General features: G+C 41.1%; 1 protein-coding gene across 3 annotated transcripts; it reads left to right on the top strand.

Moving 5' to 3' along the window:
• Positions 1–646: 646 nt before the first annotated feature.
• PLD5 (phospholipase D family member 5) lies at positions 647–241962 on the top strand. Of its 3 annotated transcripts, none has more exons than XM_014579599.4 (11): positions 647–958; positions 75395–75531; positions 121508–121676; positions 143451–143565; positions 157011–157058; positions 175852–175979; positions 203918–204115; positions 207671–207810; positions 209329–209494; positions 222935–223049; positions 231027–241962. In XM_014579599.4, the coding sequence occupies exons 1-11, from the start codon at positions 773–775 to the stop codon at positions 231251–231253; spliced, it is 1629 nt and encodes a 542-aa protein (XP_014435085.3). In that variant the 5' UTR covers positions 647–772; the 3' UTR covers positions 231254–241962. The 3 variants fall into 3 exon arrangements, with proteins under 3 accessions (XP_014435085.3, XP_006135250.1, XP_014435088.3); XM_014579602.4 differs by lacking the exon at positions 647–958 and adding an exon at positions 45767–46040; XM_006135188.5 differs by lacking the exon at positions 157011–157058.
• Positions 241963–243793: the final 1831 nt, after the last annotated feature.

The following is a 243793-nucleotide window of genomic DNA, read 5'->3' as shown; positions in this document are numbered from 1 at the left end:
GTGCTCATCCCCCCCCCCCCCCCGCACAGGTGGCTGCTCAGGAGTGGCTCGTGCCGATTGCTCCCCGGGGGCTGGCTGGGGAAGCGGGACGCGCGTTCCCTGCCTGGGGAGCCGCCGAACTTTTCCAGCCCCGGGAAGGCAGGGGCGGGGGCCGGGGTCCTCCCCGTCAGACAATCTCGCCTGGACTCAGCAGCCAGCACCTCGGTGGGAAGCAGCCCGCAGCCCCGGGAGGAGGCAGGTCGGCTCCGCTCCGACGAGCCCCCGGGGGGCTGGTGAAGGGCTCCCCGCCGGGGGCTGCTGGGAGGAGCTGAACTATTGTCAGCAGGGAGCGAGGCAGGCGGCAGCAGCAGCTCCAGCCCCTCCACTGCACCAACCTGCGGGCTGGCTGGCGAGTGAGCCCGGCCCCTCCCTCTTTAGCAGCAGCCGCCGCCGCTCCCCGCCTCTCTCCAGCCCGGGGTCCCAGCCAGCGCCGCGAGAACCCTCTGGGCTGCGGCTGTCTGCGGCCGCGGCTAACAAGCTGCACCTCGCAGCATCTGCTCTCCTGAACCCCCCTTCTCCTCTCCCCCCCCCCGCAGGTGTTCTCTTCTCCCCCCCCCGCAGGTGTTCTTCCTTTCAGTCTCCCCCCTGCAGCTGTTCTTCCATCCAGCCTCCCCCCCCCACCTGCAGGTGTTCTCCTCCCTCTCCCTCCTTCTTAATTATTCCCCCCCACCCACCGTCCCCACATTCCCTGTTTTCCCTTGGCTGTGCTTGGACCCTGCCTTGTCATGTCAAGATGGAAGTCAGGCATGACTGGCTCGCCTCTTCCCCCCACGAGGGCTTCGAGCAGCTGAGGCTGAAGAGCCGCCCCAAAGAGCCATCCCCGAGCCTCCCCAGAGTAGGGGCCAACTTCTACAGCTCTGTCAAGCAGCAGGACTTCAGTGCCAGTGTCTGGCTGAGGAGGAAAGACCATCTGGAGCAGGTAAGCCAGCTTCTCAGTCCTCTTCTTTCCTTCCAGGGCTGGGCTCCTCCAGCCTAGCCTAGGTGAGCTTCAGTGATCTGGTGGAGAAATACCCAAAGGGCAGAGGACAGAAACTTGTCCAAGGTTCTGAAGAGACCCACCCTGGTGAACAGCCGGTGGGAATATATTCCCCACACCGCTGTGCAAAATGTGTGTGGAAAAGTTATGCCCAGCCTGGGAAGTTACTGAACATTCCCGCATCACTTCCTAGCCTTCCACAAACTGAGCACTGAGGACAGTGTAGATGTATTGGGAAGGTGGCACTGGGGCTGACTGCTGTTGGCTTGTAATGTATCTAATGTTGGACTGAGGTGGCTTAAAAATAGTCTAGATTTCCCCCCTCTTCCTATGTGGGGCTTTAAAATGTTAATTCTGTGTGGAGTCCTGGAGATTTCCCTGAAGGATCAATTCCTGCAGCAGTACTGCACTTCAGTAGGTGGCTTAGGGCCACAGCATAACTGATGCTGAGGATGGCTGGAGTGAATATTTTATGAGGTTCAGAGGTGCTTGTAAGTATTTCTGTGATTCATATGTTTTAAAGCAGTGTTTCTTTGTTTTGTGTAACTTTTAAAAGAAAGGAACTGAGTTGAGATGAAATGCACGCTGTGTTAGTTTTCTGAGCAGATTTTTAGATAGAGCCTGCAGTCTGTAGTACAACCAAAATAGGGAGAGAAATGAGTATAGATAGGGAGGCAAAAGAGGTTGGATGGGTTTACATGATGCAACAGACTGCAAATTATTTGCTGTTGGAAAGGATGGGAGATGGTGACATACTGTTAAAAATGACCAAAGGACATAGAGAATTATTACATTACATGCAAGCCATGTTAGGGCTTTTTTAGGTAGAAATCCACCTGTGAAAAGCATAACGCGCTTATTGTTGCAAGAAAATTATAGAGTACTTTAGCACCTGTTTAAGAGGAAACTTGAAAAACAACTGGATATGGTGTTAAATTTCTTCTGCACCAAACTATATAATATAAAAATACTTCTTTTGAAGCATTTGCCCATTATGAAATATAGGTTATGTTTATTGTTCTAATAAAACCACAATAACTGATGATCTACTGAAAATAGAAATAGATACTTCTCAAACATTTGAAATGTTCTATCTACCTTACTACACATTTCACATTTCCCTGAATTCTTCACACTAATAACAAGGCTTCACAGTAGTAAGCTAGTAAGCAGAGTGAATTAAGAAGAAAGGTCATTACTTTATCTCAGGAGGATTGAACGTTAATACATAAAAAGCACAGAAATCTAACCATTGGGTTTGTAACAGGTATTTGCTTGTAATACCTACATGTCGATTATAATTTGCCAAGACATAACACAACTCCCCCATGTATAATCGATCAACAGATAATTAGACACCATTCTGATATCTGAACATTAGCATGCCCAAATATATATATATGAAACATAATAAAAAACCTGTCCCATAGTATTGCCTAGTATGGGCTAAATAGACCTTACTTGTTCAAAGACTGGATAGCCCCCTTTTCCGTTCTTATTTATCAAAAAGTTTGAAAAAGTCTAATAGCTGCAACATCACTTTGAAATGCTTTCCTGTAATCAGTTTCATATGTCTGTATGCCACTTGAGACTATATATTCTCATTTTTGTCCAGCTATTTCATTCCTATATTGTAGTGCATTTGAACAATGACTAGAAAAAATAATTCCTTGCACACAATGAAATATTTGAGTACGCATTTAGTGACTATGTTTACTATGAATACATTGCAGTATACTGTATGTACCAAGTCTATACATGTGAAGTACATACTTTACTTTTATGATTTATGATAAATGTAAGACTCAGAAGTGGTGGACTACAGACACAAATTATTATATAGCTCCCCTTAATGAGTATTTAAGCCCAACATTATGTTTATAAAATACTTGATACCATGCATTATTTTAAAAAGGTTGGTAGTGCTTACTTAGCCTTTCTGCCTTTTTTTTTTAACAAAGGTTAATACTTTGATGCACATCATTTTTAATATCCTGTTAACCCATGTAGTAATGTTGCTGACTGAGATAAGATACTTTAGGTATATATGTTGTGTGACGAGGATGGAGGATATTAGGGATGTAGAATCTCTTGTAATCAGTTAACAAGATTAACTGGGCCACTGGTTAATGGGGAACCGATAAACATCCCCTGGTAAGGGTGATGCTTATTGGTTAACCAGTGACCTCTCTAGAGGATATGTATAACTTCAGTTTGCAGCTCTTCTTGGATATAATGACGCTCTTTAATTTGTACTAAGAAAATCATTTCACATTCTGTGTATATGGTTCAGTCATTTCTAATGCTGCCTGTGCGATTGTTGGCCTGGTAAGAGAGACAACTGATTGAAGATGTCTGAAAATCTTTAGGTCTCCTTTGTGTGAGTATTCTTTTTAATAGGGAGGGGTCTCCGTTACTTCTATCCCATATTTTATCTTTTCAGTGAGATTTGAACTGGAGTGAGTGAGTGTGTATGTGGTGGAGGGAGGTTTAAGAAATATTGTGGGTGACCTTTGAAAGGCCTTAGTTTTGCTGATAACTATCTGCAGCATTGGATTAAGTTGTCCGCTGTTCTTCATGCTCATTCAGCAACTTGGTCTCTGTGGTAACAACAAAAGAATATACATTTATTCAGCACCTTCCATATGGGTATTGTAAGATATGTTATAATAAAATGATCAGTTTTTAAACCAGAGAATAAACTGTTTAAAATTATCAGTTTTTAAATTCAAAGGAAATGTTTTTTGATTTTTTTTTAAACTGTAACAAGTTAGAAACTGAGACTAGAAACATAGTTCTACAGTGGAGAACTATTATGAAATCATCCTAATTAAGGGTACATTGAGATTTTCACTTAAAACAGAGATTCAGCCTCTTTGTTTTGTGTGATAAATATACTGTTTCCTTTTAAAAATATACACAAGTAATGGTGAACAAAGACCGCATTTTCTAGTGCTTTAGAAAGAAACTTGTTAATTATTTTGGGTTAAAATGTAACTATAAATGGGCCTCAACAATTTGCCTTTAGGTTATAACTTTTTTGTGGGACTTGGTAGTCAAAAATCCTCTCTTATGCACAAACATAACATGCATTAACACTACTGTTCTCAATTAAAATATATTTAAAAAACAAATAAACCCGAACAACCAAACAAAAAACTACAGCAAAATATTAGGTTGTAATTAAGCAAAGTTAATAATAATGACATTATCATCTTTCTACATTTGTATTCAGAGCTAGATCTGTTGTGACATCAGAGGTAACTTACCCAATCATCACTACTCATTTAATTAGCATGCTGCAGTTTTATTGGCTGCAGGGAGGAATTGTGTGTCAGGTAATAGACTCAGAGTTCCAATGCACTAATGTTATGCCTTTAGATGTTTTACAATACTGTGACTGACATGTACATAGAGAGCTAAGACATTGTCTTGAGTTTTATGGCCATAACAAAATTTAAATACCCTATCCTACATTTCACCTCTCTGTTAGTTGAAATTTGACTGTTACAAATTACATGTTTATGATTGCAAAGCTATTTAAAATTTTCTTGTTAGCACCTGTTTGTGCCTAACGTCTGTCCTTACATAACGAAGTATATGCAATAAAAAACTAGGCAATTCATAAGCAAACTACTTTTAGAGACCATAAAGATATCAACAACATTTGTTAAAACACATTTAAGTGAATATTCTGCATGTAGTAAGAGACCATATGCATAACAATGACACATTACATAAGGGGAATGAAGGTGCTGACTTTGATTTCTGAAAAAAATATCACATCACAAAGCAGGAAATTCATAACTACACCAATCCACAGTAACTACTGCCAGAGACATATATCATAACTAGGACTCGAACAAAGTCAATTTAGTGCCCAACAATAGACTGAAAATATGCCAAAAGAATTCTAGGTATGGAAGTGACAGTGGCTGGAAGGTATAACAAAAGTAAGAGTGGTAAAATTCCTGAATCAGCAGACTAAAGGAGTCTGTGCTGTGATGTGCTCGACAATATGACTAGCATATGAGTTAAATGGAACAACATGAGTTTATATCAGAATATAAATCACTTTTTCAAGCACCTGAAGTGGGAATGAAATAAATAATAGATGTCTGAAACCGTTGCAACAAAGGAGCTATTAATGCTTGTTTAAAGTTAGGTGGAATATTACCATGTCCCAAGGAAGAACTGACTGACTTTTTATAGTATCATTTATTAAATTAAACTAGGAAAGAGAATTCAGGAAACTGATTTGGCAGACAGTTTTGGTTCCAGTATCAGGAGCTTATTCATGAAACAACTGCAGTCCTTACAACAAATTTCCATTTGGCATAGAAGCCTGAGCAAATACCCATTGGACTCAATTTAATTATATTGACCTCAGTGGGTTTTAGATCTACTCTAGGAGACTAATGATTTGAAAAAGGGTAATTGGGAAGCCCTCCCTATAGTAGTGTTACCAGAGCACGATGCTACCTCTTGATGCTTTTGCTTGAAGCAAAGCACATTTGTGCAGTTTTCATGTCACAGAAAGTCTGTTTTTTTTTATTTATTTTTTTTAATGGTATTTTGCCTCAAGATATCACTCTGTTTGAAGACCACAAAACAGAGGTAACCAAAGAAAGTAATGATGCAGGGGAAAAGCCAAAGAATACAGAAAAATGGTAGCTATTTAACAGTAAGGACATATTCCAAAACCTTTTAAGATGGTAAATGGAAACATTCTTTTTCTTCTGTTAAAATTACAGAGGGAAGTTAGGGCAACGCCCTGGAGGGTGATGAGGGCAGGAGGAACTTATTCACTGGCGTTATTGCTATTCACGCATGTAGTCAGTCAGAATATAGTTTTTGAGGCTGCAGTTTGGTTTGGGTTATTCTCCTGGTCTTACAAAAAGTATCCTGTGATCTTGAAATCCCAGTAAAAAGCCTAATACATAGAATTAAGATAATATATTAAGATGTAAAATAACATTATTGAAATACTGTAGTTGTAAAGACAGATGATGTAAAACAGAAAGAATTCAAATCTAAAGTTAAATTGTTTGAAAGTCTCATGATTGTTGTTGTATTTAAAGAAGCCTACACATCAGTTTCCAACACGAGTCTTTATAGTTTTCCTCTTTTTGTGTCTTATCCTGTACGTGCTAATGGTAGACCCCTACCAGTTGCCATACTTAAATTCCTTAATTTTATGATGTTGTTTTAAAAAGATATCAATCCATAACCTTAACTCAGTTACAGTAAAGTTCTTTGACTGAAAATTTCCTAGTTTTTAAGAGAAGAAAACTATAATTTCTAAGTTGGTGGTTCTATTTTTTTTAATAGTGAAGTTTCTAACATTTTTAAAAGCTAATTTTCCTTATCCGTTTTCTTGGAAAAAGTCTTCAATCTAAAGAAAAATCATAATACCTTTATATGTGATGGTTGCCGTTAAACAGTTGATATTTAACTACTATTAACATGCAGTAGTACCTGACACAGAGAGGTTATTTCCTATCTACTATATATTTTAGACAATTTGTCTGTTTGTGATTGTGTATCTCTATCTATCAGAGTGTCTGTTTGAAAACTCTTCCTAGAATGTAAGAGCAAGGGCCACCAAATTTGATTTGCAGCTTCCTCTTTTAATAACTTGAAGCGAGATCAGGGTTTAGTTGTGCCAGAACAATGGCATGTGCATGGAATGTGATTCTTTCTCATCCAACTTATAGGGAGGGCTGTGATAGGAGGGATAATTATACTGCAGAATGACCAGAGGGGGACAGCAAGCAAGCTCCCTCCTGCCCCATCAGCCCCACTGAGCTGTAGAGCAGCCAGCAGCCAGGCTGTACATCTCCTGCCACCCCAGGCTGCCCCTAGGGAGCAGCCATCAACTGGGCTACATGGCCCCTGCTGCCTTTGTGCTGCAGCTAGCGGCTGTGCCACATGGCCCCCACCGGCCCTGTGCAGTGGCCGGTACTCTCTCTCCTGAGCCTCCTGCCATGACTCCTGCACCCTCCTCTGCCCTGAGTCACCCCACACTTCCCAGTACCTAGACTCCATTATCTCTGCCCTGAGTCCCCCACCTTCTGCACCCCCAACCCTTTGCCCTGAGTCTCTCCTCATCTCCCAACCCTGACACCTGCTCCCCCACACCCTCCAATGCTGACTCCTGCTCTCCCAGCCCCCTGTTCAGAGCGCCTTCTGCACTCCGTCCCCCAACTCCTGCACACCACACAACCCTCAGCCCTAAGTCCTGCTCCCACCTCACACCAAGTTCCTTGTCCTGAGCCCTTCTTCACCCCCAACTAGGGATGTGAACAGTTAACCATAACTGGTGATGCTTATTGGTTATCTGGTGTGCTGGAGCAGCCCCTACCCACTGTGGTAGGGAGCAGCCCCCATCTGGGGTGGCCCTAGCCCGGCGCTCCACAAGCAGGAGTGGTGGGGAGGCTGCTCCAGCCCAACTGCTATGGAAGGTGCAGCTTATTCTAGCCCAGCTATGCCGGAGGCTGGAGGGCCCATCCACCTGCCCTCTTTTATAATCTGTTAAGCAGTTAAAATAATGTTTAACTGGGAGTTTACATCCCTTCCCCCAACCCTGACTCTTGCACCCCCATGCTCCCAGCCCCTGCCCTGACTGCTGCACAGCACACCCCACAACACCCGCAGCCCCCTGCTATGAAGGACATGAGCATCACTGGTAAATCTTCTAGTATTAAATAAGAAGAGAAACTGTGGGATCTTGTATGCCACTGTTTTGAAATATGCTGATTAAAACAGAAATAAACTACAGTCTCTCTCAATTAATCCCCAGTTTAGCCAATCAGCTGTGTTCAGTAGCCAATAAGAATTTAAGTAGAATAGGCTTGCATGTGAATACACATGACTGTAGCAAACTGGAGCCCAAACACTAGAGTAAAGATGATCTGCAGGGGAGTATATGAAAAACATGTCATGGTTGCAAGGCCACAGCTATACTTACTATATTTATCTAATAAACACCCACTAAATTGAATGTTGAGGGTGTTCCCATCAACTGCAGTACTCCTTGTAACTGTGAAGAGAGAGGTAATTCGCCGGGAGAGTGTCTCCCATCTACCTCCTGCAGTGGGGATGGTGCCGAAACATGGTTTAAGGTACGTCAAATCCAGCTATGTTGTTTGCATAGCTGGAGTTGCATACATTAAGCTGACCTTCTCCCCCTCCGCCCCACCCCCCGTGTACGTCTGCCCATAGAAGTTCCACTAAGCAGTTCTGACTGCAATCTTGATCCTATAATAGAGTTTACAAACTCCGCAGGTGATGGAGTTTTGCCTTTTTGCTTCTGCTCCCTCCTGTTTTCATCTTCAGTCAGCACACCAGGTATTAATTCCAAGGAAGAAACATGTACTCAAGTAGTAAACTGAGATGAGTACTATCATCTCTGGTACAATGGACATTAAGGCACTTATACTACAAGGGTACGTCTACACTGGCCCCTTTTCCGAAAGGGGCATGCTAATTTTCAACTTCAGAATAGGGAAATCCACGGGGGATTTAAATATCCCCCGCGGGATTTAAATAAAGATGTCCGCCGCTTTTTTCCGGCTTGGGGAATAGCTGGAAAAAAGCGTCCTATTCAAAGTAGGAATAAGAGATCCTCCGGAATAGGGCTTTATTCCGGAGGATCGGGCCAGTCTAGACGCTTTTTTCCGGCTTTTCCCCAAGCCAGAAAAAAGCGGCGGTCATCTTTATTTAAATCCTGCGGGGGATATTTAAATCCCCCGCGGATTTCCCTATTCTGAAGTTGAAAATTAGCATGCCCCTTTCGGAAAAGGGGCCAGTGTAGACGTAGCCCAAGGGACTTCAGCATGAGCTTACCTATGATTTTATGAATAAGTAATCCCATTAAAGTTCAGGTAAATAATGAGCATAATACTAATGTTTTCACAATGTCTTAGGGTCAGAAGTTCTGCATGAAAATTCTATTCCCGTAACTATTCATCATTGTGTACAGCTACAAATCTCTTTTAATAATCAGACAGGCACAGACAAGGGCACCAAGAGAATTTATGAAGCAAGACTACATCAAAGTACAGATGCAGGCTAAACCCTGTCTATGTTGGGCTGATAGGATCATATACAAGGTGGAATCACTGCAGGCATGCTAAAATATTTACATAACACAGTATAAAACATTTTTTGTGTTCATAATGCCATGGAATTTTCATCTTTTACTACAGAATAGCAATTTACTTTAACTCTAGAGATAATTTAGTTTAACTAGTCAGGAGGACTCAATTTAATCATGGTTTTCTACATAAAAGTGCATTCTTGTGGGTTATTAAAATTTTAATACATATTCTTCACAACTCAGAGAGATGTAGGTTTCATTTTTAGAAAGTACACATTATACGTTTTTTAAGAGTGATTTATTTTGAAAACTTTTGAGATCAGTTTTACAGCTATTTCTCACTCAGTTCCTTCCAAATTTCCGCAGCATCAGCAAGAAAACAGCTATTTCCCTACATTTTGTTCAAGGCTACAGAAATAGGCTTCAGGGAACTCAGCATGTGTTCCACATTGCTCTTAAATCCAATTTTGAGAACTTTGGCTGTGACAGTGCCATCTATTATTAATTTTTTTTTTTTTGCGATTTTGTTCACAAACGGTCATCAGATTAGGCCATTTCTCGATAGAGTGCTCAAAACAGTTCACTGCAATGCATGTCTTGTGGGAGAGTTAGTTGAGTTACTCCCACTTTTTTCAGAGCAGCTGCTACAATATGGTTGTTCCAGAAGTGTTCTGCAATTTCAACACACATGAAAGTGTAATGATATTATTTGCAACACTGTTGTCTTTAATACCTTGGCACTGACATGGCTAAAGGGTAGGTAGCAATGGAGATATGTCTGCAAGTTTTGCACCTATTGTTTTGGTGTCACTTTGAGTAGGTGTGTTCTGGTCTGTGTGGAGTAGAGTTCCCAATTTTGGTTGTCTGTGTTACTGAAAGTTTCATCGCATGATAGAATGTTTAATTCCTGGAGGCGTGGCTACCCAAATGGGGAGCTAATTTTTGAAGATGAACCTGGGGAGGTTAGGGAAAAGGGGGCCAAACTATGGCCTTCAGTCCAGCCCCTGAGTTCCCACCAGGAAGGAGGACCCAGTCCAACTCCTGGGCAGCTCAGAAAGCATGGGCGAGTAGCTCACAGCTCCTCACTTTCTATTACATGTTCCCTGGAGCTTCAGCTCCTACAGCCTGTGGGTGTCATGTTTGCTATGTCGTGAGCCCCAGTGCTCATGGAGGTATGGCTGCAGCTCCAACCAGGGGGCAGGGCTGCAGTGCTGCCAGCCTCAGTGCTCTGGAAGGTGTAGTTGGGGGCAGGGAGTAGGGGGAGTTGGATAAAGGGTGGATGATCCCAGGATGGTAGTTGGGGGTGAGGAAAACAGAGAGTTGGAATGGGGCTCGAGGTCCCAGGGCTAGTAAGGGGGTGGGGAGCACAGGCAGTTGGATAGGAGGTGCCCCCCCCTAGTATTCCCTACCCAGCCCTCCAAATAATTGCCCTACCTGATGTGGCCCTTAGGCCAAAAATGTTGCCCACCTCTGGCTTAGAGGGTTGTTTGAAGGCCAGGAGATAGTGTTTGGGAAAGATTTTCTTTAGTATGTGATCCCTATTGGGCAAGGATTGTAACTGTTTAATGGTATCCCCTATAGGTTCTAATGTGGGGAAGTAGATGACGAGGGGTGTATAGTTGGAGGTTTTTCCCCCTGAATTGAAACAAGTTTTCTCAGGATCTTTAGGTGGCTGTTCCAGGATGCAATCTACTTTTTTGGTGGGGTGGCCTGGTTTGGTGAAGGCAGTTTTATGTGTGCTAAGGTGTGTATTCAAGATTTTTCTCCTCTGAACATAGTTTGTGGTATCTGAATGCCTGGCTGTAGGGTGTGTGTGTGTGTGTGTGTGTGTGTGTGTGTGTGTGTGTGTGTGTGTGAGAGAGAGAGAAAAGGTCACAGCTTCTTTATGAACAAAAACATTGCACTGGGAGATGGGGAAAAAAACCACCTCACATCCCAAGCAGGCTTCTGTCAGGAGACGAGCAGCACCAGGAAAACAGGTGCTGGTACGCGTGGGGGGAAATGCTATTCCTTCGCTGTGTGCTGGGAAAATAGTACTGGGCTGTACCATTACCAAAAAAAAAAAAAAAAAAAAAAAACCATTGGCTGTAGGTAACTGATTTCTTGGTGTGTTTGGGGTAGTTACCTGACAATACTAAGATATCCTCCCCCAACACATTATCAAACTCTGCCATTTCATCCCCACCCAAAACAATGTTACAGTGGGCTTTAGGATGGTTCTCCTATATGCCAATCTCTTTATGGACCATCTTGAGGAAGAATTTCTGGACAAGTGCATCACAACACCAGTGATATACTTGGGAAACACTCGCTAAGTTTCATGCTCTGGACCGACAACCTAAACTTTATAAACTTACACTACAACTTCAAGCATCACCACCCATCCATCATACATTCTTTAGAACACTCCCATGCTAGCATCAACTTCCTGTTAGGGATGTAAGTGAGTAGTCGAGTACTTGACTACCCAATAAGCTTAAGCTTATCAGGTAATTGAGTCGAGTACTCAACTACTTGCCTCCCTCCACCCCTTGCTGCCTCTGTATGAGGGGCAGCAAGGGGAGGGGGACAGGAGCCAATGCTGGGGGAGCTGGCTTCAAAGCCAGTTCCCTCCAACATTGTCTGCCAAGTGCTGCCTGCCCACCCCGTGCTGCTGCCTCTAACAGAGACAGCAGTAGGGGGAGGGGAAATGCTCTGGCAGCAGCCCCTACTGACAGCCAGACTGGACCACCGTGAACAGGGGCTACAGGACCTGGCGCAAGTTGGGAATGCTCGGCTCCATATTTTAAATGTAGTAAGAGGCACCCGGCTCTTATTACATTTAAAATGCAGATCTACAGTGGACCTGGACCTGGGGGTTAGTTCTCAGACCTGGTGCAAGCCAGAACTGAGCACTCCTGGCTTGTGCCGGTCCAGGACCACTGTGGCTCTGCAGTTTACATGTAGTAGGAGCCGGGCTGCCTGTGCACCTGGTTCCTACTGCATTTACACTGCAGAGCTGCAGCAGGAGTAGCTCTTGTACCGTTACGAGCTGGGACAGAGCATCTTCCCTTATCGACTAATCGTGTAGTCAATACAAATTGTATTGACTTTATGATTAGTCAGTTACCCATTTTTTAACATCCTTACTTCCTGTACCACCACTATCACCTTTGGAAGTGGAAACCTACAGACAATAATACCAAGAAACCCATGGATCAACACACTTGATCATGTCTGTCACACCATGTACAGTCTAGTGCATTAAATGTTCGAAGAACTAAGTGGGCGAGATGAAACAATCACTGCATCCTCAAATGAATTCACACAGAAAAATCACACAAAACAAGAACATAGGTGAACGCTTTTCACAAAACAGTCACTCCATATCTGACTTCTTTCGGTCTTCATCCACAAAAACAGCTAAACAATATCTTCTAACAATGAGCCCGAGATCTTAATTTAATAATTCTGATAAGATGCCAAAAATCCTGGATCCATAAAAACAGTCCTATGATTGCAGAAGTGTTAACTGCCCACTTTACCTTGAATGGTGAATGTTTGAATGTTAACTGCTAATGCTAAATAATCTCTTCAACCTTGTGTTTAGCTGTGACACTAAGGCCAGGTCTACACTAGACCTGGAAGGTCAGCTGAAGGTATGGAACTCCAGTTATGTAAATAATGTAACTGGAGTTGACATACCTTAAGCCAAACTTGGCGTTGTCCCCACAGTGGGAGGTTGATGGGAGCAAACACTCCCATTAGCTTCCCTTACTCATCGCAAATTGAGGACTACCAGCACCTACTGAGGGTGCCCTCAGTATTCAATTTAGTGGTTCCTTACTAACCCTAAATCGAATGCCAGAAGATTGATCTCTGGCGTGGCAAGTATAGACGTGGCCTGAGTATTTTTCCTAAAGTTGAAAAAGAACTTAGTGTAAAGCTCAAAAGCTTCTCTGTTTCACCAACAGACAATAGAACTACCTCACCTACTTTGTGTGTCTGATAATTATTATGTTAGTGAAATGGAATATAAATGGATACTTAAATCTGTTGTGCAATTTCTTTGCTAAGAAGCATGAGTTGCAAAAATATTACAGAAGGCCTTGTTTCTGATTGAACTAAGGCAATGTAATCAACAGTGTATTTCCTTATTTGTGTAGTTATTATAGAACGTAAATGGGTGTGTTAGTTTCTGTAGCTTTATGCATTTCGCTATTTTTTTTCTATTTGCAATAATAAAGCATGTAATAGAATAATAAAAAACAAAGACTTGCTTCTAATAAAGTGATGGCAATTCAATAGCTTCCTGCCATTCTGACAAATTGGACATCTTGAATTTCTCAAAGGGGCTTTAAACCCTATTTAGAATGGAAATATTAATATATAGTACTTGGAAGAGGATTGCAACATTAGCTGATAATAAGGTGATCAGTCACTCGTTTCCTGCACTGATTTGATTTCTGACATATTTTATGTATCCTTAAATGGTAATGAGGCAGTGGGGTCCTGATCTTGGTTTGGGTCCAGAAGTTCTATAATACAAGCAAATAATAATAATGAACTAATGTTAATTTCTGTTTTCAATATGTGACAGACCTATAGGGAATGAATTATGTACATCACGGTCATCAACTCTTCTAATTATGGTAAACACAGCATATCTTTAAATTCATTGCACAGTCACAGGAATCCTGCAGCTTTTTAATGGCTCCCATAAATCTGCTTCTCTCCAAGCAGGATTATTTTGCTGGGGGAGAATGTCTCTTTGGGGTTTCTCCTGAGCCATATCTTTCGACGTTGCCTCCAGTTAACACTCTGGCCAATTGTTGACCTGTGTGCTTAGGGAGGGTCTCAGTAGTTCAACCACTACTGAAATGGGAGAATCCAGCTGCCTTGCACCAGTGTAAGAGTGATGAAGGAGAGTCCAGCTGACAAAAGTCCTCATCTCTGGCTCTGTTCACCTCTAGCTTTCTGGACCATCAAGCCAACAGCTAGAGTCAGTGGCTTGACACCTTCTACACCCTACTCCACTGCCTCTCCAGCACATTATTGCAAGAGATACGAAACACTCAGGTATGAGGAGCAGCAGGTGTAAAGCTGGCAGGGAAAGGGCAACGTAGAAAATCTGATGGGAATCTTCCAGAAAAATTCAGACAGAGGACAGGGATTCAAATGTCAGGATGGGGTACAGAAAAGAAGGTGGCAGGGAGAAAATTGCTTAATTTTCAGATAGGTACATTTTCATTTCTTTCAGGTGCCATTACAATTAGCTATCACTGGTAATTAAATTTGTAGCCTTAAATTTGAGGTGCAGAAGGTTGGGGTGCCGGGGAGAGGGGTGGCAGGATTGTGAGGGCTTTGGCTGGGAATGCAGGCTCTGGGCTGGGGCCAGGAATGAGTGCTATAGGGTGCAGGAGAGGGCTCTTGGCTGGGACAGAGTTTTGAGTTATGGGAGTGAAGTGGAGGCTTTGGCTGGGACCAGAAATGAGGGGTCAAATGTGCAGGCAGGTGCAGGCTCTGGAGTAGGACCAACAGATCCACCAATGGGGGGCGGGGAGGGGCAGAGAGAAAGTCAGCGGTTACCTCAGGACCTGGTGTTTCAAGGGGGCCCCAGACTTCTGGCTGCCGCTGCCACGGTAACAGTGGCCAGAGCCCTGGGTCCCTTGGAATTGCTGCTAGAGTGCTATGCCAAGTACTCCATGCGGCTTTGAGGGCTAGTGTGAGCCAACACCATACTGCGGGTAGCGCTAAGGGCTGATTGCCCAAGGCCCCTCACTTTCTTCCTGAGGCCATGCCCCTTCCGTGGTGGGGAGCCAGCCCCCTCTCACCTTGCCCCCAGTCCCAGGATGGCTGTCGGCCCTCCTGGGAGTCAGGGATGAAGGGTTTGAGATGCAGGAAAGGGGTCATGGCTGGGGCAAAGGGTGGTGGCATTGGGGTTGTATGAGGTGGGGACGACAGTAGAGTTTGGCTGAGGGAGGGGGTTCAGCATTCTGGCATTGCTTTACTAGGGCTTCCAGGAGGTGGCCACCGGGACCCTGCAACCGCTACATGTAAGGAGGCTCCACATGCTGCTCTTGTGCCCGCAGGCAAGGTAGTGGCTTTTGGCCAATGGGAAATGCAGAGCTGGCACGTAGGGCAAGCACAGTGCATGGAGTCCCCTCTGCACACTGGAGCTGTAGCAATCTGGTGGTTGCTTCCAGGAGCCACATAAAGATGGGCAGGTAGGAAGCCTGCCTTCACCCTGGGTCCCCGCAGCACTGCCGATTGGATTTTTATGGCCCTGTTGGTGGTGCTGACTGGAACACTGGGGTGCCTTTATCAACCCGGCATTCTGGTTTAAAACTAGATGCCAGGCAGCTTTATGTGACCCATATGGTGCTAAAAATTCTATGGAAAGTCTTTCCCAGGGGAAACACAGTGCTTGCTTATAGATCTGGAAATTCTGAGTTTATGAGGCTAATATTCACAACTCTGTAAAATGTTGCCCCAAAAGTTTCAGTGGGTTCTAAAATGTATTATTTTTTCCTTTCTCTACCTAGGTTTAGACCAACTACATACATTTTTGTAGAAATAAAGGACAATTGTAGAAGTGTCACAGGATAGCATTTCTTTAAACTCCACCATCTTTTATCTCTGGTAGAAAATCATCTGAACCAGGGTGTTTCATTCTGTGTGTGATTTTTGCTGATATCTGGGTCAGTGTGTCTGGTGTTGTTTCGCTACAGGATTCAATTTATGGAGACTAGATAATGCATGTCCCTTAAATGTGATGTTCCTGACTATCCTGTCTGGTGCACTTTGTAGCCCATATCTGTAGTTTTGGGAATTATAATTTAATAGTCAAGCACTCAAAAGACTGGGGGGGTTCAGTCTCCAGATTAGTTATTACATTATGAGTGTTCTCAGGATAAGAGGACTGATGAGCACATGAGAACCTGTTTAGACTAATCGTATTTGCTTTAATAATCTTCTGAACTCATGAGTACTGCAATGACAAGGAAAATAAATATATTACCAAATGCCCCACACTGGATCCTGAAATATGTAGGGTGAATCGGCAGTCCTTCGTGTTCCAGCGAATGCTTCCTAGATGCTTCCTAAATCTTATGCATATTCCTACTATGTGTCTCTGCCCATCTTCCTTACTTATGTTTCTGCACTCTCTCTTTTGGGGTTATAGACTTTTAATAGGTTACTTGCTATTTACCTCACTTCCATGTATGTCAATTAGTTGCCATGGTATTTATGTGGTTAATGTGTAAGGTTTTTTTTAACCAGGCTTATTCCTTTATCCTAAAATATCAGCAATGTGATATTATTTCCCTATTTTATCCAAGGTTAAAGCATCAGTTAAATACAATTTATCCAATAATTATCTAGCCATTGTTGCCATGTTATTCTTAAGTCAAGCTACTTAGACCTTGATTAGTTATGTGAAGTAAATTACCTTGCAGGCCATGGGCCTGTTTATTTGCATTGCAGCATTAATCAATATTTATCTTACCTACATGTATTTATGTTGGCGTGATGGTACTAAGGGAGCACGCTTTATAGATGGAGGGAGAGTCTCTTTTGCCAGTGTTAAAATTCTGAAGTAATATCCCTGTATAATATATACAGAATCTGTGGTGAGGTATGGTTTTATTAGTGCTTCTTTTGGATGACTTTGTAAACTAGTTTATTGTACCAGTATGGGAAATAACCAGTGCCATGCCAAAGTCTTTTCAAGCCATGGCCTCAGGGCACAATTTATTGTCTGAACACAAACTTGTGAGCAGCATAAACCAAAGCAATTCCCCTGATCAATATAATCTGTAGCCCCCAGGAATGTTTCCCTTGTCTCAGTCCCCAGGAAAGAGGCTCCACAGTTTCCTTGAGTCCCCTGCTGAACCATGTGACTCATGAAGAGCCCTTAATATTTTCCTGGAAATTGTACTGTATCACACACTGCAGTTTTAGTCTTAATTTTGCTGCTAGTGAATAATCCAGCCATGCCAGTCATGCTGATAAAACTTTTATATCATGCAATGCTATCATGGATTATCTATTTATGTGGCATGTGGTCTTCAGACAGAATTAAATTCCTTTGTTTCTTCAGCAACGTGATACCTTAACAATTAGGACCAAATGTTTTTCCTTCAAGAAACTCTGATTTGTTGTTCTGAATTGACTCAAAAGCTGAGTTTTGATATTTCCTGTAAAAATGACAATTCAGAAGAACTTGGTTTTGAAACCCTGAAACGAGTTCCAATAACATCAAATTGACTTAGTAATATTGAAAATCTGCTGTTTAAGTAAGGTAAAAATGCAGTGTTTTGACTTTATCATTTTCATTAATTTTATTTTTGACCTTTATATTTAAAAAGTGAGGTTTAACACTCAGCTCAGTGGCATTTCTCTGTTTGTAACACAATAACTTTTTGAAGAACATATCTAATCAATTCCAAAATTTCTAGGTATCATTGGGAAGAAACCTATCAGTTTTGGTGATAGTGGAAAATACAGAACACTGGGAAAGCCTTTTTCCCAAACAGTGCCCATTTGATGTTGCACACAAAGAAGCACTGGTGAAGGCAATTCAGGGTTTGCCTACCCTTGAAACACTACAACTACTGTGGTGCTTCAGTGTAGATGCTATGTATGTTGATGAAAAGGGATCTCCTGTCACCATAGGTAATCCATCTCTCCAAGAGGCAGTAACTACTTTGATGGGAAGAGTTTTTCCCTCAGCTTGGCAGTGTCTACAGCAGGGGTTAGCTGAACTTAAGTATGCCACCCTGGGTGTGGATTTTTCACACCATTGAGTGATGTAGTGAGTGAGTGAGGATGTATGGGGGTCCAGGCCTGGACTGAGAGTGCTGCGTTAGATCAGGAGCTATATTAACTGAGTGAGCAGACGAGGCTGGATATTTGAATTGTGGCTACCTCCATACAATGCCTGTCTGAAGCAAGAACATTTACATTTGCCAAGTCTAAACTCTTTTAGTTCATCTAAACAGTGCCCATTTGGGGTTGAAGCCAGAGAGGCTCCTCTGCCTGCGGCACTAAAGAAGCACTGTTAAAGAGAGAGAGAGATGTCCAAAGCAGGCTGCAGGGGTGAAGTTTGGGTTTTAAGGTTAGGGTAAGAGGAGGGAGGGATGACTGGCTGAGTTCCCTCACATAACGCAATGCTACTCCTTAGTCTCCTCTGTCTGTATCACCAAATGGGTGCAATCAAGGGAAAATTGTTGACATGAAACTCCTAAAACAAAGTGAAGAGGAGCAGCTTAGATAATTTAACAATACAATTTAGGCTTAGTAGCAGTATCTTATAAAATAAGTACATGGGGTAGATACGGTTTTCTTATCCCTCTCACCACCTATCAGCTTGACTTAGATAAGCAACCTATGACCCGCTAGTATATTACAACATAAAAGTCTCATAGACTTTAAGGCCAGACGGAACCACTGTGGTCATGTAGTATCACCTTTTGCACATTGTAGGACACAGAACCTGGCCCCCTCACTCCTGTAATAAACCTTCAGCAAGTTGTCTTCTAGGAAATCGTCATGTTCCCTGTTGCGGCCGTTCTTTCTGCAGCTCTGCACACACTGGAGGTTTTGTTATCCTGTGCATGCAATGCTTATGACAATAGTGAAGAGCTGTGCAGACTACATGCTCCTGAGAGAGAGCAAAAAGTTCCATGTGTTTCGGTAACCAGGTTTGGTTCTTTAAAGGATTTGAAACCACAGACAGGGGAATACTTCTTTTTAGGGTCAAACAAAGATTTTTATTTTTCTATTTACTTTATAATTAATTTTTTATTTAAATCAATTCACTATCTTTGATTCTTTTAAGACAGTGTAATATGCAAATAAAAAGTAGAAAAACAGTACAGTTAAAAAAAAACAAGAAATAATAACTTCTCCTACAGATATACCCTCCTGATTTACTTTTAAACAATTTATGGAGTTAACAAATATATAATACTCACTTTAAGAAAGATAGAAGCATTGCTTAGATTCAGGAGATATTCTTTTCTTTATGTTTCTCCTTTTTTGGATTTTTCGTTGCAACTTACGACTGGTGGTGTTCCCCTTTCGGAGCTTATGTGTGGCAGCGAGATTCAGCACTGGGGAGGGAGCCCTGGTTGATCAGACTTAGCTTTTTGGATTCGCAACCCGTCCGCTCTTGGTCTGTTCCATCCAACATTATATACCCTATTTTGCTATTCCTCCACTCTTCTGACAATTGCTGATGTTAGATTTTTGTTGTCTCATTTTGCCCTTACAAAAACTTTCGTCTGCTCCTTTTGGGGTAATCAGCACTTTGTTGCATATTGCTGTCTGAGTGAGTTACTTCCCTAAAAGCGGGGTTACTGTTCATCCAATCAAATTTTGTTTTTATTTTACATCTCCTGTATCTCACGATGCTGCCTTTCCTTTACACTTACAATTAAACTGGTGCTCATTTGACATATTCTGGGAGGCCTCAATACCTTCCTTTCACAATGTGGTTTGCAGAATTTTTTTTTAAAGGCATGACCATTATGGAATACGGGTGGTATTATGAGATGCAGAAAGTTTCTTAATGGGTACTCGACGTCTTGCTTCTCTGTGCAGCGTATGGTGGGACAGAAATGAGTTGACAATATTGATCAAAAGACTGCACCTCAGGATGGTAAGTGTTAAATTGGAATACTTACACATGGTGCATACATTTTTACTCTCTGCAATGCCGAAGAAGGTGTGAGGAATTCCTTTCAGTTGCTGTGAAGAATACAAGTTGTTGCAGACATTTCATATCTTCACTACTGAAAGATATGTGGCAACAGAAAGTATTTTTCTAATTTCCAGGCTTTCGTTATTTGAATAAGTAACAAATTTCACATAGGAGCCCATTCTCTGGCCGGATTCTCTTCTCCTACCCTCCCCCCCCAACCCAAAAAAACCAAAACACCACCACCTCATGCTTTCCACGGGAAAGTGCTTTATCATCTTCTTACTATATATTTTAGAACTATGTTTCTGTCTGTCCCTCGGTCTGTGAGTCCATTTGTTCAAGTACTGCTCCTAAATGGTAAGAGTTGGGACCACCACATTTGGTATGCAGCATCCTCCTCTCATAACTTAAATCAGAAGTGTGAAAGTAAGCGGGGGCGCCCTTGTGCGCAGCTCCAGCAAGAGCTGGCAGAGCTGTGGCAAAAGCCAGCAGGGAGCTATTTAAAGAGCTGAGAGGGACTCAGACTGCAATAGGACAGTACCTGTGAGAAATTTTAAGTAACTTTCACTGCTGACTAAAACCAAGGTGAAGTGTTGCAGGAAAACGGGATGTGCTCGGAATGGGGCTGCTCTTCATAAAACCACACACAGAAAAGAGACAGAATCATCGGGCAGATGAAGGGGGCTGGCTGGGTGCCTGCCTTCCTCACTTTGTCCAGGACTGCCACAGCCCTAAGCTGGGGAGCATAGGGGGCAGACGAACCTGGACCTGCTCCAGCCAGGGGACATGCTTTCCCCCTGCTGTGCCCACTGGAGTTCTGGTGGCCATGGAAAGGTGCTTCTCATCTGGCACCAAGCTGCTGAGGTGAGAGAGGGTTGGAGGTGCACACTGGATTCCTCATCTCCAGCCCCACCCTGGATCAATGATTGAAAAATTAAGCATGTACGTTTTCAATTTATTAAAAAAAATAATTTAGTTACAGACCCGAGCAATGCTGAGTAAATCTTCTGGTATACAATATTAGTCCGTGTTGTGTTCTTCCTTATTAACTATGAACTTTAAGTGGAGGACCAGGAAGAATTTCTGAGTCCAGGATTTGCTGAAAAGGTTATTCAGCTGGCTCCTATTAATGTAGAATGCTGCTTTCTTCTCGGCATGTTTATTTTTTAAAATTTTCTCTGACTTGAGGCTTGCCTTGCCCCTTCTCCTTGAATTTAGGCATCACATTTTCCTTCCCTTTCACTAGATTGGCCTCTTGCTTTTTCTTAGTCTTTAGACTTGACTTTTTTCTTTTCTTTTTAACTTAAACTAGGACTTTTCTCTTCCCTTCGTTTTCAAACAAACCCTGTGTCCTGTTTATCTTGTAATTTGTTTATGACTCTTTGACTTATTCCCTACATAGCCTAGGATTCACCTGGATAGTTTGATTTAGCACTCAGAATTTCCTGACCAGGCTAACTATTTGAGCCAGTCCTTCAGATTTGTCATTGGGAGCTGTACAGCTTTAATCATAGCTTTTGTGTTTTGGAATGTAAAGCCTGGGTCTCATTGGAATTAAACCACAGTGTAAAAAGAGGAATTTCAGCATTCCTTTCTCAGGCATTGGGAGCACTGAAACTCTGTCTACTGTGGGTGTTCTATAAAACTCCAGTATTCCACTCTCTGGTGCTTTCCTGACATTCTCCTACTTGTCAGTCTGCCACTGACAGTTCTTTAACAAAGCCTTTTGAGGCCATCTCTTCTTCCTTAGTTCTATTTCATCTCTACTTGTTTTGACACATGTGACATAGTGGCCTTTTCCTCCCCTGCTATTTAGGGTATGTAGCTTCTCAGGCTGGGCACATTTTCCAGGAACAGTTGATATGTTTTGCCACATCTACATGTAGTTTCCCTTTTTTAGTACCTGTCTCCAAAGCCTTGTCTTGAAGCTGCTCATGATTTGTATTTTAGCTCTCCTACTAAACCTTATTACAGTTGAACTTACATTCTTGTATTTCCATCGGCTGTTCTGTAACTGGATTGCTCAGCTTTCCTAATGAAATGTAAGGGAACTAGTTTCTTCATCATTTCATATGAATTATGATCTGGATTTAGGCCTGGTGACATCTGCCTCATCTCTCCCTGTATAGACAAAACTTACTTGGTATGCACTGATCTTCTTGATGAATCCAAATGTAATGAGAAGCCACTTCAAGTGTTTTATTCATTTTGGCCACTCTGATTTATCAGCAAAGTTAGGGGGTTTTGGATGGATTGAAGGGAATAGTCAGTTAATTGGTCTTGAAAAATAATTACTGTTCCTTTTCAGACGTTTGGTGCTACTTCCCACCCTTTCTGCTTCTGTCTCTTTCATGCACCCTATTTGTCTTCTGTGAAGAGGTCCACTTTGTGGGGTCTGGGCCTCCATGCTGTAGCTGCTCTGGTTTTTGGCTGGCTGCACTGGTTGCTGGAAAGAGCTCCTTCTTAAAGTTAATTTTTCCTCTGCCTTGATCAATGTAATGTTTCTCTAATCTTCTTTTCAGGAAGCAAATCTTTCTAAGAACAGTGTTCAGAAATTCAAACCAACAAAAATAGTCCTGGCATGTTTATTAAACTGAGTTATTATTGGGCAGCCTAAGGTAAGACATTATTTTCATCCCTGCTGTGATACACCTTAAGGTACTGCATAATATCTTACCTATATCAGATAGGTGAAATATGTATTCTTAACTGGAACTTCCCAGCAGTGTGGAGTATTTGCACTTGTTGGAGGAGGCATACTCTTGGTTGAAAAATAATACTGAGTTGCTCCAATGTGAGAATATAGCCATTTTCAAGGAGTGAAATTAAGTTGTTCTGTGCCCCCCCCCCCCCCCCCACATTGCACTGGCATCCTTTGGGGGAAACTCTTGATATGCTTACCAAGTATTTCCCACCTCAGGCATTCAAAAGCCAAGACCTTACCATGAAAATAATGAGATTTAAAAATAACAGTAATAAACTTGATGTTCTGTTTATCTGCCTTCTGGTTTTTGAGTCTCTAGGGTATAGTTAGGTCACATTTTCAAGCCTTTCAATGAAATCCTGAGGACTGGAAATATATTTCTCCTCTTTAAACAAATGCTGAGATTCTCACCTATTGATGCACCTCCAGGAGATGGAACTTTAAGGGGAAAAAAAAACACAGCAAGACTTGCAATGAAAAGTGTTGTCGACACTGCAATAAAGGCTGCAAGCAGAACATCCCCTCAACCAAATAATACTATTGTACAGGGAGAGAGCTTCATGAGAGAATTTAATGGCGCACAGAAGGTTCAAAATCCTGACTTCCCTTCCATGCCATTTGGTTTTCTTTTCTCTCTCTTTTTCCTATCGTCTTACTTTTTCTACATATACCCATTTGATTTCCACCTTTTCACCGAACGCCTTTGTTCCCCCCATCTTTTCTTCATTACTTCTCATTCTTTTTCTTTTCTATTTCCCCCTTTCAAGCAAGCCTCTGCCTAAATCACTGCAGCCAAGCATCCTCTTTTCTCTATCTCTGCCCCTTTCTCTTCCCCTCTCTCCTTTTCTGATCAGTCACCCATGCTTCTCTGGTAAGCTCTCCACAGCGCTGTAAAAAGGGATCGAAAAGAAGTCTTATCAAGAACGAAAGCCCGTCTTTATGGAGAACTTTTATGTGCTGCTTTGACCTTGAAGTGATAGTTTTACCCAGTGCGCAGCTGCCTGTGAGGCACTCTGTATGAGTCATAGGAATTATGGGCAGCAGTGCACTGATTAGAACAATATGCCATATCCCAGTGTGCTGCCCACTGGCACCAACTCTCTTCTCCACTCCAGCAGCAACTCTCACCTCTTTGCTTTATAGATATTGTGCAGCGCACTACAAGCAGTTATAGCAGCTGGTGGGATGGGTTTTTTCCCTCCTCATGGAGGTCCAATTTTGTGAGTAGACAACACCAGCATCTTTTCAGTCTACCAAAAATGCATTCAATTGCCATTTTGCACCTCCGGAGCCAATAGTTGAATCTCTTCTTAGTGATGTCAAGGTGGCCACTGTCAAGTTTTTATGAAATTGGGGAGCAAGTTCTAGGCCGACTCCTCCAGGATCACTACTGGCATTTCAACGTTCCCAATGGTAATCTGCTGATCAGGAAAGAAAGTCCATGCTTGAAGCTTTCTGAGCACTAATCTTAAAGATGCAAACATTGATATAATTAACCAGCTAACATTGATATAAGTGATGCAACCCCTGTGATCCACCAACTATTGCATAACCATAGTAAGTAAGCACTTTTGCTGATGTGTTTTGTGGCAAGGTGTTGTAATGACAAACTGCAGATTGCTAGGAGTCACAGTTGTGCATAGCAGAAGTGATTAATGGACCTGCATTTTTCCGCGACAGTGGCTCCCAAAGTAGATTTTCCAGTTCCAAAATGTTTTTCCGCTGACAGTTAGCAATCCAGCGTTGAAAGTTTCCACAGCACTATTGCCACTCAACTCTCAGCAATCATCGCAGTTCTTATTCTGGTGTCCCTGCACTGGAGTGTTGGGGTGCACTCATCACACAGATCTAGAAATGTGGCCTTTCTCATTCAAAATTTCTGCAACTGCTCATTAGCCCAAGCCTATCTTAGAATGCGATCCCACATGTCAGTACTTGTTTCTTCTACCTGGAAGATGTGCTTCACCATCTGCAGCTGCTCCATGAATGACATTAACAATCTTGAATTGGTTCTCACAGCAATCCAATAAATAATTATATTTCCTGCTGATTGGGTGGTTCTTACAGTCTGAAAATACTACAAGGTTCTGCATTCCATGCTTGCAATGCTTATGACTGCTCTGTGTTTCTGTCATTAGTGGCAGACATTAAGAAGGGCCTTGCAGATTTCTAGGATTCTTTAAAAAGGCATGACAATTTTTGGGTATAGGTGATATGGGATGGAAACAATTGCATACTGGGGAGTTGACAGTTTCCAGTTACCTCTGTGGGACTTATTTTTGCCCCGCAACGCGTTTCCAAAATTTCCAAAACACTATGCACTAGAGAATGGCGAGCAGCATACTAGAATACCAACCCATGGTGGACTGCACTGTGTATCAACACAAGCATTCCTGCTAGGAGCTAAGTACACATGTACACACACAATATACTATCTGTAGCGGTTTTATACTGATGTAACTTGTGTTGACCTAAGTTTGCATTGTATTTATGGCCAGACACAAGATTTTCAGCTATACAGAGCTCTTCTTCAATTCTGGAAAAGGTAAGTGGAGTGTCACTGCTAAATATGAGGTAGAACAGATTATTAAGCATAGGAGTTAATGCATGTTGCAAATGGCCCACTTAATTTTGAATGGTTCTTTAACACCTCTGCAATCAGAACAAAGAGACATAAAACCAGTATCCCTTCTGAGTCCCTGATTTTTAGTGTCTAGTCCAGGCGATAAAAACAATGGACTGAAGAAAGCTAGTGGTTTCATTTCTCTTCTCAACAATCTCTTACCTCACTAACCCTTCTTTGTCCTGTGACTGCAGAAGTGTTCATGGACCATTTTATTTTGAATGATCCCTGGCAACTTCTGCTAACTCTTTTATGCTTAACAATCTGTTCTGCCTTGTATTGAGCTATCCTGCTCTGAGCCTCTGATTATCTTTATCAGACTTTTGAAGAGAAACTCTATGTAGTTCCAAAGCTTGTAAGTTTGTCCAATAAAAAATACTACCTCACTCACCTTGTGTCTCTCCTGTCCTGAGACTAATGTGGCTACAACACTGCAAAAGAAAATAATCATTATATTCTCTCTTATGTATATGTAAATAATACTGATAACTGAATTCTTAAGAACTAAAACCTGTAACTGTGCTGCTGGACGTACCGCAATTTTCATCTTTATTGACTCCTGGGAATGGAGAGACTCCCACATGCATCCTATTTAAAATAAATATAGTATTAAACTAGATGACAATGCTTACTTTTTTTTCCTAATTTGAGTTCTGCAGGTAATTAAGAGAGGAAAATATGGACTGAATTGATCCTGTTTCCAGTGAAGCTCTGGGTAGTATAAAGTTCAAAACCAATCAGGTTTATTGTAAGGTGTCCCCTGGATAGACATTTCTGAAGAAGTTTACTGATGAGGAGAAAAAGGAAAATGACCATGCTCTGAAATGGAACTATCTAGTTGAGAGAAAAAGAAAAAGCCGCACGGAAACAAAAAAAGCAGTGGCTCTTTGGTCATTCCCAAAATACGTACAACTTTTTAAATTAACAAGCATCCATCCTCTCCATTCATTGGAAGTCATGCATATTCTCTCTTTATTTGATTGGTTAAGAAGTCTTTCCATCATCATATGTGATTATGAACTCTGTAACCCCCAAAAGTAAAAATGGCGAAGAGAAAGAGACATGAAGAGTACCAGCATTTTCAAAAACAATGGACAGGCTTGTATGCATTTGTGGATAGGTCTAGATCTCCACACTGTCTCATTTGCAGAGAGAGACTGTGTTCTCAAACAACTCCCATCTTCGCTCCCCAAATTTCATAACAAAGCATGCAGCATTACTACAAAATAACCCAAGGACGATGCATGGGTGGGGAAAAAAAGCAACACAAAAATAAACATTGGACAAAATAGCCTGCTGGCATGGTCAAAAAAAAAGGTGGGAACTTAAACTCGGCAAGTTTTGCAAGCTCATATAGCATTATTCAAGAGGGAAGCCTTTCACTGACTGAGATTACATGGACGGATGCATGCTAAAAATTGGTCATGAACTATTTTGATGAGTTTCACAAGGACAAAATCTTACAGAAAATTCAAGACATGCCATTATTGGCAAAACCAGTTCATAACAGAGCTGTGAAAATGACCCATCAAACTGACAAGGAAGAAATGCAAAATTTGAGTACAGCTACTTATTTTTCGTTTGCTTTGGACAAGACAACCGACATATGTGACATTAATCAGTTGTGTGTTCTGGAAAAATATATTTGTGGAAATGCTATGCATGAAGAAATGATTGAGATATGGCCAATGTAAAATCAAACAAGGAGCAAAGACATGCTTAAAACTGTGCTGAACTTTGTCAATGAGAAATACAGTTGGATAATCTTGTGTCTGTGCATACAGATGGTACATTTAGCACTGTTGGCAAATAGGGGGGGATTCCTTACTCTTGTCAGGACAGCTGAACCACCTGCTTTTGAACATTGTGTATCAGGAGGCACTTTGTGTGCCATCTCGTGGAACCAAACTCAGAAATGTAATGGGCTTGGTCGTTCGTATTGTCTATGGATTCTTGCCTGAGTCCTTAATCACCATCAATTTCAGTCACTGATCGAGGAAGTAGACTCGGAATACACCTATCTACTAATGCACAATGTTTACTGGTTATCTCATGACAAAGGTCATTTGAATGAGTTGAATCTAAAGCTACAAGGGCAATGAAATACAGTCCTGACTCTGCAGCAGGCAGTATTTGGATGTGACTAAAAATTCACTGTCTTCATCAAAGATATCGAAGCGGGCAGACTGGCACATTTTAAAAGATTATGACTGTTTTATGGTTCGTATCAGAGAGAGAATCCAGATAATAGCCTTGATTTTCAGCAGCTTTCTGGGTTTGTTTTTGAGCTCTTGATGGTATTCGAGTCTTGTTTTGTTGACTTTTGCAAATACAGTGCTCTGTTTAAGTTTATGATTCGTCCACATAAAGTGTCTGTTGGAGAACTGGATTTGACAATCATTCCAGGCAGCTCAGTCAGTGATTTGGAAATGAAAATAGCAGATTTCAAGGAGTCGGATATCTGGGTGGAAAAATTTGTCAAGATGAATTCTGATTAAAAGCATCTTGCTTAACAATGTGAAGAATTGGCAAAATTGCACAAATGGGTTGACATGAAGAAATTGGAGCACAATGATAATCTGATTCTGTCAACTTGGAAAGAACTTCCTGTCACATACAACACCATGCAGAATGCTTGGCCTTACTTTCAGTGTTTGACTCCTCTTATATATATGAGCAGGCTTTCTCTCACTTGAATCCTATCAAAGGTAATTTGTGCTCAAGATTGACAGAAGACAGCCTGAATGCATGCATGAAGCTGAATTTCACCAGTTATGTTAACTTCAAAGAAATATGTGAAAAGATTCAGAAGCAGAAGTCCCATTAAATAAAGTCCTTGAATACAATGTTTCATTTATGCTATTATTAATCATCTTGTCAATTATTAGTAATATTAAGTTGCATAATTTTCAGTCATGCAAATGGAAATTTTTATTCTGGCTCTTTGTTGACCACTTGTTCTGATTTTTGATGTAGTTGACTCTTTGGTTTGAAAAGGTTGCCGACAACTGATCTAGAAGATTAAATTGACTGCTGTACTTTCACTCCCTGAACCCTGGTTTGAGTTCTGCCTCTCCTAAACTACTACCTTCCAGCCCACAGTCGGAGCTCTGAAATCTTCCCAAAATTTGTACGTTTGGTAGGGTAGTGTCACAAGATCCACTTTTACAGGAGGCATACTACCAATGCCTCTCAAACACTTTTGCCCTGGAACTACCCACTACCCAATGAAGCATTTACTCTGCAGTGGCAAAATCTTCCAAAGGTCATGTTAACATCTTGATGTTAATTTATTTTGGGAATCTTACAGTTCCATGTCCCTTCCCACAAGATCAGAGGTTCCTGTGAATCCCAGAGCTGGTACTCTGCTCTTCGGGGTCCCTCTGCTGTATTCAGTATACAGAAGAGGGGAGCAATAGGTCCACATTTTCAAAAGGATGTTTTCTGAGTCATTAGAAATAAGAAATACAAGAAACTATAACTACTCAGCTCTAGTATGAGTCAGTCACTTTTGCCACCTGCTGGACTTTGGATGCAATTTCAGCATAAGTTGCAATGATGGCTGTAACTTTTATTTTCTGCATATTAAATCATATATTCAGTGAAAATACTGAACATTGTTATAGGACATTAAAAATAGCAATTTCCAAACCAGTGCAAATAGCTGACTAAAACATTAAAAAAATCCCATCTGATGATACCAGTAGCTCAAGATAAATTAAGAAAAATATTTGAAACAAGCAATAGTCGTTGGCAAATATGGTTACTTACAATCCCATAGCACATTTTCCATAGCTTTTAAAAATATTTTCAGCAGATTATATGCAGAAATACCAAACTTTACAGTAGTGTCATAAGATGTACTTACGCTGAACAAGAAATGTGCACAACAGTGAGAAATGTTAGCTGTTTTTTTCTTCAGGATTTAAAGCATTGTCTGTTAAGAAACAGGGTTTATAAAAAAATGTAACTTGGAAATACATACTTTTCTTGGTAGTACTTACAAAAAGCTATATTTAATAACTGGGTCACTGAAATCAGGCAAACAAAATATTTAGCTCTCATTAAAAAAGCAATATTTAACTATGAAACAAATTATATATAGCGTGTTAGACAAAAAGTAGAAGATAAATATACATTGGTGTTTAAAGTACTTAGGTAAGATAGGGTATGTCTACACTACAAAGTTAGTTCGAACTAACGTCCGTTAGTTCGAACTAACTTTCCTAGGCGCTACACTAGCGCTCCGTTAGTTCGAACTTAATTCGAACTAACGGAGCGCTTAGTTCGAACTAGGTAAACCTCATTGTACGAGGACTAATGCCTAGTTCGAACTAGCTAGTTCGAATTAAGGGCTGAGTAGACCCTTAATTCGAACTAGTGGGAAGCTAAGGCTTCCCAGGTTTCCCTGGTGGCCACTCTGGCCAACACCAGGGAAACTCTATTGCCCCACTCCCGGCCCCGGAGCCCTTAAAGGGCCACGGGCTGGCTACTCACTTTGTGCCAGTTGCAAGGCTGCAAGCACCCGTGCCTGCACAGCCTGCACCTGCCACAGGATGAGCCAGCCATCCGAGGGCTCCCAGCCCTCCACTGCTCCCCAGGACCAGCCTGGCGGCTCCCAGGAGCCTGCCCGGGGGCACAAAAGGCGGGCACCCGCCTGGTCAAGTGTGGAGATCGTGGACCTCATCGAGGTTTGGGGGGAAGCCTCCAATGTCCACGATCTCCGCACTAGCCACCAGAACGCGGCCGTCTACGGACGCATGGCTGCCAGCCTGGCCGCCAGGGGCCACCAGCACAGCCGGGAGCAGGTGCGCTGCAAAATTAAGGACTTGCGGCAGTCCTACTCCCGGGCCTGCCTGCCAGGGGCTGACCCGGAGGCCTGTCCCCACTTCCATGCCCTGGACCGCATCCTGGGGCCTCATGCTATCCCTGCCCCCCGGGACGTGATTGACCCCAGGGCAGAGGGACCGCTCCTGGACACGGAGGAGGAGGAAGAGGGCTCTGAGAGCCAGGAGCCTGCCGCCAGCCTGCCCAGGACCCGGGACCCCCGAGGCACGCCACAGAGCCGCTCGCCTGCGTCGTCTGAGGCTGGGGAGGTGTCCACCTGTGAGTACCCTCGTGTTCCCCTTATGTGTACGGGGGGCTGGGGCGAGAGGGAGCCCCGGGACCGTGCGCCTGGGCCTTGCCCACCACAGAGCAGCAGCTGGGGATCCTGCAGGGGCCCTGGCCTTGCAGAGGGGAGCTGGGTTTCACACACCTGGGCCTCTGGGGTAATTGACCGCTGGTCTTCTTGCACCACAGCCGCAGCACCTGGGCCTGCAGGGCGCACCACCCTGCCTGCAGCAGCCGCCCGCGCCCGGGCAAGCAGGACAGCCAGGAACCAGGAGGACTACCAGAGGCGGCACCTCCGGTTCCTGGATCGACAGCTCCGTCTCCAGGACCACTGGGTCCAGGAGGACCTCATGCTGCGCCGGAGGAGTCTGGAGGCCCTGAAGGAGCAGGGCCGTGCTCTGCGAGGCCACCTCCAGAGCCTGCTGGACCGCTTCCCATTTCCTCCTCCACCTGCTCCTCCTCTTGCTCCCCCTGCTCCCGCTCCTGCTTCCGCTCCTGCTTCCTCCACACCCCCTGTCCCTCCTGCCCCCCCTCCACAACCATTCCCCACCGACGCCCCCGGACCCGCATTGTGGCGAGACGGGAGAGGCAGCCGGACTCCCACCCCTGAGCTTTCCTTTCCCTTCCTCCCTTCCCTCCCCTTCCCTTCCAGCTCCCTCGTCCCAGGTTTCCCCCTCCCCTCTCTCACCCTCATTCCTCCCTTCCCGCACCCAGTTATGTTAAATAAACAGACGTTTTTGTTTCAAAAACAGGTGTCTTTATTGTACAGTAGATAGGGAGGGGAAAAGGGAAGGGGGGTAGGGTGGAAGAAGGCCCCAGTGGGGCATGCAGGGAGAGGTCAGTCCTCCTCCTCCTCCTCCACCAGGAAGCTCTCCCGCAGGGCTTCCCGGATCCGGACGGCCCCCCGCTGGGCTTCCTGGATGGCGGTGGTGCAGGGCTGACCGTAGTGTCCAGCCATGCGGTCCGCCTCAGCCATCCAGGCTGGCAGGAAAGCCTCCCCCTTCCGCTCACACAAATTGTGGAGCACACAACATGCCGCCACCACGGGAGGGATGTTGTGCTCGGCCAGGTCCAGACGGGTGAGGAGGCATCGAAAGCGGGCTTTCAGTCGCCCGACGGCCCCCTCCACCACGATGCGGGCCCTGGTCAGCCTGGCATTGAAGGCCTGGCGGGAGGGATTGAGGTGCCCCGTGTAGGGCTTCATGAGCCAGGGCTGCAGTGGGTAGGCGGCATCCCCCACCAGGCACACAGGCATGTCCACGTCCCCGACCCTGATGTGGCGGTCGGGGAAGAAGGTCCCGTCCTGCAGCCGCTGGCACACGGAGGAGTTGCGGTACACCCGTGCGTCGTGTGCTTTGCCGGACCAGCCCACATTAATGTCCGTGAACTGTCCCCGGTGGTCACACACGGCCTGCAGGATCACAGAGAAGTACCCCTTTCTGTTGACGTACCGGGACGCCTGGTGTTCCGGGGCACGGATGGGGATGTGCGTCCCGTCGATGGCCCCCCCGTAGTTGGGGAAGCCGAGGGCGCCGAATCCCCGGATGATGGCGTCCGGGTCGGCGAGGCGGACCACCCTGCGGAGCAGCACCCGGTTGATGGCCTTGACCACCTGCGGAGAGAGACACAGCAAAGCGCCAATCAGTGGGGCGCCCAGGTGGCTGGGAGCGTGCGTGTCCTGGCAGTGCCCCGCGCCCCACTCCCGGAAGCAACCCCCCTGGCGGCGTGTAATACGGCCGGGACAGCCCGACCCCTCTGGTGCGGGGCACTTTCGCCTCCTCCCCCCCCCCCCTTTGTCCCTGGGGCGGCCCATCCCCTCCTCGCAGCCCACCTCCCCCCCGGCTCGGTGGCCGACGAGTGCCTTACCTGCATGAGCACCGCTCCGACGGTGGATCTCCCCACGCCGAACTGGTTCCCGACGGATCGGTAGCTGTCCGGCGTGGAGAGCTTCCAGAGGGCGATGGCCACCCACTTCTGGAGGGGGATGGCGGGTCTCATGCGAGTGTCCCTTCTCTGCAGGGCAGGGGCGAGCCACTCGCAGAGCTCCAGGAAGGTGTCCCTCCTCATCCTGAAGTTCTGGGTCCACTGTCGGTCTTCCCAGCGCTCCAGGACGATGCGGTCCCACCAGTCGCTGCTGGTGTCCAGAAGCCAGACGCGGCGGGGCACGCCGGTGCTGGGGCGCCTCCGCGGCTCCTCCACGGCCCCAAGGGCGGCCAGGCGGAGAGGCAGGGGGCTGACGTTCCCCAGGTGGTGCCAGGCAGCCTCGAGCCATTGCTGGCAGGCTTGCAGCAGCAAGTCCAGAAAGTGCACCAGAAGGTGCAGGGCGAGCTGTGGCTCCATGTTGCCACCTGCGGCGGCCCCCCCCGAAGGGAAGCACCGACACAGACGGGCACAGAGACCAACGCTTTGCTGTCCCTCGGCGAGGTTGGCAAGCAAGCAGGAAAAGCTGAGAACCGGCTGTCCAGGGGGGTCCCTTTAAGCACGAGCCTCAGATAGCCTCAGACAGCAGCCACGCAAAGCAACTACTGACCTGATGCCCTGCCAGAACCGGTTTCAGCTGCCCTTAAATGCCCCCTGCGTCCAATCAGTGTGGACGCGCTAGTTCGAATTAGCAAAACGCTAATTCGAACTAGTTTTTAGTTCTAGACGCGTTAGTTCGAATTAGCTTACTTCGAATTAACTAATTCGAACTAAGTTAGTTCGAACTAGTGCTGTAGTGTAGACATACCCTTAGATAGTTAGATTATCTAATCTTCCTCTTCCTATTGAATCTGCTTAATCTAGGTTTGCATTGTTACAGGTCAATATTAATACTGTTCAAGAAACAAGTATTGTATGTACTTATAAGTTCCTATGTATTTCTAACAAGTAACATTTTGCTTTTGATTGTACTGGTTTATCTGCAACTGAGTTAATAAGTCAATACTTGAAAGAAAGAGAAGATGTGTGCGCAGAGATTGCAGATGCCCACACCCAGAACAGGGCGCGGGATGGGCACAGACCCGGGGGGAAGACTCGGCTCCTATCCCCCCAGTCTAAACGGAGGGAGGGGTTCAGGAGCAGACCCGGCCCAGAATCCATCGAGGGGATGCAGAGGAGCCCCGAGAGCAGGGGTGCCCTCCTCAGGGATAGGCAAGCCAAGTGCTATCACTGTGGCCGATCTGGCCATATAAGGCCTGACTGTCCAGACCTAAGGAGCAGCCCCAGGCTGGGGGCTCCCAGCCGTTCTATAAGCACCAATTCAATTACAGTGTGCACGCAGGCTGGGCTCTTGGACCCCAGCGAGGCCCCTGACACCACCCTGGGTCCAGATGTGAGCGATGCAGTAGCTAATGTTAACAATGTAACCTACGGAGGAGTGAGGGGGGGCAGTGAGCTCACCCGGTATGTCAGGATGGAGGCGTGGAAGGGCAGTGAGAAGTTTATGGGGGAGGCGAAGGTCAATGGAGTTGGATGCAGTGGCTGGCGAGACACTGGCTCGGACATCACAATAGTCAAGGGGCACCTGGTGAGACCGGAGGACATGGTGCCCGGGGACAGTATAACCATAGTGGCCTTCTCGGAGTACTCGGTGAGCCTGCCTGTAGCTAGAGTCCATCTCGAGTGGGGGGACTTCAGGGGGCAGGTGTTGGTGGCTGTCCGGGACTTGATTCCCGCGGATGTCTTGGTGGGGTGTCGGAGGGGTTTTGCTCGGGAGGCTTCAGGCAGGCTGCTGAAGCGCTCTGTGAGACTGGTTTGTGGCCTGTTTGGAGAGGTCGCCAGTCAGGGGGACTGTAAGGAGCCCCGGATTTGAGCAATTCGCCCTGAGCGGACGCCCTCAGCTGTGCCCAGACACGGCCCGGTCCTTCACAGAGGGCCTGGACCCTGTTATCATATCCCCCTCCTTTTGATTGGTAGCCCTTCCTTCCAACTGACTTTGACCACTGGGCTGCACTGTCCTGGATACAAGGATTCTAGCCATTAGGCCACACTGCCCTGCTGAGAAAGCGGTGCAGTAAAGCCCAGCAGCCAAACAGGGGCAAATGGTTAAAGTTGGCAACTCAGGGTGAATTTACTGACTTTGGCCATTAGGCCTCATTGCCCTGTCAAGAAAGGCAAATTTATGGACTCAGACCACCCTGTCTTCCTGGGGTGAAGGTACTGATTAAAGCTGACCTAGGCCATCCCTGCTAAGAGAGGTAAACTGATTGACTTCGGGCATTGGGCCACATTGCCTAGCTAGCAGGAGTGAGTACATTGACTCTAGCCATTAGGCATCACTGTCCTGATGAGAAGGGTGACTCTATAGACTCTGGCCATCAAGCCTTACTCAGGACCATGCACCCCTTCAAAGAAGAGAAAGCATGTAGACTGGGGTTAGGATTGTAATGGGGTGCACTTGGCTCGCACTGGTCAGAATTTTCCCCAACCCTGTCACAAGGAGCAATTGCAGAAGCAGGTAAAGAAGGGATTGCAGCACCAGGAATGTAAAATGGGGCCACTACTTTCCCTAACAGCCCAGGAACCAGCACTGCTCAGGGGAGAACCCTACCACCACCCACGAGCTGTAGAAGCCAGATGGTGCCTCCCCCTGCCAATGTAGCCTTGAGGGAAAAACTTCAAAGAAGAGCCAGGCTGAGACTCCAGCCTGTAGGGACAGGAGCAACCAGCAGAGACCTCTGGGCATTCGAAACTGGCTGCAGTTCTGACTGGACTGTTTCTATCCTGTACTGATTGGCAATTTCCTTGAACCCCTGTTCCCAATCTCTTCACTTTAACTTCATTCCACACTTGCCTCTTTTATCTTCCCCTCTTCTTCCCTATCCTTTCCTCTTTGTCCCTTTCCCTCCTTTTTCTCCATTTAGTTGATTCCCCTTTGAACTAATCTCTCCTCTCCCCAAATAAACATGGTCCTAACAGGAGGTTTCTGGACATCACAGGCATTAATTGTAAACACTTAGGGACCAGGATTGTCTGTGACTCTGTACAGCACTTAGCACCATGAGGCCCTGTTCTTGATTGGCCCTTAGGCACTACTGTAATAAATGTATCAATTGAGCGTGTTGTTAGCACACTTGGAGTAGTTTGATCAAAATTTTCCAATAAGCTGTGTGTGTTGAAAAAGCCACTAGGAGGTAAAAATCCATTTTTACCTAAGGGCAGATATAAAAGAATGGTAGGTCTAATTAATTAGCACATTGGGGACTCGATTACAATGTTCCTGCATTCTACTCAGAATTGCAAGCTCTTTATTTTGGACAGTGTGTTTGCCATCCAAACACAGTAGACTCTCTCTCATGCTTATATATTTTGGCTTATAATGACAGGTGCCCAAAGTGCAGAGTTACATGAGTATGGCGAAAAGTAGGGAAACTGTAGGTTTGTATAATTCCACCTAAAGCAATGTCTACACTCCAAAATTAAGTTGACCTAATTACATCAGCATATAGCCACTGCAGTAATTACATCATTTGTGCACATTTATACTTTCTCCTTGTGTTGGTGGTGCACATCCTCGCCAGGAATGCTTGTATCGATTGTACTGTTAGAGTGGGGCATTGCGAGATCTCATGAAAGACAGTAATGATTGATGCAGGTAATGCAGTGTCTACACTGACATTGTGTCTGTCAACTGAAGTACATCAGGATTGATTCTATGTCACTCATAGAGATGGAGTTATTAACTTAGCATAGCTGGGCAGTTTCATTGAGGGGAACAAAATATAAGCGTAGAAACTTCCATAGTTAGGTTGATGTGAGCTGCCTTGCATTGACGTAAATCTGGTCTACACTACAGAGTTAACACCAATATTGGTCTGTCTCCTATTTGCGATTAAACCAATTCTAGCTGTTTTTGAGCCTGCTGCTGTATCCAAGTCAGGGCCTCTACTGGCAGAGCTGCATACATCACCACAGCTCACTCACAACTACTTCCAGTTCGGAGACAATTTGTATCTTCCAGTTAGCAGCACAGCCATGGGCATCCAAATGGCACCACAATATGCCAACATCTTCATGGTTGACCTTGAACAACATTTCCTCAGCTCTCGCCCCCCTAAGACTTCTACTCTACTTAAGCTACATCGATGACATCTTCATCATATGGACCCACAGGAAAGAAATCCTTGAAGAATTTCAGAGGGATTTTAACAACTTTCACCCCACCATCAACCTCAGTCTGGATCAGTCCACATGAGAAATCCACTTTCTTGACACTACAGTACAATTAAATGATGGACACATTTCCACCACCCTATACCAGAAACCTACTGACCGCTACACTTACTTTCATGCCTCTAGCTTCCATCCCAGACACATTTCCCAATCTGTTGTGTACAGCCCTAAGATACAACCATATTGGCTCCAATCCCACAGACAGAGACGAAACACCTACAGAATCTATATAGAGCATTCTTAAAACTAAAATACCCACCCGGAGAAGTGAAAAAACAGATTGACAGAGCCAAAAAAGTACCCAGACATGAGCTACTTCGAGAGTCCCAGAAGAGAAAACAACCGAATTCCACTTACCACCTACAGTCTTTAACTTAAGCCCCTCCAATGCATTATCAACAATTTACAACCTATCCTGGAAAATGATCCTTCACTCTGAGGCCTTGGGGGAAAGGCCAGTTCTCACTTATAGACAACCCCCTAGTCTCAAACAAATTCTTTCCAGTAGCCATGCAACACACTTCCATCATAATGATCCAGGAACCCACCCTTGCAATCAGCCCCGGTGCCAACTCTGTCCACACATCTACACAAGTGATTTCATCACTGGACCCAATGACATCAGCCACCAAATCAAAGGCTCATTTAACTGCACATCCATTAATGAGATCTATGCCAGCAATGCCCCAATGCCATGTATATTGGCCAAACTGGACATTCTCTACGGGAGAGTAAATGGATACAAATCAGATATTCGAAAAGGCAATATACAAAAACCTGTTGGAGAACACGTTAATCTTTCTGGACACTCATTAATGGCTCTCCAAGTTGACATTTTGTTTCAGACCAATTCCACAAGCCAAATATACAGAGAAGGATTGGAACTTAACTTCATTCACAAGTTTAATTCTTATGCTAACAGTCTGAACTGGGATAGAGGATGGCTTGCACTCTATCATCCACCTTTTAATGATTTAACCAACCAGTAGAGGTGCTAATGGTTCTTAACAGCCCCTTGTAACAATTTGAACTATCTACTCACTGTCTGTCTTTCTTTTTCTCCCCTCCCTTCCCTCCCCCCCCCCCCCGCCACTTCCCTTATTCATTCTTAGATCTGGACTTATTATACTCCAGTCATCTGAAGAAGTGGGTTTTGCCCACAAAAGCTCATGCCACCATCTACATGTTTTGTTAGTCTTTAAGGTGCTACTAGACTATTTGTTGTTTAAGTTTTTCCTGTTAGACTAACTCGGCTACCCCTCTGAAGCCATAGCTGCTGTGACCTTGATGCTTGGTGTACACCAAAGGGCCTCACTAACATGGGGAACACTGCTTAGAGATGTAAAAAGCGCCATTATCTAAAGTCGTTCCTCTAGTGCCTAAGAGACATTGTGGGTTGCACGGGCATAACACTTCCCTCCGCCACAGTTGGGTGCTGAATTTGAGTCTCCTTTCATTCTTTTTTCATAATTTAATCTTATTTATAAAGTGAATCCATCTACCTAGTCAGGCCCATGCTTCTCTGTAGGCCAACGGCCAAATTGTCTGATATGTAAATGACTGAAACTCCATTGAAGCCAAGGGAGCTGCTCCCATTTTCACTAGTAGGGAATTGAGATCACAAAAGATACCTAAGGTTCAGTGCACCTTCTGGGACTAGTTTCAGACTCTTCACAATCACTGGATGATTAAATCACTCATGAACTCGAATTATATTCTCAGTGGTTAGTTCATTAGGCTACTGCATTAAGCTAAGCTATCCAATATTAAACATCTGAACAATAGCTTTCAGCAACTCTGCAATGAATATGGCTATTAATCTAGTATGGTAAATGATTATAGCAGTTCATTGAAATTATACCAGACATACTGCACATGAAGACAAAACTCAGTTCCACAAGGCTGATATTATTAGACGGGGGACCAAATAATGTTGTAGTTAATAGCTACTTGTTAAAAAAAAAGCCATGTTACTGTGTTTGTACATATGTGGTTCGCTAGACCACACAGCTAAGAGAGCAGTCGGGTTGGGTTCAAGTATGTCAGCCCTACAATGGTAAAGGCCCTTTTCCCCATGAGGTGAAAAGTGGCTACCTCAGATCTACAACAGACACCTGAATGCATTAAGAATTACTTGTGACCTTTCACACTCCCTTTTGGTGAGAGAGGGAAGACAGACAAGCTCTCCTGACGAGTAGGCTAGTGGCAGCAGGGAGAAAATATTTTGCCTGGATGGAAAGCTGCTCTCATTCCTACAGGGGAAGCAACCAAGCCAGCTGCCTGTTAATGGAAGGATTGGAACCCCAGAGCCCCCATAACAAGGCAACACCCCACAGATGGGACAGGGAAAGATATGCCTTGTTCTGTTGTGCTTTTTGTGGATTTAGTTTGGCTGAAGAGTGCCCCTGGTGCCTATCCGGAGGCTTACCTTATGAAAAAGTAAAAAATAAAACACAAGGGGAGAATAAAAAGCCCCTCCGCTGCCAGAGGAGGAAATGCTGAGCTCAGTCAAGAGAAGAAGGTGCCTTCCCACAATATTAATGCTGAAGACATTTTTTAATAAAGAAGTTTTTATAAAACAAAAACAGGTTGTTGTTATACCAAATACTGCTTTGGAAAACATGCAGAGAATAGCATGTATTGTAGTTATTTGCTGAATAAATTCATTTCAAGTATTTGTTAGAGTTAATCGTATACTACTGCTTTTTTATATTTATAGTGCTGTTCAAGTTAAGAATTGGGACCTTGCAATGATATAGCTCTCCCTAGTGGTGAAAAATAGCTTTCATTTGTTTTTGTTTTTGAATCTGGCAAAAACAACCTATAAGAAGCATGGGGGAAAGAGAATGCAAGAAAGATTGTGCTAGATGATATTGATTCGTGTCCCTCACTTCGCTGTTTTGAATGTAGATAAACTGTGACAGCCTTTAGAACTAATAGTTACTGGAGGAAGTACAATTCTGCTATCCATGTCTCTTTGTAGTGAAACAAAACTTCCTAGCAGGTTCAGTAATACTTTGATTACACTGAAGTATATTTTGCTCCTAATCTTGCACCCACTGACTTCAGTGGCAGTATGCCTATTTATTTTGTTATGTGCAGGATCAGTCTCTTTGTGTTTCTTATTTACAGGCTTATGTTGAATAACTTTATAATGGAGAAGTACTTACGTGTGCTGTTTTGAACATTGTAATTGACATTTTAAGAGCCAGATCCTGCCCTTGTACATAGCAATAAGGGGCATGCAGGCTCTGTACTCAGATAGGGGAGCTCTGCTCTGGCATGACCATTCCTCAGCCCCAACTGGCTGGAGCAAAAGTGAAGAGGGATCAGAGTGGCTTCTCTCAGGGCTTGTTTACACTCGAGATGCTACAGCGGGACAACCGTACTGGTGTAACATTTCAGCATAGACACTATCTACACTGAAGAGAAGGGTTTCATCCTGTCTCCATTTTGGAGTGGTCAGCTGGCTGTGATATTTGGGACTGCCTGGAGTGTTTAAGGATCTCTATGCACATGGTGCTGGAGAGATTCTGCCTGTGTGTAAGTTCTTCTTGCCAGTGTCAATACTGATTTAAGTGTGCGGTTTAGTTGTTCTACCAGCCCCTGAAGAGAAGACTCCTATGTTTTTAAAGCTCTTTCCTTGCTGCAGAGCTCAGTGGGGTAGAAAATAATGCAAGGGTGGTCCCCCCCCCCCCCCATTGAAATATTTAACATAGGGTTATGGTTAGTTGATATGTTTTCCTTCTGCAGAGTGCTGAGTTGAGCAAAACTCCTTTATTGCACAGGTGTATAAAGGTTCAGACTTGAAACATCAGTGGTGGGTTGATCACCAGAGGCAGTGGAATTGGAACATTACCTCACACACCCAAGTATAAATTGGGTGCATTTAAATGCTCTTGTGATTTTTTTTCTTTACTGGTATAAGTGCACTATAAACCTTTCAAACGGTACATCTACACAAGTGAAGAAATTAGCACTTTCTTAAAAAACTTACAGTAATCTGAGTCCCCAAAAATACTAAATGAGTGCCATGCACTGTTTTTGATAAAATTTGCTGGATTTAGATTATTTTGCTCTGCATCATATCAATCTTTAGTTTTATCTCTAGCTCTGTGCACAAGAAACAAAGTTATTTAGAAACTTTTAAAAAGTTGAATGCTTCCCCTAAGGCTCATAACCTGTGGCTCAAATTAACTCAAATTTGGCTCATTAAACTTACTGCATGCTCTGGTAGGCATAGCAAACTTCATAGAAAATCCACTCAGGGTGGAGTTTTCAGAGAACACTTAGAAATGTTGTCCTTTTAGAAACAATGAAGGGATAAAGGCAGGAAAGGGATCCTTTACCCATCCAGCTACAGCACAGCAAAGTGTGAAGTGGTCCATTCCCAATGCCAAGCTCTCTGCTGAATGAGAACCTACATGGACATGAATACAATCTGAGACGTGAACTGCTCCATTCATCTGAGTGGGTGTCCCCATCCCCTTCCTGAGTGCTCTGACCCTGTGATATGCATGAGTATGCCCACTCTCAGCTCCCTACTCTATGACTTTCCCAGATCCTGGCTCACAGCAGAGTGAGGTCTTCAGATTCTCCATAAAACACAAATCCCTCCACGCCACAACCCAGCTTACATGAGGAAAGGTGTGTGTGGAGGGTCCAGCTCTTGTGGCTGGACATGGACCCACCAGATCCTGACACACCCAGGTAGCATAAGAGTGGCTCTTACATAACCTAGCTCATATGAGGAGGGAGGGAAGAGACACTCAGATCCTCCTGGAGGATAAGAACCCCCTAGAGCTGGAGAAAGCAGGGCTGTCAGAATTCTTCCACAGTTCCCCTCTACTGAACTCCTGTGCCTCCCTCACCTGAGTCTCCAGTCTCTCTTCCCTTCCTATAACTCTCACCCCTTACTGTATCTGCAAACACCTCTGCCCCACTGCTCCTCTCCTGAATACCACTCCCTGCCCTCACTGGTCTAATACTCCCCCCTCAGAAGACTTTGATTACTTCCCCTCCAGAATAAAATTTCCACCCATGACTCTGAAAATGTAGCAACTTCTCACCGCTCAGGCTAAAATTATTTTGTCTTAGGTGGGGGTTTTTGATAAATTTATTCTAAACCCATATTCATTGAAGAGTGAATTCACAGAAATCCATGTCAATGAGATGATTCATGCAGTCATTAGGACCTATCAATCTAACACTGAAAGGCAGCAGAAGGAAACGGTCTTTTGAGGAGTCCTTGAGCCTTTTGAGGGACCCTGCATGACGCATACCATATTTCATAGCAGTCTAAGTAATTGTTCACATTTTAGAGCACGTACTCTTCTTTTTTCTAATTTTAAAAAATGGGCAGAATGGAAACCCTCTAGCCATTTTTCTGCACCCTATAAAATGTAAATTTTCTTAAATACCTTTCACAATTTTGGGTTCCAATGTTTTAGTGGGGCTGTGCACTATCTGGGACTACAGTATTTACAAAGTAAGATGCTGGTTAGTAAATATGGTGGAATCTGGTCTTTAATTACTATCATGATTTATTAGTTACTAAATACTGTATTAGTGGGAAAACTAGTTACAAATTTGGATCATTGACCTCTTTCTCTTCCTTTCTCATTTTCCTTTACTTTGCCTTTCTCTTTCTTTATGCCTCTTCCTGCTCCTGCCATCTGCACTTCCATCTCTCCTGCCAGTTTCCTCTGTATTCTTTGTTCTCTCTCCATCTTATCTGCTAAACTGATGAGCAATGAAATAGTAATGTTGACATTTAAAGTGGTGTTGGTAGGTGTTAGAATCAACACACCACTAAGATTATGGGGGGATTAGGAGTCCTTGTTTCATGCTGCCTGTGCACTGAAGAAAATAGCACTGTTCAGATTTACACTTAGATCACATTTGGAAAAAATTCCTCACAACCATAAGGAACAGATACTTATTTTTTTAAAAATGAAAGTCTAGATTCTACAGCATCTGATTATATCATGCTGATCAAATGAATAGTGCAAGCAGCCTCGATGGGTGGGATAGCTTGACTGAACAAATGGATGTGGTGATACATTTAAAGCAAAGGAAAAAAATGCAGTTCAAAAGGAATCTTGACATTTATTATGCCAGCAGGATATCACAGCAAAACAAAAGAGAGAATTATGTAATGTATATAGTTCATTGGGTCCAGTTCTGAAACCTCAGAGAGGCTTTCCTTCAGGAAGGAGGGCATTCAACAAAAATCTCCCTGCTTTGTTTGATTGAACACCATTTTGGGTGTTCACAGGACCATTGCCTAACAACTGACCCTTGAAATCTGTAGGCACAGCCACTGATTGCACTCAGCCACAAGTCCATCTCTGTAAGTATGTAGGGCCACATTTTAAAAGGTGCTAGGACATCTACAGATGCAGATAGATGCCTAGTGGGATTTTCAAAAGCACCTAACACTTTGGAATTTTTTGGAAGTCCCTTGAGATGCCTCTGCGCCTGTAGGGACCCGAGTACCTTTAAAAATCTGGCCCTTTCTTCCATTTGCCTCATTTTCACCTTAACTCATTCCTAAAAAGGTGCAACATACATCTATTTAAAAAATGCAGTTGGTGAAATCCTGACTCGACAGAAGTCAATGGCAAAACCAATGATTAACTTCGGAGTAGCCAGGATATCACTCACTATAGTTACTGGAACAAAATACAGGACTATGTAGCACTTTAAAGACTAACATGATGGTTTATTAGATGATGAGCTTTTGTGGGCCAGACCCATTTCCTCAGATCAAATAGTGGAAGAAAATAGTCACAGCCATATATACCAAAGGATACAATTTAAAAAAATGAACACACATGAAAAGGACAAATCACATTTCAGAACAGAAGGAGGATGCAGGGGGTGGGGGAAGGATAAACTGGGGTCTTTCAAAGGGAATCCTCTGAACTGGCATTCATGCTAAAATTCGACACTCTCCGCGGGGGGCTGAACAAAGACCCCAGCTATCTTACCCATTACAAAGATAGCTTCCCCAATTATCATCTCTAATACTATTAACTCACAGACATCTACCCTTCCCCACCTCTAATATCATTAACTCACAGGCATTCACCTTCCTTCCCCCCCCCCCCCCCGCATCCCCCTTCTGTTCTGAAATGTGATTTGTCCTTTTCATATGTGTTCATTTTTTTTAATTGTATCCTTTGGTATATATGGCTGTGACTATTTTCTTCCACTATTTGATCTGAGGAAGTGGGTCTGGCCCACGAAAGCTCATCATCTAATAAACCATCATGTTAGTCTTTAAAGTGCTACATAGTCCTGTATTTTGTTTCAGCTACACGGCTACATTTCTATCACTATAGTTACTGGGTGACAGACACTGATGTAAACACAAGCAGCTAATGATTTCATTCCAATTGAACCTACATACACTAAGTCTGGATGTGGTTGGTTACCTTTTAGCAAGAAGTTGTAATTTTCTTTTTTTCTTTTATTCTTCATTATATATTTAGTGTTAAAAGAAATGTGTTAGGCCAATGGCTCTCAGTGAGGGCTATGTGTATCCCTGGGATTACTCTGAGGTCTTCCAGGGGGTACATCAACTCCTCCAGATAGTTGTCTAGTTTTTACACCAAGGCACTATAAAAAGTCCTAGCTAAGTAATTACAAACAAAAATTTCATAAACAACAATTTGTTTATACTGCTCTGTTTACTATTTACTGAAATGTAAGTACAATCTTTGTATTCTAATTGATTTATTTTATAATTATATGGGAAAAAGTGAGTCAACAATTTTATAGTAGTGGTGTGCTAGGACACTTTTTTGAAATGTATGTCTGATTTTTTTTGTAAGCTTCTAAGCAAGGTGAAACTTGCGGGTTCACAAGACAAATCAGAATCTTGAAGAAGTAAAACAGTCTAGAAAGGTTGAGAGGCACTGTGTTAGGCTGTTTGTAAACACAGAGGAAAATACAATATCTGCCCCAAAGAGTGCACATTTCTTATACGTACGTACCCAAAAAGCAAAAGCTTAAATGTTTGTTTGATCCACAACTCAGTAAAATTTCCGGTGGAAAAAGCAAATCTGATCCCCCACCCTGCTAATAAAGCCATGTTTTTGTCCACTCCATCTTGCACTGGGAACTGTCTGATGGTTGAAAGGGATGATATGGTGCAGCTTACTATAAGTTGAACCTCTTTCGCCTGGCATTCTTGAGACCTGACCGGTGCTGAACCAGACAATTTGCTGAACCACAGGAGGTGAATTTTGTCGTGAGTGGATCTCTTTTTATGTTTATTTTGCCAAGGCAAATAAAAGGAACAATCATTTCACTGCTTAATAATGTATGACACCACTGACTTATCCTACAGAAGCGTATGCCTAAAAAAGGCTTATCAACTCTCTTCGTAACATGGTGAGTTGTTACACAGTTTTACATGTGTTGGCACAAGGAAATAAGTAGATAAAGAGAACCAGGGCTGATGTCTGTAAACAAACTTTATGGGACCACAGGAAACTTGGCCATACCCATGATAAATAGACATTCAGCTAACTAAAATCATGCTGGACTTCAGATGTTGCCAGACCAGAGAGTGCCGCCGAACTAGAGAGGTTCAACCTGTATTTAGCTTTTGTGCTGAATCTGTAAGAAAGAAGAGCATATGAGCTCTAAAGTGTTCAGATGTCATGAATAAATTCCTTGATATAGAGAGATGTAATAACATGTAAAGGGCCTTGCTGTCATCACTAGCTGAGATAAGAGGACTTGGGAAAACTGTGCAAGGTTTCTCTGAGTTTCCATACCTGCCTCAGAGGAAAACAAGAGAGCCCAGAAATGGATGGAAAAAAACAAGTTTTAAGCCCATGAATTTTAGGTAACTTGGTTTAGAAGGTTTGAGTCTTTCAGTTCTGTCCTCCTCATAGCATTCCTCAGGCAGAAGTGGAAGCTTAGGGCTAAAATTATTTGGAAACTGTAGTATTTTCCTTTTTGCCAATAATTTATTGCTACCTAAAATTTTTATGGCACTTTATCTTCCTGCAGCTGACCTCTGCACTAAGAAAAATGTATAATTTAAATTAATACTGTAAGTAAAAAATGTTGGTCTCATACTTCTCTTAAGTGGGTATTTGTTTAGATTTTAAAAAAAACCCACATGCTGTTTGGCACAGTTAGGAGAGGTCCATGTTTGGAATAACAGGGTGTTGCAAGTCAGGATTCAGGTACCATGGCAGAGTTGTGTATGTAATCTGGCATAGTGCCTGTCTGTATAATGCCTAACTCTAGCTAGCGCTAAAGTTCCTTTTGTGAATAAGACATAAATCCATTTTGCAAAAGAAAAGGAAGAAAGAGGGAGCCCAAGATTTAATTATAATTTAGCAGATCTAAAAACAATGTAGTAGAGACACGAATAGTTTTTGAACCATGCCATGTGAAAATTCGGAGACTTCTAGTTGCAAAGCTCCCTTTTTTTACTTGGATTGGCTGATTTCCAAAGCATCAAGGCTAGCAACTGAGAGACTGAAATATAATCGGTGGCGATACATTTTTACCACATAAAATATTCTCTGCCTCCAAAGCCTCGGGTGTCTTTAGTAAGCAGTGCATCAGCAACAGCTCCTTGCTGCTGGACTCCAGAGGGAAACAAATTGTATCAGAATGGTAAGAAGCTCTTTAGTTTTCACCAGATCTAGATTATTACTTTTGAAAAGAATGTTTAGAACCTGATGGTGAAAATAGCAGTGAGTGGTGTTAAAAACCTAACAGCAAGTGACTAGGATATAGTGGCACTATCAATATTTTGCTGGAGGAGATCAACAAAGCAACTTGGAGACAAATATCTTTGGCACTGAATATACTATGCAGCTCAAATAAAATCTCTTAAATTGGGAACAGCACTAACTAAAATTAGATATAGAATGCCTGCTGCTGCTGCTTTCAATACAAATGGGTAGGTGTGTGATTTTTAAATATAATTTTGGTTTTAAATATACAAATGTAAACAATGTATGCTTACCATATATACAACACGTGAATCTATGTTTTCACTCAGTGATAAGGGGGGGAAAAAAGAGATGCTCTTATTCATGTAATGGACATCTAAAAATCCAAAATCACGTATATACATTTTTTTTCTTATTTTTGAATTTGTGTAGCCCAATTGTGCTCAGTGTGCTTCTGTAGTTGTTAGATTGACAAAAATAATTGTGCAAAACTTTTGGTTAGTTTTTAATCCTCTAAGAATTAAATATTCTACATTAATAAAAAACAAAGTTGACTATAAAATGCTTAAATGTAAACATCTGTAATTATTACAGACCAATAACATTGCCATTTAATACTTTGAAAATCTTTGGAAATTTCATTATAATGTTTTTATTTGCAAATTACTAGATACTAAACAATTAAGAGGTAGGAAGTAGGAGAAGAAGGAATGTCTTGCAGGCATTTACTGCATTCATTGTAGACAATAATCAGTGTCAAGATAAGACTTTCGTGTTGAAATATACACCAACCCAATCTCCTGTGTGGGAACTCAGGCATTCATTTAAGTGCGTATCAGAGTAAAGGAATAAACTGAGAAAAGAAAACAAATATCTACATAAAACTTAAGAGGAATGTACTAAAATATGCTTATTTGACCCCTAGCTGTAATGTGGGAAATTATTCTTTTTCTTACTCAAATCAGAGGGGGGAATTTGAAAACATATCTGTGAGAACTTTCAAAAGTGTTACACAGAAACCCCATAAATTACAAACTAGGTCTGTTTTGGTTTTTTAATCTAATTTGAATTTTTATTGTTGATCAGTAGAAGAAAAACAAGGATGTAAACATAAACTATGTGGTTTTTTTTTTAACTTTTTTTCCCCATCTTAACTGGCTTCATTTAAGGATAAGAAATATGATACTGAAAACTAGTATGATAATGAAGTAAATTATGTTATTTCAGCTGACATGTGCCAAGATATCATTATGAACACAGAGTGATACATTAAAGATTTAGACTTTTCTCTTCAATATGCAGCCTATGTAGAGAAATCAATAGCTATAAAGAAACAGGGCTTTTAGTGTTTTTGAATATAGTTTTAGTTAAATCTAGGCACCATGATATTTTCAGGGTTTACCTTTGGGGAAGAATGATGGGTGTGCTGATTATCATATAAATATTGGGGAGATTTCAGTTTATTATTGCTTCCTGGTCAGAAAGCAAACTCATTGGGGATTGGGGCAAGGACCTTTGTTTTCTTCTTTGTATTGCACACCACTGAACATAACAAATAATAAATGATAAATATATCTGCAATTGTATGATGTTCCCTCATTCCTCTGTAATTTCAATGTAGTTATATTTCTGTTATTGCAAATTAAGAAGAATATTGCCTTCTGGAAACACTAACAGAATATTGCCTTCTGTAGATGTCTGCACTGTAACAGCATGTCTAGTATAATAAAAGTTTAAGCCAAAATAAACTTGCTTTGAGTGAAGTTACACAAATTAGATGTGAGCATTTCACTCGACAGACATTTCTTTTATTAGTTCGATGGATTTGATATGATTAAAGTAGTAATGTTTGGTAATAAACTAGATGAATTTTGGTATTTAATATTCCGGTTATTCAGTTCCTTAAGAAATGTGTTACAGTGGTCACTATTAAAAACTCACCAGGTGCCTGAGTTAACTAAAAGTTAGTTATTTCCAGTATTCCCTGCAGTATGTTTAGGGATACTTGGGGAATATTCAAAATAATGTAGTTACCTTACTTAGTATCAAAGTTGGGACAATACAAATGTGACCACTTCACATTAAGTTTGTAATTAAAGACCTTGGGTGTATTAAAATTCATTTTAAGTGTTTTGCATGCTGATAAAAGTAAATAAAATTGATTCTATAATTGGATTAAAATAAATTCATGTTATAGCTCAGGACAAATGTGCATTTAAAGATACACAGTAAATTTAGAAATAGTTGGGGAAGGAGATGAGAAGAATGTAGCCCTGTATGAGGTATAACTTTAATTAATGTGTGTTAAGACTTGAATAATACCCTGTTACAATTATAGGGTTCAGTCCTGGAGCCCTTTCCCAGTGAGTGGTCAAATTGGCTGTAATGGTATTACTCATGAACAAGGACTGAAGGATGTGGCCCATATTCACCTAGGCTGTGTCTACACTGGCACCCTTTTCCGTAAAAGGGATGCTAATGAGACACTTCGGAATTGCAAATGCTGCAGGGGATTTAAATATCCCCCGCGGCATTTTCATGAACATGGCTGCCGCTTTTTTCTGGCTCAGGGTTTTGCCGGAGAAAAGCGCAAGTCTAGACGGGATCTTGCTGAAAATAAGCCCTTTTCCGCAAGATCCCTTATTCCTACTTTCAAGGAATTCCTACTTGAAAGTAGGAATAAGGGATCTTGCGGAAAAGGGCTTATTTTCCGCAAGATCCCACCTAGACTGGCGCTTTTCTCCGGCAAAACCCTGAGCTGGAAAAAAGCGGCAGCCATGTTCATGCAAATGCCGCGGGGGGTATTTAAATCCCCTGTGGCATTTGCAATTCCGACTGGTCTCATTAGCATCCCTTTTTCGGAAAGGGGTGCCAATGTAGACACAGCCCTAGATTTTCAACACGTTATGAAAGAACATAATGTATTGTACATTATTCAACATATGACTGGATTGGGTAACAGTTTGAGGCACATGTTTTTCAGCTGTGACATTACATATCTTGACTAGCTTTGGCATGGTGTAGCCTAAGTGATATGCTACTGCTGAAAAGCTGGCGTGTGACATGCTGTATCATGCACCATAAAGTACTGCAACCCTGTACATCAACGGTATGCCTACACAGCAGGGCTGAAGTCAAATTAAGCTACACAACTTCAGTTATGTCAATTGTGTAGCATAAGTCAAAATAGTTTAACTCATTTATAGGTACTGCTTACACAGTAGGAAGTTGATGGAAGAACACTTTACCTTCAACTTTCCTTACTCCTTTTTGAAACGATGGTTAACATGAGTCAGAGTAAGAAGTCCTCCATCTTGACATTATTTTGAAACAACGGCTTGCTCTGTAGATATGCACAGTGTTGTTATATATATATATAGTAGCCCAGTGTCTGTGACTCTGTAACACTGTAGATTACAGTCTTGCCTCTGGGGGGGTGCTGTTGCCTCCCCCCGTAGCACTCGGCTGACTTCTGTGCCACTCAGCCGGGCTGCCGCAGGGGAGCAAGCGGCACAAGAAGCCATTTGAGCTTCGCAGAGAGAGAGAGAGAGACCGATTTTATGACGGGCTATTGGCTAGTTTTGGAATAACGTCAGTTATTCTGAAATAATGCTGCTGAGTAGACGTACCCCAATTCTTTTTACGTCATACAGGACATTAAAACAAGTGAAAAAAATACAGCGCCAGTTTTGTTCTTCCCCAAAGCAACATATGTCAAAATGTGGCATTTCTTTCTACATATTTCTAAGTTTATTCATACTAAAAAATGCTTATTTTTTAAAATGTCAGCAGCCTCATTTGTTGTGCCTGCGTAGTTTCACGTAGAAAAGCATGACAAAAGAGCAGGGTTTATGCCTTTTCCAAACTAGCAAAATATTTGTATGGAATTAATTTAATCCACAAAGCACCCTTAACACACACGGAGTCAAACTCTTCTTTCACTCGTACCCATATAACCCTCTTGAACTCAATGCCAGAAGCCTGGCAGTCTATGATAAAATATGTTGCTCCTAGGAAAATATAGATTACTTGTTGTGGGGTACATAATGTATTAGCTTGCCTGCTACATCCATGCTCCAAAAAGCATTTTATTCCATGGAAGCCCCCTCTTCCCTGGTGCATGGTGAACATTTTTAGCACCAATTCACACCAGTAAATTAGATTAGTTTCTGTTTCAAAGAAACACAGTGAAGGTTGGTTGACGTGAGAAAATTATTCATGTCTTTAGGTAAAATAATTTATGGCAGCAACTCTTTCAAATGGTGGAGTTACCAGGCTGGTGGCTGGATTTTCACATGTCTGGTTAATTAGACTTGGAGGAGTAGTTGTATTAGTCTGTAATTTAAAAACAACAAGTAATCCTGTGTCACCTTGTAGACTAACAAAAATATATATAGCATCATGAACTTTCATGGGTAAAACCCACTTCAGATGATGAGCGAGAGAGGAAACAGGTTTTGCAATGGAAGCTATTGATACAAAAAGGAGTCCTTATATGTAGTATCTGGTTAATATTTGTTTTGGGGTCTGTGTACTAGCTCTTAAAAGAGTTGGGTCGAAATTCTATTGTCTCTCTCACGTAACTTATGGTTACCATAGAAAGATGAACTTACCCTTGCACATATAGTGCAATGTGTTTTAATCAATGATTCCACAGAAATCCAAGGGTGAGATTCTCTGCCCCATGCTGGCTCCTTTACAATTCATAAAATAAACCCAAAGGGGCATAAATGTATGCTAAAGGTCCTATATCCATCTAGTAGAGGATTTCCCCCATTACAGGTGTGTCAGGAGACAATCATAAGGGTGTCTCTGAATGATCCCTGACAAGCCGTGACATGGTAGGTGTGCTGAGAGCAGGACTGGAGGAGCTAATGTAGTGTGTAGATGTCAACCTGCAGCACACAGCATGGTAAAAATTCTGAGCAGCCGTGTACCCATATAAGAGCCTCGGGAGGCTGATGTTACTTATGCTCCCAGACCTGAATAATTCACAGAGAGGCCAGAGCAGCCCAGGATAAGGAGGATACACAGTTGGATTAAGCTTGGGTAGCGAGTTTAGAGCTGTTCACTTATAGGCTCAGGACAGGTGCTCACCTTAAGACTACCCTTCCAACTAAAGGATGTTAGTAACTGCCAGCTCTAAAAGCCAAGTTGTGATCTTTCCTTCCCATTCATCGTCAGCAGTAAAGATTTCATTGGCCACATTGCACCAGTGTAATCCTAATGTCTTTATAGGCTTCCCTGAAATTACATCTGTTGCCCTCTCAGTAATGTCACACAGCTGACAAGACAGAATTGTGTTCAGCAAATAGAATTTAGATAACTCTTACGTATGAGCTGCAAATGAATCTAGCTCACTCTCTTATAGCTGCATTGGCAATGCAATGCAAACAGGAGTAAAAGGAGTGTAAACATTTTCTTACCATGAAAATGAGCATATGTAACAATGAATACACACAAGAAGTCAATCTGTTGGGAATTAAGATGCTGCACTTGGTTATAATTTACACCGTTCTAGGGTGTAAAAGTCCACCTCCTTCTGCTAGAATCATTCTAACTTTCTAATTTTCTTACTTTTCTTAATTTGTTTTGATAGCCTTAATGCTCCTTTAATGTATTTTTTCATTTCTTATAATTGTTTGTTATAGAGTACAGTAGAACCTCAGAATTATGAACAGATTTGGACTGGAGGTTACTCATAACTTTAACATGTTCATAATTTTGTAGAAGACATTGATTGTTCTTTCAGAAGTTCACAGCTGAACATTGACTTAATACAGATTTGAAGCTTAACTATTGAGAAGAAAAATGCTGCTTTTAACAATCTTACTTTAAATGAAACAAGCACAGATAGAGTTTCTTTACCTTGTAAAATTTCCCTTTATAATTTTAGTATTTAACAGTCAGGTGAGCCAACAGACTCACCAGGCTCATGGGCAAAGTGTGTGTGTGGGGGGGGGGGAGGGCAGGGTTCGGCTCTGTGCTTCTGAAGGGGAAGAGATGGGGCAGACTTCAGTGCCTCCTGGACTGCGGCTCCCTGCTCTGTACCATCCAGAGTACAATGCCTGGAGCTCCGGCTACTACTACTGCCATGGTAGATTCTTACTAGCTTATTTCCTGCCACTCACTGGAATACAGTGAGGAGCATTTTATTTATTTTGTTGCATCTTAAATCATAAATTCTAAAATAGATATTTCCTGGAGGAGGGTTGGAATATATGCTGCTGTACCTGACGGTTAATTAAAATTCAGTGTTATTTGTTCTTGCTTAAATTAGTAGAGAATATTTTCTAGGAAAACCATAGAGAATAATGTTCTGAAGATTTCAAATTATTTTGAAAGATAAAATTCCCATAGCTCTATCCCTGAAAGAGCTGAGACTTAATTCAGATGCGTTTCTACCACCTGCACATTTTTCCATTTTTACAGTGAGTGTTTTCTGCTGCTTTATAAATAAAAAATATGACTGAATATGTAAGAGAGCTGTTTCCTTATTTCGCCAGGACATTATTTATTGAACTCTACAATATGGGAGCTGCATGCACACTTCTTACATGATAGCATTTTAACCCACGGTGACAGAGTGCATCTTCAGTGCAACTCCAGTCACAACAATAGGAATTGGCCATTAATGTCAAAGGCCATTTGAAAGCACAGATAACACAGGTTTTTGTTGTTGTTTTATCAGCAAAGTAAAATCATCATTTAGCCAGTCATTATCTACCTCTCCCTCTCTCTCTCTCTCACACACAAATGCAAGGACCAGTATAAAAATAAGTAAGCTTAAAGCTGTACTAATTAGTACTCCAGATGTCTGAATCCTGGCTTTAGAAAACAGCACGAGCTTATGTACTACTGAAATCAAAATTATTCAGAACAAAAACTCTTTCATGATGCCCATCTGCTGTGGTGTGCATTTCACTTTTCACATGGTAAGTAAGATTTCAAAGTAATTCTTTTAATTACTGCAAGATGGTTTGCTGCAAAGATTCTCATCCTTGCTACAAAGACTGACAACTGGAAGTTAAAAAGAAGGCAAGGCAGTATATTCATTTTAATTGTGAGGAATATTCACTGGATTCAATTCACTTGGCTTGCATAATTCCTCATCACTGTAGGAATGTATGGAGATCATCTCTGAAGCCTGAAAGGAGGGATAAGAGAAGATTCAGAGTCCTTCTGTGTGGGGTTGCTGCCACTGTTTCTCCCTGTGCTTCTGATGTACAGCTTTTAAACTGGTCTTCCATGGGCTGTCTCCAAATATGGCATATTAGGATCCTTTTAGATCTGTGGAGTCCAACCAGTTCTGAAGAAGTAGCCACTATAGTGGCTATTACTATAGGGTACATCTACATGGCACCCTAAACTTGAAATAAGATACGCAATTTGCGCTATGCAAATTGCATATCTTATTTCAAATCTATTTAGAAATAGCTTATTTTGAAATTTGGAGTGTCTACACGGGAATACGGACAGTTACTGAGATGCTGAAATAGCACACCCGTTATTTCAAAAAAATGTGTGACTTGTGTAAATGCGGGGTAGCTATTTTGGGATACCTCTGGTATACCTTTGGTATCCCAAAATAGACGTACCCATAGTGAACTAGCCATACTCAATTGGCCAAATAGCCACATGTAGCTCGTGGCTAGCATGCTGGACACTGTGGTTTTCGATCCAAGTTTACCTTTGTCTAGACAAGTATGTCTAATCTTACTGCCTTCCTGATTTTAGGGGCTTGACTTTCAGAGGATATGAACAACCACAGCTCCTAACGAGTGCAGTGATTTGTAAGTGTTCAGTATTAAAGGAGGGCAAATAACTGATTGTTCTGGTTCAGTAGGAGTTCTGAAATACTGGGGGGGGGGGGGGGGGAATTCAGCATGGGTTGAATCAAAACTGTTTTTGTTTTTTAAATTTTTGGTGAATCAGAAAAGTCCATTTTGGGTCTGTTCCAAAGCAGAGATTCACCTGAGTCTCCTAATCTCAAGTGAGTTCCATAGAAACTGGGTTAATGGTTGTAAAGAGGAGCAGCACTATGACCACCTCCTATTCCATCTCATGACTTATAAGGAAAGGCTGAAGGGACTGAGTTTGTTTAGTTTAGAAAAGAGAAGACTGAGAGGGGACGCGATAGCAGTTTTCAAGTACTTAAAAGGATGTTACAAGGAAGAGGGAGAAAAATTGTTCTTCTTGGCCTCTGATGATACGACAAGAAGCAATGGGCTTAAACTGCAGCAAGAGAGGTTTAGGTTGGACATTAGGAAAAACTTCCTAACTGTCAGAGTAGTTAAATACTGAAATAAATTGCCTAGGGAGGTTGTGGAATCTCCATCACTGGAGATATTCAAGAGCAGGCTGGACAGACATCTACCAGGGATGGTCCAGAAGGTGCTCGGTCCTGCCATGGGGCCAGGATACTGGACTCAATGACCTCTTTAAGTCCCTTTCAGGTCTATGGTTCCATGACAGTTTTGTGAGTGGCTGAAACTACTCATATCAAATTTGTGAATAGTTTTGAGTTGGCTGAAATTGCATTTTTCATTGAATAAACTCTATGGAAAAAATATGTCTAGCTCTACCATAGAATCATAGAGCTGGAAGAGACCTCAGGACGTCATCAAGTCCAGCCTCCTGCCCAAGCAGGACCAATCCCAATCCCTCTGAAATTAATGCCTTACTGTACCCAAGTCAGAATTCTGAATGGCTTCTGCCTAACTCTAGGCACCTAAATACCTGGTCATGACCCAATGTTTTCTCATTCACTAGGTGAAGATTGAATGGGCACAAATCATTCTGTGCCCCCTTCAGGATTGTAGCACGTTGACATACCAGCACGAGGAATCTCGAACCTTTCATGCTGTATCTTTTCTATAGACAGGCAGGCATCATCTGCCAGAAACTGTGAACACTGTAATTAATTGGCTCCTAGGAATCCAAATTCTACGGTGTTCTTTCAAACCTGGGTGCTTACAGTTACAGTCTTAAATTCACACTTAGGTTATGTCTACACTGTGGTGCTATTTCGGGATACCTTCAGTATCCCGAAAAAGCTATTCTGCGTCTCTTGAATGCACCTGTTATTTTGACATAATGGGTGCACTATTCCGACGTCCCTGTAACCCTCATTCCACGAGGGTTAAGGGACATTTCAGAATAGCAGTTTTAAGCTGTGCAATTTGCATAGGTCAAATTGCATAGCTTATTCTAGCCAAGGATGCTGTGTAGATGCACCCTCAGGCTCCTAAATATTTGTTTCAGGCTTGCAGGATATTTGGAAATGTATGCAACATCTCTCAACTGCACTTTTTCAGACAGACAGACAGGCTTCTCATCTGGGATCATGAGGCTTTCCATGGGTGTTACTAAGAGGTCTAGCTAATGATACAAATTTGCATTCAAAAATCTGTCTCTGAAAATACATGCCTACTTTAAAGGTATCACTGGATTTGTAGAAGAAATCATTCCTGGTTATATTTTGGAACTATAATGCTCCAGCCCTGCTTTCCATTTTCACCTGCTTTGCTTCCACAGCCAGAATCTAACAGATTTGCTACTTAGGAAGTAGATATTTTTGTATGTTACTTTGCAAAAGAAAACAAATGCATTGTTTGCAGAGTTTTATATTGTTGCTCATTCCACTGTTCTTAGATGGTTCACTGATTGCAGAGGGTGCCCTATTCCCTCTCAGTGTGCACATTGCCTAACTAGCCTCAGAAATGGTGTGCTTTCCTGGGGTACGGGGCAATCAGTCCACACTGTGTTTATGTGCTCCATGGCTGAGCAAACTCCACCCTACGTGTAGTTGTAAGAGTGTGTAACTATGGAATGTGCAACTTTACAGATGTAGTGGCCTATTCCCTTCACCTTTCCCAATGGAGAATGATTCAGGAGATGCTTTGTAGCTGGAGGACAAAGGTTGTGTCCCCTCCTCCTGCCATGTTTGTTTACTCTGGCTTGGCAAGGAATCACTGATTTGGCCTGCAAAAGGCAAGAATATTTACTTAGCATAAATTACAATGACAGCATTATGATTGTGGGAGAAGCAATTGAAGTTGTTGTTTACAGTCTATCCTCTGGCGCTAGCTCAGATAGCTGAGGAGGCAGGCCATTCTTTGAGTGCTATTTTTAGGTCACTGAATCATTTTTCATAGTTTGTTCTATCAGGGTTTGCTTAGAAATTCTCCTCAGATTTCAAGAAAAAGTTGTAAATATAGGTTGGACCTGCCTGGTCTGGCAGGCTCAGGATCTGACTGATCCCAAACCAGGGAATTTTCTGGACCAGGTGAGGTCAATGTGCCAGTGGCTCTGCTTTTCCTCCTGGCCACCCCGCTACCATCCGGGGCTCTGCTGTCCTCACTGCAGCAGGGGTCTCCACTGCTGCCCGGGGCTCCCCGGTCTACCTGTTGGTTCTGCTACTGCCTGGGGAGTTGCACCTGTGCAACCTCTGTGCTCCCCCAGGCTTTTCTGATCGCTACCATCCTACCCCCAGTGACCAGGGGTTCTGTGCTCTGCCTGGTGGCTCTTGCTGCTATCTAGGGCTCCACTCTCTCAGCCCCCTAGTCTGGCAACACTCCTGGCCCTAGTCTGCTGGCTTATCCCTATAAGTGCTCTGTCAGTGTCACCCCAACGATGTTGGACCAGGGGTGTTGCTGGACAACGAAGTCCAGATTACGGAGTTTCAATCTGTACAATTGAAGAGATTTTATTTATTAGTGCCACAAGCTATAAAACTTCTCAACACCAAGTTACATCTTAGCTTTTATCAAGCCTCTAAACAATTCATCATGCATTCATGTAATTGTAATTGCACTGCTAACATCACCGCTACATAGGTGGCTTGCCCCCTTTAATTGAAGAGAAGCAGGGGAAGTGTATATACTTAATTCATGATCCACTCTGAAATTTATCCTTCCAGTCCTCTGAATCAGTAATCTTGGAAGACAAACATCCTTACATTTTGGTTTAATGCTTCAAAAATTAGAAGTGTTGTATTTGGAAAAGTAATTTTTAATGGGGTTGTATTTGGTAAAGATACAGAGCAAAATTTCCAAACGTGGCTATAATTACAAGCCTAATTCCAAATTTAAGTAGGTGCCAATGTCAGTGGATTGACTCTCAGAGTCTGCTGATCATTACTGGGTCTCACTATGGATTTATCTAAGTGCTTTGTAAAGATTCTCATTAGGGTTTACATGAGATTGACAAACAGTGTTGGAGCCTGCAGGTTCACCTGCTGTTTTGTTATTTATATTCCAGTGCTCTTGGTGCTGCCTGTCTAAATATATGAACACACAATCCTTGTCCCAACAATTTAAAAAATCACTCAATAGCTTATAAGGGTTGTTTTTTTTCCTCTTTAGGAGTTTTGAGAGACCTTGAAAAACCAAGTTCTTGTTTGGACTGATGTGTTCTCTTTAAGACTGATCCCACAGTCCATACTCAGGAAAAGCTCCCAGTGATTCCAGTGCTCTTAAATTTTAAAACTGAAAATAGAGTTGCCACCCACTGTCTCAGTTCTGAATCCCATATTTATCCCTGTGTGTCACCAATAAATCCTCACTACAAATGATAGGTTTGGATAGTCAGAAATTTTGTTAAATCCTCTGAAGATTTCCTGTATGTTTGTTTGTTTGCTTGTGTTATAGTATCTAGGAGTCCTGTCTTTGCACTGGCACCAGATTGTGTTTAGTGTTGTAGAAACACGCATGACAAAAAGACAGTCCCTGCCTTATAGAGCTTCCAATCTAAATGTAAAATAGGACACAACAGATGGATACAGATAGACTGATAAGGGAGTCCAAGGAAACATTGTGACACTATTTGTCAACATAATAAGCTGTGGTATCAGCAGAGCAGCAGCCTAACCAGTATCCATTTTTGTGTAGGAATCAGGGCAAAGGAGGGATTTGAAGGAGAACAAGGAGGTTTTTGTGGAAGTTTATGGGAAGCTCCTCCCAGATGTCAGTGGTGTCGCAACATGATAATGAGGTATCACAATCTCTTGCAAGCATCATCATATTGCAGTCAACAGATTTGTCCAACATGAGAAAATGACTAAAAATGACAATGAAAGCTGTCAAGAACACAGAACAAACTTTGCGAGTTGATGTTACCTCAAGTTTGCTCTTACTGTACTAATTGCTAGGTCTGCTCCCAAAGCAAATCATTTCAATGTAGGTTGCAGTGCTATGACATTAATTTGATGTTAATGTTGTTGATGTCAACAATGGAGTCAATATGACTGATATTTGTTTTATATATATATATATATATGGAAGTATTTGTATACATACACTGATGTGTAACTGTCTTAAAGAATTCTGATGGCCAAAATCTCTTGTCCTAGCAAAACCAAAACAATGCTTACTTAATTTCACCCAAATCTGTCATCATAGCATGATTGCTGGCTCCCTCTTGCATCATATAAATGCTTTAAATCTGCTCTAGGATTTTAATGTGAGACAGATGCAATTAATTGGTCTCGGCGTCCATACAAAATTTAACAGTGTGCTGCTGGGTCTACACAGGGAGAAGTCAAAATACATCCTGACAGAAGGCCACTGAGGTGGATGCAGTGTTGTGATATAAAGGAGCTACAACATCTCTTGTGCTGTGGGATTACCCAGGGCCAGTTTCAGCTCAGAAGTGAGTGGCACGTGCTTGGGAGAAAGACATAACTTAGGGTGAACTAGATTTATGGAGGGTGGAAATGTAAACCTTGTCTGCCTGTCCTTGGAGCGAATCCCTCCTGAGGGTATCCAGGTGCTGTACTGATTTGGTGTTGTATGATTGACACCTCTTTATGCCAGCTTGAGTGACATCTCTGCAGTATTTTCTTGTAGGATCAAGTGCCTTAATTGATCACTGGTTAGCACACACAGAAAAGTAAGCAAAAAGTTGGAAGGGAGCTTACATCATCAAATTCATTGTCTCCAGAGCATAGGGAATATGAGGGATATCTCCCAACGTTAATTTTCCTTCATGCTTTAGTCTTTTGTAAGTCCAGTTCTCCATATCTTACTCTGCCCATTTTAACTGGTCATCACCTGCTTCTTCCCCATCGGTGCCAAATGACACGGTTGTTTTAAAGGGAAAAAAGTTAAACAGAAGAGATTCCAGTATTTATAAATTATCGGAGAAGCCCTTAGCTTCAGCACTTAGCAGTTTCTAAGTGTAAGAGTCTCTTAAACATCGCTTTAAATATAATTTTAGTGACTACATTGTTTTTAATTGATTAGTTTGTTTATTTCACTTATTAAAACTATGGGAGTGGTAATGTTCCTGGAATATCATTGACTTTCCTGTGAAGAGCGGAGCTCATTTATCCACAGAAATGATACAGCACTCACATTGCCAGCCTCCCAAAACTGCTGCCAATGTGCCTCAGCCATGAGCAATGTTCTCTCTAATCTTTTTCATCCATGTATGGATATTTTCCATCCATGAGCAGATCTTTTAGTCATCAGAAGATAAGAATTTCTGATCATTACCAGTGTAGACCAGTAAACATCGGTACTTTAGAGGACAAATTCTGATCACCTTGAATCCGATCCAGCTCCCAGTGGTTCTTTGGGACTCTTTCCATAGACATTCATGGTGTTTCATGAGAGTAGCCCCATTAGATTCAGAGGGACTTGGCTGCATAAATGTGACAAACAGGCACTTTGTGTTGCTGAGACATATGTGAAACGTTGATGCTTTCATGAGACCCAGGGAGATCAAAATATACCCCAAAATATACCCTGATCCAATATTAACTGTGAAAATAAACAGACTAACTTCTTATAACACAGTGGCCTTTTGTGTATTCTGCATGTCCAAGTAATGTACATTATTTTATATGTACTGATTTTTCTTACACTGTGTATATTGATTTTTCTTTATACACATCAGTCAAAAAGGGAAAATCAAGTAAACAAGTTAGAATTTATCCTCATGCATGTTGTTTCCTGGATGCCTCTAAGATTTGCCTTAACACACAAGGAACGGGGGAGCTCCAAGGTCTTTTAATGTAATGGAAATAAACCCCATCCATCCTTGAAGACTGAGATCGATATATTTCTTGGTGGGCTTAGATTGATGGGTTAATTTTATGGCAGATTGAATGTTGAATTGGAATGCTGCTTGTTTTATTGTAGGTGGTGTTGATGCTAACATTGTTGCACTACAGTCAGTTTTCTAAATTTCTCTGAGCACAGACTTATCTGTGTATTTTAAAAATGTGCGTCTGTCTGTTGGTCTGTGAATCTGTTCAAGAACTCTTCCTAAATGGTAACAGCTAGGAACACCAAATTTGGTATGTAGATTCCTTTTATCCTAACTTAAAGCAAAGTAAGGGTTTGGAAGTGCCAATACCGGGACTGTATTCCATAACATGGAAAGGGAGGAGAACAGAAGGAGGGATGCAATGCTAAGAGTGGCCACTAGGTCAGCAAGTGCAGGGGAGAGCTATACTGCAGCGAGACCACAGGGGGCAGCCATACCACTAGACTGCAGACTGCAGGACTGGGGCTTGCCATCTTGCCTGGTAAGTAGCTCTTGCCCCAAACCTCCCTCCCTCCCTCCCCTGTCCCTTGGCTGCAGTACCGGGGAAGGGGGAGAGAGGGGAGAGAAAAGGTCCCTGGTGCCTCGGAGGAGACAGAAGGCCTCAGGCAGTTGTGGGGGGAAGGAGAGGGGCAGGGAAGGTAGCTGAAGGCTGAGGGGAGAGAGGCGGCCCCTGGAGGCTGGAGGAAGGAGGCTGGCGGACACAGAAGGCCCCACTTTAATGGGACCTCCTGCCTTAAGCCCCTTCTCATCCCCAAGCCTCACTCTCGTGCCCCCCACAGCCCCAGCCAGCAACATAACTAGGTGTATTTATGCGCAAGGCAAAATATTGTGTCCCCTGTCCTTAGGTTAGCATGCGTTGTTCTCTTTACTTTTGCAGCTTATTATTTTTACTTATTGCATCTTTGCACCCCTGATTATGATGCAACCCGGGTGAGCACCCTGTTTGCCCTGCCCTTGTTATGGCCCTGTCCCCAGCCTCCTGTTCTGCCCTCCCCCACATCCCCAAGGCCCTGCCCTGACTCCAGCACCTCCCACAGTGACAGCCCCTTGCCCTGAAGGACTCGAGCAATGCCAGGTAGGTTTTCTAGTTGTATATATTGCGGTTGCTGTTTACATTGTGGTCATTAATTTGAGTAAACCATAACAGTGTGAACATTTTAATATTACCATAAATCAATATATCAGTGGCCCTAAATATTTATAGTTTTTTCTGATGGAGTGTTAGGTTAATTTTTTTTTTTTTTTGCACCATTCATAAGGGAAAAAAGCAATTATTACTAAACAACCAGGGAGATGAGATTCTCTTCACTGATATACCTCCTTTATAATGGCTTCCACATAAAAAGTACAGAGAAATATTCATGCTTGTTCTTTCCTGCACCGCACACTAATGAGAAGCCTGGAACATCCTTTGGAATGTATGTTCCAATGAAGGGCCTAATTCAGTTAGAAAATACGACTCCACTATTTTCATTGACATCAATGGAAGGTTAGAGGATTCAGCATCTTGCAAGAGGAGCTTACCATCCTACAAAGGGAAATATTTTACCCGAGTGTTTGACTTCTTTTAGCTTAATATTGTTTTAAAATTACTTTATTCAGTTATTTTCTTTGCATTTTAAGGGTAAAATATAAAGACTAAGTTAATACACAGGTGGCCTTAATTAATCTATAATTTTGAAAATGCTGCCTTGTCAGAGATTTGCTGATCTGTAGAGCCCTTAATGGACTCAAAATAGATAATTGGATCTCTCTGGTCTGGCACCCTTGGGAGCTGACCGTTTCTGAATGAGGGAGTTTGCCAGACTAAGGGAGGTCAATTCTGGCCCCTCTGCAGCCAGCCTCTGGGCTCCCCTGGGGGGCTGCCAGCCTCTGCATAGGACCCCTTCCTGGAGGCTGGCCCAGACTCCCAGGTTCCCCTCCTAGTCATAGACCCTGCTGTCAGTCCCAGCCAGTGGGCTCTGCTTTTGGCCCCAGCCAGGCTGCCAGCCTGGTCCTACCACTGGCTGCTGGCTATGCCCCCAGCCACTGACCCTCTGCCGCTGGACTTCCAGCCAGCCCTGCTCCCGGCTTCTAGGACTCTGGTTCGGCAACATCCATAGTCCTGCTGGACCAGAGAGTCACAGACCAGAGAGATTCAACTGTTTATGTATCAGTATAAATAATTTGCAGATCTCCGCATCTGCAAATTTGCAGGGTTCTAGGTACAAAATGCGTATCCACATCCATATTTTTATTCTCAAGACTGAGCCATGGATATCTGCATCCATGTACATGGATGGGGATACCTATGGATTTAAAGCAGAAATCTGTGGATTTTCAGGAGTTTACTTATCCATTCACAATATTCAGAACACCCTAATTTAAATGATCTCTTCAGAAATAATTCTAATGTATATGCATAAGAAGCCAGTGTTAAATGCCATGGCTTTACATGTGCATTATGAATTTGCTTCAGATGTCATGCCCCCTCCTGCTCCTTCACCCTTGAAAGAAGGGCAAGAATGATGCAAAGGGCTCTAAAAGTCTTGGTTTCAACCAGTGAAAAAGTCCCTCAGCACAGGAACTGAGGAAGACAGCTAGAAGGTCCCTTCTAAACATCCTCTAGACTAGAAGGCATGTTGGAGGCAGGGTATGGGGGCAAGAGGGGCTTTCGGGTGGAGCTGCAGCACACAGCACCACAGAGATTCTGAACAGCGTGCTGTTGCCCAGATGGCATCCCGGGAAGGCTGTTCTAATTCAGAAAGCTTAATTATATTGGGGGCGGCTCCAGATGTCAGAGCTCTCCAGGATCTGAAGGTTTAAAATAGGGATGTAAAATCTCGGTTAACCGATTAAGTGGGATCCCACTCCTGTGCGGGATGAGGGGACACTGTCAGCAGAAGCTGGCAGCCCAGCGCGTAGGGATAGCAGGGGGCTGGTTCTGCTCCCAGCTCTCCCATGTGCAAGATTGCAAGTTCCTGCTCCCAGTCCCCTGCTTACCCACCTCACAACCCAACCCCTGTGGGGTGTCTTCCAATGTCCTCCGCTTGCGGCAGACCTCTCCCTACTATCAGCTAAATGGTATCTGGTGTGGAGGCAGGACCACACTGGTAAGCAACACTTGGTAACGGTGATGCTTACCGGTTAACTTGGTTACCTGTTCACTTCCTCAGTTTAAAGCCACCTTTGCCTTCCTTTCCCCAGGCAATGAGTTATATACTGTGTGGTCTGAGGCATAAAATCTCAACTGATTGTTTTTCTCCTCCCTTGGCCAGAAAACCAGCCACGTTTGACATCTCCATAATCAGCAATTATCTGTCTGAACAGTTTTTACAATTCCTTGTATCCTAAAAATGGCTGATCCAGTTTTTGTCTGTTAGGGTACATCTACACCGCAGGATTATTTCAGAATAACTGATGTTATTTCGAAATAACACACTGTGTGCCTACACAGAGAGCTGTTATTTTGAAATAATTTTGAGATGGCGGATTTCTTTGACTCCTATAACCCTCATTTCATGAGGAGTAAGGGAGGTCAAAGGAAGAGTCTTTTGTCCTTCAACTTCCTGCTGTGTAGACAGCGCCAAAAGCAGAATTAAGCTATTTTGACTTCAGCTACACAATTGACATAGCTGAAGTTGCGTATCTTTATTCAACTTTTGCCCTGCAGTGTAGACATGCCCTTAGAAAGCAACCAACCACACACCAATGTTCCCTCTAATCTTTTCCATCTGTGTGTAGATTTTTTTTCCATCCATGTGTGGAATAAATTTTGTTATGTTCACTAAGGCAGGTGCAAATGTGCATGACCCATAGAACCACATAACCTAACTGTGAGCTCTCTGGTAATCAACTGGGCAGCATTTGAATCTCTCCTGAATGGCCACACAAGTGCACAGTTTATAGGGAACACTGCTACTCAGGCACGTCTTCTTTTTATTGAGACCAAAGATGGACAGTTTCAACCCCAAATAGAGAGTTAGGAGCTAATGGGAAAAAAGTGGATGTTAGAAAGGAAGTTCGAGCACCCAATGCTTCCCTAACATGATGTGACAAAGTGTATCCATTTTGCATTTGAAAATAAGAGCCACAGGCATGTTTCTCCAGTGGTCTAACTCACAGAGCTCAAATACAATACGGGGTGCCATCCCTGCACTAGCCAAGCAGGGGAAGGTCTCCTTGTGCTCACTGAACAGAACCATGAAGAGAAGGGGAGGTCCCAAAAGGGCTCGCACTTTGCTTTCAGCAGAAGAGGGAGATTTGCACTCCATCCCTCACTGTGCTACTTTAACCCTAGAACAATCTGAATAAAGACTCTGCCAATATGGGTGAGGTTAGTTAAGATATTTTGCTCAATTTTCTGAGTTAGCATCATGATGGATTAGTAGTAAGTCATTCCTTAATTGTTGGAAGCAATGGTACAGAGAAGCTAGTGGGGATAAGATTCAAACGTACATAGGACTGAGATGTGAGTGAAGTATGAGTGTTGAGTGTCCTTAACAGAACATACTATCTGCAGAAGCACAGAAAAATATAAGTTGCTTTTTATTTTCAGCACTATCCCATTATTTTGCAGAAACTTTTATGTTGTCTGATACTACTATTTTGAAAGCATCATCAGTGCCCCAGGGCAACTTCATGAGGTGAAAAAGCAAGAAATGGGAAGGCAGACAAAAGCTTTTGCAGGATACACTGAGGCCTTGTGGCACATTGAACATCTCTGCTCAGAGAGTGTAAAACAATCTTTTTCAGTGGAAAAAGTGTTTTTTTTCACCCCGAAGGATGAATGCAGGAAACTTGCCAAAAGAGAGAGATCAGTCAATGGTAACAAAATATCAAGGCTGCAGAGGAAGAAGAAATGAGAAATACAGTGTCAATGAAATATAGAAATATTGTTTATTTTTTCCTTGATGTAGCAGACATTCTGGCTTCTATGATGAAAAATAAATTGAACAAGAAAAAGGACTGGAAAGAGACCTGCGTTGTCGTGTCTCAGACATGAATTTCAGACTCATTTTGATACCTGGTGTTCTATCCATAACCCTTCTTAACCTAATGTAGAATGAACATAAGTTCTACAGCTCATACTGTAGTCCAGAGGTAGTAGCTTTGAGAAAGGTGAAGATCATAGTGTTGCTGTTAGCCCTGCAGGATCCAAACTTGCCCACTTGGGCAAGCACCTTTGCAATCTCTTTATCCTTGACCAGTTCAGCACCATTTTTGCAGTATGAATTAGAGCAGTTTGGTGGCTGCCACAAACTGTGGTGATTGCCGACTGCCCCTAGGGGAATTGGGACAGTTCCTGGTGAATCAGGGGCAAAGGGCAGAGCAAACCAGGTTTTCTATTCGCTTGCCATGCTCTCACACCAGTATGCTACAGCAACTCATGACTGTTGAAAGAGAAGTCAGCAGAGTTGATGCATATGTGATCAGTAGTGAAGAATGTGGCATGGGTAAGCAGTTTGTATATTTTGAAAGCATCATCAGTGCCCTTGGGCAACTTCATGAAGTGCAAAAGCAAGAACTGGGAAGGCAAGCGGAGCCTTTTTGACTGTGGCAATGAAATAAAAAAATGAGACAGTTGATGCAAGAAATAAGATTATAATGTCCACATTATCATCTGCTTCTGAAATGTGGCAAATGCTAGAAACCCACAACAGAAAATGTAACCCATTCTGTCAGAAATGCTCACTAAGAATACTTGGCACCCATTGGTGGGATAAAGTATCCAATGCTGATGTGTTACAAAAAATGGCCATTGGGCTGGAGAGGCAGTGATTTGTAATAAAAGGCTGACATAGTTTGGACACATTGTATGAATGTTTATTGCTAGACAAACCCTTGATTGGATACCACCTGGTGAAAGATGAAAAGAAGGGGATAAAAAAAACATTGAGAAAGATGCTGCTGTCATAGAAACAGGTTGAAATGTGGCATTAGGTATATGAATGTGGAAAGACCTGGTTACCTCGTGTCACAAGGTCTGAGAGGATCTAATAAATAATATAGCACCTCTATGCTACATAAGGGTTCTCCTACACAGTTGGAATCCTTGATTGGCTAGTTCCATTAGTTTAGGGCAGTTCAACTCAGGTATACTGGTACAAAGTTACTCTAATGGACTGGAACATTGGACCTGTCACTTTGTGCAGAAACTAATGGATTTAAATTGATGTAAATCTGAAGTAGTTCAGTTAATTCAGTGGGATTTTTCCAGATTTAGATGGATTTGTACAAGTAGAATTTGGTCCCAAGCACACAGAGAAGCAAAGATGTTATCAGTCTCTTGTGGGAGCAATGCTGGTTCTTTCTAGTTTGCTATTAGCTTTTCTTAAGAGTGGGATTAAGCAATTAAGCGTTAGAAACAAATAACAAAATCAATTAAGGCTTTAAAATTCCCAAACCAACCTTCTATTCAAAGTAGACAAAGTGTGGAGTCTTACTCTTTCATGCCCTTTTAAAAGTACTTTAAAAGTCATGCAAAAGAATAAAGTCTGGAATAATGGAAAATCTGGCTATAGCAGGAGGCATTTGTTATAAAGGATGGCAAGGCAAATGAGCTAAAGAGAGACATAATTTTCTAAAAATGTTTGAAAACAAAGCAAAACTGAAACGCCATCTCTTCCTGGTAATATGTGGATACTTAAAAGGCTTCAGATGCTTTGAATTATCTGTTAGATTTTTGATCAGTGTGGCATAGCTGTAGCCATGTCAGTCCCAGGGTATGAGAGAAACAAGGTGGATAATATCTTTACTGGAGCAACTTCAATTGGGGAAGGAGGCAAGGTTTTGAGCTGCACAGAAAAAGAGCTCTGTGTGATGTGAAAGCTTGTCTCTCTTCCCAACAGAAGTTGCCTCAATAAAATTTTTTACCTTATCCACCTTGTGTCTGTAAGACTTTGATCAAGGCATTTATTAAAAAAAAATTCAGACTGATTACTGTCTAACGCCATAACTGACTCATAGAAATCACCTTATTTGCTAACAAGGTTCATCCCATGTTCATGTTAAACTAGTGATGGGCCTGAACTGGAAAGATATCACCAGGATATGTATTCTGAACACCCCCAAAAACAATAGGGTATTTAGATCCAGTGGCAGGGGTGGACTGGCCCGGTGGGCTGTCGTGTCCGTGCGCCGTTGCCCCTCACTGCGAGCGGCTCCGCATGTGCTCTGTATGTGGCAAGCAGAGCCCGACCCACCACCCGCGTGCTGGACATGACTCGGGGTGGGGCTTGAGGGGCACTCAGGGGTAACGTCATGGAGAGGGCCGTTCTCAACCTATATCCCGGGCCAGTTTTGATTGCCAGTACGCTCCTGTCCAGGGGTTTGATTCATTGGTACACTCTGAATCTGAGCTCAGAGCATTGATTCACATCTGGGCCTTGGCTTGGACCCATCTCCAGTTTTAACTTTCAAATGATCTAGGAAACTGGAGTTTGAGAGTCTGACAAAAGAACACAGAAGAAAATAAAAGGCTTTTCCTTGCAAAAGTTTTGCTGAGCAGGCTACTGATAGAGATTTCTTACAAAGGAAAACATAGTTTTATTTGTGAGAAGTCTGTCAGACTTTTACTCCAAATTGATGCTCGGGCAAGACAAATACAGTCTAGTATATTATTTGAGAAGTACACAACTATATAATTAAACACTGTACTGTAACAACTGTGCATGTGTGGGCAAAACTGAAGTGTGTTCAACCATAAGTTTTGTGCGTAATTGCATGTGAAGGTGGTTATGGCTCTCTTCCTTTCCATCAGAGAGGGAGAATAGCTCCCTTGCTACACTGCTTCTGGAGAGACTCAATTCAGAGGGAAATAAGCCAACAGTTAATAGGTCAAAGCCTGCACCAGGCAGCATGTTGGTCTGGGAGCCCTGGCACTTGGTCAGGGCAGAGCAAGCCAGTGAATGGCCCTGACCTGCAGTCAGGCAGCACAGCAGTGCATCTGGATGCCTGGGGTCAGCAAAGAGTTAATGACTCTAGCAGTCAGGCAGAGCAACACAGCAGTGTAGAGGGCTCAGTTCTCTGGTGAGACAGACAGCAAAACCATCTGGCATTGGGAAGGTGACAGACCAGTGCAGGCCTCTTGGCCTAAAGGTAGGGAGGCTGCCATCCCCGGGGATCAGGTGTCCGGTCCACCTGACTCCACTGTATCCCAGCCCAAAGCCCTAATAATGCTGGAGTGATCCATCAGTGGGTCAGGTCATCAGGGAAATCTGGCTGCAACATGCTGGCTGGCTTGCAGTTTGAACACAGCTGAACCTTTTTTGGCTTCCCTGGGTTCCTTTCTACACTCTCATTCAGGAAGCACCTTGGTTCCAGTGTCATTGTTCATTGCACTGGGGTAAACAGCTCTTTGGTGTTTCCGGTGCCTGGCAGCTCCAGCAGTTCCTCTAGGTCTCTGAAGCCGAAGTGGCTTCTGCGAAGTCCAGCAGCGGGGTAGGTGAAAGGAGAGACATCTTACACCTCTGGCTTCTGACCTTCAACTGAGCTAGAGAGCCTGCCTTTTATAGTTCCCATTGCTGTCCAACCCCTCTGCTTCTGGCAGGGAAGTTGCTGATGTCCTGGCTCTGCCCACCAAAGGGCAGTAGTGGCTCTGTCCCCATACATCAGGGAGCAAGACTATGCCCTCTTGTTACATACCGCGCTATGGAAAGGGAGGAGATGGCAGACACAGTGTGTAACAATGGTAGAGTGTAAGCTGAGACCTGACAGTGTTGGGAATAGGAATACCAAGACTTCTGGTGTAGAGAATGAGGAATTAGGCAAACACAGCATCAGCAGGTCAGATTATGGGCAGGTGAAAGATAAGGGCATCCAAAAATAATTGCCAAATTGCTTCAGTTATGTTCTTTCTACTTCATATGTTCTTTCTACTTCATATTGACAATGTGGGTGAATTCCATCGTGTAGGTGGAGAGGATTGAATGCCCTTTTAAGTGTGATTCATAATGGGAGCTCCCTCTAAGGCAACTTTTGAAGGCTGTTGTAGAGGAAAGACCTGTAGTAAATGGAGGCAATCTGTCCAGTTGAAGAACCAATTTTTGCTGTTGAGCCTTGTTTGACTTTTTGTTTGCGTTAATTAATTAGAACTACTTGAGATGTTGAAGTCAGTGCAATCTGTGCCCAGAGTTCTGGGTATCTTGCTGCCCCATATTTCAGAAATAAGCAAGATCAGTACATCATGTTATTCAGAAACTAGATTCAGACAGTCACGGCTACTAGAAGCTTGAGGATAAAACATAGAATCTTCAGCAGGTTTAGGTTCTTTCTCCTTTTCTATAAACAGTCATAAATCAAATCCAAAGGGACCACAATGGAGGACTGAAATGAACAGTCATTCTTGAGGTTTCCCCATGAGAAGTAGCATTTGTGGCATGGCTACAGGGAGTTGCTTTACGTTCTGCCTCTATTTGTATGCTATGGGGAGTGGTACCTCATTTCTTCTGACCCAAAGCACCATGGATCTGACTTTATTTGTACTGCCAGGAGAGAGAGGCCTCGAAGGTCCTTTTGTGCCACATTCTGTGCACATACATAATAAATAGATAGTTCTTGCCATAAAGGAATACAGTAATTCCTCATTTAACACTAAACGAAAACGTGCTAAGTGAGGTCAATTTTCCCATTAAAAATAATGGAAAAGGTGGGGGTTGCGTGTCAAGTGGTGGTGGCAAAGTCAATTTTTTGTTGGTGCTGAGTCATCAACATCAACATTAGATATCTAGCAACACAAGATATCTAGCAACACAAGTCGCTGCAGTTTGTTAAAACACAAAGATAAACACGTGAGTGAGTGGAGGAGTACTGTGACCGCGTGTATTCATCCACTCATGCATATTACTACTGTTTTCACCAACTTATATCGCTGCACGAAGTAGTCTGCCACTTGAATATTTTCATGTTATTTTGGGGACGGTCGTGTTATTCGAAAAACATTCCCTAAAAAAAATCGTGCTATTGTGAAAACGTGTTAAGCGGGCATGTGTTAAATGAGTAGTTACTGTAATGCAAGTATATGGGGAAACACAAGATAACCGTGAGATAATATGATAGGTTTAATGAGGCATGGTCAAAGCCTGGCAACTGCCTACCCATAAAAAACAAAGCAGAAATGGCCATCCGTGCTCACTGTGTCATATTTTTCAGCCAGTCAGTGTATTATGTAACAAATTGAATAACTTTTAGATATAAAATTACCGATAATACTCATTTAATTTTAAATACAAAATTTCATAAGATAAAATACATGGTTACTAAATTACCTCTCAATTTTGTCAAGTGAAATAAAAGCACAGATCAGATATACATAATCACTATAATTATCTAGTTTACCTTTATCTCCCTGGTTAGCTTTGGAACATCAGGCTTCTTATTTCCTTTATCTCTCTTTAAAGTAGATGTAATTTGTACTGTGAATGTGACATTGGTTATGTTCTCTGTAACAATGGATTTAGATTTGCCACTTAGCCAAGCAAGCTATTATTTCAATAAGAACTCACAATATAGTTAAAATTCAGAGAGAGAAAAAATAAGCAACCCAGATATTAGACTGTTTTCATTTCATGAATTTGTATCAGTTTATAAGCAGGCTAATATGATTGCTTTCCCCTCTAATTGTGCTCTGTGACATCAGGTGAAAGCAAATAGTTTTTTGAATAATTTGAAAACTCTTTGGGCCCTTAAACTCATTACACTCCATTATCAAAGGGAGGCTAGCAATTTATAATGTAGTCTATCTAAACACTGAGTTAAAAGTAGTTGTAAGTACAATTCTGCACTTGCTTCTGAGTGTTCTTGCCAATTTTATGGACTTCCAAGCACTCTTTTAAAAATGTTTTTCGTGTTGCTTTGAAAGATTCAGATAATCAACAAATGAAAATTGACTGGCCTTGAAAAACTTTCACTGACTCTACATACATTCTGGGCAAACAAAAAATAATGTCAAAGTATCATTTTCCCAAATTTCATTTAGTTATAAGGGCATGTCTACATTACTGGGAAGATTGACAGTGCAACAGTTGATCATCCAGCATTCAATTTAGTGGGTCTAGTGGGGACATGCTACGAACGCTGAGGGTGCCCCCGTCCATGCTGGTACTCCTTGCTGTTGCAAGGAGTAAGGAAAGCTGACGGGAGCATCTGGAAGACGGTGTCCTAGCTTGGCTTAAGGTACGTTGACTCCAGCTACATTATTTATGTAGCTGGAATTCCGTACTGTAAGACGCCCTTCTCTCATCATGTGGACCTACTCTAAAATTACTAAAACTAACTATATTAGGGAACATACTTCTAGGTAGGAATTTGTGTATGTGGTGGTTGTGTTTTATGTTGTTGGTGTTCTGTTAGCAGGGTTCACTAATTGAATGTTAGTTTGTCTGTCACCTTAATTGAAGGAAAAAAATAGCAAGCAAATGGTCTGGTAGCACCTTATAGACTAACAAAACATGTAGATGGTAGTCTCTAATGTGCTACCAGACCATTTGCTTGCTGTTTTTTTCTATAACAGACTAACTCGGCTATCCCCTGAAGCTCCTTAATTTAAGGAGTATTTTCCAATGTAAAGATGGCAAAAAATTACAATAATCTTTTTAAAAAACAGACCAATGGCTTTGCTGTATGTCAAGTGAAGTTCAAGAGTATAAAATTAATGTAATTCTCTATGCTTGTGCATAAATATAAACTTTTTTAATGGTGATAATCATCTTGTGGTTGTATCTGAGATATGAAGAATTTCTCCCTATGCTTTAAGATGACTGATACATACTACCCTGTGGTAATCACAGATTTGTGTTTTACTCTTAATAACTTTGATTAGCTTCAGAAAGCACAGCATTGTACCATTGTTAATTGTCTTTAACTTCCTTAAATGTCATGGGAGGTTTTGAAGCTGATCCCACAAAGAAGTGGACATCCTTTGCTACCACTGACTTCACTAGGAATTCAAGGAATTGAACATCTGGCGGGATTAGGCCTTATAGTGCTCAAAACATCCAGGGTGAAGCTTATACAAAGCAAGATAAATGTTGACATTTAACAAAGCAAAATGTCAGTTGAAAACTTTCCTCTGTCCAATATGGTAAAGCTGTTGGTCCATTAGAAAACTTTTGGAATGGGCTGGCTCTTGTAGGTTTGATTTCCCACTCTTACCAAACAACACAAAAACGTAACCTTGGGTGTGAAGGGTCCTACACGTGCTTGTGTTGGCGAGGGGGCTGACACAGTTATTGGCCCCTCGAAAAAGTATGGTGGGGATTGACTCTGTGCTCCTGGAAGGAGTGGACCCTAATCTGGAAGGGGCAGGGCTGGAGCATCCAGCCCTCAGTGCCACGCAGCTTGCGGTGATGTGTTCATGTCACACAACTAGTGTATTTGTTGGCATTTTCTTTAGCAGCACTACAGGCAGAACGGCCTTGTAAACAAAAAAAAGCATTATGCCCTTAGGCTGAACCCCGCCACATCAAAAATATAGCAAACGGATGTGATGAAAAGGGTGGACTGAGCTTATCGGGTCCATGTAAGGTATCACTATAACCTATGGCTAAGCCGCAGCTCCCATGGAATCCCTCAGTATGAGATCCCTGATATCCCAGCAAATATTGGCCTTGGCCACAATTTTAGAATTCACTCCTCATGGGAAGTCTGTTGTCATTTTTTTAAGAGTTTATTTTAAAAAATGCACAGAAGACGGGAGATGTGAGGCAACAGATTCCCAACAGTAATGTGGGGTTTTTTTTTGTATTTTTTAATTACAGCAGTTTATTGACTTTTGGCCTGGAGTATGGGCTTTGTTTTCACATTTGAAAACAGGCCCTATCCAGATATGGATTTGTAACTTAAAAGTAAGCATTGAAGTTTCAGAAGAAGGTTAAGGAACTTGTGGCCCAGGAGCACTTCCAAGATGACCGTCAGGCCGACTACAGAAAGAGTATGTACTACCTCTAGACTCGTGTCACTGCTTGTTCAGTTGCAAATAGGAGATGAATACACTAAGATTGCTTGGTTTAATAAATGTGGTTCGGGTATTTTCTAGGCAAGAAATTTTAGATACAAGGTAATAATTGAAAATGTATTAAATCTGTAACTGGTGGCAGCAATTTAGTTTTGTTTTCCTCTGTACGTTGTGTAATTTTTTTTCACCACTAGGAATGCATGGAGAAGCTGTAAGGGTAGTGCTATACACATGTCATTCATTACCTGAACTATCCATTTGTGCCAAATAAGATTGGGTAAGGCACATGGGTAAGGCACATGTCCAGCGGTCACTTTAAAAAGTTCATATGTATCTATAGTTACTGAACATTATATGAGAGTTACCACCACAATATTTCTTACTCTAAGCTTAAGAAAATGCTCTTCAACATTTTAATTAGGGCTGTCAAACAATTAAAGTGCTCACTTTATAGTATTGATTACAAATATTTGCACTGTAAAAAGACAAAATAATTTTTTTTCAGTTCATCTCACAAAATATGAATGTGGATTTTTTTTGTACATAACTGTACTAAAAAAAATCCCGTAAAACTTTAGAGGCTACAAGTCCACTCAATCCTACTTCTTGTTCGGCCAATCGCTAAGACAAATTTGTTTACATTTATAAGAAGGAGTGCTGCCTGCTCCATATTTACAGTGTCACCTGAAGAACAGGTATTTGTATGGCACTGTTGTAGTCAATGTTGCAAGGTATTTACATGCTACATATGCTAAACATTTATATAGCCCTTTGTGCTTCAACCACCATTCCCGAGGACACGATTCTATGCTAATAAGGGATTTTGCTTAATAATGATCGAAAGCAGTGAGGACCGACACATGTTAATTTTCATCTGAGTCAGATGCCTCTTTTTTGATGGTTCAGGTTCTGTAGTTTCTGCATCTGAATGCTGTTAAGTTTCCTGACAGCATGTTTCACACCTCATCCCTCTCGGATTTTGAAAGGCATTTCAGGTTCTTAAACCTCGAATTGAAAGATAGCTGTAGCTATCTTTAGAAATCTCACATTGTTATGTTCTTTGTGTTCTGTAAAAAATGAAATGAAAATATTTTTAAATCAAACAATATACACTGGGTTGCCATCTGAGACTGCCATGACACAAAATATATAGCAGAAGGTGGGCAAAAGCATGGAGAAAGAGACATACAATTCTTCCTCAAATATTTAACAAATAGTCTCTACACAGAAACATGGAATGGTGGCCAAATCATGATTGGACATACTAATGTTTAGCATATTTGGCATGTAAACACCTTTCAATGCCATCTTAAAAAATGACATGTAAATACCTGTTTTCACTTTCAGGTGACATTGTGAATGATATGTAAGCAGCATTCCCTCCCATAAATGTAAACAAACTTGTTTGTCTTAGCAATTGCCTGAACATGAAGTAGGACAGAGTGAACTTGTAAGCTATAAAGTTTAATATTATTTTGTTTTTAAGTGCAGTTATGTAACAAAAAAAATCTAAACTTTCACGATAAAGAGATTGCACTACAGTACTTGTAAGAGGTAAATTGGAAAATACTATCTCTTTTATCTTGTTTACAGTGCAAATATATGTGACAAAGTAATATAAAATGAGCACTGTACACTTCATATTCTATCTTATAATTTGAAATCAACACGTGAAAATGTAGGAAAAAATCCCAAAATATTTACAATATATTTCAGTTGGTATTCTATTATTGTTTAACACTATGATGAATTGTGATTATTTTAATCGATGTAATTTGTTTTTAATTGTTAACTGTAATGAATTAACAGGCCTAATGTTAATGTCAAGTACCACATACAGAAATAGGAAATTTTCTTTTGCTCTTTGGCCTTTAAGTTTGGCTTTTTTTTGTTTGTTTCAAGTAAACAAAAAAAGCTCTCAAGACTTATGCAAGTCCAAACTCTCATATATGTCCTATCTATGGTCCATAATCAGAAAGATATACTTAATGGAGGAATGGCTATTTTATTCAATAGTACTTTGCCCATGGTTCAGATGACAATTAGTTCAAATATCCTTATGTTGTTTGTGACATGAATTATTCAACAATGACTGCTACATTTAATGTAAACTTCAAGATGATACTGTAGGATGGAAATATTCTTTCAAAACCATCCTTAAGCATGTTTCATGTTGACAGTTGTGTCAGGAATATATTCAAAATGGTTTAGATCCCATTGAAAAGTGCAGTATCTCAGTTCATTGACAAAAAGATGCCCACTCCATGCAAACAATATGTATTTTTAATCTTCTCAATCTCTTTCAGTCCCAGCAAAAATGCATTGTGATCTTTGCTCTGGTGTGCTGCTTTGCAATTCTTGTTGCACTGATATTTTCGGCAGTGGATATAATGGGAGAAGATGAGGATGGACTTACAGAAAAGAATTGTCAAAATAACTGTCGGTAAGAGGTAACAAACAAAACTTCTCTTTTGGGGTGGGTGAGAATATTGAATGATGTGTTTCTGTAATGATGCTTAATAAAAAAGACAAAAGTACAACAGGGGTGGAGAAAATACTCTTTTCTCTGTAGCATTAAGTTTGGTTTGTTAACTCTGACAAAATAAAGCACAATAAGAACTCTTGCAGCTTACTCTTTCCCTCTCGTGTACACGCAGAATGAACATTAAAAAACCACAGGGCTGTTCTGAAATAGATTATTCCCTTTGGTCATCACTGGCACTTTGCAGTTGGCCGTTGGCATTATTGTCAGTTTCTCATAATTCTCTAGTGCACCAGTGTGCATTATTTTGGATGTAATTATTTTAAAGTTGATTCTCTTGGAGACTGTTCTGAAAATTAAATTTTATGCCGTGAAGATATGACTCTTGGCTTTTGAAAGTTAGTGCATTGGCCATAAAGTTCAGAGAACATGAAGTGAGATGGTTCACACATCTGGTAGATCTGCTTATCCCGCCTACTCTAGACACTTTTGAGCAAGCATGACAAAGATTTTGCAGCACTGTTATCTTCAGTGTAACCCATTGCTGTTCATTACACCCACACCACGTGCATAGGATTTGGGGGAGGGCAAATGAGAGGGTTTTTTGTCGTACTCTGAGCACAACTGACTCATGTAACTAGAGCAAGTGTGGTTTAGGGGGTGGTGGCTGTGATATCTTCAGATCTAACTCAGGCTTCTGCTAAAAAAAGTGCAGCCCAGCTGCAGATTCCTTTCAATCCCAGTAATTAGAGTAGATAACTCTTGAATCCTTCCACTGGCTCCCTATTTTCCAGCCCATCCATTTCATGCTTCTTGTTCTCACCATCAAGGCCCTTCACAACTGTTGCCCTTGATGCCACTATTTTCAAGTCATAGTCATCCGCAGCTGTCTCCAGTCCTCCTTCCACAGCTCATTTTACATGTGGAATGCCCTTGTGGTTCCTAAAAACATTACTTTCCTCTCCTCAAAGAACCACTTGTAACATGATGTCTGCAGAAGTTAGACTGACAATGGCTAGCTACAGAGCCAGGCAGGGATAATTAATATATGTATTTTGAAAATAGGTAAAGAAAACGTATTTTATCCTTTATAGCTAGATCTGCCTTTCTTTGCTGTCTTGGTGGTGAGATCAATGAGTCAAAGCCTTACTGGACACACCTGCCACAGACTAGTAGCTACCATAATATAAATAATAACTGAATTATTACTTAGATTCTGTTTTCACAGTTTTTCACTGCAAACAATGAGAGCTAAAATGTACTTTTGGTGGTGGCACTTATCTCATTTTGAGAACATTAAACATCTGTGTACAGGCAGTCCCCGACTTACGCGGATCCGACTTACGTCGGATCCGCACTTACGAACGGGGCTTTCTCGCCCCGGAAGTCGGGGCGAGAAAGCCCCGTTGGTAAGCTGCTCCGGTGCCCCTGGTCTGCTGGAGACCATCCCCAGCAGACCACAGGCTCCCGGACTGAAGCCGCAGCCACGGCGGGGTCCCTCGCCTCTGAGGCTTTGCCAGAGCAAAGCCTCAGAGGCTCTGCTCCCCGTGTCCCTGGTCTGCTGGGGAGGGGGGGGGCAGCTAGTGTGCTCCCCCCCCCAGCAGACCAGGCTTTTGTTTTGGACTCTGGGGCAGAGCAGATGGGGCGCTGCCGATTGGTCCTGCAGCGCCAGCTCTGGGCACTACTGGACCAACCCGGCAGCACCCCAGCTGCTCTGCCCCAGGTCCTGATTCAGCCGCTGCTGGTCAGTTTCAGCAGCGGCTGAATCAGGACGCCTGGGGCAGAGCAGATGGGGTGCTGCTAGGTTGGTCCAGTAGCACGCAGGAGCGGCGCTACTGGAGCAACCCATCAGCACCCCAGCTGCTCTGCCCCTGGCGTTCCCAAGTCAGCTTCTGCTGAAACTGACCAGCGCTGACTACAGGAAGCCCCAGGCAGAGTTGCTCTGCCCCGGGCTTCCTGGAATCAGCTGCTGATCAGTTTCAGCAGCAGCTGACTTGGGGACGCCTGGGGTTCTTAAGTTGATTCTGTATGTAAGTCAGAACTGGCGGTCAGTTTCAGCAGTGTCTGAATCTGGACGCCAGTTCCGACTTACATACAGATTCAACTTAAGAACAAACCTACAGTCCCTATCTTGTATGTAACTCGGGGACTGCCTGTACTATTGTGTTAGTTTCTGTTCAGAGGGCCAAAATCTAATCTTTTCTGAAATAAATCAAGTTTAAACCCATTGACTCCTGTTATGTTTAAAGTGAATGGGATTTCACTGCAATTACAGTGATGGAACTGAAATTAGACTTATTACTGTATGATCTAACTGCATGTTCTAACTGCTAACATTTGGTCCAGAAAACACACCAATACGGTCTGCATAATTTACCCAAGGTATTTCTAATAGGATCTGTCATGATAGTATATAAGTGCTGACCACTTGCTAACATGGAATGTGATCCACTCCTCTTAGGTGTGATGAAATTAGGCTCTCTTATGTATTTAACATATTGTAGATTTAACTAATATGGCGCAAGATCAATTGCTGGTCTGTGGTAGATCATTAATATGTTGGATTAAGCCCTATAAATAAGCAAGGCGAGAATGATAGAATTCTTATATTTCAGTTCTGAGTACTTTTGCTGACATTCCGGAGCTGCAGTTTATATATGCAGGATGTACTGATGCAGATGGGTGAAAAATCCAAAGTTCCCTTTTCTAAAAGGAATTACTGTGTAATGTAGGATTGTGTATGTTCTTTGACGCAAGTTTCTTTAGGCTTCTTGGACCATTTAAATTGATATTGTGTATGGGATGTGCTGCTCCTGCTCAGAAAAAAAATCTCAATGTTTTGTCTCAAATCTCTTGAAAGTCATCTTCAACTCTGAGATTTTTAGCCTAATTTTTTTTCTTCTCGCTCTCTCTCTCTCTCTCCCTCCCTCCCTCTCTCAAAAAAACAAAAACATAACCCACTACATATGCCAAAAATTAGCAGAGTGAAAACAAAGATTTTTCCCAGTTTTTCTTGATGTTCATCCCCCTTTTATAGACACTGAGAGGGAGCAGAATATTAACAGCCCCACTTACAAATGTTATATACCACTTATAAATAAGACTCATCTCTGAGCCTCAGCTCTCTTCTGCAAAAAGCATTTCACTGTATCCTAAATAACATTGCTATTTGTGAATACAGATCCTCTATATAGGATGCTTCCTTCAATATCAGTCGCGTCTTTCATTAATCATTTCATTTTTATTGTGCAAAGACATTTGATTGAGTATCTCATACAAATCATCTTAGCCTTCACTGCTTCTTGGAGTCTGTGTAACAAGAATATGTCAAGAGAGTGATGCTGTTATTTAGTAATAGAAATGTAGCTGTGTTAGTCTGGTGTAGCTGAAGCAAAATGCAGGACTATGTAGGACTAAAGTGCTACATAGTCCTGCATTTTGCTTCATGCTGTTATTTGGTATTTTTAAAGGAATACAGAACAGATTTTGCTCCGCATAATAAAAGGTGATAAAATAACCTTTTTTGAACAAATTGTGAAATATATATACGAGAATAATATTATTTGCATTCTTTCAGCGGTCATCTATGCATGGCTGAAAGTGATGTCATTTGTTATCCTAACTAGGGTCAAATTGTTAGGGACTGTAAGCCATTTTTCATTCTAATGGTTTAGCAATTGGAAAAGGCTTATTGTGTGATATTTAAATAATATATTTAATTTTAAAATACTTAATTTATTTGTTCCTTAATTTCCATTCCTCTAAAATGGTCCATGGCCCATTTCTCAAGCCTCTGGATGTATTGTGAAACCCCCCAGTTAATTAAAAAATACAAATATCCCAAGTAACAATTAAGAGAAAACAGACGCTTGGCTAAATTAATTATGAACCAGGATCATAAAGAAATAAAATGGAAAATGCCATCTCCAACCAACTCCAAAATAGCCCTTTTCATCCACATGGCACTGTTAATTATGAAAGCAAGCCTATCTGTTTTGCTAAGTGCAGCATTCTGAGGGCTGTAAGAGAATAAGCACTTCTTACTTACTTATTGTTACTCATTTACTTGTTGGGCCAATCCTAGAGATGCTGAGAGCTTTACCTTCCACTGAAGTCAGTAGAAACCAGCATGGAAAGTCATTTTTAGGCAAAGGCCCAATGAACGCATAGTTCCCACACCATGCTCAGAGGAGCAATAAAGTGAATTGTTAACAGAAGGGTGGCAGCTGAACTCAATTGATGGATAAAACTCTATTAAAGCAGGTGTAAGATATTCTTTTCCAATCTCTTCCATGGATTCCCACACTGGCACAGATCCACTCTTTATAACTAAACTGATTATTTTCAGTTTGTTTGGACAGGATCCTGAGAGGTGCTGAATGCCTGCAGTGTCTGTTGACTTCAGGGTAAGATTTCAGAACCTCTAGGATTTGACTGGCCCAATGAGCAATACTTGAGCACTTTCAGGATGCCTTGCTTAGAAACACAGATATTGCTGTCATTTTAAATAATTTGCATGGAAACTAATAACCCACATTTGCACTTTGGAAGTGAAATATAAAGTCCATTAACAAAATCGGTCATATCACATTAGAAAGTTGGTGTAGTCTGCCTGGTTTTGGTTACAAGTTTTTCTCCAGGGACATATATAGGAATATTGTTGAGAGGCATTGATAGATGAGGTTAGTTAAGAGGAGATGCTTAGCAGTCTGGGAACTCTGCCTAACTTGCTGTGGATCCATTACGCAGTGCATCTATAAGATTAAAGAGTACTATCATCAAATTACAATAATCTAATGTCAGAACCATTATTAATAAATCTTGGATAGTTTGTGATGTGCTATTAGCCAAGACATTATTGCCTTTACTGAAACTGGCTGGTAATTCTACAGTAAAATTATCCTGGTGAAGAACAAAGGCAAATCATAATAGCAAAATGTGTTCTTTGTGTCTCAGCTGTCTAAATTGAGGTGTCACAGGAAATCTCAATCCGTTCCCTATAGCATCATAGGTTAAATCTGACTCATCTCCTCCTCCTGGTGACAGAGGTTGCTGAAGCTTCTGCAGAGCCTGTGGCATCTTTGTCTCCAGATTTCCAGTGGTTTATCTATAGTGGCAAGAACAGTTGGCTGAGTGCTCCTTCCAGGCACCTTTGGAAGCTGGAAATCGAGCAGCATGGAAGAGGAATGGAGAGGATAATAAGCTATATGGAGCCTTTGCCTGTGTGTCTAAGGGCACACTTGGCTGATGTTGTGGTGACATTTTTAAAGTGTATGTATTGAGATCTTGCCTGTGTGTGAGATGGGTGGAGACCTGTGGGCTTTTTAGGGGTTTTCCTGTATGTGTGTGTTTTGAAGGGAATTTGCTTCTGTGGTTGTGCATAGGCCTGATGCTTTTTAGGGTATGTCTATGGAGCCCCTGGAAAGATGTTGCCCAGAGTGGCTATAACACAGACACGTTACCTTTGCTTGAGTTTCTGCACTAAAATAGCAGTCTGGCTGCCATGTCATGGGTAGTGGTTCAGGCCAGACAACCAAGTATGAACCTAGAATTAAATGTGAACTACCAGCCATGCTGCTACAGCTACCCTGCTATGGTGTTTTAAGGTTCCTAGTTTGCATTCATGTAGTAACCTTTTAGTTCACAACTGCAGCATCCAGAGGGGGAAGTTACAGCACAGCATTCTGGTGTACACTGCTATTTACAGCCATGTAGTACAAACTGCAGGGCAGTGTAGACAGAGCCTAAAAAGGAGGAGGTAGCCTCCTGGCATTTCTCACTCTGAAATGTAATGGGACCATCACTATATGAGGATTTAGATATCCTTTAGAATGTGTCCTTGCACATGTGTCTGTGGATGCATGGAGTTTTTGTTGGGATGCTACTAGACTCTAGGCTTCAGTTATATTCTGAGGCAAAGAGTTTCACAGCTAAAATTCTCTCTCCTCTCTCTCGTGAGGGAGATCTTCTCTAACACTACATGAATTCTACCAATTTTGTGGATTTTTTTTTATTAATTGGTTTTAATTTTAACACACAAAATGTGACAGGCATAATCACAGACTAAACAGAGCAGGATGTTCATGATTTTGAAAATATGCCTGTTAAAGAGCAGCTCAAGATTTCTGTTTACAATACACTTAAGCCAAGCAGCATAAAAATGCCTTCTCTCATTTTGGGGGATGAGTTGTAGAAATCCTTGTTTTTAAGATTACCCTCGTGGCCTGTCATCATCTTTATTTTTCAGCAGTAACAGAAAGAGAATCCTGTGGCCTTGCAGGGTACCTCCAGCAACCTGGTCATTATCCTGAGCCCCCATTGTAGTTAAAGGGAGTTGAGGATGTTTAGCACCTCAATGGAGGTGATTTAGAAGACACAAAGTTTGACTAGGTATCCCCCTCATCCCCTATTTATTTAGAAACTGGACCTTTAATAACTCCATTCATCTGAAAAAGTGGGTTGTGCCCACAAAAGCTCATGATACCATCTACGTATTTTGTTAGTCTTTAAGGTGCTGCAAGATTATTTGTTGTTTAAGTTTTTCCAGGTATCCAGTAGACAGAACTGTGTTGCCCAAGTGATCAGTTTTAGCTGGTCTGGGGTTACAGATGACTATTGAATGTGGAGATAATTAAATGTTGTTTCCTTTATTTTGTGAGTAAAGGGAAACAGCTATACTTAGCCTGTCCTGATCTCGTGAAGCAGGGGTTTTCGAACCGGAGTCCAGTGAAGACAGACAGAGAGTGGGGGCAGATGTTTGTCTGGTGGTGCGGGCTCTGGGGAAGGGTCACAGGCACCATTTGACCCATCCCTTTCCACTGTTCAAAGGCTGCACTGATTAGGTTTATTTGATAGACTTTCGTTTTGGTAAGTGATCTCTAGAGCCAAAATCACTGATAATCAGATACAACTGTTGAGCCTTAGCCTTGCTGTTGAGACAGTGTTTCTGTGGAAGAGACAGCCTAGCCTGCACTAGGAGTGAGGTTCCCCACTTGCTGCTGAAATCGCTGACAGCGGGGTGGAACATCAAGAGTCTGACTCGTCTAGGCAGGTGGCAGCAGTAAATGATGGCACAGGGCCACTGACAGTGCAGCAGGCAATGGCATGATAAATGGAGCAAGCAATGAATGGTGGCATGACAAATGATGGCAGCTGAGTGAATGCTGGTACAGCGGAGGCAGCATGAAGTGGCACAGAGTGAACCGGGGCAAGCGTGAGCCAGTCGCAGCAGCAAAGGCATTGTTCAATGTTCCTTTGCTCTCCCCACCCTGGATGGCAGATGAACTCACGTGAACGCACCTGTGAGCTCTGTGTCTTCACTGACCAAGGACAGCAGCTGTGAGTGGAGTGTTAAAAGGCCATTTGTTTCTTGGACTTTAACACCGTAAGGGGAGAAACAGAAGGAAAGGACATTGCCCAGTGTACTCTGAGATGGGAGATTTGCTCATGGTCAGATATGCTCAGGACATAGTTGTGGTGTGTTCCCAAATTAATGCAAAGCTACTTTCCCTTTGTTTATTAAGTTTTTCTCTGCTATGCACAGACTCTGTGTGTGAGAGTTGGGAAGCACTGCTCCATGGAGGCACCCAACGGTGAAGTTTAATTTATCCAGATTACAGGTGGGGGCTTGAGTCAGTTGTGTGTTATATTGTTAGACTCACCTTGAGAAAGCAGGTCCCTATCTCTTTGTAGAGCAACCTTTTCATTGTATGTGATTCTTTTCATCCTTGTTTTGTGGCCAGTGACCCACTTGTCTAGATTAAACTTTCTAGATCAATCTTCAGTATTGTTCTCTAAGGAAATGGCATTAGTTGCTGTTAAAATTTCCATGAGAATCTTTGAATTTTTGCTCTGCTCCTTTTTTTTTTTGACTATTCAACCAAGGCATATTCTTAACCTATGATTCTAGGCACCATCTGTGCCAATGACACCATTTATTTTTAATCACTTCTCCACCCTCAGAGCAATGAATCAAAGAGGTACATATAATCATTTAGATTTAGCCTTGTTTATTGCTCATGTAATGAGCTCTGAATTAAATGTAGGGCTAGGCTCTGTCGAATCACATAATGCTTTCTTACAGTCCCCCTTGGGCAGTGTGCTAGTGTACTAAACAGAGCTGGATGAAAGTAATCACAGACCCTAGCACCATGATAACACAGTGCCTCCTGTGTCTCTGGCTCATTCATCACTTGGAGGGCAGTGCTAGAGGGCTGCCTTCCGAAGGAGTCGAAACAGTGTTATGGAGTACACTTATGTAGCACCAAACAATACCGTTGCCAAAGTCAGGATTAGCAATCCTCTGATCAGTAATGTGCACAGACATCTTGCACATTGGCTCTGCTGCAGTGCTATTTAATGGCATACGCAGAGGTGTTGTTTGCATCACAAATTGGTCAGAGTTGAATAAAGCTCAACCATGTTCATCACTGCAGGCATCCTCCACTCCACTCCTATTCCATAGCTACCAATTCTGAGCAACACATTTGTCGCAGGGAGTTTCCCAGACTGGTGGGAAAGCAACATGCCAATCCAAGTTTCCCACTGGACACAGACACTTTGGGTACGTCTAAACTACATGCCTCCGTCAATGGAGGCATGTAGATTAGCCAGATCGGCAGAGGGAAATGAAGCCGCGATTAAAATAATCGCGGCTTCATTTAAATTTAAATGGCTGCCCCGCTCTGCTGATCAGCTGTTTGTCGGCAGATCGGGGCAGTCTGGATGCGCCGCGCCGACAAAGAAGCCTTTATTGATCGGCGCATCGCGGCTTCATTTCCCTCTGCCGATCTGGCTAATCTACATGCCTCCATCGACGGAGGCATGTAGTTTAGACACACCCTTTAAGTCACTCCAGAGCATGACTTACTTTTGAGGCATCTTCTTGGTCTCAAATACCAGATCGGAATCAGCAGCCCTAAGGGTTTGACCTGTCATGTTATCTCTGGACTTTGCTGAACCAGTTCTGAACTAGACAACTTCTACACGGGGAATCTGTGTGATGACCCACTTTGTCAATGCGGTATCTGTCAGTCAGCGGCACATGTTGTCCATGAATGTCAATTAACCAGACTTCATGGGGGCTTAGGGCCCTTCAGTCTGCTGATGAATCTGCTGTTGGGTGACTTGGCAAGCACTACAAATGCAAGAATACAAATCTACCCCATGATCAGCAGCAGAATTCCTCTCTCCACTGGAGAGCAGGAATGGTGGCAGGAGGACTTCTGTGGCTGATGGGATGAACCCTGGAAGAGACATCTGCTTGATTGGGTGAGCTGGATCCACTGCATTGGGACATGGACTCAGAGTCTCAGAGATGACACTACGTTGAGATGCATGAGGCAGTTAGCCCCTCTCAGAGGTGTTAGTTCAGGCTATCTGCAGGTATTTCTCCTTCAGTTACCTCCAAGTCACATTTTCAAGCTTTTCTTTGCAGCTATGAGCACTAGGAAATTTCTTTTCTCTTTTTAAATTAAAGTGTGGATTCTGATGTAATTGCCTGACACCAGGTGCCAGGGTCGTAAGCATTAAAGACAAGCAGAAAGTACTTGGGAAAGAAAAATCAAGTGCAAGCTAGGGAATAATTGTCTAGGCAGTAATGCTTCTGCAAACGACCTGGGGATTATAGAGGATCATAAATTAAATGCGTCAATAATGTGATGCAACTGCAAAAAAAAGCGAATGCTCTGGGGAGTATTAATGAAAGTGGGGGTATGTATGACATGAGATGCAATTATCCTACCCTGCTGCTTCCTGGTGGGGCCTCAGCTAGAGTACTGTGTCCATTTTAAGAAAGATAGGTACAAACTGGAGAGAGACTAGAGGGGAGCAACAAAAATGATAAAAAGTTTAGAGAACCTGAATGTTGAGGGAAAGTTAAATAAACTGAGTATGTTTCATCTTGAGAAAAGAAAACTGAAGGAGGACCCGATGAGCATTTTAAACTAATACTTTAATCAGTTAAAGATAAATTTAGTTCCAACATTTAACCATGCCCTACCACTATTGATCCCAGCTTGTCTGTGGAGAAAAATTTAGAGGTTTTGGTCCACTTCATTACCAAAATTGTTGTTTTTCCCATTTCACTTGGAGCCATTTTTTGACCCAAATGAAATTTCTTGTTTTCCTAACTTCAAAAATATATTGGTGTTTGCTAGCTAGAATTCTCTGTCTGACAAGTGCCTTTTTTTCCCTGCCTTATGATATGTGCTTTTCTGAGAAGCTTGGAGTGGCAGAACTTGTCTTTATGACATCACATTTGATTAGTGTAAAAGTAGATTTCGTTCTGCGCATAGTACTGAAATGGTCCTTCACAGGGCCATTAGTGATTTACCTGGCCTCCAAGAAGAAGGAGAGAACTTACCAGGCCTCTGAGGCTGGCAATGTGATGGATGTTAAAGGGCACTAGCTTGGACTTCTAGGGAAAAGAGCAAGATTTCTTTAACCTTTACAACTTTCAGGATGAATATGCTCTATTCATGCAGAGGCACAGATGATTTATGGATCTCCTCTTGTCAGTTTGAGTAGACTCTGACAAGAATGTAGATAAGGTCATTTATCATGTAGCTCATCTATCTTGACTGATCACTCTGCATCATTCTTTATACTCACTGCTTGGAACTACTCTTCAGTATTAGTCACTGGGTGCATATCTCTTGCTATTTGAGTTGAGACAGTGTCTAAAATGATAGGTTTGTTTTTACTGTTTGAGTACTGGAGAAAAATATGTGGAAAAATAATAGCTAAGAGATACAAAGCATGCACAAATACTTGCCAAAACTTTAAATGTAATAATACCTTAATCAGAATGCATTATCTATGAGTATGAACACTTTTAAAAATTTTGAAGACTCTTCTTATATAAATGTTTTTCTTCCAAAATCATCAGTATTGTGTGTATATACAGTAAACTCTGCCTTTTATGTGATCCCTCAAACAAATGAAAAAAATCAGTGAAGACAAGAAGCTAACACTTAGGATGCTAGCTTGAGACTTGGAAGACTCAGATTCAAGTCCCTGCTTGGCCAAAGATTCTCTGTGTGACATTGGAATAAAGTATCCAGTCCTTGCATCGACAAGTCAAGATAAATATTGATCTACTGCAAAAGGGTTTAGAGAAGAGCTACAAGAAGGGTTAAAGGAGTAGAAAAATGTGTCTAGCATTATCTAAGCTCTTTGAGTCTATCTGGTTAACTTTAACTAGGAGAAAGTTAAGGGGTAACTTAATTACAGTCTATTAGGTACCTGCATGGGGAGTGAAAACTTGATAATGGGCTCTTCATTCTCGCAGACAAAGCTGTATCCTGATAACATGGCTAGAGTTTGAAGCTAGACAAATTCAGACTAGAAATGAGGCATGGATTTTTAACAAGGAGGATAATTAAGCAGTGGAACAGTTTACCAGGAGATGTGTGTGGTGGGGTGTGGTCTCAGAAGACCTCATGGGGGGGCTTCCTGGAGTGCTGATAAGGCCACTACCACTCTCCTTCCTGCTCTCTGGGGCTTCTCTCTGCTGAGCCAGCTTGCTGGTCTCCCCCAACCAAGACACCATGCTGAGATCGCTACCTCCTCCTCCCCTGAGAATCAGTACAGACACTGAAACCCTTGAGGTCCAACGAAAATGCAATTTTGGACCAGACTTCCTGGGATAACACCCCCCAGATGGGATCAGAACCCCAAATAAATGATTTAGGTAAGCCTCCTTTAACAATGGAAGGGGGAATGTACACACTGGTTGCTCCCCCAGGTAACAATTATTTACACTGGGCTTGATAGTAAATGAAAGTGGTTTTATTAAGTACAAAGACTAGGATTTAAGTGGTAATAAGTGAGAACAGGCAGAACAAAGTAGATTACAAACTTAAAATAATGGAAAACGCTTAGTTAATTCCAACAGTAAAACCTCAGTACAAACTCACCCTAAAACTGTTCCTTTCCCAGCTAAGCATTCAAACCAGGGAAGTCTCCTTTTCCTTGGGGTCTCTGGTTCATTCCCTTAGGTGTGCCATGCCAGCCAAAGACAAAGACCTGTTAGTTTCCCATTGTTTTAAAGATTCCCACTTTTGGATGAGAAGTTACCTGGCCAGTCCCTACCAGTTAGGAAGGTCATGTGACTTCCTAAGACCAACTACTGCTAAGACTTAAGGACAAAAGGCTATTTATATATGATTGCCCAGACACTGAAGCATCCCAGCATTGGAAACACTCTTGATGGCTTTCCTTTGCACATTTAAAACCATAAACCATTCCATACTCTATATATCTAATACTACACATAAGAATGATACATACATCATAATAAGATAAAGGGAACCCGCAGATTACGATGAGATTGATATGTTACATGAGAGAGTTTGTCCAAAGCACCTTTAAGTTGGGCATAGCTGTGTCTACAAGTCCATTTCATAAAGCATGGGGGGTGTACCATCACAATGTGGTCAGTTCTTCATCACTGGAAATCTTTCTATCACTGTTAGATTTATTTTTTCCCTTTAGGATATAGTCTAGTTCAAACAAGAATTATAGACTCTGAAAAAGTGTTGCTGTCCATTTACTTAGGGAATGCTGGCTGCGAGAGAGCCTACAGCCTGGGTGGGGAGTGGTAGCTGCCTGCTCCCTCCCCAGGCTCAGCATTTGGGGGTAGGAGCCCACTTTGAGCTTGCCAAGGTGCGGGGGAATGGAGGGGCTCTGACTTGCACAGCCATTATTTTGGAAGCCAAGCCCGGCACACTCTCAGGCAGTTGCTGTGGCACATCAGACAAAGTACAGGAGTGGCTCTGTTCTGCTCCCTGCCCAGCTGTGGCTATCTGGGAGAACAGCTGAAAGTCTTGGGGGAGGAGCTGGGAGAGTGGAAGGACAGACCTTCCCCAGATAATCTGGGATGGGGAGGGGATAAGGAGAGCATGAGGCCCTGGAGCTGGGGGTGGGGTGGAGACCCATGCAGTGGTTGCATGGGGAGGTCACATGTTCTCTCCTTCAGCTGCCAGTATGTGGGAAGCAACAGTTATATCACTCTCCCTGCAATGGCCTGAGTTTGATTCATTGATTCTCCCTTCCTCTAAATTATTAATGGCATCTAAATCAACATAGACTTGTTTTATTTAACCCCTAATTGTATTAAAAGCCTCGTTATAGATGTTGGCTTCTGTAGCGATCAGCCTTCTCAGGGGCCTCTATGTTAGCACTCTTAGGGCATGTTGGAGAATTTCTATAATATTGTGTTTCTGTAACTTGAGTGTGGCATATATCTTTTGGGAATAGATGCACGGAGAGTACATTATTCCTTTCATTTGTGGATTTTTATTGCCATCTTTAGCTACAGTACATCTGCTGAATCAGCAGTGCTGCTTCCAAATACCTGCTGTCAGAGCTTTCTACATTTGATATTTTTTCCCTGATTGTTTTACAATATATCTTGTTTGGTCTCTGCACGAAGGATGTTATATTTAAGGAACTGCTGGAGTATATAAATGTTAGCAGAGTATAGTGGTCCCTTTGATCTGAGATGGGGTGGGAATTTCTTATTGCAAAGTTCCTCTGTTAGGATATGTCTACACTCGCAGCCTCTTTTGAGAGAGGTATGCAAATGAAGACATTCAAAATTGCGAATGAAGCCGGGCTTTAAATATCCCATGCTTCATTTGCATATTGACGTTATAGCACTATTTCGAAATAACAGATGCTGTTGAGATGCGTTTATTTCAAGAGAGAACCCTTCTCTCGGAATAATTGGTAAACATTCGTATTTCCCTTCACACTTCTGCTACCATTCCAGAGGACATGCTTCCATGCTAATGACACTTTAAAAAAAATAATTTAATTTAATTTGAGACTCAACTGCTCATGTCAAAATTTTGTGTCTTCTGCTCCATTTTACCTGCATTCTGCCATATATTTCATGTTACAGCAGTCTAGGATAATGACCCAGCAAATATTTGTTCATTTTAAGAACTGCAGATTTGAAAAAAATGCAAAGAAGTTACGACACCCAACCCAAGGTTTAATCTGTAGTGCCTTCCAAAATATGAGAGGGAAGAGATGTAGAGCATGCTTCTAGAAGTATGAAAAGAGCAATACTCCAATCCGGAAATTATAGAATTTAAACCACCAAAAAATAAATTTAACCTTTTGCTGGTTGCATCGAACTCAGATGATGAAAATGAACATGTCTCAGTCTGCTCTGCTTTGGATTGTTATTGAGCAGAACCCCTCCTCTTCTAGAATGATGGTTGAATATGGAGGGACATCTGATTCTTTAGTGCATCATTAGCATGTAAGTATCTTGAGACATTGGCTACAATCGTGCCATGTGAATACCGGTTCTCACTTTCAGAAACAGACAGTATTATCTCCTGCAAATGTAAACAAACTTGTTTGTCTGAGTGGTTGGCTGAACAAGAAGTAAGACTACATGGACTTGTAGGCTCTAAAGTTTTACATTGCTTTATTTTTGAATGCAAGTTTTTAAACATAATTCTACATTTGTAAAGTACTTGTATTAGGTGAATTGAAAAGCACTTTTTCTTTTATTTGCACAATGCAAATATTTTTAATTAAAATAAAGTGAGCGCTGTATACTTTGTAGCCTGTGTTGTAATTAAAACCAATATATTTGAAAATGTAGAAAACATTCAAAAATATTTAGTGTTGTATTATTGTTTAACAGTACAATTAATCATGCAATTAATCACAAATAATTATAATTTGTAATCACCTGACAGCCCTATTTATAAATAAGTCAGTGAATTTTTTTAAAACTTAAATTTTAATTTGGCTCAAAATACAGAATTTCCAAAAAGAAAACTAAGATCAATAGACACGGACTTTTTAAAAAATCCCAATTGAAACAATGCTCAGACATCACTGTTAGGTGCATTATGTGCCTCTAGATCGGGGTGGGGACCTAAGGCCCTGGGTTACCTGGATCTGACCCCAGAGGCTTAGGGCCTCCATAGTATTGGGGAGCCCATGCTGACACTCCAGTTCCCCCATCATCTCCCCGCAGTTCTTGTCCTTTGACTGATTTTTCTGTGGGTCAGTAGCCCCCCACCCAAAAAAGGTTCCCCTCCCTGCTCTAGATAGACAGAAACAAACAAGCTCGAACTCTATGTTAATGGCCCAGAGGATCAAAGATGACCAAAAAGTGACTGACTAAAAGTGAAACGGGAAATGACAAAAACTAAAAAAAAATACCTTTAATAATATAAACATATATTTCTGTACCCTGATAGTGTACCTAGAGTGTGGATGCTTTAAGCAGACAAACAAGTCAAATATTCAGTGGTTAATAAACATATCCCAAGGAACTTAAATGACAATATCAAGGCTAACAAGAGAATGAAATAAGTGTTTTATTGTTAGCACTTTGTTTGCATTTGATTTAATAAGTAACTCATAGATTAAATGTAATGAACAAAATTTCTCCATTTTGTATCTTTTCCAGTTGACGCCTTTTTAATCCTTGTTGCCTCCTCTTTCTTGGTTTCATTAAATCCCATAGTATAATCAGGAGAATTGAGCATAAAAATATGTCCCACGGAGATTTCACTCTAAGTAGCCATTTGGGACTTTGCCAGAATATACTCAGATTTCTCAGTGTCCATTCTAATCCTGCCATTGTGGTTTTTATACTCACCTTTCAGTATAATATCTGAGCACCTATCATTGCAAGGGAGTGTGGCATCTGTGGAAGATGAATTATTAGATCATTGTCTCTAAAATCAGGCATGGAAACAGCCTTTTCACCACCAAATACAGAGGTCCCCTTTAGAACAGGGATGCAAGTGGCTTCTTTTTTGCAGTGTGGTTTTCTTGATTTTTGTGTTTGTTTATTTTCTGGAACCATGTGTGTCATTACCATTACAGGAGAGCCAAGAAACAATAAATCTTTATTTACTGATTCCAGTCCCATGATATGGCATGAGGATTACAACAACAACAACAACAACAAAAGGAAAAAATAATAATACTTCTCTTAAATAGCAAAGATCAAACTCTGCTGACTACATTAATCCAGTGGGTTTTTTTGCTATGAAAACTTCCTTCCCCTCTTCAGCCTCCTATTTTCTATGTTCCCTGGTCCAAACAAAAGCATGCTCATACATCTAGGAACAAGGAAAGTATGTCACATTTACATGATGGGGGACATTCTGGAAAGCAGTAACTCTGAAAAGAATGTAAGGGTTAGAAATATTTATAATGGGAATACAAAGCTGGAGATGTGATGTGTCTGTATTGATGCTGGTTCAGTACAGCTGTACACCTAAGTCTGTAACCAGCGGGACTTTGTGTAAATTTGAGGGATTTCTGAGAGATATTATATTAGCTGTAATTTGTTATAGGCAGACATCTAACCTTTGGGAATCATTATTTCCTTGAATCTATCCAACTCCTTGTTTCATCCTTTCATCCACCCCTTCCAAATTTAACCACCAATGCCAAAAAAACAAAACAAAAAAAAACCCAACCTCTGAACCCTGCTCAGATTTATATAGAACCCTGTGTACATGCCCTAACTCATTAATTCCAGCCCTTCACCTGTTTTGGGGAATTGCAGCAGGGATGCAAGGTTTAACAACCCTCTCTAACTCACATTCCCAGCACCTGAGGCAGATTTGGCTCTTACTCTGTGCCAGTTTTCTTTTTGCAAATAAGCCCAAGATTTCTCAGAAAGATGGAATCATGCTTGGATAAGTTGTACAAAGAATTATTTGCGAAATGAGGCAAACACGTCCCTTGGGGCTTGTCTACACTACAGAGAAAATTGAAGCTGCAGCAGTCGATATTCCAAGGTTCGAAATAGCAGATCTAGTCAAGACACACTAATTTGAACTGAGAGGGCGCGCCGCGCCTGTTGGTACTGGTAGTCCTGCTCCTATGAGGAGTAAGGGAAGTCGATGGGAGAGTGTGATCCCATTGACCTACCACTATGCAGATGGTGCCAAAATGTGATTTTAGATACTTTGACTTCAGCTTCATAATTAATGTAGCTGGAGCTGTGTATCTTTAGTGTAGACTAGGCCTGGGTGTTTTTAGAAGTATTTCTGCTTATTGACCTTAATTATAACTTGGCCTGGATGTTCTAATGAAATGTTGGAAGGAGGTGAAGGAGTCTTTTGATAGGTCTCCTTTCCCTTTTCATTTATTTTCTTCCTTCCTTGATAGATTTATCTGCCCTGCTTCTCTTTCTCCCTCCCCACATTCCTTCTGTTTATGGATTTCTTAGCTCCAGCAGCATACGTGTATTTCACTTAGGATTTTCCATGAGGGCTTTTCTGGGTCATGTTTAATCAGTGGCTCTGTTAGGGGTATAAAATATGGCTTTTTAAAAGAATTCCCAGGATGAATGAACAGCTCTTACACTTAGAGGGTAATGCCAATGCCAATGCCACTATTGGCAGTGGTGCAAATCTGGAATAGCATAGCTGAAATCTGTTTTCAGTTATACTGATGTAAATTGAATTGGCTCATTTCACTGTGGCTATGTCTAGACTACACCTGTCTGTCAACAGAGATGTAGATTAGGCACGTCGAAATTGCTAATGAAGCAGGGATTTAAATATCCTGCACTTCATTAGCATAAACATGGCCACCGCTTTTTTTTTTAAACGGAGGTTTTTCGCAAACAAACAAACCCCAGCAGTCTAGATGTGGATTTCTCGAAAATAAACCCTTTTTCAACAGAGCCTGTAAACCTCATTTTTTGAGGAATACAGGATCTGTCGAAAAAGGATTTATTTTCGACAGATCCGCGTCTAGACTGCCTTTTTTTACGAAAAAACTCCATTTCGGAAAAAAGCGATGGCCATGTTTTATGCTAATGAAGCATGGGGTATATAAATCTCTGCTTCATTAGCAATTTCGACGTGCCTAATCTACATCTCTCTGTCGACAGAGAGGTGTAGTCTAGACATAGCCTGTGTGTGTGTACAGGTATTACTGAGAGAAGAATGCATCTTATGATGGGTTATTAGGTAACTCTGCCTATGGGATGTCACTTTCGACTTGGACTTGGGGGTCATAGAACTTATGCTGTCACCCATCTAATAATGGTTCTTTGCCTGACTGCAGTTAGTGGATTGATCAATAGTTCAAGTTCAAGTGGAGTTCTCCCTGTCCCAGCCCAGGAGTGTGTGTGCAGGAGGGGAGGGGGGAAAGGAGAGGGGGAATGTGGAGTAGCTTTATTTTACCAATCCAAGGTGAGGAGGGGTAGCTGTCCCTCTGGTCTAAGCCTCTTGCTTCAACTCTGGGACTTAATTCATCGCTAGAGGCAGGATGGTCAAGAACAGATTATTCCTTTGAGGAAGAATAGTTAGTGAGAACTCCACCAAGGAAGGGTAGCTTTCTGCTCTGGCTGGGGCTCCATAGGAACTTTGTGAGGGACTCTTTCTGGGAGATGTGCAGAACATTTCCTAGGCTTCCAGATATCCCCTCATCCCTGGGTTGCTAGCCCTGCTTAACTTTGTAGGTTAACCACTATCTCCTGTCCCCGGGTGGAATAGCAGTTGCAGGCAGCTTGTACTTTTACAGCCTCCTCCAAAGTTGGCTTTCTGCAAGTGCCAGAGTCCTCCTAGCTTATTGGAGTTTATTGGACCTAATATTTCTATATTGTAAAAAAAGAATGTGCATAAGTATTTAGTATATGCAAATCAAAGTTGAAATCTGTAATGCTTTCTCCTTTATACACTTCTGGCAAACTTGCTTCCCAATATTAAGATCAAGCAATGATAGGTATTTTAATCTCCTTTCTGAACAGAGCCTATTGGTCATGAAATCATATGTGGTGATTATCTTTTAATGAAGAGAAAATTCATCCACAGAATATTCCCTGGAATACAAAGTCTAGTCAGGTCAACTGGCTTTTCTTGACTCATCAACCTTTATTCATTCCCCATCCCCACCAGTAATCATCTGTAGTACTGTAGTCCATTGGCCATCACTAAAAACTCCCTGCTCAGCTAAAAAGCCCATTACAATGTTTTAGTGCTGACAGGCAGAAATTCTGTAAAAATACAATTTTTCTTCTGCTGAAAGTCAAGAAGACTAATGCTTTTAAAAATATTTTCCTGCTGCATGAGAGCTTTGGAGAGTTTTTACAGCTAGAAATCAGAGTTCTGAGCATTTCTGCCTTTTGTAAGATCACTAGTATTTTGATTCTCTGTATATCAATACTTGGGTGCAGAATACTCATTTTCTATATCTTTCCTATTCTGCTGAAGAACAAAGACTCCCCAGTGCTCAAGAAAGCACTTGGATGGCTCCCAGCTACAGCTTAGATACCAGTCATAGTAACAGTAAAAGACCCTAAAACTGGAAACTGATTGCATACAATGTAAGCCCTTTGCAGCAGGACCTGTTCATTGGTGGCACCCATTGGATCTTCCCAGAGGATCAACAAAGTGCAGCTCCGATAACACCATATCAGGAGGGGTTGTTATAGCTTAGATACCACAGTAATAGTAAAAGAAAAAGATCTTGAAACAGGAAACCAATTGCACACAATGTAAGCCCCTTGCAGCAGGACCTGTTCACTGGTGGCACCCATTGGTTCTTTTGAGAGGATCAGCAAAGTGTAGCTCAGATAACACCATTCTGGGAGAGGTTGCTAGCACTTTGGAGGACAGCATTAGAATTTTTAAAAAGCTGAATACATTGGAAAACAGGTCTGCAATCAAAAGTTTGAGTCTTTAAGATGATATTTAATAAAAAATACAAATGCAAAGTACTTCACTCTGAAAGAAAAAAATCACATGCAAAATGGGGAAGAACTGTGTAGTTCTGCTGGAAAGGATATAGGGGTTGTAGTGGATCTGAAATTGATTATGACCTAGCTGTGTGTTGCTATTGTGAAAAAGACAGATACCATTCTGGAGTGAGGTGTTTCATAGGTACGACCCAGGCAGGTAAGTATTTTGTTCTTACAGCTTTTGTAAGTGTATTCAAAGCTGGGGATGCCTCAGTGGGAGAATTGTGTCTAGTTTTGGAAAGATGTAGACAATCTGGGAAGAGTCCAGAAGAGAGCAACAAAAATGATTAAAGGTGTAGAAAATTTGACCCACGAAAAAAAGACTGAAAAATAGGTTTGTTTAGTCTGGAGTAGGAAAGACTGAGGGGGTGCATAACAGGATTGACACAAGGAGAGTGAACAGTTGTTCTCATTAACTTCTGAAAGTAGGACAAGAAGCAATGGGCTTAAATTGTAACAAGAGATGTTTGTTTGACGTTAGAAAAACATAATAATTGTCCAGGCAAATAAACACTAGAACAAATTGTAGCAATGGGAGAGTGTTGAATCTGTCATTGGAGGTTTTGAAGAACAAGTTAGACAAACACTTGTCAGGTTATTACTTACCTAGTGTTATTACCTAGTTATTACTTAGTCCTGCAGTGAGGACCGAGCACTGTTGAGCTCTGTGTTTCTTTATCCACTGAAGGCAGCACAAGAATAATGGGCTTAATTTGCAGAAAGGGAGATTTGTTAGGGTATGTCTACACTACAGCGCTAGTTCGAACTAACTTAGTTCGAATTAGTTAATTCGAACTAAGCTAGTTCGAACTAACGCATCTAGAACTAAAAACTAGTTCGAACTAGCGTTTTGCTAATTCGAACTAGCAAGTCCACATTGAGTGGACTCTGAACAGGGCTGGCCGGAAGCAGTGCCGGCAGGGCATAAAAGGAGGACTTAGAGCGTGGAGATGCTGTCTCAGGCTAGCCGAGGGCTGTGCTTAAAGGGTCCCGACCCCCACCCCGGACACACAGTTCTAAGGGGTGCCCCGCTTGCAAAGAAGTTCTGGCTTGGAGTGCCCGGAGTGCCCACACTGGGCACATCACACCACTCGGCCATCAGCCCGGCTGCACTTGCCGCAGGCTGCCATCTGGGGAGAGGGGGCAATTGGGGGGCTGCAGGAGAGCTTCCACCCCCAGAAGCCCGCAGAGCCAGCCCAGTCCTCCCCATCGGGGGCTCGTACCCCATTCCTCCCTCACCTCCTTCCACTTACCCTTCCTTAGCCCCCCTTCTTATTGATGTACAAAATAAAGATAACGTTTCTTCCAACATTGACTCTGTCTTTATTGAAAAAAAACTGGGGGAGACTGGGAAAAGGAGGTGGGAGAGGGGAAGAGAAAGGCTGGGAGAGGGGAGGGCAACTAACATGATCAGGGGTTGGGAACAGGTCCCAGATGAAGAAAGGCTACAGAGACTGGGACTGTTCAGCTTAGAAAAGAGGAGACGGAGGGGGGACAGGATAGAGGTCTCTAAAAGCAGGGGTTGGGTGGAGAGGGTGCATTCAGAAAAGTTCTTCCTGAGTTCCCATAAAGAAGGACTAGAGGACACCAAAGGAAAGGAATGGGTAGCAGGCTTGAAACTAGTAAGAGAAAGTTGTTGTTCTTGACAAAGCAAATAGTTAACCTGTGGAACTCCTTGCTGCAGGAGGCTGTGAAGGCTACAACTAGAACAGAGTTTAAAGGGAAGTGAGATAAAGTGATGGAGGTTGGGTCCATGGAGTCCTATTAGCCAGAGGGTAGGAGTGGTGTCCCTGCCCAAAGTTTGTGGAAGGCTGGAGAGGGATGGCACGAGACAAATGGCTTGGTCACTGTCTTCGGTCCATCCCCTCCAGGGTCCCTAGGGTTGGCCGCTGTTGGCAGACAGGCTACTGGGCTAGATGGACCTTTGGTCTGACCCAGTACGGCCATTGTAAGCTCAGGGCTCAGGGTCGGGGGTCTCAGTGGACCCCCTTGATTTTCATGCACACCTGGTCCTGGGTGGCCAGGCTGGCAGCTCTCCTGCCCTAGACGGCCACTTTCCTGTGCCTAGTGCGGAGATCGTGGACGAGGTCCACGATGTCCGCACTAGCCCAGGAAGGTGCCCGCCTCTTGCAGTCCAGGGCAAGCTCCCGGGAGCCGCCAGCCTGGTCCCGGCAAGAAGGGGTGGGCTGGGGGGCATTGGGTGGGTGGCTCTGTGCCGTGCCAGGTGCAGGGTCTGCTGGCTGGGTGCTGGCAGGCTTGCACCTGGCACGGGCACCGTAGCCAGCCCGTGCCCCTTTAAGGGGTCCGGGGCCGGGAGGGGGGCATAGAGTTTCCCTGGTGTTGGCCAGAGTGGCCACCAGGGAAACCTGGGGAGGGCTAGCCTCCCACTAGTTCGAACTAAAGGGCTACACAGCCCTTAGTTCGAACTAGCTAGTTCGAACTAGGCGTTAGTCCTCGTAAAATGAGGTTTACCTAGTTCGAACTAAGCGCTCCGCTAGTTCGATTCAAATTCGAACTAGCGGAGCGCTAGTGTAGCACCTATTAAAGTTAGTTCGAACTAACGTCTGTTAGTTCGAACTAACTTTGTAGTGTAGACATACCCTTAGATATTAAGATAAATTTTCTAATTACAATGCTAGTTAAATTCTGGAATAAGCTTGCAAGAGAGTTTGTAGAATCCCCATCTTTGGAGGTTTTTAAGGACAGATTAGACACACACACCTGTCAGAAACGGTCTTGATTTATCTTGTTCTGCCTCAGTGCAGGGCACTGGAGTAGATAAATTCTCAAGATCCCTTCCAGCCGTACATTTCCAGGATTCCAAGAAGAGCTTAATACTTTTGGCTTTGCCAGTAGAGTACTGTCATAATGAAGTTCTTGTGGGGTTTTTTCTCTAAAAGGTAGATGCAATAAGCGAAATGATGTGAGGGTTTTATTTCAAAGGGAATATAAAATTAGCATGCTGATCCAGTTTGGCATAGCCAGCCAACTTTGATCAGAAAATAACACACGATGAAATAGTCATACTGATTTTCTTTTTTATCTCTCAGTTTCATGGTTTGAAATAGCACAGTGCCTGTTTATTAGTTGATAACCAGAATTATTTCAAAGGATGTTTCACACTCCCCAAAATCAGGAATTAAAATGTACAGAAAATAATGATAGTACAAAACACGCATTCTGCCCCTCCAGCCCAGCTCGGTTAGAGTGTCCCTCCCCGTTTAACTGATAAACTAATTAAACAGGATTTTATATCCCTAGTTCCCAGTCCCCTAAAATGAGACATACTGCTCAGATACAAAGTGAAGATGACACGTTCTCAGAAAAGCTGTCTTTTACATCAGGTACAGTTAAAATAACATATTTCTTCTCTACTTCCAGTATATATATTAAACCTCATTTAACAGATCACTTGGGCTTTTGTCAGCTCAGCAAGATGTTACTTTTTCAGGTAGCTGTCATCCTGGTATCCAAAATAAAAGCTGTTTGAAAAATAAAGTAGCTACTCCTTATGTCTGAGACTACAGACACACTGAAACAATAGCTCAGAGAAGTGTGAACTGCTTCTATTGATATCAGATATGTTATTATGAAAGTAATACATAAATGAATAAATTAATATCAACATTAATTATTTCACTTCCAGGCACTGCACACAAAAAGGAGAGACACACTCATATTCTGAAGAGCTGCACAATATACTTGAGTAGCATGTGAGCCATACCAGAGAGAAGACAGAGTATCCAGAAGTTAATGAAATATATGAGTAAATACCAATAGAAGGTAAACCTAGAGTGCAGAGAAGTCCAGCTAAGTCCATCCAAGCCCCAATTCGGTGAAACAAGATTAGAGTCTATTGGGACATCTGATAACCACAGAGAGGCAGCTAAGCCTGAGGAGTTATGCACAGCATGCATGAGCGTATTCTGAATATATGCAGAAGCTACTGTGAGTGCCTTCTCGTTTTGTAATCTCAAATAAGCAGAATTTGCTTTGTAGACAGGGCTTAGAAGTGTTCCATTATATCATGACTACTCAACTTTGGAAGCCCTGGGGGCTACAATGATACTCATAGCACATGCCGAGGGCCACAACTTAAGTGTGGTTGCATATACATGCAAATATATACAAATGGATTCTTTCTCACTGATGGGCATGAATACAAAGACTAAGGCAAGACTACACAACATGCAGGCCCCATTTAAGTCTGTTCTGCTGATATTAAAAGCAGTATTTACCCTATTTCCACCCACATGACATCATTTTTAATGAGCAATGACAGTCCAAGAATTTAACTACTAAAATGCATATCAACAGAAGACCATTATATTGACTCGCCGTTGTGGAGCATGTTCTCAGTGGAGTCTGTGTTCAAAGGATTCCACTTGCAGGCTGTGTGTTGAGCCCCGCGTAAACCCAAACTGCACCATGGGTCACAAACAAATGGGCCGTGGGCCACATGTTGAGTAGCCCTTCATTATATGGTACCTGGTCCTTTCCGGAGTGCAGGGGACTGGATTTGATGATTTCTGAAGGTCCCTTCCAGTCTATGGTTCTATTTTTATAATCGCTCAATTTACATCTGCCTCACTTACTATAAAGATAGATCTAGGAGAAACCTCCCACCCATCACATACTCCTACCAAATAGAAATCAGATTGCCTACGCCTGAAACTACTTATGTATAGTGAAAATCTCTAACATCTCTCCTCTTATTTCCAGAAGCCAGTCAATTGTCCACAGTCTGGCTGTAAATCAGAGAGTCCATTTAATCTCATCTACACAACAAAGTATACATCTAGTTGTAGTCCATTACACTACCCTTATTCATTCTTGAACCATAATAGAAACACAGAACTGTGTGGGTAGATGGTTGTTATTAAGGCTGGTACAGAGTAGATGATTAATGTGTTGTAGATTTTTAAAAATGTATATATTGAATTGTTTTTCACAGTGTTTGTCCAGCTAAACTTTTGCTGTATGTTTGTTGATCAGTGTAATCTCTGCTTTTTCACCAGCTCTAGATATTTATCTTGTATGGCAACAAGATAAGTGTGACATTACAGAAATATGGAGTCAGAGTTAAAGATATTTGTGGAAACTTTACTGTGAATTTCCATACTTTAAAAGTATTGTTTTATTCTCAGTGTCTCATCTGTAAATAGGAACAGATCTTTAACTCATAATTTCCAAACTTTGGAACCTTTTTTTTAATGTATTGAAGTGTTTGTAATGTAGTTTTTTAAGGGTTTGATTCAAAACCCCACCGAAGACAATGAGGACTTTTTATGGACATCTTGGGTCAGATCCAAAGCCTGTTAGATGTCTTCACATCTTGCTTTGTTCTTGTCTAGGAATAACCAACTATTTTATGCACTCTGCTCTTTGCTTAAACATTTATTTCACTATCAGTTCTTTGACTCCCAAGCAATTTGCAGTGGTGAAGGCATGTGTAAATGTATTGGTCTTTAAATAAAGTTAAGTCCATTGAATTAATTTGCTAATACTCTAGTAATGAAGATGGACAATTGTTTGATTTGTTTCAGATTGTCTTAATATCTAGCTTGCTGTCCTCTGATATGATCCAGATGAGACGTACATGCTGTAACACGGATGCTTTTTGGCATTAGATAGAGGTTAGGAGAAGATGCAGGTCTGAGGCATAGCTAAAGGCAACTCTGGTTGGTTATGACTCATTAATCCCTAGGAAATGCCGTGTCCATCATTTTTTCTGTTAAGATAAATATAATAAAATGTTGAATCCTCTTGTCCATTGTACCTCCCCCCCATTATAATTGCACATTAGGGATGTTATCCCATTGTTTGTTGAGTTCTAGAGAATCTTGCATGAAATAATATCATATTCATTGTTTGTCAGCATTATGCTTAGCTTTGAGTTTGTTTAAATGTAATGGGGTTTAATGCAGTTGTAACAAAAGTACTGTATCTCTATGTCAGAGACAGGAAGCGACAAAGCAAAGCTCTTTAGTGTTGTTCATGAGGCTGGATTGTATTTCTGTTGCAAGTTAAAATGCAACTGTCAACACTTTCTTTCACAAAACATATGAAATTAGGACTATGAGCCCTTTTCTCTTTAATGAGCAGAGTGTAAAATTGTTTTAGGCACAGCAATACCCATTCTATTTTGGGGTTCTGTGATACTAATACAATCCTGGCATAAGCTCTGACTGAACAGAATTAGAGCTGACCTAAAATGGAATTTATAATTATTCATGATCAGAGATAATTTTTTACATCAACTGTGGACCTTTTAAATTCAATCAAGCCTTTATATTATATCAGTAAAGCGACCATCTCCACCTGTGAGTCTCTTCCCAAAATATACCTTTCTCATACAGTAAAGGGAGCCTGGTACAGGCCGTCCTTGCTATAAGTTCAAGATTCGTTCAAAAAAACTGGCGAAATGGGAGCACTTATAATGCATCAGTTCCTACAAATGTCAATGACTTTAGTGTGGAACAGATGTATACCAGGGCGACTTATAGTGGGGATGCCTTGTAATGGCTAGGTAGGTGCTAAGCTGTGGTTGCTGCACTAACTAGCCAAGAGTTGGTCACACAGCCTATCATTTTTATTACCCTATTTCCAAACTGCACCCCAAGCTGCTTGGTTATTTGATTCACCAGTTTTTCATTTCTGTTTTAGATGAGTAAGATTTTTTTGGGGCACAGATTATCATGTTTGCACAGTGCTTAGCACAATGGTGTACCCAACTGGGTATCAGGCCCTACCGTAATATAAATATATAATATTGACAGAAAGTTGCCAGTTGAGTGGAAGCACAGAAGAGAATTAGCATTAAAAGTTTATAAGCCCAGACCTGTATAATCTTGAGAGATCATGGCCTTCAGAGATCACTAATGAAGTACTATGTTGGAGTATAGATTGAGTCACACCTATCAAGACTCCCATTATTTCATGCTGATCTGAAGGTAGTTTTTCAAAGTAGTGCCCTCTTAACAAGGGGGTGTCAAACAAAACATTTAAGATGTCACAGATTTTTTTTTTTTCAAATCTGCTTCATTTGAATTGTGCTGCTTGATTGCCCTGCAAATGATAGGGATTGAGAGTGGTGACTAACTGGGCAGCAGTAAAATGTCTGTTTTCATTGAATCATTGTTTGTTTCTCAAACAAGAAAGGTCACTTTACTTTAATATGGTGTTTGATATGAGAAATATTCCCAACAAATGATGGACTTCTTGCAATCTGAGTTACTTGGCATTCAGTCACAAACTCAAAAATCATCTTATTTCATAATAAGATTTACCAAGTTTTGTTAAATGTCAACTGCCAATGAAAATGAATCCATTTACAAGTAACAATAAGTATCTTTGAAATGAAATACGTCTCTACAACGTGAACTTTGAAATTTTTCATATTGGAAATTTGAAAGAAAAGTCTCTTGTGGGTTTTTGCAGATCAAAATCTGGGTGGTGAGAAATTGCCTAATACAAAGAAGCAAAGTAGCTAAATAAAATTTTGTGGAAATTTTTTCCGCAGTTTCCTATGGTTCAATGAATGATACAGGCCATGAATTTTTTCTCAGTAGTTGGGAGGATGGTTAGCTTTATTTGCATAATCCTGAAATAAATCATCAGAATAGGAAACAAGTACCCATAGCTTTCACATCTTGCAATTTTATCACAGTTTTCAAATCAGCACATGAAAATGTGATGAAAGGCACAAACTCATTAATTTTCCCTTATTCAAATTCCAAATGAGGTACTACTGTCAATGGAGTGGAAGCCAGCAAGATGGCTGCCATTTCTCTGCACTCTATATGGAAGTGAGATTACCCTTAATAAAGTTGACTGCACTTTTTCACTGTTTTCAGTGAGATTGAAGGCATTGTTACAGGCAAAATGATTGCCAGTCTCGTGACCTTTAAGGGTCCAACTAATGATTTCAGATCTCTTGAGGCTGGTAATACTGAATACTTAATACTCAAAACAAGCTTACATTTGACCAAATACAACTGAATAATAGTAACTCTCAGCCGACAACCATTCCATCAGTTTCCATCAGTCCTCTCATAGCTTCCTGAAACTCTCCTTCCTCCATTTCCCTTCTCTAGTTTTCTCTCTCTTCCTTATTTACCCTTCCCTGGGCCTTTGATCCTCTATCATTCCCTGTCTTCTCCTTATCTCTCCTTGCTCATTCTATTCCACCTACTCCACAGAGTCTATGTCTCTTCCATTATTTTGCTCCTTCCATATATCTCTGAACCTTTCACTTACAGAAGCAAAAAAAAAAAGGCAAAAAAATAAAAATAAAAATAAAGGCACAATTCCGGGGTTGTTCACATGGAGATGCAGTGCTTAGCAATGTGGGGTGTAAATCTACAGCACAGTAGCCTGCTGTGCGCTCAGTCACTGTTTAGACCCTGTTGCCGTGCATGGTAAATTACAGAGAGTGCTTTTGGCCTATTGTGGTTTGTAGGTCAAAGTGCACTACAGAACTTTTAGTGTCCAGAAATAAGGTCCAATTAGCCACTTACTGTGCTGCATGCTAATATCTTGTAGATTTAAACTCCATTTTGCTGTGAACTAAGGATGGTTACATTGCAATTCAAAACCCGTGAGTGTTCTGTGCCAAATGACTCCGGCTTGCAGGGCTCGGGCTGCGGGACTGTTTAATTTAGGTGTACATATTAGGGCTCAGGCTGCAGCCCAGGCAGGATGTAGGACTCTGCAGAGGCAGGAAGGTTCCTTAGTTTGCAGCCTGAACCCAAACATTTTACACCATAGTTAAACAGCCTCTTAGCCTGAGCGATGTGAGCACACCTCAGCTGGGAGGGCCAGCCTCAGGTGTCTAATTGCAGTGTAGACATATCTTTTGTCTTCGTCTGGACAGGTACTGAGTTACATAATAGCAGTAGAAGACACCGATATTTTCATTACTGATTGCTAAAAAGCAGAAGTGTGGAGTTCTGCTCTAAAACTGGCTTTTACAATAGCTCCATCTTAGCTAACCTACCTTTTGTGTTTGGGCAGAGTAGAGCTGCTAAAAGAATAAATTCTGAGTTACTTTAAACTCCCAGGCTACGTCTACACTGGCCCCTTTTCCGAAAGGGGCATGCTAATTTTAAACTTCAGAATAGGGAAATCCACGGGGGATTTAAATATTCCCTGCGGGATTTAAATAAAGATGTCCGCCGCTTTTTTCCGGCTTGTAGATAAGCCGGAAAAAAGCGTCTAGACTGGCCCGATCCTCCGGAATAAAGCCCTATTCTGGAGGATCTCTTCAAAATAGGAATAAGAGATCCTCTGGAATAGGGCTTTATTCCAGAGGATCGGGTCAGTCTAGACGCTTTTTTCCGGCTTATCTACAAGCCGGAAAAAAGCGGCAGACATCTTTATTTAAATCCCCCGGGGGATATTTAAATCCCCCATGGATTTCCCTATTCTGAAGTTTAAAATTAGCATGCCCCTTTCGGAAAAGGGGCCAGTGTAGACGTAGCCCCATTGAGTCTGCAGAACCGGGTTAGGGTTAGGGTGGGAGAAGGAATTGAAAGAGGAATGCAATGTAGACATATCCTGAGGCTGGCTGAAGGAGCTACAGGAGCTCAGACAGAGCAGTGCTAGCAGAGATGGAGGATTGAGAAGGCACTAACATAGGCTTCCATTGGACTTACCTATATTGACTAAACTTGCAGTCTCATCAAATAGATCTCAAGTTGGTTTGACATGATCTATTTTCCATAAAGCCAGGTTGATTTGCATTATTTTACTTTCCTTTAATTCTTGTCAAGTCCTTTATCAGATACTCCATTATCTTGCCTAAGGCCAATAATAGGCTCACAGGCTGATAATAAGTACTCAGGTCATCTCATTTACCAATTTTAACACTTGGCACAACATCAGTTTTCTTCCAGACTTATGTAATTTCCTCAGAGCTATAAGGCTTTTTGAAAATTAACGGTCCAGTGAACTCCACAGCTACCTTTTCTAAAACTCTTGGATGCAAATGATCTGTACTTGGTGATTTTAAAATGTCAGATTTTAATTGCTTCTATTTAAAACCCTGCGGAGTTTGAAGAAAGTTAATCATCACCATATGATAAGACTTTTTTTTCCTCAAATACAGAAAAGAAATATTTATTGAATGCTGCTTTCTTTTCTGCATGTTGTTAATGATTCTATCATTTCTGTCTAGTAATTGATTGATACACTATTGGCGCTCCACCCCCCCAATATTAAATACTCTTTTTATTGTCTTTAAGTCAGTTTTTATGTTCAGTACTTTCCAATCTCCCTTCTTCCATTTGTTTATATATATATATATATTATTTTATTTTATTTTAGAATTACCTTCACTCCCTCCCCCCCCAAACCAGGTCAATTTTTTTTAACCAGCACACCTTTCTTTGATTGTGGGGTTTTACGCATATAGTAAAGTGTTCTTAAATTACTCCCAATCATTCAGATTTTACTGATTAAATTCTTTCTAACCGATTTGGCTCCTAAATTCTTTCAGCTTTGTGAAGCTGGCCCTTTTAAGCCACCAAGCATATATATGACTGCTCTGGACTTTATTGTGCTTGCATATTATAAATGTGATGAAGTCATGATTGCTTGTACCTAAGCATCATTCATTTTTAGTGTGATCAGTTCCTCTTCATCTGTCAGGATGAAGTCTAATGAAGAAAAAAGTTCTGTCTTGTGTGACATTGGAGAAGTCACTTAAGCTCTGTGTGTTTCCGTTTTCCCGCAAATATAATATGGAAAAAATATTTCTCTGCTAAGACCAGCATGGAGGCTTTACTAAAGTTTATGATCAGTAGATGAGAAACATTATATTAATATAAATTAAATGATGCTTTTAAAGAGGTGATTTGTCTTGTAACATGAAAAACAGTTTGGGGACATTACAGGTTTGTTGTTAGCCTCAAGTGGCTGAGTTGTAATTCTTTAAACTTAATTTCAGGTGTTGAGGCCCTCTCTGTATTATCAGATTAATGATACAAAATGTGAAGCCATGCAGAATGCTTGTCTTGCACTTATTACACCTTTAGTTCATGTGCCCTTTGGGGGTTAAGAGGAAGGCAGTGATCTGACTTTTTTTTTTTTTTTAAACATGCAAGGTCCTTAAAGCAGAAGTAATTTCAGCTTCATGAACCCATATAATTCTGGATCAGTGATGTAAACGGCACTTCTATTTCTTCAGTGGGAACTGGATTAATGAACAGGGGAACATTTCAAGTTTTAAGAGAGATGGGTTCAAACTGCCAAATCTATTCTATCTCTAGTTTTAAAGTACTTCAAATAGTGATTTGGTTAAGTCTCCTTCCCAAATCGTAACAAATACAAGATAAATATATTTTATATTTAAAATAATGCAAATGTGGCTTGTAAAATGCCTTCTACCAAAGGTCTCAATAACTAAAATACAATAACTTATTACGGATAATATTCATTTTTATTGTAGTTTAATGATCAAAGCAGCAGAACTAGTAAAAAGAAAACCCCAAGGATATGCCTCTTATAGCTACTAGATTCTAATCTTAGGTGCACCACTGTCTTGTGTGATGTTGGAAAAGTTGCCTAACCTCTCTGAGCTTTCGTTTCTCCCAAATGTAATATAGGGAAAATATTCCTCCATTGTGCCCCATCTCTAAAAGTGTAGAAACTTAATGTTTACAAGGAACTTAGCAATTATCATTACTTAAATGCTATACATGAAAAGTACCATGGCTAAATTCCTACCCATATGGCAAGGTACTGTTTTGTATTGGAACAATTTTTATGGAAGAGTAAATAAAAGATAAGCTTATATGTTTATTAATCTAATTTTGACATGCCATTCACTCAACGCCTTTCTTCCACTACTTTGTTTGTCTTTTGGGCTATCATTATAAGTGAGAGATATAAAGGCCTTTGAGCATTTTAAATATATTTACAATTAATCTGAGTGAGTCATGTAGAAGTGCTGCTTTAACTTGGCACATGAAACATGACTGCAATACTGCCAGCTATGCTTGCAACATTTTGGTTTGTTTAGTAGGATATAATTACCTAGTTTTTCCTTTATTTTATTGGCAAACTACTAGTAGATTTTCTGGGCATGGGTATTAAGCAAAGTGAATCTGTCCTCTGGATAAAATTCAAATCAGTTTATGGTTTACTTATGACAAAGCAAACTTAAATTGTGTTTTAGCCTGTTTTTCCCTTGAGACATATATGATCTATTCAGATCCTTCTGTATGGAGGTATTGTTAACTGTGTGTTTTCTGAGATGCCTTTTAGGTAGAATCACCCTACTAAGCTTGCTATAAACTAGAATCATTCTCCCACACTCCTTTTTGATTTTTGGTTGCCAGCTAATCATATGTATGGGCTGTGTGAGTTTTAAAGCTATGTTAAGTGATGCAAGAATTTTTCTTTTTTATTTGCTATTATTGAACATAGTTTCCTCTACTAACATATAATATGTCTACAGAGTTAAATTTTAAAATAAAGCAAGCACTATCTTGCAGCTCCTCAGCTCCACTCTCTATCTCCTATTCCTTTGTTTTCATTTTATTTGTCAGTGCTTGTTTCCACTGGCAAGATGTAGATACATTGGATCCACTTCCACTTGTCAGTGGTTAATAGCTCTGTTCCATGTTTGAACATTTGTGTGTATATTGAAGGAATTTGTAGCAATGCACTGTGTTTGTACACACTCGCCTATTCTTATTTTGTCCATGATCTTATCCATTCCTCCCTTTTTTTGTATTAAATATTTTGCAGTTTTCTTTCCACTTATGCCTTAGAAATGATTTGTTACTTGTTAAAACTTACTGAATTTAATATTGATTTATGGTTCTTTCTTTCCAGTTAAATACTTAATTGTTTTTACAATGGTACAATATTCACAAAAATATTTATTTTATTTCACGTGTATACAGGGGTTCTTTTATTTTTGCTTTCAGTATTACTTACACAGAATAGGACCAGCAGCTAAGTCTTGGAAGGCAAAGGAGTTCTGGCTACAGAAGATTGTAATCAGTGTAGTTAGTACCAGTGGAAGATGTTTTCAAGGGGAAAACCATCTCTGATGAGATGCAAGCATACTTACTCTAGCTTCATAACTGAAGAGAATTCTGATGCCAGTTGTGCAAAACAATGCAATAATAATCATGTATTCAGATGTTCAATATGGTGATATCATCTTGTGTCTGTGAACTCCTGTGTGAAGTGACATTTGGTGAATCTGAGATTACCTAGGATTTTTTTGACTGTGCTTGTTAGTTTTTTGGTTTTGAGAATCAAAACAATGGGCCATTTTGCTATTGAAAATAGAAACTTACTAAAATCCAGACCCTGCTCTTCGGCTATGTCTACACTACAGGGATTTATTAGAAAAAGGTATGCAAATTGTGCCCCGCAATTTGCGTACATTTTTCTGATAGTTTTTTCGGAAAAGGCTTTTCTGAAAGTTGGCCTGAAATTTGTAGAATTAGTGTTGCTACTGACTTCCATGGCCACAGGAACAAGTCCAGTCATCTATAGGAAAAAATCTGCAGCTGCTTGAGCTTGAGATAATAGTTGTTGCTTGATGTATTGATTTGTGTATTCATTGATTACTCCACTAATTGATTCTCCATTAATATTCTAAAATTTAGCAGATAGATCAGGCAATATAATCCTCCTGATTCTGCACATAAGATCACCATCTGATGTCAGGAAATTAATCATTGCATTATTAACTATATTAACCTACTGCATTATACTTTTTTCTGAAGGATTAAGCCCTGAAGTAGACAAAATGGTGGTGGCTTAGTAGACAAGATGGCAGATTGACCTCTTCCAATATGGCTAACCCTGACATTTATTTATTTAATTTATCTGTTCAGCATTGTTTTTAACCATTTTTTAAACTTTAGATTTATTTTTGAAGATTGTGTGATCCTTTTACATTGGTATAGTTTTGTATAGAAATGGACTTTGCACTTGGAAATATTGTCTCCAGGAACATAATAGTTAGGTATTTGGTGCTGCTTAAAATTGACACCTACACATAATTTGATTAGTCAACCATTAAATGATTATTGATATAGAAAATTCTCACTTCGTAATCTTAATGTCTTACAAGTTAAAATATTCATGAGATTTCCATGTCATGTGTATTTTATTTCTCATAGGACATGAGAACAAGCATAAAGTCTACAAGAATACGTCAAGCATTAATAAGATGATAGAAGAGGGCATCTGTAGAAACTTTTATGTTTTGCTTTTGAAGGCTTATTTGAAATAAAAAAATTACAGCTAAATTCTTTAGTTAAAGTGGGAATTCTATCATTCTTTTCAATGAAAGCAGAGTTGGCCCCTAATTTTATTTTATATAAATGGCAAGTTTATAATGTATAATGCAGTTGAGCATAAACTCCCTCTAGGACGTAATCTGTGTGTTGTAATGACTGTAGGTGTAACTGTTTGTTGAAATTCACTTGACAAAGTGTGAGGTAGTGTATGACATATCTGCAGCAAAGACAAAAAGAGATTAAGTTGTGAAGTTACAATGACAGTACTATTAGTTATTGGTACAGTTGTGATTGGACTTGTGTGTCCTGGACATTACCAAAGCTGGGTCTTGAACCAGGATACATGTGAGCTGAAGACAGCAACTTAGCCAGGTGAGCCAAAAATGAACCTCCTTTAGACTGGGACAATGGAAGCTGGGATAAGTTTGTATTCGCTGAAAAATGCTCTTCAAATATAAGGGTGGTTTGTGCCTGTAGTTTTGCATGGAGAAATATATGTAGTCTTAGTAATTGTGTGGAGGTTTTATGGATGTAGTACAGGTAAAGACTATAATTATGGTAGACAATTATCATAGATATTGATTATGTATTTGATAGATGGGGCATATGTTGGAGTAGCTGGAACAATAGGATTATATAGAGGTAGCTTTTGTACCAGTGTCCTGCTATTTTGCCACTTTGGCTGAGATGTAAATGGTACAAATACCTTACAGATTTGTGTGTCTTCCCTTCCAGCTTGGTGCAACAAGCAACAAAGTTGTGCAGCTATAGTTCTTCACAATGGTGAAACACCTTGCTCAAGGTTACACAGTAAGGGTGTGTCTAAACTACACCTCTCTGTCGGCAGACAGATGTAGATTAGGCCCATCGAAATTGCTAATGAAGCCGGGATTTAAATATCCCGAGCCTCATTGTATAAACATGGCCGCCGCTTTTTTCGAAACTGAGGTTTTTTGAAAAAAATAAGGCAGTCTAGATGTGGATCTGTCGAAAATAAAGCCTTTTTCGACAGATCCTGTATTCCTCAAAAAATGAGGTTTACAGGATCTGTCAAAAGGCTTTATTTTTGACAGATCCATGTCTAAACTGCCGTTTTTTCAAAAAACCTCCATTTCAAAAAAAGTGGTGGCCATGTTTATGCTAATGAGGCATGTGATATTTAAATTCCAGCTTCATTAGCAATTTCGATGTGCTTTGATTTGTATCCCTCTGTTGACAGAGGGATGAAGTCTAGAGGTAGCCTAAGTCAGCAGCTTAACTGGGGACTGAAACTAGCTCTCCTGACTTGCCAGAACATGACCTCTATGTTTGCATTTTTGTCCTGTCTTCTGATATGCTGGTCATCTGTGAGAGGAGAACAGGTTGACACCAAGATCTAACTCCTGCAAACATGTACTTGTGTTTGGAGCCAAACTTTCAGAGATTTGTAGTGGATCGTTTGTAGTACATCTTAGTTTTGAGCTCATTATATGGAAGCAGCAAGCATATTTGTAAACTTTCATTTAAAAAAAAAAAAGCTAAATTAGACTTTCTTCACACATCTCTGGGCAAGCATTACTCTATTTTTCAGTCTCTTGAATATTTCCATACTCTAACTTGGAATCGCATAGAATCCACATCTCTTCTGTTTTACAGTAGTTAATGAGTCCAGATGAGAATGGACCCCAAACAGGCAACAGGTTTTGCTGGGCCCTAGGCAATGTGTGTGGGGGGGACTTGGCTCCAGGCTCCCGAAAGGAGCATCCCTTAGGCGGAAGGGATGGGGCTAAGGGCAGCCAACTCTCAGTGCCACCTGCACTGCCCATTGTTTCCCCAGCCAGCCCTCAGATCTGCCTGGGCCACTCTGTGTGGGGCTCTGACAGTGATTTAAATGGGACATGAGTCCTGGGCCCTTTTAAATTACTGGGCTGCAGGGCAACTGTCACTATTGCCCCTCCCCCTTCCACCCCTCCCCCCGTTGGTGACCTGACCCCATGCTAGCATTGTCCAAACACAGAGTAGCAGACAGTTCCTGCCTGGAAGAGCTTGCGGTCTAAACACAGAAGACAGACATATGGGAAGAGGATGAGATAAGAACCTACAAGAAGAGTGATGATTTGAAAATATTATGCTAGTGCCAGGATGTATGCATGTTTGCTATTTGAGTGCTTTGGATGGATTTAGAATGAGAGGGTGATTAGCTAGATGGGTGGGGGGTGCAAGAGGAAGGAGGGATCAGAAAGCGATGAGGGCTCATGGAGAGCAGGTGGAGTGAGGCTGGAAGAAGGGTGGCAGGAATAGGGATGTGAGCAGATAACTGGCTATCTAGTAAGAATCACCCTTAACGGGTAATGGTTAACTGGTGCCTGGGAGCAGCCCCTGCCTGCAGTTTCGTGCAGGCGGCGGGAGCCAGAGCCGGGACCCTGACACCACTCGTGCAGGAGCTCTATTGGGCACTTGGGGGAGGAGGAGTGAGTACCCAGCAACAAAATAGGGGGGAATTGGGGATGAATGCAAGGGAAGAGAAGCAAGGACTTGCATGGGGAATGCTCTAAGGAAAAAGAAAACTTGGACTGGCAGGCTGTGCTGTGTTGAACTACCTATGATTTGTCACAGTGGTTATGTGCTCTTAATTATAAGAGCTGTGATCACAGATAGACACCAATATCTGTGACAATTAATATGACGACATCCTTTGTCTTTGCGGTATTCAAGCATAGCTTCTTCTGCCATATTATTTTTTAATACTGTATATGAGAAAAGACAGTCTAAAATGGCATTGTTCTTCTGAGTTGTGACAGTAAGCTGTGGCACTTAGTCAGATGTTTTACGCATGACAGAGAAGTACTAGCTATGTTCACACACCAGCTTTGTCACTTCTGTATCATACCCAGACCGTGCCATACCAAGAGGCTCATGGAAATGTTTAAAGAAAGCCAAAATGCTTGGCAGGAACAGATGGTCATTTTCTTTTTCATATTTTGTCCATTGAATGGATTTTGTGCATATCCCCCAGGCTTTTGTCTGTAACACACTAAGGGTATGTCTAGACTAAAGGGTTTTGTCAACAAAAGTGGACTTTTGTTGACAAAACTATACCTGCATCTACACTACCACCGAGTTCTGTCGACAATAAGTTGACAGAACGTGGCAGTTTTGTCGATGGTGGTATGTTCTACGAGGCATAACGCCTTTTGTCGACAGAATTCTGTCGACAAAAGGTGCTATTGCATTCACACTGTGCTTTTTCAAAAGAGAGCATCTAGACTCTGTCGAAAAATCAGCTTGCTTTGTCGACAGAACTGGCTGTAGTCTAGACGCTCTTTGTTGACAGAGGCTTTGTAGCCTAGACGTACCCAAAGATAACAGTGAGCATAAAACATCATGAGCAACATTTGACCTTTATATTCTTATGTCTTTAATATTTGAGACTTTATGTTCTAACCCACTCTGCAATGAATGATGATTTCGTATCCTTGAGTATAACCCCTTTTCTTTACAATAGTGGTGCTTCTACTCTTTGTATGAAAAAAGTTTGAGTGTTTCATGAAGATTTTCAGTGAGACAAGGTTATTTTTAAACCTTCAAATACTTGTTTCAGGTAACAATATATCTATCCTTCAGCAAAACCCTTTGAAAATCAAAGGTTTGATGCTTGATAAGGAATAGTAGGCCCCATGTGTTCAGATTATGATGGGCTTTTAATTGATTAGTAATCTTGAAATGTCGCTGTCCATCAACACATTAGGAGAGATCGCATGGTGATCTATGAATTTAGTTCACATTTTGCCTGGCTAACACCTCCAGGGGGCTTATCAGTCAGTCCAGGCATACTTCCATTTTATGTTGAGTTCTGAATGAATTTATTTAGGCATTGAACCTAGGTCAGTTTGAGAGCTTTAGTGCATTACAACTTTGAATGAGTTTAACAGATACATAGGAGTTACAGAAGGTGTCAGCAATTATTTTCCGTCCTAGTTCGCTAAGCCGGAAATCTGGTTGTTTCATATTTACTCTATGGAATAAATCACAACTGAGAGCACCTATCTCAAGGCAGATTGTTAGAAAATAAGGACGGACACCCCAAACTTGTGGCATTGTCTATAATTTGATTTCACTAATTCAGTAACAAATGTGAACTCCTGGATCACTGTCCCAGTCTTGCCATAGAGTCAGACTCTCCAGTCTATATTGCCACCCAAACAAATTAGACTTTGTGATACCAGATTATTCAAGCCTAAAATCACTACATCTCAGTCTGCTCCAAGTCATAAGAGACCATCCACCTACCCCAGATCCATAATTACTCCATATCTTACACTAAATATAACACTGGCAACCAATTTCATCAGACTTCATCTGAACACACACTCACACATCAAACCATTACTTTGAGCTACATGAGTGAATTGACCTGAATACAATCTAGATTAAGCCATTGTCACTTCTACATGTTATGTTTTCTATAAGATTCCTCTTAAATATAAATGATTAAACAAAAAGCAGTTGGGTTTTACTGGAGGTAAAACTTGGATTTCATGATAACTCCCAATACAGTTACAACTGCCCTGAGTCCTGTTGAATAGCTCCAGTTTTGTGCAGCCATGGAATATAAATTTTAGTAGGGACTAGTTTATTGGATTTGTGCCCAGCTCTGCTCCCATTGAATCCACTAGTAAAACATCCATTGATGTCAGTGGGGGTTGGTCCTGCTTTGAACAGGGAGTTGGACTAGACCTCCTGAGGTCTCTTCCAACCCTAATCTTCTTTGACACCATGATTCAGGTCCTTTGTCTTCTGGGGCCAAATTTTGCCTTAATTTACATAGATTGAATATGGAGCTTTAGAAATGGTGAATTGAAGGTAGTTTTTTAGGTTCCAGTTTGGCTCTCCAATCTGGTTTTCCCTCCATCTATTCCATTTTAAAACCTTTAAAAATAATAATAAAAAAACAGTCAGAGTCTTTCATTCCTTTTCACCCACAATGGCACCTTAGTATGAAAAGGGTCCTGTTCATGTTGGAGTCTATCTGTGGAGTAAGGTGTTATTCAAAGTGAGTAAGGTGAGCACAGTTTGGCCCTAAAGTAATAAAGAAAAAAAATGCTACTCTTTGTACAATATTAATTTGTTTGTTTGATGCTGAGCAAGTGATTTCATATATGAAAAATAGTTCAGTATCAATCAATTAATGTTAATTTAAAACAATTATAAATGTGAAAGGATAATAAAGTAAATAACATGCAATAATAAATACAGTGAAATACTTCAGATACAGAGGATTCTACTTCATATATTCCTCTTGAGTTAGAATGTATGGGACAGTAATACTAGGCGTTGTGTGTTCCTATCTGTCTAATATGTTTCAGGTTTTAATACCACAGCCCATCAGTGTGGTAGCTGAGCAACTTCCACATAAAATCAATAGTAATAGGGAACTGTTTTTCCTGATTGGGAAATAAAAGTTTGCTCAGGACAAGTTTTTTAATTTTGACTTTTTCAATCATTTTTATTGGTGGTTGTTTCACTATTGTGACTGTCATTCTTAAAGCATGTTCAAAGAGGTGGCTATGTTTCCTAGCGGTTTTCATTCTGTGCACTCACCTGATAGCCTTTAGAAGTTTGTTCTCTAGCCAAATCCCTCTGACCAAGAATGTTTTATGCATAGAACTAATCTGGGCTTTATGATCTGTGTTTTCCTAGAGGAGTGCAGTATGGTGATTCACAGATTCAGTCTTTCATGGATTTCTTTGAAAATTAGGCCTACAGCCTTTAGCTAGCATTGAAAGTTGATAGAGCCTATGTAGGGACTTGAGCATGGGCCTCACATGCCCATAGTGGCCCAAGTCACTGATAACGTGGGCAGCCGCCTTCTGTACTGGGTGGAGCCTGTGCATTACAATAAATACAATAAATTATTAACATTTTTAAACCATCTGGGAACCTGCTCTGAGACCTTTAGACTCTATCAAGCTTAAGCATTATATGTGGTGCCTAGACATTGTGGTAAGCTTTTAAGTGTGGCTGCTTGGATGAATGGACAGAGCTGCAAGGTATGTGGGAATGGCAATGAGAAACCGACTGAATTTGACCGTAGAAAAAGTTAACAAGCATGGAGTGAGTGGACAGGAGCTAAAAGGGAGTCCAAATAATACATAAAATAATAACTAGTGTAAATAACTAATATAAATAAAGGCTAAAGAGTTAGGTAGATATAAAATGAGGGCTAATCATTAGGTATTTCTTTGCATAGGGACCTCAGACTATAAACTGGGGTCAGCGATAACAAGGCCTGAGAATACTTTCTAGGATGACCTCTTGTTTAGCAAAATTTGAAAAAAAATAAAATAAAAGCAGCTTCATGGCTTAAAGATAGCATTGTCCTATTCCACCTATAATCCAAATCTTCAAAAACAACCAGAGGTACAAATAGGAATCCCCAGGTCCCAATTCTAAGTTTGAGCAGAAAGATCTCTATTTAGCTACAGAAATCTGAAGATACCTGCCTGCAGTCACTGAAGGTCTAATTAAAAATACTAGCTGAAACAATCCGTTCACATTCATATATTTTTGTCTGTGGATCAAAGGCATCAGGCCCAAAATACAGAGATCAGAAAATCAAGTGACTTCCGGAAGTAAGAAAGAAGGGAAATGAAGAAAGGAGGAGGAGATGTAGAGAATTCCAAGGCTGAGATTATACATACAGGTCTGCAATACAGCTTGTGCTGGTGTCCAATTGATGGTAATTAAATAGCTTCCTTTTTATTTTTACTGAGAGTCCACATATGGTTTAAATCCCAAATTCACTTCAAAATCAATCCGTGATATAATACAGTTATTAAAAATATGAAAATATATTTTACTCATGCAAGAAATGATCAAGTTAGACTGCATAGTGGTAACTACCATGAATAATCACAGAAACCTTTGCAATTCAATAGAAATAAAAAACAAGAGACCCATTCGTTATGTTTCCTTTCTTTATTCTCTTATACAATATCAAAAACAAGATACCAAAGTGAAAGATGTTTAATATCATGTTTGTGGATTTTAACCATCAATGAACTCAGATGTCATAGCAACCCTCAAGTGCATCAGGACTGGATGTTCTCCAGGATGATGATGATGTCTGAATTGAGAAAAGACTTCCGATAAACTGGACTACACACTTCTTCAGATAATTTCAAATACAGTGAAGACTGGAATACCAAGAAAGCTTGCCTTTCATACTCCTGTATTTATTACAAATAAATAGCCAATAAAAAAAGCTTTGCAGGGACACACACATGATCTGGGAGCACAGGCAGTATCCAAGTGCTGATTTTGACATCAACAACACCATTGTAAATTAGGAGTACAGTATCTGCATTGTTTATGCATAGTATAAAATTGGGGTAAGTGAGATCAGAATCAGCCATTTGAGATTTCTTTCCAGATGATTATGTCCAAGATAAAGGAATGGCCCGAAGACTGGGGCAGAAGTTCCTGGGAATTAATTTAGCATGAGTCATATGGCAGAGTTCACAGATTTCATTAACAAGATCTAGCTCTGTTCTTTCATCGGGTTTTAAATATGGCTGCATTGATTATTGTATTTTTGCTATATAACAGGAGTTTGACTCCTTACTCTGGCACTGACTCCCTCTGCAACTTTTGAAAAGTCATTTACATCTTCTGTTCATGTTCTTCATCTCTATAAAATGTCCTACATCTCTCACAAAGATGTTATGAAAGGTAATCAGATCAAGAACTTAGAGAGTATCAAAACATAGAAAAAGTGGTCCCTTCAAGATGTTGTCATCTCCTATTAGTGACTTTGTGATCATGAAATGGTTCATTTTAGCAAAAAGATTAGATGTGCTCTGCTCTGCTTTGCTTTGTTTTTAATATTCTGTTATTGAAAGATTGATTGTTTCATCATGACCGATCTGCCGTTCCCATAAATGAGAGCTTAAATGAGATGTCTTTCTAAATTGTATACTATAACTCAAACAGAAGTTATGGCCTTGATGAATTAATTATTAGGCAAGTTTCTATGTCCTGTACTATGCAAGATATTTGACTAACTGATCATAAAGATCTCCTTTTACCTTGACATCTATATGATCATCAGGGTCAGAGAGCAGTATCCAGGCCTTAGTACTCAGCCATTTAAAATTCCACCAAACCCGTTGAAAAAAATTAATCACATAATCTAAATCATTCTTATAAAGAAAAAACCCCTAGGGGGAAAAAGTAGATTAGGCTGTTGGTGTAGTGTTTCCAAACACTAAATATTAATTTTCAAATAGTGATGGTTCCTATTTCCAATCCAATCCTGAATAGTTGCCTTAAAAGGTACATGAACTGATCATAATTTTACATGAATTAACCCATCATTCTTTGTGTCATGTTCTTAGGGGAGGTTCAGATCAGTAAGGGGTTGCGTCACTGCCTGCTCTACAACTCTGGGTGCTTTTAATGCTCTGCTGTGCTGCGTGCTTCCAAGCAATATCATGCAGTGTGAGTGAGTGAGTGCGTTCGTTCGTTCATTTGTTCTGGCTTACATGAGTCCAGAAGCATTCTTTTGCATCTCAGTTAGTTGATGACAGCTGAATCTGCCAATCCCAAGTTTCCCAAAACCATGTCTATTCCTCTCTTGAACCATTCAGAGAGCGATCTGGGTTTGCTTGTTCCTTTAAAGATAGAATACCCAGAAGCTTATCACATTGACTGAAGTTCACCTACACTTACAATCAAACACAGCACTGTGTCAATTTAGATTAAAGGTAAAAGAAGTTCATTAATAGGATTTTATGAGTTCAGATATAAAGAATAGTGTTAGAAATGGATAGAGTTAGAAATGGTTTACGAGCAATTCAAAGTGAAAATGCTTTCCAGAGACTAACGCTTAACAAAACTGCAGTGACAGTTCAAGGTAAGAGTCTTATCACACTACATTCCAGTAAGGTGGCTGATCACACCTGTGATGAGGAGCTCTGACAAAGTTCACTTCCTTTGTTGCCTTAGATGGAAGTTCACTTGGCGGTTTCCCCCTTTCTTTTATAGTCCAGAAAAATCCATTTCAAAAGTTCGCTTAAGATTAGCTGCTTCCCCACAAGATAAAGCTCATTCAAGCTATGTGGAATGTGACATGGAGTCTCCTGGTATAGAAGGTTTTCTCCACCCCCCCCCCCCCCCAACTGATATTTGCTAAAATGCAAATGGCTCTTTTACTACAATCTCTTTCCCTTGCAATGATGCTGAGTGATTGTTTCCTCTCTCTTTTTTGGCTTGATGGTTTTGTTTACCTTCTATATAATTAAATACCTTGGAAAATGTCTTCGAGGTGGCAGAACCCTGTTCCTTTGTGTAGGGAAGGGTAACTTTTAGTCCCATCTGGCAGGCATGCTTTACTAACGTGATTTCCATTATGTTTGTAATTTTGAATTTGTCCTTTGTACATTATATCCTGAAATAATGTTAATAATTAATATGTTCACTTTCAATTGATCTCTTACATGACACTTTTTAGATACAGTTATGACATAAGTGAGTTGGGTACCTTGAACTGGTCAAGAATCTAAAACAATCAGGGTATGTCTACACTACCCCGCTAGTTCGAACTAGCGGGGTAATGTATGCATACCGCACTTGCTAATGAAGCCCGGGATTTGAATTTCCCGGGCTTCATTAGCATAAGCGGGGAGCCGCCATTTTTAAATCCCCGCTGCTTCGAACCCCGTGTAGCGCGGCTACACGGGGCTCGAACTAGGTAGTTCGGACTAGGGTCCTATTCCGAACTACCGTTACTCCTCGTGAAACGAGGTGTACCGGTAGTTCGGAATAGGCACCCTAGTCCGAACTACCTAGTTCGAGCCCCGTGTAGCCGCGCTACACGGGGTTCGAAGCAGCGGGGATTTAAAAATGGCGGCTCCCCGCTTATGCTAATGAAGCCCGGGAAATTCAAATCCCGGGCTTCATTAGCAAGTGCGGTATGCATACATTACCCTCCTAGTTCGAACTAGGAGGGTAGTGTAGACATACCCTCAGATACCAAAGAGTTCCTTGTCCTCTTGCATTGGAATGCTGTTGGATCACGATTTGGAACAGAAACAAAGATTGAGGCTCTATGTTTTTTATTGGAAAGAGTCATAATTGCCAAGAATTAATTATTTTGGGGATTTCCCTCAAGAGGGCTTGTTCAGCTACTTTCATATCCTCTGTGTCCCAATTAAAAAAACTCAGCTGTTTATCAAAGAACATAATTGGATCTGTTTCAAATAAACTATTTTTTTCAAAAGAAGGGCTTTATAATTTGCTAAAGTTTTCAATCTGAGGAAATCAAAAAGTGAAGCTGTACGCTGAATTAATTGCCTGACAGAGAGTGATCTGTCTTGAACAATTGTTTAGAGCAGTGATTGCCACACTTTTGGATATGCAGAGACATGTAATTTGCAAGTGGCAGGCAGACTATAGAAAACAATTTCAAGGGAGTTTCCCAAAAGAAGTAGGTGCAAAAAGAGGAAAAGACACAAGATGAGATACAAGTATTGACTTGCCTTTCTTTGCTGCTGGATCCTGATCACTGCATCCTGTAGATAAACAAGCAGGGTGGGTGGCTGAGAGCAGAAACTAGTAATGGAGACTTACTAATCTGAGCCTAGCACCTGAAAAAAAGAACAGTTGTAAGGGCAGGTAAGGGTGCTGGGGAGTATGTGTCTTCCAAATGGAGCAGGGGAGCATATAAGAGAAGCAGTGCTCAAGTAAGAGGGTGGGAGATGGTACTGGTGGTGGGGTAAAATGGAGATGGGAGATGAGTTTAATTGATTAATATCCTTAAGATGAATGTACTCATTCCTACTGTGTTAAGAGTTAATTAGCCAGTTGTGTATGTAGGATTACATTACTTCAAAGACTAACAAAATATGTAGATGGTATCATGAGCTTTCGTGGGCACAACCCACTTCTTCAGATGACCTCAGTGTTGAAAGTCCAGATCCAAGAAACTTCCAAAACTCTGGTCATCTGAAGAAGTGGGTTGTGACCACGAAAGCTCATGATACCATCTACATGTTTTGTTAGTCTTTGAAATCCTACTAGACTGTTTATTGTTTTTTAAGTTTTTCCTGTTGTAGACTAACTCAGGTACCCCTCTGAAGCTTACAATAACAACTTCAGAAATCTCATTAACTATATTGGATTAAATACTGTTCATATCCATGTTTACTGATCTTGAGAAGTACTGACCACTAGCAATTCTTAGGGTGTGTCCATACTGCCCACCTGTGTCGGTAGACAAACATGTGCTGACTTTGCTTGAGGTGGTGCACTACATATTATAGTGTAGCCAGGGAGCCATGAGCTAGCCACCTGAGTACAAACATGTCCAGATTCTCTGGGTACACTCTCAGGCAACTAGCCCAAGTTGACATCTGAGCAATCCCTGGCTACACAGCTATTTTTACTGTGCTAACTCAAGTAAAGCTGCTGTAAGTCAGTCTACTAGTGCTGGGAAGCATTTTCCCAGCTGTAGTTTAGACCAACCTTTAGTGAGTTGACTGAGGATATGTCTACACAGCAACATTAGTGTTATTTCAAAATAATGTCCAAATACTGTCAAGCTGGAGGACTTCTTACTCCGACTCCTGTAACCCTCATTGTACAAAGAATAAGGGAAGTCGGAGGAAGAGTGCTTTATTTCAAAATCAATTCTGTGTAGATGCTCCCAACTACAAAATAAGCTATTTCAAAAAAACCTATGCAATTGACGCAGCTCAAATTGCATAGCTTATTTTGAGTTAAGCCCCGCTGTGTAGACATACCCTGAGACTTGTTTTTTGGAGCGCATGTGATGACTCAAAATCACAAGTGTGATAAACAGTCCACCAAACTAAAAATACTTTTATGGAATGAGAGATTTTTTTAAGTGGTTTATTAAATGTCTTCCCCCCCCCCCTTCTCTTCCTAGGGTTGCTCTTGTGGAAAACATTCCCGAAGGTGTAAACTATTCTGACAGTGCACCATCCCACTTGTCTCTTTTTCAAGGCTGGATGAATTTGCTGAATATAGCAGAAAAGTCTGTTGACATAGTATCTTCCCAATGGGACCTCCATCACAATCATCCATCTGCATGCCAGGTATGTTTCAGTCTAAACTGTCACACCTCTGTTCAGAATCTAGTTTTATGTCTTAACTGCTCATGTCCTTTCTTTCTTGAGCTACTTGGTTTAACAAAGCTGCAGGTTGAATATTGTGTGCCAGGATCTGAGGGGGCAGGAATACCCATCTTTGCTACACCTTATGGGAGTCTAGGGTCGGGTTAGTTATACAAACATGGGGTCATTTGAACAAGGGGCCCCTGAGTTACTGCCACCTAGAAAAAAAATCTTACCAAGTTCATAGATTCTAGCAACTTTGTAACCCATCTGGAGAGACATCCGAGAATGAACTGTAAACATTTAGGAAAAATCTGTCACTGTCAAGTTGTGTGGTGTGTTTTTCTGTTTTTTTTTTAAAGAAATCTGAGCACAATGGAATATTCAGAAGGTGCTGAAATTCTTGAAAAGCTAATTACATATGCAGATGTTCACTGGGGAGGGGAGGCGTGTTGAGCTGGGAATGAGGGAGAAAGATTTGTGTCTATTGAGGGTTAGAGATATTATGAGAGGGGATGAATGGAATGGGTGGTAAGGTAGCAAAGAGGAGCTGGAGGGCTCAGGTAGGTAGGAAGGGATAACAATTAGGGGAGTGGGAGGAACATGATGGGCAATATTGGAGAATGTGTGTAGTAGCAGAGTAATATGGGTGTTATAGGAGGGTTGCATCCAATAATAAAATATATCCTGTATGTTTAGGATATAGAAATATTAATTAATTTAAATGTTAAGTAATGTTGTTATTCAGGACCTGCAGGCCTCGAGCCTGTAAAACATTTAGCTTAGCCAGTGAAAACTTCAGATCTAATGATAAGATGACTTATCATTTAGTTACTCATGCTAGCCTAAGAATATAAGAATGGCTATACAAGGTCAGACCAAAGGTCTATCTAGCCCAGTGTTCTGTCTTCTGACAGTGGCCAATGCCAAGTACCCCAGAGGAAATGAACAGAACTAGTAATCATCAATTGATCCATCCCCTGTTGCCCATTCCCAGCTTCTGACAAACTGTAAATAAGGACACCATTGTCAGCCGACGGTCAGAGCAGTGTGTGTGTATATGCTTCCGAGAAAAGGTTTAACGTCTGTGTCTTTACTGCTAGGACCGGGGTCCCATCGTAGAGGGTGGCCAGCAGGCCAACAGACGCCCCGTTATATAGGAAGAGCTTATTACACCTTAGATTTTAACTGCTAGAACACAAAGTTCCTTCGTAGCGGGCAGCCTGGGAAAGGCTGGAAAGGTGCCCCAATGGATCTTGTCACCTGGGAGCGACACAGATCCAAACGCCCAAGCTCTCCCTATGTCTGTCCCTTTATGACCGGCTGAAGTTCTTTTAAATTGTGCTTGGTTCTGTTACAGCAACTGAAGGAGTCAGGTTAAAGCTTAAACAGTTACAGGTTTATTAAAAGACTTATAAAAGCATATGGTTACAATGGCTATTGCTCTATTTCTTAAATGCTAACAAATACAGATTTTTAAAATGGTTACAAAGAAAATAAAGATAGAAAATAGAAATAATGGTACCAAGTGACAGCTTAATCTTTAAAGAGCTCTAAGTCTATGTATATATATACTTAAACAAAGGACCACATCCAGGTACAATTTTTACCCCTTTCTGTGCCTCTCAACTCCAGCGTGTCAGGCCAGGGCCGGTCTCTCAATTCCTAGGAAAGACGAATACGAGGTGGGCGTCCCCTTGGAACCTCGGGAGATCAAACACCTAACCCGACCAGCAGATAGATGGTAGATTGACACTCAGAGAAAATATGCTGCTGGACCCATCTATATACCCCTGGGGGCCCGTATCCTCTTTCTTATCTAAGATGCCGAATTCTACTGGTCCATTTTGTGGCGCCAGTTCTTACAAGCAAGTTTCAAGTTAATTTACACTTGCAAGAGAGATAACTAAATTGTGAATACTAGACATTTTTTTTACTGGGCGAGAGATTCCTCCCCCCGCGGATGGATGTGTGTTCGTATCAATATGGGTTTCAGTCAAGGGCACTCCTTGGCAGCCTCTTGGTCAGCAATTGGCGTATCTCTGTTTACAGCCATTCACGGTCACACAGCCTGGGCCTTCTGCTCTGTGTGCCCTGTATGCTCCAGGCAAGCAAAAATGGATGTTACAAGGGGGTTCCTGTCTGGCTACAACCATCCCTGCCCATATTGGTTCATAGCCATTGATAGACCACAAATTTGTCTAGGTCTTTTTTTTAACCTTGTTATAGTCTTGGTCTTCACAACACCCTCTTACAAGTATTTCCACAGATCAACTGTGTTGTGTTGTGTGAAGAACTTCCTTTTTTTTTTTATTTTTAATCCTGGTACTGATTAATATCTTTTGGTAACCCCTAGGTTTTTTGTTATGGGAAGGAGTAAATAACTTTTCTTTATTCACTTTCTCCTCACCAGTCATGATTTGATAGTCCCCTATCATGCCCTGTTAGTTGTCTCTTTTCCAAGCTAAAAAGTCCCAGTTTCATTAATCTCTCTTTATATGGCAGCTGTTCCATACCACTCATCATTTTTGTTTCTCCTTTCTGAACTTTTTTCAATGCCAAAATAACTTTTTTTTAGAGGGGACAACATCATCTGCGTATGGTATTCAAGATGTGGGAGTATCATGGATTTAAACAGAGGCAATAAAATCTTCTGTGTCTTATTCTCTATCACTTTCTTAATTATTCCTAACATTGTTTGCTTTTTTAAAAAAAAACTGTTGCTGCACATTGAGTGGATATTTTCAGAGAACTATTCATAATGATTCCAAGATCTCATTCTGGAGTCGTAATAGTTAATTTAGTTCCTATCATTTTATATGTATAGTTACGGTTATGCTTGCCAGTATGCATTACTTTCAATTTATGAACATTGAGTTTCATCTGTCATTTTTGTTGCTCAGTCACCTACTTTTATGAGATCCTTTTGAAGCTCTTCTCAGTTTGCTTTGGACTTAACTATCCCAAGCAGTTTTGTTTCATCTGAAAATGTTGCTACCTCATTGTTTGCCCCTTTCTCCAGAACATTTATGAATATGCTGAATAGAATTGGTCCCAGTACAGACCACTTGAGGATACCACTAGTTACCTCTCTCCATTCTGAAAACTAAAGTTTATGTTATGAGATGAAATTTAGCTGTGCTAAGTGCTGTTATTTAGGAAATATATATAGCAAGTGCCAACTAAAGCCCAATAGAATATTATTGGGATTTTTGCAAACATAAGGTGTCAGCAATGTGCTAACAGCAAGTTGTTATGGTGACTGAGTGACATAAATATTAATAAGTACAAGAACTAACAAGTTAGTCTATAAAAGTGGCCACTTGATACTGAGTGGGCAGTGGAAGTATAGATAAAGAAAGGGAGTTAAAAACCTTCAATAAATATGTACAAACTGAAGTGGGTGTCAGAACAACACATTATAAAGGCTGTATCCGGGCCTGTGTGCCTTGGAAGACACCAGATTGACACTCTCTCCTGAGGAGGAGGCGGAGGAGGAGGAGGAAGATAATGACTGACAGTCCAGGATTCCCCAGTAAGAGATATGAGTGAGGATAGTCATAGGCAGGGCTCGACAAATAATACAGTCTACTCACCCGTGGCGAGTAGATTGCAACCCAGAAGAACCTGGTTCTGGCGATCTGCGCATGCGCAGATCACCAGACAGCACGGCTGGCGAGCAGGGCTCACCGCAGTTCGGTGAGCCATGGTCATAGGGATAACCACTTTTCACTGTTTTTCTATCTGCTGTTGAACCTCAGTGTTCTGTGATTTGTTTATTTGTTTAATGTATCTGAAAATAAAGGAACTTGTGAAAAATTGTAGTTGTTTTTTGTGTGTTCCTCAGACCTTTCATTCTAATGATCTGGAAATTTTGGAAGATAATCATGTAAGATGATAATTTTCCGGATGCTGAAGACACTCTGGAGACAGAATCCTTATTGACCGCTGCAGTCTACACAGCTGGGCAAAAGTTGAATTAAGCTACGCAACTTCAGCTATGTCAATTACATTGTTTAAATTGAAATAGCTTAATTCAGCTTTTGGCACTGTCTACACAGCAGGAAGTCAAAGGAAGAACATACTTCCTTTGACTTCCCTTACTCCTCGTGAAATGAGGGTTACCATGAGGAGGAGTAGGAAGCCCTTCAGCTTGACACTATTTCAAAATAAATATAGTGTAGACATGCTTGTAGTGTAGACATGCACTACGTTATTTCGGAATAACATAAGTTATTCCAAAATAACACTGCTGTGTAGATATACCCTAAGAGAGTAATCAGTTTACAAATCCATCAGTTAGGTTACAGATTTGTTACCCCAGATGGGACCATAAAGAGCCACCACCTTGCAGTTCAGTAAGGCTAGGTCAAGGAGATCATCACTGGCGTTAGTTTACGGATAAAATCCTTGTCATAATCTGATTTAGAGCAGAGCAAACTGACGTGGCTGTGTAATCACACTGGAATGGCACTTCTTTTCAGTTCCTGTTTTGTTCTTGTGCAGTTCTATCTCTTTTTCTGTTGTCATTGTGAAATTATGAACCAATAAAGAAAATAAAGCATAATAAAAAAAAAGTAGAGAAGTGAAAGATAAGAATTAAGGGAATGGGTGTGAGCATCCTCTTGTTTCTCAAGAAGATAAACACAGGTTGGAATTCCTTAAGAAATGGTTGTGGGGAGGGTCTTCTGTGAACAAGAAGTGAATTGTAATTAGTCATTTCACGATGTCTTCAGAAGGAAATTATTTTGTTTTATATGTGCAGATGTTAATGGGTAGATATTGTGATTTATGAATAGCAGTGCCAGATATTAAGCAAATAAGCAGTAATGTTGGGGTCCCACAGCTATTTACAAACCAGAGAGTCCCTGAGATGTGAGATTTCTCTGGGCTGTGCCTTGACAGAGGATTAAGGAAAGCTCTGTGGGACACATTGGTCACAACACTCCAAGTGGTGGTTAAACATTACCAGCCCACCTTGAATGGAAGAATTTCTGGCCATTAGTAGGTGAAGAGAAAGAAGGCATTGCAAGTTCTTCCTAGCTGTGGGTAGAGAAAGGGAGGAAATGGTAGATAGTCCCTGAAATGAATTGTGGAGTATTTTAAAGAGATTTCACTTAAAAATAATCACTTGACTAAGAGAGCAAATAAGGATATGAAAGAGACATCTTTCTGAGAATATCAAAAAGCCCTGGAGCTGGACTCTATAATAACTTTAGTTAGCTTCTTTTCATTAAAGTGCTGGTATTATTATTTTTATTTAGTAGGGACATCCTTATAGTACTAGTTGGAATCCCTACACATAAAAATTATGTGAAAGAATGGTCAGTGAGTTGGAGTCTCAAAAACCAAAAAGAATAAAATCTGTTTATCAGAAAATAATGGAAGCTTAGTTACTCTCAGGTCTTACAGACCTCAAAACTATGTACAGTATTTTGTAATCTAATGGGGGATGACTGCCAGCTGCAATAAAGGCAGAAAAATTATGTAAAGTGTATATATGAAATAAATTACTTTTTATAAGATTCCATTAAGTATCCATGCATACATCTCAATAATTTATCAAGGAATTATAACATCAAAGATATTAATTCTGTGGTCTTAATTTATAATTCCTAGGTAATCGTCATTTTTTAAAAAACACTGATAGAAACCAATAAAAAGTAATTAAAAGTCTTTGGCTAAAAGCCAATATATTGCTGTATACTAAAGGGGAAGTAACTTTCCTAGCAGTCTGTATGGAAAAAGAAAAACAGACAAAGCAAATTGCTTTTAACATAAATTTGGCTTAAAATTAAATTGGTTGCCTATAAATCTACATTAAAAATCTTTATTTTTAAATATAGATAATGTATACTATAAGCTAATTAACACTATTTGCATTTGGGGATGTTTAATGTAGTATTTTAGTAATATAGCAATGATTTATAAGGTTTTGCGTCTTTTTGAGCAAGGTTGATGAAAATGTAAAAGGTACTTTAGGCTATATCTATACTAGCTCTTTTGTCAGTATAATATAAGTCACTTGGATGTGGAAAAATATACCCCTGAGACACATACAGAATGGGAAGTGACTGTCTAGGAAAGAGTACTGTACCACAGAAAGGGATTTAGGGTCATAGTGGCCCACAAGCTAAATATCAGTCAACAGTGTGACACTATTGCAAAAAAAGCAAACATGATTCTGGGATGCATTAACAGGAGTGTTGTGAACAAGACACGAGAAGTCATTCTTCCGCCCTACTCTGCACTGATTAGACCGCAGTTGGAGTATTGTGTACAATTCTGGGCACCACATTTCGAGAAAGATGTGGATAAATTGGAAAAAGTCCAGAGAAAAGCAACAAAAATGACTAAAGATCTAGAAAACATGACCTATGAAGGAAGACTGAAAGAACTGGGCTAGTTTAGTTTAGAAAAGAGAAGACTGAGAGGGGACATGATAGCAGGTTTCAAGTATCTAAAAGAGTGTTACAAGGACGAGGGAGAAAAATTGTTCCCCTTTGCCTCTGATGATAAGACAAGAAGCAATGGGCTTAAACTACAGGAAGGGAGGTTTAAGTTAGACATTAGGAAAAACTTCGTAACTGTCAGGGTGGTTAAACACTGGAATAAATTGCCCAGGGAGGTTGTTGGAATCTCCATCTCTGGAGGTATTTAAGAGCAGGTTGGACAGACCTCTATCAGGGATGATTTAGCCAGTGCTTAGGCTGCTGTGAGGCTAGGGGACTGGACTTGATGAGCTCTCGAGATCCCAGTTCTAGCATTCTATGATTAGTTACTCTGTCTGCACTACTGTTAACAGTGCTGTGCTGCCACCACATCACACTGATACCAGAGTGGGACATAGGACCAACCCCTGGGGGAAAATGGGTTTTGGGAGAATTGGTAGGGCTGCTGCCCCAGCAACAGTCTGGCATGGCTGAGACCCAGAGAGCACTGATTGAAGTCCAGCAAGAGGCTCAGCAGGCTGCCCCAAAACAGCAGGATGTACTCCTGGAGCTGCTTCAGCTGCAGCAGCAATGGCAAAAGCAGGAGCAGCAGTTTCAGGAGGCACTTGGGCAGCAGTTAACTGTTTCAGTGCCCCTTAACCATTGAACTCAGGGTTGGGGATATCCCTGTCCAACTTGGGGCCACATGATTATCCAGGGGCTTATTCAGATACTTTTGAGCAGGTAGCCACGACTGCTGGTTGGGAACAAATCACCTGGGCCGCTTACCTGATGCTGTTCCTGTCTGGGGAAGCTGCCATACTTGACTGCCTGGGAATATCCCCAGAGATCTATTGACACAGGTTCTGCTCAGAACGTTTTCCTGCAGTGGCTCTACCTAGACTCATAGACTTTAAGGTCAGAAGGGACCATTATGATCATCTAGTCTGACCCCCTGCACAATGCAGGCCACAGAATCTCACCCACCCACTGCTAGAATATTCCTCTCACCTATATCTCAGATTCTGAAGTCCTCAAACGATGGTTTAAAGACCCCAAGATGCAGAAAATCCTCCCACAAGTGACCCGTTCCCCATGCTTCAGAGGAAGGCAAAAAACCTCCAGGGCCTCTGCCAATCTACCCTGGAGGAAAATTCCTTCCCCACCCCAAATATGGTGATCCAGTGGTAGCCCAGTGTTTTAAAGATTAGAATGTCCGTTGGCTATGCCCTGAGGTCTGTACAACCCCAGAGATTATTGATTCCATAGTCCTAGTCCAGTATTTAGAGATACTACCAGTACCAATTCAAATTTACTTATTAATGCAGTACAGACTACTAAGGATTTCCTACTCGCCGCCAGGCCTAGCAAATCTACCCTTCCATGGCCCAACACCTGGCAGGCCCAGGGCTCAGAAGATCCACCCCGGGCCCAAGAAAGGATGCCCCAGAGACCCAGACTGACCAAACGGGAAGTCCCTTTAGATTTGGTGCTGGAGTACTGTACCCCAAAGGGGCCTGCTCCCACTCCCCATCATCCCTGAATTGCACTCCAGAAACCCCAAGAAGAAGGGGGTAATTTAGGCCCTACACCAGGTTTGTTGATGTGCTTTTGCTGTGGGAAGCTGAGGCACTTCAGCCAATCCTGTCCTGGAATGTGACTACCTGAATTGTTGTTATAGTGGGATTAGACAGTGAGATTCTACTTGTAGACTCAGAATGTGAATGCACCCTCGTTCAGGAAGACCAGGTTATACAACTGGCCTAGACTGACACATCCGAGTACATGTTTCTTGTATGCATTGGGTGGGAATAGAGGTATAAGACCAGAGAGCTTAACTGCAGGTCGGAGTGGTCAGGGAGCTGACATGACCTGTAATCTTGGGAGGAGACTGGGTGGGCTACTCAACCCTCATGTGGAAAGGCCCAGGATAATGACCCACGGCAGAAAGGGTCCAGATCTATCTGGGAAAGAAAACAGAGGAGCTGAGAGCTGTAGTGAGGAAACCTCAAAAAAAAGTTCAGACACAGGACAAGAAGGGGCCCAATATGAGGGATCTGCTGAGAAAATGCCAATAGGAACTGGAATAGACTAACCTCTCCAGACACAAGAGTTATTGGTCAGCTGATCTGTGTATAACAGAAATTGGCCAGGGTGCAGATGGACGTCGAGGGCAGAAGGGACAAAACTAGGCTCTGCAGGCAGCATTGGCGCAGGCCTGGAGGGAGAAGGGTCAGAGGGCTCAGCAGGATACCAAAGAAGTCCAGATCAAAGTAAAAATCCAGAAAAATGCTGTGGGGGCGTAGGTTAAAATACACAGTGGGCTGATTAGCAAAGAATTACAGACAGATTCACTCCAGATAGGAGAGGTGAATGAGAGGGGTTGGAAGGCCCAGATAGATTCACCTCAGTTGTGGGAAGTGAAGAAAACGGGCTAGAATAAAAAGCAGGACTCTAGCATAGGGAAGAGGGTAGAGCTTTATGAGCTCCCTCCTGGGAAAAAATGACTCGATAAAACAACTACAGGCAGCAAGAGAGGAACAAAGCAATGAGCAGTTGAGTAAAGAACTCCAGGTCACCAAGCAGGAAAAGGGCTGTTTGCTCCATACAGTGAGACACAGTTACAGGTTCTGTATCCAGGAGCCTGAGAGAAAAAGACTCTGGTAGATGGGGGCACTGAAAGAGTATAAGTAATGGCCTTCTAGACAGAAGAGTCTGGGAGAGTGAAGACTGCTGATGTGAGGCAAAAATGGAGTACAATGGGGGAGTGCCTTCTATAGAATTACTACCCCACTTACATTAAGAAGGAGAGAAGTGTGAAGGGGTGGACTAGGACCCCTTAGGGCCCTGCCACACCCTGCCCAGAAAAGGCAGTAGAAAGGTCCTCCAAAGGAGCTAGAGTGGCCGCAGAGGAAGCAGCCGGTCAGCAAGACCGTGAAAAGGAATCTGCTGGTCCAGAGTGAGGCTGTTCCTCTTTGGAGCTCAAGAGGTGCAGACTCAGCTGGAGGGCTGAATCACAGGAGGGCTGTGATAGTACCGAGTGCAGGCACATACACTTGACCAAGGGGGGGGGGGCGCTTACATGAAGTGAGCACCAGCCCATCACACAGAGTGAGGAGGAACACTTAAGAATCACACAGCAACTTTGTGACTGAGGGGAAATACCAGGACCATTTCTTGATCTGCTTGTGGCCCTCTGGATGACATTTACTAAGTCACGTCCTTGCTCTGTGCCTCAGTTACCCCATATGTAAAATGGGTTAATGATGTAAAGCTCTTTGATACCTAATGATAAAAAAGAACAATATCAAAGCTAGGCCTTTTGATTTTATTACCTAGCAATCAAATAGAGGAGCAAGTACAGTAAAACTTGCACTATCCAGAATTTAAGCAACCAGAAAACTGTAGAAACCGGCAAATTTCTGGAAAAAGCAAAAAAAAAAAAAAAAGGAAACTGACTCTTTAAATGCCAGGCCGCCTCACAGATGAGCGTGCAGCATGTACCTGGGGGAGGGGCGAATGGCAGCCAGAAGCAAGCAGCAGGCATCTTGGCCAACTTGGGGCCACATGATTATCCAGGGGCTTAACATATAGCGCCCCCCATGGGCCCCACATGGTGGCTCCTCTCCCCCCGATAACCAGAATTTTTAGGTTACCAGCACATCCTAATCCCCAGGCATGCTGGATAACACAGATTTAACTATAATTTAGATTATTTTTCCAGTAAAAATAGATGAACAGAATTACATGCACAAAAAGGAGTCAATTGCTATTCTTTTTCTTTCTAGTCTTGTTCACAGTACATAGTCAGTATTCCATTTACTGTATGACAAACAAGGATCCATATTCTAAACTAAATATGGTGTTTTGGATGGCCAATTTTTTTAGTCATTAACTCTTTCTTCTTAAACAGGAGGTTTATAACCTCAATATACTTGTGTATAATTCGATTCCTTCCTGCAAACATATAGAACACATGCTACCCTAAAATGTGCATTTATATGTTGATTTAAATGAGTGAAAAACTGAAGTGGGCAACCAAAGGGACACTTGATCCCATCCTGGTCTTTTAAGAGTAAACTCAGTACAGGTCAAAACAGCGAGACATTCTACAATGTAATTATTTTTCTACCTTTATTTAAAATTCTTTTAAAGATATTTAAAACCCAGGCACTGTCATTCAAGCAGGTTAATTGGAAGAAAAAATGTCTTAGATGTTCATATGTATTAGAATATGCATGAATTTAAAAAAAAAGAAAAAGTTCAATATGTCTCTTACTTCTGAGCCAACAGAGCCTAACAAATCCAAACAGAGAACAGAAATAGCAAACTGAAAAATTGGGAGTTGAGCATCAAATTCATTCATTGTGGTGCAGTCAGATGTAAAACAAAAATTATAACTATGGGTGTCATTAGCAGACTAGGTAAGGTGTGAGATTGAAAGTGTGCGAATTTGTTCCCTCTCGCTCAATGCAAAGTTTAAATAAGCGAAAGTAAATGTATTTTTCATAATGTGCAACTCTGTTTATTTCTGACTGCTGATAGATTTATAACAGTGACTACTTCAGCTTTCTCGGGGGAAGTTTACACTACAGCGCTACGTGAACACAACTACACCAATGCAGCTAGGCTGGTGTGGCATATCTGTTGAAAATGCACGGTGCCGTCAAGAGAGCATTCTCCCATTGACATAATTACTTCATCTCTGCCAGAAGCATCAGCTTTGTCAGTGGGAGAGTATCTCATGCAGACATAGCACTGGTGCGAACAGTGCAAAACATGCATCTCTGAGATTAGGGGTTTGGAACAGGTCCCATATGAGGAGATGTTAAAGCGACTGGGACTTTTCAGTTTAGAAAAGAGAAGACTGAGGGGGGATATGATAGAGATATATAAAATCATGAGTGGTGTGGAGAGGGCCGATAAAGAAAAGTTATTTCTTAGTTCCCTAAATAGAACTAGAGGACACCAAATGAAATTAATGGGTAGCAGGTTTAAAACTAATAAAAGAAAGCTCTTCTTCACACAGCATGTAGTCAACCTGTGGAACTCCTTGCCAGAGGAGGCTGTGAAGGCTAGGACTTTAATAGAGTTTAAAGAGAAGCTAGATAATTTCATGGAGGTTAGGTCCATAAAAGGCTATTAGCCAGGGGATAAAATGGTGTCCTTGGCCTCTGTTTGTCAGAGGCTGGAGAGGGATGGCAGGAGACAAATCGCTTGATCATTGTCTTCGGTCTACCCTCTCTGGGGCACCTGGTGCTGGCCACTGTTTGCAGACAGGATACTGGGCTAGATGGACCTTTGGTCTGACCCAATACGGCCGTTCTTATGTTCTTACGTTATATTCTTATGCTCTTGTGTAGAGGTGCTTTTTCACATCCTTGAGTGACATAACTTAGATTGGCTTAACTAGAACTGTAAACCTACCTTCGCTTGAACAGCAAAATATACTATAGTGGTTGATAGGTCTTTTTTATCAGAACAATTTTGTTCATCCCAAAAGGCTAATAACTGCCCTTAAAATCATAGAATCATAGGACTGGAAGGGACCTCGAGAGGTCATTGAGTCCAGCCCCCCGCCCTCAAGGCAGGACCAAGCTCTGTCTACACCATCCCTGACAGATGTCTATCTAACCCAGTGGTCCCCAACCTTTTCAGGTTGTCAGGCGCCAGGGGGTGTGGCCGTTTGCCCGCCGGGCGCCTGGGGGTGGGGACACGTGCCCGCCCGGGGGCGGGGCCCCCACCCTCAAGCACTGCGCGCCCGGGGCTGGTGCTCCCCCCGTAAGCTCCGTGCGCCCGGGGCCAGCGCCCCCCCCGCCGAGCGCCATGTGCCCGGGGCCGGCGCTCCCCCCCACCAAGCGCCACGCGCCCAGGGCCGGCGCTCTCCCCCGTAAGCGCCGCGCGCCCGGGGCTGGCACTCCCCCCGTAAGCTCCGCACGCCCGGGGCCGGCGCCCCCCCCGCCGAGCGCCGCGCGCCCGGGGCCGGCGCCCCTCCCCACCGAGCGCGTCCTCCCCCCCGCAAGCGCCCGTGCGCCATGTGCCCGGGGCCAGGCCAGCCCCGAGCACCTGGCTGGCGCATTCAAATGCCCCCGCGGGCACCATGGCGCCCGCGGGCACCGTGTTGGGGACCACGGATCTAACCTGTTCTTAAATATCTCCAGAGAGGGAGATTCCACCACCTCCCTTGGCAATTTATTCCAATATTTGACCACCCTGACAGTTAGGAATTTTTTCCTAATGTCCAGTCTAAACCTCCCTTGCTGCACTTTAAGCCCATTACTCCTTGTCCTGTCCTCAGAAACCAAGAGGAACAAATTTTCTCCTTCCTCCTTGTGACACCCTTTTAGATATTTGAAAACTGCTATCATTTCCCCCCTTAATCTTCTTTTTTCCAAACTAAACAAGCCCAGTTCATGAAGCCTGGCTTCATAGGTCATGTTCTCTAGACCTTTAATCATTCTTGTCGCTCTTCTCTGTACCCTTTCCAATTTCTCCACATCTTTCTTGAAATGTGGCGCCCAGAACTGGACACAGTACTCCAGCTGAGGCCTAACTAGTGCAGAGTAGAGCGGCAGAATGACTTCACGAGTTTTGCTTACAACATACCTGTTGATACAACCTAGAATCATATTTGCTTTTTTTGCAACAGCATCACACTGTTGACTCATATTCAACTTGTGGTCCACTATGACCCTTAGATCCCTTTCCGCCATGCTCCTTCCTAGACAGTCGCTTCCCATCTTGTATGTATGGAACAAATTGTTCCTTCCAAAGGGTGTGTCTAGACTACATGCCTCCGTCGACGGAGGCATGTAGATTAGCCAGATCGGCAGAGGGAAATGAAGCCGCGATTAAAGTAATCGCGGCTTCATTTAAATTTAAATGGCTGCCCCACTCTGCCAATCAGCTGTTTGTCGGCAGATCGGGGCAGTCTGGACGCGCCGCGCCGACAAAGAAGCCTTTCTTGATCGGCACAGGTATGCCTTGTGAAACCAGGTTTACCTGTGCCGATCAAGAAAGGCTTCTTTGTCGGCGCGGCGCGTCCAGACTGCCCCGATCTGCCGACAAACAGCTGATCGGCAGAGCAGGGCAGCCATTTAAATTTAAATGAAGCCGCGATTATTTTAATCGCAGCTTCATTTCCCTCTGCCGATCTGGCTAATCTACATGCCTCCGTCGATGGAGGCATGTAGTTTAGACGTACCCTAAGTGGAGCACTTTGCATTTCTCTTTATTAAACCTCATCCTGTTTACCTCTGACCATTTCTCTAACTTGCTAAGGTCATTTTGAATTATGTCCCTATCCTCCAAAGAAGTTGCAACCCCACCCAGTTTGGTATCATCTGCAAACTTAATAAGTGTACTCTCTATCCCAATATCTACGTCATTGATGAAGATATTGAACAGTACGGGTCCCAAAACAGACCCTTGCGGAACTCCACTTGTTATCCCTTTCCAGTAGGATTTAGCACAGTTAACAACAACTCTCTGACTATGGTTATCCAGCCAATTATGCACCCACCTTATTGTGGCCCTATCCAAGTTATATTTGCCTAGTTTATCAATAAGAATATCATGCGAGATCGTATCAAATGACTTACTAAAGTCTAAGTATATGACATCCACCGCTTCTCCCTTATCCACAAGGCAACGTTATCCTATCAAAGAAAGCTATCAGATTAGTTTGGCATGACTTGTTCTTCACAAACCCATGTTAGTCTATGTGCTGAAGAAATCTTTGGAGATGGATTCCAAGCATGATGACAATGTATCTTCCACCCGAAACATGCATCCAGGTTATTGCAGAAAAGAAAAAAAAATTACTTAGCTAAATAAGAGTTCTTCTGCATTTTCTTATCTGGGAAAATCAAAGTTCCTTGTCAAATGGGAGACTAATCACAGAGGAGATGGGAATTTTTTATAATTGCAATCTAATTGTGATGTTGCACCCCGATATTGTACATAAATGTGGTTATGAATATGCATACCCTGAAGATGCTTTTTGCAAAATATATCTTGTGTTTCCATCATTAGAAAAAGTTGTACTCTACTGAATGGATATACAGTATTCTATTTTTGTGCATATATCATTACTTTACTTGAAGTTAGAAATATGAAGTGTAAACCTGTTTAATAAGCTAGTTGTGCTAAGTGAGGGTTACTAGTAGTATTCAAGGAACTTAATTGCTCAGTACTCAAGACAATGATCTGTGAATAGTCTTGTTTTTTCTGTAAGTCTGAACTATGGTTGGTCTTGCCAAGACATGTGGCTAGGACTCCTGATGCTGGAATCCATTTTGGAAACTATACTTTTCCACTGAAAGTATGGAAAGTTTATACTGAACAGAAAGGATTCCCGCTTTTGGCAAAAAGAAATATAAAGGTGGGAAACCAAACAATGGGGCGACCACCAGATGCCTACTAGCCAAAATGAGTGCTGGAAACATCTAAGACTGAATGAGGGGAAGGATCAGGCCGAAGTTGGAAGTCTTCCCAGCTTGTGAGAAAAGATTATTAGAGCTATTGTTAGGGTAAGAAATAGCATGTAACAAGTTTCTTTGAGACTGAGTATTAGGCTTAGCTGATGTGTTTTTGTTTTATTTTGCTTAGTAACTTCTTTTTGTTGTCTGCTATTACTTGCAATCGCTTAAATCCTACCTTTTATATTTAATCAAATAATTTTTGTTTATTAATAACACCAGTGTAAATAATTGTTATCTAGAAGGACGGCAGTTGTGACGATCTCTCTTTCATTGATGAATGGAGGAAGCAGTTTGAGCTTCTTTTGTATAAAACTTTATTCGGAGTAAGATAAATCCATCTTGGGTTCTGGTCCTTCTGGGACTGTGCACCTCAGTGCTTTGTAAAATCCCTTGATTAAGCCTCCCCAGAACGGAGCTGATCTCAGTGTCTGTGTTACCTTGCTGTGGGCTGTGACCTCAACTCTGTGCCATCTGTAGAAGAGACTAAAAGGTCTGGCTCAGCTAGACAGGGTAGGTGGGGTGCCCCAGAAAGCATGCTCATTGGTATTTCAGCACATCAGGTGACAGTCTCAAGGGGATCTCTGTGAATGAACCAGTCACACTAATAATGACAAAAGTAAAAGTGAGGTATCTTCAAGTCTTTGCAAGTTTGGGTAAACTGAAACTTGCCCGTAATGAGGAAGAATTAGGAGAAAACAATTAGATCAGATATTGTCAAGTAGATATGCTTCATATGTCAGCTCTGATTATTACTAATGCTTCCTTGTATGGGTAGTTGTTTTGTTAGAAACCAAGGGAAGATGAGCCTTCTCCATGAAGGCTCTTGTGCGTTAGAACTTACTGACACCCTGCTCTGAAATAGCCCATATTAGTTGATCTTCAGAACATGTTGCAATGCAAATCTTGCTATAGGGACTTTTTGAGAAGGTTCTGTTTCCTGGAGGAGAATATATGAGGAGGTAGAGTACTTTTTCTCATTTTGCTGCTGCAAGGTTCAGTTAGTATTTATTACTTTAATATGCATAGTGTAGAGTTTGCTGTTGAATGTCTTTTATTTTGATGTGTGGTGATTCACCTAGTGTCTCTGATAAGCACCTTTTTTGTTTTGTCCTTTATAAATCTAGATAAATAATAATTTCCTACTGAGTCCTCAGGTCACAGCCAGTTGCACACTGAGGTCTAATAGTATAATGCTGATAGGATGGAGCTGTTCAGCTGCAAAATATGATTCTGCAATGTTTGGCTCTGGTACAGATTTCTGCAGAGTAGGAATTCAAGTGAACAAGCATGATAAAATGCTGTGCATGTTTTTGTACCTCTGATCAACACTCCCTGTAAGCTGGGCGTTTGGGCTGCCACTCTGGAGAGATTCAGGTGCCACCCACCTGACTAGCAGAGCACCCACAGCTGCTCACTCCTGCTTGCCCCTTGGACTAATCTTGTGTCATCAAGGAGGACTTATTCTTAAATTGGGGACCATTGTTCTAGACCACAACAATCAAGTTAGATGTAAAATGACACTTGTGACTATACAAAGCTCATGTTCTCGAGAAATCTGCACCCCAATGATACTCCGAAATTCCAGTAAGTAATCATGCTGGTCAATACCAGGCTAATTTAGCAACATCTAATGTTGCATTATGATCAACTGGCTCTGTGTAGCCATTTCTTTCCCTAGATTGATGCTTGGTTTAACAATAACCAGGAAAAGATAACAATAACCAGGAAAGGAGGGAAATCTCTTTTGCAACCATCCTCAAGTGAAAGAAATGACCAGGGCCCCATTTAGATCTATTTATCATGCTGACGTGCAAGTCCCAGGATGCGATTATTTTGGTGTGTGAACTCCCCCATTGCACATCACCTTTCCTACCACAGCTGTTTGTGTAGCCTTGTTCTGAAGCCTTTGAAGGTGATTGTCCTTGGTGTCTTCAACATCCATGCCACATAGAGGGCAATATCAGGTGGCTTCTTTTCTTTCTATCTATCGATCGATCGTCAGGAGAAAGTGAGATCCCAAGTTCTAGAGAGACCTATAGCTTCTTGGACACACAGTCAACCTATGCCTCAATTAAAGAGAAGGGTAGAAACCCCAGCAGACTGGCTAATGCATGCCCACCGGCTTTTGGGGCAGGAGAGATCTTGTTCTCTTCCCAGCTCTCTTTCCCAGCCAGGCCAGGCTCAAAACCCAGAGTATCCAAACTTGCTCCTTCCTTACCTCTTTCTCTTAGGGGTTCTTTCCCCAGCTCAACAACTGTCAGGCTGGGGGAGATATTTCCAATCTCCAGCTGAATGTACAAGAAGTGATATTCACACCTTTTTCTTTAGAAGGTAGGCTGGAAGATTGAAAGAGTTTCTCTGTTTTATAATAAGAGTTGGTTGCTGAATTTAGGATTTTTTTCTATATGCTGCTACCAGTGTGTTATGATATTTTATGATGCTTGATAGCTGTAAATGTACTCTGAGAGTTAGCCATTAGTATTTTTAATAATTGCCTAACACAATAAATGAATAAAAATAGCATGAATTATGCTCTTCTTTTTCGCAGAAATAAAACTGGAAAAAACATTTTCAAAAAATTTAGGTGCCCAAGTTATTGAAGGGAGAGATAATTCAGTTTGCAGTACTTCCGTAATAAATGCAGTGTTCTGTGCTTGTTGTTGCCCTGTTTTATTTTGAATGAGGCATGCGTGCTTATAAAGATAACAGCAGCTAGAGGAATCAGCCAGTCTATCATCAGGTTATCTGGTGAGAGTGAAGAAATTGGTTTTGTTCCTTGACTTTTATCTTTTAATTCAGTGAGACCCATCTGCTGTGGCATCTGTAACTGAGGTTGACATTGTGGATTGCTGGTAATTTAGATCCAAAATTTAGAGAATTCAAAAAATTTAGAGAGTAACAGTTTCTTCATGTGAGAGATACCTTTATTATATTGTACTTTGCCTTTTTCACTAGGTTGTGAGAAATGCAGGAGAATATAGCTTGCTTCCTAAAAGGTATGGTTTGATAAGGGTTATATAATAGCGTGCTGCAATTTCATGGTACTTAGTCTGATACCTGATTTTTTTTCTCATGTCTCATATACTGACTATGAAAAAAATTATTTTGTAGACTGTTGTATAGTCATGCAGCAGTCTGCTATCATCTCACAAATCCCAGAGTTACAGCATGAGGGCACTTACTTAAAAGAAACATTTCAAGAGTGCTGACAGCAGCAACAAAACTCTTGGGATTTTCTCATTCTTTTGCAGAGAACAATAACAGTAAATTTACAAATAAACATATCAAGAAAATATTACCTGCTGGCTCCCAAATATGAAATAGAATGTTAGCAGTACAGTACATCATTAAAGAGATTCAATCCTGAGTTGTATAAAGAAATATTTGTAATATTTCCCCTAGTTACTCGTACAGGGATGTAAGAGGCTTTAAATACAAAAAGTTCATTTTTTTCCACAGTTGTTTTGAGAGTCTAAATTCAGCATTGTGTGGGTTTGAGCAGCTGCCAAGAGCGTAGACCATGCAGTGACAAACAGAAAAAAGGCAAATCTTTTCATCTGTGTATCTCCAACAATTCTCGGATCTCTTACTCATAATGAGCACATATTACCGCTCTCTCTAGCCACTATATAGCCGCCTTTAGCATCATGACCTTGGTTGTTTTTATTTATTAGCGTTTTATGTATCGAGGTTTTCAGTGTTTTAAAATCTAAAGACAAATACCATATTTGGCAAAAAAAAAAAAAAATGGGTTTTCTAGGGTTATAACATAGGGGCTGTGTCTAGACTGGCAAGTTTTTCTGCAAAAGCAGGTGCTTTTGTGGAAAAACTTGCCAGCTGTCTACACTGGCCGCTTGAATTTCCGCAAGAACACTGACTTCCTACTGTCTGAAATCAGTGCTTCTTGCGGAAATGCTATGCTGCTCCAATTCAGGCAAAAGTCCTTTTGCGCAAAGCTTTTGTGCAGAAGGGCCAGTGTAGACAGCTCAGATTTGTTTTCCGCAAAAAAGCCCCGATCGTGAAAATGGCGATTGGGGCTTTTTTGCGGAAAAGTGCGTCTAGATTGGCACGGACGCTTTTCCGCAAAAAGTGCTTGGAAAACTTTTCCATTAAAGGCATTTGTGGAAAATCATGCCAGTCTAGACGTAGCCTGAGTGTTTTTTGATAGCAAAAATATTGCTCAGGCTTTTCAGTGTAGATACCAGCTTTCACTATACATCAGCAGTCATCAGTCATAATACAGAAATGCAATCTCTTAAACATCTTTGAACCCTCGAGGGTGAAGGTACTGATCCACTCCCCACTGAAGACAGCAGAAAGACAGAGCGGGATCATGCTTTTAGTCCATAAGGAATAAAGAGAGGAGGATATTGTGTAGAGCCATCAAGTGATCTTAGGAAAGACTGGGCAGGATTATAGTGAGCGATTATAATTAGAATGAAAAAATTTTCTGATTCTCGTTTTACATCTAGCAGGTCAGTGACTTCTGCTCTGGAAAGAAGATAAACATTAGAAGTTACCTTGTCTACACTAGGGAGTTATTTCGAAATAACTTCCCTTATTTTGAAATAACAAGCGGAGTGTCCACACTACCAAGCCTGTTATTTCAAAATAAGGGTCTGGTTATTTCAAAATAATAACTCCTGCTTTCCATGAGGAATAACGTTTATTTTGAAATAGTTATTTTGGAATAACAGTATTGTGGACGCTCCACTGCTGCTATTTCAAAATAACTACTCCCCAGAGTCATTCAGAGTAATTACTTCCCAGTGCTTCTTGGGGCTCTAAGCCAAGGAAGCGCATCCACATTAAGGCAGCCTGCCTTGGACTAATTTTGAGTGTTCCCTGTATTGTGGATATGCTATTTTAAAATAATTACTCTGGGTATGTCTACACTACCACCCTAGTTCGAACTAGGGTGGTAATGTAGGCAACCGGAGTTGCAAATGAAGCCCAGGATGTGAATTTCCCGGGCTTCATTTGCATAAAGCCGGGCGCCGCCATTTTTAAATGTCCGCTAGTGCGGACTCCGTTCCGCGCGGCTACACGCGGCACGGACTAGGTAGTTTGGACTACGCTTCCTAGTCCGAACTACCGTTACTCCTCGTTTCACGTGAAACTCCTCGTGAAACGAGAAGTAACGGTAGTTCGGACTAGGAAGCCTAGTCTGAGCTACCTAGTCCGTGCCGTGTGTAGCCGCGCAGCACAGAGTTCGCACAGGTTAAAAGACAGGTTAAAAGACCTCCTGTGCTTCACTTATATATGGGGACATGGGAATGAATAGTGAGCTGCTATTCATGTGCAAACAGTAGAATAAAGGAATGTAACAATGATCCTTACTTCCTTGTGCAGTTTACTTACACCACTGTTCTCTGTGTCAGAGGGAGAGCATCTGCCAGAGGTTGCTACTCAATCCTGAGCTGGTGGAAAGGAACAGGAAGGGTCTTGAATGGAGCCTTAGCTATGTTGAAACAACATTATTTAGGTTGCAGAGTCAAGCAAAGTTAGGAAATTCCAGAATTAAGGTTGCTTGTATACCTTTAATTCCACCCCTTTGTGTATACACATTATGATACTCAATTACATGATCACGTACTATTTTTTTCATGGATCATTTTCCTGGCATGGACCCCATTAAGTTCATAGTGTATTCGATGTTCTTGGGAACGGTGCACATTTTGTGCAGAGACTTGATTTGGTCCTGTAAATGTTTTTCTCTCCTGCTGGTGTTTTATGGAATGGTTACTTTTGTATCAGTTTTGGTTGATGATTACAGGTTAATAGGATATGATTCTTCAAAACTTATTTGCTTTTTTTTTCCTTTTGAATTTTTGTAGTAGATTTTATTCTGAGATGTGCATGCGCAGCTCCCACTAGCTTTCATGGGAAATGTGTAGGTGTAACTTGGGGAAGAGCTTGGCTAAGTCAGTTGAGTAAAAAACATGACTTCGGAAGAACATAAAAATTATGCAGATCACTTACAGAATCTGTATTTAATGAGCTAAAATAGCAGCAAATAGACACACATCCTTATTACATTGTGGTAGCATACCATAATTAATAGTGAGCCAGGCATTGTATTTCAGACTTTTCATTTTATATATCTATAATTTAGCAGCATATTTTGTTTGGATTTACATTTTTTATCCTTGTGCTCAGTCCAAAGATTCCTTTTTTAAAAAGTTTAGCCAGAATCCTTTAGCTTATTCAAATATATATTTATAAAAATGCATTTTTAAAAAAGAGAGAATTCCAAAATAGCTTCAGAGTTACCTTGTATCTTTTCTTCAGTGATAAGATTCACTCTTTTTGCTAAATTTTAAAAATGTGGCATGGAATAGTTATTAATATTTAAGCAAGACACATTAAGCATGCACAACTTGTCATTTTCATTACGCGTTTAACTGTGTATATTCAAAAGCAGCAGAAAGAAAAGACAATGTTCAAATTGACTCTCTTTATACTACACGTGGACTACCTTCCTAATTATTCAGTACAAAATTAATCCTTTCTTCTGTTTTGTTTAAGCCCATGGCATTACATACTAAACTATTAATGCAGTATTATGAACAGACGCCAAATTTTCTCAGTTATACCTGTACAACATCACTGACCACAATATGGAATAAATGAGAAGCAAATTTGATCTTTAAAAAAAAAAAATTTCAAGAAAGGGGTTGAGGCAGTCTTTAGACAGGTTTCTGCGTAGTTGTGTACAAATTCCTCTGTACTCCAGTTGCTGACCAATATTATTTTGCTTTTATGTGTCTTTTGTTTAGTGCTGTGTGATTTGAACAGTTCTTTGCTTTATGTACCTTGCTTTCCTTTACTATTCTTTCCAGGGCCAGCGTCTTTTTGAAAAATTGCTAGAACTGGCGTCTCAAAATATTGAGATAAAACTCGTGAGTGATATACTCCCCACCGAATCAAAGGTATTAAACGACTTGAAAACAAAGGGTAAGACCGAGGTCTTTACGTTATTATACCATTGACTGCTATAGTAGTATAACTCACCTTTTTTTTCCACTTAAAATGTTGTTACTTCATAGGCACAAATGAACTATATATAAAACGAAATCTATTTGTTTAATAGTGATATCTTATAATTCTTCTGCTTACCTTGGCTCAGTTTACAGTCATCTTTTAACACCTTAGATGGAGCAGATATTGGCAGTTTGTAAGTGGTAAAAAGATGGCCATGTGATTACAATTTAAAGTCAACATAACCTTGCTAAAGGTAGGCAATGCAACCTGAAAGAATTATTGCACCCCAGGATGAGAGATTCTTCTCTTTTGAGGAAGAGTGAAACAAAATAACATGTCAATGGTATTGACGTAACTTTTACCAAATCCTGCGATCAATTTCGATGCAAAACCCTAGTGACCTCAGTGGTGTTCCCCAAGAAATTGATTGCAGGGTGCAAACCTATTCTGTAATGAGTGACTGTTTTGTTACTTGATATTTTGTTAACTGCAATGTTTATTACAATGATTTCTCACATATGCATCATGCATTTCATTGAGATCCATTCTAAAGCACTTGAGAAACTGAAAAGTACATTGTCCTTTCAGAAATCTACCATTCAAAAAAAAATAGGGTAGTTAAATGTCGCTTCAAGTGCTGCACCTGTTTCTGAGGCCCTGCTGACCTTTGAGCTTTCACAGTCATCATTTTGTATTTTTCAAAAATGTAACCAGGCAGGGGCAACTTGCTGACTATTCATGCAAAATAATGAAATTGACAATACAGAAAATGTCAAATGTACAAATAAACTGAAAAATAGAGAATCTCTTTCAGTTTTAGTAATTGTAGGTGTTACCTGAAGTAAGAGTAGAAGTGATATAAACATCTGCTAGAAGTGGTGTTTTTAAAATTTGTAGGTATAGTTTAAAATGGACAAACAAGCTCTCTATGAATCCTGTGATCCATCCCTGAAATGCATAAATCAACAGTTGTTCAAGGCACTAGTTCAGTAAAGTGCTTAAACATATGCTTAACTTAAGCATGGACTAGCCCTGTGTCTGATAGAACACCAATAATGCATACTTGCTGAAGAAAAGAAGTGAAGACTCTTTTTCTAAATGAAAACTGAATTTGTATCTCATGAAGTTTCTTTTATTCTGATGATTAGATATGGAACAAGAGAAATATTAATGAAATTCTTGCTCTGCGAAAGAGATCACCTTTGATCCATTCTGAAGGAATTAAATGGAATCTACAGTGAAAACATTGTTCTGCTGGTTTATTCTCTGAGGGTACCTCTACACTACAGAGAAGACTGAAACTGCCGCTGTCGATAATCGAGGGTGCGAATTAGCGGGTCTAAGACAGACAGCTAGTTCGAACTGAGAGGGTCAATGCCAGTAGTCCTGTTTCCATGAGGAGTAAAGGAAGTCGAAGGCAGAGTGGTCTCCCTTCGACTTCCTGCAATGTGGACCATGCCAAAAGTTGAGTTAAGCTACTTTGACTTCAGCTATGCGATATATGCAACTTTAGCTACATTACTTAATGCGACCTTGTGCCGTAGAGTAGACATACCTTTACAAATTAACATGGTTACCCCTCTGAGACATTTCGGGGAAGTTCTTGAACAGACAGACTCACAGACGGACACACTTACAAACTCTCTGAAATATATAATAAATATTTTCCCTTCACTTTTGTTAATAGCATTAGAGCATGGGGAAATATCCCTTTCTGCTCCTGTTGCAATTAGCTTCTAGTTGACAGAAGCAAGTAATATGTAGAATTATATGGACAATGAATCTCCTGTTCTAATGAGATCCTTTAATTTCATGAAGACAATAAAAATTGTCATAACTGACAATTTTAACTAACAATGGCACACTAGAAATGAACCTGCTTCTTGGGGGCTATGTCTAGATTGCAAGCCTCTTTCGAAAGAGGCTCTTTCGAAAGCATCTTTTGAAAGAGCCTCTTTCGAAAGAGAGCGTCTAGACTGCACGGAGAAATTTCGAAAAAGCGGCTTGCTTTTTCGAAAGAAAGCATCCAGTGAGTCTGGATGCTCTCTTTCGAAGAAGCCCTATTTACATTGAAGAACGCCTTCTTTTGAAAGAGGAACTTTCGAAAGAAGGCGTTTTTCCTCGTAAATTGAGGTTTACCGCCATCGAAAGAAAAGCCGCATTCTTTCTAATTAATTTCGAAAGAACGCGGCTTGAGTCTGGACGCAGGGGAAGTTTTTTCGAAAAAAGGCTACTTTTTTCGAAAAAAACCCTGAGTCTGGACACAGCCGGGGAGACAGCAGTACTAGTAATTAGGGAGAAGTGATTTCCCTTGCTTCCTGGAGAGAAAATTTAGCCCAGGCACAAGAGAGAGATCTATATGGCCAATTAGCATATTTGGGGAAACATCCACAGACTTAGATTTTATGTGAATCTTTGTAATTTAGAACAGTTTCAACTGACATATCCATGAACTCATTTGAATACTTTAAAATTTCCTGTCCCAGAAACCTGAGCAAGACACAGGAAACTAAAACTAGCAAAGTTACAAAATCCTTACACTTTGAAAAAGCCAGATAGGATTCTAACACCGTTTGATGAAATCCTTATTGCAAATTGTGATTCCCCTCCTTCCTGAAGTTTTTAATTGCTTGTTTAAAGCATATTGTCCCAGTTTTGATGTTAAATTCTAATGTTGCCCAATCCCTTAGGTTATGTTGACACTATGGGATAATATCAAATTAATGTAGCTGAAGTTGAGTCTCTTAATCGCGTGGCTGAAGTCAGAGTACCTTAACTCAACTTTGGCGCTGTCTCTACTGCAGGAAGTCTAAGGGAGACCACTCTTCCTTCAACTTCCCTTACTCCTCATTGAAGCAGGACTACTGCCATCAACCAGAGTGCCCCTCTCAGTTCAAATTAACATGTCTTCACTAGACCCACTAATTCGAACCCTGGATGATTGACAGTGGCAGCGTCGATCTTCTCTGTAGGGTAGACATACCATAACTGAAAAAAACAAAACATACAATGGGTGGGCAGCTGCTGGAGGGACATCCAACCCTGGCTCAGGGCCTGGGGTGCCTCCCAGACCCAGTTCAGGGGCTGGAGTGACCCCAAGAGGCATTGGGCCTCTTTGGGAGGGTCCCCTACCCCCCACCATGGGCCTCACCGCTGCCCTGCCACTGGAGCTTTTTTAGACCCTCACTACATCAGGCCTCTTTGCCACCCCTACTGCCCTGCAATGTCACTCTGTCATCCTGAAGGAAAAACTTTTTTTAATAATATAGATTAAATGGTTTGTTTATGATGGTGTATATGTAGGTCACAACTAAAAGGTTTTGTGTTTATCAAAGTTGTCCAGACAGTCCAGATTATGAGTTTCTGACAGAACCATAACAGATAAACATTGTCTGTCAATAGCTCATATCTGAAAGTGATAGAAAAAAAGTTCAAAGGGAATTATAAGAGAATAGGGGTCAAGTCTCTTTACAAATAGATAATGAGCTAGATTCAGGTTGATATTTCTGGTCTGAGACATGGAACATGCAGGTTTAGGCATGTTGGCAAATATAGGAAACAACAGATGTACAAGAGAAAATAAGGGGGAGAGCTGTCCTTTCTCTTCTGGTGCTACCCCATTCTGTCATGCCATGCTGGCTGATGCCTGGGGTCAGTAGAGGACACTGTCTCCTGTCCCAGCACCACATGCTGATATGCTGACTGGAAGCAGTTGGAGAAGCTGCAGCTCGGGCCTCCCATCATCTCCAGTAGTGCTGTTGTCACAGCAAAGACCCATGAGAAACAGAGAGAGCTATTGAACAGCAGGCAGCTTTCAGTTCATGAGGCCTGTCAGAGTGGCTTTTCTGAGCCCTCTCCCAACCCAGCAGCAGCTTTACCCCAAAGCAAGCAGGAGAGCCAGCACTGACCTCTGCCCATGGTGCCTAAGAGCCTTCCCTCATATCTGCTTGAGTCCCTGCCAGCTAAGGAGAATTTTGGGAATGTGCTGCCTGGGCTTTGGAAGTAAGCATATGACGTTCTGAAGGGGAGGAAGAGATGGAATCAGGGGACAGTATTGAATTGGTTGGGCAATAAGAAATAGAGAATGCATGAATGGGAGAGCAGAATTGAACTGATTGTCAGGAAGACAGAATAAAATGTTTGCATTTCTCTCCCCCAACCCTTTGTGTGTCGTCCTAGACTATGCCTTCCTTAGGAGAGGGTCTATGCCTTCTTGCTTTTTGATACTGAGTAGGGTCTGTGGATGCCATAGCAATATAAATTACATTAATTAATATGTTTTAAAAGAACGTGGTATAGGTTGCAAAGTTAAGTTCTCAAAAGTTAGAAAATGTTGCATTAAAAGTTCTTCATGCAACCTTCATTCAGCCTCTTTGTGCATATGCATTATGATACAGCCTTTAATAACAAGTTTTATCTTTTCTACAGAAGACCTTTTTCATTCAGGGCTTGATCCTGCACCACTCCTTGCATGAGAGTTTTCTATTGACTTGAGTGAGAGTAGGATTAAGCCCTCTGGGCACAGAATGGACAATGCTCTCTCAATAGCCACTTTTCCCTTTAGGAAATGGTTAATATTTCCTTTTATCTTAATCATTTAATGTGTGGCCCTCGACTTTATTTACCAATCATCATCAAATACGACCCAAAACAGAATTATTTTTCTCCTGGGCATTTTTATGGTGCTCATCATTTGTGATTCAGAGTGCTTCACAAATGTTAATGAATTCATCTTCATAATGTCTCTGTGAGGTAGGAAAGGATTATTATCCACACTGTGCAGGTGGGGAATGGAAGCATAAAAAATTCAGGACAAAAGTGATGGTGCTGGGCTTGAGATGCTGATTTTTCATAGTACAGCATTTTTATAGCACTTTATATGTTCAAAGCATAACTCACATTGACTTCAGATGCAGCTGAGTGCTCAGCATTTCTATAAATTAGCTCCTAAGCAAAGGTGTTAGCCCTTATTAGTTCAACTGCTGATGCAGCAAATATCATTGAGAGAGTGGAGAAAAATCCATGACTGAGGAAGTGCCAATAGAAAGAATGAACATCATTTGGACTCAATCTTCTATTGTGGTTGTCTAGAGACCTAGAGAACCCAAGTGTGGTGTGGCTTGGAGAAGTGCTGGGCCGTGACGTGAAATGAGCTGACAGTTGGCTCTGATGTTTATGAAAGTGCCTGGCATCACAGACTCCTTTTATCTGTCAGATGGATTTTGTCCCACTGCCAAAAAAAAGTGAGAAATGAGGACTGTGGGCCAAATTCAGTCTGTGAGCATAAACCCTGAGCATTCAGCATGTGTGTAAGTAGAGTGTTGGGTAACTGGAGCAATGAAAGCCCTTTCAGGCTGATTGTGTTGGATACCAGAGCTTCCAGATGCACATAAAAGTAGGTCTGTGACCTATTCCCAGTCCTCCACAATCTTCTTTCCTCACACAAGTGACCTTTTGTGCCATCCTCACATAAGTCAGCCTGGAGAACATTTCTTCTGCACTTAGGGGATGAAGTGGAGGCATAAAGGGAAGGAAGGCTGTAGGTTCCCCTGTTTAGTTGCACTGCCAGTCATCCTCCTGTAAAACTTCGATGCAAGGCAAAAGTGGTGCAGAGTGCCTACCATTGGCTCTCCATTCCTGGAGAGACCCAAGTGTGCAGCAGCCATGTTCTTAATATGTGGGGGGAGCATCATGGGGAGAGAACAAGTTCTTTCTTTGGCCAGATCATCCTGGTGTAATTCAGTTGATTTCAGTAGGGTTATACTGGAGAGGGGTTTGGACAGCAATCTCTTTAAATATGTCTTCCCATCCGTGGGCTGTCCTTCTGTCCATAGAAGATTATGCCAGTTTTGAGGGAGAAGATTATTCAATTCCCATGGCTTTGATTTAATGCTCCATTTTCTTCCCTCCATGTTCTACCTCCTTTGAAGTCAGAAGATACAGGAAAATTATCATTGATAGATCCAAATTCAGCAGTTAACTGAAAGCCAGATCCAGGGGCCTTAATTACAAATGTTCATTCATCAAATAAAAAATAAATAATCCTAAACATATCTATAGCAAATATTGCCTGTAAGAAACAAAAGACAGGACTATGCAGCACTTTAAAGACTAACAAGATGGTTTATTAGGTGATGAGCTTTTGTGGGCCAGACCCACTTCCTCAGATCAAATTGTGGAGGAAAATTGGCACAACCATATATACCAAAGGGATACAAACAAACAAAAAGTGAACACACATAAAATAGACAAATCAGATTTAAGAACAGAGGGAGAGTGGGGAAGGAAAGTTAATGTCTATGAGGTAATGATATAGACATTAACCTCCCCTCTTCATCCTTCCTCTGTTCTAAAATCTGATGTGTCTATTTTATATGTGTTCACTTTTTGTTTGTTTGTATCCCTTTGGTATATATGGTCATGGCAATTTTCTTCCACAATTTGATCTGAGGAAGTGGGTCTGGCCCACAAAAGCTCATCACCTAATAAACCATCTTGTTAGTCTTTAAAGTGCTGCATAGTCCTGTCTTTTGTTTCAGCTAGACCAGACTAACACGGCTATATCTCCATTACTATTGCCTGTAAGGTTATGCAAATATTATGTAAGGTTACTTCAAAACTTTACATAATACAAAGTCCTGGGTTGAAATCCAGGATCATTTACTTCATTGGAATCAGAATTTCACCCACTTGTTTCTCATATCCTTGTACATATACACCCAGCATATGCATTTCTTCTCTGCTATTCTGGGTCCCGTCTGTATCAGGGCCAGAGTTTAGTGCACCGTTTGTACAGATACTTCCTTATTGTTTCTTTTTTCCTTTCTGTCAGTAGCTTATTACAGCTCATTTTCAAGGTTTTGGTTTTAGCCTTTTTTTGGCTAGTATGTTATGGTTTCAGTCGACTTGACTGAAACATTTCTCTTCCTGTAAATTTTCCACTCCTTGTATGTGTAATTCCGTACCAGTCTTTGTGTCTCAGCAGTGCAGGTTTATTGTTTCCCAATTAGCAGTTTGTTTTGTCAATTACTTTGTATATGGAATCTGAATCCTTTTTAATTATGATTTTATTTTAGCTGATAGTGACTGTTAATACTCTTTTGAGGACAGTAGTGGATTTTCTTGCTTAATTAATCTTACTTGATTTTCCCCCTATTTTATTTGCCATTCCCCCCCTTTCTTACTATATCATTTTCGTTTATTATTATTTACATATTCATTTTATTGTACTTATTTATTTTGACTGATGCAGGGACAAAAAGGGATAGGCAGCACTGACAGGAATTACAAAACCAAAATAAGTAAATAGCAGCTGACTTCTTACAACAGCCAGTACAGATAGTATGTGAGGTATCATATGACACTATTGAGAATTGGGAATAAGATAAAGTCCCTGTTCGAAGAAACTTACAAGATAAGGTTAGGTCCCGTACCCCCTGCTCACCTGAATAACCCCAATGTGATATGGGGAACTAAACTCTTAAGGAAGAGTGCACTCTATGTTGAACTCACGCTAATGGAACACATAGGCTGTGTCCAGACTCAGGGTTTTTTTTGGGAAAAGTAGCCTTTTCCTGAAAAAACTTCCCCTGCGTCCAGACTCAAGCCGCGTTCTTTCGAAATAATTTCGAAAGAACGCGGCTTTTCTTTCGATGGCGGTAAACCTCGTTTCACGAGGAAGAACGCCTTCTTTCGAAAGTTCCTCTTTCGAAAGAAGGCGTTCTTCCATGTAAATAGGGCTTCCTCGAAAGAGAGCATCCAGACTCGCTGGGTGCTCTCTTTTGAAAAAGCGGATTGCTCTTTTGAAAGATCCGCCTGCAGTCTAGACGCGATCTTTCGAAAGAGGCTCTTTCGAAAGATGCTTTCGAAAGAGCCTCTTTCGAAAGAAGCCTGCAGTCTAGACATAGCCATAGGGAGCAGATTCATGCCTTTGTAGGAAATGGTGGGGAAGAAGGAGGAGAAATGGAAGAGGTCTAGATCAGTAGGAAGAGATGTTTGTGCTTCTTGTTTGTGCAGTTAGAGATCCAGGTATTTCAAGCTGCCATAAGGTTTGTGGCTTTCAAAAAAAAAAAAAAAAAAACCCAAACCAAACCAAAACTGTTACCTCAAGAATGACAATAAAGAATTCTTTAATGTCTTACAGATCAAAGGAAATGAGGTTAGTATCTGTTTCTACTTCTTAGCACACTTCTGGAGTGCTGCATTAGGTTACAGATATCATACCTGTAGGCATAGTTGAAGTTTGACCTCTGCATTTGTAGGAACCAGGGGCTTAATAAGTATAGCTCTTATTTTTAATTTACCTACTGTTAATAGTACTTAAATTATATTGAACTTGAAGTCACAAATAACATTTACATTTATTATTAATCACTCTTCATTTTTGTTTTAATTATTGGACATGTTTATCAGCTGTCACTAAGCAGAATCAAGCCCTTTCATGAGACTATGAATCATGTCTCACTACTCTGAAAGATATATAAACATTGTCTTAATATAGAAATATATAGGTCTCTACACATTCACTAGATATTCTGACAGATATTTCCAGATCTGTAGGAATAGTGTGAATAGTTTGGCCAGACATCGAATGACCATGTGTGTTGTAGGCTTGTGAAGGCTCCCAAATATTTAAGATATTATTGAAATATGTAAATGAATGGTTGTTGTCAAAAGATATGACATGTAATAATAAGGATGGAATTTTCAATAGTATTGAGCACTAGAACTGGGAAGGAAACAACTTCCTCATCCCAAATCAGGCCAAAAATCTAAAATTTCTGCAAAACAAAAACCAAACATACCCTGTAAACCAAATATCTGGAAAAAAATTTCACTTTGGGCCAATTGCAATGGTCCATTTTGATCACGTCAGAAATCTTTATTTAGATGTCAACCATTTTCTTCTCTTTTTTTTAATAATTTTTAACTATAAATTAACTTTCATTTAGAAACAAAAAATCATTTTGAACCAAAAACCCTTCATTTTGAAAATATCAAACAGGATATTTCAACAATTTTTAAAAATGCAATCACCTGAATGCAACTGACTCTCTCCTGCAAAAAGTTGTAGTTTTGGTGAATTGTTATTTTCCCACAAATATTTCTTTGGTAAAACCTTGATCAGCTTTACTCTCTTCAGCATTGGACTGGCTTTGCTCTTTTCAAGTCAATGGGCAAAAGTATTCAGCATTGGCTTACCTCTGGTGTCATTAATGTTTAGTAGTGAGCACTTTGCAAATCCTGCTGTAGATATCTAGTCACATTCAATGATCTTAATAAAGAAGCTACGGCAGGACTTCTCCAGGAAGTGCATGGTCTGACCACTGCCTTACATTGAGGTTGTGAACATCTGAGCTGAGGAATTAATTGACAATACTACAGGAGTGCAACTGTTTTTGCCTTTCTTTCTGCATGCTCCATTTCCTATCATTCCCCAGGCTGGAGTTGAGCACAAGAGAATGATGTGACTTGGTTCTATGCTTGAATTACAACTTCATTAGTATCTGAATAGTTTACAACTGTTATGCTGTAGTGTTGACTACATCAATAATACCCTGTCTACGGTTCTGTTTACACTGCGGAATTTGCCTTTTTAGACATCACTGTTTCAACACTAACAAGGGTCAATAGCAAAGAGGGAATTCCATGTTTGACACCTGGTGCCTAATGAAGTCAATGGCAAAGCTCCCTTTGACAACACTGATTTTAGTGGTGCAGGATTAGGGCCCCCTGATATTAGCAGTGGTGGTTTTTGTACCATCACAGTGTGAGGTAAAGCAAGAACGTTTAAAATAAAAGTCAAAAGCCTGAATATAATTTCTCTCTGAAACAGATGATTCAGGTAATGCCTACAAACTAAAAAGTACTGTAAAAGTAGAAGTGTGGTGATAGGTATGTTTAGTTCTTGTTTTTCTTAGGAATCTGCAATGAATGTGAAACTCAAACATGAATATGAAATGATCATGAATGCTAAGAATGAGAATCAAAATCCACAGTATGAATTTGTCTATGACCGTGTTATTAAGAATGAGGAAAAGCTAAACTTACTCATGTCTCTGGCATCTTGATATCTGTCATGGCCATTGAAGTAATCAGTGATATTTCTACTTGAAATATACTGTTGCTAGAATAACTTTACTATTGCTCACATGAAAAGGCTGTTTGCAGTGTTGTTCTAGCCATGTTGGTACTAGACTATTAGAGAGAAAAGGTGGGTGAGGTAATATCTTTGTTTGGGCCAACTTCTATTGGTGAATGAGAGCTTACACAACTTATACAGAACTCTTCTGCAGGTCTGAGAAAGGTACCTAGAAAAAATACCTTTCCCAGATCTGAAGAAGACAGACTCTGTGTAGCTCAAAAGTTTATTTTCTATGAACAGAAGTTGATTCAATAGAAGATATTACCTCATCTTCCTTGTCTCAGTGAAAAGATTGTCATATGTACACATCTACAGGCCCTTTCCCATGAGACAAAGAACAGTCTTATGCGCAATGCTCTCACCTGGGACACAGTAAAGCTAGGCTCAGTTGCTAGCTCTATCACAGAGTTGTGTAAACCTGAGTGAGTCACTCAGTCTCCCTCAGCCAGGGGCGGATACAAGGCAGGGCGAACGGGGTGGCCGCCCCGGGCCCCGCGCTTCAGAAAGCCCCGTGCATGCGCCGTGGCGCCGCTGCGCATGCGCATGGCGTCACTGTGCATGTGCTGTGGCAAAGAGGGGGCCCCGCGGAATTATGCTGCCCAGGGCCCCGCAAAACATTCCTAACTGTCAGGGTGGTCAAATATTGGAATAAATTGCCAAGGGAGGTGGTGGAATCTCCCTCTCTGGAGATATTTAAGAACAGGTGAGATAGACATCTGTCAGGGATGGTGTAGACGGAGCTTGGTCCTGCCTTGAAGATGGGGGGCTGGACTCGATGACCTCTTGTGGTCCCTTCCAGTCCTATTATTCTATGATTCTGTGAAAATGGTCATCTGCCCATGCCCTCAGTTTCACCTCTCTGTAGTGATGTATACTTTATCTGTCCTGTTTGTTGGTTTTTGGAGCAAGGACTTTGATGTGGTGTAGTTTTGTACAGTGCCCGCACAGAATGAGGCTCCAATTTCTGTGAGCTGCTAAGTGCTACTGAAATACAAATATAAAAAATCATGGGACAGAGAATGAAGTTTGAGGTGCTTCTCGCACATATACGATGAGAGACCAACAAAGGCAGGAATAAATAGAGCTAGGGATGTTCAAGTCTCACTCAGGTGATTTCATTTTTCTGAGCTATGATTATTGTTTTGCATAAAAATATCATGCTGTGTGGTGTGCTGTATGAGACAGGTAGTGCTTAACAGAAAATTCAGTGTTTAATCAGTACCTTTTATATGCAGCTTTTGCTGGAGTATCACTTTTCTGTTCAGTTTTTTTTTCTTGCCCAACTCCAGCTATGCTTTAGTAGGTTGTGTGCACGCTTCATTTATACATCTGTCTTTCTTTCTTTGCATGAAGTTCCTCCCAAACTTGGGAGCACAGGCAATTTTCTGCAAGAAGAAATCTGTATTTACTGCAAGAAGAAGGATAATGTTCACAGAGGTGGTAAATTGTTAATGATAAAAAATGTTATACTGTGTATATGTATGTTGAGATTCAACTGTACTCCGAATTAACAAGAGCAGAAAAGCTTTGGAGATGGGGGGAAGGGACTTGCATCCAGGGCCAGAGTTGTCTATTATTAATAGCTCCTTTCCCTAATCAGCTAGGCAGTAATTATAGAAAGGGAAGGTCCTCATCATGAGTCCACTGTAGTCATTGTACTTTGCTGATGGTCACATGCCTGAGGAAGTTTTGCGTACCTTTGCACATCCAGCCCCTCCCCCCTCAAGGGTTTTGCCTGGCTGTGCTCCAAGTGGTGCTTGGGAATGTGGGGGAAGTAACAGTGGAGTGTCCAGCTAGGAGAGAGAACCAGCGACTGCACACTGAGGGGACTCGGCTGTAGTGGGTGCATCCGATGCTCATTGATCTCTCCCCACGGCCCCCAGCTGGTGAAGTTACAACAGCAGCTCCAGGCCCAGCACAAGAAGGAAGCTCTGTAACAAGCATAAACCTACGGCTGCTTGCACTGGGATTGGGATAGTTTTGGCAGGAGCATGGGGAGGGAACATGCACCCTCTTCCATTATTCACCTTTACCTGTGGGCTTTCTATCGTGAACATAGAGTCATGGTATAGAAAAGGTTGAAAACATCTGTGCAGGGGGGATGAGGAGAAGGACTTCAGTTCCTTCTTTTAAACTCACTGTACATGGGGATATGATTTGATTTAAGGTTTTCCTAAGAGATGGCCCTTATGTGGTGCCAAACCTAAGGCTATAAACCCTTCCATTGGGGGGAATTAGAAATTACAAGATAATTCCAGTTTGTTCATTTGTTTTTGTTTTTTTAAAAGTAACCCTCCAACTCCTCTGCTTGTACCAAGAGCCTGGAAAACTCATGTAAGCCTACTTCCAAGCGTGAAAGGAACAATAAGTGGGACTCTGAGGGAGGAAATTATAGTGAAGGTTCTAAAGACATTTTCTCTCTCTGACACACACACACACACACACACACACACACACACTGTAAGTTAAATTTAGGCGTGTCCTCTGTCTGGTGGTGTGATAAAGAATAAAGAACAGGAGTTGATTACATTAACTTGTGGGGGAAGGGCAAATGGTGGGGAAGAGGAGAATTGTCACAGAAGACCAGCTTTCCTCTTAGTTATCGCAGCCTGGAGAAATGTTGAGAACAGAAAAGTCAGCATTTTTCTTCCCTAGCCATTGCTTCTGTGTGGCATTTGATATAAAAGAGGAATAAAAAGGATCAGTGGAATGCATGGCATAGCATTTTCATTTCCACACTATGTTGCTTTGGTTTGTAATAGCACAATCTGTACTTTCCAATGAAAGGGGGTGGCCAGTGAGAAGACAAGGTGTATCTCCATCTTGAAGGTGAGAGAAAAAAGACAAGGATCATGTTTGATTTATTTGGAACTGTATTTCCGTTTGATCATTGAGCTGGGGTTTTTTTCAGTTAATTTACCTTCCTTTTATCTCATTATCATGCATGGCTTTGCATGTGCTGCATGGGCATGATGCATCCCCCGTTCAATAAGGGAAGCTTTGAGCAGTGGGCAGAACCATTACAATGTCAACATTCAGAATTATGGATGCTCCGTGGGAATATGAGTGTTCTTGACAGCTGAGTCCACTTGTTGTGAGGCCAGTTTAATTCCAGTGCTTTACCTTGGTCCGTCCTCTCCACTCTAACCCAGGATCAGATGGCAGGGTCTTTAAGGGTGGTTGAGGGTGCAATGTTCTGAAGACACACTCCTCTCCCCTTTTGAAATTCAGCAGCAGCCACAAAAACAGGCTCATTTTCTCATTCACTTTACAGGGAAGAGTGAAACAGGATCCTGTGCTGTGGTGGCCAACAGAATTGGGGGTAAGTCATCCTGCAAAGAGGAAAAAATGTGGGCATGAAATAAAGAGCTATTTCACAGGGCTGCAGAAAACTGTAAAAAGAAATAAAAGAAGAAAAATAAAACCCTCCAGTTTCTCCATGAAGCTTCCATATTTTGAATGTTGACATTTTGGGGTTTACCAAAAAGTGGCTAAGGGAAAACAAGCTGCTAAGCTTTTGACAGTCAGTTTGAATGCACCATTTTGATTTACTGTAACACAGGATTGAGCCTGTTTGAGTATATTTCATATTCCACAGTAAAATAGATGTGCACTGTCCATTTATTTTTATTAGTTTCTGGTGGGGGTTATTGTTTTTGTACATATTTTCTTTACTGGTGTCTCAAGGTAGGATTTTCAGTCTGTGGCAAGCTATTTGAAACTGAAAGACTCCTTCACATTTTCCATTCACCAAAACATCAGCATGATGGTGGTGAGGGAATACTGTGCTGTTGGAGGGGCAGGGTAAAATTTTCAAAAAATATTTTAGGGCCTACGTAATGCTGTCTTTCAATGGTGCGGTCCCTGCAATGTTTTGGTGACAAAGCTGTGTCAGTTAGGACTTGGAGTGTGAAAAAATTATATCCCCAACTGAGGTAGTTATGCCAACAAAAGCTTTAGTGCAGACTCAGACTGGCCAAAAAGTTCTTTTGCCATTGCATATTAGTCTCGCCCCATTCTCAAAAATAGCTGAACCCTTTTGGCTGAAATTTTCCAACAGAATTCATCCTGAGGCAGAAAACGTGTCATAAAGGAATCTCAGCCCAAACAAAATTTGGAAAAGTTAAGAAAGCAACCAAAAACAAAATTTCAGATTAGGATGTGTTGGGCAGCCTTAATTAAAAAAAAAGTGGTGTTTCCAGGCTCACCGATAAGTATTTTCAGTCTGATTTCCCTTTGTTTTTTTCTACCTGTATTTTCCCGTACTCTTGCCCATAACTTTCTGTGCCTTTTGTCATCTCTCACCTGTGTGTACTATTTAAGCATCCACCTCATCCTGCTATGTAGCTTAGTAGTCCCCCAAACCCTAGGGGTATGTCTACACTACCACCGTAGTTCGAACTAGGGTGGTTAATGTAGTCATACGAACTTGCAAATGAAGCCCGGGATTTGAATTTCCCGGACTTCATTTGCATGTTGCTGGGTGCCACCATTTTTAAATGTCCGCTAGTGCGGACTCCGTGCCCGCGGCTACACGCGGCACAAACTAGATAGTTCGGAATAGGAAGCCTAATCCGAACTATCTGTACGCCTCGTGGACGTTCGAACTAGGGTGGTAGTGTAGACATACCCTATGTAATCTTCCCTTTTCTCCTGTCTATGCTGATACTGCAGGCCCTCTCTGTCTCCTCTTCCTCTCCCAACAGGCAAGTCTCCTTTCCTGTGCAAATAGCCTGGTGAATGCTGCTAACATCAAGTGACAGTGCTTTTTCATGCAGCTGCTAAGGCATGTAGATAGAGAGCTAGTGTTTCTAGAGGATAAAGGTCCATCCACAGGAAATGGGCACTGAGATATGGTGCCTCATGAGAACCTAGGGCCCCAGAAGTTCCATGCCTTTTGTGTCCAAACATAAGGGACCCTGGTATTACCCATGGGGAAGCTACTAATTCTCTGAACTGGGAAGCATCTGACTCCTCCCTTGGGAGAGGTAGCTACTAGGGTTCCATATCACATCCTGTTGGAGAAATAGGAATGGTGCTGAAGGCCAAATGCTGCCATTTCCCTGCCTGACCATGGTCTTTTTGGGGAGGAACCTGACTGGGTCCTTCTTCACCAGCCCCCTAATGCAGCTGCTGGTGCTCTGAGCTAAGATGTCTGTACTTTGTGGCAGAGTGAGGTGATCACTGGGCTCTGTTCCATTTGGGGCACTAGGATCGTGTAGAGTTCTTTGAAGTGACAGATTTTCTGACAAACAGTACAGATTCTGTCTCAAGGGTCTGACTGCCTGTATCTTTGACCTTGTATAGCTTTTTTTTTAAATAGAGTTCTTACCATACAGTGCTTTCATTCTGTTTGTTACTACGTGGCTCAAACCGTAGGATTTAACCTGTGGTTTTGGGGTGGTTTTGTTTCTACTGACTGTTCTCTGCATGTTGCCCTTGCCTGCTTAAAAACAGAGAGATCTTAAATCACTCGTTTTCTTTCCTCTTGCTGTTGATGTTGTGTTAAATTGTTGGGATGGAAGTCAAGCTACGTTAAGAAAGCATGTAATTGACAATATATTGCCTTATGTTGATTTGTGTCTCCTGTGTATTTTTTCAAGGATATAAACAGCAGAGTTTAAAAAAATTGTGTGCTTTATCTCTTCCCTGTATTGTATGTGTTTTCCTGCTTGTAACATACGAGTCTATGTGCTTCTTTATAGTTCCCATTTTAATCTGTGTTGTAGCCATGGAGTCAAAACAAAATGTTGAAGCCCCATAAAATAGGTGACAGACTGATCTGTGCAGTGATAGATCAAGCATGAGACTCTTTCTGCTACTGCCAAGTTCAGATGTCTGTCTTCCATCAGTTACTTTAAAATAGAAATTACTATAAAAACGTCATGTTCTTTTAAGATCCAGAGGCTCATGGTAAGAAATAAAAGCTGATCTTCAGTTAGTGTTCAGGCTGAGAGAACAAGAGACACTTCCAATTTACAATAGCGGCCAGTGATTTTGTATGCCCAGAGTTAGACATCTAAGCCCTAATTTTCAGAGATGGCAAGAACCCATATTATCCATTAACGTCTACTGGAGTGCTGAGAACTTGTGAAAATCAGAACCAAATTGGACATCTAAAATCAGTGATTGTTTTTTGGCACAAATTTTCCTCCAGCTTTAACCCTTCCATAATCCCCTTGACACAGGCTTACAGAACGTAATATGCTTCTCAGGGAATCAGTAGCCTACTGATCATCAGCTTTTCTGTGCCTGATGCTCAGAGTGTTATTTTAGTTTACAGAGTGTGAAAAGCTAAAATATAATATACAAATAGAAAAATAGCTATGCAATATGTGAAATAAAGGATTGTTGTAGATATTTCCTAGAGGTGCTTTGGAATTTCCATTGAAATTATTTTTGATGGAACATGTTTCACTGGAAAACTTTGATTTTTGCCAAAAATTTGCAATTTTTTGATAGACCAGTGAAATTTTTATTTTTTTTAATTTCAGGTTCCTTGGGTAAAAGTATTTTTAGTTGTCAATTCAAATGGAAACTTTTAATTCAGATTATCTTGATGATCATCTGTATATGCCTGAGCTCCTGCAGTACATCATGAGATATACAATCCGGACAGGAACTCCACCCCATAGAGAAGATCAAATTAATGACATACAAGCTTCCATGAAGCATCACTGCAACTAAGGGGACACAGGTTAATGTTGAACTGAAAGGAAGCATTTTAATCCAAGAATATCAAAACATGCCATATCACTCCAGGGATGTCTCAGTAAAAAATTACAATATTTCCAAAACAAAAATTTCAGAACCCCCTTTTTGGTGGGGTGACAGAGTGGAGCAAAGAGGACATTTCTCTTTTCTGACAATAAGACACAATCTTACTGTAGCCATGTTTTTACTGACAGTGTAACAAATCTTTCCTTAGGAAGTAATATGCCTATCTTGTAAATGATCTAAAGATAAAAATTATTTTTCCAACCTGTACAACCTTTTTGTAGCATTTGCTGTTAGGCCTTCCCTCAAATAATAACCAAGAAAAAATGCAAAAATTAAACAAAAGTCTTTCCACTGATTTCTGTTGTTCAGTAATTATTTACAGTCTCATTGGAGTCAACAATGCATAGCTTTATACTCAGCAAACTTTCTTTAGATGATGACTGGTGGTAAGAGGCTACTAAGTTGTATGATAGAAATAAAAATAGATTTTCAAATAGTGCACTCCATTGCATAAAATTGCATTTGAAAACAGTTTGTTCCCATCAGGTTTCATTATTATAAAATAGTTGTAGAACGTTAAGCACAATTTCAAATTTCTGATGACTTGCCACTGATGTCATACCTATATCCATATCTGCTGAAAAATTGTTTTAAGTTTGAAAATAATGTCAGTTACTTAAGGAGGAAAATGCCTCATAACTTTGTAATTTTAAGAAGAAACTGAAACAATCATTAACAAGTCATAAAATTTAATATTAGCCTTATCCTTAACCTTAAAAATAAAGTATGGAAAAGCATAGGCATTGTCACTTCAAACATTCCTTCTCACCTTCTGGAATAAGTTAAGATCAAGTACACAAAACAGTTTGGTATAACCTGCCAGCTATATAATATACCGTATATACTCGAGTATAAGCCGAGTTTTTCAGCACATTTTTTGTGCTGAAAAATGCCCCCCTCGGCTTATACTCGAGTCAGCGTCTCGAGAACTGAGGAAAGTGAGTACACTGGTCAGGTTCTAAGGCATCCAGGTTGTCGTTATGTTATGGACTGCGCGGCGGGGCCTTTCCAGAAACGGCTTCGTGCCTCCTGCTCGCGGGCGGGCTCAGCGCGTCTCTGCCGCCGGCTGGGTCTAGCCGCGTGAGCCCGGAGCTCCGGCCCCGGTAACCGAGGCGCTCGGGGCGGGGGGCGCTGCCGGGAGCGGGCTGGGCTCCGTGTGTCGGGGGCCGTCGCTGCGCGGGGCGCTCAGAGCCTCTGCAGGCCGTTTGGGTTGCAGGTGCGCCCGCAGGTGCTGCTCGGAGCCAGCAGCCTCGCCCCGGGGCCGCCGGCAGGGAGGCTCGGGGAGCAGCCGAGAGGGGCTCTGGCCTGGGAAAGGTCCGGGCGGGGACGGCGGGGGCTGAGCTGGTTGGGCCAAGTGTCCGAGCATCTGTTCCCGTGTGTGACTCGTGCTGGCGCTGGGCGCTTTCTTGCAGGCGGCCCTTCAGGGGCTCATTGGATTGGCGGGAGGACTTTGAGCGGGAGTTACGGTATATTTGATACCATATTGTTTTTGTTGACCCCCTTTTCCACTTACAGAGCTAGGTTATTGTTTTTCTTTGAAATAAATATTCATGTAATTTTATTGGTATCTATCTTCATTTTTTACATTTACCAGTAGCTGCCTCATTTCCTACCCTAGGCTTATATTCGAGTCAATATTTTTCCCAGTTCTTTGTGGTAAAATTAGGTGCCTCGGCTTATATTCGGGTCAGCTTATACTCAAGTATATACGGTAGCTACATATACCAGTCAGTAAGTTAGCATTTTTATCCCTATTTTACAGGTAGGAAAAATGAGACACAGGAAGACTCAGTTGCTTGTGCGCCAGTCAGTCTGATTTAGTAGATTAGGCACTGGAGCAAGGTGAAGTAATTTTCAATCCCTTGATTTAAAAAAAAAAATAAAATGTTTGATTTAAATCAGGATGAGACTGTAAAACTAATGTGAAAATTTGGGCTATTGGAATTTTAAATGAAAACATATAACGAACTAAATTATAAGTTCCATTGTTTTATTAAAAAATGCTACTCCTGGATAGGATATATTTTCTGAATTTTACAAAACTGCTGTACACAAAACAAAGTATTGAAAATTAAAATCCAATAACAAACATTTGATCAAGCATAAACTTAATTCACATGAATAAATCCCATTGATTTCAGTGGACCTACTTATGCTTATGTGTTTGAATCACGGGGCCAACATGTTTTATTAAAATTTAGAGGCATAAAATCATTTTGTCATTTCAAAGCAACAGTACTACATTAGCAAAAAAAGTCTAAATTTTCAGTACATTAACTAAATCATTGTGAACTCTTATACAAACAGGCCAATATTTGCAAAAATAGTAACCTAAAATTAGGCTCCTAAACTCCATGATTAAGTGCCTAAAGACAGGATTTTTAAAAGTACTGTATATGAGTAATTTGAGAATAGAAATGCTACTGAATTTAAGCAGCAAATCCCAACGGCAAAATATAACATAGAAGCATTTCAGCATTCTTGACTTGTGCAATATGTCAAAAGCTGGTTTTGGCTGCAGATTGAGTTTGGACTATTTATTGAGCAATTTTTTATTTGAATTTGCGATGTTCTCACAGCAATCAGTAAATGGGCATGTTTCTTGCAGAATAGATGAATGTTTATATGTGAAACTTCTTGGTAGGGAAAAAAACTGAAATGTTGCTAACAATTAGGAAATTATTTTTTAAGTATAAAACATCTGCTTTATTAATTTAAGACAATAAAATGTGAAGTAAAGAATTAGCAGAGTAAAAAATCATGATATACATGAAAATGGTTTTTAAATCAATACGTTTATCCACCCTGCATTTGACTGAGATACAGGAGACCTGGTGTCTAGTACTGCATGTAAATATGTTGTATAACATAAATGAGACTGATTTCAATGTTGTGGACATTCTTTTGGAATCTTAAGAGTTTTGTAGGTTAACAGCCAAATTGTCTTAACCTGGATGAAGAAGCCAAAACTATTAATTGTTTCTGAAATGGAAAAGAGACACCATTACCTCCTCTACGTGTTTATTTGGCAGGTAGTCTTGAGATGACATTATAATTACAGAATTTAGTAAGGGAGCAGAGGAAGTTGTCATGTATGACCTCTAAAGTTCAGTACCTGTGTCAATAGTCAGGCATATAAACACTGATGTCTGCATCTAACTTCAGGCATCTATGTTCAAAAAGTTGGGCCCATAGTGATTTCAGAGTTAGTGAAGTCTCAATCGGCAAGTCACTTTTCAAGACAAATGCACAAATACATGGTATGTGTATTTTAAGGTCTTGATTGTGTGACTGTTACGTCTGTTGGTATTTACTTAACTGACAAGAGTAGTCTCTTTGACTTCAGTTGGCTTCCCCTTTGTATAAATATATATCTGTGTTACACAATCTATCCATAAAAGTGAACCTGTGTCTTAAACATCAAATCCAAATTCAAGTTTCTCCAAAGTATGTGTGGGGTTAATGGTGTTTCAGTTTAAGTTTTTTCTAATGTATAAAGCAGGTGGAAAAATGGATCCACATTTTTGCAAAAATTTCATCCCTTTGTTGCTCTGAAATATGAAAATCTTTTTACAAAATTTGCTACTGTAGATCATAGATTCCCAGACAAAAAGGACCATTGCCACATTTTGGCTCTTTCTTTAGACCTTTTCTCTATGAGCCTGTAAAAACTAGCAATAGCCAGCATTTCTAAGTTACAATTGAAAAGCCCATTTAACGTATCCATTACATGTCTGTACCCATGCAGGATTATTTCATACAGTCTGTCCTCTGGTGTTTTGTAGTTTAAATATCTAAAGCAAACAGGGCATATCCCCTGGTTTGGTGTAACTGATTTGGAGGTACTTGTTTCTATAGATTAATCAGGAATGTGGATGGCAAATTTAACATTCAAGGTGATAGAGATTCAAACCAACCTGTTCATTTACCTCAAGAAGTGACTAAATAGGTGAAAATGCATCATCCACTAAACAAATGTTTGCTTCTGCAATTACCTGCTAGAAAGGAGTGACTGGTTGGGGAAACTAATCCAGTGAAAGAAGCAAGTTCAGTGCCTGCAGAGCAGAGGAGGGGCAGGCCAGCCAACTCATAACACATAAAATCATACTGCTCTTACACTTTTAAACACTAGGCCTTGCCTGGTTTCTTCGTATCTGCTTTCAAACTATAACTTAACTTTCTGGTAAGTGAAACTGGGAAATGTGGCCTGACAATGGAGACTGGAACTGTGCTGCATAAGTTACTTTTAAGACCCTGTTTCTTCATATGCACCAGAATCTTCACCTCATCCAGCCTCAAATAACTGAAGACTCCATTGTGACTTCACTCTTTTTGGCCTTAGAGTCCCCACTCAGGCAAACTAGGGGACTCTCCTAGGAGATTCTAACACACCATGGCCATGAATTCCTTCAATATATCAAATTCCTCAAAAATCACACACAAAGGTACAAACATATCTTTGACTGCAGAAGTTTTAAAATAAAATAGCAATACAGATTTTCTAAGCATGTCTGTGTGGATCAGTAACTTGCTGATCTTGCTGAAGTCGGAGTTAAGGTTGTGCAACTGAGCAATTTTGAAGAACTGGATGTGGGTATTGTGGATGGGCACACTGGAAGCAAAATAAAATTGGTTCCAGAACCACAAAGTTTGTGTAGAGGTTGGACATCTCTTATCCTGCACCCTCGACATCTGACTGGTCCTGAACCAGGGAATTTGCCAGACTAGAGAAGATTCCCTGCCGCAGTCCCCAGCACCGACTCTGCCAGCTCCAGGTGGTGGTGGGGAAGCTGGAAGACCACCTCCAACCTCTGTCAGGCTACCTGCTGGGTTGTTGACCCCACTGCCGCTGCTTCCCTGGATGGACTGCCTGCCATGCTTCAGCTGCACGTACTTCCATAGGCTGTCACAGGCTCCGACCCCACACTGCCACGGGCTACCAGAAGCTGGCTCTGGCCCTGGTTGGGCTGCCAAGGGCTTGGGCTTTGACCCAATCCTGTTGCAGCCCACAGGCTCTGACCCCACTTCCGCAGGCTGTCCCAGGGTCTGGCCCAATGCTATTGTAGGCTATTGGGGCTAACACTGGCTCCAGTCCCATGGCCATGGGCTGCTGAGAGCTCAAGCTTCTGCCCCATGGCAGCCCGTAGTCTTTGTCCCCACTTTTGTGGGCTACCCGAGGCTCTGACCTCAGCCTGCGCTGCTGGGCATTGCTCCAACCCCGGTCCCAGTGCCACAGGGTGTTGGGCAGCTATTAGGGACTGCTGTCAGCTCCAGTCCCATTGCTGTGGCCTTCTGGGGGCTGCTGCTCTTCCCAGCCTCTACCTTATCTCGCTGCTTCAGCTCGGCCTCTCCTGGATTGTCTTCCCGCCACCAGGCTACCAGGATTCTCTGAGCCAGGAATATCCATGGTCCTTCCAGACCATGGATATTGCCGGACTAGAGAATTCCAGTTTTGGAGCTGGCATAGCGTATTTTGATGCAATGATTTTTAAATGGTAAGACATGTCAGGTGAAGCTGGTCTGGAGGTTAACGTTTTAACCAGCGTCTTCCTACATTGCCAGTATTGGTGATGAAAAGAAATCGATTTATTCAACTTCAACTCTGAACACATTTTTGCATGGCAACTGTGTAAGAAACTGCTAATGCAAATGTACTTCGAGTTTTGTTTGTCTGTTGTCATTCTTTTGCTACAAACAAATTGATTAAGGCTATATGGTTCCAGACTAGCAAGTTTTAGACCAGATAGTTTTTAAAAGGGAAGGGGGTTAAAAAGGAAAATGGCAACTAATTCTTAAGTGGTGTAGTCAGATGATTCCCTGTAAGTCCTTTACTGTTTTGTGTTTGAACTAAGTCTGAATTTCTAATCTGCTTGGCACCAGACAAGACATTGAAGAATTTGCATTCCAAATCTAATACTCCTGCAAGAGGCCATAAAATAGTAAATAGTGTAGTTTAAAGTTTGTCATTTTATCACTCAGAACTGTAGTTAAAAGAACTTTGTGTTTTCCAGTTATGCATTCCTCTGCTTTTGCACTTCTGCTTTGGCTGGTGGCAGGTCATACTAATGGAAGTTCTGGAATAGGACCAGATTTTTAACAAACAGATAAGAAGGAAACTTGAAAATTACTAAGAATATAAACCCATGCCTGAGTCACTGAATTGTGTCCAATATGAGATGGCTACTCTGCCTAAAGTGAATCAGTGCATGGGAGACTCATTTTCTTTTCTCTCTCAGGTAACATTGTTCTGGTAGAATTCTTGATCAGTTTATATTAAAAGTTGTCATGCATTTGGTCATTCTGGAAGATCCTTTGTTCTTCTGCCCAAGTTAGCATACATTGGCATAGATGTGCACCAGTGTCTGTTATTGGTAGGGATGGACAAACTGGCTGCTACTAAGATTCAGGGGACTAAAAGTCACATTACTTGAAAATTGTGAACATCTAGATGGGGAGGGGGGGAGAAGCAACTCTAGAAATAACAAGGGGATATACAAATACACACAGTAATGTTCAGCAGAATGAGGGAACAAGAGCAAAACCAGAGGCAGCACAGAGGAGATCTATGCTTTAAAAATTATGACCATGTCAGAGATGACAGAAGGGTGGTTGGGGGATGCATAGCAGGAGTAGTTAAGAAGAAACTGAAAATGGAACTAAAGTGTTTCACACTTTGTTACTGGTGGACAAGTTTATTACACGTACCAGGAGCTCCTTGTAGTCCTCTATTATCACTCACAAGTGCCCTGTGTGTCAGCCTCTCTGTCTTGCATCACTGTTCCTCCCATTCTGCCTCCATTCCAGGGGCAGCAGGCATCCCCTCATTTCCCCTACCACTCCATGGCAGGATTGCCCAATATCTGCCTTGCTAGGGACTCTATATGACTCCCCATTCTCTTGCGGGTCAGGGGCTTTGTGTGTACCCCCTCACTTGGTTCTTCCATCCAAACACAGAAAGCCCATCAAGTTGAATAAGGCCTTGCAAGGTTGGCCAATAATTTACTGAAAACCCAAAAGGAGAAGTTGGCATTTTTGTGGGGTGGGGAGAAGTTAGCTACTGGACAATGCCACCAACCAATCTGGAGTGGGGATGAGACAGCATGCCCTCATAATGCTTAGTGTGCTCTCAGAGGGAACCCTGGCAGTGGGGGTGCACTGGGGATGGAATGTTGAAATTCTTTAATCTAAACCTACAATGACGCAGAATGTCTCATTGTGACACTGACAGAGTGGTCAGTGTGACCCATAATAACTTAACTGGAGGCATTGAAATCAATGAAGACAATCTACTTGTATGACAATTTCAAAGAAGTATACTAGACTTGAATACTGAATGTGTTTGCTTGTATTAAAGAATCAACAGTAGAGGATAGTTGTATTTGTCTGTGTTTACCTATATCAGCAGTTCTCAAACTTTTTGGATTCTGGAGCCCTTTACATGCGTAAAAATTTATACGGAGCCCCAGCAGTCCACTGATTGTATGTGTTGTACCTATTGATGTTTCCAGTTTGTAAACCTCATGGAGCTCCTGGAGATGTCTTGCAGAGCCCTGGGGCTCCACGGAGCACAGTTTGAGAAACACTGACCTATATCATATTAGAAGTTTAATAATGTGATATAATTAACATGTAGACGCAAAAATCCTGTTCCTTTCTTTTAATGACTCATTACTGCAGTCTATTAACTCAAAGATGTAAAATATCACAGGGACTAACAATATTATTTACATTGTCTTCAGCTGAGCCTTTATTGAACTGCCTTGATTATTTGACTGGTTAATTGCCTCATGTTACTGTGGGAAATAGAAGTTTAGCTTCAAAGCAATAATATACTTTACCTATTCTTCAAATCATGGAAGTCAAGAGAGATTCCAGAAGACTGGAGAAGGGCAATTAAAGTGCCCATCTATAAAAAGGGAAATAAGAACAACCCAGGCAACTACAGACCACTCAGTTTACCTTCTGTGCCAGGAAAGAGAATGGAGAAGAAGGTAATTAAGGAATTCATCTGCAAACATCTGGAAGAAAACAAGGCAATAGGTAATAGCCAGAATGGATTTGTAAAGAACAAATCATGTCAAACCAATCTGATAGATTTCTTTGATAGGATAACAAGTTTTGTGGACAAGGGAGAAGTCGTGGATGTAGTATACCTAGATTTTAGTAAGACATTTGATACAGTCTCGCATGAACTTATCAATAAACTAGGCAAATACAACTTAGATGGGCTACTATAAGGTGGGTGCATAACTGTCTGGAAAGCCATTCTCAGAGAGTAGTTATTAACTGTTCACAGTCATGCTGGAAAGGCATAAGTAGTGGGGTTCTTCAGGGGTCTGTTTTTGGACTGGTTCTGTTCAATATCTTCATTAATGATTTAAATATTGGCATAGAGTACGCTTATTAGATTTGGAGACGATACCAAGCGGGGTGGGGTTGCAACTGCTTTCGAGGATAGGGTCATAATTCAAAATGATCTGGACAAACTAGAAAAATGTTCTGAGGTAAATAGGACAAAGCTTAACAAGGACAAATGCAAAGTACTCCCCTTACGAAGGAACAATCTGTTTCACACACACAAAATAGGAAGTGACTGTCTAGGAAAGAGTACTGCAGAAAGGGATCTAGGGGTCATAGTGAACTAAATATGAGTCAAAGTGTGACTCTGTTGCAAAAAAAGCGAACATGATTCTGGGATGCATTAAAAGAGTGTTGTGAGCAAGACACAAGAAGTCATGCTTCTGCTCTACTCTACACTTATTGGCCTCAGTTGGAGCATTGTGTCCAGTTCTGAACACCACATTTCAACAAAGATGTGGAGAAATTGGAGATGGTCCAGGGAAGAGCAACAAAAATGATTAAAGGTCTAGAATATATGAGCTATGAGGCAAGGCTGAAGGAGTTGGGCTTGTTTAGTTTTGAAAAGAGAAAACTAAGAAGGGACATGATAGCGGTTTTCAGGTATCTAAAAGGGTGTCACATGGAGGAGGGGGGGGGGGAATTGTTCTCCTTGGCCTCTGATGGTAGAACAAGAAGTAATGGGCTTAAACTGCAGCAAGGGAGGTTGAGGTTGGACATTAGGAAAAACTTCCTAACGGTCAGGGTGGTTAAACACGGCAATAAATTGCCTAGGGAGGTGGTGGAATCTCCATCTCTGGAGATATTTAAGAGCAGGTTAGATGGGAAGATCTAGACCATGCTTGGTCCAGCCATGAGGGCAGGGGACTGGACTTGATCTCTTGAGGTCCCTTCCAGTTGTAATTCTACCATCTGAGGAAGGCCCTCTTGGGCAATTGCTGTCAAGAAGCTATCAGCTTGTTAGATCTCTATAAAGAAAGCATCGTGCCTGATCCTTTTTTTCTCTCATCTATGCCTGAGCTTTGACAGAGAAAGTCTAACCTACAAGATGGAGGTCTCCATCTTGGAGTTCTCTGGAAGGATTTTAACAAACTCTGCCCTGGAGTGCCTAGTGGACTATAAGCTTTTAAATTGCTTCCATAGCTCACTACTTCTGCTATGAATCTAGACTAAGCTTTTATACACATTGGTATATATTTCTTTTACCTATATATAATTTGTTTTTTTCTTGTATTACTAAATCTTAGATTTAGTTAATAAGGATTCCTGTAAGGATTTATTTGGGTGAAATCTGAAATAGTCATTGATCTGGTGGGCAATTTATCTAGTCTTTTGGGATTGGTAAAACTTTAAGTATGCTAAATATGGTTTCCAGTAATCTCTCATGATATTAGTTTGTTGTCTGAATGGGAGCCAAAGGCTGGAATGCTTAATGAGGACTCTGTTTTGGCTTCTTGGTACCCAGTATGATATTACAGAGGCTGTTTGGCTACTTGCTTATTATTCAAATTATAGAAAAAAGCAACCAGTTTGGGGGATTGTCTTCCCTATTCCTTGCAGTTTGCCCTGAATAAGCATTCTCAGTGTTGCCCCTCAAGACACTATGGTTGCACTCACCTAAAGCAAGGCAACAGCATTGCTGCAAAAATGGAGAAACAAATTCAGCTGTGGAATGAGCCAATGCAACGTTCATTTGAATCAATACGGTTTACCTTTGCTTATGCCAGGGCTGAGTTTCACTTTTAGCTGGTATCAGAAAGCATCTGAAGCTGAGTTTAAAGACTTATCCTCAAAGCAGCTATAATAACAGCAGCCTTGGAAGAAACTCTTTCTGGACCTTCCTTGCAAACAAGACATAGACATAGGTGCTGGAACTCTGGTTGCTGCGGGGTGCTTGTGCACCTCCTGGCTTGAAGTGGTTTCCATCATATACAGGGTTTACAGTTTGATTCAATGGCTCTCAGTACCCCCACTATTGCTCCAGCACCTCTGGACATGGAAGACTGCGCTATATCTACTACCAGGAAGATGTGGCTCAAAGAAGTTGTGATATCACTGAGTGGTATTCTCATGAACATGGTGGGATTCTAGAACTCCTCTGAGTCTTGCAGTAAGAGCCTCTCTGGTCTGCTCGACTGAGCTGTGATGCAGAGCTTTCATTTGCTCAATTGACCCAGATCAGGATGAATGGTTGGAATTCCATCGTGAACTTATGGTTTATAGCTAACTTAAACAATTTAGCTGGCAGCTGGCCTAGATAAAGTGATGAAATAGCAACAGATATTGTGGAAATATTCTCCCTCACAGCATCAGGTCTGGCAAAAGTTACCACAGAACTTTTGTGTGTGTGTGTGTGTGTGTGTGTGTGTGTGTGTGTGTGTGTGTGTGTGTGTGTTTGAGTCTGGATTAGTGTCCATCATCACCTGCTGAGGCCACTATGAACTGACCCATTGCTCCCCTCTCTCACATGACAGCAAAAAAGGGCAAAATTTGAGTGGCAACCATAGTATGTGCCACCCCTTCTAACAAACCCAGAGCTGAGAGGCTTGAGTCCAGGTCCAGTGTTGCCATGAGGCAGAGAAATCCAGGGTCTCCAGAGATGGAGCGTAATTCCCCTGTGTGCACTGCCGGGCTACCAGCCTGTACCATTTCCCCCCTTTACATGGTCTAAAACCTCTCCCTCTTGAGGGAAGGGTGTAGGCTGTATACAGATCATTGAGATTCTGTGTGTGGCCTGTGCAACCAGTCCTTTGCTCCCTTCCTCTGTGCCTTTTGTGCACTGGGGGCCCAGCACTTATATATTCCCTTCCCCTCCCCTCCGCCCCCCTGGAAACTTCCGGAGCCCTTTGAATCACCTGATTTGCACCCTATCCCCACTACTCCCCCTCCCCAGAGCTTAAATTCTGTGAATAATCTGATTCATGGTGTTCAAGATATGGGAGGGAGGAGGAGGAGCAGGGATGGGGCATGCTTGGGAGAGGATGTAGAAAAGAGCCTGGATGGTGGTTTGAGGGAATGGGTGGTGTGAGGGCAGGAGGGGTAGGGCGGGTCAAAAATCCCCAGTAAAAATGAGAAGTGGCACACATTTAAAACAAGGACATGTGAGAGGTACACGATGATTGCACACAACATGAGAGCTGTGTGCATCCTCTGCTTCTTTATGTTACTTTTGCTGGCAATTTAATTTGCCCCTAATAATGGAACACTTTGTGTTGAAAAGACATGATAAAGATGGAAAATCAAGAGCAGTGTATTTAATTGTATTCTTGGGGTCATGCTTAGTGCACTTGCCAAATTTCAATTAGGGATGAAAAATACCATTTTATTAGTTAATTGGTTAAACATTATGTTTAACTGGTTAGCCAATTGAATGGGGATGGATGAAGGAACTGGAGCTGAGCTGGAGGGCTCCCTGCCTGCTTGCAGTGGGCCCCACTGGGCTGGAGCAGCCCCATACCCATGGCAGGTGAGGGGGTGGCTGCTCCAGCCCCTGCTAGTTGACTGTAACCTGTAAGCCTCACCTAGCAAGGTTAAACGGTTAATCATTCACATTCCTAATTTCAAACTTGTGACCAACTGATGTGACCCATCTGTTAGCTTTGGTTTGTCCATCTCTGCGCTAGGCACGTGTGCTGCTTTGTAAGTAGTTGTAACTCTAGATTGAAAGGGATACTGTATGTTCAGTGAACCAAGGCTTTTATGATTGAGGCTTAGTAGAATCTAGTATTCTCTGTGGGCAATCAAACTTACAAATTCTGATTTCTGGTTGAACTTTGTAGACCCACTGATTTTGATAATTGAGACTGAGGTGCAATCCTGAAATTTATTATGGATCCCCATATCGATCAGTCCAATTTAATTTCCTCAGAGGAAGCAGACCATGCTAGAAATGATGGATTTTCATGAAGAGCTGATCAGCCTACTTTGAGAGAACATCTCAAGGGCTTGTAGAGAGCAGGCAATTATCAATACTGATGAATGTTTCTTTTCATCAAAAATTAAAGTCTCATTAGTAGTCCGTGTAGCAACTGATGATAAATGCTCTCAAGAGATTACTTTTTTTTTAATGTACTTGGAGATACTGTCTGCTCTGATTATAAGTTGGCTGTTTTCAGCTGAAAGACTCATTGGCAAAATGTGGGTTACAATTTTTTAATAGGATGTTTTATTACAGCCCATCTTATATCACTGATGAGTCAGTGGCTGCAATTAAAAATGATATTTTAAAGAGATGGGCCTATGCCATCTAATCTTCTTCCAAAATGCAAAGGGATTCAAATCCAGGTGTTTGGCTCAGACCATTACAGATTTCTAATATTTTCTGGGGTTTAATTTCCTATTGTAAACTTGGCATGGAAAGTTTCTGCTCAAGATAGAATATTTTTTCAAGTTTGAAAGAAAAAATCAATTGTGAATAAGTAGGTAGCTGCTCCAGACCAGTGTTTCCTCCTCCAGCTCAAACAACACTTCATTTATAACCTCCGTGGTGTGGGTGTTAAGCTGTTTATACTGCCGCTTAATGCAGGGAATTGGATAGATGTGAAGAAAATCTGATTCACTGTAAACTTCTTATGTTAAAATTGATTAGATGAAAACTCCATTTATAATGAAGAATTCCCTACATTTTAGCATTTTTGCAGTAGTGTGTTTCTTGTTAGCTAGCTGATTGTAAATCTCTATTCCAGATATAAGACAGTGGTTTTGTTTGGTTTGGTTTTGACAGAAACAATTAAACATCTGCCCTATTGCTTGCTGTTTGGTCTCTGGTTTATACACAGAATTAATTCTACTTTTTAACACACATACTGAAAGTCAGCAGCATGTTGCAGCTCTCATTCCAATATATAAAGTGCTCACAAAATAACTGATTCCAAGCATAGACGAGGATGAAAGGTAACTTACCTGGAAGTTTTGCAGATGACGTCCAAGGTTATAGAAAGTGCACTTCTGGTTAGAGGGCCAATTCCTGTAAATTGCCCAGTGTGGCTTGCTCTTGTGACTTCATCATGAGTTTTGTCATATTTTGTGTTTTTCTTGATCCTTCAGCTCCTTTGGCCATTTAATTAGACAAAAAATTCAACTCTTGTTTTAAAAAGTAAGTTTCTAACCCCAATGCACAGAAGTTTAGAAATATGACACAAGTTCACTTGAAAGGTCAGAAACCAGAAGTTAAGTGAATGAATCCAATATTTATTAATTTAAAAATAACTCATGATTTGAAAGGAGTGACCAGATGCCCTAGTATTAGGGGTTTTGTCTTAAAGGACCTTATTATACCACCATCACAATGGTCCCAATGTTTTATACTTGCTCTCTAGTCATTCTCTTTGAAAATAATCTTTGGGAGGCCTGACACATGATTTTTGATTGTCTGGGGGTTAGTAATACTTGAAAATCCAAGAACATGGCCCAGGACAGGAATTCTCTACTAGGACTTAGGGTGAAGGTAAGGAAACCTGCACTTCTTCCACTGCAGATCTCTGTGGCTACTACTGTATGAGGAATGGCCAATGAACCTAAATCTAAATTTAATGTCTAATTAAATGAATCCTTCACATCTATACAGGGATCCCGCCTTTCATTCTACATGTACACACACAGCTCCTTTAGTGTCCAGCTCTTTCAGTGTCCAGTGGCCTTCCATGTGTTTGGGAGTGTATATATGTATGCTGAAGTTAGGAATAGGATTGTCCTTCCCCCAACAGAACATAAGACTATAAACCCAAGAGTCTTCTTCAGTTTCCTGAATTTTGCGTGATGTTTAGCTGGCAGTTTGTCAAAAGTATATAGATCCTTTTGTTTTGTTCAGATTTTAGTTATAAGTTTTTAAGTTGCTTTTTTAAAAGTGTTGCTTGAGGGCTTTTTAGCTTTTGTTTTTTAGAAATGCATTTTTCATCCATGGTGACAAGTTTTTTCCACTAACACTTTGTATTTTACAAAGCTCCACATACTTCTAAGCAGGTACATAAACAAAATAATAACTGGGGGGGGGGGAGGGGAAGGGGTTGAGGTAGGGGATACAATATAAAGTGGGTTTTGTTGGATGCTTAAAAATGTTAATATTAACCTGTATTACATGAAACATTAAAACCCAAACTGTTTTTGCAAGAGCAGTATTGGAAAAAACAATATAATATAAAGAAGCCCAGTAATTAGTCTCCATCCCCCAACCTCCAACACAATCTTTAAGAGTGAATGAATGCCTGTGTGCCGCACATAGTGGGTGCTAGCAATTGTTGGAAATTTATGGATCTATAACAGGAGACAATAAGTAAACAATAATAATGGGAGTCAGAGATGTAAACACATAATTAATCAGTTAACTAGTTAAATACTAGGTTAATCTAACATTTAACACAGTCAGGCTGGAACAGTCTCCCTCCTGGGATCCTGCTTAGTTAGTTATAACTAAGCAGGATCCCAGGAGGGAGACTGTTCCAGCCTGACTGTAGCAGCTCCCAGCCCACTGGGCTCCCACTCCGTCATACTGGGGCTAGGACTGGCTGCCAGCTCCTGGCTCACATGCTGGGGTTGGAGATGCCTCCAGCTCCCTGCCCCTGTGCTTGGTTTAGGGCTGGCTGCCGGCCCCTAATCCCGGTTGGCAGCTACACGGGGCTGGTTGCCCGGGCTAGAGCAGCTCATCCTTACTGGGTTATACTTACCGCGTAATGGTTAACCAGTTACCCGTTCACATTCCTAGTTGAGGTGTCACTTGCTTTTGTTTGTTGGGAACATTTGGTAAGTTGAACCTATGCTTATTGACAGGTACAGGTGCAGGTCTAAAATAGTAGGTTAGTCATATTGTTTATAACAACATTTGCAGATTGTTTTTAAATCTATGATATGTCTCACTGAGATCAGCTAATATTTGGTTACTTGGAATGCTTAACTGTTGCATTTTCCTCTTTGTTGCTTGTTGCCGGTGCCTTCCATTCTTTTGGACAATGATTAATTCTTGTATCTTATTCAACTCCTAGGTGCAGAAGTGCTGTATATGAATATGACTGCTTATAATGAAGGTCGCCTTCAGTCATCATTCTGGATTGTTGATAAACAGCATGTGTACATTGGAAGTGCCAGCTTAGACTGGAGGTCATTGGGACAGGTAACTACTGATAAATGAAAAATCATTTTTTTAATGTAAATCTAAATCAAAGAAAAACAGAGTAGAGAAATGTAACTTGCTGAAGGCCTTGCTGTAATTTTAAATATATAACCTTCTTTGCCATAAGAAGAAATATTATGGCTATTTTATCTATATGGAGGAGAGTCTTTATTGCTGTAAATCATACTTCTTTGCATGGTAAAACCTAACATTAAATGTCACTTAAAGGCAACAGTTCATTCTAGAAGAGGAGGAATCAAATCAGATGTAAATTAAAATCTTGGAGTTACAATTATATTGAGCCGGCAGTACTTACTCAGATAAAACTACTGATTTCAGTGCTGAATTAGACTCAGGAAAGAGTGCAAATACAGGCCTATTCATAAAAAATAGGAAGATCACCCATTAGGATCTCCTTTTAGGGCTGATCCATAACCGATGTGCCTCTGTAACATCTGGAGTATGACCAGTTTTGTTCGTGTCTCCATTCTTCCAATTAGCTAGTGTAGAACTGAAACTGAGAACTTCTTAGATGCTGAAAATTCAGTGTAGTGGGCCAAAGCTGAAAGAATTCAGTATGTGGAGTTGCTGAAGATTTCAGTGGAAGTTACATGCATAGAGGACTTGTAGCATGAGACCCAGAGTTGTGTTTGTTAGAGTTGAACAATACAAAGCTTATACAAAAGCAGCTCTACTCCAGCACATCAGTGTTGTGAATTCCCTAAATTTGAGAGACTCTTTTTCAAAATTATTTTGAAGGAGCAACATTTTAGTTGCATAGCCAATGTGTTTTCTTGAAGTTATCTGTAGTAAACTATTTTTACAGTCCAGCTGTTCATCTTTTTTTCAGCAATTGTCTGCTAAAATCATAAAAAAGATAGTTAATGGGAGTTTTGCTTGCAAATTCCTGTGTGTTGAGAATAGCAAAAATGCCAATATTGATTGTGTACATTTGCCTTCAATTGGTGGAACCCGAATTGATCAGCTGTGTCATTAGTTTTGTTCTAGTTCAAGTGTTTGCTCATGTCTGTTCCATATTATGTGTGGGTGCTTGCCCTAGGCAACAGTCCCAGACGTTTTTCCCTCAACAGTATCCTTAGGGGACCAACTCTGGTGCCTTCTGGAGTGACGCCCATATGTCATGTTATAAGGCAGTATTTCTTAAACTGTGTTCCGTGGCATACTGGTGTGCCGTGGAGAACAACAGAATTCAAAATGGCCACCCTTAAAGGGTCAGGTGATCTTCCCCTTGACTTTTTTTTTTTTTTTTTTAAGAAAAAACAAGTTTAAGAAATACTGGTATAAGGGGTGAAGCCAGCTTCCCACACCCTCAGTTCCTTCCTGCTGCCAGTGATGGTCCTGGAATGTCTGCTGCTTCAGCTAAGTCCTCTGTGGAGACTGCTAAGGGGAAAATATATTTGTTCTTCATTCTCGTGAACTTTACAGAACCTATAATTTAGTTATTTCTAGTTAGTAGTTGAATTAGTTATCCTTAGTATAGTTTTAAAGTCTTCATTAGTCCCCTAATGAGGCTCCGCCTTGGGGATGGCGGCATGCCTTGGTCCCCAAGCTTTAAGCTCTGTAATCATTGTCAATGACCCTTGCCCATCAGTGATCCCCATAATAACTGTCTTAGGTGCTTGGGTGAAGGGCACATATCGATCACCTCTTTCATAAGGACCTGTTACAAGCTAGTGGAGGGTCCTGCTGCTGCTGTTTGTCAGAGCCTACTCGGCTAGAGCTCAGGTGCTCTTTGCTGCCTTCCTGGTACACCTCCCTATCCAGGACATCTGTAGAGCCACGACATGGTCTTCTGTTCGCATCACTCAATAGGTCAGAGACAATGCTGCCTTCATCAGAGCTGTCTTGCAATCTACACATCCATGAACTCCTACCCACCTCTGTTGGTATTGCTTGGGGCTCCCCCTAATATGAAATGGACATAAGCAAGCATTTAAAAAAGAAAATACACTGACTCTTGTCTGTAACTGGGGCTCTTCAAGATGTGTTGCTCATGTTGATTCCATGACCTGCCGTACTATCAGAGTTTCCAGCAAGAAAGAATTAAGAGTGGAGGGAGCGGCTGGTGCCCCTTAAAACACTGCTCCAGAACCGGTCCCCTATGCACACTGCTAAGGGAAAAACTTCCAGCACTCGTATGTGGCAACCACACCCAGCTAATATGGAACAGACATGAGCAACACATCTTGAAGAACAGAAATTGTGGAAACAGGGATCTGTCTTTCTTTGAAAGCTAATAGAGATTTTCCTTTAGCTCGAGAAAAAGGGGATTGTTCTTTTGGAGCTATGCAGTCTGAGTTTATTCCCACTGTCATCCTGGAGCCACAGATAACCATGATGCACAGCATGGTCTAAACCACAAAGTCCTAGATGGCCATAGATGAGTTACAATGAAATAACTTGCTTTCTAAATATATGAGAGCTTTGGAAATATGTTACTAATTATGGGCATAATGTGGGACAATATTTGTATGTAAGATTGACTAAACAGTTCATGCTGAAATTTTCCAGGCTTGTTTTGATCTAAGGGGCTGAATGTTTGAACAAAAATAGCTCAGCCACTTGAGTCACAAGAGAGTGAAGTTTAAATATACTTTTGACATTATAAAAAAGTTTGTAACCCCCCCTTTTTTTTAACAATTATAGTGCATCACATGTTTGTGATAGAAACCTTGCCAGAGACTTAATTTCTAAATTGCAGATCTGTCTTTTGGTGACCCAGTAAAAATTCCGGCCTTGGGGCAGTTTTAAATTATGCCAGTTGGGAACAGCTCCTATGGGCTATCATACTTCTTGAGATTACTGAAGTGTGTCATGTGTTGGCCAGGCTACCAGCATGCCTAAATACAAATGGGAGCCTAGACAAAGGGATAGCCTATGAGATGTGGAATGTGAAAAAGAAGCTGTGTCTGGGTCAAGAATCAGGCCCTCTATCCTTTTGGATCACACCTGTTGTGTATTCTAAAAAACACAAAGTAAGAATTTAGGAGCAAACAAAGACCATCATCTTTTCTGGAATCTTCTTTGGAATCAAAAAGGATTAGTTTTTTGACTAATGTTGATGGGAGAGATTATGTGAATTGCGTAAGAAAGGGTAACTTTGTTGAGCTGTTCTAAATGAGGTAAGGAAGCTGAATATTTTCTGAATTGTTCATCTTTATCATTTCTGCACTGTAGCATGGTATAAAGTAATAGGACAAGTTATTACTCTGTCGCAAGGAAAATCATTCAGCTCTGTTCACAGCTCATCTATTATCCTGTAAAATTGTTACATAGTAAATTACATTATTTTACTGATGAAGGACCATCCAAATATGAACCTTATGAATAACAGTCACAACAATGATTGTCGAAAAGGAGCAAAACTATTTCTCTGCATGTTTCCCTTAAGGAGAAGGCTTTGGAGATTTATGGAGGAGCCAGAGGCCTTTATAGGGTATCTGGCATCCTACATGGATCCCAGGGCAGTTGCCGGTCAGGGAGTCAATCCCCTTCCCCTGCATCTTATCTCATGGATACGTAGATGAGATAATGCTTATGTTACTTATGTTAACTAGTATTACCTCCTGCATTAAGTTTAACTGGGAAATCTGCTCATGGTAGAAAGGAGAGGACTGCCGAAAGCAGCTGCTTTCTCCCCCCCCCCCCCCATATTGGGATATTCTCACAGACCTGCAGGTTGAGACCTGACTATGCAGAGTGGATGAGATCGGAATTGTACAGTTAAAAAATCCAAGCATAATTTTGTGCAGCATCTATATGGTTACTGCAGGTATTTAGGCTGTCTAATTTAATTAGCCTCTTTCACTCCTTCCAACAAATCAAAGGGCCAAGTGAAAGGTGTCTGTGGTTCTTGGGCATGAGGTACATATGATCCATAAAGCAGAGCAATTGCCTCCATGCCCAAATAAAAGATTCAGCCTGGGTCAGGAGCTTCCTTGGTAGGTGATGTTTTTCCATCCAACTGAATGTCTCCTGTACAAGATAAATTATTTGTGTGTATGAAAATCTCATTGTCAAATAAAAACTAACGAGCAACAAAATCATAAGGCTCAAATTGCCCTTGATTAACACATCTTGCCATTCCATTCCGTGTATGTGATGATTGTACAGAGCTTCTGCACATTGAAATTTTTACCTATCCCAGGCACATATGCTGCAGAATGCATAGATGGAGCAGCTGATTTTACTGATCTGGCAGTGTAGTTACAGATACTGTAGAACTACACTGTGCTTTCACAGAGAGAATATGCAGGTTACTTCATGTGCATTTTAGGGGCTGTCAGGCTTGCTCTCCTTACCTCTGCCTAATGGACACTACAGATTAAATTACAAATTGTGCTCATAGCTACATAAAGTATAAAATTGGATCATCGCAATAGAACACAGTAGCATTACTTTACATTAACAGCAATGCAAATGAGAATGAACTTTGGTCCTCAGACATTGGTTTACATTGTAAATGTTATTTGCAGTGTTGTTGTAGCTTTGTTGGTGTCAAGATACTAGAGAGAATATCCAGAATATAAAATTGGAAAGTGTGTCTCTGTCACCAACAGAAGTTCATCCCACTTTGTGTCTCTAATCTGCTACAGATTTGGTAGTAAATTTCTGATTTAACTGCTTTGGGAAAGAGTCAGAGTTATATCTGTTAGTGACTTAAAAATGAATTCTCCTGCACTCTTAGGACAAGAAATTGGTTCGGAGGACAAATCTTCACTGAAAAACTGTCATGTGTTTCTAATGACGCAGCAATTAATGATAAACATTAGCTTTCATAACAATCTAGAAGGTGGTAGATCTGAGACCTATAGTCTTCTGCTTACAGACATGGATTTTCCTTGCAAGATGTGGATTGCAGAATATGGATTTTTTTTAATTTAATTGAGGGTAGGCCCAAGAGGATTTAATTCTTATTCCACCTCAATACTGTGCACAGTACAAATCAATAAGACTGAAATATGGTCACGAATACAAGAATTGTTGTGACTATTTAGAGTATTTAATGTAGTTATTCCATTAAAATGTTATTTACTATGGTTATATCTTCATATGTTTTATTTCTATTTCTAAGTTAAAAGAACTCTTTTGAAGTCTTGTGCCTGCCTTCCCAAGTTGGAATAATTATTTCTCTGCCTACCCTACTTAATTACTGTAGTATCTGAGCACCCCATCAATATTTGTTAATTTATCCTCACATCACTCTTGTGAGGGGTGAGAGTGTTGTTTACTCCTATTTTATAGGTGTGGAATTGAAACTCAGAAAAAATTATGTTGTTTATGAATTCTACAATAATAACAAAGGACAGCTGTCTACAGGGATAGGCACCCGGACACAAATGGCAAATATATATATTTTTTTAGAGAAGCACCAAACTAACACTACCCTCCACAGCAGCCTGAGCAAATAAATGCATCTTGTTTATTCAGTTACTACCCAGAGGCCACAAGAACATCCTTTCATTTCCTAGTCTCCTGCTGTTGAGCAGAAATCTGCCTTCTATTATCATCAGGGCCATAATTTGAAAATGTTCTTGTCTGAATCACAGGTTCAGCTTCATTTTTTAACCCTTATCCTAAAACTAAATTATACTTTCTCTAAAACTCATGACAATGGTAAATTTGCCTGATAAACTGAAATTGGGGAAGGGCACATATATTAAAGTTGCCTGGACCTCCCATTATATGGCTTAGTTTTCAGTTGCTCATAACTTTACAATGCTTGTACTTCATTGGTTGAAATTTTCCCTGTCAGGTACCTGCCTTAGACCAAATAGATTTTTTTAAATATAGAAAAAAATGATTCAGCCATTTCTGAGAATGAAGATATGAGTAAATAAATTGTTTTTCCTATGTTAAAAAAATCTGATGACCTTTTCTTTGAACTTATCCAGTACTGTCTTCCTTTGGTCACGTACTTGCAACTTTGTATCAGGGATATATCTTCTATATAACCTGATTCTAAATATGGCCAGGTTATAACCATCTGAAAAATTGGAAGAAAGAGGACAGTAATTGATGGGGAAGGAGATTAGGACTGGCGTGAGAAGCCTGCAGAGTAGAGACTGTGAATGACTAGATGAGGATAATAGAACTGTGATGAGGAAGGAACCTGTGGTGGGAAAGAGACTGGATTAGGACAGAAACAATTTGGAGGGCAGACTATGATGTTTGGGGAGAATGACCACCAGAGCACACACCACTCCAGAGCCTGGAATAAAACCCAGGATTCCCTAGTTGCAGCATTTCTCTATTGTCAGCAAATATCTGTGAAATCCCCTGGCAAGGTGTCCCATCTCTTTCTAGTCCCTCTCCACATAGAGGATGACTGCCTACTGCTGCTGTCAGCTACTCTACTAGTTCCAGGGTCAGAAGTCTATGTGATGGATTTAAAGATTCCAATCCTCCCGATGAGTAGTGTAAGGGTCAGTATAGTGCCGCATGATGAAATTTGTGTGGGTGGGGGTCCGTTTGTTTTTTTAGAAACAGGATGTTACATACACAGTACGTTAAAAGAACATAATTTAAGGCCAAAATTATGGTCCTTGTGCTTATGTATTATGATATACTATAGCAGTGATCACCAACCAGTAGATCAGGATCTACTGGTAGATCTTGGAGCCTTTGACAGGTGATCCTGACAGGCTTGGCTGGGAGGCTGTCAAGTGCCAGCACTTCATCTGCCCCTCCCCCACTGCCCTGCTGCTCCTGCCCTCTGCCTTGGAGCTGCCCCCCCCCCCCCCCCCTTGCTTGCTATTCAGGAAAAAGAGGAAGGGAGTGCTGATCTCAGGATCCTCCTTCCTACCCTCCGCCATCTCCACAGAGCAGGGGGAGCAAGGATGGAGAGAGTTTACTGGCTGCTTTTGGGAGTGGTGCAAGGCCAGGATAGAAGTGAGCCTGCCATAGCCCCCTACACTACCACCCAGAAGCCACCTGTGGTAAGCGGTGCCCAGCTGGAGCCTGATAAAAGTGAGTGAGAATGGAGGAGGGAAGGAGGATGGAATGAGCAGGGGCGGGACCTCGGAGAAGGGTCAGGAAAGAAGCAGGGCAAGGGTGTTTGGGTTTGAGGTACATCTAGCTTGCACTTAATTTGAAAAAGTGATCTCATGCTTAAAAAGGTTGGAGACCACTGCACTACAGGTTGTAACCCCCTAAACTGGGACTCTCTGGTCCAACAAAAAGTGCCTGGATCAGAGAGCCTCAGGGCAGGAGGGTCCAGTGGCAAGGCCAGGAGCTTGGTGGCAGGGGGAGTCCGGCTGTGCATCCAAGAATCTGGCAGCAGATATGGTCTGGTGGAGTGTGTGAGAGACTTGCAGGAGGGGCGTCCATTGTTCGACAAGCCTGGCCAAAGCCCAACAGAACAAGATGCAGAACAAGTTCTCTTATCTACTTCAAGGCCTCCGTGTACTCCCTGAACAATACATGAGGCTGTCTTTGTAAATCCAGGTCAATCACCAGTTCTCATGACATCACACCATTCTTTTCTCCAACTCTATGTATATTTCTTGTTACCCTTTGCATGTAGTCCTGTGACAATTTTCAGGTCATTTGAGATCATTTATATACAATTTTATTTTATTTTTTATTTTATAAGTAACTATTAAATTCATTGCTCAAATAGAGACACATTATATCTGTTGCATTATACTAATTTTGCCTTTCTGTCAGAATAAACAATTGGTGTTTGCCACAATGTGAACTTCTTAAACAAATCCATTCTGCGTATTGCTAAAGAGTCTGTTCTTATCTAGCAATAGATATTTTCTCTAATTTGCTCCATTACTTTTATAGGGAGTAAGTTCAGATTTACTGGGTAGTAATTGTCAGGATCATTTTTCTTTCCTGATTTGAAAACTGCTAGTATGTTAGCTCCCCCCCCTTTTCCTGCTCTCGACATTTCAAAGATGATTGCCAGTATTATGATAAATTGATTTGCTAAATCTCTTAATACCTAAAGATGTTTCTCTTAATTTCTTCAGATGTTTACATGGTTTCTGTAAAGGGAAATCCTGTCTTACTAATCTATTAGAGTTCTTTGAAGGGGTTAACAAACATGCAGATAAGGGGGATCCAGTAGATATAGTATACTTAGATTTTCAGAAAGCCTTTGACAAGGTTCCTCACCAAAGGCTCTTGTGTAAATTACATGGCCATGGGATAAGAGGGAAGGTCCTTTCTTGGATTGAGAACTGGTTAAAAGACAGGAAACAAAGGGTAGGAATAAATGGTAAATTTTCAGATTGGAGAGGGGTAACTAGTGGTGTCCCCCAAGGGTCAGTCCTGGGACCAATCCTTTTCAACTTATTCATAAATGATCTGGAGAAAGGGGTAAACAGTGAGGTGGTAAAGTTTGCGGATGATACCAAACTGTTTAGGATAGTCAAGACAGTAGCAGACTGTGAGGGACTCCGAGAAGATCTCACCAAACTGAGTGATTGGGCAACAAAATGGCAAATGAAATTTAATGTGGATAAGTGTAAAGTACTGCACATCGGGAAAAATAACCCCAACTGTACGTACAGTATGATGGGGGCAAATTTGGCTACGACAAATCAGGAAAGAGATCTTGGAGTTATCGTGGACAGTTCTCTGAAAACTTCCACACAGTGTGCAGCGGCAGTCAAAAAGGCAAATAGGATGCTAGGAATTATTAGGAAAGAGATAGAAAATAAGACACAGAATATTTTACTGCCCCTGTATAAAACTATGGTACGCCCACATCTTTAATACTGTGTACAGATGTGGTCTCCTCATCTCAAAAAAAATATTTTGGCCTTAGAAAGGGTTCAGAAAAGGGCAACTAAAATGATTAGTGGTTTGGAATGAGTCCCATATGAGGAGAGGCTAAAGCGACTGGGGCTTTTCAGTTTAGAGAAGAGGAGACTGAGGGGGGATATGATAGAGGTATATAAAATCATGAGTGGTGTGGAGAGGGCAGATAAAGAAAAGTTATTTATTAGTTCCCTAAATAGAAGAATAGAGGAAACCAAATGAAATTAATGGGTAGCAGATTTAAAACTAATAAAAGAAAGTTCTTCTTTACACAGCGTGTAGTCAACCTGTGGAACTCCTTGCCAGAGGAGGCTGTGAAGGCTAGGACTATAACAGAGTTTAAAGAGAAGCTAGATAATTTCATGGAGGTTAGGTCCATAAAAGGCTATTAGCCAAGGGATAAAATGGTGTCCTTGGCCTCTGTTTGTCAGAGGCTAGAGAGAGATGGCAGAGGACAAATCGCTTGATAGTGTCTTCGGTCCACCCTCTCTGGGGCACCTGGTGCTGGCCACTGTTGGCAGACAGGATACTGGGCTAGATGGACCTTTGGTCTGACCCAGTATGGCCGTTCTCATGTTCTTATGTTCTTATGTTTGTCATCTGGATGCAGTGGTGTGCATATTATTGCAAAACATCATAGTATTTCTGTACCTCACTTTTCTCTATATATTTTTTGGTGTCAAACATTTTAAAAAAACAAGTATGCAATTATAACCATGTGAGAATCATCAATTATTTCATCTCCCCCCTCTTTGTTGAATTAGGGTCTGAAATAAAACAATTAAAGGCATGCTTAACTTTAAACTTCTTGAGAGCCTTGCTGAAGCAGGGCCTTTGTAATGATCTTCTATTATTACTTTTTCTCAAGTATTTCTTTTCATCTGCTATTTTTGTAAAGTCCCTTCTTATTCCTGTTACCCGCTTTGGGTGGAAAGAACCCGTTCTGCAGTTCTTTGTGCCATTATCTATTCTTTTAAAAACCTTAATTGACCATGAATTCTTGTTTGGTTGCCTCCCCCATTTTTCTATTTCCAGTTAAGTGTTCTTTCTTTTGACTTCACTGCTTTAAGCAATTCCTTCTATTATTTTTGAGAGGAATTGTAGCCTCTTACACTCTAATTATGGTGTCTTTCAGAGTTTTCTGGGCCTTTTCACATTAGTAGATCGTAATACTACTTTCTATTGCACATTTCTTTTTTTGGTTTCATAGGATCATTGTACATCCAGCTTTTGTAGCAGTTTAATTATATTGGTTTAGGAATTGGTAGAGCTAAATCTTTGTTACCCAGCTTGGTAAATTCATGTTTCTAAGCTGATATTGTTACAATGGAGAAAACATCCATGTAGATAAAGCACCTAAAAATTTGCTTTCTTGATAGCTAATGCTCTCCATTCTCTGAACCTTGTTTTTATACTGAATTGAAGTCGCTCTTGACCACCGGTATCAATTTGATCTCAATTAAGATGGTTTCTCTTCTGGTTGTCTTGAATTGTTTCTAAATAATAAAATCATAGGACTGGAAGGAACCTCAAGAACAGTGTTTCCTGTAAGCTGAGCATTTGGGTAGCCACCCAGGAGAAATTCAAATGCCACCCAGCTGATGAGCAGTGTGGCCACAGTGCCCACAGCTGGCAGCATTTGTTTCTACTGATGCTGCACATCCTCACATGCCTTTGTGCACATAACATTTAGTCTGCACATTGGTGGAAATTAGGAGGAACATTGCTTGAGAAGCCATCTAGTCCATTCCCCTGCACTCATGACAGGACTAAATATTATCTAGATCATCTCTGACAGGTATTTGTCTAACCTCCTCTTTAAAATCTCAAAAGATGGAGATTCCACAACCCCTAGGCAATTTATTCCCGTATTTAACTATCCTGACAATTAGGAAGTTTTTCCTAATGTCCTACCTAAATGGCCCTTGCTGCCATGTAAACCCATTACTTCTTGCCCTATCCTCAGAGATTAGCATGAACAATTTTTCTCCCTCCTCCTTGTAACAATCTTTTATGTACTTGAAAACTATTATCATGTTCCCTCTCAATATTCTCTTCTCCACCCTAAACAACCCCATTTTTTTTCAATCTTTCCGTATAGGTCATATTTTCCAAACCTTTCATCGTTTTTGTTGCTCTTCTCTAGATTTTTTCCTGAAACGAGGAGCCCAGAACTAGACAAAACTGAGGTCTAATCAGTGCAGCGTAGGATGGAAGAATAACTTTTCAGGTCTTGCTTACAATGCTCCTGCTAATACAGCCCAGAATGTATGTTTTGCAATGGTGTTATACTGATGACTCCTATTTAGCCTGTGGTCCACTATAACGCTTAAGCCCCCTTCTACAGAATGCTGTTAGTGTGGTTTGACATGAGTTGTTCTTGACAAATCCATGCTGTTTATTATTTATCACTTTATTATTTTCTAGGTATTGCAAATTGCTAAATAATTTGCTGGTTTATCTTTCTGACTACTGACAAGTATGTAGTTGCCCTTTTGAAGAACACTTTGTCTCTATCGGTGTGACGTTGCACCAGGAGAGTTGGGGAGGCATGATCTTAAAATGGTACCCTCTTGTGAGACCTCACATGCACAGTGCATGCAAGATCATACCAGTGGGGATGGGGTCACATTAGCAGGAGCAGATGTATGCCATTCCCAGTAGCACCAAGTCATTTACTCCTAAAAATATTCTTGTAAAAAATGCCTTCTTAATATGACATTTAATATTAACCTTCTACTTATTTGCATAATTAAAATTATGCTCACCCATAGTGTAATATAAATAGTGCATTTGTGTGCAGTATTGAAAATATATTGTGATGATCATATTTCTTTCCAATTTTCTAATAACTTTGTTATGATGAAGCTAGAATGGTATTGATAGTTGAGACAGGATCTGTTCATTTTCTGTTACTGACAGTTGCATCTGATCTTTACAGAACAGAACGGAATGAAAGAACACTGTAATCAGTCTCTCAGTTTTCTGAGACTTCTCATATCTAAATGAGTCTTTTGAAGATATGAAATGGCGCATCTGGCCCTTTTATGATAAGACTTCTCTCTGGCATTTAGTGGAATTAAATTCTTTCTCTTTCCATCAAGCAAAAGTTAGATTGAGAGTATTCATTCTCTCACATTTCTTCTGGGTGTAATGTTGTTCTAGAATGAGTGACAATTATGTCCCCGATGTTCTGTTTAAACAGTTGCAAATCTTTGCCATGTCCTAATAATTATACCCTTAATTCTTTTCCTATCCCAGAGCAGCCTTGTAATTTAGAACTCTTGGTAAAGTGAAGATGAATGCAGCATTCAAGTGTCCTGCATAGCTGGAAAAAATAGTGCTGACCTTGACTCTGCTGCTAGGTTCAGCAAGAACAAGAGAGGTCAATATTATCATTCAGATGCAATGCGCTACCACGGGCAATGGGTGCTCTTAATAGTAATTCCCATAGCCCATGTTATGTTTATATATCTATATTAGAACAACATTGCTTTTATATTGCAGCAATATTCCACATCTAAAAAGTCCAAAAAACCCCACAGTTATCTGCTTAACTCCTTTAAAAAGTTACTCATGTCAGTTATTCCATTGGTTTCACACACTTAGGGTATGTCTACACTACAGCGCTAATTCGAACTAACTTAGTTAATTCGAACTAAGATAATTTGAATTAGCGCAGCTAGACCTAAAAACTAGTTTGAAGTAGCGTTTTGCTAATTTGAACTAGCATGTCCACACTGAGTGGACCCTGAACAGAGGTTAAGGATGGCCAGAAGCAGTGCCGGCAGGTCATCACAGTAGGACTTAGAGTGTGGAGCTGCTGTCTCAGGCTAGCCGAGGGCTGTGCTTAAAGGGACCCGACCCCCACCCCGGACAGACAGTTCTCAGGGGTGCCCCACCTGCAAAGCAGTCCTGGCTTGGAGTGCCCTGAGTGCCCACACTCGGAACATCACAGCACTCGGCCATCAGCCCGGCTGCACTTGCCGCAGGCTGCCATCTGGGGGGAGGGGACAATCGGGGGGCTGCAGGAGAACTTCCACCCTGAGCAGCCCGCAGAGCCAGCCCAGTCCTCCCCATCGGGGGCTCATACCCCATTCCTCCCTCACCTCCTTCCACTTACCCCTCCCTTGCCCCCCTTCCTGATGTACAAAATAAAGGACACGTGTGTTCAAAAATTGAATCTCTCTTTATTGAACAAAACTGGGGGAGACTGGGAAAAGGAGGTGGGAGAGGGGAAGAGAGAGGCTGGGAGAGGGGAGGGCAACTAAAATGATCAGGGGTTTGGAACAGGTCCCATATGAAGAGAGGCTAAAGAGACTGGGACTTTTCAGCTTAGAGAAGAGGAGACAGAGGGGGGATATGATAGAGGTCTCTAAAAGTATGAGTGGTGTGGAGAGGGTGCATAAAGAAAAGTTCTCCATTAGTTCCCATAATAGAAGGACTAGAGGACACCAAAGGAAAGGAATGGGTAGCAGGCTTCAAACTAGTAACAGAAAGTTAATCTTCACAAAGCAAATAGTCAACCTGTGGAATTCCTTGCTTCAGGAGGCTGTGAAGGCTAGAACTAGAACAGAGTTTAAAGAGAAATTAGATCAATTCATGGAGGTTGGGTCCATGGAGTGGTATTAGCCAGGGAGTAGGAGTGGTGTCCCTGCCCAAGGTTTGTGGAAGGCTGGAGAGGGATGGCATGAGACAAATGCCTTGGTAACTGTCTTCGGTCCATCCCCTCCAGGATCCCTAGGGTTGGCCGCTGTCAGCAGACAGGCTACTGGGCTAGATGGACCTTTGGTCTGACCCAGGATGGCCATTGTAAGCTCAGGGCTCAGGGTCGGTGGTCTCAGTGGACCCCCTTGATTTTCATGCACACCTGCTCCTGGGTGGCCAGGCTGGCAGCTATCCTGCCCAAGCCGGCCACTTTCCTGTGCCTAGTGCGGAGATCGTGGACAAGGTCCACGATGTCCGCACTAGCCCAGGCGGGTGCCCGCCTCTTGCGGTCCCGGGGAAGCTCCCGGGAGCCGCCAGCCTGGTCCCGGGAAGAGGGGGAGGGCTGGGGGGCATCGGGTGGCTGGCTCGAGCTGTGCCAGGTGTAGGGTCTGCTTGCTGGGTGCTGGCAGGCTTGCACCTGGCACGGGCACCGTAGCCAGCCCGTGCCCCTTTAAGGGCTCTGGGGCCGGGAGGGGGGCATATGAGTTTTCCTGGTGGTGCCCAGAGTGGCCACTAGGGAAAGTTGGGGAGGGCTAGCCTCCCACTAGTTCGAATTAAGGGGCTACACAGCCCTTAATTCGAACTAGTAAGTTCGAACTAGGCTTAGTCCTCGTGGAATGAGGTTTGCCTAGTTCAACTAAGCGCTCCGCTAGTTCGAATTAAGTTCGAACTAGCGGAGCGCTAGTGTAGCGCCTATCAAAGTTAATTGGAACTAATGTCCGTTAGTTTGAATTAACTTTGTAGTGTAGACATACCCTTAGAGATTATTCCCGTGAGCAAGAGTTTAGAGAATCAGGCTGTTACTTTTGGGAGCATTCCTAAATGATTAGCAATATTTTTAAAAACCAAATAGCTCAGTGGATATTACACAGATGTAATGTCAGTCTTCCTTTAATTTGTTTCTTTTATAATCATAGAATACACTAGGATTATCAAAAGTATGCTGTGGTACTCTTAGCATAAGAGTTTGCATAGTTGGTCGGACTAAGCCAGTATCCTGTCTTGCAACAATCAGTGGCTGTTGCCGGATGATTCAGAAGGAATGAAATGAACAGAACAATTATTGTGTGAGCTATCTCCTGTCATCCAGTCTCAGCTTCTGGCAGTCAGAGGTTTAGGGACATCCAGAGCATGGAGTTGTATCCCTGACTATTTTGGCTAATAGCCATTGATGAACTTATTCTCTGTGAATTTCTCTAACTCTTTATTAAATTCAGTTACACTTTTGGCCTTTATAGCATCCTCTGGCAATTAGTTCCAATTATATTTTATAGTGACTATGTACTGAGGTAATTTAGCTATCTAGCAATCTTTTCAACATTTCATCTTTGTCTGCAACTCTGATATTGTAGTAGAACAAGCATAGCTGAAACAGAGGTCTTATGAGAAATAAGCTTTTTCCTCTGTTCTTAAGATTTGGAGTATACCTGTAGAATGCTAAACTGAATGAAACATTTCCCAAGTATCTTAAAATTACATATTGTGACACAGCTCCTACTTAAACTCACAGGTCCTGCTCTTCCAGGCAAATTTTCTTGCCTCAGAGGCTCACAGCAGCCTTCAATATTAGGCATCTATTTGAGCCCCCAACCCCTGCTACAAGACAGCTTCAAGACTCCTAGGCTACTTCTCCACACTTTCCCCAGCACCTTCCTTTTCTCCGGTTCATCTTTCTAGTGTCCATTTGCTGTCTGTTTTTCTCTGTCTCCTAGCAGTGCTTTCCTCTGTCCTCTCAGCTACACAGGCCCACCACCAACTGCAGGGAAGCTCCTTTTATAGCCAGTCTCAACTGGTTTCCCTAATTAACCCCAGGCGTTGAACAGCTCCTGATTGCCTCTGCTGGTTCTAGACCATCCCCTCCTTATTTCATCATCTAGTATTATTCTTGGAGCTAAGAGCACCGTCTATATTTAAGATTGTCTGACAATTCTCATTATAAAATTCATTTGTTTAAAGTGTATCAAACTTCAACCATTTGAGCAGAAGTTTTCCAACTCAAATTTTAGTTTTAGTTTGTACTTATTCTGATATTAAGGTAGGAGATATTCTCCATTTTAGCCTATCAATATCTGAGATAAAAAATTAAATTGGTTCCTTCCAATTGTTTGTATTTAATGTTGAATTCATGTAAAAGCTATAAAATGTGTTTTGGCCACTTTTCATTAACTTGCCGAATCTCTGGCATCTTTAGCCTGCAGTATGTCCCTTTTTTGGCCTATACAATACTATAACTAGGCAGAGCATTCTTTTAATATGTAAAAAAAACATATGTTATGTCTCAGGAACACTGTGAAGTACCCAGCTAATGACAGTATAGAAGAAAATTTAGTTATTTTCCTATTTTCTATGATTCATCAACATTAGGGAAGTACCACTTGGCTATTCATCCATAATCAATTATGTAAAAGAAAATGCCACCATGTTGTGTGGCAGTAGTGTTGTTAATAATGCATCATACTAGCCAATCACATGCTGTTACATCTCCAGTTTATAGGCACAAAGAAAACAGCCCTTCCTCCTTGACAAAGAATGGGTACATAAAATATTTTCTTTATTCTGATGTGGTTTTTATGTTGTACAGCTGGGACAGTTTGGACTGCAGGCATTATTTATGCCAAGGGGAAAAAATAAAAGCATTTAAGTGCTCATGCTGTGAGTTCCAACTGAATAAGGAAGATGTGAGGTGTTCTGACAGGCCAGTGAAATAGAATTACACTTTATACAGTGAAATAGAGGAACAAAGCATGTATCTGGGTGGAATGGGGTAGGGAGGAGGAGAGGGTGTGAGATTCCAGGTTTTTAAGGAAGCTGATAGGATTTTGAAGCTACATTTATTCTTCTAGGAATCTGCTGATGTAGCAAACTGTTTAATGCCCTGTGAGTGACAATGAAATTTGAAAGATGAAGATACTCACAAGCAATGAAATGGATGCCAGTATAATGTTTGACTCTTCAGAACAGTGTCGTCTTTGACATATGTAACAAAAACCAAATTTGAAAACGGAAACAAAATCAAATTAGTGTTCATACTGATTGCATTTCCTGCAGTCAAACACGAACTAAATCCAAAGCCATCTTGGAAGATTTTCTTATAGTTGTGAGTATTTTTTTTCCTAGTCAAGAAAATTGAAGTAACAATTGTTCCCACTTTTAGGGACAGATGAAAATGTAAACTGAAGACTCATTTGTCTATGAAAAAGTGAGCTGTGTTTGTGTTAAGTGATATTAATTAAGGTATATAGCAATGAATATAGCGGAATCAATTCCACCCTCAGCACCACACTTCTGTTCATTATTCCGCACTATCAGCAACCGCAACTGGACTTGGATGTTCTATCTCCTCATTGCATGGAAATGTGTAGGAATATCAGTGGTGCAGCTTTCCTATGCCAGTGATTTAAGATGTTTGATTGAAGTATTTTTTTCATATTACTAGGGCAGGTTGTTGAAGAAATAATCTATACTGTAGTTCAGAGAGAGAAGGGAAGATGGACTTATCCTAATGTATTAAGTACTTAAATGATTTCTTCTACATCAAAGATGCATGATTAGTTCATTCCTCTCAAATACTTCTCCTCCTCCTAATTTTTGTTCATTATTATTTTATGAGCTTTTAAAACAAAATTTTCCCTTTTTACTTGTGTTTGACTTCCATTCTCTCTGTGTTGAGGTATCTTTGGGTACAGATGATGTGCAGAATCATGTTCTTTTTCAGTGTATTTTTGTTTTAGCTGTGTGAAATATGGTGGTTTCTAGTAACCATCTGATCTGTTATATAGTGTGCTGTGAATTGGTAGTGGTAGCACACTACTCTTCAGTTTGTTACCCTTGCCCCATAGCACCCACCACCAGGAAAAGAAATGTAGGCAGTAGCTTCCAGGATATAATGAATTGTCAGCACCCTAGAGCATCCACCTTACCATGTTGTTAAACAACTAGTAGTCCTGCAGCACCTTAGGGACTAACAAATATATATATACATATATATAGTATCACGAGCTTTCGTGGGCAAAACCCACTTCCTTAGGTGAACAGAGTGGAGTGAAAAGGGGGGACTCTCACAATTTATAACAGAAAAAGGAGGGAGGGGGGAGTATCTGTTAATTGTCATACTGGTGCTAATGAGGCTAATTGAGGGGGCTGGAAGTGTTCTATACTTAGCTTTTGATGTCAAGTAGGTGTTGAATGTAAGGAAAACAAGTTGTATAATGGGCCATTCAGTTCAGGTCCTACCATACTGTGTTGAGGCAGCTCTTCTTCAATAAACAGTGGAAGTAAAAGTACTAAGTTGTGATTATTGTAGGACTTTAACTGTGCAAGGGTTACAGTAATGCAGCCTGAGTCTAATGTACATACAGAAGATGAGGACTTGAAAACACTGGGCTGACTCTGGTTGGCATTCCACATGTAATGGACCAGTTCTACAGTGGCATCATATGCCCCCTGTATTCTCTGACTTTCACTTGCCACCTGTCATGGGTTTTATACTAATTACCCCTTTAATGTTATGTCCCATTCTGTTTTAATGTTGTGAGCATTGAGTATGGAAGTACTATCTCACGCTAGTCATGTGCTCATGGTTTAATTTCGGCTCAATGGCTTGAACGATAATCTTCAAAATTCAACACCACTGGGACCTGGTCCAAATCTCAGACTCAAAATGTATTTTGATATCATCCAAAACTGCAAAGGAATTGTTTTCCTGTTCTAGTCCAGCAGAAGCTAAATCTTGTCAGCTGTTTTTATAGAACTTCCAACTTAAATGGTGGAAATCTAACAGGATCACAAATCTTAGTATTGCAATTTATAAGGAGTGATACGTTAGAAGACTGGCTTGCAAATGGTTATAACTATAAGGGGTAGAGCATAATTTACAGCTGCAACTAAACAACTAGCCAGCTGGGAACATTTTCTGATCCATTGCCATTCCCCACTTGTAAGTGCTGCCACTAGACTCTTGTCCTTTAATGTACATGGGCTCTCTAAAGAAACAGGTTATTATAACTGGGATTTGTAGCACTGCCTATTATTAAGGTTGCCAGACACTTCCCATTATCAAGCCTTGATTTCAGCTGCTTATCAACATGCTAAACTTCAACTGTTCAAGTTAAAATTTTTTGTGGTGGGTGTCTGCTTTAGACTGAATTTCACTGGGAAATTAGAGTTCATAGTGATTAGATTCCTTGCAATCAAACCAGGACTAAATCAAATACCATGTTGGGGATCTGCTATTTCAGAAAACAAGAATAGTGAAAAAATACATTGCTTTATTTAAGCTAAAAAAATTGGCTTGCCATGCATACTCACACACACATTGGGGACAGTTGTTGAATATATGTTTGTTTGTTTGTTTGTTTGTTTGTTTGTTTGTTTTTTAAACTCACGAAAATGACAGAGCTTTCAAATGCCAGCTAAGTGTTAGCTAAGATAATTTTTAATAGTTTGCAGGAAACTAAAATCCGTAGAGATTATCTGAGGTAAAACCTAAGAAAAGGCTATGCTGGAGCTCTTTTTGCCTCATCACAATCTTGACACCTTTTTGTATTTTACCTCAAAATGATGGTTCTGTGAGTGATACATATTAGGCAAGTTGGATTTGTGATAAGAACCACTCTTTGCTGTAATCCTGTTATAGGAGAGACTGCCACAGTAATCTTATTAAGAATAATATTTTTCAAGAAAACAAATTTGGCTTTATGGAATCGATCCTCTTATCAATATGTTGGTGAGTGAAGAAGGTTCTGTAATTCCTATTAATGCAAACTTCCCTTTCCTCCCACATTATTATTTATTATTGCTTCAGGCCCCTATTAGCATAGCATTCAAGCCCACAGTGGGAAGGACTAGCTTCTTATGTGTTCAGTATGTTTTGTAACGAATTGTTGTGTAGGAGCCCTTCTGAATAGCCATAGTTAAAAACACATGCCTAGTCTATATTGTGTGGGGGAAAGGGGGTTAATCTTCAAGTGTTTGCTATGTGATAGGTAACATGCAGCGCACACGCCACCACGGTAAAAGAGTGCACATGGCACAGCATACTCTGATGAGACACATCATTGCATACACATAGTGGTGGTTTGCTGCAAACTGTCAGCATAGCAGTCTTGAAGCATTATTTTGTGCTCCTTTGCTTCATTTCTGAGCAGTGTGCATTCTGGGGTTTTTTTCCCTCACTGTGTGTTGTGGGAGAATAGTTCTGATTTTAAAAAATCCAATGGTTCATCTCTGGCCTATGGTTCCTAACAGCATTTTCTAATTGCTGTTGGTCAGTGTATACCCAGCACCATCTATGCCATGATTCTGGCAATCTCAAATACACAGTGGCTGCTGTGCAGTATTTCAGCACTCAAAGGTGTATGAATTCAGCTTGGGTACTTTGCCTACCACACCCCTGGACAGATGATATGGCGGTAGCAGCAGCTCGTCGAGCAATACCAGGGTCTTCAGCAGTGGTGGAACCACCCAGAATACAGGTGGAAAAAAAAGAGGAAGACCCCAAGCGTATTGACCAGCACTGTTGGCTAGCTTCCCGGTTTAAATAGTTGATGTGAACCAGTCATGCTGCTGCAGGGTTTTGTCACCGTGGCCTCTCTGAGCAGGACTTTCTGTGATATCTAATCCTCCAGGAATGGATGGGTAGTGCTTCCTCTGGCTCAAAATGGAGGTGTTGGTTGCCCAGGGACCCTTCCCCCCAGTTTCTAGACCTGTGGATCATTATGCCAGTAACTGTACTATGCAGGGGCTGCAGAATGTGGCTAGGTGTTAGTTTACAGTACTACATTGTCTGCTGCCTTCATAGTAATGTGCATTGCAATAGGGCATTGTGGCTTTGTATGCCCTCCAGGTATATGCTTTTGTATGCCTCAGTATATCACTGTTCTTGACCATGGCAATGCTTTCCTTTGCAACTCTCAGGCATTCCTTTGCCAATGGAACAATCTCACCAGGAATCTCCTGATCAGGTTGCCCCTCCACTCTCAGAGACAGCCTCCGACTCTTTGCATTTTTTGAGGGTGTTCTAGACTCTGTACTGATGTTGGCAATATTTCATCCTGGCTACGTCTACACCGGCACCCTTTTCCGGAAATGCTTAAAACAGAACAGTTTTCTGTTATAAGTATTTCCGGAAAAAGAGCGTCTACATTGGCAGGAGGCTTTTCCGGAAAAGCCCTTTTTCTGGAAAAGCGTCCGTGGCCAATGTAGATGCGCTTTTCCGAAAAAAAGCCCCGATCATCATTTTCGCGATTGGGGTTTTTTTCCAGAAAACACTACTGGGCTGTCTACACTGACCCTTTTCCGGATCAGTTTTCCGGAAAAAGGACTTTTGCCTGAGCGGGAGCAGCATAGTTTTTCCGGAAAAGCAGCTGATTTCTTACAGTAGATCGTCAGTGCTTTTCTGGAAATTCAAGGGGCAAGTGTAGACAGCTCGCAGCTTATTCCGGAAAAGCAGCTGCTTTTCTGGAATAAGTGGCCCAGTGTAGACACAGCCCCTGAGTTTTCCATTTTACCCCTTTCCAATTTGCCAGATTCTCCGTGAGGGTCTGGCCAATGTAGGTTCCATAGCTGTGGAGGTATTAAAGAAATAAGGAGCAGTTATTGTTCAATTTCTAGAGAGCCTGTGCTAGGATTTTTTTAAAAAATGCATTTCTAGCCTTACCTCTCTGAGGTTCTTCCCAGAGTCTTATGAGAACTTTGGAAATGGTAAGTGGCATGTGCATGAGGAACTGGGATTTCTCTCTGTGCAGTATAAGCTGTTTGGCTCTGCAGTTGTATCCTAAAGGCAGAGAGGTGAGAGACTGGGAACTAGTTGGGATTGGTCCTGCTTTGGGCAGGGGGCTAGACTTGATGACCTCCTGAGGTCTCTCTCAGCCCTGTAATTCTATAATTCTAACTATGTTCCCAGACTGGGGATGGGAATTATGTTCCCTGTTTGGCTTTGCACCCTTTTTTTGAGCCTTGGAGGTGCTTATTTGGCGTCAGCAGGATTAGCAGGGTGAATCTGGGGATAAACTGGTTATTAATCCTTTCTATATCCCCTTTAGGCTCTCCCTGTTGTTACTCTGGGGCAGGGGATTAGCAGACAAAGAATGACCTTGTTTTGAAAAAGACAAAGGACAGATCAACAAGATACCTTGTGAAGTTATTCCTAAGAATAACTTCTCTCTAGAAGTCTTCCAGGAGTGGAAGGGAGTCACAAGCTATGCTGTGGTAGGGGGGAACAGCTGTGCAGCTATTTCTCATAATCTCAGAACTAAAATTGAGCAATTTCAGATTTAGATTATTTAATCTCCCCTGCAGATATTTTAAAAGTGCATAAAAATCCAGACAGGAGAGTGTAATGATAATCTGAAGCCAGGGCTGAAAGTAACTTAAAATTTTTTACAGGTACCATCCTATTGCAACCCAGGTCCCTGCCAGCTCTTTAAATAGCTCCCTGCTGGCTTTTGCCACTGCTCAGCCAGCTCTTGACAGAGCTACACACCAGGGCACACCCACTTACTTTCACCTCTGCCTGAAGCACTTGCTCTTATTAGTCTGTAAGCATGTGTGTTACAGCGCATTCACAGAAGAGCTGTGCTCTTTATAGCTTTAAGGGTATGTAAACCTATGTCTACCCTCCCATGTAAAATGAGAACACTAAGCAAATGTATTTTTCTGTAGCAAGTGTCTTGATACTCCTTTTGCATTTTGCATGAACAATGTTTTCCTTATTTTATTTTGCCATGGTAGTTGGTGGGATAGAGGTTGCAGCTGTGTAGTGCTGCTGACAGCAATTCTGAGATGACACATAGGGCTTTTTTGGGGGGAGCCCCATATGTTGAGAGAAGCAAAAAGTAAAATAAATAGACACGCATGTTCCCTCGATGACATGAACCTGAAAATAATTAGTAGTTGTGGTTTTAGCTTGAAATGAAGCTGATTGCTTGGCCAGAGTAGCTGCCATTATGGAAAGGTATACATTGGGAAAGTGCACAAATGTACAGTATGAAAAAATGGAGGGAGGTGGGAACTCAGACTCAGGAAGGTTTCTAGCTCAGATCCAAGTACAATAGCTGCAGCGATGGAGCACTTGGAACAGAAGCTAGTATGGCAACATAATGTCATCATAATACAATGAAACATAATTATTAAATAAGTCCAAAAATATATTTAAAAATTTACATGCCAAGCTTCTCTCTGTTGAATCAGCCTTTATAGCTCTGGGCTGGGTTGCTGCCTCAGAATCAGGCTCACATTTCAGTTGGTCAGCCTCAGTACCCTGAACCCCAAAGAGATCCTGGCTTTCTGGGGAGATCACATCACTTTCTCTCCTCGTGCTCATCCTTTGATGAGTCTTGCTTCTCACCGTTGGGAGGAATAGGCAAAAAGCAGCCTCCAATTTTCACAAGATGCCTGGTTCAGATGGTTTGTTAAAATCCTGTTGAGCTCCTCAAAAACTGGACAGGTTACATGTTCCCTGCTGGAGGCATTTTGTAGGGAAACTGAAGCACTGTCACAGATATTGTGGAAAATTGAAATCCAGGAGCAAATAGAGAAAAACTGGCCAATAGCAGGTTTATAAACTGGGGGGGCGGGGACATAACTCCAGAACAAGGAAGGTCACACAGGTAAACAGACAGGTAAGCAGTGGTCACCCACAAAGCAGTGTGGGGGTAGCAGTTGAAGGATTCAGAAAGTAGTTTGCAGCAGCATTGTGTGCAATAGCCAGGAGTAAGCAAACTTTTTTTGTCTGAAGGCCACATCTGGGCATAGACATTTTATGGCAGGTCGAGGTGGGGTGGGAGGACTCGTGAGCTGTAACAGGAGGTGGAGCTTTGTAAAGGATTGTTACTGAGGTGGGGCAAGCAGCACCTCATAGGGTGTGGCATGGCCGTGGTGGGGGACACTACTGAGGCAGTACTGGGAATGCTTAGGGACCATGACACCAGTGACACCAAGGCCAAGCATTGCCACAGGTGAAAGCACCCTAACTGGGACTGGCGTGAATCCTGGGCTCTTTCAAGGCTCTTGACGGTGGGTCTGTAGAAGACCAGAAGGGGACTGGGTGCATTGTAGAGGGGGCCTCCATCGACGGAGCCATGTAGATTAGTTTACTCAACAAAGGGAAATGAAGCAGCAATTTAAATAATCACTGCTTCATTTAAATCAAAATGGCCGCCGCGCTGTGACGATCAGCTGTTTGTCCACACAGCACGGCAGTCTAGACATGGATCTGCCGACCCCAGAACCCCTTTGTCGGCATATCCTGTAAGCCTCGTGAAACAAAGGGTTCTGGGGTCAGCAGATCCCCATCTAGACTGCCGCGCTGTGCCAACAAACAGCTGATCAGCACAGCGCGGTGGCCATTTTGATTTAAATGAAGTGGCAACTATTTAAATTGCCGCTTCATTTCCCTTTGTCGTTCTGCCTTATCTACATGGCTCCATCGACGGATCCAGGTAGTCTAGACACACCCATCGGGTTGAGATTCCAATCCCAGAAACAGCGCAGTGAACTCATGCCTACGCAGTGTGTCAGAAAAGGGTGGAATTATGAGTCTGGGGCTAGGGAGCCATTTAGTTCAGTTTAAACTCCGGATGTTGACTAGCTCAAGCTGAAGCAAATATTAGGTCCCTTTAAATACTGGATGAAAATGCCCATAGAAGTCGATGATGATGTATGATTTGAGAAGACTCATGCAACATTAAAAGTGCTACATAATATTATAAGTGAGCAGTCAGTGGCAAGGAATACTGATAAGTGATAGAAAGGGATGTTTTGGTACATAAGCAAAGTGAATAATGATGGCACATCTTATTAATTGACTGCAAAGTTGCTGCTGTATATAACTATGGCCAAGTCTACAGTGGCATTTAAACATTTTTATAATTATGTAATTTCTTATTTATAAGATGCCAAGGAGCTTAGGTCGTTATAGACCCTAGTAATTGATTTATCATGCTCTAATGGCTGGTGTTACGCTCAGTGTAGCATGCATTTTGTTTTTGCATTAACTTGCTGTGTAGTACTGTTTCTGCTTCAGTCATCCATTTGCAATGGGATCTGTTTTCAAACATAGTGAAAATTATGCACAGCAATGTATTGAAAAGGTCAGTTGTCTAAAAGGCCAGGGTCTAAAAGGTCACATGAATTTGCTAAAAGGTTTTCTTCAGTGCAATAAATGGATGCTGTAGGTGTTATCCTGGAAGCTGCCCAGGATGCTTGGAGCTAATAGTAATGTGCACTTTGCATCACTTTCAGGACCCTGGGCCGTTTGTGTATTTGGGCAAGCTGGCATCTAAATGCTCTTTATTAAAGTGATTACTTAAGGACAATCCTAGAGATTCCTGCTACACCCACCACTGGTTATTCTTGTTTTTACTTCCGTAGATTTCCTTCCTCCAGACTTTTTTTTTCCAGGCTGTGAGTTCTCTCTAGTCTGTTCTTTAGTGGGGTTTTCATTAGGGTATAAGTAACTTCCAAAACACTGGGTGAAGAAACACAGCTTACCCTATTAGCTCTTACCCTGGAGGATTTTACCAGGGTAATAAGATCTCTAAGATGATTCTTAGTTGCATGTTTCAGCCAGATAATCCTCAGATATTGATTCTCTTAGTTTAAAGCCATCTCTTTCTATTTCTCCTCTGAAGCTATTTTCAAGAAGTCATATCTATAACAATAGGAGTCCTCACATTATAACAAGGGAATCTTTTCATCTTAACTGGGCAACATACTCCTTCAGGCAAAATCCATCCTTGAAAGAGATATCATCACTGCCCAGGCCCTGAAATGCCTGCAGTATCATGGGCTTTTAATTAACTAGGGAAAGGGCAGCCTTTCCTCACCACCGAATATTCTGCACATAGCTGTAAAAAGCAACAGAGCATAGAGGAAGATGGGTCTGTCATGGGAAAGGATTCACTGCTTGATTGAATACAAACAGGGATACTTGTCTTCAAATCAAAGTGTCTTAAATAATGTTAAAAAGCAAACAATAAAGGTAGGTGATGAGTATGCACTTTTGAAATGGTTCACCTGCAATCTGGAAACTGATGAGCAATTAGCAGATACCCTTTATCACAAAGCAGCTTTTTCTTGTCAGCAAGAGTATGTCCAGACTGCAAGTGAAGTTGGCAAGTTTAGGTAACATTAGCATGATAGACATGGCAACATGGGGTTTACCAAGGTCTGGCAACTCTGCTGGGGTGCCTCCAAATGGGCTCTGGTTTCTAGCCCCTTCTGTGGCCCATGCTGCCATATCTACATTGCTATTGTTACCTGTGCACCACTGTTGCAGTCACAGCTTTACTCTGCAATGTAGACATACCCTTAGCATATACTAGGATTCCCTTTTTTCAATCTTACACAATGTAAGAGGATCTTGAAGAACTAGGTATAAAAAATTGGTCACTGTGGCAAGGCATAATGTACAATCTGTCAGCCCGCACTGTGGTAGTCCCTCTGCTGGTGGATTGAAAGGAACAGAACTTCTCTCTGCTATTTCCCAGCCAGATAAATCATTACAATGGATGCAAGTGTGGCCAACTGAGGTGGCCTCTTCGGATATAACAATGTCCTTCCATTAATGGGAAGAGGGCACAGAATGGAATAGTAAAGAGAGTCTTGGTAACATTAAGAGCCAAGAACATGAATACCAAGAATACAGAGAAAGGAAAATTGTAACCATATAACAGAGACCAAAGCAAGAATTAGCCATGAAGAGTTGATTGAGTCACACAGCCCTGATGTACATATCATCCATGAGCAGGCTCATTTCTCTAGACCCCATTGCTAAAAGTTTCTGTCAAGTTACTTCTCTCCTCAGGGATCTTGCAGTGTGGAGGGGAGGCTATTGCTAATTCTGTCAGCATTAACTTGAGCAGTTTGCTTTGTGGTTTTGGGGAGGGCCATAAAACCTTAGGGCTGGATCCTGCACCTTGTTTTCAGTGACAAAGTTCCCACTGGCTTCTATGGTGCAGGATCAGATCCATTGGAAAGATGTTGTAACCAGATCAATACCTGTTAGAACTGGCTTGCTCCCAAGGACACTACAAAGGGCAAAGGGGCTTCTCTGATGTCAGGGGAAATGAAGCATACTGCAGAATTGGCGCTCCGTCCACCCCGATGCCACATTGTCTGCGTTATGCTACCCTGTACTTGTCAGAGGGCAGCAAGCAACCATTAAGCATTAATCTGGAATAAGCACATACTGTTTTCCAAGACACAGCTAGGTATGTGAATGGCATCCATCTGTATTTTTGGAGCTGTTTAAATGAGGGTGGAATGCAGATAACGGGAGGTTGACAGTATCTATGACCCACAGCAGTGAAAATCTTTCTTGAGCCATTATAAAACAAAAGAGGGCAAAGAAACTATGTGTACTGAGGAACTTCTTTGTACTCAGTAGAAAGAAACTATGTGTACTGACACGATGTGACTGCAGAAGGGATATGCGTCACCCATTGATAGAAGAAATTTATATGAACATATTAAATACTAGAGAGGAGTATTCAGGCCTGGCCAAAGAGTATATGGGGTCCAAGGTGGCACGCTGTGGTTGGCTGTGCCGCACAGCTGGGTAGCTCCCAGCCTGGACTATCAGGGAGTGAAAGGAAAGTACTTGCATTCCATGAATGCCTCTAACACCTGTCTGGTGAGCTCCCTATGGCTGGGCCTGGATATATTTAGTAAAATCTAAGTCAAACCAGAAGATAACTGGGAGAATTGCTTTCAGTTAAATGCATTGACTAGTGTGATGCTAATGCTAGTCAAAGAAAAAAAAGACATTTATTGCAGTGTAATATTTACCTTTTTTTATATATTCTTTAACTTAGAACAAGAAATAACAATAGTACTTCACCTTCTATGGATCTTTTTGTGCATAGATCTCAAATACTTTTCAAGAGAACAGAAAGAATTGTCCTCATTTTTCAGATGGAGAAACTAAAGCATTACGCAGTGAAGTGACTTAATTAAGGTCTCACACCTTGTCAATGGCAGAATCAGATAGATTCCAGTTTTTCTGCCTCCAACTGCAGTGTCCTAGTCACTGAACCATTCTGTTACCCAAAGCCACAGCAAATGTGACTACTGATAGTGACCAAAGTTCTCATCATGTCTGCCATATATGAAACATGAACATCTTATCCTTTCTGCCATGAAGAATTAACTCACTTACCTGTAGCCTAGAAAACCAAAACTGCTCCTGGAGGTGAACACTGATGCTTGTGCCACAGCCCGCTAACATGCCACTCTACCGAGAATGAATGCTAATCTTATAAACTAACAAAAAACAAACAAAACCAAAAACACCTGAAAGAGGAGCAGATCTAAAACAACACCTAAAAATGAATGGCCAGGATATACACGTGGAAATGTTTTTTGTATGCATTCTGTATATTTAAAAAAAAATGTGCTAGCCAGATACCCTGTTAATGGTACGAACTTTAATTTTACAGATGAAAGAACTCGGTGTCATCGTGTACAACTGTAGCTGCCTCGTCCTAGATTTACAAAGGATATTTGCCTTGTATAGCTCATTAAAATACAAGAATAAAGTGCCTCCAAGCTGGTCTAAGAGACTGTATGGGGTGTATGATACACAACATAAACTGATGCTTCAGCTGAATGAGACAAAATCAGAGCTCTTTGTGTCGGTGAGTTCTTAAGAGAATGTCTTTTTGCCTGTTTAAAAAGATGGGGAATACCATTTAACACCTGAATTTTATTGGGACCCAGAAATTTACCTTCAATTGAACCTCCTGTTACAACATAGTATTTACTGCAGATAGAGATACTGGGTCAGTCTGAGGTTTTAATACTATTCATGTAAAATAACATATCTCTACACACACAGACACAGACGCACATGTTAACAAAGCACATGAATAACTTGCTCTCTGACAAAAGCTCACTAGCAAGAGAATGGTTGCTACGTGTGTTCCAGCATTCTTGTATACCCAATATTCTCTGTGTAAAACCTTTCCACTTTTAGATTTTTAACACCCAGAAATCATTCTTGTTCAGGAAAGCACTTTAGTCCTTGATAAATAATGGAACTTAAGGACATGCTTGGGTACTCCTCTGAAATGTGGCTGAACAAAAGAATATAGGCACCATTACTTTTCCTTAACCAAAAGAAGCTGTTGAAATTGAGATTCATGGCATGAGATTCATGACAAAGTGAGAAAGTTCAACAGTTACAAGCTGTACAAGACAGAAGTACAAGGGAAATCTGTGGTTGCTGACAGATTGGATCACTTTCTCATGGGAGGAAAAATAACCATTTCAATAGGTGTACTTTTGTGGGGAAAATCTGTAACCAAATACAGTGAAATTCATAGTCCCCCCTACCCCTTTCACTTTTCATATTGCATTGATGGAAAGAATAATAAGTTCAGTCTGATTTTCTTGACATTGTAACTGTATCTAGAGAACTGTTATAAATGTAACATGTTGAAAATTAATGTTTGCATTATTACACTTGCCTTGGACTGTAATTTGCAATATTTTTCTTATAGTCAGGAACAACAGGAGAGCCCTCATGTGGCTAACTTATTACCTGCAAATTTCGCCTTAGTGAAGAATTTAGTTGACTGGACTAATTGTGTATCTAACATTTTAATTATCGCTAGTCCAAATCTTGTTACCATTTTACTAAAATTTGAGCTCAATCTCAGTTTTTTTGCAATATGGCTTTGGTTGCTTAATTATCATAACCATCTTGTTAAGCATTTCCCCACCCACCCCGTCAAAGCAGCCAGAGAGCTATATAAAACCAGAAGCTTTTATTTATAGATCATTTAGACATTTCCACAACTGAAGCAACTAAAACTGATTGAGAATGTCCAGTACTAATAGGGTGAGTAGACATAGGAGAAGGTAAAAGGGCCCTGCATACAAAAAAAACCTTTTTTTAATAGGGAGAAATGGACTGAGATGGCAAACCAAAGCCAAACCAAACCTGTCTACCAAATGTACCATGGTTGAATTCCTGAAAGGTAGCTGATGTGTGAGTGCATCTGCCTACTGAAAAGATGCTCAAGGAATATCTCAAACAGAGCCAGGGCCTACCCCATTAAAAACTTTTTTTAAAAGGTTCTCACCAAGTTAGTAGGGCTAAGACTTTATAAGCAGTGTGAGTGTAATATGATTTCAGTTGTTCAGACCAATTTGCAAACCTGCTGCCCTATTCTGAACAAATGGTGAGTACTGATGAAATTCTTTCTTGGAGGCAAATTCAGTGATGAGCCAGTAATCACAAAAGAGTGTTGTTATTACTAGGTTTTCATAGGGCAAATAATGGTACAGCCTGAGCAAACTGTGTGTAGGGAACAATACTTTTCTACCACATTTACCATGATCACAAATGAAAATGACACCAACTATCTCCAAACAAGTTCTTATGATAAATTAATGCATGAAAGAGAAGAGAGCACATCCTCGTGCCATAGCCCTTAACCTAATAGTGAGTCTCCCCTCTCCCAGGGGTAGATCAGCTTCAATGTGTCCAGCTGCTGTAACAAACAAGCATTCCTCCTGGGTTGAGACAGCATGCGTAGGGCCTAAGGATGTTAAAATGTGGTTAATTGACTAGTCGATGGAATTTCCATTGACTAGTCAATAGGTGCTTCCTCATTCCTCCTTTGAAATGTACAAGAGCCCCTTCTAGGGCTCTTCTGCCTTTCAAAGGAGGAATGTGGAACTCCACATACAGCCCGGAGCCAGTGGGAAGTCCTGCTGACCCCTGGCTCCATGCTATGCTGCATGCCACTAGGAGCCCGGGGTCAGCTAGGGACTACCAGCTGCCCCCGAGCTCCACGGCAGCTGCCCCTTTTGAAATGCACAGAGGTGGAGTTTTAAAGGGGCAGCTGCCATAGAGCCCAGCGTCAGCTGGGAATTCCCAGATGACGCCAGCTCCACATGGCATTTTCCCATAGCCCAGGATCAGCTGGGGACTCCCCAGCTGATCCTGGGTTCTGGGGAAATGCCGTGAGGAGCCCGAGATCAGCTGCAGAGTTCCCAGCTGACCCCTAGCTCCACGGCTGCTCCTTTGAATTGCGCTGAGGTAGTGTTTTAAAGGGACAGCCCGCCGCACAGCTAATGCATGGATAGTTATCAACATGCTTCCATGAAAGATTGGGTCAGCTCTGGATTTTATAGCTAGTTTGTCTTTTTGCTCGTAACTTGTACCCTGAGCATTTCTACAGAGGAAATAGTGTATTATCTTTGAAATAAATCAATTGGTATACAATATCCTGAGAAAACAGATTCAGATAATAGAAATAAATTACCTCAGTTATATCTTTTATTTTGTACCTTGTTTCCTGAATCTAAATTCATTATCTTAAAATATTCTTCTCTTCTAGTCTTTCTTGATGTGTGAGATGTGAACATCACAGTAAATCAATGATTCTCCATTCAGGAATCCTTATGATACAGTTGCTTAGCAACATTACAGTCCTTCCTGAGTGGCTGAGAGAGACAAAAGAAAATGCAGTTGCTTTTTTTTGGTAATACAGAGCTCAGTCCTGGGAGAGCATGGATACTCTGAACTGCCCATGACTTTAATTACTCTGTTATGTATTGTATTATTAAAATAACACTTAAGATCACCTATCACAGACCAGGGTCCCATTGTCCTTGGTAATGACAAATAAAAAAGAAAGCCTCTGTACCAGAGAGCCCACAATAGGTTAGGTGTCAGGATGCAACATGTGGACAAAGCAGACAGACAGAGTGGAGGATGGTAGGAAGATGAGGTAACAACAGTGATTTACTTAGCAATGTGTTCCTGTGCATGGAGCAGCAATTAAGGTTAAGGTAATGAACAATAATTCATAATATTTATGAATGAAGTGCTCTGTTAGATGCATCCTTGCCACAACACTGCTTCTATGTAATATAACCAGTACTGTGAATCTTTAAAATAAATTCCTCTGATGTATGGTGTGACACCTTCCTTGCAAGTTAAAGGCTATTTTCATGATTGACCTCTTTGAAAATCTTCCTGTACGTCTATAATCCTGTGTAATGGTCAAACGGCAATTAAGTACCTTTGTATCTTTGAAATCACAGCTGTATAATTTAACATACCAGTGGTTAATATTTCCCACTAAGTTTTGTAATTTTATTTGAAAATCTCACCTCAAGATGACAAAGAAGCATCCCTCCTTTTATATGAAGTATAACATTTGGCTTTGTCTTCACAGAATTCTCCCAAACTCTTTTGCCCAAAGGACAGAGTCTTGGATATTGAAGCTATCTACAATGTTATAGATGGCGCTAAGCAGTTTGTTTATATTGCTGTCATGGATTACCTCCCTATTGTCAATGATGCAAATGCTAAAAGGTTAGTGAGAGTCCACAGTGTATGAGCACATTGCTGCAATGAAAGATAGCTCATGGTGATCAAAATAAATCAGTAGGCATTTAGTTAATTGTTATAGATCAATTTCTTAGGGCCCATTTATGCTCTCATTCACATCAGTTTGAATTCTACTATTGACTTAACTGCGAGCAGAATTGGGACCTAAGACGAAATTTCTAAGTTCTAGGTTCTAAGTTGTAGATGATCCTATTGACGGAGATTAAAGTGTGTCTCGGTTGACCATCTACAAGTGAGTGAGACCCAGGGAAACATCAGTAGAGCTCACTTTTGTTTCTTGTGTTACTGTATTCAACACCTAGATACAATGGCTAGGTGCACTCTGTGAATACCAGATAGATAGAGAGAGAGACAGGGAACATATTGAAGGTTCTAATACACAGTATGGAAGTTATCATCATTTTATTTTAAAATAGATCTTTTTGAACTGAGCACAGATTGCACATTCAGCCATATTTCATTATAGGTAGCTCATAGCAAAACAAACAAACAAAAAAGTCAAAAAAGTTTATGTGCAATGTATTTATGGGCCTAGATTTTCAAAAGTGCTCAGGATCTATACCTGGAGCCAAATCTTAAAATTATTCAGCTCCTTACCCCACCCCCACTTCAAGTTGGAACTGAATAAGTGGTTACATTGAGAACTACCAAGGCTGTGTCTACACTTGCACTTGCCCAACAAAACTTTTGTCATTCCCGTGAGCTGAGTGCTCTGAGCCAAGGGCAATAGAGATAGTGCCACAGAGACAGATCTTGTATTGCATTGCTATTGCCCAGTAATTGGACAGTGATGGAGTGGTGGTAGGGAAGAGACAGAGCCATCATGTCAGCAAACTCCCCTTCCACGTGGCCAAGGAATGTAGGGACCCTATCCTGGGTATCTCTCTGCCTACCCACAACAGAACCAAGAACTTCTTGACATTATTATAGTCCTAAGCCTGCAGTCCCAGAAAGGGGGAAAGAGAGAGGCTGAGAATCAAGACTTAAAAAGTAGGGAGTTGGCATCTCCTGCTCATAATTGAGAGGAGTGTCTCACCTGGCTTGGGTAAGTAATACTTGCTGAAAGTTCCACCTCTTCTTTGAAGCCACGATAGCTGCCCTTCCTTTTCCAGTCCATTTTAACACTGTTGGTTCCATGTACATTACTCCGCTAGGTGTGGGACAAAGAGAAGCTCATTTTACACGAGTCTTTGAATTCCCGGGAGTAGCTCTTCAAGTACCCACCCAGGAGAGGTGGTGCATACTTACTCACAGGCCGATGGGGCCTCACTGCCCCCAGGATTTTTTGATTTTGTGCAAAGCAGAGTGACACAGTAGTAAAAGTCTACTCCTTACTCTCTTCCTGCTACATCAGTTTGGTTCTCTAAACTGCAGCCAAATGCTTCCACGTTTTGTTTAGTTTTTCCTGGTGAGGCTATGTATGCCTTGCTAAAATCAAATTGATTGCTTTTTACCTGACTGTATTGCATACTTTCTCCACAGGTACTGGCCATATTTAGATGGGAAGATAAGAGAAGCACTCGTGTTACGAAACATTAAAGTCCGGCTCCTCATAAGTTTTTCGAAAGACACAGATCCCCTTACATTTAACTTTGTTTCATCTCTTAAAGCTATTTGCACTGAGGTCCCCAGCTGTAGTTTAAAAGTTGTAAGTATTCACCATATATTGGTTCAGAATGAATCAAAGATGTTTTCAGTGCACAAAAAAATACTAATGATAAATATGTTATCTGCATTACTGATGAAATCTTAATATTTAATTGAAAACTACCTGAAATCTGCAGTGTTGTGCAAATTTAGGCATGGTGTAAGCGTAACTTTTTTCCTATTACAATACAATTTAATGACTTAGTAGCAAAGGAAACTGCATCATTAATCCCAACTTAGTCCTATTTTGTAAGAGAAGTATTTTGTATTCTCCTGTACGGTGTTCACTTTAATTTATGATCAATGTGGGCAAGTTACTAGATAGATTTCAGTGGTGGTTCACCCTTTCAGGTTTGAATTTGGTCCTCTTTTGTGACAGTTCTTTTCATTTTACTGTATTAACCCCTGAGTACTATTCAGTTTTGGTAACAATTATGTAGAGTTGTGTTCTGAAATGGCTATGATAACTATCATGCAAGTTCTTGGGAGGAAGGACTCTATTTGCTACTTGTTTGTACAAAAATGAAGATTACAGGATCCTTCGAAAAAGGATTTTATTTTTGAAAGATCCCCATCTAAACTGCCATTTTTCTATTGAAAATCCCCATTTGGAAAAAAAAAACCCTGCGGCTGCCCTTATGCAAATAAAGCATGGAAAATTTAAATCCCGGCTTCATTTGCAATTTCGAAGTGTCTAATTTACATCCCTTTTTCGAGAAAAGGGATGTAGTATAGACACAGCCTTTGAGTGACTCTGAGCAGTAGTTATTTTGAAATAGGAGCAGTGGAGCATCCACATTATCATTGTTTTGAAATAACCAGCACCTTATTTCAAAATAACAGGCTTGGTAGTATGGACTCTCCACTTGTTATTTCAAAATAAGGAGGGTTATTTCAAAATAACTCTCTAGGGTAGACTAGGGCTGCATGTGCTGCACTTCACAATAGTGGGTAGATTGATGTTGCATTTAATATGACTGTTGTTCATTAATTAAGATATTTATAAATTCTGTGACAGACACTGGAAGTAAAAATAGTCCTCTCTGAAGCACCCATTCCTTTTGAGAGAAATCATCTTCTGAAGTGTTACTTTTTTTTCAGTAATACACGAAGATGGTTATTGTTAATAAGATTAATAACTACAGGTCAGACCTCCTATGTCCGGCACCCTCAGGACCTGAGCTGTCCCAAACAACAGAGTTTGCTGAACGAGAGGTTGTCAAGACTCTCTACCTGGCTGTAGGCTCTGCTTCTGGGTGGGGCTGCGCTACCTGCTACTCCCTCCAGTCCCCCACCGTGCCAAGCCAGGCCAGGGCTGTGTCCCCCACTGCGCCTACCCCAGACAGGGGCTGGTCCACTGCCTTCAGGCCTACCAGAGGCTGCCCCTGCCATGGCGCCGGTTTGGGGTGCGTGCCTAGTTGACTCCAATCCCACCTAGCCGCTAGCCCCGTTGGGGTCTGTGTCCCTGCAATGTGCCTGCCAGGAGTGAGGCTCTGCTTCCTACCATGCGATCCCTGCCTGAGGCTGTGCTCCCCTTTGTGCCAGCCCTGGCCAGGGCTGTGCTTCTCACCGCTGACCTCTCTACCAACAGCCCTGGCTGGGGCTGCACTCCTTGTCAGCCGTGGCCAGGCTGTGCTCTCCACTGCACTGGCCCTGCTGGAGCTAGACTCTCCACCCCCAGCCCAGGCTGTGCTTCTGAACCTGGCCAGCTGGGGATCTCTGGTCCAACAATATTTGTGGTCTTGCTGGACCACAGATGTTGCTGGACCAGAGAGTCCTGGATTTTAGAGGTTCAACATGTACTATGAAAGCATGATTATAACCATCACTGAATGTATGTACTTTTCCACTCAGTAAATAGAGCCTTCCAATGCTAGATCCATTTTCCCTGTGAAGTCTGAATGTACTGTGGCAGAGTGTGGTCACAGAAGACTCTTTGGGGGTGCTTCCTCAGGTGCTGACAAAGCCAATGCCACTCTCCTTCCTGCTCTCTGGGGCTTCTCACTGCTCTGTTCTGCTGGGCCAGCTCCCTGATCTCCCCCGAGCCAAGGCACAGAGCTGAGATCACTTCTCCTTCCTCCCCGCTCCCATCCTGCAAGAAGCAGTACAGACACTGAATCTCTTCAGGTCCAAGGAAAATGGAGTTTAGGGCCCAATTTCCTAGGATACCCCTCCCCAGATGGGATCAGAACCCCAAATGAATTATTTAGGCAGCCCCCTTTCACAATGAAAAGGGAGAATGTACACATCGGTTGCTCCTCTAGGTATCACCCTAAAACTGTTCCTTTTCCAGTTAATCCTTTCAAACCAAAGTCTCCCTCTCCCTGGGGTCTTTGGCGTAGCACACCAAAGAGAATGAACCAATCAGACAAAGACAAAGACTTGTTAGTTTCTTATTGTTTTATAGATTCCACTTCGGGCGGGAATTCTTTTTCTACATTCCATCCTTCCATTGCTTGATCAGCTCCTACCAGTTAGGGTTGACATGTAACTTCCTCAGACCAACCACTGCATCTTTTAGTTATGCATATTTGTGTCCATAAGTCAATTTCATAAAGCATGGGAGTGAGGGGGGTTTGAATTCCCCTTAGACCACAGGGACAAGTTACCATGGAGTTTTAAGCAGGAAGGAGGAGACCGGAGCAAATGACAGCTCTGGCAGTTTGGCACAAGGACTGTATTCAGTTCTGTGATGGATTTGGCATGGGGTTCATATGGATTCTGAGCGACTTGCATAGACTCTGCCTCAGGCAGTTGAGGTGGATCTTTCTGCTTATATCTTTCTCCTTTCTCTTTTTTATTGCCCATCTTTACCTTTCCACAACTTAAGTTTTCTCCACTCCTTGCTCTAGTTCTATCCTTTCCTTCTGTTCCTCGGGTAAAGATCTCAAATAATTTAAATGAAATAAGAACTAAAGAAAACAGTTTTTTAAAAAAGTAAATAAAATTATCCTAGATTGGTTCAGGCTTCAGTTATCAATGGCTGCAATTCCTATTCCTATCTCTAATGCATCCTCTTCTTTCAGGTCCCACCTGAAACATGTTTCTTCCCCAGGACGTACAATTGCCAATCCTCTCCTCAAAAAGTGTGTTAAAACTAAATCGCATAATAATTCCATTATTGAGCCACTCCCTGCTGTCATAGCAACACTCCTGACTGTAGCAGCAAAGTTAAGAAAAAGGCTGAACCTTTGGGAGAGTGTAAGTTCCTAGGAGCTAATATTAATTAACAGCCTACAGGTCTATCAGACCATTACACATGCAATTAGTATCAGCCAATGTTATGGAACCTTATTAAAACTGTTCTTTTAAATGTTATCTCTTCCAGCACTCAGCCATTGAGTAAGTACTTGAGGCAAGATGTGGATAATTACTTTTTTTCTAAACAGAGCACCGAATAATGTACAGTGTTTAATTAGTATGGTTTCTGGGCTGGCATATTTCCTCTCTTTCTTAGGCTAATGTAGTCTTACACTCTTTGCCTAATGAGGATTTGCTGTAACAGCCAAAGGAAAACTAAGCAACATTGCACGTCTTTTGTTTCACATACTGAATGATACCCGTATGGTAAGATATAAAATTATAAATACAACAAGCAGAGGTGATTTTCTGTTATATGCTCTTTGTATGTTGTTGGTTCCTGGTTCCTGGAGATAACATTACCCGAAACGTGTTGCATACAAACAATTTTCAATCTGAAACGCATGTATGTAACTTTCAGCAAAGTAACTATAACCCTCAGATTTATATCCATTTACTGAGATGGGATAAGAATTTCCAATTAGCTTTAAGCTGTCAATCAAAAAGAATTTTGCATATTGGGCTGCGTTACTTACTGAATTTTAACCAATGACAGACTAACCTCCAGAGATTATTTTGCTGGGATTAACATCCTAAAGGTCAGCCAAAGTTATTTGAGCTTATTCTTCCTTAAATAATGGTTACTTGCTAGCTAGCTTATTTTCTTTGTACATGTTTGGTTCTAGCCAGAATCAGAAAGGGTAACACGGTAGAAAAAAAATTAAATAAAAAACGGGAAGAACAATTAAACTTGAACCTCTGGAAAAATTTGGTTTCCACTCAAATGTTAGTTTGGGTAAAGTAAAGGTTAAGTTTAATGGTGGTTTTATTTTGATGGTTTTCCCATCTGTCCGTTACCCGGAGGTATATATTCTATTTAAAGAAATAAAGGAATTTAAACTAAATCCCACATATAGGATTGCCAATTGGGGAGGGGGAACAAAAGGGACAGTTGTGGATGAAAATACAAATTTTATATCCATGTAGATCTCTCTAAATTCCACTGAAAGATGACTAAAAATGTCTTGTCACATCCAACTCCTTTAATGCAGCTAGCCCAGGGCAATTGTTCTAACAAAGTGAAGCATAATAAAAACCTTTTCCTAATCTCCAAAAAACTCAAAAATGGCCAAATATAATTTTCCAAAATTTAGACAAAATTCACCTTTTGGATGAGCAGCAACAAGATTTAATCTTATGTGCCAACATTTCTGTTTTTAAAGCTTCACATTCTTGCAATAGGCCTTTAAAAGAGAAATGCCTTCTCAGCCACAAATAGAGCATTACTAATGCGGTACTTTAACTGAAGGTGTACATTGGAGGATTTAGTGTCTGGTACTAAATGATTTAGGATAACTGACTAGTTTGAATAACAAAGTTCCAGTTGCATTATTGCTTTTGTGAAGATTGTGTGCACAAAAGCCAGGATGTCAAAGAGCTAATGAGTTATCTGCTTTACTTGAAATACAAGTTATGTTTTCAAGCCAACTGTATTAGTCCTGATGTGTTCACAGTTTCCATTCATACCTTGTCATTTGGTTCACAGTTTCCAGTCATACCTTGTCATAAAATATCCATTTGCTCTTCTTTATGAAATCATACTTACACTCACACAGGTTGTATCAATTAGGGCACGTCTACACTACAGAAAAGATTAACCCTCTGGAGGTCAATCTTCTAGTGTTCGATTTAGTGGGTGTAGTGTAGAACCCCAAGTTGAAAGCTGAGGGCAGCCCCCACCAGTGACCAGTACTCCTTGATCTTCAGGGAGTAAGGAAAGCTGACGGGAGCATGTGCTCCCGTCTGCCTCCCACAGTATAGACGCTGCAATGGCTCAGCTTAAGGTAAGGTGAATCCAGCTACACATTTTGTGCAGCTAGATGGTGTATCTTAAGCCAGCCTGCCTGGTCTAGAGTAGTCCTAAAGAGTCACTCTGTCTACTTTCCCACTCAGTTCCTCCTTTGTTGTGCAAAGAAAAACTCAAGCCTGTTTGGGGGGTGCGGGAGAGGTTGCTTTGTACCTGAAAAGCTGAAAGCAGTTCCATCAGCCTGTGGACTCCAAGGATGCGGATTCCCCTCTCTTGAAGGTAATAAAGTAGCAACACACGGTACAGACACAGGCTGCTCAGTATTAACTCTATTTCCACCAGGACAGACTGTCTCAGCGTCAAACCCTCCTTTATTCTCTTGGTTTGGGAATACCAAGTGATCTCATCCCAAATTGACCTTGCCTGCCCCTCAAAGATGGATGAAATTTTCTAAGCATCACCTCTGCAGCCTTTCCATTAGAGGGTAAGAAGGCATTCTCTAGTGGATTCCTCTTCAGAGTATCTTAGAACAGTTCAGAATCATATCATGGTCTTCCAGCCAGAGTAGGACTTGGCCCAGCGAGTGTGTCATTCTAATTCTGCCCCTCAACCCTTTTGCTGCCTGTGTACCTCCACAGTTACTGTTAGCTGACCCCTTTCTTGGTTTGAAGAAACTAAGGTTTTGATCTAGATCAGGCCATGGCCAGTGTAACAGAGTGTGTCCTGGATTTGTCCCCAAAGCTGTCTACCTAAAAGACTCCTTGACAGAACTGAAAGATATTGGATACTACTTCATTATCCCCTAGTATTGTCATATTGAAGAATGAGAGAAAGACAGCAGGTGAGATAATATCTTTTATTGGACCAACTTCTTTCTCAGACCTTTGTGGCTTAAAAGCTTATCTCCCACCAAATGAAGTTGGTTCAATTAAAGATTTTACTTCACCCTCTTTGGCTCTCTAATATCTTAGGACTGACATGTCTACAAATGACACTTCATGCTATAATGAAGTATGGCAGATGAATTTCTAGGATCTTGGTTCAGTACAAATATTGCTGAATTATCTGCTATAGCTGGTCAGATCCAGGCTTCAGGTGTTATTTTTAAAGGTTCGTCTGGCAGCTAATTGCAACATTCTTTAAAATGCAGAGGGCTTTATGATAATTTGCCAGGATTTTCTGATTATATCTCATTATTTCCTTGTCGCTGTAGGAACTGTAAGCGTTTGTGTACCACGGCCCCTCCTATTTTCTCCCCCTGTAGCACATAATAGTTTAATTTCCTGAAGGCTGTAATACTTTGATCTAATTTTGGTTAGTGAGTTTAGTATGTGGGAGTCTGGTGGTGCTGGCGACCCCTTCTGTGCTTGAACCCTGCCATGATAATTCTACACAGACTGATTCCATTTGTAACCTTATGGAGGGAGGGTTCTTTGTATAAATTCAGCATACACACAAACACTACAGAACAGCAACATGGTACATCAAATGAACTGTTTTGCTGCCTTGATTCTCTTTTTTTTTCCATGAAAGAACTCATGGTCATTCATTCATTACTGGCGGTACATCCAGGTGTACCTGATACTGTATGTTCAACAGCGAGTGCACATTAGCTAAATGGGTAATTTTGATGTAAGTCACAGTAAACAAATACAGTATATAAAAACCCTTCACATTTTTTACATTTAGTACAAAAAAACCCTTCATATTTTTATGAAACACAAAGAAAGACATACAGATGTAATCAACATTTTGCAGCTGTGTGTGCATGTGTGCAGGGGGGAATAGAAAAATACTTTGTATGGCTGCATATGCTAATAATAGCTATGTGCCTCTCTCCAAGGCTGCATATTTATTTAAGCCAAGTCTATCTTTTTCAGCATGTGTTCTTGCAGTTTTTAATCTATAAGAGATGTTTACATTACAGTTTGCATAATAAACTCTGCAGTATTTGTTACCCTAAAGAAAAAGATTTCCATGAAAGTGGCTTTAACTGTTCTAGATACAATATTTTACATCTAGATCAATGTAAAATGAGATCCCCTCTCTATGGGCCTGATCCAAAATTCATTAATCAGTGGAAAGACACCTGTTGATTTCAGTGGACTTTGGCTCTGATTCTATAAACTCCTCATTGGGCTCATATATTTTGCTAGTTTACAAGTAAGAAGGGTTCTTTTTCTAGGTTTAAGACCTAAATTTTGAGAGTCAAAAACTGGGCTGTTCCCTTCTTAGGGCCAACATAAGGAATAAAGATTCTGCAGGCTGATTCCTCTCCTGCATTATATGTACCTCTGCATGGTCATTGATGATAGTATTGAATAGGTGCAAATGAGAGCAAGACCATGCAAATGAGAACAGGACCATACAATTATAAATTATTTTATTGGTATGCTTGCCAAAAAACAATCCAGTTCATTTTCACACTTTGGTGCTGCCTCTGTAATATTGTATATAAAAGTAAAATGTTATTTTAGTTACCAAAATTGAATAAATATGACTTAAATATTCCATGGAGTTAATTTCCTGACCTCTTTCAGAGACTTCTGGAAAGCCTGTTTCCTACCATAAGGCAGGCATACAGGAAATAGTAAGAAATATAGTATAGTTCATGAAGCAGTGGTCTGGGCCTTGGGAAATGCAAATTTGAGGCTCAATTTGGCTACATACACACCAGAACTTGTATAAATTGCTTAATCTGTCCCAAGCCTCAATTCACTATCTGTAAACTAGGGATGATGATACTTTGCATAGGTATTGAGAGCATAAACTGCATTAATGCTAGTGGGGTGTGTAGACATTACAGGCAGTCCCCGACTTACGTGGATCTGACTTATGTCGGATCCGCAGTTACGAACGGGGCTTTTCTCGCCCCGGAGGATGCGGGCGGCGGGACCACTCAGACGCGCTGTGGTCCCGCCGCCCGCATCCTCCGGGGCAAGAAAAGCTGCTCCGCGTCTCCCTGGTCTGCTGCAAAGCCGGGGAGGATGCGGCCGGGACCGCGGCGTGTCTCGGCAGTCCCGCCGCCCGTGTCTCCCTGGTCTGCTGGGGGGGGGGGGGCGCTGCTAGTGCACCCCCCCCCCCGCTCCAGCAGACCAGGCTTTTCTCGCCAACGCCTGGGGCAGAGCAGCTGGGGTGCTGCTGGGTTGGTCCAGTAGCGCCGCTCCTCGGCGCTACTGGACCAATCCGGCAGCACCCCAGCTGCTCTGCCCCAGGCGTCCCCAAGTCAGCCGCTGCTGAAACTGATCAGCGGCTGACTACAGGAAGCCCAAGGCAGAGTTGCTCTGCCCCGGGCTTCCTGGAATCAGCCGCTGATCAGTTTCATCAGCGGCTGACTTGGGGACATCTGGGGTAGAGCTGCTGGGGTGCTGCCAGGTTGGTCCCCGCAGCGCTGAGGTGCGGCGTCGCGGGGACCTACCCGGCAGCGCCCCAGCTGCTCTGTCCCAGGCATCCAGATTCAGCTGCTGTTGAAACTGATCAGCGGCTGATTCCAGGAAGCCCAGGGCAGAGCAACTCTGCTTGGGCTTCCTATAGTAAGCCGCTGGTCAGTTTCAGCAGTGGCTGAATCTGGACGCCAGTTCCGACTGACATACAAATTCAACTTAAGAACAAACCTACCGTCCCTATCTTGTACGTAACCTGGGGACTGCCTGTATACTGATGAGAGCCATCTATGAAACTGGATAGATAAAAATCACCAGCTACTAATGGTTAAGGAAATGGTAACTAGGTATCATTGATACTAGTTTCATTTATTTACTACAATTAAAAAAAAAACCTGAGGACATGCCAACTCTCCATGACTGTGTGTTTCCAATGTTGTTACTTCTGGTCACTTGTTGCATCTTTTCTTAGATGTAAACTCTTTAGGGGGAAGACCATGCCTTTCATATTTCTGCATGTACAATAATGTGTACAGGGATTATGAAAGTACAGTTTTTTGCAGTATTATTTTTCTGATATTAAACACATTCTAAGAAGACCAACTTCAATGCCAACACACTGATAAACAATTATTATTCATAACGTTAAAATGCATTTTCTGAGAGTGGCACTCACCTCTCACAAGTGACCTTTTGACAGAGTGCATCTTTCTATTGTTAGTTCCACCGTGTATAAATGGACTTGGCCCTGGTATCAAGTCATACTCCAGGCCTTTCCCCCTGAGATAGTGTCCTTGATTCTCTGGGCCTGTTGAGCTGCAGCTTTCCTGCTGGGCCGCTGAAAGAATTCATTCCCCCTTCTAATGTGCATCAAGGTTCAAATCGCTTCCCCATTACCTAATAGAGAAAAGAGGAGGACTCGGGCCTGTTCATTCGTCCAGATCCCACCCAGGGACCCTGTAGATTGCAGCCATCTGCCACATCACTTTAACTCCACTGCGTTGCTGCCTCAGCACATTCTTCACACATTCCTAAGGGCTTTGTTCTGGTTGAGTCTCAGCATCCTAGCCCAGACATTCTTCTCTGTCTTCTCATTGTTTGTCAGCATTGCTCTGTCCAAGGTCTTGTAGCTCCCCCAGCCAGCCAGGCACACCACGTACCCTCTTCCAGATCTAGCAAGACCTTAACTGACATTGGCACTGCTTCTCCTTTTATGTGAGGCTGCAGGGCCCTGATTGGCTGATCATTGATTGCTTGCCTGCAACCACTCTAGGCTGTTAGGAGGACTTCTCTTCTCTTGTCTGTAGGACAGGTAGGACCACAGGGCTGTCTGGAGGGCCTAAACAGTGTGATATAACCTGTCACTTGTCCCCTTTCACTTTTTTTCTATTTCCTATCCTCATCTTTCTGTCTTTTAACATATTGCATTAATAATGTTGGTTTTATTAGAAATCTATCTTGATTTACATATATACATCAATATAAAATTTGCCCAGATACTTTATGGTAGAGTGACATCACATTTTTAAAGAAATGCTTTTTACTAGCAATTAATGGTGGCCACGTTAAGCCTGGGATTTTCAAAATTACTCAGCATTAACTTAACTGCTAACTGCTGCTTCTTAGCATAAGTGCAACATTCCTCTGGTGGCATTTAAAATCATTGGATGTTATAACCTTAATTTCAAGCCAGTATTAAGCGCTTTTGAAAAATCCCACCCACATATAAATTATTTAAGATAGTTACCTTTGTCTTCAAGCTGTCTCTAAAACACTTAGCATGTTGATGCAATCTTGCTACTATGAGTAATAACATTTGGTAATATGAGTCTCAAATTAATGTTTTAGTATATGTCTACAGGGAGGTCTTCTAGATACCATGCTATGAGGTCCTGTCCTTTTTCTGAAGTAATACATAAATAAATGACGACTATTAATTGTTTAGGCCTTTCACTCCATTAACCAACTCCTAAGGACTGAATTGTTGCTAGTTCACATGAGTAATTGGTTCTGTGGCACATTGGGGAACATCTAGACTACGTTCTTTTTTCAAAAGAAGATATGCAAATCCTGTGCTATTTTGCATATCTTCTTCCAGTCACTTTTTTGAAAGCGTTTTTTTCAAAAAAGAAAGCAGTTTGGACATGGTTCTTTCGGAAAAAAACCCTTTTTTGAAAGAACCCGCACACCTCATTTTTTGAGGAAGAAAGTTTCTTTCAGAAAAGGGTTTTTTCGAAAAAACTGCATCTAAACTGCTTTCTTTTTTGAAAAAATGTTTTTGAAAAAACAATCAGAAGAAGATATACAAATTAGCACCAAATTTGCATATCTTTCAAAAAAAGAGCGTAGTCTAGATGTACCCTGGCATGGTAACAGACAATTAGGACCTGATTTTCAAGTGGTTGTAGCCTCCATGCACGTTAAAAATATCGATGCAAAAATACTCCTGCAAATGAGTGCAGTTACTGCGGCAGTGCATGAAAATCAGGTAAATAGGCATGCAAATCAAGTGACTAGTCATCAAGGCATTAACTGATGCTTTTACCTAATTGATACACTCAGCTGAGGGGCTGCTCTAGCACAACAGTCTGAACAGCAAGTTCAGAGCTCATGGTTTTTTAAAAATTAGCCCCTACGGTCTGTTTTTGTCCTTTATAGATATAAAAAGATACATTTTGTTTAATTTCAAAAAATTCAAAATGCTATAATCATTTAGGAGAGAGGCTAGAAAATTTCCACCTATAATTTTTTGATAAGTTGTTACTTCTTTTTTTAATTCTATGGGCAGGCTTTTACAATAAGACTTACAGTGTGCATCTTATCCAAAGCAATACATAAAATAATTTCATATATGCAATATATTCTGCTACTTATATAGCATACCTAATTAATTGTAGAGTTCTAGTTAGTTTGTTTGATTTGTAATACAAACATTTCAAAAGGAAGTTTGCCAATGTTTGAACTAAACATAAAAAATGAGTTTTCATGGAAGTCAGAGGTAACATGTACAGTGTAAGTGAACATGCATTTACATGTGAAAATCAAATGTGACTGCAAAGGGAAATCTTTTCTTTTTTTACCCGTATGGATCATAAAACTGTACTGAATAAATATACATGAGCAGAGCATAGACTTATCTCAGGACCCATGAGTGAGCCCTGCATGTAAGTAAGTCACAGAAGATAGTGATCACTTTCAGGATAGTTGTGATGGCAACATAAGGCCAATTGTAAAATGTTGCACGGATTACTGAAGAGTCTGTAAAGCTCAGAGCGGTATATAGCGGTGAAAGTGGTTAGAAGTTGACAGCATGGTTTCTTTTCAGAGGCAGGTATTAAAGCATATAGTGAAAAAAGCAAGAGAGTGAGCTTGATGATAATCTGTTTGTGCAGGGAAGGATAGGTTCTCTGTGGAGTTGATGATCCTTACTCAATACCTAGGAATGAAGAGTCTACTTCACAAAAACCACTTTCAATACTGCAATGCTTGTTGGGTGATAGAGCATAGACTGAATATTCATGGAGACTTAACTAACCTCCCAACCCCTAGAGAAAGTACCTGCACAGAAAGGTTAAGGCTTATTTGATGAATGGTACTGGAAAACTTGTACTGCCATTATCTGTGCTGTTACTTTTCTGTGGATAAATTAATGACTTCAAGGCCAACACTTTTTGTGAACATTACATTCACTTTTAATTTAAAAAAGGAAGAATGACATTTACTACAATCATCAACACTGTATAAAAACATAGATAAATAACTCACAACATGCTCTGGACTCTCACACACATGCCCAACCATATCCCCTTCAGTTGTGCTTTTACACACTAAGCATGAATGAATTTATTCAACAGCTGAATGAGAGACCTTCAAGGAAAACCCAGAAAACTACCAGATGAGATGCTGATTGTTCCATTGGTGGCAACAGCTCCGCTTTCCTGCTGTCTGTTTACAAGCATTTCTAAAGCACCCATCACTGATATTTTGCTGGTGGCTGAAACATAAAACTAAGGTCCTGACTATAGGCAGTCAATAAAAATGCCATAGCACGTTTGCCAATATAAGGCTAGTAACGCTAATGTCTTGGCCATAACCAAATTTAGCTAGCTCTGCATGCCAGGAGTCAGCATTTATAGTAAAAGCTGCAGTTATCTCTGTGTGAACTGAATCTTTCTAGCCAAAACAGGAGGTATTTCCTGTGTATAATGATCCTTTTCCCTTGTGCTGCTTTTGGAGTTTGGGGCCAGCTATCAATGTACTTTATGAAACATAAATAATGCATCTAATTTAGTATTGCAGATTTCATCTCAGCTAGATTAAAATAGAAAGATTTGTGATACTTCCATAAAACTAACCCTTTTCAGACATTCCACCTTTTTATAAAATTAATGGTGTGTTTTTTTCTTCCTTGTATGGAAGTTTGACTCTGCAGATTATAGACTTAATCTCAAAAAGTTACTGAGATGGGCACATTGCCTGTTATAAACTATAAAACATAGAAGATAAGAATGTTAATACAGTTCATTGGGCATGCTTGACGACCTGTATCCTGAGGCTGACTTCAACTTGCATTGTCCCTGGGTGAATGAGGAAATGAGAGTTAAACAAATTTCTAGCTCTCGTAGAAAAGGATGGATTTTGTGTTCATCATAGTGCCTTTTTACATGACATTGCATTGCTGCTATTATACCATATTGACACACTTTGTATACAATAAGTATTTTATTGGCAATCCAGGCATATATGGTATTGAGAACAATAGTAGTTTGGGTATAAAATGAAGTGTAGAGTTTTACAAGAATGAAACATACCAAAGTTATGTTATTAATTGTGTATTATTAACTTATTCTCAGTTTCAAATATGGGGTGGGTTGTAATTTTTCTGTTTTTCCTTTTGCAAAATTGCTGAGAGGAGTTTTCATTAACCTGGTTATTGTTTTCCTGACTGCAGAAATTCTTTGATCTTGAAGAGGAGAATGTTTGCTTTCTCAAAGAACAAAAAAATACTTCCCTTCCCAAATTAAATCGGAACAAATATATGGTGACTGATGGAGCTGCTTATATTGGTAAGCAAACCCACATCTTGGTTAGTTCTGATTAGTACATTATAGATTTGGGGCCCAACGTCTGATTTAACCATTAATTGTAAACAAGGTATTAAGTAATTAAAAGCCCCATTCAGGTAAAGTATCAGTCTTTGAAGACCAGACATAAAATGAAAAAATTCTATTTTCAGTAAGAAGCTGTTTCTGAATGCTGGGATAGGGGAATTGAATTCTTTCCTTCCAATTGATTGTTTCCCAAGAGACATGGTAGTATTTTGAATGATTAAATGTAGACTAAAAAAGCAACTATAAATGTATTTTATGGGACAGTCCTGCTTTGGTATGGGAATAATTGACAAGATCTATTAAGTCATCCATTCTCTAGTTTCTATAAAGACTAACCTCACAATTTGCCTCATCATCAATGTCTTTGGGGTATCTTCATAAGTGTAGGACAAGCTGTTTCTCTACTCATCCATTGTAATTTACCCCAGGGACACATGCTGCATACAGTAATACTTGATTTCAGAGTTCTTGCATTGTATTGTGCATGGTTTTTGTTCATAACCTGAAATTGTTGTACATAATATAAGAATGGCCGTACTAGGTCAGACCAAAGCTCCATCTAACCCAATAGCCTGTCTGCTGACAGTGGCCAGCACCAGGTGCCCCAGAGGGGGTGGACCGAAGACAATGATCAAGCGATTTGTCTCGTGCCATCCATCTCCAGCCTCTGACAAACAGAGGCAAGAGACACCATACCTACCCCCTGGCTAATAGCCTTTTATGGACCTATCCTCCATGAATTTATCTAGCTTCTCTTTAAACTCTGTTATAGTTCTAGCCTTCTCAGCCTCCTCTGGCAAGGATTTCTACAGGTTGACTATGCGCTGTGTGAAGAAGAACTTTTCCTTATTAGTTTTAAACCTCCTACGCAGTAATTTCATTTGGTGTCCTCTAGTCCTTACATTATGGGAACTAATGAATAACTTTTCTTTATTCACCCTCTCCATACCACTCATGATTTTATAGACCTCTATTATATCCCCCCTCAGTCTCCTCTTTTCCAAACTGAAAAGTCCCAGTCGCTTTAGCCTCTCCTCATATGGGACCTGTTCCAAACCCCTGATCATTTTAGTTGCCCTTTTCTGAGCCCTTTCCAAGGCCAAGATATCTTTTTTGAGGTGATGAGACCACATCTGTACACAGTACTCAAGATGTGGGCATACCATCATTTTATACAGGGCAGTAAGATATTCTGGGTGTTATTTTCTATCCCTTTCTTAATAATTCCTAACATTCTATTTGCCTTTTTGACCGCCGCAACACACTGTGTGGACATTTTCAGAGAACTATACATGATAACTCCAAGATCTCTTTCCTGATTTGTTGTAGCCAAATTAGCCCCCATCATATTATATGTATAGTTGGGGTTTCTTTTTCCAGCGTGCATTACTTTACACTTATCCACATTAAATTTAATTTGCCATTTTGTTGCCCAATCACTCAGTTTTATGAGATCTTTTTGAAGTTCTTCACAGTCTGCTTCTGTCTTGACTATCTTAAACAGTTTAGTATCATCCGCAAACTTTACTACCTCACTGCTTGCCCCTTTCTCTAGATCATTTATGAATACGTTGAATAGGATTGGTCCCAAAACTGACCCTTGGGGGACACCACTAGTTACCCCTCTCCATTCTGAAAATTTACCATGTATTCCTACACTTTGTTTCCTGTCTTTTAACTAGTTCTCAATCCATGAAAGGACCTTCCCTCTTATCCCATGACAATGTAATTTACACAAGAGCCTTTGGGGAGGGACTTTGTCAAAGGCTTTCTGAAAATCTAAGTACACTATATCTACTGGATCCCTTTTGTCCACATGTTTGTTAACCCCTTCAAAGTACTCTAATAGATTAGTAAGACATGATTTCCCTTTACAGAAACCATGTTGACTTTTGCCCAACAAATTATGTTCTTCTACGTGCCTAACAATTTTATTTTTAACTATTGTTTCGACTAATTTGCCCGGTACCGATGTTAGACTTACCGGTCTGTAATTGCCGGGATCACCTCTAGAGTCCTTTTTAAATATTGGTGTCATGTTAGCTATCTTCCAGTCAGTAGGTACGGAAGCCAATTTAAGGGACAGATTACAAACCAGTTAACAGTTCTGCAATTTCCCATTTGAGTTCTTTTAGAACCCTTGGGAGAATGCCATCTGGTCCCGGTGATTTGTTCACGTTAAGTTTTTCTATTTGTTCCAAAACCTCCTCTAATGACACTTCAATCCAGGACAGTTGTCCAGAGGGTAAGTGAATATTTGAACAATGTATGTATGTAGCGAAGTGTAAACATTTATTTTGAACAAAATATTTGTGAAATGTACTAGTAAAATAATCCTTGAAGAAAAAGCAAGTGCTATAAGTTATTTAGGATAGAAATTTACATTCTTGGATTTATTAACCTCCCATGAGTGAAAATCTGTTACTTTTTAATTCATAGGCAGTTTCCCCTCTCCCTAAAAATGAAGGGCACATCTCAAGTAACTGACTTAAGAAAGCGGTAGATCACTGAAGTTCCTTTCACGTTCAGTTAGTGGTTGACTTACCTCTTGAAGCTCAATGTCAACTGATTTGGTGTAGCCTGAAATCCAAAATCCTGCCTGAGCCAAACTTGATGCAGAGTCTTGCCATGGTCTTCCATAAGGACACGCCTCTCTGAGTCATAAGAACATTCAAATTGCCAGATCCAAACCAAGCAGCAGTCTGTCTCCTCCAGTATCCTAGAGACTCTGGCAGCGTCCAATACCAGATGTTCATGCTTCAGAGGAAGGAGCAGAAAACTCTGCAACAGATGTTCATGAAACAGTCTGCCCTTTCAGGAAAGTTTCTTCCTAATACCCATTCTGTTTGATGTTTTATACCCTTAATAAAACACAAGTTTATTTACTTTCATTTTTAATATCATTACTCTTGTAATTCAAGCTATTCTATTCATATAAGCATCTACTGCTTTTTGAACCCTGCTAAGCTTTTCACCTCAGTAGCATCTTGTGAAAATGATTACCATAGGCTGTGCATGTGTTTTGTGAATAAAGCGTATCCTTTTAGAAGTTTTCAGTTACCTGACTTGCACTTTCATTGGCTGTCCCCTTGTTCTTGTATTGTAAATAAGGGTGACTAAGACTATACTTCTTTCCGGAGCTCATTGCCTCAGTCCCTTCCATTTGGGTGAGTGTCATTGCCAGTTGCCACTACCTTGTTGTACAAAAGCCTTGGGGTCATGCATGAGCGGTGAGTGAAGCTGTTACTTGGGAAAACAAGATCCCCAGCATGTGGCCCCACCCATACGCCACCCCTGCTCTGCCCAGTCCCCCCACCCACCGCCAACTAACTACACCATTGCCTCCATTTGCAGTTACAACTGACTGGGGATTCAGAAGTGTGGAAGGGATATAAACCTTCATGCTTCAGGGCACAAGCCATCCTCTAACCAAAAGGAAAAATCTTCCTTTATGGGCAAGTTACTCCGTAATTGCCCACTTCTACGTTCTTGCATCTTCCTCTGAAGTGTCTCAGACTGGCCACTATCAGAGGAAAAGATACTTCTCTGGATTCTAGCTAGACCACTGATATAATCCACTACAGCAGCTCCTGAATCATTGTATTTCTTCTCTGGACCTCCTCTGCTGTTCCATACACCTGGAACTTCCTCCCAGACCCAATCCAAAATTCCTTCATCTCTCCTGAAAACACACTTCTTCTCTTTATCCACACGCTCCTCACAGAACATATAGAAAAGGATAAACAAAACAAAACTTTTTAACATCCTTACATTACTTTTCAAGAGTTTGCCTTCCCCTCATCCTCCACTTGTGCCTGTTGTCCTCTTAGATTTTAAGCTAGTAAAGTATGGACACTGTTTCTTCCTAGCCATCTGTAAAGAACCTAGTCTGTACTTTGTTCTACACCTGGAATGAATAATACAGCATGGATTGTCAGCCATGGTGATAAAATCAAATCTTACTTGAACCAATTAGCACGTAATCACAGAGATGATCATGCTGCTTTTGTTCTAATGTTGACTTTAAACAAATGAAGGTTGATTGTGCAGTTAAGGATTAGATATATTGGCATCGTGGGATATTAATTTATTCCAAATTCAGGCATAGCATATGTGCACTTACACACAGTAAAGATAAATGCTCTAATCACTAACTCTTCTGTGCAATGAAAGGATTTTTTAAGCACATCAGTAGCAGAAAGCCTGCCAACCAATCAGTGGGACCTCTGGATAATCAAGTTGCTAACAGAGCACTCAGAGCACTGTTATCAAGAAGCAGCCCCGTGGGGCTGCTGGCTCCCAGGCTTTGAGGGCTGGAAGTTGACAGCATCACATGGGGCCAAAAGTGGCAGTGGGAGGCTGGGGAGGCTGCCAGCTCCCGGTCCACGTGGACTCATGGACTAAGAGTCGGCAGCCTCACATGGGGCTGGAAGGGGGAGGGGTTCCAGCCCCATGTGAGGCTGCCGACTTCTAGCCCATGAGTCCACGTGGACCGGCAGCTGGCAGCCTCCCCACCCTCCCACTGCCACTTTTGGCCCCTTGTGAAGCTGTCAACTTCCAGCCCTCAAAGCCTGGGAGCCAGCAGCCCCACGGGGCTGTTTCTTGATAACAGTGCTCTGATGTGGGGTACTAGATGGGACTAAATGGCTGGACAGGACTAAATAATCTTCCAGTCCTACATTTATTTGACTCTATGATTTACCCCTTGCCATAATATGAGAGCCAAGAGTCACCCAATGAAATTAATAGACAGGTTTAAAACAAACAAAATGAGGCGGCGGGGGGAGGGGGAAATACTTCTTCACACACAGCACAGTCAACTTATGGTACTCATTGCCTGAACATGTTGTGAAGGCCAAAATTATAATTGGATTAAATAAATAATTAGATAAGTTCATGGATGATAGGTCCATCGATGGCTGTTATCTAAGATGGTAAGGGATGCAACCCTATCTAATGGATATCTCTAAGGCCTGTGACTGTCAGATGCTAGGACTGGAGACAGAGGATGGATCACCTGAAAATTGTCCTGTTCATTCCCTGTGATATAGCTGGCACTGGCCACTGTCAGAAGACAAGTATCAGAGGGGTAGCCATGTTAGTCTGAATCTGCATAAACAACAAGAAGTCCTGTGGCACCTTATAGAATAATAGATTTATTGGAGCATAAGCTTTCATGGGCAAAAACCCACTTTGTCAGTGCCATAGGACTTCTTATTGTTTGTCAGAAGATAGGATATTGGTCTAGGTGGACACGTGTTCCATTCTAAGGCCCTTCTGTGAAATTTTGTCTCATTTCTATGCAATTTGACAACATTTTACAAAGCCTCTGCTACTAACAATCAAGATTTCAGGGAACAGAAAGAGTGTATAAGTAGATTGCTGGCAAATGGAAAAAGAAATGAAAAAATTGAGACTAGCTGTGTTACAAAATCTCTGCAGCTGAAAGTTTACTTTGTGCTTTGGAGTGAAATAGCTTTCCATTGTACTGTTGTTGTGTTCAGACCTGGCACCTACAAATTAAAAAACCTACTCCGATAAAGAGGACAAAACAGTAATGATATATTGAGACATAATGAAATCTCTCCTCAGCTATAAATTCTGTGTGACCCACCCGTGTTGGTTCTGTAAGGGGCAATCATGCAATCTGATGGTGAGTCATGGGTTTAGATCAGACATGGGCAAGATGTGGCCAGCAGGTCAGATCTGGCCCACCAAGCTGCCAGATCCAGCCCACAGCTGCCTCACTGGGACCCTTACACCACAGAGCAGCTCATGCTACTTTAAACTGCTGTCTGCTCTGGACTTCTATTTTACAGCTTGATCCTTTTTCTGTTGAAGTCAATGGGAAAACTCCCATACGTGTTGCAGGATCAGACTCTTAAGCTATTATGAGTATGGCCAGCTATTTGCAACTTGAAAAAGTTTAAATGGGAGAATCTTAGCTATCAAAGGGGCAATTATTAATAAAGAGGAACATAAACAACATCTATGAAACTAGAGACTGTGCACAAAAGGCCCAATGCTGCGCATTTAACCTCGGATAAATTTCCTGTTCATTCTCAGCATAGTTTGTTAGAGGAGCCACTTGGGATTTGAATTATAGTTCAAGTGTACTTTCATTAACAGCATTTGAAAAAGATTGTGACTGCTGACTTGTAAGCAGGTATAACCTATTGCATATGTCTAAATAAGAAAGCAAGCACTTGCCTCGCCTTACAACGCTGCAGTAACACTGCATAGGTAATTGGCAGGAGAGCTTTTTTTCTCCACCTCCCCATGAGGCAATAACTGTGTCAATGGGAGAAGCCCTCCTATCAACAGAGAGATCTCTACACCACGAAAACTGTTGGTATATCTGCGTCACCCAGGGGTGTGAATTTTCCACACCTCTGAGTGACATCATTTTACCGGCATAAGTTCATAGCATAGACCAGGGCCAGCACTAAGTGGGAAAGCAGTTTCAATAAAAATGCAAATTGTTTCCCTACGCTTGGTAATGAGTATCTTTGTGTAAGGAATTATGAAGTGCTGGGAAGCGATGTTCCCTCTAATCTTTTTCATCCATGGGGAGATTTTTCCCATCCATCTGTGGAATACATTTTGTATGTGCACCAAGGCATGTGTGACTCTGCACCGCCAGTTGAAACAAAACCTATCTGTGGGTGCTCTGCTAATCAGCTCGGCGACATTGGAATCTCTCCCCAAGTAGCTGCACAAGTGCTCAGCTTACAGAGAACTCTGCTGGGAAGTGCTATGGCCCCAGTCCTGAATTGACCTTCAGTGCCATGGATCTCTGAGTACTTACAGAGTCTCACAGGCTCCATGCAATCCATTAGGATTCAGGGATCCACTCTAGTGGACTCTTATGCAAAAGCAGGATTTAAATCAATAATTCTTTTCTTCCATTTTCTGCAGGTCAAAGGCTCAGTGATACATTTGATTCAGAGCATAGTGTGAAAATGTTTATTATTTTGGAGGAGGAAAAGGCTTAGCTTCCTGTTTTAAAGTTTTACAAACTTTAAAGTAATCTGTACAAATTTATGAGCACACAGAAATGTTTTCAACCCAATCCTCTTACAGAGATTGCTGTTGTATTCATACAGAGGTGTCTCAGGTCATGTAGAGTTGGATACATATGTTAATCTTCTCAGAGATCAGTGTTGTCTGATGTCTGCTATTGAATATCTAACTTCTTTATGAATGTTTGAGAATTCAGCACTGAAAGACGACCACCAGCGGTAATAGTGTATTTTCCGAAATACTGGATATAATTTATGAATTTAGACGCATGGAATTATTGCAATTCCAGTGAATCATGAATAAAAATATACAAAAGTTTCAGTCTCTTTGTATATCTTGTATCTATTTCCCATTAATCCAGTTGCCCTTGTTATTACCGAGGTTTAAAACATTTATTATTTTCAAATTCATGCAGCAGATTATCCCAATACCATTTGCCCGGAGAGGGTAGAGTTGCTCTTTTCCTAAAATAATGTCTCTCATCTGGGAATCCATAAAAGATCACATAGTTCATCTGAGAATTATGCAGCTGCCACAGTTTACATCAGTCTGCTATAAACTGATTATTCAACTTGTAACGTTTCAAACCTTGGCGGTGATGGTGGGGAAATGGAGGCAGATAATATGATATTTAGGAACAGGAGAGAGGAACTTCAGTTTTGAGGAGCGCCAAATATCTGCTTTGGTTTCAGACTGAGCAAAGGTGACAAAAATACAGAAGTGAATTGCAGCATACTTCAGATAAGTAACTTTTTCCTAAGCTATCATAGAAAATACATATTCCTGTAAATGTATTGGAGAATGAGGGGTGGAAGTGGGAGGATATACTGCGTTTTGTTGGATTGCCCTTGAGAAATTGGCTTTTTTTATGTTACAGTCTCATTATGTATTCTTTTCATTTATTTATAGGTAATTTTGACTGGGTGGGAAATGATTTTACTCAGAATGCTGGCGCTGGCCTTGTTATCAACCAAGCGGAGGTGGGGAACAACACAAGCATCATTAAGCAACTTAAAGCCGTGTTTGAAAGGGACTGGTATTCACATTATGCCAAAAGTTTGCAACCAACAAAAATCCCAACCTGCTTAAACCACAAACTTAACAAAGCAGTGGCAAATAAGACTGCCATGAATTAAAAAGACTATTTTATTGTCTGATGAATGAAGAAATACATTGGGGTTGTAACCCTGTTTCACATTTACAGATAAGAGACTAAAAAAGGAGCAAAAAATTTTTTTTAGAAAAAAGCACACTTATATAAAATGTTCTCTAAACTATATTCTCTATATTGAATTATTTACAACTTTTAAACTTGTTATTTCTGACATTGAATGTCATTTACGCTTCGGCATTGATTTTCCACATTTGAATTTCAAAGCATACTTTGATTCCTCTCCTTCAGTTTTAGAACTTTTCCTACCTCCCGTCCTGGTTAGTGTGAACCTTGAGGCAGAACTGAAAGTTGAGCTAAGAAATGTCATTCTAAAACCAGCTGCTATTGATACATAATGGAGCACAGACATCCCCCATAACCCAAAAGACACAAGTTTAAGCAAGTATTCTCCCATGTAAATCATTCCTTCCAAGTATATGGCCATCGAAGCCGATCTGGATAGTTTTGAACAGGTAATTGGATATCAATATCAAATTACATTTTCACACCATTCTCAAAATGTATTGAAGCTAGCTATTTGCTTCCTTGTCATCTCTTAATAATACCATAAATTTTCTTTACTCCAAACAAACTTTCACTATAATCCCTTGACCCAAACCTCTTACCTAACACATTTAAAGAAATGTATTAATTATAATTCCATTTACCCACATGGTTATTCCTTATTATACCAATGTGTCTCTAATGATGAAATCCCTAGATTCTAAGGATGTTTTATTATAAAGGTCAAGGGCTGTCTTTTCTTGTCAGCTATACAATATTTTTCCCAGTGAAGTATTTCTCAAGAGTGAGGCAGTTCCCCCTCCCAAACCCATAAATGCTACTTTCTGAAAAAGGTAAAGGGGCTGTGCAAAGCCATACAATCGTTTAGTGAAAATTTTGTTCTACAGGTTGAACCTCTCTTGTTTGGACACCCTTGGGACAAGAGAGTTTACTGGACCATGGGAGGTCAGTATTGCCTAGCAGCATTATCCACACTTCCACTACTTACTGGGCTTTTAAAAGACAATTAGGGGTAAATTAGAGCTAAATAACAGCACAGAACACTGAGACCAGCACTGGTGGCTGTAAACAAACTTTATGAGATGACTGTAAACTTGGCCACACTCACGATACATGGACAACCAACTAACTAAAATCATGCTGGACCACGAATATTGCCAGAGTAGATAGGTTCAACCTGTATTAGATTTCACACCTGACAAATTTTGCTTTGTTAATTTAGAAACAAGGTGAACAAACAAACAAGAATACTATCCTGTTGTGAAACTGTTTTTGTGTCATAACAAGTCATTCAATTTCTTGATTTTTTTTTTATTGGTTAACTGAATTCTGTTCAAATGAAATTCGATGCTGTCACTTGGGGGCAGATCTTCAGCAGGTGCAAATCAGCATAGGTCTGTTGACTTCAAGAAAGTGACACTGAGTTACACCAGCTGAGGAACTACGCTTTAATGTATTATTCTGTCCTAAAAAATGACTGCAAAAATGGTACATTCTTAGTCAAGAGATTGCATGTGCTTTGATTATTGACCAAAAATTGTCTTTTAGCTAGTTCACATGAAATTGAACTATGAAAGTGATCCAATTCTTGTGCATCAACAGAATTCTTTCCTAAAATCCAATCTGATTTCACGTGCCTGTGTGTCACTGAGAACATATTTTGAAAGAAATAACTGTGAGGAGGGGTGGGTGGTGGTGGTTTTAAATATGCCTTGCAGAAGCTATATGAAAAGCCAAGCTTGACTCGCATCTGAATTTGAATGTGCGAGTTGACAGAAAAAAACCCAGAATTTTACGTGAGCGCATTTGATATGGAAGACAATACAGGCAGTACCCAGTTATACCATTTTTGCAGTCACTTTCAGAGTCAAGCCACACTTTAAAAACAGAACTATTTCTGAGGGAACATGTCTCATTTTTACTCAGAAATGGCTGTGTTTTTGAGAGGCAATTTTTTAGGTATTATGCAAGTTGTAATGAAATACCAACATTTCAAATATCTGTCTGGTTATGCCTCATGAAAAATATGTTGCACAGCCCTAAAAGTGAACAACAAATCACTCATGGTCAACACAGTAAATCAAGCCATGCAGTTCAGGAACCAGCATTTTGCTCCCCAAAGCCTTAAAGCTACAGCACACTGCATATTCAGACTTTTATAGAAGATGCGTAGGGGGAAAAAAATCTTTCAAAGAGAAATAATCCAAAATGCTGTGAAGGAGAGGCATTTGTGGAACAGAATTTCTGTATTTCTTTTCTTCTTTATATCTGTATAAAGTTTGTGGGAGAATTCCTCAAGCGCTTCATTTTCATTTACTTTTTAAGACACTAACTATAAAAAAAAAAAGTTGGGTGTATCTCCATGTCTCACTGACTTCAGAAATTACACCAGCAATTAATTTCATCCAGAATATTCAAAGTTGAAGATCATTTTTACAGTCAAATCAGTGTATTTGCAGAATTTCAATGAGGGACCAAGAGCAGGCATATCTTACAGACAATCATATATCTTGGAATAAATGTCATATTAAGTCCTTGCATAAGGTCAGAAGAGCTGAAAATTCCAGAGTTTGCACTTATAGCTTCTGCTGGCAATAGCACATAAAAAGATGAAAATCATTAACTGTTGATATATTTCCACCCTTGCATTAGGAATATATTGAACTTTTGGTATGACATTTTATTCAAATAATGGGAAATGTCAATGGAGCAAAACTTTGTCAAATGAGAAAGCCAAGACATTTGTTTTCAAAGCAGGAGGGAATGATTTCATGACAGTGGGGGAGGGGAGACTGCCACTGACCTTGTAATTCTGATACCAAATGAATGACAGAGAAGCAGTAATTTTATCTGATAGATTTTTTTGAGCAGTAATCACAGTTACATACTGGCCCATTATGATATAAGTCGATTCTTGTGGGCTTGAAGAACAAATTTGTGTGCTTCAGTCATCCAGAGTAGAATGAATACATTAAAGTACAAGTTTTTGTTTTTTAAAAAAAATACACTGGATTTTTTATGAACTGTCTGATTTATGAACAGAAGGGTTTATTTTTAAATGATTTGAATCAGTAAATAATGGTCAGCCATTCTACCATGGGACTGGCAAGCACAAATTTCATTTGGTATAAAACATCTACTAATGATTTTAATATATAGCTGTTTCAAATGACAGCCTCTCCAAAGAAATGCAGAAAGCTTTAGTATGGTATGTGAGCCAAAAGATAAAGTGCATCCTTGGATTTTAAATAGAAGAAACAAGGAGTTTAAAAGAAATGTTAATAGTTTTAGAACACATCAAAGGGGATAATAACTAATTATTCTTTCTGGGTCAATATTATTATAGTTCAGGGTTCTGATATCAGTTACACCAGAGTAAATATGAAGTAACTCCATATTAATTTACACTGGTTCATTCGAGATCAGGACCACTGTTTCCTTTTGCTTTAGCTCTGTAGAGCACCAACACTGCATAGCATGTTTTAGGAATTTGCAGGTAGTAGTTTCTCACAGACCTCATAAGCACGGTCCAAAAGATGCACTTTCTCTAACTCACTTGAACTCTGTCATATTACAAAGGCTTTTCTAAAGAGAACAGTTTTATTCTTAAAGAATATAGACTGTAATTGTTGTTTGCTGCAAACATTTACTAGTGCCTTATTCATAGACAAGGTTTTATTTAATTGTTTCTTTTGTGAAGCCCTGCTAAAATTGTGTGCTTAATACTGAAGCATAAAAACAGCTTGCTAAAAAAGATGAAAGATCTATGTATTGTCAATGTTTATAATTCAGTACATAGTGCTAGAGTCACAAAAAGACAAAACTGTCGTCAAGAGCTGGACCCAAATCAAAGTCTTGTATATTAACACACTTCAACTTTGGGGTGTTTGAAATGGCAACTCAGCTTTGAATGTAAATTTCACAAATTGCCCCATCTTTGTTATGAGATGATGATGCAAATCTCAAATCAAAATATTCCTGACTTTTAGGGTATTCCTCCAATACTAGACTCCAATCAGAAGCCACAATACCAGGACAATTTCTTCAAGCTTGTGGGAGAAGCAAATCCACACACATAGACAGCTACTTTGCACATTAGTTTGCAGTGGTGTAGCCATGTTGGTCCCAGGATATTAGAGAAACAAATGGTGGATAAAGACCAACTTCTATTGATGAAAGAGACCATTAAAGAAGAAATGGGCAGTTAATACCTCTACTATCATAGGACAAAGAAAGGTTAGTGGATTACAGATAGTTGTAATAAACCATAAATCCAGTGTCTTCCCTGAATCCCTCCATGAATGATCTCTTGTTACTTGGGTTAACTGTGAAAGGATCTGTTCCCCCTGGTATTTAGCTGTGAGTGCCTTTCCCAAACCTGAGGAAGAGCTCTGTGGCTCAAAAGCTTCTCTCTCACCAATAGAAATTGGTCCAATAAAAGATAATACCTCACCCATCTTGTCTCTATAACATCCTGCATTGGAACTTAATGATCTGGCTGGTCACAGCCCTTTTCTGTCTCCAGTACACACTGTTTTCTGTTTTTTTACTTAAAGCAAATGGGATTATATAGGAGGGAGACAGGGTGCACATAAATCTTAAGAATCCAGTGGAACATGAGGAAGTTTCCATGGCTACTCTTCGTGCCTGCTTCTATACAAGTCCCATGCAGCTACAATGGGTATCTTTGCTTGTTTCCTACCAAGATCAGGCCCAAAGTTTGTCTGAAATGTTTTACAAGAAGTGCATGTTTGACCATATTATCCTCAAAGAGGGTCATTTTTGGGCCCAGTATCATCAATAATACAGGGTCCAAAATCACGTTCCCAAAATCACATTCCAATTAAAGTCCTTCTGTATGACAGGCCCAAAGTATGAGTCTAAGAAACAAGTTGGAAATTTTAAAATCCTCATTTTGAAATCTAACCATTTTCTGCATTCCTAACGTACATATAACCTCTGTTAATGTCAATGGGATTTTTGCATACATAAAAACTGCAGGAATTGGCACTAATTGGAATTTTCTTGCCATTTAGCCCTAATTAAAGAAGGAATCCAGACTTAAGACTTCTACTTTTTTGTGACTGTAGTGCATACTTCCTCAAATAGAGCTGCCTTTCTCAATACAGTAGGAAGACATCAGCTGGCTATTCTAGTTCTTCAAACTGAAGTCCATGATAAATGTCCTCTTGAGCAATGTTTAATTTACTTTTATCTGCTCCTGACTTGCAATAGCCTTATGTAGGGAATAATTTATCTTAAATCCCATGGACTTTATAATTAATACAGCTATTTCATTATAGCCTAAGATGTACTGATAAAAAACATATATTTTCAGATGCTAATTTTTATCACTGTATTTTGTTTCTTCCTTTCCTTACCTTTGCCTATAACTTTGATTTATTTAATCATTATTGCTCTGTTCATTTGAATTTATGTAAAAGTTGAACAAATCTTGGATACAATTGAAATTCAGAGCCTGGCCTCCTGAGTACCTCAGTACCCTTATTCAACTTTTCATCCTAGAATGGTTTTTGTTACAGAACCTACACTGATATTGTACAGTGGTTTCTAACATTTGACTTTATGTTGTATGTTAATTATTGCTGTGTAGTACATACAGATTTTACACTCTCAGATCTGGTTGCTTTTGCATCATCACCTTGCACATATGCCTTACAAGCTTGCCAGACTAGCATGAGAAAAAAAAACTTTTCAAAACAGAGTTTAGACAAGTATAGAAAAATCTCATAGTATTTAATTATGCTGCATGGAAGTTTGATGTTTTTCAAACTAATGGCAACATGCTATTATGCTATACAATGAAACTTGTGCCATGGTCAATTGCAGCAGATGAACCCCTATCTTAAATGCCCACATTCGGTATCCCAGAGTTTTAGAGAAAATTTAGAAAAATTTTCTTCCAAGATCATTTAGAGCGTGATCCAAAGACCATGGAAGTCAGTGGGAGTTTTATCATTGACTGAAATGATCTTTGGATCAATCTAAAGACTACATGCAGGGGGAGGCTGCCAGTTGTTCCCTAAAATGGATTTCAGTCCACCCCTTAGCTCAGATTTTGATGTAAGATGCATTCTGTCCTGCAGGTACATGGACTACAGATGAATTGAAACACTTGGGTTACATTTAGCCTAACGTTCAAAATAAAAATAGCAGGGAAAGTTTAATGTTGTTTATTTTTCAATGCCATCTTGAATCTGGTTCAAAACACTTTTGATTGTGATTAAGCAAATGCAACTTCATTATACTCCATGGAATTCAGTTCTGTTAAGTGCAATTTGAAAATTAATTGTTGGCCTAAGTGACTGTCAAAAGCTGTCAGAAGGTAAGTTTTACCCCAACCGGTGTTAGGGGAAATTGGTATTTATCCTAAAAATTAAAAAATATGAAACTCACTTTGAAGATGGCATTTTCTGAGGCATTCAGAATGTGAGGCAACTTCTCAGCTGACTTTGTGGGGCTTGCTTTCAGTGACTGACTAACAAATCATAAAACAGTTTAATATGCATTTCTATGCTTAGGTATCAGTTTTGTAAGTGGGAAATAACCTAGCTTTTGTTTTTAAATGCAATTGTACTTGAAGATCTTTTGCAGATTTTAAGAAATGTGACAGAAAATCAATGTGCCCATAGAGATATCATTTTTTTTCCAGTGGGTGCTTCCCACTTCTTGCCACCAAAATTCTCTCTCATCCCTTCAGCTCCTAGAGATCTTCAGGGTTCTGTAGCTCACTTCCCGGCTCCTGATGTCATAGTTAATAATCTACTGTCAGAAGAGAAGAGAAAGCACATGACATCCCAACCCTCTCTACCTGCCAAGGCACCAACACGTGACAGAGATCCAAACTGGTGGGGAGGGGTGACAACTTATTATTCAAAGAATTGGAATCATGTGATGTCCCATCCTTTCGTATAAATCTCTTATCTTCCTGGGACCTGACTCTTGTGATTCTTCTTGTACTGTAGAAAATGATTTACATCAGAAATTAGCACACCAAATGTGTGAAGAGTAGTTAATTCTGGGACCAAAGGAGGGGTTTTTGAGAGGTAAGGTGCCACCATAATTCCTTTTTCCAGTATGAAATAGGGTGATGGTGGTTAGTGAGGAACAGAGCAAGATAGGAGGTGCACAGACCCTGCACTCCCTTTTGGTTCCCAGTGGTGGCTCAAAGTGCTGCAGGAAGTGGTGGAAATGGATCAGAATCTCTGCTGGGGGAAGGAGGGCAGGAGAGCAAAGAACTCAGGCACCAAACACCTTTGAGGATTTGGGCTTAACTCCTGTTGATTTCAGTGGGTGCATAAATACCTTAAAAAGAAGCTGGTCCTAAGCACTGAAGTCCAGATTCTCAAAGCTAAACTGCAGAGCTTCTGCAGATCTTCTTTTCCCCCCTTCCCACCCTAGATGGTTGTCTCCTTTGTCTGCGAGGATGCCCTAGGTTCTTTGGGTTTAAGAAATTCCCAGAGTAGATGAGGTTTACCTTTACTGACCAAAAGAAGGTAATGCAGAGGGCAGTCTGGGCTCCCAGATCATTTAATATTAATATATATTTTAAATCAAGCTCAGGACTATCTGTGTGCTCATTTGCATCATCATTTAAAACAATGAGTTTTGGGAGGGAAGACCAGCTAACTTTTGCAGGTGAACGAAATGTTCATTTTTCAGGTAGAAATGGCAGCTATAACATTTATCTGTAAAGCTATAGGGGAAGATGCCTGACCCTAAAGAAGGTTTGTAACTATTAGAGGGGTGAGATTCTGGAACTGTCTTCTAATAGCAATTGTGTTTGGAAAACAACCTAACTAGTTTTAAGAGCAAGCAGGACAAATTTATGAGAGGGATGGTATGATGAACCACTTAAAGTGTAAGGGTAGGGCACAGCAGTCCTGGAAATTCCTTCTGGATTATGTCTTGAAGCACGAGCTTTAGTAATTTAAGGCATAAAATAGTCAGTTGTAGGGGTCAGAAAGGGATTTCTCTCCTCCCCCCTCCTCCACACACACTTATACACAATGTGGTCAGGGGGTTCTTTTGGTCTCCTTCCTCTGAACAATCAGAGATGATCTCAGCTGGTGATGGGACGTTGGACAGGACAGGATAGGGCTCTGAAGTGGCAGCAAGTTCTCTCTCAGGGACTTGTTCTTGCTCATATGCTCAGGTCTGATTGCCATATATAAAGTCAGGAAAGGACTTTCTCCCAGGTAGGTTGGCCATGACCTGGGAGTTTTTAACCTTCCTTTTCAGTGTGTGGGTGCAATTTTCTTGTCAAGAGCCTCTTACTATGTGTTCATCATATCCCTGCCACCGCAGGGGCCTCGAGCACTGGTGCACTTCAGTCCCTCGTAGTCTCTCCTTGTGGCAAATAGCAGATTAGCCTCCTGTGAGGTGTCATTCTTTGGTTTAATTTTGGTTGCTGGGTTTAGTGTGTGGGTTCTAGGTGGTGCTGATGGCCCATAGAAGGACACACTAGATGACTTGGTCACTCTCTTTCTGACCGTAAATTCTATGAACTGCTTCTTGGTAAGGTCATTGAGGTGCAGGAGGCAGGGAGTGAACTGCAAGCTGCTGTATGTTGTACAAAGCTGGTCATGGTAATGAAAGTTTTATGTGCCCAAGTGCCTATCTGAGATTCCAAATGTGGTGCGTGCGCAGACACGCGCATGCTGGAAGTGTGAAAAATAGGGACACCCCTGTCCATTGGTTAACATGTGGATGCCACCAATCAGTAATGACTTACAGCCTAATTGCCTTGTCATTAAATCAGCCAGTCAATGGGAAAAATATTCAACATGCCCAGACAAAAAATTGTTGGGCGCTAGAGTGATGCCAGGGATCGAGGCCATATCTACCCCCCAGCACTCAAAATCTCACATTTTTCAAGCCAAAGGTCAGTGATTCTCCCTATAACCTAAACATTGCTGATAGAAGACATACTATTTGACATTTCTTTTACTGGAGAGAGAACAGCAACCAGTGTCTGTTGTACCTCCTCAGCATTCTCCCAGCTAAATGACAACGTGTGTTACTTTTGCTACACATATAGCTTCAAAATAATAGGCATCCTTTGTGAATTTTACTGGGCAATAATGATATGTACTGTATAAATAAACCTACTACTCCACCTGCTACCATGGACTAGTATATCATATAGTAAATTTGTCTAAACTTATTTTGAAAACTGCATGGCTAGCTTATGCAGTAGCTAGATATGTGACAAGGCTGCAATGTTAATCTCTAAGGAGAATACAGTAAATATGCTTAAATATTTTATTTACTTAATTGAAGCATTTTGTAGTCTCCAAGCTCTACTTGTGAGAAGGAATAACTTCTCATTGTCTCTCTTACTCGAAAATTAATATCCCTTGCACATATTTACAGACACACATAACATATAGATAGTGGCATAGCTTAGGCCTGTTGTATAGGTCAATATCTACAAAGTACACGTGAGAATATAAAATTTTGCCACTGCAAAAGAGAGTAGTTGCAAAGTCTATTTTGGATTACCAATTTATATTTGAGGAAACTAATGTGTAGTCATTTCTAGAAACTGTGAACACACGGCAATTGCTGCATGCTTGTATATTTAATAAGTTTTATTATTATATACCCTTATACAAATGCCTATGCAGTGTAAATGCTTTAACATGAGAATACTTAGAAAATAAAACATAATTTTTTTTAAGAATGCTACATCTTATTGCATGGTTTAACCATTGTTATTTTTGTGTTTGTATAAAGTGTAGTCAAGAAAACACATGATTTTAATAACTTATTATACATAAGAACATGTTCTTAATGAATCTAAGCAATTATTGTATACATTTTTAAACCTGGCAAGAAATGTGCTTCCTTCAAACAATGGGCTTGGTTCACAGCAATACCTGTGTTATTAGTATTTGTATTTGTAACACAATTGAATCTGTCAATGGGGCAAAACAACTCGTGGAAAACCACTATGTCAGTCAGTACTGGTTTTGTTTAAGAAAATGATATTATTTCTACTGTAGTAGACAAGACCTATCCTAACCCATTTTTAGCAGAACAACATAAAGTAGAACATTATTATTTATAGTCCAAAACTGAGGAGTGTTATGTTTGATTCGGCAGGCTGAAGGGTAGTGCAGCATTTTTTTTATTTTTTTTACAATTTTGTTTGTAGTCTTAATACAATGAATTGGTGTTATCTAATTGTGAACTTGGCCCATTGTTTACATCATTACTGAATGTCACCAACGTTCAGCACACCTGGTTGACTTGAGCTGATGTGCTAACTTGGAAGAAAAAAAAGGATTTTTTTTTACAGAAGAACTCTGCTGCTGCAGCGTACATTTGGAGCCCGAAGACATTACTAAGTGACTGAGCAGGCCACGGTATTGTTTGAAAGCGGGCCATGCTGCAAACTAAGTAGCCAATGATATAACACTAAATCAAATAGAAATCCACATTGCTTTAAATAATTGTAAATATTGATTTTTAATGCAGGGGTATCATATCCAGCAATTTTTCACTGCTTTGATATCCAAGGATTCCTCATATTACATGGACTGTATTTCACCTGCTTTTTTTTAGAATCAAATGTTTCCATTCAAAGCAAAATAGCTACTATTTCTTTGTATTGCACTGAAATAAAATAACCCTGTTTCAGTACATTATGCCTCCCTGATCTTTTCCAAGTTACTGGAGCTGGGCCTTACTTAACCTAGGTTGGATTCACGTGTCGTCTTAGTCTTGTGGTTTCCAGTCATTGGTTCACATTCCAGTTCTGCTAGAGCCGATATTTGTGACTGCTACTGGGATCTTTCCCTCTGTATGTTGGGGTCCAGTTCAGTCTCCCATGCTCACAATGAGTGTAGTAAGGTAATTTTACTGCAGTGAGTATTCTCTGTTGTGAGGATTTCCAGGGGTCCAGTTTTCAACTGAACACCCAATGAAAATTAGGCCCTCCCCAGCCTGGGGAAAATGAGCGGGGTCAGGGAGGATGGAAGAGAGCGACCGACAGAGGGAAGGGGAATGGAGTGAGCGGGATGGGGCTTTGGAGAAGGGGGGAGAGCAAGGTGGTTTGGTTTTGTTCATTCAGAAAGTGAGCAGTCTCAATGAAACCAGTGAGAGCAAAGGTGACAGACTCCAACCCTTTATGATACATCACATACAGCCTGGCTATGCCACTACTACCTTCTCCCCACCCAGCGCACTCTGGCTCACAAATAAGCTAGGGATTCTCTGAGTCTGTCTGCCCTGCCTAGAGAGGACCTGCTTTTGGAAGAGGAAAGGTTCCGTCCCCAGCTGGCTGTGTACTGCTTCTAGAAGAAAGCTCATAATTCCAAAGAGAAATCATTAGGAAAAAGAAAGGAAAGAGGGGTTCTTAGATTTTTAAGGCCAGCAGAGCCCCTCCTGCATAACACATGCCAAAAAGAAACCCCTCCCCAGGTAATTACCGCACCCTGCTGATCATTTATGTTTGAGCTATCACATCTTTTAGAAAGAGCACAACAGATAAAACAAATCATGTGTGAGTAGAGTTTGTGATTAAAAACTGCAGCATCCTCTGCCACAGTCTTGTCAATTAACAAATCAAATGGGCTGTGTCCAGACTCGAGGTTTTTTTTTCGAAAAAAGTAGACTTTTTTTGAAAAAACTTCCCCTGCGTCTAGACTACAGCCGCGTTCTTTCAAAATTAAATCAAAAGAACGCGGCTTTTCTTTCGATGGCAGAAAACCTCATTTCACAAGGAAGAACGCCTTTTTTCGAAAGTGCTCTTCTTCGAAAGAGAGCATCCAGACTGCCTGGGTACTCTCTTTCGAAAAAGTGGCTTGCTTTTTCGAAAGAACTACTTGCAGTCTAGACGCTCTTTTTCGAAAGAGGCTTTTTTGAAAGTATCTTTCGAAAAAGCCTCTTTCGAAAGAGGCTTGCAGTCTAGACGTAGCCATGGAGAATATAAGAATGGCCACACTGGATCAGACCAAAGGTCCACCTAGCCCAGTATCCTGTCTGCCGACAGTGGCCAATGCCGGGTACCCGAGAGGGCAGAACAGAATGAACAGAACGGACAATCATGAAGTGACACATCCTGTTGCCCATTCCCAGCTTCTGGTAAAAGAAGAAATGTCCACTTAGCAGAATGCCACAAGAAGGTGAAGGAGAGCATCCCAAGTTGAGGACTCAAATTGTTTGATGCCTGCCTCTCATGTATCCTGTCTAATCAGGTTTGTTCTGCATTTCTATATCCATAGAATTGTGTCTCTTGCACAAAGCAGCTCTCAAATAGACTTTTTCTATGGTCTGAGATTGCTCTGTACCTGAATCTTGCTTGCTTCCTGGCGTACAATTGAATGTACGTAGTCTCTGCTCCTGCTGTTTGTTAGATGCCTGAAACCAGGCTTCCAAACCAGTATGTATGTATCTATCTACCTACCTTTGGCTGCCTGTCTAAAACTTATTGTCAACAAACTCCATTCAAACATATGTAGCACTTTAAAGA

The sequence above is a fragment of the Pelodiscus sinensis genome, chromosome 3, assembly GCF_052426305.1.
Source record: "Pelodiscus sinensis isolate ZL-2025 chromosome 3, ASM5242630v1, whole genome shotgun sequence".
NCBI classification, from domain to species: domain Eukaryota; kingdom Metazoa; phylum Chordata; order Testudines; family Trionychidae; genus Pelodiscus; species Pelodiscus sinensis.
Note: the sequence above shows the minus strand (reverse complement) of the source record. Positions and strands in the feature narration are given on the sequence as shown.

Excerpts from the sequence above, each read along its gene's own strand:
- PLD5 (XM_014579599.4), top strand. The coding sequence starts at position 773 with ATGGAAGTCAGGCATGACTGGCTCGCCTCTTCCCCCCACGAGGGCTTC. Across the intron at positions 75,532-121,507 it reads AATTGTCAAAATAACTGTCG|GGTTGCTCTTGTGGAAAACA; the intron begins GTAAGAGGTAAC and ends TTCTCTTCCTAG. Across the intron at positions 209,495-222,934 it reads CCAGCTGTAGTTTAAAAGTT|AAATTCTTTGATCTTGAAGA; the intron begins GTAAGTATTCAC and ends TCCTGACTGCAG.